This window comes from Pteronotus mesoamericanus, unplaced genomic scaffold (genome assembly GCF_021234165.1).
Source record: "Pteronotus mesoamericanus isolate MK-2021 breed Mesoamerican mustached bat unplaced genomic scaffold, CSHL_Meso_final contig_25, whole genome shotgun sequence".
NCBI lineage: Eukaryota > Metazoa > Chordata > Mammalia > Chiroptera > Mormoopidae > Pteronotus > Pteronotus mesoamericanus.
In genome coordinates, this window is record NW_026555105.1 from 16,345,515 (window position 1) to 16,592,851 (window position 247,337).

Here is a 247,337-nt window from a genome sequence, read left to right on the forward strand (position 1 = left end):
CTGTAAGTTGCTCTGTTTTCCACTTAGCAGAGCACCTAGCAGGTCTGCTGAATCAGGATGTAAGGAGATCATCACCTTCCAGACAGGAGCATGAAGAAGGCCAGATCTGGATTCCTGGCTCGGTTACCTTTTCCAGGGACTGGCCCCGTTAATCATGTCTCCTCTTTTTTTTTATCTTCAGAGTCTCTCTACCTGTTTCTGACTGTGATTATTCACCATGCTTGTGTTTCCCCTATTCTAGAAAATACCCTTATTTTGCCTCTCCTCCACAAAACTTAATGAAAAGTTTTTACTTCCTAGTTCAATTTTCTGACCTTCCTCCCATTAGCCTCTCGGCCATAGTAATATGACTTCCACCTCCACTGTGCTAGAGAAAACTGCTCTGGCCTTGGCTGGCATGACTCAGTGGGTTGAGCGCCAGCCTGCAAACAGAAACATTGCTGGTTCTATTCCGAGTCAGGGCATATACATGCCTGTGTTGCGGGCCAGATCTCCAGTTGGGGCATGTGCTAGGGGCAACCAATTAATCTCTCTCACATCAATGTTTTTCTCCCTTTCTCTCTCCCTTTCCTTCTCTAAAAAAAAAAAAAAAACAACCTGCTCTGGCAAAGGTCACTAAAAACATATGAATGCTAATCTATGAGGTTTCTAAAGTCTTCAACCTATTTGAATTTTCTGCAGTGTTGGATTCTATGAAATACTTCTTTCCTGGCCTTTGGGATACCACTCTTTGTTTTTATACCTTTCTGGCCAGTTTTTTTTCATTCACTCCCCAAATTCTGACCATCCCTTAAGTCTTGGGGTTTCTAAAGTGTTTCTCATACCATCACACTCCATAATAATGAGCCTCCTTTTAGTTTCAGGTGCTGCACAAATATTCCCAAATCCTCATGTCCAGGCTGTGTCCCCACTCCAGAGTGCTCTCTTATATAAGCACAGTAGTTTCATTAGCAAACCAAATGGACCTACAAGAGGACTTTTCATGCATCTCACCTCCACTGATCCTGAAATTTCTTTGCTGACAGGAAAGGAAGTTGGAGGAGGGATGATAACTTCTGTGATAGACCCCTTGGCACTGGAGACAGACGGCTCATAAGCGATATTCTAAGTAAAAACTCATGCAAGGAGAGTCCTTATGTAGGCACTATATGCCAAGACTATAATGAGATGATCCTTAAGTCAGTTGAAGCAATAACTTCTAGAAGGGGGTGGAGTTGGAAGTACTACCACATAGGTACTTCGATTTGAGTTTTGAGATTTTGCAGGGAGTTTGAGTTTTTATTCATTTGAGACCCAGCTTGCTGCTGGTTCCCAAGTCCCAACAGGCCACTTTCCACGGTCCAATCGCCTCCTCTTAAATTTCTGCAAGCATCCCAAACATAACAGTTTGAGAACTGTCTGATCCCTGCTTGTCCTCCCAGTCTAGTTAACAGCATCACCTTTCACCCTCTGGGCCCTGGCGGAATTCTCTGTTCCTGGGGACTCCTTCAGCAGTGCCCCCTTTAGTTCTAGGCCAGAGACCTCTCTCCAGGCTGCCTCCTTCCTAGGGTGGCTCAGGCTCCAACCAAATCCACACATCTAGGCTCTAGCCCATCCATTCCGTGTGTCACAATGCAGCCAGAGAAACTCGTCCAAAACACATGCTGATTGTTCATCACCTTCTTTTCATTGAAACCCCCACTGATAATAATGTCCAGGCTTTTAGTGGGATATCTGAGGTGCTTTGCAACCTACCTTGTGTTATCTTCCCTTTTCATCTCTGGTGACTCGTTACCTCATCCACGCAACAATGAGCTCTTTGTAATTTTTCAAATACACCATCCTAAGTATACACTGAGTAACAACTATCAACCAGGTAAGCTAAACTTTGAAATATAGTGAACATGAAAGGAAGGCCCCTGCTCTCATACAGCTCACGTTTTAGTAGGAAGAGCCAATGAATAAACAAATAATTTCAGACAGTGATTAGGTGCTATGATGACAAACGGAGTGGAGAGTGAGGTGAGCTATTTTAGATAGAGTGCTCATGCATGGCCTGAGAAGGCCACATTTAGTTGAACTTGAATGATGAGGAAGAGCCAAACAAGCAAAAATCTGGTGTATTTGGGACCGTTTGACCAGCATGTGAGAAAGGCCTTGAAGCAAGAACTAGCTTGGTGGCTTGGAATTTAGAAGGTTCCAAAACAAAGCAGTGAGGTTGAACCTTAACTACATAGCTGGGAGTGAGGTGGGGCCATATCACATGGGGCCCTTGTAGGCCAAGAAAGAGAGTTGGATAATTATTTTAAAGGCAAGAGGAATCTATTGAAGGATTTTGAGTGAAGGATTGTCATGCTCCTATTTACCTTTAAAATAGAAAACCACTCTGGCTATTGATGACGCAGGAGTTTTGGTGGAGCAGAGGGGTAAGCTTCGATACCAGTTCCATGCCTTCAGGTTTATGTTCAGGCCATACCTCTGCCTGCACTGACTTTGCTGGGACGGTTCCCAGGGTCCAGGGAGCTAAAAAGAGGCCCCCTTACCACGTTTCTCTTAGTCCAGATCAAGCCTCGTTTAGCAACCAAAAAGACATAAGGACATGTACCTTAACATTCTTGCTCCACTAACAGTTCAGTCATTAAAACGGAGTCCAACAAGCCCCTTCTGTCAAGGGACCATTTTGCTTGTGCTCTCCTCCATCTCCTAACTCAAAGGGCAAGTCTCAGACTATGTTTGGCGCCGCGGAGCAGTGGCACACCAGGGTCATAGGTTGGCGGGACAGAAGAAACTTCCCCGTAAGATGAACGATGCCACCTCGCAACCGAGAGCCCAGCCCTACCCAAGCCAACGAGCCTCCGGGACGAACGCTGTCGCAGGCTTCAGGGCAGGATATGGACTACAACTCCCGGCAGACTCTGCGCGCGGAGTGCTGATCCCTCCGCTCCCAATTTGTCCCGCCGGCTGTGGCCACCGTTGCCCAAAGGCCAAGTCCCGATTTTTTTTCAGGACCCGAGGTCCGTCTTCTTATCATATTTCCAAAGAGGGAATGCTGGGAGCCCTGGAGGAGAGACGGACTTTTTGGGGGCGAAACGCGGATGCAGACCATCGAAGAGACGTCGCTCTGAAGCTGCGATTTTCGCGCGCTTTGGCGCAGGCGGTTGTGGGTAGCGCGCCCAGGAGGGAGAAAGGATCGGGGGGTTTATTATCGCGCCGCCCGCAGGGCCTAAAATGATGTTCGAGGACGACCCCCACGACGAGGGGGCGGCGGTAGTCGCCGCCGCCGGGGAGGCGCTACAGGCCTTGTGCCAGGAGCTGAACCTGGACGAGGGGAGCGCGGCCGAAGCCCTGGACGACTTCACCGCCATCAGGGGCAACTACAGCCTAGAGGTGAGCGGCAGCAGGTGGGGCGGCCGGATTCGACCCCCGCCAGGCCACACCCCGGCTCCGCCCCTTCCCTACCCTATGGGTCGGTGGGAGTTTCTCCACCGAGAAGGGTCGCCGCCCAGCCGGGAGCCGCGGAGTGCGAAACTAGAGGGATGAGTGTACCTCATTCTGGCCTTTTTTTTTTCCCCCCTCTCCTTGAGGCGGGAAAGTGAAGTTCGGAAAAGGAGCGTCTTGTCCAAGGTCACAAGCCCCTCTAGGGTCCCCCGAGAGTCCGACCAGATTTCCTTCCACGCCGCGAAACACCACAAACGTCATGGCACTGCCCTTAAATCTCTTCTTTTTAAAAAAGCAAATACTATAATGATAAAAGCTAAAATGAATTGTGTGCCAGGACAGTACTGCTCAGGGCTTTAAATACGTCACCTCACTTAGTTCTCGCTACAACCCCTTGAACACGTTCTGTGGTCCACTTGCCTAAGGGCACATGGTCGGTGGTGGAGCCAGGCCGAGGAGTCTATGAGCCGGTGGACCTCGCCACCGGTCCCCCGGCGAGGGCGGAAGTCTGGGTTGCTCACCTGGGAGTACGCACGGCACAGCGCGGAGGTCGGAGCCGGCATTCGTACAGCGCTCGCCCTCTCGGCCCCAGGTTCCTCCTCTCTCACAGGGGGATACTTAGCTTGTCCTGATGCTTTAGCACAGTGTCTCTGGCTGTCATTATATATGATACAAAATAAAATAAATGTAGGTTATCATTATTAGATTTTTTTTTTCCCCTCCCAGCCATTGCATTTGATCCTCACAATAGCCCTGTGAACATGGCAGAGCAGGGGGTATTATTATACCTGCCTTCCAGGTACTATCAAGGCCCAGAGGATTGTCTTGCCCTGGATCATTCTGCCGATTATTATAGGAACTTAGATAAGCATAAGTCCAGTGTAGAGATGTAATTGTGATGGAATGCATTTCAACAATTACCCCAGTGGCCTTAGATTCAAAAGCTGTCGTGATCCAGGAGGACTGGACTCGCCCATAGAGTGTTCCACTGACTCACTACCCAGTGGAATAATTAATAGCTGGATTTGAAGACAGAGTTGGAAAGTTGGAGTTGAGTGTATGTGTCTCTGTATAAGGGAAAAGCATTCAAGAGAGACTCTTGGACTGGATGGACTGGGTAAAGGACGGTGGTCTGCATCCGTGGATGGCATGACTGGGAAGTAAGAAAGTAAGGGATATTATGAATTACGTCCCCTCAATGAAAACAAACGGATTTTAAAAGGCTGAGAACGCATTTCTGATACCTCAGGTCCTCATTTGGTCTTAGTGAATAAGCATTTATGGAGTGCCAACTCCAGTCTGGACATTAAACTAGGAGCCTCTTTCAGATTCTTTTTTAAAGATTTTATTTCTTTTCAGAGAGGAAGGAAAGGAAAACGAGAGGGAGAGAAATATCGATCTGTTGCCTCTCACAAGTTCCCAAATGGGGACCTGGATCATAATTTAGGGAATCGAACCAGTGACCTTTCAGTTCTCAGCCTGGTGTTCAAATCCACTGAGCCACACCAGCCAGGACCATCTTCAGATTCTTGAATATGCCAAGCTTGTTCCCACATGCATGCTTTCTCCATGCCATTCCCTCTACCTGGAAACTTTACCCTTACTCCCCATTCTAGGAAAAATGGAGGAGCTAGATCTCCAGTTAGGCAGAGTTGGTCAAGACAATCTTAAATGTTTGATTTAGAAAGCATAGATGTGTGAATTAAAATTTTATGAGTGGCTTTTCTATCCAAAATGTTTTATTTTCTTCTTCTTCTTGTTTGTGATGGAAGGCTCTTGAAGTAGGCATTTTCATATATCTGCTGCTTCCTAAGAACCACCCTCCCCAGCCCCTACCTCTCTCTAATCTTCTTGACAGGTTCCTGCTTACATTTTCCCCTTTCCCTCTTAAATTTTGGTGATTTACCATTTAGCAATTTTAAGTTTGAATCCTTCCCTGACCTCCAGTCAAAATCATATTCTCTATACTATACCAGCAACACATTATCTTCATTTGTTCTTATAGCGTATATCTCACCAATTATGGGTAATAGTATCTGTTTTTCTTAGCTCTAGATTTGGAATTCTCTGAGGTCAGAAACAGTCTTCGTGTTTCTAAGACCTAGCATCATAGACTCAAAATAAATAATATAGATGACTTAGCTTTTTTTTTGATTTATTGATTTCAGAGAGAGAAACATTGATTTGTTGTTCCACTTATTTATGCATTCATTGGTTGCTTCTTGTACGTGCCCTGACGGTAGATTGAACCCGCAACCTTGGCGTATCTAGGCCAGCACTCTAACCCTCTAATCAACTGAGCTATGTGCCTGGGGCCCTTTTATTTTTATTTTTTTAAGGAAAAAGAAATCAAAGCAGTAATTCCAGTACTTAAATTTTCTTTATTGTGATGGTGTTTTCATCTAGTATCCTGTATTCAAACAGGTGCTATTCCCAAATAATTCATTAATCAAAGCTTCTAAAAATATTCACCCTTAAGCTTACCTACCTCATTTAATGTCTTGAGCAAATAAGACTTCTCACTGCTTTAAGATAGGAACACCGGGTTTTAGCTTTATTGGTGACCACTTATTTCTCTGCCCACCACTTTTGGATTATTGCAAGAAGAAATCTATCAGTCTTTTTATCGTTCTAGAGTCTGGTCTTAAAAGAGGATCTGCAGAACCCTGACTGGTGTGGCTCAGTGAATTGAGCGCCCGCCTGCAAATCAAAGGGTCGCTGGTTGGATTCCCAGTGAGGGCACATGCCTGGCTTGTGGGCCAGGTCCCCAGTAGGGAACACTCAAGAGGCAACCACACATTGAAGTTTCTCCTCCTCTCTCCCTCCCCTTCTCTAAAAATGAATAAATAAAATCTTAAGAAATAAAATAATAAATTTCAGGAGTTCATTAAAAAAAAAGGATCTGTAAAATAGGAAGTAACAACAGTAGTATGTTGTTTTATGAGCTTTGTGTCTAACTCTTAATCCTTATATTTAACATATAGTTCAGCAGCAAGGCCATGAAGTGATTCTAGCTTGGAGATCTCAAATCTATCTCAGAGAATTAAGTGTTGAATTCTCAAATGTCACGTTTCTTGTAACATTGTAAACTGAGATATCTGCTAAGATCAAGAGCCATGCTAACTATTTTAAAGATTGGTGTAAACATGTTCTCAGATTTTTACCTCACAGAAATGACAGTCTTCTTTATGTTTCGTAAGATACTAATTTTTTATGAGTGGTTCCCTTGTCATTTTTCTACTCTATTCTTTCCATTCTCTGTCAAACTGGTTAAAAAATGATAGAAAAGAATTTCAGCATCATCAAGGCCATGACTGATGTTTTCAAATCAATAAAGCTAATTCTGAGAAGTTCTGAGAGAATTATGTTAATATTATGTTTGGCGTGTAGGTGAGAGATGTAGCTTTAGATTAATTCTGATTTAGCATGTTAAATATCTCTCTTCTGGTTCTAGAATTCAAGCATTTTAACATAATATATGCATTTTGATATTTGTTTTTTCCCTGCCAGGGAGAAGTTATACACTGGTTGGCATGTTCATTATATGTTGCATGCCGCAAAAGCATTATTCCCACAGTTGGAAAGGGTATTATGGAAGGAAATTGTGTTTCGCTTACCAGAATACTACGTTCAGCTAAATTAAGGTAAAGCACTTTGATTTTTCAAACATTGTTTTGTAAGTCCTAAATTTAATTTTAGAATTTAATTTCTCTTTATTTTTAAACATTTAACATCATTCCATTCTAAGTTTGTTATCATATAGATAATCTTCCCCGTTCTTCTTCTACTGCCTTTCTTCCTCAAATTCTGACTTCAACGTAAGGCCTCTGTACTAAATCTTTATCTGTAATTTTTTCATTAATTTTTTTAAAATTTGAAAATAGTTTCAAGCACAAAGAATATCCATACACCCTTAATCCAGATTCACCTATTATTTTACCCCATTGGCTTTATTATTTCATCTTTCTCTTAAATAATATTTTTTCCTCAACCATGTCAAATTAAGTTGTATACATTATAACCCTTTATACCTAAATACTTGAGTGTGTATTTCCTTAAATAACTATAGTTATCAACTCCAGCAAAGTTAACACTGATACAATAACTTTATCTATCATCTCTATTCTAGTTTTATTAGTTGATCTAATAATGTTCTTTATGACATTTCTTTTTCTTTAGGTACAATTTCCAACCTAGAATCAAGTATTACTTTCACATATGTCTCTTTAGTTCCCTTTAATCAGGAATATTTTCACAATCTTTGTCTTTAATTACATTGACATTTTTGAAGAATATAGTCCAGAACTACCCACTCTCTTTTTCAATAGATTGTTCCTCATTTGGGATTTCTCTTGTGTTTCCTTATGATTAAATGTAGGCTATATATTTCCAAGTGGAAAACTACGTAAGTGATTTTGTGTCTTCAGTGTATCACATCTGGAAGCATATGATATCTATCTGCTTCTCATTGGTGATGTTAATTTTGATCATCTACTCAAGGATCTATATATTCTAGTATATATAGAACTAATTGCCTGGATACAAAACAAAAGAAATAGTGATCCAGATCTGGATGGTCTCTGTTTCTGGGTTATTTACCTGTGACAGAACTATGTGAGGTAGTTTTGTATTTGGGTGGGTTTCCAGGATAGAAAAAAAACGAACTTTAAAGCCCTATCCAGGGAAGGCAATTAGGTTTCAGTTCATGCTAAATTAAAAAAATTTCTTTCAGAATAATTTTGGTGTCTATAAATGGAAAAATAAAGTCAAAACAATTTTTTAAACTTTAATATCAAGTTTTTCATTGATGATAAAAATAAAGTGTAAATAAGATTAATAGAGTTCAGGTCACTTTGTTGTTGAGCAAAAACCTTATCCATTTAAGTATAAAACAGCTTGATGTTTTTCTATTAGATTGTTTTTCTCCACTGACCACATAAAAAAATTTTTTTTTAATCCTTACCTGAGGATATGTTTTATTGATTTTAGAGAGGAAGGGAAACAGAGAGAGGGAGGAAAACATCGATGTGAGAGAGACATCAATCTGCTTCCTCCAGTATGCACCCTGACTGGGACTCAAACCCAGAACGTTTTTGGTGCACAGAACAGCACTCCAACCAACAGAACCAGTAGCAGGAGCTGACCACGTAAAATTTTTAAAATCTTCCTGCTCTTACTGGTAGCTCAGTTGGTTTCAATGGAGACACCAAGATTGTAGGTTTGATCTCCGGTCAGGGCACATAACAGGAATCAACCAATGAATATATAAATAAATAACAACAAACCAATGTTTCTCTCTTCCTTCCTCTCTCTCAAAAAATCAATTAAAAAAAAGTGCTGGTAAAATCTTTGTAATAATTTTTAGGGAGACTGAACAAAAAAGAATAACTTAAAATTTAGAGCAGTACAAGCTAGTGATAAAAATTTCAAATAATGAAGAGTTCTGGAGATGAATGGTAGCGATGTTTGCCCAGTGTGAATGTACTTAATGCCATTGAACTGTACACTTAAAAGTGGTAAATTTTATGTTACATACTTTACCAGAATTTTTTAAAAGGTTTAAATTTTTCGAGTAACTCAGAAGAGTTGAAAGTAGTAAGAAAGTCTCTTCCTTTTTTTGCTCCCCAGAATTAATCCCTATTGACAGTTTACTGTAATCAATTGTTAAACAGAAAAAAATTTGTTTTTCAGGTTTTTGTTTTTTAAAACATAAATGAGATCATACTATATGTATTGTTCTGCAGTTCCTTTTCTTTATATTCCAGAAATTCATATCACCATTTGTGGCTCAATCATTAATTTTTTAATGACTCGAGAATATTTTCAGATATAAAGATTTTTATATATTTAACCAGCCCTTACTGATGGACATTTAGGTTGTATCCAGTTCTTATATTATTTGTGATTACAAATACTATAAATATGTGTATTAGATAAATTTCTAAAAGTGTAGTGATGGGACAAAAGATATTACTTTTTTAAATGTAGATTGATATTTAAAAAAGTTTTAAGTGTCACATTCTTAATTGCTAAAAGAACAGTAGATCTGCATCATCATGTTCATTCAGAAAAATGAAAAAGAACTACAAGTGTTGTTATTTGCATTGACTTATAATAAATACTTTGGGCTATTTTCAAAATTTCAACTTTAAATGTAATTTTAAATAATTATGTAGATCTTTGTAGACATGGGAAAATACCCATCAAATATTGTTAATAAGTCATACTGCAAAATACTATATAAGTATAGATTATAGATACACATGTAAAACTAGGAGATTTTTGTTGAGTATTTGTGTGCTAGGCACCACTTAGGTGCTAAGGGTTTACATGTTCTCATTCATTTAATTCCCATGAAATAAATTTTATTTTATAGATAAGGAAACCAAGTCACCAAGAGGTTAAATTACTTCCAGGAGGCCATATACTTAGTAAGTGGCAGAGCCTCCCAAGTTCATGCTATATTACACATGGATCTACAGAAATATATATTAGTATGTCTCTGTTTTGAATTTTCTTTATGTTCAGTTTCAGTTTGCAAAAAAAGCTTAAAGCAACTTCCAACTTTAAAAAAGATTCATTAAAAAATTTCTTTTATTATTAAGTATAGTATTAAAAAGTAGTATCTGGCCCTGGCTGCTATGACTCAGTGGATTGAGCCCCGGCATGCAAATCAAAGGGTTGCTATTTTGATTTCCAGTCTGAGCACGAGCCTGGGTTGCAGGCTGAGTCCCCAGTAGGGGACATATGAGAGGCAACCACACATTGATGTTTCTCTCCCTTTCTCCTTCCCGTCCCCTCTCAATAAAAATAAATAAACTATTTTTTTTTAAAAAAAGTAGTATCTGTTGTGCAATTTGAATTTCTAATTCATTTTGTTATTTTTAAGTTTATTTTTTATTGTATTTTTTTCCATTGCCATTTATCCCTCTTATACCCTCTTCCACCTCCACCGTCTCCCACCCTACAATCACCACGTGTCCATGAGTTCTGTAATTTTTTTGCTGGATCCCTAAACACCTCCCATGCCCCGCCCCCCTGCCCCCACGCTCTTAGCCTGCTGAATTTCTAATTCATTTTAATACAGACATCTGCATCTCTTTTTAAAATTTATTATTTATTTATTTGTTTTTAGAGAAGGGAAGAGAGGGAGAGAACCATCAATGTGTGGTTGCATCTCATGGGCTCCCTGCCCCTCATGGGGGACCCGGCCTGCAACCCAGGCATATGCCCCATATTGGGAATTGAACTGGCGACCCTTTGGTTCGTAGGCCAGCGCTCAATCCACTGAGCCACACCAGCCAGGGTTCATTTATTATTTCCATATTATAGTAAAGCCCAAATGAAAATTTAGTTCATGGAAAATTTTTTTTATACATTTTAATTGGAACAGTAATGATGTTAATTTTTTAAAATAATTTTCTTTTTTATCTCTTGAGTGCCATTAAAGTTCAGTAGTGTGCTGCTGTTGTGATATATGTGCCATATTTTTTATCTCTGCTCTGTATACTTATTTTTGTTGTATCTGTGGTGAAATATATATAATCACTTCTAATCACCTTTAAGTGTACATTGGCAATGAATGTATTTACATTGTTATGCAACCATTACCACCATCCATCTCCAGAACTTTTTCATCTTTCCAAACTGAAACTTCATAACAGTTAAACAGTATCTTCCTTCTTTCTCTTCTAGCTAACCTTAGGAAACCTCCAGTCTACTTTGTGCCTCTATGAATTTGACTGTTCTAGATACTTCATATAAATGGAATCAAACAGTATTTGCCGTTTTGTGACTGACTTATTTCACTTAGCATAACGTCTCTAAGAAAATTACTGATTCAGAAGCTAGGGCAGACCTATATATTTTTCTCTTGTCTAAAAATTAAATTTATTGGGGTAACACTGATTAATAACTTATATAAATTTTAGATGTACAACTTTATAATATGATATCTGTATACTCTGTTGTGTGCTCACCACCTGAAGCCCAGTCTCTTTTCGTCACCATAATATCTTGCCTTCTTTACACTCTTCCTCCTCCCCTAACTTCCCTTCCCTTCCCTTCTGATAACCAACATTCTGTTGTCTCTATGAGTTTGTTCTTTTTGGCTGTTTGTTTATTGATTTCACTCATATCCCACATATGAGTGAAATCATATACAGTTCTTGTCCTTTTCTGTCTGACTTATTTCACTTGGCATGATTCTCTCAAACCTGTTTTTTCTAATTAAACTTGAACAGCTTATTATGCCAGAAAGTAAGGAAGTGCTCAAAAAAATGTTGGGGACATGTCCAAGGGACATAGAAGCTAACTTGGAAAGGTTCCCAGTAGTAGCCAAATCTGGAGTAATCTCAGCATCAACATGAATACTACAGTTATAGATTATAATTCACTGAATAAATTTTATACTGATGATAAATAGGGGAGAAGGGAAAGCTCTTTATTAGAAAGCCAAATAATAAATGTAGAAGGATGATAGAGTTAGGGAGGGAAAATCACCATTTTGCAACCTCATAGTAATGAGGGGAAAATTCTCAATGGATGCTAAAACTAGGGGACAGACGTTTGATGAGAGCAGAATATTTATATAATTCCAAAGTTTTTCCCTATCAGTCACTAATCACAAAGGGAAAAATCGTAACTTGGAGGAGGAAAGCCAGGAAGATCCCACCTAAATCAAGTGCAGAGTTATCAGTAATGTGACAAGTGGATATGATCCACTGAGAACAACATGATATGACTTATGTAGTACTCTGTCAAAAATGCCTAGCCTAAATCTAGTAATGAGGGAAGTATGAGACAAACCCTATGAGATTAGGGACATACTGCATAGTAAGGTCAGTGAAGTGATAACAGTGCTATTAAGTTTTTTTTATTTTCAAATACTCTGATGCACTTTATTCCAGTTAGAATAGCCCTTTCGGAGATGACAATAAGTACAGTGGGCTTGTATGGGGATGTATTAGTCAAGGCTCTTGTTTATAAAACAAATAACAACTACCTACTCTGGCTAATTTAAAGAAAAAAGAAATTTACTAAAAGGATATTTGTTGGATAGCTGACGAAGTCTTGAGAATAGCTGACAAAGCCTTTAGGATGACTTGAGAAATTAAACTTGGAAAATGACTAGTAACAAAAGGAGGCTGGCTACACAGCCAAAGAGCATATCACAGAATACATCTAACAAGGACACGGCTTGCATGGCCAGCAGTGCCATCCCTGGACATTGCCACAGGATTTACCCCTAAGAGCTCAATATTGCTATGGATCTTAATAATTTACCACTTCCTCACTTCTCTGTACCATCAGCTCAAGTCAAAATCCCACACATACATCTAGTCAGGGACCTCAGGTTTTATGCCTTTGCCCTAACCTCCAGTGAAGATGATGTATCTTGTAGAAGGCAAGACTCAAAAGTGGGGAGTTCCTCAGACAAGTAAAGGATTTAACACGCTGAGTGTACCCCACCTCCAAAACAAAGGCCTCTATCAAGGAATAGAATTTGTCAGCCAAAATACTCGGTAGTCTCGCAAATTTTTTCGCTTCCATTGTTAACAGTTAATTTATTTATTTTTTGTTAACAGTTAATATTAAAGAGACTTTTAAGCATCATGTCTGGAGTTTGAATATCTGTGGAAAATTAGCTGATGATGTCTTCCATCACCTTTTCACAAGTGTCATTTGAAAAATGAGGTCTGTCCAGAAAGTATCCATCCATGTATTATGAAAAATAAGAGACATTTACTGAAGAAGATAGAAGATACAAGAAACATTGTACATAGGACAATGATGCCTCAGTCCCCTTTAAAGTAGGCACCTTGGGACCTCACACAGTTCCAATTGTCATCAGCTGCTCCATCATATTTTCCTAAATTTTATCCATGATCTGAAATTTCATCCCTTTTAAAAAATACATATTTTATTGATAATGCTATTACAATTGTCCCAATTTGTGTGCCTCTGTCCTCCTCCAACAGGAACCCCCCATTTCCTCTAGCAATCACCCGCTTAGTTCATGTCCGTGGATCATGCATTTAAGTTCTTTGGCTTCTCCATTTCCTATACTGTTCTTAACATCCTCCTATCTATTCCGTACCCACCTATTTGTACTTCTTAATTCCTGCACCTTTTCCTTCATTCTCCCCCTTCCCCCTCCCAACTGGTAACCAGTCAGATAACCTCCATATCCATGATTCTGTTTTTGTCTGCTTGTTTGCTTAGTTTGATTTTAGATTCAATCGTTGGTAGTTGTGAATTTATTCCCATTTTAGTGCTCATAGTTTTGGTCTTCTTTTTCTTAAATAAGTCCCTTTAACATTTAATGTAATAATGGCTTGGTGATGATGAACTCCTTTAGCTTTACCTTATCTGGGAAGCACTTTTCTGCCCTTCAATGCTGAATGATAGCTTTGCTGGATACAGTAATCTAGGTTGTAGTTCCTTGCTTTTCATTGCTTTGAATACTTCTTGCCAGTCTCTTCTAGCCTGCAAAGTTTCTTTTGAGAAATCAGGGTACAGTCTTATCGGAGCTCCTTTGTAGGTAATTCTCTGCTTTTCCCTTGCTGTTTTTAAGATTTTCTATTTATCTTTAAACTTTGGCATTTTAATTTTGATGTGTCTTGGTGTGGTCCTCTTTGTGTCCATCTTATTTGGGACTCTGTGCTTCCTGGACTTATATGTCTAATTCTGTCACCAAATTAGGTAAGTTTTCTTTCATTATTTTTTCAAATAAGTTTTCAATTTCTTTCTGTTTTTCTTCACCTACCAGCACCCCTATGATTTGAACTTGTCCCAGAGGCTCCTTACCATATCCTCATTTTTTGTGGGCGGGGTTCTTTTGTTGTTGCTGTTCTGAGGGAATTTTTTTCTTCCTTGTGTTCCAAAACATTGATTTGATTTCTGGCTTCCTTCCCTTCACTGTTCATTTCCCGTAAAGTTTCTTTATTTAACTTAGTGTAACCTTCATTTCTGCTTGGCTCATATTTATGCTTTTGAAGTACCCAAAGAGTTCCTTTGAGCATCCTAATAACGAGTGTTTTGAACTCTGCATCTGATAGATTTCTTATCTCCATTTTGTTAGTTCTTTTTCTGGAGTTTTGTTCTTTCATGTGTGCCATGTTTCTTTGTCTTCTCATTTTGTGTTTTGTTTCTATGTATTAGGTAGAGCTGCTTTGACTCCCTGTCTGAGTAGCATGGCTTAATGTAGAAAAGCACACCTATAAGTTGGATGGGGCAGAGTCTTAGGTAATTGTCTGGGCAAGGCAACCTGTATGAACCAGGTTAATGGAGTCACAGATATAGTACCACCTGCTCTGTAGCTCTGTGGGGAGAAGGGCTCAGAAAAGGGACAATGGCTATTGCCTGGCCTCTGGAGTTTTGTCTGGGAGGAAACTGTCCCCCAGCACTCTCCCTGATGCCAGGCACTTTAGTGTCTCCCCTTATGCCACTGGTGCCCTTCAAGCTGCTGCCCCAGTGCTGGAGCCCAGGGGGAGTGAGTCTGCGTAAGTACTAAGCCCATTGTGCACCCATTAAGAGGAACACCCGAGAATCCCGCAGTTTCTTCCACCACCCCAACACCCACTGGTTTTTTACAGCTGGAAGGTACAGGGATTTATCTTCCTTGTACTGGAACCCTGGGCTGGGTGGTGTTTTGTGTGCCTTGCTCCCTAGACATCCCTCCCAGTTTTTACCTACCACATGTGGGTGTAGGACCACCCATTCTGCATCTCCACCCGTCCTACTCATCTGAATTAATTTGACTTCTTTAATTCCTTAGTTGTCAGACTTCAGTACAAGTCGATTTCCTGACGATTCTGGGTAATAGTTGTTTTATAGTTTAGCTGTAATTTTTGTTGTGATTGTACAAGGAGGCAAGCCATGTTTGCCCCATCTCTTGAAATCTCTTCCCTTTCAAAGGTGACTTTAGTTTTGGGAGAAGCCAGAAGTTGCAGGGTGCCAGATCTGGGCTATAGGAGGGCTGAGTCACCTGGGTGATTTGATGTTTCACAAAAAAACTCTGCCTGAGACGCGATGCATGAGTTAGGCGTGTTGTCGTGATCAAATTACCAATCACCATTTGCCCATAGCTATGACCTTCTGAATCATCTGAATAGTTTCCACTGAGGAATGTTTAAGCTTCATGCAAAATTTGATGCAGATTCATTGCTCTACTTACTCAGTCATTTTGAATGTGATGGCCACACAGTACACGTGTTCACTCACAGGCCTCTACCTCCCCTTCTGACTAGTACAGGGAAGTTGTCATTGTTCGCTCATGTACATTCCGGTCCACTCTCCTTGGCTGCCATGTTACACCGATATTGAGCAAACCATTCTCATTATGTTAACAATGTCTGGACTTTTTCTGGACAGATATCATAAAGTGCTAGACACTTAAATAAGCTTTAACACTAGAGAATTTCAGTCTTAGACCATGCTAAATATGGACATAAAAATGTACCCATAATCAAATAAGCCAGAAAAGTGGAGTAATAATCTGTTATTTTCTGGGTATGTACTACCTTCTTAGTTTATATTTAATGGTGGAAATCACACAATGGAACATAAACACTTGAATTTTATTCTTAACCTGTAACTGTCTGGTTCTCTGTGAGCAACTTCTAGAATCCACAGCTTGGGAGATTCTGTCTTTCCTGAAACTGCTTTTGTGAACTTATCAATCTCTTGACTGACATTTGCTTAATTTATATGTTGATTATTGTATAGGTGCTGTAGTTACATAGGCACTGTCACTCCCTGCATAGTAAAAGATGTTGTATATGGTGACCATTAATTCAAAATATTCCCATAGTGATTCTGGGAACCAAAGTAATTTCATAGCACTTGGAAGTGAGATATTTTTGCTATTTTTTAAAAATTCAGGCTGTTTAATAAAGATTTTGAGGCATAAACAGAATGATTCCTTTTCCATCCATTATATAAACTCATTTTAAGTTTGCTTTTTTCCTATTTGTTTAGTTTGATACAGTTTTTTAGTAAAATGAAGAAGTGGATGGACATGTCAAATCTGCCACAAGAATTTCGTGAACGTATAGAAAGACTAGAAAGAAACTTTGAAGTGTCTACTATAATTTTCAAAAAATTTGAGCCAATTTTTTTAGATATTTTTCAAAATCCATATGAAGAAACACCAAAGTTACCACGAAGCAGGAAGCAGAGGTGAGACCCTTAATCCTTCCATTATTGACATAAAAATTTGATATAAAGTTACTATGGGAATTTGCATTTTTAAAAGTCCACTTTTTACCAGAAGTAGCCATCTGCAAAAACTTTAAGTTTTTATTAAAATCCATTTATAATTACCCATATCTGGAAATTCAGGGTAATACTTTCACTTACTTTTTTTATGTTCTGATGATTTTATGCAGATTGGAAGGTTTAAGTTTGTTTAAATTAACCAGAGGTCTGTCCTTTGTGAGTGGAATTTTGTATGTAATTTGACTTTACTATTTGTTATTTATATGACAGCTGTGGAGTGATATTTAGCAAGTTAGTTGTATAAAAAAATACATTTGTTTTCCTTTTTTAGGAGGAGTCCTTGCAGTGTTAAGGATCTCTTTAATTTCTGTTGGACCCTCTTTGTTTATACTAAGGGTAAGGTGATACTTTCAGTGGTTTTTCATTTCTGTTATGGGGACTTGGTGCTATCTGACCTGAGAGGTTTCTGGTTTTTGTGTGTCTTTTTTTTCTTACAAAGGTAATTTTCGTATGATCGGAGATGATTTAGTAAACTCTTATCATTTACTTCTGTGCTGCTTGGATCTGATTTTTGCCAATGCCATTATATGTCCAAACAGACGAGACTTGTTAAATCCATCATTTAAAGGTAAGACCCTATTTACTTATTTATTGATTCATCGATTCATTGATTCATTCATTTTTCCACAGATGTCCGAGTTTTTCCCCTTTCCCACCCAGGCAGTCCCCCACTTCCATAGTCAACCTCTGCACCATTATTCCTGTCTATAGTTCCTTCATAAATGAGGGGGCGACCCAGAAAACCCCAGAATTATCTTCTGGAGGGCAGGTCCCTTACAGTACAGGCTTCCCCCACTAGGTGGTGTTCTAGGAACCCATCTGGTTCAGTGTCTGAGCTGATGCTGTGAGAGGTGGCACTAGGCTTCAGAGAATTTTTTTGAAGACTCAGCATATTTGCCCACTTCATGATTAATGACTTACGGGTGCTGCTGCCCACATTACACTTATAGCTGTTTGTGACCCAAAACATCATAACCCCTGTGCCCTCGCCCTTCATGGCACACCACCCCGCCCAGCAACCTCTTTTTAATCTCCCTGGATGAAAAAGTCTTCAAAAAATGTTTTGTCAGTATGGAAGAGGTAAAACAAAAAAGTGGCAGAAGCATGAAAAAGCATCAAAATCAATGAGTTCAAAAACTGTTTTGAGCAGTGGAAAAAACATCTGGATAAGTGTATTGCATCAAATGGAGAGTACTTTGAAGGTGACTAAAGTTTAAACATGTAAGAATGAGAACAATTTCTTATAAGTAAATTCCAGGTCCTTTGGGGGTTCCCCCCTCATATGTCCTTTGAGACCTTAGAAAAAGAGTTTTAAAAGTTTACCATATTCTTTTTCCCCTGTTTTTCCTCAAACTAGGTTTACCATCTGATTTTCATACTGCTGACTTCAGGGCTCCAGAAGAGCCTCCCTGCATCATTGCTGTACTGTGTGAACTGCATGATGGACTTCTAGTAGAAGCAAAAGGAATAAAAGAACATTACTTTAAGCCATATATTTCAAAACTCTTTGACAGGAAGGTACTGTACTTATTATTACATGACTAAGACATTTTTAGGGGTTAGCAAGCAGCAACCTCAAAAGAAAAGACAATATTTTAAGTACTCAGACTCAAGATTCCTAGGTTTTAGTCCTTGCTCTGATGCAGAATTGGCCTATGGTCTTCTGTGATAGGAAAAACTGAGCTGTTGAAGAATGTGACCAACTATATGTACTGTCAAGTAAAAGTACACTGTAAGAGGCAATGGTAGACAGTTCTGATAAAGAATTATGAAAAAACAGCCCTGACAGGTGTAGCTCAATGGATTGAGTGGCGGCCTGTGAACCACAGGATCACCGGTTCAATTCCCAGTCTAGGGCACAAGCCTGGATTGCAAGCCAGGTCCCCAGTAGGGGGCGCATGAGAGGACACCACACATTGGTGTCTCTCTCCCTCTTTCTCCCTCCTTTCCTCTCTATAAAAATAAATAAATAAAATCTTTTTTAAAAAAAGAATTATGATAACAGGAGGTCAGAGTAAGCTAATTTACTGCCACATTTGAGTAAATCCTGACTGCCTAACAGAGGTAGGATGGTGTATAACAACTATAGCTTTAATTCCTTATAAATAGAGCATAAAATCCCTTATAGTTTTGTGGACACTTTCAGGCCATCTGTATGCATTCTGTATTTTTTTTCCCAAGCATTTACTTAGCTTTTTCTATATTTATAAAGTGGCTTATTCCTTTGGCACTTAAATTCTTATTTTCCCAATATTTAGCCATTTAGTCTAGCTAGACCTTGAGTTTTCTCTTTGGTAAAAAGGGGGATTTGGATTAGGTCATCACTGTGGTCGCTCTCTGTCAATATTATGAGATTTTTCTTTAAGCATAAAGCCTTTACTAACTGGGTTCTTTTTCACATACTTTTATATTTTTATATTTCCTAAAAAATATATTTTTGTCTGTGTGTGTGTGTGTGTGTGTGTGTGTGTGTATCATGGCTCCTTATATGTACCTTAACATCGTCAGTAAACTTTTTTTTTTTTAAGGTTTTATTTATTTATTTTTAGCGAGAGGGGAAGGGAGGAAGAAAGGGAGAAACTGAGAAACATTGATCAGTTGCCTCTCACACTCCCCCAACTGGGGACTCAGCCTGCAACCAAGGGATGTGCCCTGACCGGGAATTGAACCAGCAGCCTTTCAGTTCTCAGGCGGACTCTCAGTCCACTGAGCCACACCAGCTAAGGTATCTTGAGTAAACTTTTAAAGGAACTCAAGGGTTATATGTCTTGTACTCTAAAGAAGCAGCACACTAGTGGCCTCTGGGTACAATGACTGTACATCTTGGTTTGCTTAGATTATCTAGCTTTGGACTGTCTCAACATAATTATTGTAGAAGCTCCTTTCACTCCAGAAGTATCCTAGTTCAGACAATGGTCCTCCTGTCCATAGGCCACAGATGTTTTTCTTGGCCTGTGTAAGATATTCTCTATTTCATTTTTATTTTGTTAAATTTTTAATTTTCGTATAAAGACCTTTCCTATGAAAACCTTTCAAAAATCAGAAGCTATGGCAATACTGGATTGGAATTTCCACATGACTTTACATGGGTAACTATTGTCAAGTTACATCATGGTCACCTCTTTGAAGATGGGAAGTATGCATTCTGTTCTCATCATCTGTGTATATTGAACCCTGGCCCCTGAGGGCATTTGAGTTTTAAACTCCTGATGTGCAGTAATCTTAAGAAGCATGGGTACACAAAAGTATTAATAACAGTGTAATTTTCCTGTCACCAGTGATAGTAATTATATTCCCTTTGAATCTTGCTTGCCTAACGCATTCAATATGTGTTAGTTTCTCTTCCCCATTGACAAATGTTTAAAGGTGGATAGCTTTCTCTAGACTCACTTGAGAAATTTGCTAAAAATGCTGCCTCAGCTCAGGCTTTGAAGTCCATCAGCTGGCATTTTAAACAAGTTCTCCCAAGTGATTAATATATCACTAAAATTTGGAAACCACTGCTATAGACTAATTTTGAAGTATTTTCAAAACTTGGCTTTAATTCTTTTTCAATATTTTATTTGCATACTGATTTAGTTTTATTGGTCTGAAATATTTAGTAATTATATTTTGTGTTTGTATGATTTATAACAACTACCAATTTGAAAATTTAGATACATGTTATATTTTTATGTATATATTAATATGTTTAATTATTTTTTATTAAATTTATTAGGATGACATTGGTTCACATTGTCATATAGGTTTCAGTTGTGCATTTCTATGATATATATCTGTATATTGCATTCTGTGCCCACCACCCAAAGTCAAATAATCTTCCATCACCATATATTTGCCCCTCCTTTACCCTTTACTACCCCCCTAACCTCTCCCCTCTGGTCACCACCGTGCTGTTGTCTGTATCTGTGCGTTTCAGTTTTATATGCCACATATGAGTGAAATCATATGGTTCTTAGTTTTTTCTAACTGACCTATTTTGTTTAGCATAATATTCTCAAGATCTATCCATTTTGTCACAGATGGCAGTATTTCATCTTTTCTTATGATTGGGTTGCACTGCATTGTATCAATATATATGTACCATATCTTCTTTATCCAGTCCTCTGTCAAAGGAAACTTTGGTTGTCTCTATGCCTTGGCCACTGTGAAGAATGCTACATTGAACATAGGGGTGCATATATCTTTGCACATAAATGTTTTCCATTTTGTCAGGTAGATACCCAGAAGAGGGGTGCATGGGTCATATGGTAACTCTATTCTTAATTTTTTGAGGAATTGTCATACTGTTTTCTATAGTAGCTGTACCAGTTAACATTCCCACCAGCAGTGAATGAGGGTTCCTTTTTCTCCACAACCTTTCCAACACTTGTTATTCCCTATCTTTTGATAATAGCCATTCTAACAGATGTGAGTAGATAGTCTCTCACTGTAGTTTTGATTTGCATTTCCCTAAAAGTTAGTGAAGTTGAACATCTTTTCATGTATCTGTTGGCCATTTGTGTGTCTTCTTGGGAGAGGTGTCTGTTCAGGTCATCTGCCCATTTTTTAATTTGGATTGTTTGTTTTTTTGGTGTTGTATGAATTTTTTAATAAATTTTGGATATTAACCCCCTGTTGGAGCTGTTGTTAGCAAAAATTTCCCATTGGTTGCCTTTATAATTTGTTGCTGGTTTTCTTTTGATATATGGAAGCCTTTTAGTTTGATATGGTCCCATTCATTTATTTTTACCTTTACTTCCCTTGCCTTTAGGGTCAAATTCATACAATATTCTCTACAATCAAGGCCCATAAATTTAGTACCTACAATTTCTCCTATGCACTGTATTGTCTCAGATTTTGTATGTACATCTTTAATCCATTTTAACTTAATTTTGTACAAGAGAATATGCTTTTTCTTCCCAGATTTTAAAAGGAGAATGCCTCTTGGACCTTTCCAGTTTCACTGATAATAGGTGAGTATGTAATGGCATCTGGTATATTATAGGCTGTCAATAATAATTTACTGCAGTTTGTTAAGTGAAATATTTTATTCAAGTTCCTGCTGCTTTAGTAACGTTGATTGGGTGTTGTCACTAAGCCTCGTTGTCTTTAAGTACATTTATTTTAATATACCATTGGCCCTTAAGAGAGCCACTCTCCAGAGAAAGTCATAAACAGACCCAGTGGTTTCTGTATTTGAGTTTTTATTCTTTTATTAAACAAATGTTGGCAAACTCCCAGCATACTTAGAGTTCAAAGCCACTATTGTTTCCACAATGATCAGATATTAATTTAGGTTCAGCTAGTTTTCAGATTAAATATATATTCTCTTTCACTTACCTTTCAAAGTTATTTATTGCTCTGTATGTGAAAGTGAAGAATGTTTGTGAGATAGGAACCTCTGATACTGTTAAGATGAGCAGACTTAATAAGAACTAAAAAGTCATCAGTTTTCCTAGGCTCTGGAGTCTAAATCTGTCTTCAAGTCAAGATAAATCCATTGTGTTTTATTTTATTACTTAATTTTATTCTTGCAGATTAAAGTATTTCTCTTTTCAGCAAAGCAGTGAACAAGGAGTATGAAGAATATGTTTTAACTGTTGGTGATTTTGACGAGAGGATCTTTTTGGGAGCAGATGCAGAAGAGGAAATTGGAACTCCTCGAAAGTTCGCTGGTGACACCCCACTAGGGAAACTGACAGCACAGGCTAACGTGGAGTGTAACCTTCAGCAACACTTCGAAAAAGTAATATAACCTAGACTGGCCTCAGTCTTGAATGATCTTTTTCTCTCTCTGTGTGATTCTACTAACAGCAGAAGCATCTTTCAAGTTAAATCTTGAGTTTCTTCTACTAATTCATATTTCCCATGAAAGTCTTAAAAGGTAATTTTTAAAAACTATGACATTTAGTATTTTTACTGCATTTCTTGCTATTTTTTATATTTTGGATATATTTTCACAGAATGCCTGGGTTTTTTGGTAGAGTATGTGTCTTTGGTAGAGTATGTAAATCCTTTTACATAAAGGATTTACACTTTTTTTTAATATATATATTTTTAAGATTTTATTTATTTATTTTTAGAGAAAATGAAAGGGAGGGAGAAAGGGAGAGAAACATCAACGTGAGAGAGAAACATTGATTGGTTGCCTCTTTTATGCGCCCTGACTGGGGACCAAACCTGCAACCCAGGCATGTGCCCTGACTGGGAATCAAACCAGTGACCTTTTGCTTTGTGGGAGGATACCCAACCAAGTGAGCCACACAGGTCAGGGCTAGGTTTTCTTACTAATCTTTCTTTTTGTCACTTTAGCCACTGTTCCATTGCTTTAAAATTTAGTTTTCTTTCCTACTCATGACAAACTATGTCCTCTTCCTGAACTTCAACCATAAAACTCTAAACTTGATTATTAATAGCCAAGACTTAATTTTGTCTAAAACTGTAAAATGGGTTGGATGATAAAATTTAATGAAAAAGTCACTGGTCTAGAACAGACTTTCAACCTTTTTCATCTCATGGAACATATAAACTAATTACTAAAATTCTGCAGCACACAAGAAAATATATCTTTTACTGACCTGACCAAAAATAATAGGTATAATTTTTATTAATCTATAATAATAATAACAACCGCTTATCCTTTTTGCCCCTAAGTGACTTTTTTAAAAAATCAGGTGCCTATACTTGTATATAAGGATTTCTGGTACCAAGAATTAACCAATCCCATGCAACATGACCAATAAGATGCAACTGTAGCCCTGACCAGTATGGCTCAGGCGGTTGGGCATTGTCCTTCAAAGCAGAAGATTGCTGGTTCAGATTCAATTCCCGGTCAGGGCCCATGGCTAGGTTGCAGGTTGGGTCGCAGGTCAGGGTGTGTATAAGAGGCAATCGTTCGATATCTCTCTCACATTGATGTTTCTCTCCCTCTCTTTCTCCCTCCTTTCTCCTCTCTCTAAAAATAAATAAACTGAAATACACTAAAACTTTTTTAAAAGATACAACTCTATTATATGACCTATTATGGTTCGAGACAGGGTATTCACACCATACAGCTATTGTGTTGGCTGCTGTCATTGTTTTATTTGACAGTCTAAGGGAAAACTGATCAGTGTCCCTGAATAAATAGTCAGGTATTGCATGTTTTAAAAGTTCTTACAGCACACCAGTTGAATGTCACTGGTCTAGAAGTTAGAAAACCTAAATTTTAATCCAAGCTCTACCATTAACTATCAGCTTAAACTACCAGATTAACTATCAGGTTTTTTTACTTCTCTGTGCCTGTTTCCTCATATGTAAAACAAAAATGTATGTTACTTTTCAAGTGAATGTTAGGAAGATAAAATTGGATTATATTTTGAAAAAGTGTTACTCAAATGTAAGGAAGTTATAAGCATGATAAATATTTGGTGGGTAACAGAAGAGGAGGAGAAAAAACCTACTAAATATAAATAGAGACAATGGTATATGTACTGAATTAAACATGAGAGGGAAGGTAATTTTTTAATCTCACAGATTTTTTTTTTTTTTGACAGAAAACATTTGCACCTTCCACCCCACTGACAGGACGGAGATATTTACGAGAAAAAGAAGCAGTCATTACTCCTGTTGCTTCAGCTACTCAAAGTGTGAGCCGGTTACAGAGTATTGTGACTGGACTGAAAAATGCACCAAGCGAACAACTTACAAATATTTTTGAGTAAGTTCGATACTATTATTTTTCTAAATGTCTCTTTTTAAAATTAGATTTTACATTCCATTATGTATTCAGTATATTAGAATTCTTAAGATAATGGATATATATCTGGAAAGTTTTTTAATATACCATTTCAATTACAAAGTGTGTTGACCTAAAAGCAAATAGAAGTACCTGTTAAAATTTTTATATAAATATTTGTCCTAGATCAGTGGATTGAGTGCCAGCCTGCGAACCAAAGTGTTACCAGTTCGATTCCTAGTCAGGGCACATGTCTGGGTTGCGGGCCAGGTCCCCAGTCAGGGGGGCATGTGAGAGGCAATCACACATTGATGTTTCTGTCCCTCTCTTTCTCGTTCCCTTCTCTTCTGTCTAAAAATAAATAAATAAATAAAAATTTTATATAAATATTCATGTTATTATAGACTTTTAAGGTTAAATACATCTGAAAGGTTATTTAGCTCTGACGTTCCTGTCTTGAAACTAAATTATGCATTATTTTTTTTTACATTGATTTTAAATGGGTTCAATCTAAATGTTCATCAAATGGAGGACTGTTTACATTTTGATGGTACAGCCACAAAACAGAACTTTATGCAATTTTTTTTCTTTTTAAAAAGATGCAACTATGAGAACCTGATAGGATTCCTGTAGATAAAAACCAGGAAAGTTTGGAGGTCCCCCTAAGACTGTAGCCCCCAGGAGTTTCCCACTTCTCAGACTAGTCCTCACTCAGCCTCCAGCAATTCATTAAAATGGCCCTTTAAGTGTTCTTACCAGTTTCTGCTCCCTCTGCTTCTGCTTCAGAAGTATGGAACAATGAGATAGCTTTCCCGATCAACAGGAAGACATTGATAGCTATGAAGTTTGATGCTTGCTCAATGATGGCTTTGCTACCCCTGAATCCTCCAAATGACCCTGCCCTTCAAGAGCGATTGAAGTCCTTCAAAGCTGCACCAATTGCCCTTTATCTCTTTGTGTTTATAATTTTCATACCTATCATTGGAATAGTGGCAGGAGATGAGTAAATAAGAGGAGCATGTGTATAACACATCAGCAGAAATTATGTCGGTGAAAGAAACAAGTGTGTGCAAGAGGTAACTGATCAATGTTTTTCTCTCACATTGATATTTCTCTCCCACATCAATGTTTCTCTCTCTCATTCTCTCCCTTCCTCTCTCTCTAAAATCAGTGAGCATGTCCTTGGGTGAGGATAAAAAAAAAAGAAAGAAAAAGAAAAGTATCACTTTGATTCAAGGTCCTCCTAGACTCCCCCAGGTGAAAAAGGAGATGAAGATCATCACACTGGAGCAGATGGTCCATGAGGCATTCCAGGTCCAATAACAGGTCCTCCAGGTCCTAAAGGTGATTGGGGAGCAGTTGGCTTTCCTGGAAGTCAAGGATCCTCAGGACCAGTGGGGAAGAGTGTGAGACCAGGAAATCCTGGGCAAAAAGTCCAGAAGGGCAAAAGGAGGGAGTAGACCAGTAGCACTCACTAGTTATATTAGGGCAGGCCCTTTTAAGATCAGGTGGGTTGTTCTGGACACCCTCTGCTACCAACTCATTAGAAGGCCCTTCACCTCCGGACAAATCATCATTGCAACTGACTCCAAAATCCCTTTGTAGTTCTACCAAATGACCTTGGTTCCCGAGTGGTGGGTGCCCAGCCTTCTCATGGCTTCGTCTCCTGGTCCTGGATGCTGCTTAAGCCTTTGTTCTCATGCTTAGACCTCTACCCACTCCAGTACCCCACCATCCCTACCATCTCTTAGCACCCCTAACCAGGATGCCTTCAGGGAAATGCAAATTAAAACCAAAATTATCAGGGAAATGCAAATCAAAACCAAAAATATCTACTCACATCCATTAGGCCACTGTCAAAAAAACAAATAAATAAACAGAAAATAACGTGTTAGTGAGTATGTGGAGAAATTGGAACCCTAGCATGCTGCTGATGGAGTTATAAAAGTGGTATAGCTGATACAGAAAACAGTATGGAGGGTCCTCAAATAATGAAAAATAAAATTTTTATGACCTGGTGATCTCGCTTCTAGGTATATATCCAAAAGAACTGAAAACAGAATGTCAAAGACACTTTCATACCCAAATTCATTGCAACATTACTCACAGTAGCTAAGATACGGAAACAACCTAAGTGTCCTATCAGTGGGTGAATAGAGAAAGAAAATGTGGTATATACATAAAGAAGGTGTTAAAAAGAAGGAAATCCTGTCATATGCTACAACATGATGAGCATTGAAATATTAAGTGAAATAAGCCAATCACAAAAGGAAAAATACTGAATGATTCATCTTAAATGCAGTATCTAAAGTAATCAGACTAATACAAGGTAGAATGGTGGTGCCAGGGGTTGAAGGAAGGGGAAATGGGGAAGTGTTCAAGGGGTATACAGTTTCAGTCATGCAAAATGAAAAAGTTTAGACCTAGAGTTCTAGGTCTAAAGTTTTACAACAGTGTGCGCATAGGTAACAATATTGTAATGTACACTTAAGAGGGTAAATTTCTGACATGCTTTTTACAGCATATTAAAAAACAAAGAACTTGGGAGGAAACAGCACAAGAGGCAAAGCTTTGCATTAGAACCTGACAAGAACTTGACAAGTAATGTTTTTGACATTTGTGATACTTATTTCTCTGAACATGATAGGGTCTGTTTGAACATGGGTTTGAAGTACTGAACCCTGCATTGGATATGTGGCTTTGGGCAAATGACTCTCTTTCTCACAGTCTTGGATTTGTTTGTCATTTCTGAATTAAGACCTATATTCTATATTTGAATGGTAAAAAGATAACAATAATTTAAAGGTAACAGTTAATTGCTTCTTCCTGTTTTCCTTTTTAGTGCTATATTTTGCTATTTGTTAATTCTTTTGGCTTAGGTAAGAAATACATGTAGTTTATTTTTCCAGCAGAACATGTGGATCTGTATGGGTTTGTGTGTGTGTAAACACTGCCGTATCATCTTTCTATTTTTTCTTAAAGTCATGTTTATTAAAGTATAATTTATATATAATAGTTCTTTTCAATGTATCATTGCATGAGATTTGACAAGTACACACAGTTGTGTGACCACTGCCAACACAAAATCAAGACATAGAATAGCCCTGACTGATAGGGCTCATTAGGTTGGGTGTCGTTCTACAAAGTAAAACATCTTCGGTTCAATTCCCAGTCAGGGTACATGCCTGGGTTGAAGGTTTGGTCCCCAGACCTGGAGAGGATGAAAGGCAACTTGATTGATGTTTCTCTCCCACATTGATGTTTCTCTCCCTTTCTTTCTCCCTCCCACCCCCTTCTCTAATAATAAATAAATAAAATCTTTTTTAAAATACTTATAAAAAAAGACACAGAACAGTTCCATTGTCCCTCCCAAATTTATGCCTCTTTGTAGTCAACCCCTGTGCCATCCTTAGCCTCTGGCAACCAGTGACATGTTTTCTCTCCCTAGAGTTTTGCCTTTTTTAGAATGTCATAAATACAAGCGTAACATAGAGGATGTTGACTTCTCTGATGTTGAAATTCCTAAAAATATGCTAAATTATTTTATTTATAGGCTGTAGACTTGTTTGAAATAAGCTTATATTTACATATCTAGGTTTATAACTGAGAATAGAACTTTGGTCACTAAAAGACCAAACTAATTCTTAAAACAAGAAATGTTGGTAGGCTGGTTTTCTCCACCCACGGTAATTGGGTTTCTGTTGTATTTTATAGATCTTGTATGCGTAATCCTATGGGAAATATTATGAAAATAGTGAAAGAAATTGGAGAGACTTTCTGTCAACACTATACTCAATCAACAGATGAGCAACCAGGATCTCACATAGGTAAGAACACAAAACTAAAGTTAACACAGCATTAAAGATAGTCACCCCAAAAAAGTAGAAATTGGAGTTTTTTCCTTCCCTGTTATTCTTAATATATCAGATTTAAGTTTATATGTTTTGTTCTTTAGTCCTTAACAGCTACTTTTCAATAGCACATTTCCCCTTTTTCCCCTTACAGACTTTGCTGTAAACAGACTAAAGCTTGCAGAAATTTTGTATTATAAAATATTAGAGACTGTAATGGTTCAGGAAACACGAAGACTTCATGGAATGGACATGTCAGTAAGTAAAGCCACTCTCTCAGCCACTAGGAAGGTCCAGAAGTCTTAAGCCTAGAAGCAGGCTTGAGGGGTTCTGTAATGCATTGTGAGGGCCAGTGGTTAATGTTAATGGCAAACTTAGCCAAGATGACAAATTAGTTGGCCTTAGTTGTCTTCAACACATCTAGAGCTAGCAATCTCTAGGCAGGAATGTGAAATAAGTAAAGTTCATCTTTGGTACACTATCAGTATCCTTTCCATTCAGGTCCTGTTTCTCTGTCCTTCATTTGAAGCTAGCTAGTAATGAACACTCTTCCCCTGAATATTAAGCCAACTGATATATAAAGCATTTGCCCTTATCTCCCAGGAGTTTTAGAGGAATAAATTCTTTGGAGGTTTTTTTCATTTTCTTTGAACTTTTGATCAAATCTGACCATTCTCTCTAATTGCTATGTAAATGAATTTTTTTACAAAATTAAACCTATTATATATCAGTTTCATCCTTCTGCCTCTAGCCACTCTTAGAATCTCCTGACCATCAGTTCCAATAGGAACAGATTGATGTGTAGGGGTGCAACATAACTGTTGTAATAAAATCTCTCTTTGTTTCACCCTGGAAATTTTCATCTCTCGTCTGTTGATTCCCCTTTCTCCTGGATTCCATGTCTTTCATGGTTTACATTAATATTTGTTAGAGCATGTGCTCCTATAGCCTCATGAGAGGGAAGTAAATTTTCAGCTTTTTACTTTGAAATAATTATAGATTTACAGAAAGTTGAAAAAGTATTATAGGGAGGTCCCATGTACCCTTTTGCCTCCAGTGGTTACGTTTTACATAGTACAATATCAAACCAGGAAATTGACATTGGAACAATGTCTGTCTGTCTGTCTGTCTGTCTCTCTCTCTCCCATTGTATCACATGTGGAGTTTATATAACCACCACTAAATATACAAAACTGTCCACTACAAAGATCTCCCTCATGTCACCTCTTTATAGTCACACTCACTCCCTTCAGCCACTAATCTGTTTTCTACTTCTGTACTTTTATAACACACTCTGTATGAGTTCAGTTCTTTTAAGTTTGTTGAGGGTTATTTTATGATACAGGACATGTTTTTATCTTGGCAATTCTGGGCACTTAAAAATTGTGTATTCTGCTGTTGGGTGGAGGGTTCTGAAATGTCAGTTCTAACCTGTTGATGGATGATGTTGTTGAGTTCTCCACATCCTTGCTGATTTTGTAGTTCTACCAATTGTTGAGAGAATGGTATTGAAATCTCTAAATATAATTGTGGATTTACCTATTTCTCCTTTCAGTTTTCTCAGATTTTTTTAATTTACATATTTTGAAGCTCAGCTAGTTTGATGCATACAAATTGAGGATTCCTATGTCTTTTTGGTAAATTGATCCTTTTATCATGATAAAGTGTCCCTCTGAATCTGGTGATTTGGTTTGTTTTGAAGTCTATGTGATGTTTATAGCCACTTCTGTTCTCTTTTGATTAATGTCTGCATGGTATGTCTTTTTTCTATCTTTTTGTTTTCTAGCTACCTGTATTATTATATTTGAAGTGAGTTTCTTATAGGTGGCATAGGATTGAGTCTTGTGTTTTTATCTTCTCTGCCAGTCTCTTTTAATCTGTAAATTTAGACCCCTTACATTTAAAATTATTGATATGTTAGGGCAACAATTTCAACCAGTGTGCCACAAGAATTTTTAAAACATGCAACACTTGACTATTTAGTCAGGGGCACTGACTTCTTTTCCCTTAGATTGTCAAGTAAAAAAATGACAACAGCCAACACAATAATAGCCATATAGTGTGAATTAATAAAAATTATACCTATTTTTTTGTCAGATTGGAAAAAAGTATATTTTGGGGGGTGCCACCGAATTTTAGTAATTCAGTAAACTGTTTATCATAGTTTATATGTACCATGAGATGAAAAAGTTTGAAACATCACTATGTTGGGGCATAAATCTACCATTTTATATTTTGTTTTCTATTTGTTCTTTCTGGTTCTTTTTTTTCTTACCTTCCTGTGGATGGTTTGAACATTTTTTAGACTGTATTTATTTGTGTCAGTTTTTTTTAGTGGTTGCTCTAAGTTGCATTATACATACACCTAGCTTCACAGTCCACTGGTTTAGGCATTTTACCAGTTCAGGTAAGGTGTGGAAACCTTACCTTGCCTTAAGTCCTATTTCTAAAACTTTGTATAATGTTTCTTAGACTCACACTTGATTGGTAGTTGTCTATATTTAGAATTCTAGATTGGCAGTCATTTTCCTTTATGATTTAGAAGGCATTGCTTCATTATCTTCTAGATTCCAGTGTTGCTAATTAGAAGTCCGGTGGCATTCTAATTCTCATTATTGGTATGTGGCCTCTGTTTACTTTCTGGAATCCTAGTATTCTCTGTTTATCAATGATGTACTGAAATTTATAATAAAGTGCGTTATTGCATGTCTTTTTATTCGTGTATGAGCATTCCTACAGAGTTGCTCTTTTAGTGATGAAATTTATGTCCTGTAGTTTGGGGTCATTTTATTGCATTATTATTTCTTAGATAATATATTCCCCACTGATTTATCTCATTGGAGCTTTTATTTTTCAGATGAGGGAACTTCTGGATTAATCTTATTTTCTTCTCTTATTTTTCTTTCTTTATCATTTTATTCTAATTCCAAGGATATTTATTCAACTTTTCATCATCCAATCCTAGTGAATTTTTTATTTTAGATATATGTTCATTTCTAAGATCTCTTTCTTGCTCTCTAAGGTTATTTAGATTTCTTTGAAGTTTTTTTCTGATGCCTTCATTGTCCTTCCTCTGAGTTTCTTTTCTGTTTATTTTGATCTTTGTATTTCAGTGGGAAGTTTTCCTCAAATGTTAGATTATTTCTGAATGTTTACTTATATTTGAATGAGACAGTATTAAACTCTTATGTTGACAAACAGTTTGATTCAAAGCTCTGTATGCAAGAGTGAGAATAAAAGTCCACCAGCCTCAGGTGATTATGTAATATTTGAGACCCTTAACTGTTGGTGTCTTTAAAGGCTTTTTGGAAATATTTTAGTTTCTATAGAGAAGTATCTGCTAATCTCTTGCCTCATAGTTGGTGGTGTAGAGCAGAATAAGGAAAGGAAACTTGATTTCACAATTCAGTTTGCAGCATTTCACCTAAAACCTCAGCCTCTTTATGTCTAGTGTTCTCAAGTTTTGAGTCCCTCTAATTCAATTCTATAGAGAATAATTTTTCACATCTCTGTTGAGATAAGTCTAGAGGCCTATCCTCTGACTCCTTAGAGTGGGGGTTGAGTGGGTGTAGTTCTAACTACATCAAACTTTCCTTGCCCAACCCCTGTTTTCTATTCTGCATGGGCCTTCAGTTGCTTTGTTTCTTCTCAGGTTGCATAGAGCAGATTCATTTGTTTTAAATGTCTCTCTTCAGGCCCTTATGTTTGACCATTTTACTTTCTGCTGAGTATTTGTCATCCTTCCATCCACTTCCAGTTTTTGCATATTATAGTTTGTAGTTACAGATGACTCATAATTTTCGCCCGAAGAGTTTCTGTTTCTTTTTCTGCTTGTTGATTGGGAGTGGCATTTCAAAGAAGGATGGCACAAATAGAATGTTTAAAACTGAAAACTGATGTTGAATCTCAGACTCAATGATGAAATAGGACTTTATCTTCATAGTAAAATGTATCTTGTTCTGAAGTTTTTAGTCTTAGTTGTGACATTATACCTTTGATTTCGATATTTTGATTAATAAACCCTTATGTTGACAAAACACTGGTAATAAAACTATTGATTAAAAAATACAGCCCTGGCTAGGTAGCTCATTTGGTTAGAATGTCACCCTGATATGCCATGGTTGTAGGTTTGATTCCCAGTTAGGGTACACATAAGAGTCAACCAGTGAATGCATAAATAAGTGGAACAATAAACTGATGTTTTTCTATCCCTCTCTCTCTAAAGATCAATAAATAAAAATTTCTAAAAATTAAAAAAAAATTCCTAGTGCTTTTCTTTAAAAAAGAAAATATTTCTTTTTGGGAATATTGACTATTTTATTATGTGCTCAGTTTTCAAAGCAGATTTTGATGTAGGCCTCATTTAAATATATCTGTCATGGAGCAGGATTATATAAGAAAGCTCTTTACAAGTTTGAGAATTCAAATTTATATCTCTAATAATCTGCTATAAGATAATGTACACAAGTTATTTTGTATTATTTTTATAGTCACTCTATAAACAAGAGACAAAGGCTGAAATGCTAGAAATATTAAACTCTGGTCTTTCTCTTCCCCAAGGTTCTTTTAGAGCAAGATATATTTCATCGTTCCTTGATGGCTTGTTGTTTGGAAATTGTGCTCTTTGCCTATAGCTCACCTCGTACTTTTCCCTGGATTATTGAAGTTCTCAATTTGCAGCCATTTTATTTTTATAAGGTGAGATGAAAACAAAGTTCTGATATAGTGTACCTCACATAAGAATTGTATTTATCTAGAGACAAAAACACATAACGCACACAAAAGAATTCTGTTTATCTTAGTGTTGAGGAAACAAGGCATAATGATGTTTGGAAAATGTTTCCAGAGATATTCTGAAAATATATATTCCTTTTGGGTGGAATCAAGGACAAAAGGGAGAGGATGAAGGGTATATATAAATTAAGCCAATCTCATAGCTTTGGTTCTTTTTCTGTCACTAACTGATAAATGTAACCAGGAACTTAGTAGTTAACTTTGGATTTTCCATATTTATGAATGAAAAATCATAATCCTGGACTTGCTGTCAAATGTCAGATTAGTTAAATGCAGTACTTGCTTTGTGCCACAACGACATGAAAATTAAAACTAAACTACAGAACAACCATCATTCAGAACCATCTGAAATATAGCTGAACAGAAGTCCTATAACTAAAGATATAAAAAAGAAGCCACATCAAGGTTGGTAGGAAGGGTGGAGATGCAAAACAGGCTGGTCCCATACCCACATGTTTCAGTTAAAAATCAGGAGGGATATCTCAGCTGCAGAGGTTCCCTCTGAGGAACAAGGAGTCCCAGTCCCAGGCCGGGGCTCCAGTGCCGGGAAAAGAAGTCCCCCAAACTTTGCTGTGAAAACCAGTGGGGACTCTGACTGAGTGAACAAAGGGTTCCTGGAGTCCCAGGCATTCCTCTTAAAGGGCCCATGCACTGACTTACTAGGACTTACCCCTCTGAGCTCTAGTGCTGGGGTGGCAGCCAGAAAGACCCTAGGGACATATGGGAAGGAACTGAATTGTCAGGCTTTGAGTGACAATTAGAAGGGCAGCTTTCCCCAGGCAGAGTTCTGGCAAAGGCCATTGTTCCTTTGCTGAACCCTTTCCCCCATAGAACAAGGACATAGGTGACATATCTGAGTCTTTATTAACCTGGCAAACACTGTTTGCCCCCATCCTGTTGATTCCAAGACCCTGCCCCACACAACTTTCAGGCCCATTCAAAGCATTTCCAGGGGCTTTTGCATAACAATGGCCTGATTTGGCTCATACTGCAGACTTTCCAAAAATCTCTCAAAGGTTCACAAACCCCGAGCAAACAGCATCTGGCCCCAGCCTGTCCCATACCTCTTGCCAAGTCACCCTAGGCCAAGCACTAGCAGCGTCACCCGGACTTGGTTCACAACTTGGTCTGTCCTAGGTACCTCAAAGCCCAGCACAGGTAGCAACCATCTGCAGATCACTCTGTAACTCATGCTAGGTAGCCCCAGGCTGGACATAGGTGGCAGCTGATCTTGACCTGCATCTCCCAGGAGTTCCCAGGGCCAGCGCAACTGATAGACAGCTTCAGAACAGGCCAGAGTACCACCCAACTGCCTCTGTAAGTGACACACACAAGGGGCAGACTTACTGGTCACCAGAGTCCTGTTGAAGCAAATCTTGCTCTGTGGGATCACCCTCTGCACAGCAGCTCCTCCACTGTAGTGATGGCCAGTTCTCCCAGCTGTTGGGCCTTGGGGTAAATTTCTCCCATTTACGTGCCAACAGCAATCAAGGCTTAACTACACAGGAGGGTGCATACAGCCCATGGGGGTTGGGGGGGTCTCCTGAAGCACATAGCTGGAATGATTAGGGTCGCTGTGCCACTGTACCCTACAGGACACGTACTACATAAGGCCACTCTACCAAGACTGAGAGACATAGCATCTCTACATGATAAATAGAAACAAAAACGGAGGCAGCAAAACGAGGAGACAAAGAAACATGTCCCAAATGAAAGAACAGAACAAAACTTCAGAAAAATAACTAAACAAAATGAAGATAAGCAATCTACCAGAAGTAGAGTTTAAAACACCGTGTATAAGAATGGTCAAATGCTTAATGAACCTAGGGGAAGAGTAGATGTATTTAGTGAGAACTTCAACAAATAGATAGGAAACATAAAAACAGAGAAAGAAAACATTAAAAGGAACCAGTCAGAAATGAAGAATACATTATAATAACTGAAGTGAAGAATACAGTACAGGAGGGAATCAAAAGCAGGGGATCAAGCCAGTGATAGATAAGGAAGCACAATACATCCCATCCAAAGAGCAAAAAGACAAGAATCCAAAAAAACATGAAGATAGTTTAGGGAGCCTTTGGACATTTAAGTGTACAAAAAACTCACATCATGGGTGAGCCGGCAGGAGAAGGGAAGGCAAAGAATTGAAAACCTATTTGAAAAAACAATGATGAAAAACTTCCCTACCTTGCTGAAGGAAATAGATGTACAAGTCCAAGAAACACAGAGAGTCACAAACATGAACCCAAAGGGGCTCACAACAACACATTGTAATTAAAATGCCATAGGTTAAAGACAAATGGAAAATCTTAAAAGCAGCAAGAAGAAGGCAGTTAATTACTTACAAGAGAGCTTTTTTAAGACTTGTCAGCTGGATGACCTGACTTCCGCCCAAGATGGAGGTGTAGGTAGATATACTTTTCCTCCTCACACAACCAAATGGAGGACAACAACAAATTTAAAAACAAAAAATAACCAGACTGCCAGAAAATCAAACTGTATGGAAGTCCAACAACCAAAGAGCTAAAGAAGAAACATTCATCCAGACCGGTAGGTGGGGCTGAGACGGGCAGGCAGGGCAGAGAGGACATGTGGCAAGGCAGTGGCTGGCAGTCAGGGCAGTCCCACATTTGTATGTGGATAAACCAGGAGGGACAGCTGGGGAGTGAGACAAACCACACAACCCAGGGTTCCAGTGCAGGAAAAGAAAGCCTCAAGACCTCTGGCTGTAAAATCCTGTAGGGGCTGTGGTGGTGGGAGAAACTCCCAGCCTCACAGGAGTGTTCGTTGGAAAGACTCTCAGGATCCTAGAATGTACACAAACCCACCCCCCTGGGAATAAGCACCAAAAGGGTCCAATTTGCTTGTGGGTAGTGGGGGAAGTTACTAAGAGCCAGTGAGGAGCGACATTATTCCTTCCCACACATAACAGCGTCACAGTGCAGCACCTAGGTTGCCCCACCCTGGCAAATACCTAAGGCTCCGCCCCTTACAACATCATAAGTGCCCTAAGACAAAAAAAATAATAGCTCAAATGAAAGAACAGATTGAAGCTCCCAAAATAGAACTAAGCGATGAACAGATAGCCAACCTATCAGATGCACAGTTCAAAACACTGGTAATCTGGATGCTCATGAATTAGTTGGGTATGGTTGCAAAATGGAGGAAAAAGTGAATGCTATGCAAAGTGAAATAAAGAAAAATTTACAGGGAACCAACAGTAAAGGAAAGGAAAATAGGACTTAAATCAACAATTGGGGGCAGAAGGAAGACATAAACATTCAACCCAAACACAGTGAAAAAACAAGAATTCAAAAAAAAATGAGGAGAGGCTTAGGAACCTCTGGGACAACTTTAAACGTTCCAACATCTGAATCACAGAGGTGCCAGAAGGAGAAGAGGAAGAGCAAGAAATTGAAAACTTATTTGAAAAGAACGAAGGAGAACTTCCCCAATCTGGTAAAGGAAATAGACTTCCAGGAAGCTCAGAGAGTCCCAAAGAAGTTGGATCCAAGGAAGCACACACCAAGCCACATCATAATTAAGTTACCCAAGATTAAGCATAAGGAGAGGATCTTAAAAGCAGCAAGAGAAAAACAGACAGTTACCTCCAAAGGAGTTCCCAGAAGACTACCAGCTGATTTCTCAAAAGAATCCTTGCAGAAAAGAAGGGGCTGGCAAGAAGTATTCAAAATCATGCGAGACAAGGACCTACATCCAAGATTACCCAGCAAAGCTATCATTTAGAATGGAAGGGCAGATAAAGTGCTTCCCAGATAAGGTAAAGTTAAAGGAGTTCATCATGACCAAGCTCTTACTGTATGAAATGTTAAAGACACTTATCTAAGAAAAAGATGAAGATCAGAAACTATGAACAGTAAAATGATAAACTCAACTATCAACAGCTGAACCTAAAAACAAAAACAAAGGAAACAACTAGAACAGGAATGGAATCACAGAAATGGAGATCAGCGGGGAGCGGGAAGGGGAATAAGAAGCATAAATAACACGTGCAAAATAGGCAAGGATGGTTAAGAATAATATAGGAAATGGAAAAGCCAAAGAACTTATATGTACTCATACCCATGGACATAAACTAAGGGTGGGGGGGAATTCTTGTGGGAGGGGAGTGCAGGGAGGAGGGGAATAAAGGGTAGGAAAGGACAAGTGTAATAGCATAATCAATAAAATATATTTTTTAAAAAAAGACTGTCAGCTGATTTCTCAACAAAAATTTTGCAGGCCAAAGGGATTGTCACAAAATAATCAAAGTAATGAAAAACAAGGACCTGAAACTAAGATTTTCTAGCAAAGCAATAATTTAGAATGGAAGGGCATATAAACAGCCTCCCAGACAAGAAAAACCTAAAGGAGTTTATCCAAACCACCAAACCAGTATTACAAGAAATGTTAAAGGGTCCTCTTTCAGAAGAGAAGAAAATAAAAAATATGAATGATGAAATGGCAATAAATGTATATTTGTTAATAATTACTTTAATGCAATTGAATTAAATCCTTCAATCAAAAGACCTATGATATCTGAATGGATAACAAAATAACCTGCACATATGCTGTCTACAAGAGACTCATTTCAGAAAGAAAAACACAGACTGAAAGTAAAGGGATAGAAAAAGATGCTTCATGAAAATGGAAACAAACAAAAAAGCTGGAGTAGCAACACTTAGACCAGACAAAATAGACTTTTAAACAAAGGCTGTAACAAGAGACAATGAAGAACCCGGTAATTCCACTTCTTGGTATTTATCCAAAGAAGCCCAAAACACTAAATTGAAAAGACATACATCCATTTGTTTATTACAGCATTACATACAATAACCAAGATACGAAAACAACTGAAGTGCCCATTAATTGATGAATGGATAAAGAAGTGATTCATATATACAATGGAATATGACAGCCATTAAAAAAAAGAGAGAAATCTTGCTGTCTGCAACATGAGTGGACCTAGAGCAGTGATTTTTCAACCTTTTCATTTCGTGGCATACATAAACTAATTAGTGAAATTCTATGGCACACCGAAAAATAGATTATTTGCCAATCTGACAAAAAAAATATGTGTAACTTACAATAATAATAGTAAACACCTACACTTTTTTGCTCCCAAATGACTTCTAAAACAAATCAGGTGCCTTCCCCTGACTGGAGTGGCTCAGTTGGTTGGAGCATTATTCCATGAACTGAGAGAGTTGTGCAATTGATTCCTAGTCAGAGCATGTGCCAGCTGAGACCGAAGTTTCTCTTCCTTGCTTTCTCCCTCTTCCCCTTTCTCTGATGTTTCTCTTCCTCTCTTTCTCCCTTCCTTTCCCCTTCTCTGAAATCAATAAGCATGTCCCTGGGTGAAGACTTAAAAAAAAAAACAAACAGGTGCCTATACTTGTATATAAGAATTTCTGGTACCAATAATTAACCAATCACATGCAACCTTATTATGCGACATGACCAATAAACCACAACTCTTATTATATGACCTATATAGTTATAGTTCAATACAGCATTGACACCAGACAGCTATTGTGGTGACTTAATTTTTTTAAAAATTTGACAATATAAGGGAAACAGGTCAGTGCTCCCAACTAAATATTGCATGTCTTAAAAATTCTGGCACACTGGTTGAATATTGCTGACTTAGAGAGACCTGTTCTGAATGAACTAAGACAGAGAAAGACAAATGCCATGTAATTTCACTTATATTTGGAATCTTAAAAAACACAAAATAGCCCTGGCTGGTGTGACTCAGTAGATTGTTCGCCAGCCTGGGAATCAAAGGGTTGATGGATCAATTTCAAGTCAGGGCATGTGCCTGGGTTGCAGGCCAGGTCCCCAGTAAGGGTCGCTTGAGAGGCAACCACACGTTGATGTTTCCCTCTCTTCCTCCCTTCCCCTCTCTAAAAATAAATAAGTGAAACCTTTAAAAACAAATTAAAAAAAAATAAATGAGCAAGCAGTCCAGAAACAGATTCATAGATACAGAGAACATTTTGACCAGACAGAAGGGTCTTGGGGTGATGGGTGAAAAAGGCGAAAGGATTAAAAAGTACAAGTTTGTGGTTAAAGAATAGTCACAAGGATGTAAAGTACAAACAACATAGAGAATATAGACAATAATATTATAATAACTAAGATTTCAGATGTGGACTACATTTATTGGGGTAATCACTTTGTAAATTATATAAATACATAATCACTGGGATGTACACCTGAAATAATATAATACTGTACATCAACTGAAAAATAAAATATTTTTTAAAACATAATAATCCTGTTAAAAAGTTGCATGATAAAAGACAAAATCTCTCCCAGGAGAAAGAAAAGGTCTGAATTGATTCTGGTTATAGCCTAGATAATGAAACTATAATAACAGATCATGTTTCTTTCCCAAATTTGAACTAATTCAGTGTGGGTGAATCTTATTTAGTCTCTATTTTTCTGCTAGAACTGTTTTTACTGACTTTTTTTCTTATACAACATAGAGGTTACAGCTACAATAACATAATGTTACCCCGTGTTTGAATTTAAGACAAAGGCTACTATTATTACACTTATTGGCATGATTTAGTTAATATTTTGTCTTCTGCACTACTTTCAAGTCATTGATGATTGAAGAGTTAAATTTTTGTACCTAAAATAAACCTAAAGTTGTAGAAAATGATCATTGGGAATTTTATCCATCTGAATTGTTGATTGAGTGAGATTTAAATATATTTTTAGTTTCTTAGGAAAAACTACTTCTTTCTGCTTTAATGTTTATGTGTATGTTTAGCTGTTTAGCTTTACTGTTAGGAAATGTATAAAATTTTACTCAAGGGAAGAGTTGTTTTTCTCCTTACCTAACAGCAATTTATTTTTATTTATTACATCCTTTTTTACTTAAGTTAAATGCCTTTGTTTTTTAACCACATAAATGATATATACTCTTTAAAAAAACAAAATACTTACAGATGTAAATATTTAAAAATCACATTAAAATTCTAATTATAAATAATAATAATCACTTAATATTTTTCTGTTCCAGATACTTTTTAAAATGGAATTATAATATATATTACATTGGCCAAAAAAGTTCATTTTTTGGGGGGAGGATAAGATGGCTCTAGTAGTGCTTACTTGTCTCTAACTTCTTTCAAAACAATTTTGTTAGATTGTATTGTGACAGTTGTCATAGTAGCATGCATTTTTTTAAAAAATTTATCAAAATTGGTGAATTTTTGTGTAGCCATTTCAATATTGAAGATGGAAGAAAATAAGCAGCATTGTGGCATATTACGCTTTATTATTTCAAGAAAGGTGAAAATGCAACTGAAATGCAAAAAAAAAGATTTGTGCAGTGTATGGAGAAGGTGCTGTGATTGATGGAACCTGTCGAGGGTGGTTTGTGAAGTTTTGTGCTGGAGCTTTCTTGCTGGATGATGCTTCATGGTCAGGTAGACCAGCTGAAGTCGATAGCCATCAAAATAAGATATTGAGAACAAACAGTGTTATACCACACAGGAGATAGCCAACATACTCTAAATATCCAAATCAATAAAATTATTGGTGAAAATGAAAAATGTGTCTTTTATCGTACAGAAAAAACTAAATGAACTTTCTGGCCAACCCAATATAAACAAAATTTCTTTATGTTATTCATTCTGTTCTTTTGGGCTATTAGGAAAAATAATGTGAATTCAAAATAGCAAAAATTCACATTGAAAATAGCAGTAATTCAAAATAGCAATGGACTGGGAACTCAACACCTGACTTCTATCACTATTGGGAGGTTAACAGTTTTCACCTATCATTGTCCTAGTATTTCATGTATAAAGAAAACATGAAAAACAGTGGTGTATGTGAAAGTATTTTGAAGATCCTAAAAACTCCTTCAAAGATTTCCTTGGTTCTGTGTCATTAATAAAACCAGAACTTGTCATACATGCAAGCCCACCCAGTTTAGAACTGACTGCTTGAGACTACATTGACGTCTCAATTTTCTTGTCTTCAGGTTATTGAGGTGATGATCCGCTCAGAGGAAGGACTTTCCAGGGACATGGTGAAACACCTGAATAGCATCGAAGAACAAATTTTGGAGAGCTTAGCATGGAATCACAATTCTGCACTATGGGAGGTTCTCCAGGCTTCTGCAAACAAAGTTCCTACTTGTGAGGAAGTGAGTCAGGACAAGGCTGATAATCCTATCATTTTACAAAATAATGGCTTTATTGAGATATGGTTCACATACCATACATTCACCCATTTAAAGTGTATAGGTCAGTGGTGTTTAATATGATAATACTGTGTGTGCAGTCATCACCACAGTCAGTTTTGGAACATATTTATCACCTCAGCAAGAAACCATACCCTTTAGCTATCACTTCCTTATACCCTCTCTTTTCCCTAGCCCTAAGGAACTAGTAATCTACTTTTTTTCCTGTTCATTTACTTATTCTGAACCTTTCATATAAATTGTATCATACAATATATCATATTCTTTTATGATTGGCTTCTTTCACTTAGCATAGTGTTTTCAAGGTTCATCCATGTTGTATTTACTAACTTGTCATTGCTTTTTGTGACTTAATAATATTCCATTGCATGGATATAGCATTTATCAGTCAATGGACATTTGGGTTGTTTCCACTTTTCAGCTGTTAAGAATAACACCTCTATCAACAGTCGTGCACAACACTTTTGTGTGGAGATAAGTTTTTATTTTTCTTGTGTATGCATCTAGGAGTAGAATTGCTAGGCAATATAGTAACTGTTTAAGCGTTTGGGGAACTGTCAGACTTTTTTCCAAAGTGGCTCCACCATTTAACAGTCCCCCTACCAATGTATGAAAATTTCAGTTTCTCCACATCTTCTCCAAACTACTTATCTTTTTTTTTTTTTGAAGATTTTTTAAAAACTTATTTTTAGAGGGGAAGGGAGGGAAAAAGAAGGAGAGAAATATCTGTGTGAGAGAGAAACATCTTTCGGTTGCCTATTGCACGCGCCATGACCTGGCACCAAACAAATAACCCAGGCATATACTTTGACCAGGAATCGAACTGGTGACCTTTCGCTTTGTGGGGTGATGCCCAACCAACTCAGCCACACCAGTCAGGGCTTTCCTTTTGATTCTAGCCATTATAGTGGGCATCAAGGGATGCCTCATAGTTTATATTCGTATTCTCATAATGGCCAGTGATGTTTAAAAATCTTTTCATGTGCTTAGTAACTATTTATATATATTCTTCGGAGAAATATCTATTCAGATCTTTTGCCCATTTTTAAATTACATTACTTTTTATTATTGAGTTATAGGAATTCTTCATATATTGTCTATAGAACCCATGCATGCAGCGTATGATTTGCAAGACTTTTCTCCCATTCTGCTGGTTGTCTTTTTATTTTCTTGATGAAGTCCTTTGGAATAAAAAAGTTTTTAATTTTGATGATTTATAATTTACCTTTTTTTTGTTGCTTATGATTTTGGTGTCATATCTAATAAACCATTAATTCCATCATTAACTTTTTAAATGTCCATGCTTTTCATTAGTATTTAGAACAAAAAAGCCAGAACTCTGTGCCTAATATACAAAAATAATACATTTAACATTTTAATATCCTGTGAAAAATTGAGGGTTTTTAAAAAAGATTTTTTTAATTAATTTATTTTTAAGTATATTTTATTGATTATGCTATTACAGTTGTCCCATTTTTTTTCTCCCCTTTATTCCCCTCTGCCCTGCACCACCCCACCCTCCAGCATTCCTCCCCCTTAGTTCATGTCCATGGGGCATCCATGTATGTTCTTTGGCTTCTTCATTTCCTATACTATTCTTAACCTCACCATGTCTTTTGCACCTACCAATTATGCTTCTTATTCCCAGTACATTTTCCCCCATTCTTTCTCCTCCCCCGCCCCTCTGATAGCCCTCCATGTGACCTCCATTTCTGTGATTCTGTTCCTGTTCTAGTTGTTTTTTCTTAGTACAGTTGTGAGTTTGTCGTCATTTTACTGTTCATAGTTTTGATCCTCTTCTTATTCTTAGATAAGCCCTTTAACATTTCATATAATAAGGACTTGGTGGTGATGAACTCCTTTAACTTTACCTTATCTGGGAAGCGCTTTATCTGCCCTTCCATTTTATTTTTTTAATTTTTTTTAAATCAATTTATTTATTTTTTCAAATACATTTGTCTCTGTCTACCCCCCCACCACTTTCCCTTACCCCTCCCTCCCTCCCTCGACTCTTCCCCTTTGGTTCTGTCTATGAGTCCTTGCTCTATGTTCCTTGACTTTCCCCTTCCCTTCCTTTTCCCCCACCCTTCCTCCCTCCTTCCCTCTTGTCTCTGTTGGTTTCTTTTCCTTTCAGTGTTGCTGGTCTTATTTTCCTTGCATCTTCGTATTGTTGGTTAGGTTCCACTTATATGCCCTTCCATTTTAAATGGTAGTTTTGCTGGATAGAGTAAAGTAGAGTACAGTTCCATTTTCTGGCAGTTCTCGTTTTTTGTTTTTAAATAGGTTGTTATCCTTCTTTTGGTTGTGCGAGGAAGCAAAGTGTATCTATCTACGCCTCTGTCTTGGCCAAAAGCCAGAAATTGATTTTTTCCTTTCACCTCTGTTATTCTTTTCATTCCTCTTTGCTTTTTGGTCTCCTTATACTTTAAACTTAAACTTCTCCTTAATCCCAAACTACTGAAGGAACTCCCCAAGGCCAGGAAGAACTAGCCGCTTCTAAGGAAGAACTTAAAAGAAAATGGTTTCTTAAAAAATCTCTCTTCCATGAGTCTTTCATCTTTTGTAGCACTGTGATTAATGGGGCAATCTTTAGTATTCATCAATATTTTCATTATAAAATCCATTGGGAAAGTGATTAAAAAGCTATGAAATTTAAGGAAAATGTTTTAAGTTGAGGCTCTTCCTCTATTACTTAGTAATAGTGTAGTTTTGGGCTACTTCCACATTTTGAGCCTCAATTTTCTCATCTCTAGGTGGAGAATGATAGTGCCTGCCTCATAGGTTTACTTCTAATTGTTGATAAATAGATACATTATAAGATTAAGTGAGATGAACTCTTTACATATATTTGACAACATTAACTCTCGAGCACTTTATATAAGTTGCTATGTTTTGTGAAGAAAAAAGGAAAGGGATATTACATAGTAAAAGAAATTAAGAAGTCTTTTTTTTTTTTTCGGTTACAAGTTTTCATCAGTAGGTTTATCTGTATGTAAAGCAAAGGGCTTTTGTTTTTAACAGGTTATATTTCCAAATAACTTTGAAACAGGAAATGGGGGAAATATACAGGGACATCTTCCCATGATGCCAATGTCTCCGTTAATGCATCCGAGGGTAAAAGAAGTTCGGACAGACAGTGGAAGTCTTCGAAAGGGTAGGTTCAACGTTGGCAAAACAATGAAAAATAACAAGGGTAATTTTTCAGAGAAAATTTCAAGTCTTTTTTTTCTTTTTTTTAATCCTCATTCAAGGATATGTTTGATTTTAGAGGGAAGTAAGGGGAGAGAGAGATAGAAACATTAATGTGAGAGAGAAGCATTGATCTGTTGCCTCCCATACGCACCTCAACTGGAGATTGAACTGGCAACCTAGGTATATGCCCTACCAAGAATCAAACCCACAACCTTTTGGTGTATGGAATGATGCTCCAACAAACCAAGCCACGTGGCTAGGGTTCAAGTCTTATTAATATACTATTAATTTCTTCATCAGAATTTGAAGGGGGCTTAATGCTTACATCAGCATCATAGTATGGCTTGTTTTATGCTTTTTTATGTTAAAGTAATAAGATGTCCAGTTTGATTTTGAATATAATCTATTTTTAAAGATTTTATTTATTTCTTTTTAGAAAGCGGGGAGGGAGGGAGAAAGAGAGGGACAGAAACATGAATGTGTGGTTGCCTTTCGCACCCTCTCAACTGGGGACCTTGCCCACAACCCAGGCCTTTGCCCTGACTGGGAATTGAACTGGTGATCCTTTGGTTCTCAGAACAGCACTCAATCCATTGAGCCATATCAGCCAGGGCATGGCTTTCCTTTTATATCAATAAATTTGATCTTTACAGAGTAATTTTATTTACATATGCAATCTCTTGAACAGTGGCATGTCAACAAAAACTCCCAGGTTCTGCTTTTCTTTTATAACTTCATTGGCACTCTATTTTAATTTCACTTTCAGCATTATCACGTTTTATTTCTTTGTTGCTCTTAATCTTTTTTTTTTTTTTTTTTTGGATGATTCCCTCTTTCATTTGTCTGTTTTGTAAAATGTTGTGTGGGTTTATCACTGGGAGACAAGGTGGCAACCTAACTGTATGCTTTGCTGTATGCATGAAATGAATAACAGATGTGCCCTGACCAATCACCAACAGACTTTGAAAGAAGTGACATGATTGGTCACTGATCATGTTGTATAGCTATTATGTATATAATGATTTATGGACTGAAGTTGTAATTTATGCAATTTATAGTTAATATACCATGGCAACTGAAATTTGAACTGTTTTGCTAGGGCTATTGTTAATTTAAACTGTAATCACTGAAATTTCTGCATATTGGAACTGTACAAAGCATGAATTGCGAGTATGTATCTTTGACTATAATTTATATGTATATTGTGTGTGTGTGTGTGTGTGTGTGTGTGTGTGTATGTTACTTGCCATCTAGCTAAAGATCTGAGAGCTAAGATCATGAAAAATAGTCACCAAAATGTGATTCATTCCAGGCAGTGGGATTTTGAGTGTTATTTCCTCCATTATAGTTTTTAGTATTGTTTGAATTTTTTCAGTTAATTTTTTTTATTGAAGTATAATTCACATACCATAAAGTTAATCCTTTAAGAGTATACAATTTAGTGGTTTTTAGAATACTCACTGGACTATATAACAATTACCATTATCTAATTCCAGAATGTTTTCATCACTCCATAAAGAAACCCCATATTTCATATCAGTCACTCTTCAATTCTTCCTCCCCTAAACGCCTGGAAATACTAATCTAATTTTTGTATCTATGAATTTGTCTATTCAGGATATTTCATATACATGGAATTGTGTAATATGTGGACTTTGTAATTGGCTTTTCATTTAGCATGTTTTCAAGATATACCTATGTTGCAGCATGTACCACCACTTCATTAACCTTTATGGATGAATAATGTTTTATTGAATGGATATTGTTTGTTTATTCATTAGTTGATGGACATTTCAATTATTTCCACTGGTTGGCTGTTATGAATAATGCTGCTATAAACATTCAGGGCATATATTATTTTTATACTTAAAGGAAAAAGTTATTTTCTTGTAAGGGTTCAGGCAAGAGAATCAAACAGTGGAACATTTTTAGAAAACAATAATATCAAACCTTGGCTCTGGGGGGATAAAGCTTCTACTTTACCCTTAACATTTTGCTCCTTTAGTGTAGGCAGAAGTTCAAGAAACCAGGAAGTTAAGCTATCATTTTCACATTTTATTGTAAGGACTTAACTGCAGGGTTTTTTCTCCCATTAGACTTGTTATGAGACAGAAGCTATGTTAGTCACTGTTGGATTTCTATTGCCTAGAATGGTAACTCAATTTCTTTTTGTTGAATGAATGAGTAAACCTGGTTCATTATTTTGGAATACATATCAAACTGTTTCAAATTTATTTTTCTCTTCATTAGATATGCAACCATTGTCTCCAATTTCTGTTCATGAACGCTACAGTTCTCCCACCGCAGGGAGTGCTAAGAGAAGACTTTTTGGGGAGGAGCCCACAAAAGAAGTGCTTTTGGACAGGATTATAACAGAAGGAAAAAAATTGAAAATTGCTCCTTCTTCAAGCATTACAGCAGAAAACATATCAATTTCACCTGGGCAAAGTCTTTTAACAATGACCACAGCCATAGTAACGGGGACAACAGGACATAAAGTTACAATCCCATTGCATGGTAACATTTTAATGCATTTATTTTATATTTTTTCTGAATTCAATAAAATTTAAGAAATATCGTACTGGATTGGATCACATGACCTTGCTAATCCAGGATTTTTTCCTGAACCTAAAAACTATTTTTATTTTTTAGAGTAGTTTTGGTTTATGGCAAAATTGAGTGGAAGGTACAGAGATTTCCCATATATTCTTTGCCTCCGAACACACACAGCCTCCCTCACCATCAAGGGTACATTTGTTACAACTGATGAACCTACACTGACACATTATTATCACCGCTAGTCCAAAGTTTACATCAGTGTTCACTCTTGATATTGTATTCTATGGGTTTTCACAAATGTCTAATGACACCTATCAACCATTATAATATTACACAGAATAGTTTCACCGACTTAAAAATCCTGTATTACACCCTTTCGTTTCAAACCTGTACTTTTTCTTGAATTTTCACATTTTATAAATATAGTACCCTTCTTGTTAGGACTTATTCTCTTATCTGTGCTTTACAAATGAGTATATTGATCAAGAGTGTTGTTTTTTGATTAAAAAGTTTCCTTAAGTGCTCAAAACAAAACAGAGCATAGGAAATAATATTATAACTTAGAATTACTATTTTTGTGGCTTTCCTCTCCTTTACTAACATATTCCTATGTTTATACACTTAGATGGATAAATATAATTGACTACTTTTCTGGAGCACATACAGCTTCTTGCTAAAATAGAACTCTTGCTTGTACATTTAGGTATTGCAAATGATGCTGGGGAGATCACGCTGATACCAATTTCCATGAACACAACTCAGGAGTCCAGAGTCGAGAGTCCGGTATCACTTACTGCTCAGTCATTGATTGGTGCTTCTCCAAAACAAACTCATCTGATTAAAGCACAAGAGGTACATCCAACTGGAATGAGCAGGCCAAAGAGAACTGGGTCCTTAGCACTGTTTTATAGAAAGGTATGTGATTTTATAGCATCTAAAAAGATCTCATTTAATCACTGCAAAAAAGATTGAGTAACAGCAGCTTTAGTTTTCTTTTTTGAATGTTTGGTAAAATATATATAACATCAAACATACGATTTTAACCTTTTTTTTAAATCCTCACCCAAGGATACGTTTATTGCTTTTAGAGAAAGAGGACAGAAGAGAGAGAGAAACATTGATGTGAGAGAGAAACAGTGATCGGTTGCCTCCCGTACGCACCCTGACCAGGGATCGTACTGCAACCTAGGTATGTGCCCTGACTGGGTAATCAACCTCTCAACCTTTTGGTGCTTGGATGGCGCTCCAACCAACTGAGCCACCTGGCCAGGGCTACTGTGAATTTTTTGTTAGAAGAAGCCTTTCAGAATATGTGCATCTTGGGGACTGCTGGTCAAGATGCAGGCGTAGGTAAACACAATACCCTCCTCATACAGCCACAGCAAAAGTTACAAGTAAACTACAAGTGTCACCCAGAATCACCAGAAAATTGAGCTATATGGAAGTCCAACAACCAAGGAATTACAGAAGTCATTCGTCCAGACAGGTAGGAGGGGCAGAGATGCACAGAGACATGGAACAGGTGGTCCCACACCCGCATGTGGTGGGTAAAAATCAGGAGGGAAACTTCAGGAGCAAGGGAACCCAGCCCCACACCAGACTACCTACCCCAGGTTTCCAGTGCGAGGAAGATAAGTCCCCATAAAACAAGTGGGGGTTGAGGCAATGGAAGAAAATGCAGGATTCTCAGGCATCTCCTATTAAAGGGCCCATAATGGACTTAGGACTTATGCAGACTTCTTCTTGTCTCCAGCACCAGGGCAGCAGCCTGAAGGGCACCAGTGGCATATGGGGAGAAACTGAAGTGTTTGGCATCAGGGCGAGTGCTGGGATACAGATCCCCACCCCCAACTCTAGAGGCCAGGCAGCAGCATTGTCCCCTTTCTGAGCCCTCCCACACACAGAGCCACAGAATGGTGTCACCATATCAGAGATTCCATCAACCTGATTCACATGGGTTCTTCCACCCTGGAGATTACCTAAGGCTCCCTCCCGTCCAACTTACTGGTGTGCTTTTCTACAGTAGGCTGAACTACTAAGACATGGAGTTAAGAGCTCTGCCTAATATATAGAAACAAACACAGGGGGGCTGCCAAAATGAGACAAAGAAACATGGCCCAAGTGAAAGAACAGAACAAAACTTCAGAAAAAGAACTATACAAAATAGAGATAAGCAGCCTATCAGATGCAGAGTTCAAAGCACTGGTTATTAAAGTGCTCAAGAAACTCATTGGGTACTTCAACGGCATAAAAAAAGACCCAAGCAAGAATGAAGGTTACACTAAGTTAAATCAAGAAAAATTTACAGGGAACCAACAATAGAGTGGATGAAGGCAAGAATCAAATTAGTGATAGGAAGAAAAAAACATTCAATCAGAGCAGCAAGAAGGAAAAAGAATCCAAAATAAACAAGGATATGGTAAGGATCTTCTGGGACAACTTCAAACATACCAACACTTGAATCATAGAGGTACCGGAAGGAGAAGAGAAAGAGCAAGAAATTGAAAGCTTATTTGAAAAAATAATGAAAGAAAACATCCCTAATTTGATGAAGGAAGCAGACATACAAATCCAGGAAGCACAGTCCCAAACAAGAGGGACACAAAGAGCACCACACCAAGACACATCATAATTAAAATGCCAAAGGTTCAAGATAGAGAATCTTAAAAGCAGCAAGAGAAAAGGAGAGAGTTACCTACAAAGGAGCTCCCAGAAGACTACCAGCTGATTTCTCAAAAGATACCTTGCAACTGAGAAGGGACTAGCAAGAAGTATTCAAAATCATGAAAAGCAAGTACCTACAACCTAGATTACTGTAACCAGCAAAGCTGTCATTTAGAATTGAATGGCAGATAAAGTGCTTCCCAGACAAGGTGAAGCTAAAGGAGTTCATCATCACCAAGCCATTGTTACATGAAATGTTGACGGGACTTCTTTAAGAAAAAGAAGATAAACATTGTTAACATTAAAATGGCAATAAATGTAAGCTATCAACAATTGAATCCAAAAAGGAAACTAAGCAAACAGCAGAACAGAAACAGAACCATAGATATGCAGATCATTTGGAGGATTATCATTTTGGAAGGGGATGGTGGTGAATGGGGAAAAAGGTGCAGGGATTAAGAAATACAAATTGGTAGGTACAGAATAGGCAGGAGGATGTTAAGAACACTATAGGAAATGGAGTAGCTAAAGAACCTATATACATGAACTTGAACTAAGGGGAGGGATTGCAAGCAGGAATTGGGAGGTACCGGGTGGAAAGGAGTAAAAAAGGAATAAGTGGGACTACTATAATAACATAATCAATAAAATGTATTTTTTTAAAAATGTGTATCTTTAGCCCTGGCTGGATTAGCTCAGTGGATTGAGTGCCAGCCTGTGAATGAAAGTGTCACTGGTTCGATTCCCAGTCAGGGCACATGCCTGGGTTGTGGGCCAGGTCCCCAGTAGGGGGTGCACGAGAGGCAACCACACATTGATGTTTCTCTCCCTCTCTTTCTCCTTCCCTCCCCCAATCTCTAAAAGTAAATAAATAAAATCTTTTTAAAAAATATGTATCTTTAAGGCATTGGATCAGCTCTGTAAAAGACACCTAATAATTATTATTTAATTACATATTATATTTAATCATATCTAAGGCTGTATCTGTTACCTCTTTCATGAATGTAAAGTTCTGGCATCTTTCTCACTGCTCTGGCCCCGGTAGTTCCAGAAACAAAGGGATGGGATGAAGAAAATGATTTGCTATAAAATTAATCACGGGTAGTTTGGAGTCAACCCCTTGTCTCTCTCACTCTCTATCAGAGTCATGTATTGGATAACTCTAATTTGTGGATTTTTTTTCCCTGCCAGAGATACTTTTCTGTAAGTGATGCCTTACTCTTTTTCAGTTTTTTCCCTGAACATTTAAATTTTAAGACTTAGTTTGAACGGAATAGTGTGGTTTAGGATTACCACAGCAAGGTTACCATTTCTTAAAACAGTAAAACATATGCTTCTGAGATGATTAGAAGCCATTTTAGAATCTTGCAGGACCTTTGGGTCATTTCCATTAGTATCAATTCATACGACTACTAGATACAACCCCAAAACAAAAACAAACTAAGGAAGTAACTATTTCCTTAGTATGAAGGAATTAGTTACTATGAATAGTATCAATTCATAGACTAGTATATATATAAAAGTCTCAGGGCATTGCACTGAATTTACACTGACACACTTAAAAAAAAATCCACGTATTTCATTTAACATCCCTTTCATATGTTCATAAAAACAATGTAGACTATATGGGAAATTCTTTAAATGGTTTTGATTTCTGACTCATTTTGAGTCATGCATTCATTTTAGTTATTTATTTTCTGACATTTTAGGTTTTCTAGCAATGTTAGCTGAACCTCCCTCCCCCACCCAAAAAAGATACGTTTGAACACTTGAAAAATAACATATTCATAATGGTTGTAATGCAGGTAAATTCTACATTTTAGTGTTTCTTACTTTACATAGATGGCAGCATAAAGTAGCAGGAGACCTTTATCTTTTCAAAAATAATTTTTAAGGTAGTTTTTTTAAAGAGAATTTTGTTTTAATCTATTTCCTTAGCAGTGAACTAGTGCTATAGAATTGAAATTTTATGTAATTTAAGGTATCAGCTGTCTAGGTGCTTGTTAATCTTGACCTGAAAGCCCATGTTGATGGTAAGATGTAAGTTTAAGAAATTATTTTTACTTTTCCTTTTTTTTTTTTTTTTTTTTTGCATCAATCTTTTTTTGTGCTACCTTCCATCTTAGGTCTATCATTTGGCAAGTGTACGCTTACGTGATTTATGTTTAAAACTGGATGTTTCAAATGAGTTACGAAGGAAGATATGGACGTGTTTTGAATTCACTTTAGTTCACTGCCCTGACCTAATGAAAGATAGACATTTGGATCAGCTCCTTCTTTGTGCCTTTTACATCATGGCAAAGGTAATGTATAAGCTGGGGGAAGTTCTTTGCATTAGTTGCCTATATTTGAAGCATTCAGTAAAAATCTGTTGCACTTGATCCTTAGTTTGCTTTAAGTGCTTTAAGCTAACAGTGCTCATCATCGTTGGTGAAGTAGTAAATTCCAGCTCTATGCCTATTCTCTGGATTCTCTAGTTTTATAATAATCAGCTTTCCAACTTCATATGTATACATTGGCTGTAAAAAAGTTGGAAAAGGTCTTAGAGACCATTTGTAGTAAACTAGCTCCTCCCACTATTAATGTGACAACACCATTTCCACCCCTACCCCTGTGGTACCTCTAATCTGGTACTTTAAAGTAACATGATCCTTACAGTAGGTGAATAACTGAGGCCTAGAGCTGAAAGTTACCTTGGACAATGTTACACAATAAGTGGCAACTTGGATCTCCTGATTAGTAATCTAGTATAAAATAGTTTCTATAACATATTTCTTTCCAGTGACTTACTGTGCCATCTCTGAATAACATTTTATTCTCTAGTTGCTACACCATGTTTTAGGTTATAAAATAGCATATCTTGTTTTTTATTTTATTTTTTAAGTATATTTTATGGATTATGCTATTACAGTTGTCCCATTTCTTTCTCCCCTTTATTCCCCTCCACCCAGCACCCCTCCCCCCAACCATCAGCACTCCCCGCCCCCCTTAGTTCATGTCCATGGGTCATACATGTAAGTTCTTTGGCTTCTCCATTTCCTGTACTCCCTCTGTTTTGTACCTACCATTTATGCTGCTTATTCCCTTTACCTCTTCCCCCATTCTCCTCCCCGCCCCCGCGCTGATAGCCCTCCATATGACCTCCATTTCTGTGATTCTGTTTCTGTTCTAGTTATTTCCTTAGTTTGTTTTTGTTTTGGGGTTGTGTTTTCTTTTTTAGGTTCATTTGTTGATAGTTATGAGTTTGCTGTTATTTTACTATTCATAGTTTTGATCCTCTTCTTTTTCTTAGGTAAGTTTCTTTAATATTTCATATAATAAGGGCTTGGTGATGATGAACTCCTTTAACTTTACCTTGTCTGGGAAGCCCTTTATCTGCCCTTCCATTTTAAATCGTAGCTTTGCTGGATAAAGTAATCATGGTTGTAGGTCCTTTCTTTTCATGACTTTGAATACGTCTTGCCAGCCCCTTCTTGTTTGCAAGGTTTCCTTTGAGAAATCAGCTGGTAGTCTTCTGGGAACTCCTTTGGAGGTAACTCTCTACTTCTCTTGCTGCTTTTAAGATTCTCTCCTTGTCTTTAATCTTGGATAATGTAATTATGTGTCTTGGTGTATGCTTCCTTGGATCCAACTTCTTTGGGACTCTCTGAGCTTCCTGGACTTCCTAGAAGTCTATTTCCTTCACCAGATTGGAGAAGTTCTCCTTCATTATCTTTTCAAATAAGTTTTCAGTTTCTTGCTCTTCCTCTTCTCCTTCTGGCACCCCTATGATTCAGCTGTTGGAACGTGTAAAATTGTCCCAGAGTTTCCTAATTTTTTTTGGAATTCCTCTCCTCATTTTTTTTTTGAATACTTGTTTCTTCATTGTGTTTTGGTTGAACATTTATCTCTTCCTTGTGCTACAAATCATTGATTTGAGTCCCAGTTTCCTTCCCTTCACTGTTGATTCCCTATATGTTTTTCTTTATTTCGCTTTGCATAGCCTTCACTTTTTCCTCCATTTTACAACCATACTCAGCTAAGTCAGTGACATTCAGGTTACCAGTGTTTTGAACTGTGCACCTGATAAATTATCTATGTCTTCATCACTCAGTTGTATTTTTTCTGGAGTTTTGATCTGTTCTTTCATTTGGGCCATCTACCTTTGTCTCAGCACTCCTATTATGTTGTAAGTGGCAGAGCCTTAGATACTCACCAGGGTGGAGAAACTCACATTACTGCGTTGTGGCGCTGTATATAAGGAAGGAGTCCGAGGAACAGTTCTCCTTGCTTGGCTCTTGGCTGGCTTTCAGTCCATTCCCCCGCTACCTGCAAGCAAAGTGGGCCTTTCTGGTGCTTACTCCTGTGTGACGGGTTTGTGTACGTTCTCGGACCCCATGGGTCTCACCAACAAACTACCCTGTGAGGCTGGGAGTTTCTCCCACCACCACAGCCCCCACAGGCTTTTACAGCCAGAGGTTTTGAGGCTTTCTTTTCCTGCTCTAGAACCCTGGGTTGTGTGGTCTGTCTCACACCCCAGCTGTTCCTCCCAGTTTATAGATACACAAACGTGGGACCGCTCCAGCTGCCACCTCACCCAGTCCCCCAGCCTTGCCACACATCCTCTCCACCCCCACTGCCCATCTCTGCCCCTCCTACCAGTCTGGATAAATGTTTCTTCTTTAACTTCTTGGTTGCCAGACTTCCATACAATTTGATTTTCTGGCAGTTCTGGTTGTTTTTTGTTTTTAAATTTGTTGTTGCCCTTGTTCTGGTTGTGCAAGGAGGCAAAGTATATCTACCTACACTTCCATCTTGGCCAGAAATTTCTGCTGTATCTGGAACAATCATCTGTAACTTTGGTCTTGACTATATTGGCCACACTGGCAGTCCTAGAAGACACACATAGTTAAGTCCTAATTTTTAAGCTCTTTGAGGCAAAAAAACATGTTTTCAAATTCTTTTGTGATACTTGTCTTGCAATGCCTCTTTAAAATCTCTGTAGAGGTACTCTCACTTCCTCAAATCTTCTTTTCGAGTGTACTTTGATTTCTTTCTCCTAAGCTTCAAGGACCCTTCTTTTGCCTCTGTAACTTGTTTCCTGAGCCCACATCCAACTGGCTCACTCTTCCTGCCTCTGTCACTTTCTAAATAAACTTTAACTGCAATTTGAAAAACAAACAAAAAAAACAACTCAATACAAGTAGGTATTAATAAATGTTATTAACTAATCATTTGTGTTTTCCAAAGAACTGCAGAGCTCAGGCTTTGCCATTTTCTAGCTCAACATTATGGATAACAGGTTAAATGCTAATGTACTGTGAAGCAGAGGAAAAGAATAATTTAAGTGAACTTCATTGATAACAAATAGACCAGAAAGTATTCCTTTATGGATCACTAATTTATTTTCTTCCTTTTAGCCATCACTGTGACTTTTCTGTTAAAGCATTAGAAACCATATAGTCTGTCCTGACATGTTAAAAGTCTAATCCTGTCATAACCACTCATTTTTATTGTGAATCACCACAAGACATTTTCCATAATTTAATATGTAGTTAATTCACTTTTAAATAAATAATTGAACTGTAATTAAATAGGAGACTGTACAGGATTCAGTGCATTTGAGTTTTCTTTTATTTAAAAAATTTTTTAGTTTTTTCCATTACCATTTAGCCCTCTTCTATCCCCTCCCCCCCCACCCTTGATTTTCTTAGAGCATTCTTTTTATAAAGAAAGGCATTTTCAGTAAAGCTGTGCCATAGCTATCTTGGTGCTTTTGAATAATGGAACTATTAGCTAGGTCCCCACAGGCCACAAAGCCTGAACTTTGAAGGTAGTACAAATCCTATATGGTAGTGGTTTTTAGTCATGGACTGGGCTAAAGTTAATGGCTTTCTGCAAGACTGCTCTCAGTGGCAGCCTATAATTGATGTTTTTGTTCAGAGCCATTTTCCTTTTAGGAGCAATTGATAAATGCAGTTTTTCTTTTCCTTAGGTAACAAAAGAAGAAAGAACTTTTCAAGAAATAATGAAAAGTTATAGGAATCAGCCCCAAGCTAATAGTCATGTGAGTTACATTATTTTTCTTCATGTCTAAAATTAGAATTGTATTTCTCTCATAAGTCATGTAAAAGGTAAATTTCTTTTATAGTCCTGCTGTATTTTAGATTTTTTGATTTAATAGATATCATTAAATTCAAGAGACAGTTTCAGTAGAGGCCAGGCTATTGGCTGTTCCTAACTCATGCATATATTTGCATATACTTTTTTATATAGTCTCCTATTCCATTTGTTCATCTGTTGAGTGGGAACATTTTCCCTAGAAAATTTAATGAAAAATCTATATTATAATAATATTCTTTAATTGTATGAGATTTGACTCTGATGATATTTAAATCCAGTGAAAATTGAGGATTTATTAACTTAAATTCAGTTTCTTTTGCCATCTGCTAAAACTCTTAATGTTTGTATCTTTGAGTAGATGTCAGGCATTTCTGATAATGTTGTTATAATAGCTGTCATGAGAATCCTTTACAGTTTTTCAGTCATGAAAATATAAAATGTTAGCGCAGTGGCCTGGCACATAGTTAGCATTAATAACTGTTAGATCCATACTGTTATTATTATTGTAGCTGAGAACAAGAGTTAGTTTACCTTAAGTCTTTGGCCAGTCAAGATCTTGGTTGCTCTGCTCTAAGGGAGCACCATGGCCTCTTCTCTGGCCCCCGTGATCCGCCATCTTAGGAAGAAAGATAGTGACTCAGTATCCTAGCCTGGAGTGATAGCCTCTTCTAAGAGAGCCCCATCAATAGTTTTGTTGTCTGTGGAAATCAAGCTCTTCCATGGGGATCGCAAAGAAAGCATTCCAAGGACCCATGCATAGGAGATTGTGGTGTGGCGAGGTTTATTCATGTGGAAAGTTCCCCCTGTGTCCCCTCTGTCCTACCTCCACCTGTCCTTCCACAAAAAAAAGTCCAACCATGTCCTCAGCTAGGCTAAAACAAAAGCCAGTATCCAGATTTTCTGCTTCATATTAGAGCTTAGTCTTTTGGAGCCTACACAGTGTGCCACAGGCCCAGTATCTGCTAGACACACACAGTCACGTGCTCTCAGTGAGAAATAGTACACGAGTGAACTGGGTAAGTGCGGATTTTTAAAATAACTGAACTTTCCAAGCTTTTGCAGGTTTCTAATGAGTTCACCCCCCAGCCAATCCATTGTTCCCCAGGCTAGACTGACAGGCCTCAATGGTCAAGCACCTCCCCCTTGGTCCCCTTCACCCCCCACTATCTGGTACCTGATGGGGGAGGGGAGGGATGTTAAGCCTCGGAGCACAATGCTCTGGTCCCTGGAGTGAGAAAAGCTGTAGCTTCCTGGTAAAGCATACAGGCTCCCCAGTTTATTAAGCTCAATGTCTAAGTCCCTTTCTTATTAATAATTAGCTAACTACCTATGGTTACAGTCTTACTTCTTTACTTAAGCCCCTAAATACCCTGATAGTGATTTAGATATTAGAAGAGCCAAGTACAATGTTTGTTACATACTGTGACAGGCTAAGAGTTTCTGGACCTCTTCAGAAAAACCCCTCAGGAACAGAGTCTACAGAGGTCCATCTTATCCTTAAAGATCCTTAAGGTAAAGTAGGTTACTGTGTGTTAAAATGGGCCAAGCCTGAGCTTCCTAAATATCTTCTAAATACTAATACCCATAAGATGAGGGGGAACGGATCACGCCTGTTAGCTATCTTGGAGGCAGGAAAGAGTTTAGGTGGAAGAGAGGAAGAAATTTTCATGTGGCCATTTGAAAGGAGTTGAGAGTGGAATGGGAACAGGAATACAAGCTTCAGTGAGAGCAAATGATTCTTGGGTAAGGAGTTAAAAGAGAGAAGGAACAAGTTCAGATCTTTGAAGTTTGTTGGGGTTTTGGGTTTTTTTTTAAGGTTGTATTTATTTATTTTAGAGAGGTGAAGGGAGGGAGAAAGAAAGGGAGAGAAACATCAATGTGTGGTTGCCTCTCACATGCCCCCTATTGGGGACCTAGCCTGCAACCCACGCATGTGCCCTGGCTGGGAATCAAACCAGCAACCCTTTTGAGCACCATAGGCCAGCAACCCTTTTGAGCACCATGAGCCACACCCGTCAGGGCTGAAGTTACTTTTATTTGGCAAAACCTGTTCATCAGTATTTAGTTGCTATTTATGTACTTAAAAGTCTTCTATTTACATTGTAAATTCCTGCAATGGCATATTTTAGGTATAAGCTTAGAATCCGCTTTAGTATTTCCTCTTCTAAGATGTTTGCCATAATCTATATTTACCAGACTAATAACATCTTGCCCTTGATATCACCCATACAGATACTTTTTAATTGGCTTGATATTTTGTTGTTCTTATTTTGGTTTTGCTTAAATTGTGCCTCTTTGTGACTCAGCAGTCCTTTTCTTCCCCTCTGTCCTATAGGTCTATAGAAGTGTACTGTTGAAAAGTATTCCAAAAGAAGTTGTGGTTTACAATAAAATAATAAATGGTGATTTTGAAATGACAGATCGTGGTAAGTTGCTCAGTTTAACATTCTATATGTAATACACCTTTGATTACATTGTACATAATACAGTGGATGTCAGGTAACATAGAGTCAGTGATGTAGGCATTTGGGGAAGAAATAAATAAATATGTGATAAGTATGGGTCAGGTGCCTCCTCCAAAGAGGTCATGTATTGAAACTATTCATTTGTCCCATTAATTGTGTTTTAGAAGAAGTTTTCTAGTCCATTTATCTGCATTAATAAACCAAATAAAAGGCAGTCAAATTTTTAAAATTCAGTAGACCTCCCTTATCCAGTTTTGTGTTCCTTCATTTCAGTTACCTGCAGTCAGTGGAAAATTTCAGATATTTTGAGAGAGAGACAATATTCACATAAATTTTATTACTGTGTATTTGTTTATAGTTATGTATTCTATTTTATTATTAGTTATTGTTGTTTATCTTTTACTGTGCCTAATTTATAAGTTAAACTTTATCCTAGGTATTTACATGTAGGACAAATCAGTATGTATACGGTTCAGTACTGTCCACTTTTCAGCTATTCACTGGGCATCTTGGAACATATCCCCTGTGGGTAATGGAGGACGACTATAAATCTGAGTAACAGGGAAAGTAAGATAGCTCTCAGTGATCTGCCTGGGGATACAATTAAGGAAATATCCTTTTTATTAAAAAGTATATACATATCCTGCCACCACTGGCAAGACTGCCACCTTGTTGTTACTGTCATGCTAAGACTTGGGGCACTAGTAATTTTTTTCAAAGGAAAATTATATGTTCTGTATTTGTATGTTGATAAATTGTGAAAATGCCTCTTCCGCCCATCTCCTTAACCTTGTCTCATTTTTTCGTTACTTAATGTGTATTACTGTAAACCTTCCTTTGCCCCACCCTGTATCTATGCCTGTGTGTTATATACAGGGTCCAGCAAAAGTAACGCCTGCTTGAGTATGGATAGTAGGATAATAATATGAATGTAATTATTTACCATTTTAATTTGAACATTTCACCTAAAATGTCATATGGTGTGCCTGAGTGTGATGTTCTTATGTTATAGAATCACATGCTTATGATTTTGTAATGAAAGAGATTGTAATAAAAAAGGATCATGCTACGTGCCAGACCCTCTATACTGTGATTTCTTTATACAGTGTGGGACATTTAGATTGTTTCCAATTTTATACAGCTTTGTGAGGAAATCATTGTAAATTACTCTTTGGTCTACATCCCTAGGATAAATTCTTAGAGAAACTCTCTGGACCAAAGGCATTTTTAAAAGTTATACAAATATCCGTGATCATTTTGGTGTCTACTAGGATCTGAACTTTTAAGACCATATCAGAATCCTTTAATAATGGCCTAGAATCTGATCCCATTTAAGGATACATAGGTCATTCTCAATTCTTTTTACATATATATAGTATTCCTGAGCCTTTTCAAGACAATGAGAAGTATATAAGACAGTAAGCCTGACCAAAAAAAAAACCAACTATATTTTTGTTACACATGTGGCTCATCAGTCCTAGGTAGTTTTACTGTCCTTTCAAAACCAGGCACATAAGAGGTTAGATGGGAAACTGTACTGGATGAGAAACAAAGTACCTTTTGCCATGAATAATGCACACTTTTTTCCCCAAATTTTTGAGGGAAATGAGGTGCATTATGTACAGGTAGTATTAATTCCTTCTCTATGTAAATGTTTTTAATTCTTTTATTTATGCTTATGCATTAAAAGTATAACTCTAAAAAGCAGTAACGATATCTGTATGCAAAATAATACCCTGGAATGCAATAATCAGTTTTGTTTTTAAATATAAATAAATAAATAATTGAATTAAAAAATTAAAACAAAGAATTTCTTTTCCGGAAAGTTTGGGTCAAAAGCATGAGTGCTTATTATACATGGAAGTGCGTTACACGCAGCAAAATACGGCAACTGTCAGCCGCTAACCGAGATACAAGGACCAATGAAGTTCATGACACTATAAGTAAGCAAAAAGAAATATATCATAGTTTCTTTTTGATGCAGTGTCTGCCAGTGAAGTTTGAGGAGAATGAGGGTTAGCTTGCTCTTTGTTAAATATATATTTATTTAGATATTTATTAGCAGGCAACCAAAAAAAAAACAAAAACCATTCTTAAGATCCTATCTAGTGGTGATGGCACAGAGCAAGGAGAGTATCCAGTGATAATTGTCTCAAGAATTTTGACACCAAAAACATGAGAAAGTTACAGAGGAAGATACCAAAAGGCAAGTCTATGTTCAGAAAAGACGTGTCAGTCCCTGGAGCTATGGCTAAATGCAATGACCTAGAGTTGGACACACCAAAGAACACGACCTTGAAAAACCCAGTTCTTGTTATATAAACAAATTCATCATTAGGTATAAAATGATTATTGTTTTAAAAACATACATTTTGCTCTGGCCAGTGTGGCTCAGTGGATTGAGCACCGGCCTGCAAACCAAAGGGTCACTGGTTCAATTCTGGGTAAGGACACATGCCTGAGTTGCAGGCCAGGTCAGGTCCCCAGTATAGGGTACGCAAGGGCACATATTGATGTTTCGCAACCTATCTTTCTCCTCTCCCCTTCCCCTCTGTCTAAAATAAATAAATAAAATCTTTTTTTTAATTATAAAAGAAAAATATATGGCTGCTTTATAAAAATAACAACACACACACACTTTATGCATTCTATACAGTTAGCTAAAAGTCTTAGCTGTCTGTCCAACTACCACCTCACATAAAAGGTTCACTCGAGGCAGATGCTAATATTAGGTTATCTTTAAAGCCAGGATTAAGCCAACAGCATGCGTCAGAGTTCATGTCTGGTCATCATAACAGCAAAGCCCCATGGACATCATGGGATCTGTCATCTCTTTCATGGTATTGTGGATAGTGTCTCAAATATTTTAATTATTCTGCTTACATTAAACACCTATAGTTTCCCCAACATGAGCCAGTTTTTAGCATTAGACATACTTAATAAATGGTTGCTGTTTTCATCAATAAAAACTTGTATCTGATGTTGAGTATGTTAGTTAGCAAAGCATTGACCATTGATTGACATATGACTAACAGAAACTCTTATAAGTAGCCAACTGTGGAAAATGAGCTTCTTAATTAAAACAGCAATTCACTCATGTACCATGTGTTCTTCATTGTCATATTAGCAGACCTCCCCAGACTGGCATTCTTGATTTGGAACATTTGAGGGACCCAGATTATAGTTTAATCTAAGTAACACAAACAATACTCAATTGTATTATAGTAAATTGAAAACTTTACAGTACTTCCTCAGAGTGTTGTTTTAAGGATTCAAAAGAATGGGTATGTGTGTTTAACACAAAGCCTGTTCGTAGTAAGGCCTCTGTACCAGTAAGTAGTGACTATTATATATTATTTTGTTTATAAGCAATATAAAATTTACTATATTTTATTAATGAATATGGCTTTTGTCTTTTTTAAAGCTACTTTTTCTAAGGATATATATATATACACACATACTTTAAGATTTTATTTATATTTAGAGAAAGGTGAAGGGAGGGAGAAAGAGGGGGAGAGAAATGTCAATGGATGATTGCCTTTCCTATGCCCCCAACTGGGGACCTGCCCACAACCCAGGCATGTACCCTGACTGGGAATTGAACCAGCGACCTTTTGGTTTGCAGGTTGGTTCTCAATCCACTGAGCCACACCAGCCAGGGCCTAAGGTCATATTTCTTATTTAAAATCTTTTCAAATGTTGAAAACTAGGTCACACACATATAAAACAAAAATAAACAGTTAAAATCTCTGGAGACAAAATTTCTGTTTTTATATGAGATATATAAAATTGGTAACTGCAAATTGATAATTAGGTGGCTTTATTTCCCATTTAGATACATTTTACAGACACCTGGTAGACAACTAAGATATTAGTAGAGAACATTTTACTTGTTTATAGATTATAGTGATACCTTTTAGACCTCACAAGAAATGGCCCAAAATGTCACTGAAATGATCTAAAACCACTGAAGTTTTAAATTGGTCTGTGGTTAGTAGCTTTTGCATATCTGGAGATAACGCTACTCTCTCAATCAGAAAACCTCTCTGAAATATTTACTATACGTTGTTATTGTGAGGAGCAAAAAGAATGAGTGAGGATGTGGTAGGAGAAATATGAAATGAATTCTAAATGCCTTCTCCAGGGAAATGCTGCTGTGCTGGGCAAGCCTATCATCTCTCAACCTGACCCTTTGATTTATAAATTCTAATCTTTCATCTTAAAATAATTTTGTTTCTTTCTCCATTTCTAAGTAGTAAGAATCACATGATAGGCCTTTTCTCAATCTAAAAACTAATGACAGTATGTGCAAAGACACCAGCATCAGTCAATTGAGCAGTGCCTCTGCCAATTGACCAGGGATTTTTGATCAATATATGCACCCCAGACAATTTTGATGTGCCCAATCTCTGCAACCAAGTTCCCTGAAAAATAGGTATCTACTGTTCACTTGGATGCAAATGTATTATCCTGATAAAAAAACTAACCGTGTATTACGATTGTAGTTGTTGGCTACCTACATCCTTAGGATAATTTGCCTTCTCCCTTCCCACTTTCATATTAGATCTTTGGAAATTTCTAAAGCCAAAGTTCCAAGCCAAAAAATTCAGCATGTCTCTCTGGAGTTCTATAGATATTATCTTGAATCTCCTAAGGGCTTGTTTCGTTCACTGATGGTTTATATAAAGCCACACTTTAATTGCTTGACAATGTTATATGGTAATCCCCAAAAAAGACATTTCTCTTACTCATGGGAGCAATAGGGAAAATTATGAAATTATAATAGTTTATTGGGCAAAGAAAATCATGTATCTTGCAGTTGGGTTGCTTTAAGTCTATCTTTTCTATGATAGAGTAGGGAAATTAACTTAATGGGAAAGTGGCTGAAGTAGGAAACATGTCTGTCTCATTTCTCAATGGCTGAATCAAGATAGGGAATTTAGCCTAATCAGGTCTCTTCCTACCCAGAGATAATATAAATCTAGGAAGAAAAAATTAGGGTTAGGGCTGGTGCTCTTCTAAGGGCCACCAGTGACAGTGATCTCAAAAGGTTTGGTTGCTGAAGTGGTATCTATAGAAAAGAGGTCCACCTTAAGTTTACAGTTTGTATTTCTGAAGATCCCAATTTAATTTATGCATATTTGTAGATTTCTGCCCTTTTCTAAAAACATTGATTGCTTTACATAAAAGTTTGTGTTTATTTGATTTTCTTTATATTGTAGAGTTATAATTTAAATCATCAACTTATATATTAAAGTACACCTATCACAACACTGAATTCTTTTAACAGACTTGGAAGATGTTACAAAAACACCTGATTGTTCCAGTGTACCAGTGAGAGAGGAAAGAGGCGATCTTATCAAATTTTACAATACAGTATATGTAGGAAGAGTAAAGTCATTTGCATTGAAATATGACTTGTCAAATCAGGACCATATGGTATGTTTTATATTTTACTGCTTTATTAATATCATAGTCATAGTTGGATTACTGTGAGTTTATTTTGCTAGATAAGTGTTTCAGAGTTAAAACCCCATTGATGCCTTATATAGGAGAAAAAACATACTAGTAATTAATCAGAGAGTGATTAAGCCTATGATGCAGCAGAGATCAGAGGAAATCATGGAAATTTTATCCATAGTGTGATTATGTTACTAAAAATAAATCATGCATACATATGGGAACACCGAAAAACAAAAAAAAAAAGTTAATTCTGGTAATTTTTATCTTGTTTTTGATTTCTGTTAATTATATTTATGAAACAAATGTTTTTCTCAAGATAAAGAGAAAAGGAAATAGACCTGAATTATAAATAGTGGCAGTGATAAGAAATTTTTATGCAGATCCTAGATTTGGCAGTACCAGCAGGTTTGTGAATACTAATAGTCGTATCAGTATATAAACTGAGTTGATTCCCAATAGACCAGACTTTAGTTATTAGAAAGAGGGATGACCCTGGCCAGGTGGTTTAGTTGGAATGGCATCCCATACAACAAAAGTTTTGCGGGTTTGATACCCGATCAGAGCACATACCTAGATTGCAGGTTCAGTCCCCAGTCAGGGCGCATACAGGAGGCAACCAATCAATATTTCTTCCTCACATCCATGTTTTTTTCTCTCCCCCTCTCCTCTCTTTCCCTCCTTCCCTCCTTTTTTTTCTCTCCCTCCCTTTCTCTCTCTCTCTAAAATCAATAAAAACATATTCTCTGGTGAGGATTTAAAAGAGAAAGAAAGAGGGACAGAGGGACATAGTAGAAGCTGCACCCAGCCAGTAGTTATGTATGTGTCTCTCCATTCTGCTCTTGTTCCTTTCAAGCAATATGGTCTCTGACTGTTTACCCTCAGAGACCATGACATGTCTGCTCATCCTACTCCATCAGTTCTAGCTCCCATCATATGCTGTGCTGTGAATATCTCTATCATCAGCCAATTAAAACTAGTTTTATTAGCTTCAAGTAAAGATGAAAATGAAATAATAATTAAGGAGCCATCTTTATTTGTTCCTGGAATGGAAACATTGTACTGAATATTATAGAAAAGTACAGACCCTGTTCCCCTACCTCTATTTCTAAATCTCCTGTACTTTAATATAAATTTAATATAAAATTTCATTAATGGGTTTGTTCCATGTTAGACTAATCCTGCTGGTACATAGAATTCTCTGCCTCTTTTTTGCTCTTCGCTATTGCTTTGATTGTGGGTATATGTGTCGAGAGAGATTCTTATTGCAAGTGTTAGGACACTGATTATTCTTTGCCCCTATTTTCTGAGAATGGACTTGGGATTCATATATTCCTGGCTTACTGCTTCTGGTATCTTCCCCAGAATTCTTCAGGATTTCCTGAAAGTTCCTGGGAAATCATTTTTAGTTTCTCTCTTAGTAATTATTGAAAAATGAAGGGTAATAGACAATTTGTTTGTTTTTTTCAGCCATAAATACGCTCTTAAAATATAACTGATTTCTAACTAGGAGATGCCAATATCAATAAAAATATGGTGGAATTCCAAAAAAGGAAGAAAACTTTCATCTTAAAACAACTTACTTTTTGGTTATTTCAGATGGAAGCTCCACCACTCTCTCCTTTTCCATATATTAAGCAACAGCCAGGCTCACCACGCCGAATTTCCCAGCAGCACTCCATTTATGTTTCCCCACACAAGAATGGGTCAGGCCTTACGCCCAGGACTGCTCTGCTGTATAAGTTCAATGGCAGCCCTTCTAAGGTAAGGTGCACACAAACTTTACTCCTACACAACCTATGTACATGTGTTAAAAATTGATTTCAGATTACCAGTTAGTAATCTCTAATCTTGCTCTCTCTTTGCTTGCATAATTACTACTAATAAATACTACTAATGAACTGTTACTATGGCAAGTTTCCTGTGATCAAGAGCAGTGTATTCAGTTGAAGTAGTTTAATCCATCCATTACTATTGACTTGGTATTGGAGAAGTTCACTGCAAGAGTCCAGTGTGCCTCCCTGCTTAGGCATCATCTTGAGAGGGGACCAGTAAGGCAACATCTGCTAGTGGTCAGATATGCAGAACATTGTTTAAAGAAAGGCCTTGAAAGAGAAAGTTCATTGGTGAATGGTAACAAGGATAATAAAAGGTCTGAAAAGAGGCCTCTTATTTATATAGACAGTTCCATGGTTATTCCTGTACAATGATGATGTGACAGGGACATGATTGCTGTTTTCCTGTATTTCAGGGGCTATTAAGCAGATATGTTCAGTATGTCTCCAGAAGCCAGAATCACTGCCAACTTGAAGAAGTTGTACTGGGATAGATTGTAACTCAGTCCAAATACAAGGGCAGCCTCTTATCTCATGAGTTTCTAATTCAGTTCCACAAGCATCTATTGAGCTTCTATTACACTTAGCAAACAAAGCACACTGAGGTAGAGTACCTCACAGAATGGCATTTCCTCTTAACAGAAGTTGATTTCCTATAATGATGTTTTAGAAGATTCTGGCATGAAATCAAAGATGACTTCTAAGTTGATTTCTAAAACAGTGATTTCAGAACCATAGGTCAGAATGACCTGAGGAGCTTGGTGAACACAGATACCTGTCCCATAGATCTACTGAATCACAGAGCTCTGGCAGTCAGCTTCCCTACACAACTGTGATGCACAGCTTTTAGGAAACAGTTCTCTGAGACCTTGCCACTGAGAGTGTGGAATTACAGACCAGCAACATCAGCATCATGTGGTAGCATGTTAGAAATGCACACTCTCAGGCCTCATACCAGCCCTCCTGAATCTGAATATGCATATTTAGTAAGATCCCCAGATGATTAGTAGGTACATTATAGTTTCAAAAGAATTGGTCTAAGAGGAGGATCTCAACCTTTAGGGAGCATCAGAACCACCTGGAGGGCTGGATATAACAGATTTCTGTGCCCTACCCCCACAATGTTTGATTCAGTAGGTATAGGGTGAGGCTTGAGAATTTTGTATTACTAATTGGTTCCTAGCTGCTGCTTCTGCATCTGCTCTGTGTCCACACTTCGAGAACCACTGCTGTAGGGTAAACTCAATTTTTAAAACCCTCTGCAAAGATTAGTTGTAATTATCCTTATTAGGTTGGCTTTGATTCAAAAAACTAATCTGTACGCCATTATTTCTCTTTGGATAAAGAACAGAGAGCAGGAAAAAGCAGTTAGCTTAGTTTTTTGCTGCTATCTCCCTCTTTCCCCCTTTTACTTATATGTGTCCTCTGTTTTTACACAGAGTTTGAAAGATATCAACAACATGATAAGGCAAGGAGAACAGAGAACCAAGAAGCGAGCAATAGCCATTGATGGTGATGCAGAATCACCTGCCAAACGCCTCTGTCAAGAAAATGATGATGTTTTACTTAAAAGACTACAGGATGTTGTCAGTGAAAGAGCAAATCATTAGTGCCTTCCCTGTTTCTGTGATAAAAGCACTTTCAGGTTGTTTTGCAGAAGGTTGATGCTCTATCCTTCAAAACATTCAGCCCTGTAGATGGTAAATATCACTGAGTTAAAAGAAAAACTGCACAAAACTTACATGCTTTTTTTTTAACATTCATCCAGTTGACAGAGATGTATTTTGAGTTGGATTGGAAAGGAATGTTTTAAGTGCCTTTTAAACATATTAATAGCCCTAGAATTTTTTTAATGTTTGTTCCTTGGGTTAGTTTTTAAGATGAAATAAGGGGAAACCTCATAATTGTTTTAGCTCCCTTTTTAAGATAATCAAATAGCTCCTTCTGACTGGTGTATCTCTCCATACCACGCCCCTCTCCTTTCTCGGAGAATGAATAAAAACTTTATTCTCTACAAAAAAAAATATATATATATATATATATATATATGTGTGTGTGTGTGTGTATGTGTGTGTGTATATATATTCCCACACATATCCTCCTTCTGTGCTTTGTGATATGATGGTTAATAATCAATTTTTGGTAAGTGTGCTTTGAGATATTTGTGTTTTCAATTTCATATTGGGTAGAGGTTGGTTCCCATAGCAGCTGGGCCAGAAGACAATGCACTAGCCTCTCTCTGACCCACTGTGGTAACTCCACATCCAGATGCCACTACCATTTCTAGGTTGTCTAGATCCCTGTTCCCGCCCTTTGTCTCCTTGAGCATAAGCAGATTTGTACCTGAGCCCATGTACTACCCACACCCCTTGCTTTTCAACCCCAAGACCTCTTAGCCTGATGTCACTGGCTAATGAAAGAGATACTTGCTCCTTTTTTAAACTACTATGATTTTGTTTTCTGAACCATTAACTATACATGATTCTATTACATCATGTAATTCTCATAACAAGAATCTGCGTCTCAAGCCAGTAAAATAAAATAGAGATAAGAGCTTTTAGAAACGAAATTTTCTGTTAATGAGGTAGCACCATGATAATGTGTGAATATTATTTTTGAGTAGTCATAAGAGTAGTCATTCTCAAGGTCTAATTGATTCCCTAAGAATAGTTGAACCTTTTTCTAAACTACATTAACATCCCCTCATACCTAATAATTATAAATTATATCAGTAAACAACTGGTTATTATTTCCTCCTCTTTGTTCTCAGTATTATTGGTGCATTGTGAGTTTCCCATTAGGATTGATCACTTAGGCCCCTTAAGGATGTTTTCCAGGACTAGGTAGGGGTACAGCTTTCCAAAGAATCAGCTGTTCAATATTCACTTTTTCTAGTGTATTTTCAGAATCTGGAAGGATATGGATAAGACATTCATAATTATTTTTGAGAAAATGTTATCAAATGTATATTTTTTGACTGAAATATCTTATTGTTTTCAAATGCAAAGTGCTTAACTTAAGCTGTGTCTAACCCTGGCTACTTTGAAGTAGTCTAATACTTGCCCATAAATTAGTAATTACTGTTGTCAGGAATTTTATTTTTAAGTTCTAAGAAAAGTGATGTTTGTCACGTTTTACTTTTCTGAAAATTACAGCCTCCTTTTTGTGTGTAGTATCTACACGTTATAAGCTAAATAACATCAAATCTGTCTTGAATCCTTATATATATTTTTTTTCTTGTATATATTTTTATGTAATTATAACTATGTGTCATTTTCATCTTTATTACTAATGAGCAAAATATAAGTGACCATTTGTACATCGACTATATAAGAAACTCTGAACATGTTTAATCAGTTTTCATGACTTGATATTAATGTACATAAAACTGTTAATAAAACATTGGAGTTTTTGAGATTATTGAAAAAACTGGACTTGTGCTCTTTTCTGTGTGACTAGAAGCAATTGTGCAACCATTTGGAATTTGCATCTCCTTAAATATCTGCTTTTTATCTTTTGAACTTCTTACTGTAACCTAAAAGTTAATGTACCTGGTGGCTTCCAAGAGCTACAAAGAGAATGGGGAATGACTGACTGCTTGATAAATGCAGGGTTTTCCTTTAGGGTGATGAAAATAATTTGAGAGTGCCCTGGCAACCTAGCTCAGTTGGTTACAGCACCGTCCCGTCCCGATATGCCAAGGCTGAAGGTTTCTTGTATCAGGGCACATACAAGAAACAACCAATGAATACATAAATAAGTGGAACAACAATCAACGCTCCTCTCTCCCTCTCCCTCTCTCTCCCCCCTTCCCTCCCTCCCTCCCTTTTTCTCCCTCCCTCCCTCCCTCCCTTTTTCTCCCTCCCTCTCAAATCAATAAATAAAATTTTTTAAAAATTATTTTGGAACTTAATATAGGTGGTGGTTGCATAACATTGTGAATTTACTAAATGACACTGAACTTTAAACTGGTTAATTTTATGTTAATAGGCCTTAGAATAAACATGTGGACCAAATTATGATACTGAAATAAGGAAAAGGCTTAGGAGTGCTTTCGTGTGTATTTCTCCAAATGCAATTCACAGCTTAAAAATTATTTTCTAATTAAGATTTTAATGTTTTTTTTTTTAAAGGGTAATATTCGTGCTTGTTTTGATTTTGGTTTTTTACAGTACTTTCACTAAGTCTACGAACATTAATGGCTGCGTACTCTATTCCCAGCCCTTTGCTAGGTGTTAGGAATATAACCATGAACCACCCATAGTTCCTGTGCTCAAGATATAATATTTGTAGCCCATTAATATAATGTGATGAGTATAGTAATAGAGCTCTATACAAAGAGGGCTGGTTGTTAGCACAGAGAAGGGAAGGATTGACTGCCTGCGTAAATGTGTCAGGTCCCTAAAGGGAAGGCAAAGTGGTAATTTTGTACTTAGGGATGAATAACTTTGCTAGGGCAGTCGAAGCATTCACAGAGCACAACCTTAACAAAGGCCCAGAAGCATGAACATACTACAGGTTTTGAGAATTGCAGGTAGTTCAGTGAGGCTGGAGTATAATGTGCATATGCAAAGGTATGATGCAAAGTAAGGCTAGAAAGGTAGATACAGCTTTTCAGAGTTGGACTTTCTTGGCTACATTAAGGAGCTCAGGCTTAATCATTTCCACGATTTTTCAACATTGGCTGCAACGTGGGAGCTTTCCCAGAGATTTCTCTTTATTATTATTTATTTTTGTATTTTTTAATTATATTTTATTGATTATGCTATTACAATTGTCCTGATTCTTCTACCTTTACCCCCCTCCACCCAGCATCCCCCACTCCCTCAAGAAGTCCTGACACCATTGTTCATGTCCATGAGTCATGAGTTTAATTAGGTTCTTTGGCTACTCCATTTCCTCTACATTACTTTACCTCCTTATGGCTGTTATACAATTATGTATTTGTACTCCTTAATCCCCATACCACGTCACCCATTCCTCTACACCCCTCTCCCACCTGGCAATGATCAAAACACTTTCTGTATCCATGATTCTCTCTCTGTTCTTGTTTGCTTAGTTTGTTTTTTAGATTCAATTGTTGATAGATATGTATTTATTGCAATTTTATTGTTCATAATTTTTATCTTAAATAAGCCCCTTTAACATTTCCTGTAATAATGGCTTGGTGATGATGAACTCCTTTAGTTTTTTCTTGTCTGGGAAGCTCTTTATCTGCCTTTCCATTCTAAATGATAGTTTTGCTGGGTCGAACAATCTTGGACATAGGTCCCCACTTTTCATGACTTTGAATACTTCTTGCCAATCCCATGTAGCCTGCCAAATTTCTTTTGAGAAATCAGCTGACAGTCGCATGGAAACTTCCTGTAGGTAACTAACTGCTTTTCTCTTGCTGCTCTTAAGATTCTCTGTTTATCTTTAACCTTTGGCATTTTAATTATGATGTGTCTTAGGGTGGGCCTCTTTGCATCCATCTTGTTTGGGATTCTCTGCTTCCTGGACTTGCATGTCTATTTCCTTCACCAAATTAGGGAAGTTTTCTTTTATTGCTTTTTTCAAATAGATTTTCAGTTTCTTTTTCTCTTCTCCTTCTGGCACCCCTATTATGTGAATGTTGGAATGCTTGAAGTCAGGGATGGCTTCATAAGAAAGAAGACTTTCCAGAAAGGATTAATGGTAATAGATTCTATGTAGGGTATCTGATACACAGTGAGATTACTTGGCATCAATGACAGACTCTTAATATGTTTGTAAAGAGAAGAAAATATTCTTGAGGTTTCAGATACCACATCTAGGCAGTGGTTCCATCAAATTTCCCAATGGGAAGAATCATCTTTGAGGGCTTATTAACCAAAGAGGTTCAGTAGTGTGGCACAAGAACAGTTGTTTTAAGCACCCAAGACTTCTTATCAGGGAAGTTCACGAAGTTCTTCCCTAGAGCCCTGCAAAAGAGTAGAATGGCAGAATATGGAGATCCAAGTTCAAATACCCTCCCTGACACAGTACCACCAAACCAAGTAGCACCTCTCTGTTTACTTCAGTTAAGTCATCAGCACTTAAGGAAATAATTGATTAAGTATAGAAAATAACATCATTGTGGATAAATTAGAATATATAGAAGCAAAAAATTAAATCTATATTCCTGTCAGGGTCACTTTTAAGTTTTTTTTTTTATTTTTAAAGTTTGTTTATTATAGCTATTTTTCACATGAAGGAACTTGTACAAATTTTACATTGTATATTATGATGATTTTATTCTCCATCTTTATTGAGGTATAATTTACATAGAATAAAATGCATTCATTTTTGTCCTGGCCAAGTATGGCTCAGTTGGTTGCAGCATGTATGGGAAGCAATCAGTTGATGTTTCTCTCTCTCTCCCCCTTTATGTCTCCCTAAAATCAATAAACAGCCCTGGCCAGCATGGCTCCGTTGGTTGGGCAGTGTCCTGCAAAGTGAAAGGCCACCGGTTTGATGCCAAGCCTGGGTTGCGGGCCAGGTTGTGGGCCAGGTCCTTGTGCAAGAGGCAACTGATAGATATTTCTCTCTCACATAGATGTGTCTCTCCCTCTTTTCTTTTCTCCCTCCCTTCCCCTCTCCCTAAAAATAAAATCTCTTTAAAAATAAAGTCTATAAACATGTAAAAATATTTTTCAAAATGCATTCATTTTAAGTGTACAGTTTGATGAATTTTAGTAGTAATATATAGTCATATAACTATCGCCACAATCCATACGTAGAAAATTTTCATCACTTTAGTTTTCTTGAGCCCTTGGATCTTCTTACCTGACTTCCCCATATCCTCCCTACCATACACCCAGGCAATGTAAGTCTGCATTTTGTCATTAAAATTTTGCCCTTTCTAGAATTCTATATAAATGTATGTATACACTAATCTTTTGAGTTCAGACATTTAGTATAATGTCTTTAAGAGTCATTCATGTTGTATGTGTAAATGTTTCTTTTTATTGCTGAGCACTTTTCCCTATAATGGGCATACCATAATTTATTCACCAGTTGATGACCATTTGAGTTGCTTCCAGTTTGAGGCTATTAATAATTGCAAAAATTTGTGTATATGTTTTTAAAAAATATGTTTGATTACTATGAGCAGGAGGGGCCTGCACGTGGTGCTGGGTAGACTGGGCTCGGGGTATGTGTGGTCTGTGAGGAGACAGATGATGATAGTTCGAAAGCTGGAAGGAAAGGGGGGCGGATCTGAAGGCTCCTCACATATTCTGGGAATAGCTAAAGTCAGGACTCGTAACAAGCTAACACCACGCCACCAATAAGATTAAGAAATTCTTGGAAATTGCCCTGGCCAGTGACTCAGTTGGGTGGAGCATCGTCTCTTTCACCAAAAGGTTGCAGTTTTGATTCCCAGTCAGGGCACATACATAGGTTTCGTGTTTAATCCCTGGTTGGGACACATTCAAGAGGCAACCCATCAATGTTTCCCTCTCTCCCCCTTCCTCTCTAAGATCAATAAACATATCCTTGGGTGAAAATTTAAAAGAGAAAAGAAATTATTGGAAATCTAGCTGCCCACCACAGTTGATGTCTAGTTTCTTCATCATGCAGTCAAGGACACTGGAGTCCTCCTGGTTCTTTGTGAAGGCAACCAGTTCTGTATTTATAAAAATGAGGAACTCAGAGGGTGTGTAGCTGTTACTGTCCTTTCCAGCATAGCTCTGGAAAACAGCAATCAGGAACAGTGCACTGCACGGTCTCTGTAGGGCTGGACATTTTTGCCATGTTGGAGTGGAGTGAGGCACAGAGACAGCAGCTGAACATATATTTTTGTCTCTCTTTTATTCCCTCATGATTTAGATTGCTGGGCCAAATGGTAAAGAAATGTTTAACCTTATAAGCTATTGCCATGTCCTTTTTCAAAGTGGACCCTTTTCCATCCCACCAGCAGTGTGTAAGAGTTCCATTTGCTCCACATCGCAGCTACCTCTTGATGTGATCTTCCTAGACTTTTTTCAATGGATATAGTCCGTATTTTTGTAGCAAAAAATGCATCATATGTATTACTTAGTATATCAGAGTCATCTTTGCAATGTCTAAATTATACTTCTATGACAATTTTAATGGTTGTTTTCCAATGTATGAATATACCATTATTTATGCTATTTTATCATCACACTAAGAAAAATTAACAGGGTTTTGGGTGGGTTTTCTTTTTTTTGGTTGAATCTCTTTCAGATATTGTCATTTAGAATAAATTCTGTTTAGTGAGTCTAATGTTTGCAAAGTTAAGAATCAGGCATTATTTATAACATTATGATGCAGGGTTATTAGAATACTTAAAAAAAAATGCATCATGTTGCTGAGCACCAGATAGGCTACCTTACTTGATTTGGGTCTCTGTTCAAGTGTCAGGTCACAGCACTTTCTAGACCAACCCAGCCTTTCCTATACTCTTAGCTTGTTTTACTTTTCTTCCCACCCCTTATAATCTACTCATGTATTATCTGATTCCACCACTAGTAATTTAGTAACTGCATATAGTTGAATATATATGTATGGATACATATAGATACATATACATACAAGCTCCATGTAGATAATACTTTTTTTCCTGTAATTTTCCCAGAGTGTACAATGATACATTGAAGAAAGTGTAGGTTTGATATTTGTTGAATTAACTAGTTGAAGAAGGAGGCTCAGAGATGCTTTTTATAATTATATCTTGCATGTATTGAACATTTACTATGAGCCAGACTCAATTCTCGTAAAACCCTACAATGAATCTGGTTTTATAAAAGATTTTATTTATTTATATTTAGAGAGAGGGGATGGGAGGGAGAAAGAGAGGGAGAGAAACATTGATGTGAGAGAGAAACATTGATCAGTTGCCTCTCGCACACACCCTGACCACAGACCAAATCCACAACCCAGGCATGTGCCCTGACCAGGAATTGAACTGGTGACCTTTTGCTTTGCAGGACATGGCCGAACCAACTGAGCCACACCAGTCAGGGCAATAAAACTGTTTTGAACAAGGGGAATTTACATCTTTAAGTAACTTGCCCAAAATGGCAAGATTTTACCCAACCACCCTGGTTCCATAGGCCAACTTTTAAAAAATTCAATGAAGTTGGGGTTTTGTATGGTAAAATATATGTAATATAAAATTTATCATTTAACCATTTTTAAGTATACAGTTCAGGGGGAGTAAATACATTACTCAGGGGATTTCACATTGTAGTGCAACCAATCTCTAGAACATTTTCTTGTTGCAAAACTGAAACTCTCTCCCATTAAACAACTTCCCTGCCCTCCTCCCCGTCCATGGGACTGATACTCTACCATCTGTGTGAGTTTGACTAATCCCAATACCTGTAAGTGGAACTATACAGTATTTGTCATTTTGTGACTGGCATAGTTTACTTAGCATAATGTCCGCAAAGTTAATTCATGTTGTAGTATGTCAGAATTTCCTTTTAAGTCTGTGTGATATTCTGTACTATGTGTGTGTGTATCATGTTTTGTTGATTTATCCGTCCGTGATTGGCAGCCCAATTTTTAATCTATAAACTTTCCCATGCCTTTTGAGAATAGTGTTGGGTTCACTCAGAATTGCATTAGTATCCCAGGCTTGTTCTGTTACCCGACACCAGGCTTATTCCAGGAAGTCTCATGCTGTTTCCTTCCTCAAGCTTCTCTCTTCCTTTGCTTTGGGAAGCATCCTAATTAGTTGTTTATATTTTGGAGCAGATCTTCCTACCCCCATTGCACACAGAAGAAACTTAGCTTGTTGAAATTTTTCCATATTCCAATAACCATCTCTCTCCCTTTACTTTATCCTTCTCTTCCAAACCCTCTGTGAAATGTCGGATAAAATGAGTCACTTAAGGGGCTTTAGAATGTGCCGGGAGACCTTGAAGGAAGTGGGTTTTATGTACATCCTAACCAGATGGAACATAAACTTTTGAACTGGGCAAAGCCATAAATATTCCAGAAAAGAACATCTGCAACTTGTCAACAAGGACAGATTCTTACTTAGTGATAGCCCTAGCAATCAATAATGTTTAGCCCGCACAAATTAAAATTCTTTGTAAATGACATATGCAAACTTCCCCTTTTGCCTTGAAAAACCTCTGGCTTTGGTGTCCCAGTGGGACACTGGGTTGCTGCCTGAATCAGTATGCTGTGATTGCGGTTTCTTTTTAATACCAAATAAGCATTGTTCTTTTTCTTTGGGTGATTTTTGCCTCCTGACAATTCAGGTTAACACCTCTTTTCCACTTGCCCCCAGGGAACCCAAAGTTCCGTGGCTTTGCCATACCTTTCACAAACTTCCCACCTTAGAAGCCTTAGCACCAGCTTCCCTAATGCCAGTAAGACTCAGTATTGCCTTAACCAATTCCCCAAGGAACACTGTTCTCCCCAAGACCTAGTGTCAGTTTCCTCCCTGATAGTCAGAATGCACTAGATCGGGGAAGCTCACTTGCCTGCAGCCACCTCAGCTGTAAATGATACATCTCTTTCAAGTATGCGTAAGCCCTTATTTTGCATGATATCCAGTAGCTCAGGGATTCTCAGTAATAAACAACTCCATGGCCATCAGAAGTCTGGGACCCAAAGATTGGGAGCCGCCAAGTCAAAATGTCCAACCTTAGGCCATCAATGCAGGAGTGGGTGTCACATAATGTAAATGTGTTGGCCATGTGTATTTGTCTGCTAGGGCTGCCCTAACGAAATACCATGGACTGCCCTGGCTGGTGTGTCTCGGTTGGAGTATTGTCCTGTAAACCAGGTTACAGGTTCGATCCCCATTTGGGGTGCATACAGGAGGCAACCAATCAATGTTTCTCTCTCATATTGATGTTTCTATCTCTCCCTCTCTGCCTCTCTCTCTAAAATCAATGAAAAAAAAAAATGTCCCTGGTTGAGGATGAAAAAAAAACCCCACCATGGACAAGTGGCTTAAACAACAGAAATGTATTTTTTCTCAGTCTGGAGGCTGGAAGCCCACAATCAAGGTGCTAGTGTTGCCGATGGAAATGGGGTCCTTGGAGTATTACAAGAAAAGCATTTCAGGGTCCACGCATGGGAGGATGAGGTATAGTGGTAAGGTTTATTGAAGCCAGAGCAAACACAAAGACTGTCCTTGGTTTAGCTTCATCATGCTGTAGAAGAAGTCTAGCCTTGTCTTCTTCAAGCCCAGGAGGGCTAGAGTCCAGAAATTCCATGCCATCAGCTCAGCCCATGCCAAAGCTTAGTCCAGTTCAGTCTCTGTCCCAATCTGGCTCGTTTCCAGCTGCAATCTAGGTGGCGCTGCATTGCTGTACCCAGGCTCATGTTTAGAGCTCCGCTTAGAGTCCATGGGGTTGCCAGGCTCACACTTGGAACCATGCTTGGAGCCTGTGTTTGGGCCTCTGTGGCTGCAAGGCCCACGTGCCTGCTACAGGCAGAGAACATGAGAACAAACAGGTGAACAAATGTATGTTACTGAGAGAGAGGCCTTTGTTAAGCTTTGATTACATTATCTCAGGCTGTCAAAGTGACCAATTTCTTTCCCAATCCTGCATAGGTTTGTGCTGGGCCCTTCCCCAGTCAATCCATTTCCTAGCTCTTCTGGGGTTCTGTGTCCCTTATCCAATCTGATTTCTTTTGCCAGGCTAGACAACTTCCCTTTATGTTTGCCATCTTAACTTCTACTGTGCATGCCTCAAAATCAAAAGACCTCCTTGTGAGCCATCTTGGCTTCTACTGCACATGCGCCCAGCAGAAAAACTTTGCTGTTTTTAATCTTTCCTTGGTAATCCTGGTTAATGACTGTTAACCATCCTTCTACCCCCTTTAGGGATTAGGTCTTGAGAAAGGAAGATGCAGCAGTCTCCTGGAGTGTGTGAAGCTTTAGCTCCTGACCTAATTAAGCCTAGCCAGTTTTGTTCCCTTCTCTTTTATTAGTATCTATCTAGCTACCTATGTTAACACCAGCACAGTTGGTTTCTGGCAAGACCTCTCTTCCTGAGTTTCAGATGGCCACCATCTTCCTGTGTCCTCACATGGTCTTTCCTGCATGTGCTCACAAAGAAAGAGTGAGATCTTTGGCATCTCTTATAAGGAAACTCACTCCTGGTTGTTGGATTAGGGCCCCACTCATATGACCTCATTTAACCTTAGTTAACTCTAAATGCCCTATTTCCAAATACATTGGGGGCTAGGCCTTCAACATATGGTGGAGGCGGGGGAGGGAGTGGTCACTGTTCAGTCCATAACACTGTGGGGTCCACTCAGTGAGTGGCAAGGAATTCCTGAGAAACTAATCTTTGTGAACTTGACTGACAGACAGTGGCATTCACCAGGAACAGTAAGGCAGGAGTAATAAGGAATCAGACTAGATTGGACTGGATACAAGCATCACTACAAGGGAAAAATCAGCCAGGTTGTAAACCCCCACAACACTTGGTTGGGGGAAGTGGATGATAACAGCAATTAAGACACTTTGCATAACAATGGCAAGTTAATAGCTGTGCCTTTCTGGGAGAGTGGAGGTCATCAGCCTAGGGTGAAAGGTGTACGTGACGTTGGGAGAATTCAGGGACTCTTGACATAGCCTGGGGGGTGGGGGGCAGTGAGCTTATACGGCACCTGTGGGAGAGGCAGAGGGCAGGGGCCCACTCTGAAAGTTGCTGGGAACTCTTGCCCTGACTAAAGATGGCAGCCAAAAAACCAGGTAAAAGATACAGGGGAACTGGCAAAAATGGCACATCATAGGAGGGGCCGGATTTGAGGTCACATAGGAAGTTCCGGCTGAGCATTTAAAATAAGTGCTGGCTGAAAGAGAGGAAGAAGAAGCCACGGGTTGAAAGAATGTAGGAGGAAGTCGGCTTAGCGGTCTGGTGTAGGAGACAGTCCACCACGAGAAGAAGCCATGTGGTTTGGAGTGAGAGAGGAGGTACTTTGGCTTCTCTAAGGAACATACAGAGAAGCCACTCTCTTGGGAGGGGCGTGTGGGTCCCTGGACTCCGCCATGATCCAGTGTAACACGGCACATGATTCCCTGAACGACTACCTGGAGGCTGAGAGCAGTGCACCCCAGATCCTGAAGGAGAGAGCGGCCGCAAGAGGAGGGCGACTCTGAAACCCACAGGAGCAACATTCCAGAGAGGAGGGAGATCTGTTTGCACTCGCTTGAGAACAGATAAGGATGTGGGGAACTTCTGGGCATGGTTTTGGCTTGTAGCCTTTTGGGGAGCAAGGGAAATGCTGGGCCTCATGGAAAAAGGAGGGCTCAGAACAGGAGTGCACTCAACAACCCCATCCCAGGGTTGGAACCCTGTTAATAAAAACCCGTTTTCTTCAACACCGATTGTTGGATCATGTGTCAAGGCACCACGTGGCTGAGCCCTGGTTTGCTTGGTGACAAGGTAACGCTGGATTCCTGAAAGAGAGCCCTGGTGGGTGTTGAAGTTGTGATGTGCATCAAGGATGTATTCAGCTGCAAATGAGAGAAAATCCAAAAATTGAAAACACACAAGAGAAAGTCCCACTCACATTGATTGAAGATAAAGTTCTTCAAGGAAGGGAGAGGGAGAGAGAAACTCAATTTCTTATTCCATTTATTGATGCACCCATTGGTTGCTTCTTGTATGTGCCCTGGTTGTGGAGATCGAACACACAACCCTGGCTTATTGGGACAATGCTCTAACTGAGCCACCCGGCCAAGGCCAACTGACACTGGTTTAAAAACTAAGGAAGTTTATTGGCTCATGTAGTTGGAAGTGCAAAGATAACGTAAATTTTGGGGTTGGTTGATCACATGGCTGAGTAGTCTCATCAAAGGCCCAAGGTCTGTCCACGGTGCTGACTTTTACCTAAAGTTTTTCTCCTAATGATTGTAAGATAGCTAACCATAGCAATGGCGAATTACCCCCCCCCCTTTTTTTTTTTACCTTAGGGACTCTCCATAAGATGAACTGATGCAACTACCATTTTAATTTAGGTGCCAATACTATGTTTGAAATATAAGTAGAAACTGGCTCTTAGCAATGAGTTTTAAAAGGATCCATGAGCTCATCTACAGAGAGGTACCCCAGTCCCTAAAGTCTAGCCATTCCCTTATGTGTTGGAGCATGCCAGCCTCCAAATACATGGTCACCCCGCCCCAAACAAGGAGACACTCACAGTGAGTCACAATAAACCAGACTCTACCAGGATAGGATGGCCTATCCCGGTGACTGCCTAAAAGGCAAGCAGTGTAACAGCATGAAATTCTCAGTCTCTCTGATTCCATCTTATTTACGCCTTCTTTGTTCCTACGGTTTCCAGGCATATAGCTTCTGCTTAGTCTTGCATATAGACATTGTTAATCATTAGAGAATTTTGCTGTGGCCTGAGGGCAGAAGTATGTATTGTTTATCAAAGGTTTGCAGGACTTAGCAACAACTAGCACAATCTTCTGCCAATCTCTGCTGTTTCCCAGATGTCTGCGGTGGTCAGTCACCATTTTTTGTTGTTACTAGTGTTGTTTTAGATTTAGCTGCCAGTATTTATTGGCTTCAGAGAAATATTTTAAATAAACTATTTTTCAGAACAGTGTCAACTTTACAGAAAAATTATGAAGATAGTACAGAGTTCTCATAAACTCAGGATCCCATAAACTTAGCACCCAGTTTCCTCTATTATTAACATTTTACATTAATGTGGTACATGAGTTATAGTTAATGAACCAATATAGATACATTATTATTAAAGTCCAAAAAAGTAGATACTTTATTCGTATTTTCTCAACTTTTACCTAACATTTCCACATTATATTTAATCCTCATATTTTCTTAGGCTCCTCTTGACTGTAACAGTTTCTCGGACTCTATGATGACTTTGAAAGTCGTAAGGAGTATTGGTCAGGTACATTATAGGATGATCTTAATTGGAGCTTTTTTATTTTTCAATTACAGGTTGACCTATAATATTATATTAGTTTCAGGTGTATAATATAGTGATTAGACATTTAGAGAACTTATGAAGTCATCACCCTGGTAAGTCTAGTACCCATCTGACAGCATACATAGTTATTACAATATTATTGACTACATTCCCTATGTTGAACTTTACACCCCTCATGACTGTGTTTATACTTGGTAATTTGCTTTTACACATCGTTACCTTTTTTTCCTTTTTTATCTGTCCCCTCCAACACTCCTCCCATTGTGCAGGAGTTCCCAATGTTCTCTGTATCTATGAGTTTGTTTCTGTTTTTTGTTTGTTTGTTTTGTTTTTTACATTCCACATATAAGTGAAATTGTATGGTATTTGTCTTTCTCCGTCTGTCTTATTTCACTTAGGACAATACCCTCCAAGTCCGTCTGTGTTGTTGCAAATGGCAAGATTTCATTCTTTTTAGTGGCTGAATAATATTCATTTAATCTATTTACATTTAAAGTAATTATTGATAGGTATATAGTTATTGCCATTTTATCATTCATGTTTTTATCTTTTTTTTTCTTTTTCTTAAAGAAGTTCCTTTAACATTTTCTTTTAATACTGCTTTGGTGGTGATGAACTCCTTTAGCTTTTTCCTGTCTAGGAAGCTATTTATCTGCTCTTTGATTCTAAATGATCGTCTTGCTGGGTAGCGGAATCTTTTTTCATAGGTCCTTGTTTTTCATCACTTCAAATACTTCGTGCCAATCCCTTCTGGCCTGCAAAGTTTCTGTTGAGAAATCAACCAACAGTCTTATGGAAGCTCCCTTGTAGATAACTGCTTTTCTCTTGCTGTTTTTAAGATTCTCTCTTCGTCCTCAGTCTTTGACATTTTAATTATGTATGGTGTGCCTTGGTGTGGGCTTTTTCAGGTTCATGTTATTTGGAATTCTGTGCTTCCTGGACTTGTATGTCTATGTCCTTTGCCAGGTAATGGAATTTTCCCATCATTATTCCTTCAAACAGGTTTTCAATTCCTCATTCTCTGTCTTCTCACCTGGTGCCCCTATGATGCAAATGTTCATTCACTTGATGTTATCCCAAAGGCCCCATAAAAATTATCTTCATTGATAAAAATTCTTTTCTGTTTTTGCTATTTTGATTGGGTGTTTTCTGCTGCCTCCTATTTCCTCTTCCCTTGACACAAAATAAACCTGAACTCTGTATTTTCTTAAGATGGGTATGAGGTACCACTTAGGTCCCCATCTTCTCAGTTGACACCTTCTTGATCAGTAAACCTTTCCCTACTCTAAACTCCGGCATTTTGAGATTTGGCCTTTCAAAGCATTGGGCACACAGACTTTGGACCAGTAAATATTGAACTTGTACCCAGCTCAAGTTGCAGGAAAAAACAGTGATTTTCAAGGAAGATCTAGTTTCAAATCCCAAAAATGTTAATACATGTGTATGACGCTGGGTAAGTCATTATACCTCTCTGAGCTTCATTTCCATATCTGTTAAATGAGTATAATACCTGGGATCATTGACCAAAACTGATTTTCTTCTTTCTAAGACAAGACCTTGCCTTCTTACCCAAGGATAACATCTGGCATGTTTGGTTCAATCATGTTATAGCATAACAATTGGCCCAGGAATGAATTCAATCCAAGCTTGCTAAAGTCACCTCTTTGCAATTTTCTGTTGGAATTGGAGGAACATAGGCTTGCTTTCATCTCTACATGTGGAGTCATAAAGATGGGCCCTCAGAGCTATGTGCAGCTTGTAGTCTTCATGTTCCTCCATGGTTTGTACTCTCTTTGACCTCATCTTTTAGCATTTCCCTTTTTACTCAGTTTACCCATCCATACTTGCTGTTTCTCAACTCCAGGCATGCTTTCTGCTTCAAAGCCTTTGCACTTTGTACTTTCTTTTTTTTTATCTTTATTTTTAGAAAGAGAGGAAGGGAAGGAGAAAGAGAGGGAGAGAAACATTAATGTGTGGTAGCCTCTTGTGTGCCTCCTATTGGGGACCCAGCCCGCAACCCGGGCATGTGCCCTCACTGGGAATCAAACCAGCAACCCTTTAGTTTGCAGGCTGGCACTCAATCCACTGAGCCACACCAGCCAGGGCTGCACTTTGCATTTTCAAAACCTTTGTTGTTCTCTTTGTCTGGAATGGTTTTCTTCCAGAAAACTGCATCCTTCATCACCTCGAAGTCGTTGCGTAAATGTCACTTTCTAAAAAGGCTTATGTACCCGCCCCATCCAAAATTGTGACCCTATTCTCTTTCACTCCTCTAAAAATTTTTTCCATAGCACCGATTTCTAAAATATACATATATTATTGTTAATCATATCATTATTCACTGTCAGAAAATTGTTTTATTAGGGCAGGGATTTTTTAAATTATATTTTATCAATTATACTATTACAGCTGTCCCAGTACCCCCTAGTCCCTCAGGCAATCCGCATAACCATTGTTCATGTCCATGGGTCATATTCATAAGCTCTTTGGCTACTCCATTTCCTATACTGTGCCTCACATCCCTCTGGCTATTCTGTAACTACCTATTTGCACTTCTTAATCCCCTCCCCTCTTCACCCTTTCCCTCAACCCACCCTTCCATCAGGCAACCACCAGACCCCTCTCCATATCCATGGTTCTGTCTCTGTTCTTGTTTGCTTAGTTTGTTTTTTTTAGATTCAATTGTTGATAGATATGTATTTATTGCAATTTTATTGTTCATAGTTTTGATCTTCTTTCTCTTAATATGTCCCTTTAACATTTCATGTAACAATGATTTGGTGATGATGAACTCCTGTAGTTTTTTCTTGTCTGGGAAGCGCTTTATCTGCCCTTCCATTCTAAATTATATCTCTGCTGGGTAAAGCAAGCTTGGCCATATGCCCCCACTTTTCATGACTTTGAATATTTCTTTCCAATCCCATTTAGACTGCAAAGTTTCTTTTGAGAAATCAAGTAACAATCTTATGGGAATTCCCCTGTAAGCAACTAACTGCTTTTTCCTTGATGCTTTTAAGAATCTCTGTTTATCTTTAACCTTTGGCATTTTAATTACGATGTGTCTTGGCATGGGCCTCTTTGCATCCATCTTGTTTGAGACTCTCTATGCTTCCTGGACTTACATATCTATTTCCTTCACCAAATTAGGGAAGTTTTCTTTTATTATTTTTTCAACTAGATTTCCAATTATCTTGCTTTTTTTCTTTTCCTTCTGACACCTTTATGATGGTAATGTTGGAACATTTGAAGTTATCCCATAGCCTGCTTACATTATCCTCACTTTTTTGAATTCTTTTTCTTCTTATTGTTCTGATTGCTTGTTTTTTTGCTTCCTTATGTTCCAAATTATTGATTTGATTTTTGGCTTAATTCACTATATTGTTGTTGTCCTATAAATTGTTTTTTATTTCAATTAGTGAATCCTTTGTTTCTGACTGGATCTTTTTTTACGGTCCTCACTAAATTCTTTGAGCACCCATATAACCAGTGTTTTTAATCTGACAGATTGCTCATCTCCATTTTATTTCGTTCTTTTTCTGAAGTTTTGATCTGTTCTTTCATTTGGGCCATGTTTCTTTGCCTCCTCGTTTTGGCAGCTTCCCTGTGTTTGCTTCTATGTATTAGGTAGAACTGCTATGTCTCCCTGTCTTGGTAGTGTGGCCTAATGTAGTAGGTGTTCCATAGAGTCCAATGGCACTGCCTGGTTCCCCTGTCACCCAAGATGGGTACTGGAGGTGCGTCCTTCATGTAGGCTGAGTACACCCTCCTCTTGTAGTTGAGGCTTAGTTACTGTTGGCAGATCAATGAGAGGGATATACCCAGGCCAGTCAGCTGTGAGGACTGGCTGTGACCACTGACCACCAACTTCCACTTTCTGTGAAGTATCAGCTGTGCAGGAGCAGGGTGGTGGTGTTCTGATGTGGCTGTCCACTGGGTGCACTGGCCCTGGGGTTTCCTAGATGGTTCAGGCCAAGGTCAGCTCCCACCTGTGTTTTGCCAGGGGCAACCTTTCTGAGCTGTAAAGCAATCTGAGATGTCTGCTGCTTGTGCTGGGCTTGGAGATTCCCAGGTGAAGCCAAGCTGTGAATCCAAGCTAGCTACTATTAGTACTATGTCTTGGGCCACTTAGCAAAAGGTCTGTGGCCTGGGGGCTCACTGAAGTCTGCTGTTGCTTGTTTGATAGGATTTAGGAAGTTGTGAAGCAGGAGCCAAGATCAACCATTCATATGGAAAAGTCTGTGTTAACAGCTTGAGTGGGCCCATAAACTGGGTGGGACTAAGTGTCAGGGAATCTCCAGGGCAGGGCAAACAGTGTTAGCCAGATTGATATAGTCTCAGATATGGCACTCACCTGCTGGCTCTGTGGCTTTGTGGGGAGAGGGTTCAGAAAAGAGATAATGGCCTTTCTGCTTGGGAGAAAGATGTCCTCCAGCTCTTGCCTTGATGCCAGACCCTTCCCTTCCTCACTATATGTTACTAGTACCTTTCAAGCTGCTGCTCCAGTGATGGAGCTCAGAAGGAGTGAGTCTGAGTAGGTGAGTCCATGTACGGGTTCTTTAAAAGGAACTGCTTTGGACTCTAGAATTTTATTCCGCTGACTGAGGGCTGATTTTTGCAGCCAGAAGTTATGGGGACTTATCTTCCTGGCACTGGAACCCTGGACTGGGGGGCATGGTATGGTGCTAGGACTCCTCATTCCTGAGATATCGCTCCCAAATTTTTATCCACCACACTTGGGTGTGGGACCAGCCCTTTGGACGTCTCAGCCCCTCCTGCTAGTCTGGAGGGATGTGGTTTCTTTAATCCCATAGTTGCCAGACTTCCATCCAACTCTTTTACTGATGGTTCTGAGTAATGGTTGTTTTATAATTTAGTTGTAATTTTGATGTGTTTGTGTGAGGAGGCAACCCATGTTTACCTATGTACTATCTTGACCAGAAGTCCAAGGGCAGGGATTTTTGTTTCTTTTGTTCATTGATGTGTCTCAGGTGCCAAGCAAATTGGTAAGTACCTTGTAAACATTATTATTTGTTGAGTGAGTAAATATATTAATAACCAAACAAGTCCAACTAATACAATATGTACCTATCTAATGACATTGTTATGAGAATTAGAAATTATGGATATAAAGTAAAGCTCAAGCACAATGTCTGACTCATAGTGGGTAGTCAAATGTGGTAGCTATTGTCATTTTGCAAGTTCTCCTTTTCTCAAAGAATTTCCAGGCCTGCAGATAACTATCTATATCTAAGAACAGAAAAGTCTTACTTATGAGGCACATACTAGGAAATGATATTTGGATCTGTATTTATGTAGATGCACATTTTGTTTGCCAAGTTTTTGTTTCTTGAGCATTATTTTTATCAGACAAGAAAATAAATACTTTTTTAAAAAAAAAGAATTTTGGTTCTTTCTGGGTAGCTCAGTTGGTAGAGCGTCATTCCAATATGCTAAGGTTGCGGGTTCCATCACCATTCAGGGCACATACAAGAAGTAACCAATTAATGCATAAATAAGTGGAACAACAAATTGAAATTTCTCCCTCTCTCACAGTCATTAAATTTTTTAAAATTTAAGAAATATTTTAAAAAGTATTTTGGCTTGGCTTTGGGCAGGTAGGTGGGGGAAAAAAAAGAATGTTCTGAAGATGTTAGGTTCAGTAAAGGTTAAAGAGGAAGTAATAAGGGATCAGGAGTGTCACTAAGATGGAATAGCACTGGTTGAAAAGGAAGCGGTAGAGAGATGTAAAACCACAAGGTTAATGCTGCCGGAAATAAAATTGCTTAAACTTGTCTGGGTGGGTGGCTGAAAGGTAGCTGGGGAAGAGTAGAAAAGTACTGCTGCAAGTATTCAAGGTCGACAAGTAATGTGCCTTAAGTTGATTGAATTTATCATTTTTCCTAGTCCTAACATGATGAGCTACAAGGAGAGCTTAAGCACTTATTTCTCTCAGTATGGCCGGGCACAGGGACTGTTTCTAGGAAGTACTTGTTCCTGGGTTGTGGAGTGATTGGATGGAATAGGATCTCAAGGACTGTAAGTGGAGTTAAATGAAATGGCAAACTGGAAAGTGCCCAAGCTTTATTTAGAGTCAGCTTTAAATCTCAATTTTGTCATTTACCAGTCATGGGACCTTAAACAAGTGACCAACTAGCACAGGAAGTAGGACCCCCTAGAAAGTAGGGGGTTAGAGAAAAAATAATAAATATTGTATCAAATCACACTCTTTAACAGACAAAAAACAAACAGAAAATGAAAGTTCTCAAAAGCAACTGATTTTGAGCAAACCCAGCGATTATACATTTATATCACCTCCTTATATCACCTTCTGTCTAGGAAAACTTGCTGTTAGGACAGATTTCCCCACTAGTCTTATAAACACAAGTTTTTAAGCCAGCCATCTCCAAGTTGAAATACAAGTCTTTCACATGTATGCTGTTTTTGTTATTTTACCCTCTTGTTTCGGTTTCACAAGTCTTTACAAGAGTCTGTTCTTTTCTCAGATACTGGGGCTTACAGGTTTTTCTGGGCATGGTCCTTCTGTGCAGATAGACGGCCAGTATACCTCTCTATACTTTCCCCCATAGGTCTATAGGACAAGGAAGCTATTTAAAATTTTGGGTTAACTAATATAAAATAACTTTATATCAAAACTCTGATTAACAAATAATTGTTGGCAAGTGATTAAGAGCATAAATTTTGGAACCAGGCTCTATTGCATGGGTATTTTTCATCACTTTCTAGCTGTGTAACCTTTGGCAAATTACTAACTCATTCCTTTTTTCCTTACACCCTAAGGTTCTTGTGATATTTAAATGAGTAAATATTTGTAAAGCCTCTAGAAAAGTGCCTGGCACACAGGAAAACTAAGTGTTTGCTAAGAATGTTTTGTTCACCACTAGCCTACTATTTCATGCTGCTTGATTATCTGCTTCATACATCCTTTATAATCTATATAGGTCTATGGCTGGGTTGATATAAAGTTATGCTGGCTTTAGTAGTGGTAGTACTAGTCCTTTTACCAGTTAATTGCATGGACCACGATTTTTCTTTTTAAGTTTTATTTATTGATTTAAGAGAGAAAGGGAAGAAGAGTGAGAGACAGACAGGCAGACATTAATTTGTTGTTCCACTTATTTATGCATTCATTCTCTGATTCTCGTATGTGTTATGACCAGGAGTGGAACCTGCAACTGGCATGTTAGGATTAACTGAACTATCCAGCCAGAGCCACGAAGAGCAGGATTTATAGGGAAGTTTGGATCCTGCCCCAGAGTGATTAAGGTGATGGGGAGATGCCTGCCATTTTCTCAAGATATTACCACCAGGTAGTATACATGACCTATCTGGAGAAAGTCCAATCATTGTTAATATAACGAGAATAGTTTGCTCAACATCAATGTAACCTGGCAGCCAAGGAGAGTGAACTCGAATGTGCATGCATGAACAATGACGACTTCACTGCGCTAGTCACAGGGGTGGTAGACGCCCATGAGTGAGAATGTGTATTGTGTGGCCATCACATTCAAAATGACTGAGCGAGTAGAGCAACGAATCTGCATCAGACTTTGCATGAAGCTTAAACATTCCTCGGTGGAAACTATTCGGATGATTCAGAAGGCTGCAGCTAGGGGCAACTGGCGATTGACAGCTTCATCGTGACAATGCATCCACTCATGCGACACCCATCTCATGCAGAATTTTTTTGGCAAAATATCAAATTACCCAGGTCACTTAGCGCCCCCCAACAGCCCAGATTTGGCACCCTGCAACTTCTGCCTTTTCCCAAAACTAAAATCACCTTTGAAAGGGAAGAGATTTCAGATTCTTAATGAGATTCAGGAAAATAACACAGCACAGCTGATGGCTCTTGAGATAACTGTGTGAGGTCCCAAGGTGCCTTCTTTGAAGGGGACTGAGGTGTCCTTGTCTTATGTACAATGTTTCTTGTCTCTTCTTCAATTAATGTCTCTATTTGTCATAGTGCATGGCTGGATACTTTCTGGACAAACCCCATAAGTCCTTGAAGATAATTTTTTTTTCCTGAACAGATTTGATTACACACAGAGGGGATAGGGCTCAGTGCTTCACTGTTGCCTTCCTCTTCCTCATAGCTGCAAGGACATTGCTCAGTTCCTCTCTTCCTCTGCATGAGACCCACATGTGTCCCCACATTTTTCCTGATGACTTTTGAAGATAAATTTTAGGTAATCATATTGGACACTTCCTTTCCTCTGGGCAGGGAGTTGCGATGGAGGGAGGGGTTGAGGATTCTTTTGGAGAGAAGTTTTAAGTCATCTTCTGTATGGAAACCTGAAGATAGGCTAAGAGTTCATGGATAGGGTCCCCAGGGCCCTCTCACTGGCCAGCAAAACTGTAGAGCCTGTGAAATCCAAGAAGACGCTTTCACCTCAAATTTGAAATCATTTCAGGGTTTTCCAGTTCAGGCTCTTGCTCTTAACTGGGAAGATCCTGGCAGCCTCCTGGCCTTTTAGGTTTCTTTTTAGTTTGGGGCATCTGAAACATCGGTAAGCCTGTGGTATTCATTTGAACGAAAGTACCCTTCCTGCTACGGACAGTGGCCTGACTTCCACGGGTTGTGGGCCACTCTTTTCTCGTCCTCTCTCTTATTAGTAACACCCTTAGTTCTGTTTCTCGCCGCACGCTCTGTTTCCCGTAAACGCCGCGGTGTAGTCGAGGTCCACTGGCTGGTCTTTGCGCTTGCGCAGGGGGCCGGAGCCGAAGGGGCTGCACTGTCCTTCCCAAAGGGCTGGGCTCTCAGTACGCCTGCGCAGAATCCAGTAGGCTGGTATAACTCAAGAGGACTCGCTGCCAGCATCGGGCTGTCAGTGCGCTTGCGTGAAAGCTGCACGCCGCGGTCCTTGACTGTGCTGCTCCTTGCGCCGGGCGCTAGGTGCGGTCATGCAGAAAGCCGACTCTGAGCAGCCCCCCAAGCGGCCCCGATGCGATGGCAGCCCAATAAAGCCGCGAAACACCCCTTCCGCAGCGGTGGAGACGTCCCCGGGTCCGGAACTGCCCCTTGACTATCAGAGCTGGAGCCCGGAGCAGGTGTGCTCCTTCTTAAAGCGTAATGGCTTCGGCGATCCCGTACTGCTGGACCGCATCCGAGGTAGCGGGGCTAGAGGGCTGAGGATCTGAGGGACGGCGACCCGAGGCGGGGGTCAGCAGGCCTGAGAAAGGGCGGCCCGGGGCAGTGAGCAGGGGACCTCATAGAGGACCCGAAGCGGACAGGGGAGACCTGATGCGGGAGGCACCAGAGGGGGCGGACCCTGGGCACCGGGCGCCCAGGGAGGAATGATCTGAGGCGGAGAGCTCTTCTGAGAAGGGGGCCGGGGCCGGGGAAGGGAGACCTGCCGCTTGAGGCACCACGGAGGGCGGACCTGAGGCGCGGGGCCCCCGGGAGGGATGACCTGAGGCGGAGAACCCTTCTGAGAAGGGGGCCTGGGGCGGGGAAGGGAGACCTGCCGCGGGAGGCACCACAGGGGGCAGACCGGAGGCCGGCGGCCTGGGGTGACAGCCCTGTGATGGTGGAAGGAGAAATGGAACGGCAGGGGTAGGGGTCTCGTAGGAAGGAAGCAAACTTTGGCGGTCATGAGCTTGGGTGTGGAGTAGTCGGTTTAACTCTGGTGGATTTCTAAAGGAATTTGACACCCCAGCGCTGAACAGGCGAGACTTGGTTCCCTTTTTAAAATATATAATCTTTATTGTATTTTTTCTGTTACCATTAAGTCTCCTTATACGTCCCTCCCCCCCAGCAATCACCACCCTGTTTTCCATATCTATGAGTCCTTTTTCTTTTTGGCTCACTCCCTCCACCCCCTTGTACCCCCCGCCCCACCCCGCCGTAGCTGTCATCAGTTCTCCATCGGCTCCCTTATTTTAGTTATAAGAACATTTTCCCCTCAGACCTTGATCAGAGGATTGCTGTCATTCAGATTCACCTAAATGGAAACTCCTTCTGCCAACTCAGCTCCTTGAACACTTGCGACATTAGAGTGAGTTTTGAGGATTTTAAGTTTCTGTTTCCTGCACACCATTCCACCAATTTGGGAATTTCCTAAAGGGGAGGGAACTTTTTGGGTTAACCTCTGAATCCCCATCCCAGTTAGGACTCAATACTTATTTGTCAACTACTTACAGAGCTTGGTATTGATCATGTTTTCTTCTCCAAAAGCAATTTCTTTTCTTTTTTAATTTTTAAAAATTTTATTGATTATGCTATTACAGCTGTCCCATTTTTTTCTCCCCTTTATTCCCCTCTACCCTGCACCATCCCCTCCCCGAATCATTCCCCCCTCCTTCGTTCATGTCCATGGGCCATACATTTAAGTTCTTGGCTTCTCCATTTCCTATACTATTCTTAACCTCTCACTGCCTATTTTGTATCTACTATTTATGCTGCTTATTCCCTGTACCTTTCCGCCATTCTTCCCCCTTCCCCGCCTCTCTGACCTCCATTTCTCTGATTCTGTTCCTGTTCTGGTTGTTTGCTTAGTTTGTGTTTGTGTTTGGTTTGTTTTTTTTTTAGGTTCAGTTGTTGATAGTTGTGAGTTTGTTGTCATTTTATTGTTCATAGTTTTTTATCTTCTTTTTCTTAGATAAGTCCCTTTGATATATCATATAATACGGGCTTGGTGATGATGAACTCCTTTAACTTTACCTTATCTAGAAAGCACTTTATCTGCCCTTCCATTCTAAATGATAGCTTTGCTGGATAGAGTGATCTTGGATGTAGGTCCTTGTCTTTCATGACTTTGAATACTTCTTGCCTGCAAGGTTTCTTTTGAGAAATCAGCTGATAGTCTTATGGGCATCTCTTTGTACGTAACTGTCTCCTTTTTTTCTTGCTGCTTTGAAGATTCTCTCCTTATCTTTACTCTTGGGTAATGTAATTATGATGTGGCTTGGTGTGTGCTTCCTTGGGTCCAACTTCCTTGGGACTCTCTGAGCTTCCTGGATCTCCTGGAAGTCTGTTTCCTTCACCAGATTGGGGAAGTTTTCCTTCATTATTTTTTCAGATAAGTTTTAAATTTCTTCCTCTTCCTCTTCTCTTTCTGGCACCCCTATGATTTGGATGCTGGAACTTTAAAAACTTTCCCAGAGGTTCCTAAGCCTCTCCTCATTTTTTTGAATTCTTGTGTCTTCATTGTGTTTTGGTTGAATGTTTATCTCTTCCGTCTGCTCCAAATGGTTGATTTAAGTCCCGGTTTCCTTCCCTTTACTGTTGATTCCCTGTATATTTTCCTTTATTTCACTGTGCATAGTCTTCACTTTTTCCTCCATTTTGCAACCATACTCAGCCATTTCTGTGAGCATCCAGATTACCAGTGTTTTGAACTGTGCGTCTGATAGGTTGGCTATCTGTTCATCTCTTAGTTCTGTTTTTGGAGCTTTGATCTGTTCTTTCATTTGGGCCATATTGCTTTGTCTCAGCACACCTGTTAGTTGGAAAGGGTGGAGCCTTAGGTATTTGTCAGGGCGGGGCAAGCCAGGTTGCTGGATTGTGACGTTTTGTGGGGGGGAGGGCTCCAAGAAGGAACAATGGGGCTTGCTTGACTCTCAGCCAGCTTTTAGTCCCTTCCCCTGCTACCAACAAGCAAATCGGGCCCTTCACGTGCTGATTCTCAGGTGGGTGGGCTTGTGTATGTTCTAGGACCCCGTGGGTCTCTCCAACGCACCCTGTTTTGAGGCTGGGAGTTTCTCCTGCTGCCGCAACCCCACAGGTCTTTACCTCCAGAGGTTTTGAGGCTTTCTTTTCCTGCCCTGGAATCCTGGGTTGCCTGGTCTGTCTCGCTCCTCAGCTGTTCCTCTGGTTTATCCACATGCTAATGTGGGACTGCCAGGTCTGCCAGCTGTGGTCTCGCCCGCTCAGTCCTCCAGCAACCACCTTGCCCGGCGTCCTCTCCACCCTGGCTGCCCGTCTCTGTCTCTGCCCCTCCTACCAGTTTGGATGAATGTTTCTTCTTTAGCTCCTTGGTTGTTGGACTTCCATACAGTTCGACTTTCTGGCAGTTCTGGTTATCTTTTGTTTTTAAATTTGTTGTCCTTTTGGTTGTGTGGGAGGCAAAATGTATCTACTGATGCCTCTATCTTGGCCTGAAGTTAGATTTCCCCAAAAGCAATTTTTGTTGCTAAATCTGGAAATTGAGGTGTTCGGTTGACCACTGAACTCCCAGCAGCCCATACCTTGGCCACATCGCATGGGGAGGTGTACAGGTTGTGAGTTTTTGGGTTTGGGTTTGTTGATTTTTCTTTTTAGGTTTTATTTATTTATTTATTTTTAGAGAGGGGCAGGGAGGGAGAAAGAAAGGGAGACAAACATCAGTGTGAAAGAAAAACATCCATGGGTTGCCTCACATAGGGACTGGGGACTGAATCCGTAACCCAGGCAAGTGCCACCACCAGGAATGGAACCAGCAACGCTTTGCTTTTCAGGATGATGTCCAGACAACTGGACCACACCAAGCCAGGGCAGGATGTGAGTTTCAATGGATTTTACCAGCTCAGTTTTCCCTAATGGGTGTGAAGCTTATCATATCTTGCTTTAACCTCTGAGGTGTTCAGTAGGAAGTTGATGACATTTGCATTTTCTGTAAACTTACAATCACCTCAGGTCTTGTTTCCCTAGGCTGGGGGACTAGGGTGGAAGGAACTTAATGATTCAATTTAAAGATAACTTAATGAGTATAGAAGTTGTGCTTCTCTTTTCCCGTTTCGCCCTTTTATTTTCTTCCACTACTGGGATTGGGATTTTTCTTTAAATAGCAACAAGTGGGGATGAAGTAGTTTTATATTTTCTGTCTCCAAAATGTGATTGGCTATATTGGCTCTCTGTTTCAGCGGTGTTTTGTAGATTAATTCATCAACTTTCAAAATTATCTTTCTCTTGAGTCCACAGTTTATGCTAATAGGAGACCCTGCACACTTTTAATTGGTAAAAACTGATCAAGTGTTCACCGTTGCCTATTTATTACTGTCTGCTTTGTCTTGATCAACTTTTAGTCAGATTTCTCTTTCTCCTTCAGGCGCCTGAACTCTTGCTTGCCTCCAAAACTGAGAAAACACTAAAAAAGGGGCATATGCCCCCTGACCAGCTTCTCCTGGAAACCAGCTGGCCACAGCAGGACCCTGCCCTAGCAGACCTCATTGGAGTCTCTTCCCCTCCAAAGATTCTGCTTCTCTCTGCTTGTTCCTCATTTAGTCTATTTTTTTTTAATAAACACCATTTTCTGTTTGATATTTTTTTTTTGAAGATTTTATTTGGGGAAGGGAGGGAGAAAGTGGGAGACAGACAGAAACATTGTTGGTTGCCTCTCACACACCCCCAGTTGGAGACCTTACCCAAAACCTTTCTGTGTGTGGTTTTTAGAACAATTGCCCACCCACTGAGCCACACCAGTCAGGGCTTTTTCTGTTTGATTTGAGCTGCTTAAATATTTCTTAGATTAGAATGTTCTCCCTATTGCAGTTGTCTTTCTAATTAAAGTCTCTCCCTATATAAGTCCAGATTTGTTTTTATATAACAAAACTAAACGCAAGGTGCTGGGTTCCTTTCCTCATTATGGAATAGTCTCACAGGAACTCTCAAATTTAGAGGCTATAATCCTTTTTTCTTTTTTTTAATATAGATGACGTGTTTGAGGTCCAAAGATGTTAAATAACTTTCCGGAGGTTACATAGCTAGGACAAAAAGCAGAGATGGATTTTTTCCTCCTTTTTGTTGAATGTATTGGGGTGACACTGGTTAACAAAATTATACAGGTTTCAAGTGCACAGTTCCACAACACAGAGCTGGATTTTAAGGTCAGGTCTTTAGACTCCAGAATTCATGCCAGCTATACCTTAATGAGTGTTCTCTCAAAACCATTGGATTCCCCTCAACAATAAAGGAAGAAACAAACAAATTTAAAAAATAACTCATTAGAGAACATGCCTAAAGTTATAAAATCAACTAAGAGCAAGGGGGAAAAAATGGAAAAATGAGCAAAACACAGAAAGAGACAGTTGACAACCAGCCCGTAAACAGAAAAAGACGTTGTCTCAATAGTAATTTTTAAAATACTGGCTTTTAAATTTAGTTTGAAAAATATTTGAAGATTGATAATAGGAGAAATGGGTAATCCAATAAAGTTGATAAAAGTGTCAGTAGGGTGGGAAAAATAGATTATAAACAACATAATTTTATTTGTGTAAAATTACATAATTGTATAGATAAATGTCTTGAATGACCCAAAATGTTAACAGTGTTAATTGGGAGAATTTCTGTAAGTTTTGATATTTTACACTTAACATTTTTGTATTGTTTGGATTTTTTACATTGAATAACTTTTTTATAATAGAAAAATGCAAAAAGTGTCATTTTCATTTAACTTTTTTTCTTTATGGAAATTACTTTCTCATTTTCTCTTGTTACCTTTTTTGTTTTTAATGTGGCCACAGAGAATAGACCTTTATATAAAAAAACAAAAATTCACCCATCCCCCACCTTCATTTTGGTACCCATCAGCTTGTTCTCTGTATCTAAAGGTATCTCATTATCTTTAGAAAGATTTTTGTTTGTTTGAAAATAGTACAGAGTTCTAGAACCTGAGGTCAGGAAGGACAAGAATTAATTATATAGAAAAAGAAAGAAATATAAACCATAGATACATCTTTCAAAACAGAATATTGTGTGCTTTACTTGGAGGTTTTAGAACTACATCATCTCTTTGGCCACACCTCAGGCTGTGGTTTTGACCTGACTACTTGAAGAACAACAGACTTACCCTACCGACCACAAACCTTAGCTATTTTAGAAGTCCAGTTTTATAGCTGGAATTCCTTAGAAATAATTTACTTATTTAAAAAGTTTCACCTGATTTATCATAAAAGCCTCTTGGTATAGTTTTCTAATTAAAATTAAGACTTTCCCAATGGCAAATCGAAATAGTGTGTTGCCTGTAGTGGTAATAGTCAATAAATGTTGATCTAAGTAAATTTTGGTGGATCCAGTTGAAAGAAATTGAAAAGTATATGTTGTAAGTGCTGAAATCATTAATCTGTTTTCTCCCTTTTCTGCCATAGAAAATGAAATCAATGGTTCAGAACTGTTAGACCTTGAGGAGTCTGATGTTGTAAAGTTGGGAATCAGGTAAGAATGATAAAATTCACTTGTAGCCAACCCTGCTTGTGACCTTTTTATTCACCTTTGAGGGACAAAGCCCAAAATTGCTGCTATTAACTGTCCACATTTTAAATCTAGGAAGTGTTTTAAAACCATCCACTTAGGCAGTGTTTTAAAACAATCCACTGCTGGATAGTTAACACAGTTGTTTTTGTTTATATTTGCTGTATAAATTCTCTATTTAATATTATTAATGATTCCTATTTTTTTAAAAATTTTACTGACAAGCCTTCATGAAGTTGGTAGTAACTAACGTTTTACTCTCAAGTTCAGGATAATTGAATTATGCACATCAGAATGTATATGAACTGAGGGGGCAAAAAATGTTTGCAAAAGGCGCTTTCCCTCTCGGGAGCACATCCATGCCTTTCTTCCCTCTCATAAGCACATCTTTACTTTTCTCTACTAAGTTATAAGGGTCCCCAGGAGACTTGCAGCCAGGGGAGCAACGAGCAGTGGCAGCTCCTCCTGGACAAACACCCTGAACCTGTCTACAAGGCCCCCTTTTCTTTGACTTTTCAGTAAGCCAGCAGCAGCCCTGCCTTGGCTCACTTCTTTCCTATAAGGTCTCTAGGGAGGCAAAGCTGCCTTGCCTAAGTGGCTAGGTTCTCTCTGTTGCTTTTTCTTTTTTTAATTTGGAGAGAGAGAAAGAGAGTATTGCTTTGTTGTTCCACTTATTTATACATTCATTGGGGTTGATTCTTGTATGTGCCCTGACAGGGGATGGAACCCATAACCTTAACATATTAGGATGATGCTCTAACCAACTGAGCTACCCAGCCAGGGCTCCTGTTGCTTCTTCTATCCTAAGTTCTTCCTTGTTTCATTGTCCCCAGCTTTAATAAATGTACTCTCAAAATTTAAAAAAAAGAATTGTTGGCAAGAAAACTCAAGGCTAGAACCCTATCTTGATCTCTAGGTCTTCTTAAAGCTATCTTAAGACTGGAATATATCCCTACCATTAGATTAAGAGGCACAAAGTAGTTTGGCACTTTTTATCTAGGACAAGTTATTTAACCTTCAGTTTCTGCACTTGTGAAATGGATAATACTAATGAGACAATGTATGTCAAGTGGTTAGCACATGATGAGCCCTTAATAAATTATACATGTAGAGATGTAGAGATCCTTATGCATGATGGGAGGTTCTTAGGTCTAGATCAGTGTGGGTCCATTTTCAAGACATCAGTTGAGGATGCAATATTTAAATATTCCTTAAAATGGAGACATTGCTGCTTTTAGAGAATTGACAACATAATGAAATATGAACTTTTTCTCTGGAATTCCACTTAGCTAAATGTTGTTTGTGGTAACAGTAAACAAATCAAAACAAAGGATGATATTGATACTTTATGTACCATTGCTTAATAATTGGTAATGGAAGTAGACTGTGAAAAAAAAAGATCGCTTTTAACTGACTTTTAATAATTATCCTTTGAATTGGAATCTTCAGGGACTTTGTCTTGCCTCTTTCGTAATCACATTTCAGCCTCCATTGCCCCCTTGAAGTCCTCCGTAGTACCTATTTTTTATGTGTAATAGTTGCTTACTATTTTAATTGAATGGAATTTGTTCTAATAGAGTCTTTCTTTTAAAGGGAATCATATACTATGTGGATCCAAATATTATTGATTTATTCAATAAATATTTATGGAGGCTTACCATGTATTAGGCAGTCTTCCAGGAACTTGAGACACATGAGTGAACAAAATCAACAGAATTCGCAAAGGAACACAATGTGGCACACCTTCTGTGCCCACCTCATAACCCAGAGATGGATTCTGCAGGACTCCTCAGAGCTCTGTTTTCCTATACAGCAGCCATTAATTACATGTTTAAATTAAATTAAAATGTCAATTCCTCCTTTACACTAGCCATATTTCAAGTACTCAGTAGCCACTTATGGCTAGTGGCTGCTGTGTTAGACTGAGCAGACTGGCCTTTTCCATCATGGCAAAGTTCCTGGACAGAGCTGCCTTTGAAGATCCTAGTAGGGTCAGCTGATGGGGTAAATAATGAATTTATAATCAGTGATAATTTCTGTAGCATCTGTCATCATACTTAAAATTCTCCTACAGTTCTTGAGGACAGGAACCAAGTCATTTCTGTAACAGCAGTGCTGAACACAGTTCAATCTTTCCAGCCCTGTAAGGTAGATGGTATTGTCTCTGTGCTATAGATGAGAACATCAATGTACCAAACAAGGTTAAGTGACTTGTCCAAGGTCATGTATAGATTCCATGTGCAGATGTGAGCGAGTTCTGATTCAAAATCCCTTTTCCATTATCACTATGCTCTACTTAAAAGAGTGCTATCTTGAGTTTTCACTTATATGAGTCTTGAAAATTCAGGATTGTGAGGGTGTATGTTAGATTAAAATAAGTATAAATTGAGCACTCAGTAGAGAATATGGAGATGTTGAGGTCTGAGTTTATCAAGAAAGAGGATCAAGGGCATAAGTCTAGAGGGAGAGCTTCATGTCTCAAACAAAGGAAAGAGTTCCTAGGAGGAGTAAATTTGAATTATTAATCATTCCTTTCTATCTGACTTCTCTTTCTATTAGCATAAATAAGTTAGAGTTGATTACATACTATTATATACTCTATCAATTATTATTAAGCAAATAATGATAGATTTGCTTATCCTGTTATAATTATAGTTCCCTGTCGGAGAGCAAGGAGCTGTTTAATTGTATTAAACGTCTGCGTCAACCTTATGTCGATACAGTGAAGGTAAGAAGAATCTAGTTTATTATCATGTGTTTTGAATATAAAGTGAAATAACCCAATTATCTAGAATTCATTTTTAAAAGAGTAGAAGGAAATCTGCTTTTCATTGTGAATAGTGGATTTTGCAAAACTTCTCTGAATTTTCTGCGTATTCTAAAATAAGCACAGAATATTTAAATCAAAGAAAAACAAATATTTTAAGCACACAGGAAAGCATAATTACACCAATACTCAGCCCATCAAATCTTAACATTTTGCCCAATTTGCTTCAAATTTATTGTTTTTAGAACAAAGTATTAAAATCAATGAAAGACCTCCTTTGTTCCCCTCTTGAATTCTATTTCCATCCTTTCTTCCTCAAAAGTAATCACCATCCTGAATTGGTGTTTAATAATTTTTATGAATATTTTGTACTTTTACTACATATTTGTGGATAGCCATAAACAATGTAAAGTATTGTTTTAGATGTTTTTAAAATTTTATATAAATCATATTTCACAGTAACTTTCTAAACTTTAACATTATACTTTTGAGAATCATTCACATTGACATAAATAGCCCAAGTTACCACCTTCAGCCATAGAGAATAACTTTAAAGTTATGTTAAGACCCTGGCTGGTGCAGCTCAGTGGATTGAGCACTGGCCTGTGAACCAAAGGGTCGCTGGTTTGATTCCCAGTGTAGGGCACATGCCTGGGTTGCAGGCCAGGTCCCCAGCAGAGAGTGCACGGAATGCTTCCACACATTGATGTTTCTCTTTTGCCGTCCCTTCCCCTCTCTAAAAATAAATAGAATCTTAAAAAAACATAACACTAGGGGTTTTGTTTTTTTTAATAAATAAGTAAGTAAATAAATAAATAAATAAATAACGTTTTCTTGTCAGCTTTGGTATAATTGTTTTGTCAAATATTAGTTCAAATGGTAGATATATTTCTAAAGTTTAATCTATCAATAACTGTTTATTTCTCATTCCCCAGCCCCTTCCAGACATCAAAAGCCTTGTTTTTCAGACTTAGTGTCCCCAGAATGATTTTAACAAGCCCACAACCCTCATCCCAGAAATTCTGAGTCTGATAATTTACAGTAGAAACCCAGGAATGTGCATTTTTTTCACAAGCTCCTCAGGGTGATTCTATTACCATAATTAAAGAATTATGGAAATTATTCTTTACCTATGGTAATTAATTCTTGATTAACTGGTGACAGGGAATGTACCTATTGTTCAGCCTTTTGACATAAACAGGTTAAGAATACTTAGTTTCAGACCTGGAAGAAAGAGTAGAGTCTCAATCAGAGTATATATTTCAGTTTACTTTTACAATTTAACCTGTTGATTTTCCTTTAAAAATTATGTTTGAAAATATTTAACAAAGGTGTTCGGTTTAGTCTTACAATATTTTATTCTTTTAGACAAAATTGTGGTTCTTACAGCAAATGCTTTACGTAAAGAATAATCAAATCCCAGCCCTTTCTGAAAAACTGGCCTAATATTAAAATACTTCATTTTTTTCCTGAAGAAGTGGAGCGATTACCTATCACAATGATACCTAAATATTCTGTCCTGCAGCTGGAAGAAGGTTGTTGTCCTGTATTCTCTTCTGTCCTTCCTCATTAGCAGCAGCATAGGGCATCCTCTTCCTATTAATAGGGCATAAATGAGTTTCCTTCTTTAGGTAAGATCATCTCAGATGATCTCTGAAATGACAGTTTCACATTTAGAATTTGCAACACTGTTTTTGAAGGAATATTCAAGGCAGTCAATGGTTTCATTTGCCCACTTTCATTCTCTTTTTTTAAGTTTTAATCAAAAACAAAAAAATTGCTTAATTTCACTTACAAAGTACAGTTGTTGAAAATAGATTTTAAAGCTACTATGTACTTGAGTCAGTGAGTCATTATATAGTAATAAAATTGATACCTTATACGATCTTAAGCTTCGTTACCAGTACGGTTGAAGAAAAAATTGATTCCTACCCTATCCCTGCCAGGTAGCTCAGTTGGTTAGAGCATCATCCCAACGCACCAAGGGTGTGCATTTGATCTCGTCAGGGCACACAGGGGAACCAACCAATGAACGCATAAATAAGTGGAACAACAAGTCAGTGTTTCTCTGTCTCTCTCCCCTACTTCTTCTCACTCTCTAAAATCAATAAATTAAAAAATTTTTTAAAGACTAATGCCTTTAATAAAAAGAAAGAATTGATTTCTACCCTAATCTGGCATCCACCTTTTATTCCTTTTTTAAAAACAGTTTTAGTAAGATGTAATTCACATACCTTACAACTCACTCAAAGAATACAAGTTTTGTGAGTTAAAAAACAAGTATCACTGTTTTTTAGAAGGTTCACACGGTTGTTTAGTCATCACTATAATCTAATTTAAATTATGAGTTCTTTATATATTCAAGTCTCTTATCAAGAGGTGGATACAAGTCTCTTATCATAGATATGATATGCAAATTTTTTCTCATCCTCTGGATTGTCTTTCTTTACTTTCTTATTGGTATTTTCTAGAGTACAAAAATTTTTAATTTTGTTGTAGTTCAGTTTATCTATGTTTCCTTTCACCTCTTGTTCTTTTGGTGTCATGTCTGAGAAACAATTGCCTAACCCAAGGTTACAACCTTTTTTCTTGACTCTGTTTTCTTCATGATAAATTTAGTTCGGTTGGCCTGTGAAGCCAGGAATTGTGTAACAGTGAGGAGGAAATAGTGCTCAATGTAATGGGTGCTAATTTGTCAAATATGTTAATGAATCTTAAAATGAAATGCCTGCTTTAAGCATTTTCTCTTACTAATTATGCGTTGTTATAGGATCACCACCTCTGAATCTTTTTCTGATGGTTCCCTCTCCTCTTTCTTCTGGGTAAAACTGACCACTCCTTCTTTTGTTTCTTTCTCCCCATCCTTTTTCTCCTCTACTCTGGACATAGATTCTATTATCTTTCCAGGAGGGCAGGAATGATGCCTTTCCCATCTCTTATCCTCAGTGCTTGGCATGTACAGAATATTTAATAGACAATAGGATTGTTTCATTTTGCATCACTAATACCACAGTAGAATATCATATAGCCTTTAAAAGTGACAAGTAAGCGGACCATGTAACTATATAAAGGAGCAATTTATATTAAATAATACTGGGAGCCCTGGCTGATGTGGCTCAGTGGATTGAGTGCCAGCCTGCAATCCAAAGGATCTCCGGTTTGATTCCCAGTCAGGACACATGCCTGTGTTGCAGGCCAGGTCCCCAGTAGGGGATGCTCGAGAGGCGACCACATATTGATGTTTCTCTCCCTCTCTTTCTCCCTCCCTTCCCCTCTTTAAAAAATAAATAAATCAAATAATACTGGGAGAACAAAATAACAATTTGTAAATAATGATCAAAACACTTTAATATCACATACACATATTAAGAGTGGAAGAGCACATGCGGTAATATAACTAGAATTTCCCACAAGTTATTCCCAACATTAGGAGAATGGTTTAAAAATGTTGGTTCTTCAATGAAATAGAACCATTAAAATGATAATTATTAAGATTTATTAAAAACATGAGAAAGTGCTCAGAATGCATTTTGACATGAAAAGAATGTGTATATCATGATATTAATTATATTATTTTTTCATAAAGTTGCTTAAATTTATTTTGTTTTAGCATACATAGGGTGCAATAAATGGTTTTTTATTGATTTCTTTTTTTGTGAGAGAGAGGAAGGTTGAGGAAGGGAGAGAGAGAGAGAAACATTGATTTGTCGTTCTACTTATTGTGCTTTCACAGGTTGTTTCTTGTATGTCCCCTGACCGGGGATGGAACCTGCAATCTTGGTGTATTGGGACAACACTCTCACTAAATGGTTTAAAAACAATTATTATACCCAGCAAAAGAAACCCCAATGATAATACTGGAAAAATTGACACTGAAGATTTTTAGACTTTTAAATGGATTAAATGTAGATTGTAAATTTTTAAAATAATTTTTAACAATTAAATAGATTCTCATTTGTTTGTGATGGTACATTGATCTTATATAAGGGGGAAGTAATAGACCAGTATAGTAAGTCATCAGTAGTTTCTTGGACACTATAAGCAAAATGATACACAATGAAACCAGTTTCACCAAAGGCTAATTGATATGAACAAGAGTTAAGTTCATTCGGCATATTTCTCATCACAAAAACATCACCAAACTTCTAGAAAAGGACCCAAAATACTTCTAATATTAAACATTGAAATAAATGTGAGCTATACATACCTTTAAGAAAGATTAATAAAAACAAGTAAGAGAATGATTTTTCCAACATGTTTATTTCAGGTTAGGACTGAGAGTGTCCTGGAATCTCAGGGCACAAGATGGGAACCAGCCCTGGACAGTTGCCCTTCCATCACAGGGCATGCTCACACGCACATCCATGCTCATTCAGACATGTAGGCTTGCCAGTGAAGTTCACATGCATATCGCTGGGGTGTGGGAGGAAACTGGAGCCCTCGGAGAAAACCCATGCAGGCATGGGGAGACCATACAAGCTCTACGCAGACCGAGACCCTGGCCAGGAATCGTTTTATTTAATTAATTTATTTTTTAATCAACACTATAAGGAAGTGATGTTGGTCATAATAATGTTATTCGATGACCTGCTCTTTATGATTTTCAGGTATTTAAAAATTTTGAAACTTATCTGTAAGGACATTCACAGGGTTGAATTATAACACTCATGGGTCTTTCTACTCCGAGATATTTTGACATCATTCTTGGTGTATTATTAGAGGTGACTAAAATTTAACCTTTTATAATAATTATAAAGTGGTTTTATAGAGCAGGGTGAAAAAAATTCATGCTTACCAAACATCAACCATAAATCTAATCTTTATTAATGTATATACATATTGTTTAACAAAGTTGTAAATTCTAGTCATTACTTGACCCAGGCTTTTGGTACCAACTTGAATTGATCTATTTTTAAACTCATCACCAACATGTTCAAATGTTGGACCATATAATCCCTTTAAGCTTTACAACATGGAGCTTCTATGATTCATATTTTATATATTTCTTTGTGTGGACATATACTATAAAGCATAAATTACTTTGCAATCACATTCAGCAGTAGTTAGGCACACAGAATGATGGGTTCTGAGACCATAACAGTGAACAAGACAGACAAGGTCTTTTGCCTCCCAGAATTCCATACTTTAAAAAATTATTTTATTATTATTATTATTTTTTTTTTTAGAGAGAGGGAAAGGGAGGGAGAAAAAGAGGAAGAGAAGCAGTATCAACCGGTTGCCCTCCATAAACACCCCAACCTGAGCCCAAACCTACGACCCAGGCATGCACCCTGACCAGAATTGAGTTAGTGACCGTTCTGGTTTGTGGGAGGGTGCCCAACCAGCTGCGCCACACCGGCTGGAACAAGAATGCCATACAATTTTAAGCAACTTCAATTTGAAGCAGTTTGAAAATCATGAATTAGATCATTTACCAGGCTCTTTTTTTATTCGGTAGCTTTCTCTTTAAAAGGTAGTTTATGAACAGGTAAGAGAGATATATCTTTAAAGAAACATAGAGGCATTAAATCTTCACCCATATTTAAAGCTCTTGTTTAAACTTAGAGTAGTGTGTAATTGTGAAATTTATTTTTTACTACATGTATTTCTGAGTGACATATAAGTACTATAAAATTTTTTTATTCATAATTATACAGTGTACTTATTATCTGTTTCTGTGTGACAAATTAAACCAAAACTTTGCTGCTTAAAACATGTGTTAATCACACAGTTTCTGAAGGTGGGGAATTCTACAGCCGTTTAGCCAGGTGGTTCTGGCTCCAGGTCTCTCATGAGACTGCAGTCACGTGGGCAGGGCTGCAGGTCTCTGAGGCTTTAACTTGGGCCCCCAAGTGAAGTGTCCACCTCCAACATGGCTGCCAGAACAAAGCCTCTGTCCTTAATGGGCATGGGTAGAAACAGCAGCCTCAACACATGGATCTCTTCATAGGGCTGCATGAGTGTCCTCAGAGTTAGTAATCCTGATCTCTGGCAAAGGTAGGGGCAGAGTGGGCTAGAGACACCTGAGGAGAGACGGGAAGGAGGCCCGTGGGAAAGAACTGAGAGAGCAGACCGTGGGATCCCAGCGCTGACCCATCCCCCATGTGGCCGCAGCCATCCTGCTCAAGCAGGGACCAGTACTATAAAATTTTTCTGTCCCTGCATATGGTATCTTATCTATACACTCAGAAAGTTTCTTTCTTTTCCCTCCCTCCCACCCCGCCCCTCCCCTCCCCCTCCCCTTTCCCCTCCCCCCTTCCCCCCTCCCCTCCCTTGCTTCCCCCTCTCCTCCCTTCCCCTCCCTTCTCCCTTCCCCTCCCCTCCCCTCCCCTCCCCTTCCTTCCTTCCTATCTTAGGATTTTAGTGACAGGCATGATACAGGTATATACTCAGGAAAAATTAAGGACACAGTGCCAGTAGCAATATGACTTATATGATCTGAGCGAGTGTATTAAATTGGTATGTTTAACTTGAATACAAGACTGACATATTAAATGCTAATTAAATAATGTACAAAGCCTTGGCTGGTGTGGCTCAGTTGGTTGGAGCATCAGCCCATAATCAAAAGGTTGCAGATTTGATTCCCAAACAGCATATACCTGGATTGCAAATTCAATCCCCAGTCCAGGGCATAGGATCCCCAGTCAGCTTACACATGAAAGGCAACCAGTTGATGTTTCTCTCTCACTTAGATGTTTCTCTCTTTCTCTTCATCTCTTTCTCTCTCTCTCAAAAAAAAAAAAAAAGACAATGAAAACATGTTCTTCAGTGAGGATAAATAATAATAAAAAGATTGAAATCCTTATCTTTTTGTTATTAGAATCCATTTGGAAAAAGTAAAATATATCCAGACCAATATATTTGAGCTATCTGGTAGTAATATCAAAATAAGGTAATGATATTAATAATATTTTGTCATTTCCCTTAGTATTAGTCTTGAGAACAATGAAACAGCTTTGACTTTGCACTATAAGTAGACATGGCTGCATAATAAGTTATGTACTGTTACTTATATTAGTTTAAACATAATTTTCTAGGTAATTAATGATCCTATCCATGGCCATTTTGAACTTCACCCTCTCCTTATCCGGATCATCGATACTCCTCAATTTCAGCGGCTTCGGTATATTAAACAGTTGGGAGGCACTTACTATGTTTTTCCAGGAGCTTCACACAATCGGTTTGAGCACAGTCTAGGGTAAGAAAGGGATTGGGGTGGGGGACATAAAGTTATTAAGCACCTTCTCTGTCTCATGGAATGATTGTCTCATCTTTCAGAGAATGGTGATAATATCCTTATTTTGTTGATAAAAAAGTTGAGACTTTCATTTGCCTTGCTGTGTTTTATTTATTTATTTATTTATTTATTTATTTATGTTCTTATAAGCCCCCTTCCTAGAAAGATAATGAAAGTGCCAACTGAGAGGTCATTTGGTTGAAATATGTGTGTTTAAATATTATTTAAAAGCTAATAGCGCTAGCTACTGGTATAATTGACTTTGTAAATTTGATTATTTCATTTTCCTGTAGTCTCTATTTAGTCGTGTGCAGATTGTCTTTTGAAACGAGGAAATGTGTAAATCAGAAAAGCATTCACAAGCTCAGAGAAGTAACACTTTTACTATGTACAACTAAGTTGAGACTTTGGTCTGCTTTTCCATTATAAAAATGTAGAGCCAGGAGGACGTAAGCAGGGAAGAACTGGACAAGTTTCCAGATAGTCGTGAAGTACTAACAGTATTACTTTGGTTTTTTGTTTATTTATTTTGAAACATTTTAAATTATCCGGAACACATGTATATACTCAAGTATTCGTTCATTCATCAACAAATATTTATCGAAAACTTACTAGGCCCTACCAAACTAACAAGATAAAAAGGGTTGCTATCCTCAAAGATACTGTGTTCATTCAGAAATTGCCTTCAGAGGGAAGTGCTAAAAGTGCATTTAACATTTGTTAGGCATCTTATCTTTAATCTATGTTGCAAACATTACAAAACAGAAGTCCTTATTTTTTTAAATTGTGGTAAATGCATAGACTATAAAACTTACCATCTTAACCATTTTTAAGTACACAGTTCAGTAGTGTTAAATATACCCACATTCTTGTACAACCAAACTCCAGAACTTTTTCATCTTGCATAGCTAAAACTCAGTAACACTCAAATAACAATTCTCCATTACCCCCTTCTCCCCAGCCCCTTTTGGTGACTGGCTATTTCACTTTATGCAATTTCAGGGTTCCTCCATGTTGGAGCATATGTCAGAATTTTCATACTTTTTAAGATTAACTTATATTCAAACGTATGCATGTGTCACGTTTTGTGTATCCCTATTCATCGGTGGACACTGAGGTGTTTCCACCTCTTTGGCTATTGTAAATAGTACTGCTATGAACACAGGTGTGCAAATATATCTTAAAGGCCCTGTTTTCAATTGTTTTAGGTATATACCTAGAATTGGAATTGCTGAATCATATGGTAATTCTACTTTTAATTTTTGGAGGAACCACCATACTGTTTTCCAAGTGGCTACATCATTATACATTTCCATAAACAGTGTACAAGGGTTCTAATTTCTTCACATCCAGGCCAACATTTATTAATTATTTTGGGTACTTTAGATTTTTGTTTCGTTTTTGGATAATAGCCACCCTAATGGATATGAGGTGGTATCTCACTGTAGTTTGGTTTTGCATTTCCCTAATGATGAATGACGCTGAGCCAAGAAGTCCTGCCTTTGGGATCCTGTTTGTGCATTTCTGCCAAGTTCCAAACACACTATTCTGTAAAGTTGCCCTAGAGATATATCACAGCATTTGAGAAACATTAAAGTTCTTGAGAACCGAGAAATATCACTCATATCTTCGGGAAAAAAGAGTGATTTTTTGTTTTATTTCTTCTGCAGTGTAGGATATCTAGCAGGATGTCTTGTTCGAGCACTGAAAGAAAAACAACCAGAGCTGCATATAACTGATCGAGATATACTCTGTGTTCAGATTGCTGGCCTTTGTCATGATCTCGGTAAGCTGTGCAGGAGCCAAAGCTGTTAATGAAAAACCATGTTTACCTCTCTTTGAAATTAAAAAATCTGACTAACCAAGAGAAATATGAAAGTTGTGTTTTAGTTTTTCAATTAACATTAATACAAATGTGCCATTACATCTTCCAAGAACGATCCTTAAGACCACAGCATTGCTCTTTTTTTTTTTTTTTTGTGGCTTTTCAGTGAATTTCCCATGTTAAACATCATTGCTACAAGTTATATGAAAGGACTTTCTCACAGTGAGGTTTTTAGACCACTCTGTTTAGGATGATGTGAATTCAGTTTTTCTTTTATCATTCTTGTTGAATAAAATTGCCATTTTTCCTCTAGTTGCCCCATCAGGTCTATTTTCTCATACCTAGACTACATACTCTGCCCTAACAGATTAACAACAGATTCAAACTTCTCCACTTCCCTGACCCGTCTGAGGTCTTGAGCCACTTAAATCAAAGTAAGAGAATATTAATGCTTTTCCTTTGACCAGGAAAGAGAAAAGAGACAGTATTCTTTTACCACGGGAGTTAAATCCTACTTTCTGGAAGACCCTGAGAATCTTTGTGCGCCCTCAGGTCAGGAAAAGGGAAGGGTCTACCCTTCAATAGCCAGATACTTAAAGGGGTAGGGCACTCTCTTCAGCTCGTCCTCTTGGAGACAGCAGTAGGACTAATACTCCCCCAGATGATAAATTTAACAGATAAATTTAGCCTGGTATTTTGAGAGGGAATCATTGGGAAACCTTTGCCAGTCCCTAGGAGTCCAAGTACTAAAGTAATGAGCTTTATGTACAGAGTGCAAAATGCAAAAAGACGCAGGGCTGGTCCAGCTGGGCTTTCTCTGCAGCCAAGTAATTCACTTCTACAGTAATTCTGATAATTCCAGAATTTTACCTCAACCAAATTTCATATTATTAAATGTTGTGAAACGTAAAAATCAATTATGAATAAGATAAACTTTAGATTTCCACTTTTGATGGTTCACATTATCAGTAAAAACCCCCAAAACAGCCCCAATATATGTGTAATTTTCTAAATCTATTATGTGCATTGTAAAATATACAGAAAAATAGATTGTTTTGAAGGATGAAAGTAATAAAGTTCTAATATGTTATTCCTTTATCCCCGTGAATTGTCTTAAAACTACTGTTTTAATACAGATATTCAACCTGAAGATGCTGCAAGTTTTTGCCATTACATTCCTTTACATTACACAAAACTGTCCTCTCACCAGAGTTATGTTAATTCTGCATGACTCAGAGACCCCTCTATGAAGAGCTAACTTTCACATATGGTTCTGCTTCCTGTTCTCTTGTTTTTAGAAAACAAGAAGGCAGGATTTGTCTCTTTTTGTGATGTATTTATAGATTATTGATTTCTGTTGAAATTCAAGTTAAAACTAAAAAGATTTTTAAAAATTGACTCAGTTTTTACACTTTTCTTCTTCTATGGTCGCTTGTGTTTTTAAGGTCATGGACCATTTTCTCATATGTTTGATGGAAGATTTATTCCACTTGCTCGCCAAGATGTGAAATGGAAGGTATGTCATATATTCGATAGTCAATAAAATAAAGATTATTGAAGAAGCAGCCACTGCTATTATAGTATACTTCCCCATTATAGTTTTCAGGGTGCTTTCATATATAGCAATGTATCTATATATATGTATGTATGTATGTATGTTTTCCTGTGTGTTTTTATTTGATTCTCACCAGTCTGTAAGGAAGGAGTCATTATCTCCATTTCTACAAGTATAAAGGAACTTGAAATGCACAGGGGTGTTTGGATGCACCAAAAATCACAAAGCTGTTAAATGGTAGAGCCAGTACTAGAAAACCGGTTCCCCAGGTACTAATTTAATGCTCTTTCTACTCTACCATGCTACTGTAAAATAAAAAGTAAAAGGTCAGCTCTGGTTTTGACTCATTTTGTATAGCCATGAAGATAACTTGGCAGTAATCATGCCAAGTTTGATCATATGCAAATTGGGGCAAAAGTAAGATTACAGTTGTTCGTATGGAAAATGATACAATAATCAATAAATAATAGTTCAAGAATTCTGTTTCACTTACAACTCTAAAACTACTTTTGCCCATCCTGTATATTAAACGTATAAAACCATTTTATAATTAGGGATTTGCGGGTAGTTGACCCATATTTTTGGAATCAGTTTTTGAGAAGTAAACTTAGTTTCGACAGTAAAGTTAGGTTGAGTTCATTTTTGGCCACACTGTCTCTGGATCCTGGAGTAGAAAAGGATATTAACATGTATTGAATGCTTCTTACGTGTCGACCATTATTTTCTCTCTCTCTCTCTCTCTTTTTTTAAAAGGTATAACTCACATATAATAAATCGTACAGATTTTAAGTGTATAGTTCAGTGAGTTTATACAAATGTATGCAACTGCTGCTCAAGTGAGGATAAGAATGTCTCCGTCTTCCTGGAAAATTCCTTTGTGCCCCTTTTGAGTCAATTTCTACTCCCTCCCACACCATCACCTTCTGATTTTTATAAGCATAGATTAGTTTTGCCTGTTTTTAGATTTGATAAAAGTATAATCATATAGTAGGTACTTTTGTGTCTTGCTTCATTCAGTGATTTTTGAAATATGTTCTCATTGTATGTATCATTAATTGATCCCTTTTTATCACTGAGGTATTATTCTGTGGTATGAATAGGTCATAATTTTTTATTCTTTCTCCTTTTGATGGAATTTGTGTTGTTTTCATTTTCTTTTTTCTTAAGAAGAACTTAAATTTTATTTTTCAATTACAGTTTGCATTTACTATTATTTTGTGTTAGTTTCAGGTATACAGCATAGTGGTTTGGATTGTTTTCAATTTTGGGCTATTAGGAATAAATTTGCTATGCTTACTGTACACTCTTTTTGTGGGAAGTGTTTTTATTTCTTTTAGGTAAATATCCTAAGAGTAGAGTTGCTGGGTCATAAAGTAGATATATATTTAACTTTACAAGAAATTACTCGAGCCCTGGATTAGGTGCTGGCCTGAGAACCAAAAGGTTGCTGGTTTGAGTCCCAGGCAGGGCACATGCCTGGGTTGCGGACCAGGTCCCCAGTCGGGGGTCTGCAAGAAACAACCACACATTGATGTTTTCCTCCCTTTCTTTCTCCCTCCCGTCTCCTGTCTCTGAAAATGAATAAATAAAATCTTTTTAAAAAAGAAAGAAAAAGAAACTACCTGAGCTTTCCAGTGATTGCACAATTTTTACCCTCCACCAGCAATGTGAGTTCCTGTTTCACATCCTCACCAACATTTGTTGTTTTAGCTTTTCTAATGAGTATGAAATGGTACCTTGTGATTCAATTTGCATTCTCTGATGTATGATGAGTAGCATTCCTGTACTTTGTACTTCATCACTGATATATCTTCTTTTGTGTAGAGTTCTTTCAATGTTTCACCCATTTTTAAAAATTGATTGCCTTTTTATCATTGATTTGAGGAATTCTTATAAGATATATAATGAATATTTTTTCTCCAGTCTCTGACTTGCCAAATCATTTTTCTAATGGTGTGCATTGACAAATTTAAAAACTTGATGAAGTACTCTGGCTCTTCAGTCCAGTAAGATGGCTAGTGTCTCTCCAGTGTTCCTGCCTTGGGGTCTGTTCTCAGGCTAAAAGCCATAGAAGAACTGGAATATTGCCCAATGACTTTCCCTTCCAAGTGTTGACTTCCTCTAACATCTGTGTGCCTTTGGTTGCTGTCCAGTATCTTCAGTGAATTGGCCAAATGTTTCCGGAAAGAGACCCATGTCAGGGCCTCCGCACCCTGTGCCAAGCTTGTTCCTGGGTTCTTGTCTCATTTGCAAGAGACAAATTCAAGCAACAGACAACACATATAGTGGAAATAAGACAGCAACTTTATTTATGAAACACATGAGCACGAAGCTGCAAGCAGGCACCCAGCTAGTCTGAATGCGCCATGTATAGGAGAAATAAAGTTTACAAGTTTTTAGTCCATTTTTTTCTATACACTTGAACTGAAGCTACAAGTGGGCACTCAGCTAATCTGAGTGTGCCAGCTTTTGGCATTCAGTGGTTATATACTTTAGCCAGCCTCTAGATAACCTTCCTTCTCTTTCTAAACCTTGGGAATAATGTACAGCTACAAAGGCTCTCTTTGTCATAGTGAAATCTGCTACAGAGGCTGCCTTTCCCAACACAGAGTCTCAAGGACTCCTCTCTTCCTGCATTGTCCTTGCTTGTGATGTTTGGAAAACCCAGCAATCCTATCGGGCCAGGCTCAGGACTGCTGAGACAAGTCTCCCTCCTCCTTCCCGCCTTTGTTTACTACCTGTCCTGTCTGACACAAAGTTTATAGTTTTTTCCAGCAATGCTGATCTAAATAGGGTCTACTTAGCCATTCCCAATGGCCTTTGTCTTTAAATATTGTATTTTTTCATTTCTAGAGATGGGAAGGGAGGGAGAAAGAGAGGGAGAGAAAAATTGATGTGTGAGAGAAACAGTGATCAATTGCCTCCCGCATGCCCCCAACCCAGGCTTGTGCCCTAACTGGGAATTGAACAAGCGACATTTTGATTTGCAGTCTGGCACTCAACTCACTGAGCAACACCAGCCAGGGCTTTTTATTTAAATATTTTGCCTTTCACATTTACCTTATTAACTCATGTGGAATTTATTTTTGTGTATATGTGGCAGGAACCTAATTTTTTTTTTACTGTGAATAATTGATAATGAATAGGTCATCCTTTCCCCCGATCTATAATACCAACCCCAACATTTATTAACTTTATATATGATGAGTCTTTCTGGATACTTACTGTTCTATTCCATACTGTCTTAATTATTATTACTTTATAGTAAGTCTTGATAGTTAGGACAATTTTTCATACCTTATTCTTTCATTGAGTATCTCTGGCCCTTTTCTCTTTTTTGCCCCCTTTTTATTTTTTTTATTTTTATTTTTTAGACTTTATTTATTTTCAGAGAGGGGGAAGGGAGGGAGAAGGACAGGGAGAGAAACATCAAGCAGTTGCCTCTTGAATGTCCCCAGCTGGGGACCTGGCCCGCAGCCCAGGCTTGTACCCTGACTGGGAATTGAACTGGTGACTTGTTGGTTTGCAGGTCCGCACTCAGTCCACTCAGCCACACCAGCCAGTTTTGCTCCCTTTTTAAGTTGAAGTATAATTTGCATACAATATTATATTAGCTTCATGTGTACAACATAATAATTTGGTGTTTATATATTGGGTTGGCCAAAAAAATCTGTTTAGTTTTTTCCATAAAATAAAAGACCCATTTTTCTTTTTCACCAGTAATTTTATTGATTTGGATATTTTGGGTATGTCCGCTATCTCCTGTGTGGTATAACATTGATTGTTAACAATGTCTTAGTTTGATTGCTGTCAATTTCAACTTGTCTGTCTGGCTAAGGAGCATCATTCAACGAGACATCTCCGGAACAAAACTTTACTAACCACTTTTGACACATTAGATCAGTCACAGCACTCAGCACTTGCAGAGCCATCTTACACAAAAAAACAAATGAACTCTTGGCCAACCCATGGACTATGAAGTGATCATCCCAATAAATATAATTACCATTTGTCATCATACAAAGTTAATACAACACTATTGACTATATTCCCCATGCTGTACATTACATCCCATGACATACTTATTTTTATAACTGAGAGTCTGTACTCTTGATCTCCCTCTACCTGTTTCACCCACCCACCTCACCCCTCTTCTCCTTTGGCAAATACGTGGCTAATCTATCTGTGAATCTGGTTGTGTTTTGTTTTTTAGAGTGCACATGTAAATGAAATCATACAGTATTTGTCTTTCTCTGACTTATTTCACTTAACGTAATACTCTCAAGGTCCATCCATGTCATTACAAGTGGCAAGATTTCATTCTTTTTTATGACTGAGTAATATTCCATTGTATATATAAACCACATCTTTATCCATTCACCTATTGATGGGCATGTAGGTTGCTATCATATCGTGGCTGTTGTAAATAATGCTACAGTGAGCATAGGGGAACATATATCTTTTCAAAGCAGTGTTTTGGTTTTCACTGGATAAATACCCAGAAGTGAAATTGCTGGATTGTATGGTATTTGTATATTTTATTTTTTAGGGAATCTTCACATTGTTTTCCATAGATGCTGCACCAATTTACATTCCCGCTGACAGTGCATAGGGTTCCCTTTTCTCCACATCTTCACTAATACTTGTTATTTCTTTTTCCTTTTTTTTTGATATACCCATTTTGACAGTTGTGAGGTGGTATTTCATTGTGGTTTTGATTTGCTTTGTGCTTCTATTATAAATTTTAGAATTTTCTCCACAAAGTTATACGTCTTTTATTATACTTCTACATTGCTTATAATCTTAGCTGTTATTGTATGTGCTATCCATGTGGAACTTAAATTTTCTGTATATATAAATTATTTTCTGAAATATTTGAAAGTAAACTCTAGACATACCCCCTCATTCCTAAATACTTCAGTGGGTATTTCCTAAACACAAGAACATTCTCTTACTTAACCTCAGTATAATTATCAAAATCAGTCTACTACTGTTGATGCAATACAATTATCTAATTTAGACTTTCTATCAAATTTCACCAAATGTCCATATAGAAAAAGAGGAAAAAACCTTTTTTTCCCCAATCCATACATACATTGCACTTCGTTGCCATTCTCTTTAGTTTTTATATTTCATGACATTGCCATTTTTTGAAGAGTACAGGTGAGTTATGTGGAATGTCCCTCAATTTGAGTTTATCTGATGTTTCTTCACAGTGGGAAGGCTGCCTTTTTTGGCAGAATGCCACATTGTGTCTTTCTTAATGTGTCACATCAGAGGCACATAAAATCTGTGTAGCCATTGCTGGTAGTGTTAACTTTGATCACTTGAGTAATGCAATGTCTGCTAAATTTTTCCAGTATGAACTTACTGTTTTTCTTCTTTATAACTAATGTTATCTAGATGCAATTTTTAAAATATAGTTGTAGGACCATTCCGGTTTTTGTTTTTATCCTTATGTCAGTTTTTGGTAAGACCTGTGACAGGGTGATGTCTTTACAGTGAGTATGAATGAGTAAACAGAAACAGAAATGAGGGCCGTTTCAGATTCCCACCCAGTCTTGACTTAAGAGCTATACTGTCGTTTTTACCCGCAAATTTGCAGTTACTTCATTTCACCACTAGAGGAAAATACAAACAAAACTTCTAATTTTGGGTTTCAAGGCTGATTAAATAATAGAACTGAATTTTATGGCAATTTTTGTGAAAATGGGATTCCACCACTATGACCTAGTAATATTCTTCTGTACTGTACTGTGAAGTACTTCTGTGCTGTAAATGACTATAGCTCATTAAATATATTAATGAAGTAATGATGAACATGGCTTGTAAAAAGTTTATAGACCAGTAAAATACAGACAAATTTATAGATTTTTAGAAATATCTGCAAGACTGCAGTTGGAAACTAGATGATTAACATTCAGTAGGACCTTATCTTTGAATTACCTGGAATCAGAAGTAATTTGAATAATCTGGGGTCCCTAATGGATTAGAGTTTATAACAGACCATATTATGCTGATTTTTCCTAGCATGAAGAGGGCTCAGTTAATATGTTTGAGCACCTTATTAATTCTAATGATCTCAGACCTGTCATGGAAAAGTATGGTCTCATCCCTGAAGAAGATATTTGCTTTATCAAGGAACAAATTATAGGACCACCTGAGTCACCACTGAAACCTTCACTGGTAAGTTTGTGTACAGCTTCATTTGAAGTGACCTAGGCTTTTCATCTAACCTTTTCTTGACTCCTTCAGAGCTATTTGAAGAGAAAGAGTTTGCTATTTTAGAAGGACTGAATTAAGACGTGGAAAAAATAGAAATACACATATAAATTAAAATACATATGTAAATATTTTATAATGAATATGTACGCAGTATTTTATATAGAAGCCTAAAGTAACTTTGTTTGGAAATTGTAAGAGTGTATATCTTGTTTATCCATGAAAACTAACATTTAAGATATTTAGATATATTAAGATCCAGAAAAAAGTTGAAATGATTGAGAGGAATTAAAAGTTGAATTTGTTCTAAGTGTTTTCCACAGTGCGCGCGCGCGCGCGTGCGTGTGCGCGTGTGTGTGTGTGTAAAAATCTACTTGTAAGATAAAGAGGTAGATTTTGTAGCACATGTCCTATCTGAAAAAAATGGAGCTCCAAAATGTCTTTGAATGGTGCGTATCATTTAGGGTAGATGTGTAGCTACTTTGAAAGAGAATATTATTTCCATGTATGAATTCAAACATTAGCACATAAGGAGCCTTCTTACTAGTTTATAATTGGCTCTTATATTTTTAAAAACTTTTAGGCACGTGAGAGGCAACCACACGTTGATGTTTCTCTCTCTTTCTCCCTTCCTTCCCCTCTGTCTAAAGAATGAATAAATAAAACATTTAAAAAAAACAAAAAAACATTTAAAGCAAGAAAATAGAGCTTATTGGTTATGGGAAGTGTAGTAGAGTTAGTACCTTTCAGTCCACGAAATATTAAAAAGGTTTAGTATTAACAGGATGTAATATACCTTAGCATTTCTTTTCCCTTTTCTACTAATTTAGAAATTAAATGAAAAGAGCCTTCTAAATTATCTCACATTCCCATTCAAGTGTCTGCTTATCATTTTCAAATTAATACAGTTGCTTTGTCTGTAAGTAGATTTGGTTCTTATCCTAAAACTTTTAATGGGTTTTCTTGTTTTCTAGTGGCCATACAAAGGACGTCCTAAAGAGAAAGGCTTCCTTTATGAGATAGTGGCCAATAAAAGAAATGGCATTGATGTGGACAAATGGGACTATCTTGCCAGGTATGCACTGAACAATTCAGAAAAGTTGGTTAAAATCTTTGTACACGTTGTACAATTTTTATTTAAGCAAACAAATAAATACAATAAAAATAAATGCTTATTGCCCTGGCTGGGGTGGCTCAGTGGACTGAGCACCGACCTGTGAACTAAAGGGCTGCTGGTTTGATTCCCAGTGTAGGGCACATGCCTGGGTTGCGGGCCACCCAGGTCCCCAGCAAGGGGTGCGCGAAATGCAACCACATATTGATGTTTCTCTACCTTTCCTTCTCCCTCCCCTCCCCTCTCTAAAAATAAATAAATAAAATCTTTAAAAAATAAGAATTAAAAAATAAATGCTTGTATAAATTTAGTATTAATATTTAAGGTACAGTTACCTTGTTGAAAAATTTTGTCTGTCTGCTTTGGAATCTTTCTAGGGACTGCCATCATCTTGGAATTCAAAATAATTTTGATTATAGGCGCTGTCTTAAGTTTGTCCGTGTCTGTAAAGTAGAAGATATGATGTGTATTTGTACTAGAGATAAGGTAAGGTATGTCCAGAGGAACAACAATGGAACAACCTAACTGGAATGGTTATTTCTAGTTTGAAATCTAGAAATAATCATTCAATAATTTAGAAAAAATCAGTATCCAGTAAATTGTCAATCTGTTTACTTCATGCTGAGAATTTATAAGTATCCTAAGGCTCTTTTCACTTGTACGATATTGTTAAATAATAATAATAAAATTATAATAGACATTTATTAAGTGTTGTACTAGGCACTGTTATAAGTGCTTTGGATGAATTAACTCAATCCTCACAACCCTATGAGATAGATACTATTATTATCCCACTTAATAGATGAGCAAATTGAAGAACAGAAAAGACATACAATTAATAAATGGCAGAACTATAATTTCAAATCAGAAAATTTGGCTCAAGTCTCATCCTTAATTACTATGTTAGTTTTTCATATAGTTAAAATAATAGTATCATTAGGTGCCTGTTAGATTTGAGTCATGTAACTAAAGAGTAGTATAATATTGTATTATAAAAGTCTTTCTTTTCAGCCCTGGCTGGGCGGGGCATCATCCTCTGAGCCAAAAGGTTGTAGATCTAATCCCTGGTCAGGGCACATACGGAAGACAACTGATTGATCTCTCTCACTCTCTCCTCCCTCCTTCCTTCCTCCCTCCCTCCCTCCCTCTTTCCCTCTGTCTTTCAAAAAAAAAAAATCAATAAACATATTCTTGGGTGAGGATTTAAAAAACAAGTCTTTCTTTTGAGAAGGAAGAATATAAGAATAATAATACCTAATTTCTAGAGTTACTGGGAAAATTAAAAAATATACTATATGTAAGATGCCTAAAACAGAACGTGCCACAGAATTAAAACATGCAATAAATTTTGGTTTCCTAAGAATGAAAGTTGCAAACCAATGAATAATTTTACTAATCTGCCTTGCCATTTTTTTAGTGGTCTCAGGGATTTTAATGAAGTAGCCTTTATATCTGCCACCATCCCTTTTTCTTGTTTTATATACTTGTCTACTAACAGGGGTAACATAACGTGATCCTACATTAATATTTATTTCATATTTTCCTGCAGGAGGTTGGGAATCTGTATGACATGTTCCATACGCGCAACTCTTTACACCGTAGAGCTTATCAACACAAAGTTAGCAACATCATTGATACAATGTAAGAAATTTGATTATTTCCCTACAAAAATTTCTATGATGCTTTGCTCTAGAGTATCATGTTGAGATTTCTAGATTAATTCAAGTGAATTTTACATGAGTAAATCTTAAACTGTTCCCTTAAATGAAACAAAACTAGCATAAAGTAAAATTAATTTAGTTGGAGGAAGAGTTGGAGAATGGATTAGAGGGGATAGATGAAGCTCAGAAAGTTGGCTGAGGCCAGACATGAAGAATTAACGCAGAGACCACTTAGGACCTCTGCACAGGCTGTCACTTTTGCACCAGATAGCAGTCATCAAGGTGCTAGAACGGATGTGGATGATTGACGTTCTGAAATTAATGACAAACATTTAATTTTAAGAATTAAGATTAATTTCCGTCTGTACCCTGTCAATTATTTATCAAAATTAATAGCAGATAGTAAAACCAACAGGATTTTCATTTCTCCCTGTTCCATTGCAGAAAAGCACAGCCTAATCTCTAATGACTAAAAGACCCCATGAGGAGTTACCAAAAGTTGGGTGTGAGTCCAGTAAACACCATGTCTCTAAAATGCCTTTAAACTGACTTAGTATAAACCTTTCATTGTTCGTGTTTGTGTTGAAGAAATTGATCTTCTTTTTCTATTCTTTCCCCATCTTTTGTCATGAGCAGACTAGTTAGAATACATTCTCCTATTTGTATGGTAGTTACTTCAGTGTAGGAGATTTTTGTTGTTGTTTTTGTTTTGTTAGTTTGTTTTTAATTTGGACCGTTAGAGAAATCAAGGTTCAAAGCCTGGTACTGCTTCTTCCTAACTTGGTGAAATAAAAATTTACTTAATTTCTGTGCCTATAAAATTAAGGCTATCTATCTTACTATTGGAAAGATTAAATAAGTCAGTGGTTATGAAGCCTGGCCGTCATGCCCGGAACACAGTAAACATGGTGCCCACAAATCACCATGCACTTACTTTGTATGATTGAGTAACAGGTGCCTCTAGAACATCGTGTCTCAAGATTTTATTTCCTTAAACTGAGAAGATTTTCTCAACTTTAAGCAAGGCCTAAGTTATATATTTAAATTTTCTCATAAGCATAAATTTTTATTGAATGGTCTTTAGGATTACAGATGCTCTCCTGAAAGCAGACCCTTACATAGAGATTACAGGCGCTGAAGGAAAAAAATACCACATTTCCACAGCAATTGATGACATGGAAGCCTTCACTAAGCTAACAGGTAAGAACTAGAAGGCAACATAGACGTTCCTTCTCAGATAAAGTGTAAGGTATCCCTTGATTGCAGATGGGTTATTTTTCAAACATTCCAATGGATTTAGCCTCTGAAGTAATTTTACACTTTTGGATTTGAGCTTTATCTCTGTTTGTACTAACAAGATAAACTTGATAAAGTTATTTCACTTCTCTGAGCCATACTTTCCTCATCTATAAAATTGGAGTAATGATACCTAACATATACTTTTATTGTGATGCTTAACTGAGGCAGAGCACCTAGCATAGTACATAGCCCATAAGTACTCAATATTTATGATTATTTAACTTATAATGTAGCTGTACTCATTCACCCCTTTAATATATTTTGTTGTTGTTGTTTTTGCAAAACAAAGAATACCAGGCACATTTCTGCACACTTCAGCAGAAACAAAATCTGCAGCGAGGGCAGGAAGGAAGAAAGGTGAAGATGTCACAGCTGGTTCTTTGATATGGAAAGTGTAGACTGGGAGATAAAAATCAGTAAAGCAGAGGAAGCAGACCAAAAAGTATATGCCAGCCGGGAGCTCTGAGTTGCAAATCATGAAACTGACTCTGTTTAAAAATAAAATGAGATAGCAATCACATAGCTTACAGAATCAGTGGGTGGCTGGAGGTTCTGAAAATGAGCCAAAAAGAACAGAGGCTGAGCCGCTTAAGACACACAGCCAAGATCACTCTACATTAGCTCCCCGTCTGGGGTGCTACTGCTGCTCCGGCTCTGCTAGATTCTGTCCGCAGCGCGCTGCCGGAGTGAAACCTAAACTGGCCTCTCTCAAGCTGTCTGTGACGAACCAACATTCTTCCACCCCGTCACAGAGTGATATTTTTGTAAAATACGATAAACACAAATTACTAAGAAAATAAAATGGTAAGGGGTTGGGGCGGGGTGGAACATACAAAAATAAGCCCCAAATTTTAATATTGAATTGACAGGCTTACCATACATTTCAATAAATGTAATCAAAAGAAACATAATATAGAAAAAAGTCTGAATTTTTAAAAGTATATGTTCTTTAAAAATATACATGTAGGCCATTTATACTGAGTCCCTTTTATACTTGTAGCTTCTTTTATAAAATAGATTCATTCATTCATTCATTCATTTATTTATTTTAGAGAGAGGAAGGGGGAGAGAGAAACATCGATTTTTTTGTTCCACTTATTTATGCATTCATTGGTTGCTTCCTGTGTGTGCCCTGACCAGAGATCGAACTCAAAACCTTGGTGTATCAGGATGGCACTCTAGCCAACTGAGCTACCCAGCCAGGGCCTACACTTATAACTTTTTAGTTCTTTTCCAGTCATAACTAAACCAAAAATTAGGAGTGAAATAGTCATTCCACATATTAAATATATTTTTACATTAAGAACACTCTATATCAATATTTAAGGTTTATAATGTGACAAGTGAGTTTGCTTCTTGATTGTTAATTAATCTGGGTTGGATTGAGGGCCGAGTTACTCACAGAGGACAATATACAGGGTCCGGCAGAAGTAACACCTGCTTGAATGTGATTGGTAATAATATGTATGTAATAACTTATAGTTTTAATTTGAACATTTCACCTGAAATGTTATGTGGTATGATTGAGTATGATATTATACAGAATTACATGCTTATGATTTTGTAATAAAAAAGAGGTGTTATTTGTAATGGACCTTATATATCTAAATTGTTTCTGTGTTTTGTTTTAATAACATAGTAAATAAACTAGTTTTCCTTTGTTATGTTAATAGGAATAGAAGAAGAGGTTGTAAAACAATTTGAGCAAGCTGGGAAGATTTATTTTTAACTTTTGTTCAAAATGAAGTAGGTGATGCATTGTTTTAAGACGTCATCTTGCCTTGGCCAGATGGCTCAGTTGGTTGGGGCATCATGCCCGTACACCAAAAGGCTATGGGTTCAATTCCTGGTCAGGGCACATACCTAGGGTGCAGGGCCTATCCCCAGTCGAGGCACATAACAGGAGTCAACCAGTTGATGTGTTTCTCTCACATCAGCGTTCCTCTCTCTTGTCTCCTTTCATCTCTCTCTAAAACCAATACACATGTCTCTGGGTAAGGATTTTTTAAAAATTATTTTTTAAAGTCATCCTCAGTCTTCATCGGAAGTGTATACAATTTATTCTATAACATTTTATTATACTTAACCTATCTTTTGGTAGAAAGAATTCTGGATTTTACAGACTTTTGAGTTATCTGATGATCCATAAAATACACATTGTAATGAGGTCTTACTGTGCATGACTATACATAGCTGTTGCTTACCATCAGAGTTCTGTAACTTGCAAACTGGCTTTTAAACCTGTTCAGTGAGAAGAGTCCACTGACTATAATGTAGCAATGTCAAGAATCTCAGACAAAAGATTAGGTCACAAGAGATTAGGAGAACAAACAGAAGACCTTTCCCACTTTCATCGTTTGAGACAGGGATACTCTCATTATTCTTGCATTTTATTCCTGGCAGTCATATAACTCATATTGTACTTATCTGTGTGATCTTGAAGGAACAGGACCATGTGAGCTTTCATTACCTTCCCTTATTTTCCAAAAGGCAACTCACTGTCTGTTTATTTTAAAATCTCTACTTATTTTTTAATTTTTTAGAATGATTTTCCACATTTTATAGTAAATGCCTGTATACTCACCACATAAATCTAGCATTTACTGAACTTACTTTACCATTTATCATTTCTTTTGTATTTTTCAAGTTTTTTTATATATATGTTATTGATTATGGTATTACAGTTGTCCCATTTTTTTCTCCCTTTTATTCCCCTGCACCTGCACTGCCCCCCGCCAGCATCCCGCCCCCCCTTACTTCATGTCCATGGATCGTACATATAAGTTCTTCTGTTTCTCCATTACCTCTACTGTTCTTTACCTCCCCCTGTCTATTTCATACCTACTAGTTATGCTTCTTGTTTCCTTTACCATTCTCACCCTGCTCCCTTCCCTTTGATCTCCATTTCTGTGATTCTGTTCCTGTTCTAGCTGTTTGCTTAGTTTGTTTTTGTTTTTGTTTTTCGGTTGAGTTGTTGATAGTTGTGAGTTTGTTGTCATTTTACTGTTCATAGTTTTTTAACTTCTTTTTCTTAGAGAAGTCCCTTTTACATTTCATATAATATGGGCTTTGTAATGATGAATTCCTTTAACTTCACCTTATCTGGGAAGCACTTTATCTGCCCTTCCATTCTAAATGATAGCTTTGCTAGGTAGAGTAATCTTGGGTATAGGTCCTTGCCTTTAATGACTTTGAATACTTCTTGCCAGCCCCTTCTTGCCTGCAAGGTTTCTTTTGAGAAATCAGCTGATAGTCTTATGGGCACCTCTTTGTATGTAACTGTCTCCTTTTCTCTTGCTGCTTTTAAGATTCTCTCCTTATCTTTAATCTTGGGTAACTTAATTATGTTGTGCCTTGGTTTGTGCTTCCTTGGGTCCAACTTCCTTGGGACTCTCTGAGCTTCCTGGATCTCCTGGAAGTCTGTTTCCTTCACCAGATTGGGGAAGTTTTCCTTCATTATTTTTTCAGATAAGTTTTAAATTTCTTCCTCTTCCTCTTCTCTTTCTGGCACCCCTATGATTTGGATGCTGGAACTTTAAAAACTCTCCCAGAGGTTCCTAAGCCTCTCCTCATTTTTTTGAATTCTTGTGTCTTCATTGTGTTTTGGTTGAATGTTTATCTCTTCCGTCTGCTCCAAATGGTTGATTTAAGTCCCGGTTTCCTTCCCTTTACTGTTGATTCCCTGTATATTTTCCTTTATTTCACTGTGCATAGTCTTCACTTTTTCTTCCATTTTGCAACCATACTCAGCCATTTCTGTGAGCATCCAGATTACCAGTGTTTTGAACTGTGCCTCTGATAGGTTGGCTATCTGTTCATCTCTTAGTTCTGTGTCTCGGCACACCTGTTAGTTGGAAAGGGTGGAGCCTTAGGTATTTGTCAGGGCGGGGCAACCCAGGTCGCTGGGTTGTGACGTTTGTGTGGGGGAGGAGTCGGAGAGGGAACAATGCTGCTTCCTTGACTCTCAGCCAGCTTTCGGTCACCTCCCCCATTAGCCACAAGCAAATTGGGCCCTTCTGTTGCTGATTCCCAGATGCAGGGGTTTGTGTAAGTTCTAGGACCCTGTGCGTCTCTCCAGCAGTCTCCTGGGAGGCTGTGAATTTCTCCCGCCTGCCGTAACCCCCACAGCTTTTTACAGCCAGAGGTTTTGAGGCTTTCTTCTACCCCACTGGAACCCTGGTTTGCAGGGTTTGTCTCACTCCCATGCTGTTTCCCCTGGTTTATCTGTATGCACATGTGGGGCCGCCCTGTCCTCTAGCTGTTGCCTTGCCACGTGTCCTCTCTGCCCCAGCTGCACATCTCCGCCCCTCCTACCAGTCTGGATGAATGGTTCCCCTTTAGCTCCTTGGTTGTCGGACTTCCATACAGTTCAATTTTCTAGCAGATCTAGTTTTTTTTTGTTGTTTTTAAAATTGTTGTCTTTCTTTTGGTTGTGTGAGGAGGCAAAATATGTCTACGCCTCCATCTTGGCCACTCATTTCTTTATCCATCTATTAATTTATCTTAATTTTAAAGTAAATTGCTGCTATGAGTACACTTTAATCCTTTAGCACACTGATTAAAATCCACTAATTACGGGTTTTTCCTTTTGATTTAAAATTTACATGTAATTTATATTAATATATAAATCTTAAGTGTACGTTTATTGCATTTTGAGAAATGCAGGACACAGAACACTATTTTCTCCTTAGAAAGTTACCTCATGCCCCTTCTTAGCCAATTCCTGCACTACTTCACCCCTGGAAGCAATCACTGTCTTTTCTAGACTTTCCTGTAAATGGAATCGTATGGTGTTTACTCTTCTATGTAAAGCTTTTTCACTCAGCATTATCTGTTTAAGATTCATACTGTATTTATTTTTATTTGCTGAGTAATAGCCCATCATATGAATATGGCACAGTTTGTTTATCTGTTCTCTACTTCCTGAATTCTTATTTCTGGTAAATATTCAGCTTATCTGGATGTGGCATCTTAAGCATTGCATATGTTAACCCACTGTCTTAGGGAACCATTTTCTCACCTTGGCCTTGATCCCTCAATATTCCTAAGCAGTAGGTGGACCTTCCCCTTTTAGGTGGACCTTCCCCTTTTCTCCCTTCTTCTGCAAGCTCCCCACCCCAACATCTCTTAAATTAAATTGGAATTATAGAATGTTAAATTTAAAAGGAACTTAGAGATCATCTACTTAACACTTCTTTTTTTCTAAGTGCTTTTTTTGTTTAAGATTTTATTTATTTATTTTCAGAAATCAGGAAATGGGAGAAGAGAAACAGAAATATCAATGTGCAAAAGAAACATTGATAGGTCGCATTTAGCGCACCCCCCACCAGGAACCTGGTCCACATCCCGGACATGTACCCTGACTGGGAACTGAACCAGTGACCCTTCAGTTCACAGGCCAGCACTCAATCCACTAAGCTACACCAGCCAGAGCTAAAACTTCCTAAATTAGGAGACCAAGGCCCAATAAGGGAAAGGCATTTTTTACCTAATAAACAGCAAAGTTAAACCAAGTCTTCTGACTCCCAAGTTGAATGTTGTTTACACTGTTTGTTTGTTTAAGATTTTATTTATTTATTTTTAGAGAGAGGAAGGGAGGGAAACATCAATGTGTGGTTGCATTTTGCCCGCCACCTGCTGGGCACCTGGCCTGCAGCCCAGGCATGTGCCCTACACTGGGAATCGAACCAGTGACCCTTTGGTTCGCAGGCCAGTTCTCAATCCACTGAACCACACCAGCTAGGGCTGTTTACACTCTTTCAGAGTAATATCTTAGCCATGAAATTTAATAAGCAGGCAGTTTTCTTTACATAACTCTTTTCTGAAATCATGTGGAACAAATAGAACTCTTGTATATGGCTGGTGGGTATGAAAATGGTACAGCCACTTTGAAGAAATTTGACATTTTTTAAATAAAAAAAAAATCCATTTTTCCTGTGATTCACTAATCCCTCTTCTACCTACTTACCTAACCAAAATGAAAATAAAGTCCCCCAAAAAACCTGTACCTGGTATAAGATGAAAGGCATAAGGTATCAGTAGAGCTCCACGGTAATCAAAGGAAGGAGGAATTACATCTCTGGTTTGGGTGGACTGGGGACAGTTTCACAGTGAGATGTCTTTTGAGATGAACCTCAGGTTTTTAAGAGGCGAGGTTCTAGCCCTGGCTGGTGTGGCTCAGTGGACTGAGTGCCGGCCTGCAAACCAGAGGGTGGCCGGTCCAATTCCCAGTCAAGGCCCATGCCTGGGTTACAGGCCAGGTCCCCAGTAGGGGGCGCCCAAGAGACAACCACCCATTGATCCTCTTTTCCCCTCCCTTCCCCCACTCTCTAAAAATAAATAAATAAAATATTTATATAAAAAAAGTGAGATTCTGTGATGGGAAAGCATTTTATTAATTCAGTTGGGAATAAGGTAGATAAAATCAAGGATTAGAAAAGTGTGGTCTTAGTTAAAATTGCTCTGTTTTTGAAACTATGGGTATAGTATATAAAGAGTAAAGGAAGCCCTGACTGGTGTGGCTCAGTAGATTGGGTGTTCTCCCACAAACCAAAGGGTTACCAGTTTCATTCCCAGCACATGCCTGGGAGTGTGCAAGGAGCAACCAATCAATGTTTCTCTCGCACATCGATGTTCCTCTCCGTCTCTTTATCCTTCCCTTCCCCTTTCTCTAAATATAAACAAATATAATTTTTTTTTAAAGAATAAATGAAAGCTGAAGATGGACAGATGTTTGTGGAAAGCATTAATGGACAGGGTGAGGAATATGTTAACCATAGACTGAGTAGGGAAACATGTATACACACAAGTGAGTTGAATGACATAAAGTTGCTAACATTTTATTTTGTCAAGAAAAGACATTTTAATAAAACTCATTTCATTAAATGCAATAATGAATCCTGTCAAGGAATGCTGATGAGTGCTCATTGGTTGAAAACTTACTAGAAAAATCTTACAGTCCCAAATATCACCTTATAGATTATTTAATTACAAAGAGAAAATACATTTATAATAGAGGAAGCTGGAAATTATTGCCTTAGTCAGTGAATGGAGCTTAACATAACCAATAATGGTAACAAAGCTCCTAGGTGACACCTGATGTGATCCATTGAGCCCGGCACAGTCCCAATACAGTGTTCCTGACAACAGGGCTTAACATGAATCTAATGGTAAAGAAACAACTGGACAAGTTCAAAGTGTGGGGCATTTTACAGGATGATTGCCTGAACTTTTCTAAAATGTCCACATCATGAAAAATAAGAAGCCAGAGGAATTATTCTAGTTCTAGATTAAAAGAGACTAAAAAAACATAACAACTAACGTCATCCATGATACTGATTGGTTTCTCTTCCCAACAACAAAAACCCATCAATTCAATTGTTGGAACAATTGAGCTAATTTGGACATGTGTGATATTGACATATCAGTGTTAAATTTTTTGGCATGATTATAGTTATGTAGAAGAATGTTCTTGTTCTTGGGAGATACATGCTGAAATATTTGGGAGTGAAGGGTCTTGATGTCTGTAATTTTCAGATGTTTCCTTGAAAAACTTCTGCGCACATGCACCCACACGGAGAAAGTATGAATATGAGGGGAAAATGTTAACAGTTGTTGAATTTAGGGGAAAGGTATTCTATTTTGAAATTTTTTGAAATAAAAAATTGGAGGAAAAAGAAACTACCTTCTACTGTCATCATGAAATACAACTTTTAAAAAAAAAGTTCACATCACTTAGCTTTAACAGTTATTAACACATAAGAATTTTGCTTCATCCCTCACACCGATCAAATACTGGACCATTTTGAAGCAGATATCAGGTATAATTTTGTAATTACTTAAGTATCATTCTTTTTAAACAAAACAAAACAAAACAAAAATTAACATACCCCTACGTACCCATAAACCAGCCTCAGATCATCAACTCTGGTTCAATCTTGTTTCATATCCGCTCTTTCCCACTCACTAGATTACCTTGAAGCAAATCCAAGACATTGATTGAAACATTTTTACAAAGACTTTATCACTTCAGTCCTTAGAAAAATTGCTTTTCACAGTGTTATAATCACAGTGTGTCTACACTTGTAAACTGCTTGAAATCGCTGCAGAGGTACAGCAAGGTAGGAGTCTATAAATCGTGTTTATTTTTTCCATTTTAATATAACTGAAATTTCATCAAATTGGCAGATAACATTTTTCTGGAGATTTTATACTCTACTGATCCCCAATTGGAGGAAGCACGAGAGATTTTAAAAAAAATTGAACACCGTCATCTGTACAAGTACGTGGGTCAGACTCAGCCAGCCAACCAGAGAATTGAAAGGGTAAGTTAAGTGGTCAAGCATCTTCCATGAGTGAAAGGTCCTCTGTCCTCCCTGAGGAAAACCATTAACCTGCCACCATATCATGATTCTGTTCTAAGCTCTTTACATTTATTCTCACTTAATCTCTTTTACATTAATACACTGTTCTTAGATCTGTCTTGTAGATGAAAGAAACTGAGGCTTGGGAAGTGATTAAATAACATGCCCATGGAAGCACAGGTAGTGGGCCAGGATTCAAAGCCAAGTCACACTTACTCTCAGATTGAGGTACTTGCATGGGCTTCATTGAAACCTTAAGAACCTGCTACTACCTAACTTTTTTTTCACAGTTTATCAGGTTCTCCCAGATGACAAATGCTTATATTTTTTTAGTTTACATATCCGTTTTCCTCTCCTGCTTGTTGAAGATTCACTCTTCACCAGCAAATGAATAACGTGAGCCAAACTGATAACCACACCCTATTTTTAATGCTTCCTTGGGTTATACTTTATTTCCTCTTGTTTACTAATAGGCTAATGCCACATTTTTTATTTTTTTAATGCCATATTTTTTAAAATGTGGAAATCCTGTTATGAAAATCACTCTATTATGATTTGATTAAAGGATGGTATAGGCACATTTCTCATGTTTCCTGCATGACTCAAATTAGTAGATAATTAAACATAAAGGGTCCTTGCATAGCACCATTTTGTAATACACTGTTTTCTATTAGCTTAGTTAGAGACGGGAAATTGTGACTGAAAGAAGGAAAGTGTAGAACTGTGCTGTCCAATCACTAGCCACTGGTCACACGGGGTTAAAGTACCATTTTCAGAGAGAGAACACCTCTTCATGGCACAATTACTTAATGGTAGAGAACTGGAGTTCAAACCTGAGGAGTCTTATCTTTTCTAGGAAGAGTATAAAAATCTTCCAAAAGAGGTTGCTGATACCAAACCTAAGGACTTAAAGCCTGGAACTAAACTGAAGGCCGAAGATATCATAGTGGATGTAAGTAGATCACCTGATAATATACTAAGTAAAGAATTTTTTAAAGAATAAATCTCCCTCCCCCATTATAAAAAAAGTATGTGTTCATTATGGAAAATTTGGAAAATATAGAAAGATAGAAGGAAAGAAAAGAATCAGAGTTCTACTCCTTTGAAATCTTGGGACTCTGTTCCCTATATATTTTTTTCATAAGGTTCTCTTTTGTTATTTTCTTGTTGATGCATCTTTGAGTGAAGGGCAGTCTCTCAGAAACCATCCTTTGCCAAGTGATATGATGGGTGAACTGCCCTTGGACCCACTCTCTGTTCACTTGGCTGCATATTAAAGTGCCTCAGATTTGCAGATCAGGCCGCAGTTTCCACTTTCATTACATGAGGTTCCACTAGAATAAAGGGATCTCACATCCCGACTTCCTGAGACTCTGAAAGACTTCAGTCCTCATAATGTTTTCCTGGCTCTCGTGTGTCTGCCATTGCCCTCAGCGCATTACTGGGGGACTCCGTCTCCCCCAACACGGTGCAGTACTACTACTCACTCCCCTACCTCCCATTTGGTTTTTCTCTCAAAGTGCAGTTGCCTAGCTGGGGTGTCCAACCTTTCGGTATCTCTGGGCCACACTAGAAGAAGAGAGTTGTTTTGGGTCACACATTAAATACACAAACACTAATGGGCAAAAAGCAGGTGTTCAATAAATTTACGATTTTGTGTTGGACCGCCTTCATAGTCATCTGGGCCTCATGCGGCCCAAGGACCGCGGGTTGGACACCCCTGGTAATGGATATAGGGTCTCTCACAATATAAGCTCCTCTTATCATCTGTTCTTTTCTGGACTGTCATTGCTGCATTACTATGCTTTTGCCCCTTACTTCATTTCCAGTCTCTCGCTCTCCCAAACCTATCCATGAAACCCTTTCGCATTTCACTTTGTAATCAGCAAACTCTACTGTTGCGTCAGCCTCTTGACTAACTAGCTCTCTGTCTGGGTTGCAGCCTAGCTGTCCCTGAGAACCTGGTTTCCCTGCAGCTCATTCAGGAAAAGTACTTTCCTCAGGGTTAGGACAGATTCCTGTTCATCAGTCCTTGTGTTCCCTAGCACCTCCCACATCAAGACCCTATGCAAGATCCCTGCTCCTCTGAGACTGACATCCTCAAGCCATCTATTGCCCTCTTGTTGAAGATTTTGGCGCAGTTTAGAGTCTTCCTGTCTACTCCAATTCCTGCCATTATCCTCAATGACCTCAGCCAGCTCTCAGCATGTTACACTCTGAACCTTATCGACACTCAAAAATACCCTCCCTCTAAAAATCACCTATTTCAGCATTCCTTTTGTGTCCACAAATCTCTCTCTTGTACGCTTCTTCTTAGCTCATCAGTACCTCCAGTTGATTGTCTCCTTATGTCCAGCTTGTCCATAACTTTCTATTTTCATTTCTCCTCCAACCTGACTAAGATTCTGTGTTCCATTAATGCAGTCATTTTCTGCTGTTAACCTCAATTCTCTTGTCTGTCTTTGCATCTACTTAGTATAAGTCCGATTGACATTTCATGGTCGCCAGCCTTAGCTGGGCCCTCTGAATCTTCCTAGCAGGCTTAGTGCAATTCTCCAGTCTCCATAATGACTTCCAAACCATCCTCATTCCTCTCAGACCTCCAGCACTGCTCCCCAACCCCAGCTGTATTCACCCTCAGTGACTAACCCCACCATGGCTCGCTCTTCAGAGATAAAACACAGGTCATGAGGTAGGAACTCCCTCAACTGACACTATCAAATAAGTAAGCCTGCCTCCATCTGCAGCTGTGCTCAGCCTTCCTCTGGTACAATGGGGGAATGTCTCACTTCTTATCAAAAGTAATCCTACTTGTGATCTAGACCAAGGCTCTCCAACAGAACTTTCTGATGGAAATGTTCTATATGTACATATCTATACTGTCCATTTTGGTAGTCACCAGCCACACATGGTTACTGAGCATTTGAAATGTGGCTACTGCAACTGAAGAACTAAATTTTTTATTGTATTTGATGTTAATAATTTGAAATTTAAAAAGCCATATGTGGCTAGTGGCTACCACATTCGGTATTGTAGCCATAGAGCCATTCACCTCAGCACTTCTGTGGAACCTTATGGAATTGATTGTCTCCTCTCTCTGACCTTCCCATCAGCAGTTAAACAGACGTTCATCAGGTTAAGAAGATGACAAGCACTACCCGATAGCTGTCTCCCCTCCCTTAACCTTTCCTGGGTACCATATTTCTCTCTCTTGTGTCTTCTTTATTATTATTATTTCTTTTTCATTTTTTTAAAAAAATACAGTCTCTATTTGGCTGCTTCTGTATATTCTTAGTTTTAGAACTTCTGTCCAGCTAAACTTCAAGCAGTTCTCCATAGAGGCGGTTCTGGGGTTTAGTTGGAATTTTGAAGTGGTTGTGGAAGGAGGCAAGCACGGCATTTACCTGCTCCGCCACCTTGACTGGAAGCCTCTCCTGTCTTCTTAACAACCAAACTTCTAAAGAGTTGTCTTTTTCATTTCTTATTTCCTTATGAACCTTTTTTCTGTTGCCATCACTACACAAAAATTATTCTCACCAAGATCACCAATGACTCCAGTGTTACTACACCCAGCAGACAGTTTTTGTCTGCTCTGCCCTGGAGCTGTTTCTTCTGCCTGGAATTCTTTTCTTTCCTTCCTAGGCCTGGTTAATTCCTGCTCACTTAGTAATTCATTGGTCAATCCCCGAGAGTTCCAGACGACTAGGTTCCCTGGTTACAAACTTTCATGGCACCACTTGCTTTATCTTGGTAGCTCTTATAACAAATGAGGTTAAATAATTACTCAGACAATTGTTTGTTGAACCTCAGTCTAGGTCATATGGTCTGTGGCAGAGCTGCGATCCTATCAGGTTTCCTTACTGTATCTTTAGTGCCTACCACGGTGTCTATTAGTAGTAGTTGTTGACTTTATACCCTACTTATGTTGAAAGTGCAAATTCCCCTCCCCCACCCATATTTCAAGACCAAATCCCTATGGGTTACGTACCATTTTTATTCCACTATAAGCAGATTTTCCAGTGCTCTTCTGAACCTTCAGAGAGCCCTGCTCTATTTCTTGTGATATCCCTACAGCCCAGAATTGAATTCTCATTGTTATTAAATATGTAAGTGATCATTTATTTCTTGCTATTATTGAGGTTATCAACATGGATTATGGAATGAAAGACAAGAATCCTATTGATCATGTTCACTTCTATTCTAAGACTGACTACCGCGAAGCCAAAAAGATTACTAAAAATCAGGTAACTACTTAGGTTTAAAAAACCAGAAAAAAAGGACTATAGTGGCATTTGGAAAATCTTTACAGTATATTTGCATTTTACATGCAGGTGAGGTCTAAAGTCAATTCATATGGTTAAAAAAAAAAGAAGAAAAGAATAAACTTACCTTTAAAATTCAAGTATACCTGATTTTACATAAGCTAGACCACCTTAACAGCCAGTTTTTCCTCTTTGCTGAACCTAAATAAAAGCATTGTTTTTAGTGTAAGGGCCAGGTTATTAATCTGTTGGGAAGGGAATGTTGTATGGGTGAAGTCATGTAGGTTAAATGGGCTTATTTTCCTATCTTTTATATGACAGTCTGTGGTTTACATACAATTATACAATGTAAACCTTTAGCTTTTTATTAACTGAACGCACAAATTATAGGGCATTTTGCAATATGGAAACTACCATGAATTGTTTTCTTTGGATTATAATTAGGATAAAATAACAAAGCAATGTGGTGCTTTTAATATAACATCAAGAATGGAACTCAATGGCTGGTGTGGCTCAGTGGATTGGGTGCTGGCCTGCAAATGAAAGAATGGAAGTTAGAAACAACTAATCTCTCTTTAATGTGTGAATTCAAAGTGACAGTGGAATCTTTTCTTCTTTAAAAAGGTTTCATGCCTTCTGCCAGAGAGATTTGCAGAACAGCGAATTCGAGTGTATTGTAAGAAGATGGATGACAAGAGTGTGCAAGCTACACGACAACATTTTGTAACTTGGTGCGAAAACAGAAATTTCCCTGTGCCACAGGTGGGTGCCTTCTTATTAACTTACTTTGCAAAATTTTTACTATTTAAGTAAAAACCAAAAGAGATCCTTGCATCCCTCTGAAAAGTTCTCACTTAAATTATATTTTATTTGAAACTCAGTTTACTGAAACTTGTAGACAGTTTAAATTCTCAAGAGTGAGAGAGTGGAGAGGGAGTGGAGCCAAGCCATGGTTGCCAATCCTGTAGAGAATGTTGTTAAAGTTATCCTTCATTGATGCACACATAGTAGATGCCTGGCACAGAGGAAGTGACCACTCAAGATTTGTAGACTGAATGCAGATAATTAACAGGCAGGTGGGAAACAGCATTTTACTTCCCAGTCTAGGACACTCTCTCACAACATCATAGCTGCCTTTTCCCCCCATGAATTGGACCCTAAAGGAAACAAAAATGAAAGGTGAGGCGTGAAAGAGTAGCTCAGTACATTAGTTCTGTCTCAGGTGCCAGGCGGAGTGGTCCAGGTGACTTGTCAGGATTCAGAGTTGGGAGAAGAGACAGAAAAGCCTCCTGAAGGAGGGAGGATCCTGCCCGATCTAGACGGCCAATTGTGTTTATGAACCGTGGACATACTGGGCCATGGGAACAACACAAAAGCATGGAAGTGGAGCAAGCAGACTGTGTCTGGGAGGACCATGGAGAGACCTGCTGGCTGGGGTAGAAAATTCTTACTTTTGAGTAGTGAGAAGTTACAAGAGGAGAGTGGACTAGATTATGGAGAATCTTGGATAATCAGCTAAGAAAGATCTTTTTTTCTTATGTACAGTTGGGAGGGAATCAAGAGTATTCAGGGCTTACCATGCTGCTGTCACTGTTATTTACTTCTTTGTGGGTCTTGTCCAACTAGAGTGAGACCCATGGGAATAAGGAGGGAAGGATGTCTTCTGTCTTTAATACCATAACACCTAAGGAAACTAAATCACTCACTAAGGAAGAAAACTCTAGCGGCAGATGGATTGGAACCTGGAGAGACTGGGAGCAGAGAGGCAAGAGGCTATTGAAGCTCAGCCATTGTTGCAATAACTACCTTAAGTCTAGATACATTCACTCATTGGATGAGTACTTTTGCCTGGTCCTGTGTTAGGTACCGCCGATGGAACAGTACCTAGAACAGACATAGTTCCCACAGGTCTCACTCCAGCTGGGGATAACAGACACAAAATTAATCACAGTTCAAGTGATGTGGCTAATGCTTTGGGGTGGGGGGCAGCACGTTCGGAGCCTTAGAGGATATAAAGGAGGAGCATTTAAGCCAGGCTTGGCTGGTTTGGAAAAGCTTATTTAAAGGAGGCTTTAGGATCTGAGACCTGAAGGATGGATGAGAAGACGGGAAGGGGAGGCCCAAAGATGGGAGAGAACACGGCGCATTGAGGAGAGGGCTCTTGGGCCCCGGGCCAAACCCTGTCATCCATGAGCAGTGGGAGCCACTGAAGTGTTTTCAGCAGGAGACTGACATGTTCAGGTTTGCATTTATAAACTCAAAGTTGAAACTAGAATGAAACTAGAATGGTTAGAAATAAGGACATTTGGTAGATATTGAGACGGATCTGAAGACAAATACTGTCAGCTTTGAGATAGGCAGATCTTCCAAATATGATTATCATGGCAATTGAATGGCTGCTTTCTATAATTCTCTCAAGGCAGATCCAATGTAATTCAGACGAAGAAATTTTAACATAGGGGCCAATATACAAACTTTTTGGCAGAACTAAACAAGTAAATAGGGGCCATTTGAGACAACAGCAGGAACTGGCTACCACTTCTAAGGTGTGAGGCGGGAGTCCAGGTGCTGGGGTCACCTGCAGAAGCTAGAGACACTGAAGAGTCACAGCCCCTGCTGCCTGTGCCAGAGGGGGAGGGGAATGTCCAGTTCCTATTTCCCAGCCTTCCACTAGTGCCTCCCACTGGCCAAACCTAACTGGAAGCCAGCGGGTCACAAGCTGGGGACTGTAGTTTATGAGAGCAGCTCCTCTCGCAGAGCCGAGCGGAGGAGAGGTGACGGGATCGGAGAGTGAACAGGCAGAGGGGCGCAGCGCTCAGCCGCAGCCGGCGCACTCCCAGGGCCATCAGCCTCTCCGAGGTCCTGTGGCCTCATCGAACCTGAAAGAATCCATTCACAAACTCAAGAATGGATTCGGGTGGAGTCAGTTATTAACACGCCTTGCTTCCTGCACAATTTGTCATAGTGTCACTTCACTTTGAGGCCATTCTTACCTTGCGTGGGGTCTACACTGACAGGCCAGAGGTATAGCTTTGTAGAGAGAAGTTCAAGTTCTGTAGGTACATACTGTCCTTCCCTTTTTTTTGCCATCTTATAGACCAGGGCCGTGTGTTGTTTAGGGGACCAGGCAAGGGAGAAGCAGGGGTCCAGTGAAGTCCCTCTTTCTCCTGGAAGAACAGGACAGTTTACATTCTGTGAAGGTGCATGAAGGGAGAGGACCGTGGACCCAGGCAGTGTGCTGCTCCTGGCCGTCTTGGAAAAGAATAGGCCTGGTGGCCTTTGCTTCTTATCTCCTTAGGACTGTGGTGTTTCTGATTTGACCCAAGCACAGGACACATATAATATGGAGTTTCCCAAGAGTAAATAGTTCTGGAAGGAATCAATCTGTGAGACGATTTATGTACCCGGCACTTTCACTGAAATTATGAGAACTGACTTATCTCTGTTGCTACGGTTTGTTTTTTTTTTCTCCTTGACAGGACAGTGAAATTATAACACCTTTAAAACCAGATGACTACCCGCAGGTGACTCCTAAAAAAGTAGACAAAACCCGAACCAGGCTGAATTTTCTAGATGCCTCCATGTGAATGTCTGCAATCGTTTGTTTACAAAAATCTCTTGCTCTAGCACAATTAATTAAGTGAGGGAATTTGATTATAGAGTTATACAAATTTAGTGACAACTAGTGCTTTTTATTTTATATTTTGAATGTACACATATGATAAAGCTACACAATTTTTATTCAAAGAAACAAAAAGGTATTAGGCAAATCTTGCTGTATATGCTATGAAAAGCATTACCTTTTCTATTTTTAATATTAACTAAAGCCTTTCTCTTTTAGTAGTGTATATTTTTTTAGAATAACAGTTCTTTTGTATACTTTGAACTTTTGTGACATGATGGTTTTTAAAAAATAAAATGGGGAATGATACAAGGGTGCACATTGGAATTTGAAGGTGGGATTGTCATGAACAGTGATGGTTAAAAACCAAACACAAAATCCTAGCCCCCAAGGAGGTGCCACCCTGAGGCCGGCTTGCATTAAGTGATCAAAACATTAGTAAAGACACCTTCCCTCACTCTTCAGCCACAGTAGGGTAAGGGGTAGGATGTGAGAACCAGGAGAGGGCTCCAACTCTTTAGTGAGAAACCTCATTAAATTATTAAAAATACCTGAGGGCTCTGGCCTCTGAACTGGGACATGAATACCTTTTAAGTGACCTTACCCTCAGTGGCAGAGGCATCCCCTAAAAGCAGGCTGTTCTCTGAGTCGGTTGTGGCTCCAGGCCCAAGCAGGTTCTTTCTCACCTGAATACTCACTGCCGGGCCTGGAGAAGGAGGCTCCCCTCCAACCTGCTCCCTGCACAGCTCTTGTGAGCTGAGCAGAGGCCGCCACAGGAACCCTCCTCCGGGCTGCTTAGAGCTGGGACTTTGTGCTGGTTTCAGAGCAAAGACTGAGCTGCCCGTGCTGAGATGAGTGATTACCCAGTGAATTCCAGGTTCCCCCCGTAAAGTGGATTTCTTTACCTGCAGCGGTGGAGTGGACCCCACTGTAACTGAGCAGTGCTCCTTTGCTGAGCACCTACCCCGCCCCCACACACACATTTCCAGTTCTACAGAATTCGCCAAGAGCAAAGTCTGGAGTTAGAGCCAAAGCCATTGTTGGCCAGAGGGCCCTGAAAATGCAAGGCAGTGAGGAATGGGAGTGTGAGCTCCTGCCCTCCTCTGCTTTGCTGGTCCCTGTGGCAGGGGGAGTAGGGAGCCAGCCCTGGCTCTGGGCAAGAGTAAGTGGTGAAGGGAGGCACTCAGACCCCAAGGCCAACAGAGTATCCTCACTCCAGAGTGCAACCGCCTCCCTCTGTATAAGCAGACTCTGCTCTGTTGACATGGAGGTGAATGTGTTTGGAATGTCTGCCATTCTGTATTGTCTCCACCCCCTCCTCCATCCATTAATAGATAATCAAGAGTTGATACTAATTAATAGGAGAATAGCTAAAACCCTTCTCTCACTCCCATGGCGATGCCGTGTGGATGGGAATGTATTCACATGTGGGCTCAGAGAAGCACAGAGGAGGGAAGTCAGCTGTGGTACTGGGTCACATCTGTTTTGGCCAAAATCCCTCTAAAACATTCAGTGGGGAGAACTCTAGGCCTCAGACTTCATTAACCCAGATCCATGGTTAAGAATGTAATGATGTAATGTTTTTCTGCTAAGATTGTTTTATTTTTGCAACCCCTACCTTTAAATCATTGTGGTTTACTTTATGATTGTGTAGTACCGATACTGTATCACTGTGTTGAAAAACAACTTGAATCTATTGCATATAAGGCAGCTGCACTTTATGCTTCTTACAACTGTTTTAATGATGAGAACGTTGTGTCATTTACAAGGTTAGATTTATCTTAAGAAACATCTTCACAGTTTGTATAAAAATGGAGACTTTAACAGCTTAGTCTCTAGAGCAACTGTATGTTATCGCCTTGAGATTGTAAACAGAACTGTGATTTGAAATGACCGGTTACTTAATTTGGATGAGGGAAATACCTGTAATAAAGCTTCATAATGGATCTCCATCTTGATGCCAAAGGTGTCTTCCTTAATGACTCTCTCACACTGTGTGCCTAGTTTTGACCCTTTTGTGCAAAGGAAATGAATGGGTCTGGGAACCTACTCAGATTGTTCTTAGTACCTCCATGCTGTGTGGGGTCTATAAGAGAGGAGATGGTATTTATTAACAGGGCCTAGGTTATTTGGTTTTTCTCATTCAATAATGGCAAGCAAATAGCATAATAAAGAATGTTTCCCTTCTGGCAGGAGGTAGGTACAAGCATGGGAGGAGATATGGATTTTTTCTTAGTTTTCTGAGCTCCTGTTGTGCCCCAAAACACATCCTCCCAATGTTTTAACTTCCTGAGGTTCCCATTTACAGAGTTTTAGCTTCTTTATCAAATATGCATATTGTTCATTTGCCACTGTCACATCTCTATCGTGCAAGCACCTGGCACACTGGTGGCAAACAGAAAGCCTTCATTGTTCTAGAAAAAGCATGACACTACTAGCGTCTTTATTCGTTTCACTGTTTGGGCCTAGGTGTCTACAATTTGACAATAGTCTTTAAGTCAAAATAATTTCCAAAACATAGAGTAGAATTCCATTTTTGTAAGATATACATATATCTTTCCATGGAAAACTGCCTGGAGGATATACATGAAAATGTTAATGTTTTGCAGGGTGGTTAAATTTTAGGCAGTTTTAATTTTTTTTTAATGTATTCTGTTGTCTTCTACAAGAAATATGTATCAGTTGCATAATTTTTTAAAAGATAATTCTCATGAGGGACTCCGTGCTGCTCAGGTGAGGTATAAACATCATTCACTCCTTTAGTCATCTTTCCAAGAGAGCAGTTCCTGCCCCCGTGCCTGTCCCCAGGCCACCGGAGGCTGGCCCACAGCCACAAGTCAGCCACTGGGACACTTGGCCCTCTGCGTTCAGGACAGAACGGGCGGCCCGCGGGAGGGAGGCCTAGATGGCATCCGTGAGCAGGTCGGAGCACCTGCTGCCTCAGGAAGCTGCCCGCCACGCGGCCATCAGCTCAGAACCCAGGCCTCCAGTTCCTTGATGCAGAACTGCTCCCGCCGGGCCAGCACCTCATTGTTGAAGGTCGCACAGGGGTGGCTTCCCCCGTGATACAAGTCTCCGTCCAACCACAGCCCAAACTGGCCACTAAAGGGAAGAGGGAAGTGTCTCATGGCTCTCTCCTGGGTGCTGAGACCCCGCAGGTCCACACCATCAGCCCTTGGCCACACCGTGACCGCAGCCTATGTTTCAATGTCCCTTAAACTGATTTATCCTGAATCGTTGGGGACTCCACACATTGTTCCCCACAGGGTTTAGAGTATTTTTTTCCTTAACTTCTGTGATTTTAATAAATATATACAATGGTACACCCTCGCCACAGTTTTAGAACATTTGGAATGTTTTTAGGACAGCAAGGCTTATCCACAGGAGGGACTCTCACAAGCGTGGACTCTGAGCCCAAAAGACTTCAAGAGAGCGTCCATTTTAATTCCTGCACCCGCCAGCAAACCTAGACTGGAGCTGGAAGTGAGTTCCTGCAAGTCAGCAAAGGCTGGTGTGCTGGGGCCAAGCTGCCTCTCCATGGAGGCTCTCCAGGCAGCTGGGAGAGCGAAGAGCTGGCCTGGTACTGATCCAACAGTGCTGGCATCTTTACCCTCAGGTTAAGATTGATTCTGCCCGAATTTGTGGGTCACAGCAGGGGTGACACTACCCTTTTCTTCCTAACCCACTCCACCTCCACCGCTTAACACGCACACTCAGGCAGGGCTCCTGGGAGTTACGTTCCCTAGAATTAGGGTGCTGACAGTGAATCTGAAGCTAGCCTCATCCAACCATGTGGAATGCTCTTCCCAAAGTTACATCAATTCAGACTAAGCCGTCACCAACTGTAAGCACTTAGAGGGAGAGTCCATGCCATCCTTTCCCCTCAATGTTGACTTAGAGGGGGTGGAGGGAGCTGTTGAAGGAGGAGGCCTGAACGGTAACCACCAGCCTCCCCATTTTATCTGGGGCAGAAGGGACCAGAACACAGACCACTGCGAGACTCAGGAAGAACTGAGACACGCACCTGCCACTGCCCATCATCAGGAGGTCCAAATCTCCTTTCACGAAGAAAGAGTTGCTTCCTGTCCACTTAAAAACCTGGGGATTACACGAAAGAGCTCTGGTTACTGTCCTGCAGTTCGACTCCACACCACTGGGTGGCAGTGTCGTAAAGGGAATGGAACGTCCAGACCCCAACTCAGCCGCCGGAAGCACTCCGGGCTCCTGGCTCTTGAGATTTCTTGCCAGGTTCTGTGCAGTTCACCGGCCCCACTCCCCGCCCTCCACTGCACACCCACCCCCGCCCCGCCCCGCCTCCCTCCTTTGTTTCTCCAGTCTAAGTCCCCTTAGCCTGCCTGTTCTAAGATAGAACAGAACCTGCTGAGGCTTCCTGCTTCCAAAGCCAGAGAGAGGAGGGGAAAGTCCAGGCCAGGAGTTGGGCCCTGATTCTCCCATTAACAAACTGTCCTGTCCCCTCCTCTCTCACTGGATGCAACACCAAGCCCACCCATCCCCCAGTGCTGGCTCACACCCAGTTTCTCAGCAAGTCGTGCAGCTCCCGCCCCAAAGGGACCCCCTAGCTGCCACCATTTCTGTGCTATCCATCTGCATTCACTCTTGCCCACCCCATCCACACCAAGTCGCTTCTTGCTGGATCACATCTTCCGCTGTCTCCTGCTCACAGCCCATCTCTGCACTGCAATCTGAGCGATCCATCAATTCAGAATCGAATTGGATATTATCGTTCCTCTCCCTAAAGACCTCCAATGGCTTCCCACTGCAATCAGAATAAAACCCAACCCCTTTTCTCTCTGATCACTTCCTTACTGACAGCACTTCAGCGACACTGGCCTTTCTGTCCCTGGGACATCCAAAGCTATTTGTTTTAGGACCTTCACTTTGACTGACCCCTCTGCCCAGAATGCCCTTCCTGCATTCCTCAAATCCTCAGTGGCCCAGTTCTCATCTTTCTACCCAAATGTCATTCCGGAGAAATTTCCTGGACCACAGTACCTACCGTAAGTAGCCCTTCCTCCAAGACTCTTTCTCCTTTCTCACCGAGATGGCCCTGTTTATGTGCCAATGTATCATGGCCTGCCCCCTGGCACGTGACCCCGGTGAGGGCTGTCTTTTCTCCCAGCCATATTCCGGAGACATGGTATAGATGTTTGTTCAATGAATAAATAATTCAGAAGTTAATTTAGAAAACAAAAGATGTCTAAAGCATAGTATATTATTGTTTATAATTAATTGCAAAACATGCTGTGAACAGCTATAGGGTTTTTAGCAAAAACAAAAAATTAAAAATGGACTAATAAAAGGTAAGCCTGGGCCCAGAAGAGATGAGAAAATATTAGCAAGTGACCACGAGAAGACAGAGCCATTCAGGTCCTCCTCTACTTTCATCAGGGAACATGACCTTCAGACTCGAAGGAGCAAGATAAACGTTGCCACAGAAGAAATTAAGGCCACGCTCACGGTACTGCCTGGGGTGGTGATCAAGGAGATGCTGGGAATTCAAGAAGAACACAGGCAAGTGCCAGAAGATCAAAGGCAGGAAAAATTAACCAACTTTTGAAAAGGTGAACTTCGTTTGGCACCAGGCACTGTTTAGGTAAATGGCTTGAATGGTATCCATAACGGACAAAAATGCCTGCCTCATAGGACTCTCAGTCTAGTTAGAGGAGGCAAATCTGTAAGTAAAATAATTAGTACATTAGGTGGTGACAAATGCTCAGGAGACAAAAGGAGAGAAGGGCAATGAGGTTTCCAGGGATGGAATAGTATACATTTAAATCAGGTGGTCAGAGAGAGCCTCACTGAGGCGGTGACAACGGAATAGAGAACCGAAGGACGTGAGAACTGAACTCTGTGGAGATGCAGTGGAGGGCACTCTAGGCAGAACACGTGCAAAGGCCCTGAGGTAGGAGCAGGCCTGCATGTTCAAGGACCAGCTCTGAGGACATTGTGGCTAGAGCAGAGTGAAATAAAGGGGAAACAGCAAAAAATAACAACAGAGAGAGGCCAAAAGATGGAAAGACTTGTAGGTTCTTGTAAATGTTTTTGCTGTTCTCTGAGTGAGAAAGGAGGCCATTCACAGCGTGGAGCCAGGCAGTGACGTGCTCTGACTTACCTTTTAGAAGGATCACTTCATCTACTTCAAGACTGAAGGTGGAAGCATGAGGAGGCAAGAGCAAGAGCACAGACAAGTAATGACAGTGGCTTGACCCAGGATGATAACAAAAGACATGGTGAAAAGCGGTGGATTCTGGATGTCGATAGAGAAGGCAGGGCAGTCAAGATTCATGGGCAGCTCAGATGTAGGGTGTAAAAGAAAGAGATGTTAAGAAGGACTCCGAAATTTTCGGTCTCAGCGGCAGGGAAGATGGAGGTGCCAATTCACTTTGTTGGGGAAGTGGCAGGAGGGGCTATTTTATGGGGGAAGTTAGGAGCTCAGCTTTGGACACGTGAGGCTTGAAATGCCATGTTTGAGATGCAAGTGGAGATGCTGGGTAGTGGCCGGATGCAGGGGAGTTTGGAGTCCGGGGGGAGAGGCCATCAGCGCATGGATGGCATAGACTGAGAGTGGGCAAGGCCTTGAAGGGAAAAGGGGCAGTTAGAGAGGAGACGAGAATCAAAACAGCTCTAGGATGTTGTGACATTCAAAGTTTGGGGGAGATGAGGAGGAACCAGCCAACGATTTTGCCCAAGAGCTGTCAGTACAGTAAGAGGAAAACTCTAAAACTTCAGGTTTGTAGCACGTGAACCCCAGAAGGCCAGTGGGATGACTAGTATCCAGCATGGCTTTACTATGAAGAGCTGAGCCCTTTCCTCTTTGCTGATAAGATTACCAGGTTAGTTGATGGAGGCAATGCAATGGATGTGGTGCATTTGCCTACAGCAAGGCAGCCCACAGCTCCCTGTGACCTCCTTGTCATGTGACTAGGTGCTTCTGCTGTTGGATGTATCTGCAGGTGTCTTGTTCTGTGCATTGGAGAGGAGGTCTAATCACAAACCGAAGTACCCAGAACTATATATTTCTCCATCCATTTTGTCCCTTCACCTTCCTTTACCCTTTCTCCCTTTGTTAAACCAGCTTGGCAAAACCCCAGTCATGGAGGCACCCTCTCTCCATGCCTGAACCTCAGGACCTGAACGTTGCTGGAGGAAAGCACATACTTAAGTAACTGGCTCGCTTTTAAATTCAGTCTCAAACCTCCACTCAACACTGCCTGGCTGTTCTTCCGTTCCCCACTTTTCTCCCTTTCCACTCCCGTGATCACTGTTTGGTGCCTTCCCTCCCCTCAACCTTCACGCACTCTCCTCCATTCTCAGTCACAGCGATGACCTTAGCCCGTACTTCATAAGGAAGCTGAAGCCATTAGACATATCTTCCTACCCCAACACCCACAGATCTACCTTGGACCAATCTTGTCTTTCCAGCCTGTATCTGGTGAGCAACAAACCTTTTCCCGTCAGAGCCAGTCAGTGGTTGCCAAGGGCCTACGGGGTATTTTTTTTTAATCCTCACCTGAGGATAAGCGTATTGATTTTAGAGAGAGGGGAAAGGAGGAAGAGATAGGAAGAAAAACATCGATCGGTTTCCTCTCATATGTGCCCCAACTGGGAACAAAACCTGCAACCCAGGCATGTGCCCTGACCAGGTATCGAACCCTCAACCTTTTGGTTTATGGGACAACACTCCAAGCAGCTGAGCCACCCAGGCCAGGGTGAGCAATTTTTTTAAACAAAGATGGGCAGGCCAAGGGAGCTGCTCTGCTTGCCACTGCCCCCCTGCCTTCTCTCTGTGGAAAGATGGAAGACACCAGACACCCCAGCACAGGGGATGGAGCTGGGGGTCACTGGGACCCTGGGACCTTTGTCCTGCCCTAGACTCCACTCCCCCCGGCAAAGTTGGGAGCATCACCTTCAGTTGTGGGGAGAAGGAGAAGAGGAATGTCTCGCCAGTACCATAGAAGCCTTTGCTGAGTCGAAAAGCTGAGGAGGAGAAGGCCCCAAACATCTGGAAAGCAGAAGAGCGTGCAGTTTGCAGCTGGAAGGGAGTTGGCGGTCCTCTGGAAGCCCCCCTTTCCAAGCTTGGCAATATAGGCTCATCCCAGGGGGGCAGCTGGGGAGCCTGGGGCAGAGCTGGAGGTGGGAGAGGCCCCTGGGCCTGTCAGCAAGAGCTGCTTCCCTTCACGCTCCCCCGGGGCCAGCTCACCTGCCCATCCTGGTCCTTCAGCGCCAGCAGCACCGGCCCACTGTGGCCCTCCATCTGCCTGTACAGGCTGCGCAGGCTGAAGCCGTCCCTTGCCGTGCAGAAGGCCAGACTCCAGGAGTGTCCGGTGACGCTTGGCGGGAGGTGGAGGCTGAGCTGGGGACAGGTCGGGAGGTGAGCGAGGGATCCTTGTCCTCACAGCCTCCATGCACGACACCCTTGGGGCCCCAGGGCGCTGAAGTTGCACAGCCGCCACTCACACAGCCATGGTACTTCATAGGTTGCCCAGCAGTTTCCTATTTCCGGGGACTTTCACACCTATTAGGAGTCATCCTCAGAGAGGAGGATTATTTAATGGTGAAGGAACTAAGGCTTGGGGAGCTGAAGCAACGTGCTGAAAACCCACATGGGGAACACGTGGTAGAGTCAGGATTTGAACCCAGGTCAGGACTCTCTCCCCTTGGTCACCCTGGCCCCTAGTGGCCAGAGAATAGATGAGACCCTGAACCCCCCAGTCCTCTGCCCTCATCCTCCCACCCCTACTCCAACTCTGGCTTCAGTTCCCAAAGTCTGGTTCTACTTAAAAATTAGCTTATTTCATTATATCTTAACCTCCTGGCCCAGCGAAGAGGGTGACGCTGGTATTACTGGATCATTTGACAAGTGGGAAAGGAAAGCCCAGAGGAGAAATGACTTGCCCCAGGTGACACAGTGACGGGGGTCCAGAGCCAGAGTGACCCCAGGTGTCCTTGGACCTGGCTGGGAGTGGGGCGGGAGGATGGGGCTCTTAGCCTCAGGGAAACTCTGCACCGCAGAGCGGACCGAACCTGCCTCATCTCCAAGGCTCCCAGGACCTGGCTGGCTTCTGCCAGCTGGGGCTCCACAGGGTCCTCAGGAGCTGGGGCAGCAGCTGCCTTCTCCTCTTCCTCATCCCCTTTCTCACCCCCGTCCCCAGACAGAGCGTCCTCCACCTGGCTGGGCTGTGAAGACACAAAGACGCCTGGTGAGTCAAGGGACAGGAGACACCAGCTCCCACATCTCCCAGCCTGAGAGCCTCAGCCCTCCCACCCACCCACACACCCCGTCCAGGCCCCCACGACCACCAGCCCACCCAGAGGAGGCTGGGAAGTGTCCACCACAGACAAGACCCGGCCCTGCCTCCAGCCAGCTTCCTCCTGGCGCGTGCTAGCTAAAGGTTAGAATCATGCGCGCCCATTGGATGTGGCCACGGCCCCGTGGTTCGTCTGCCTGTCTGCTCGGCATCCCGGGTGGGTGCCAGGGATCCAGTTCTCAGCCTGGGTGCCGGAGAGAAGGGCAGGCGACCGCGCAGCTCTGCGCTCTGCAACTGTGTAAGACTATACGTGAAGTAATGATAATAAGAAGAGCAATAGTATTAACCAGAGTGGCTGACACTGAGCAGCACACCCTTGACCAGGCCTGTGTGAGGGCTTTGCTGTGTGTGATTTCTCTGAATTTCTCCAAGAATCCTAAGAATGTGCTTCTTATTATTCTGATTTTACAAAGGAAGAAAATGAACCCCTGAGGCCTCCCTGTCAGCCAGTGAAATGATCGTGTATGTAGTCGTAGGTGAAGCGTGTTCAGGTTTGTGTAAAATGCGCACTCATCCATGTGAATGTGTGTGTTGGCTTAAAATACAGTTGTATAGACAAATTGGTATGAGAAGGTATTGAGTGTAACTGTGTGTTTACCTGTCAATGTGTTTGTAAGTGTGAGTTAGGATTGTATAAATGTATGTTTGTGAGTCAATGGACATGTATGTTAGTGTATCCATTCATTCATTCATTCATTCATTCATTCAAGCTTGCTCTCTGTGCCAGAGTGTGCGTGTGCTGGTGTGTATATGCTTGCGCACAATGACTTCTGGGCTTTTCATAGGCAGGAGAGACCTCAAGGATGAGTGATGAATGGACATTGTTTTCCCATTCCCCAGGTTCAGGCCTAAGGCGGGGGTCCTAGCTGTGTGGGCCTTCTGGACAGAGCTCCATCTGGCACCCACTCCAGGGAGGAAGAAATGGAACAGCAGTCTGTGCCCCTTGAGGGTCTCAGGACTGTGGGGCTGCGAGCAAAGTCCCTCTGTTCCTCAGTCTGCGCTGTGAACCCCAGGCCAACTGGGGAGGGACTCGGAAGAGGAACAAATCACCTGCCTGCATTCATCCCTAGCCCAGGCCCCACCCTGCCAGAGAGCTTACCTCCCCCGACCTTTTCTGATCTAATCCTCAGCCCAGGCTGAACCCCTTACCAGCCGAGTGTAACGCCAGCGAAGGCCTTTCATTCTCCTGTCTGAATCCAGCTGCGGGCAGTGAGGAGGCCTCCGTCCTACCAGGAGAGGAGGCACTACTGGGCAAGGCTTCCAGATGAAAGGTAGAAGTCTGGGGCACACCTGGCTGGCTCCACGCCCACCCAGCTGCCCTTTGCTCACTCTCACCTGTCACTCCCAGCTGGAGTTGTCACTGGGTGTGCCTATGAGGACAGATGAAGTCAGCTACACTCGGCATTCAAGGCCTCACTTGCGTGTTAGCCATACACACAGTAAATTCTAGGTGTGATTCCCTTCTACCTCCTTGCCCTTCCAGCAGTCTGGCCTAGAGACTCTGGTTCCCTGTGTGACTTTGGATAAGTCCCTTGGATCCCTGGGCCTCAGTCTCCCTGCATGTAACACGTTGGACCAGATCATATCAGAGGCCCTCGCAATACCAACAGCCTGCGATTCAGGTCCCTCTCAGAGCCAATGAGTGAATTATGACAGAAGCTTCAGAAGGGTCGCACTAGGCCAAATCAGGTTTTTAAAAAGCAAAAGCAAAAACAAAACCACTCCATTTTTCTCATTAAAAAAGTAGTACATCTGTACTGCAGAAAATGTGAGGAATCTAGAACTGAATAAAGATAAATATAAAAATATTCATAATTCCATCTCTCAGAGAGAAAGTCTACTCCTAAGGGTATTTTTCCAGTCTTCTATATTTATTTCCTAAATATGTGTGTACACACATTTATAAATAGATCATACCATGTATAGTTTTATAAAGTGCTTTTTCCACTTAAATGAGAATTTCCCAAGGACACCTGTTTTTTAATGACTGCTTATTATTGCATCATAGGATGTACATAACTTATTCCTCAAATCCTGTTTGTTTCTAATTTTCTCTGATTATAAGCAAAACAGTAATGAACTTCCTTATTCATAAATCTGGTTAAATCCTTCATGATAAATTTCAAAAGTTGAATGCTGGATCAAAGGGCATACATATATTCTTGGCAAATATTTCCAAAAAGGTTTCCTGGTGCTGAAAGCTGACCCGTGTCCAGGTATCCTGAGGGAATCTCGGGGCTCTATCTCACACCCTCAAACTACAGGTAAGAAAACTGCCACTCAGAAAGTGGAAGGGACTTGCTACAGCCACACGACAGTACAGCACGGAGCTTAAGAGCATAGGCTCTGGAGTCAGGGTGTTCAAACCCTGGTTTTGCCACTTACTTGCTGTGTGTCTGTGAGCAAGTTACTTAACATCTCTGTGCTGAAGTCTCCTCATCTGTAAAATAGCTACCTCATAGAGCTGTTGTAAGAAAATACCTCAAGAACTGGTATGCTAAACCAGGTCTCCATCTTTCTGTCCCCGCAGTGCCTGGTGTTTGGTGAGCACAAGATAAATGGCAGTGCCTTTGCTAACCTGCCCCCCACCACTCTCTCTCTCTCTGCCTCTTTGAGACATCCAGGGCTCAAATGCCTGACAAGTGGCCACTCAGTCTCTGCCTGGGCAGCTCTGGGACTGATAGTCGCTGGGTCCCTCGCAGGGGTGAGGAGCTTGTGGGGAAAGGCAGGAGCCAGGGAAATGCGCTCACCCTGCCAAGCTTCTGGCGACCCCCTCCGGCAGCCCGATGGTTTCCTTAGCGTGTGCCCTAGATCTCCCAGAGAGGGGCCACCTCCGGAACCGACCCTGCCCGCCTGGCGGTCCGAATGCAGCAGCTTTAGCTCTGCGCCCTGGCGTCCCGGCAGGCGGCTGGCATCTCCGTCCTGGCCCGGCTCCAGGGCCTCTTTGGCTCTTATACCTGCCCAGAGGGCGGCAGGCCCTGGCCCTGAGCCTGCTCCGGTTCCAGCTGGGAAGGCCTGGTGGTGATTATCATCTATCAGAAACTCAAAGCCCACACACACACACAAACAAGGCCTGTCACCCTCTGGTCTCCAGCTCTGCCCTCAGCAGTCCCGAGACATGGGGACACTGGACTGCTTGGCTCTAACTCTCACCTCAGCTACCAGGTGCCACCTGGTGCCTGACACCTGGGGCTGCCCCTGGGGTTCCGCTCTCTTAGATGAGGTGGCTGGCGATCCTGTCCTCATTGGCCTGTTCCAACATTAGGTGAGAGCGTGTACAGGAAGCCCCGTGTTTTGCACACAGTAGGCACTCCCTCAGTGGGGGTTACTTCTCTGCCCTCAGCTCATAGTGGGGCTTCAGTGAATGCTGTGTTGTCATCACAGAACCTCAAAGGTGGAAGGGGGTCTTGGCCAATCCCAGAGCAAGTGGCCTCCGCCCAGGGCAGCCTCCCCTGGAAATATCCCCACCAAATGGTCTCCCGGCCACTCTCGGCCTCACTGCATCCTCACACAGCTGAGAGCCCCTCTCCTGCTGGGCCCTGTGGAGAGGACGTGGGTCCCTAGATACTCCGTCCATGGCCAGGCGGGGTGGGGCAGCGGCCCCTCCGGGAAGGGTGGGATGCCAAAAAGACTTGTATTATGGGGGAAACAGGCCACCGAAGGGCCCTGTTGCCACCTCAAACATGGCTGTTGCACTATGTGTTTAAACTGTAAACGGTCGAGGGGTCACCCAGCTGGCCCTCCTTGCCCTCCCGGCCCCACTCCTCACCCTATTTCTCCCACACTCCATACTTGAGCCATCAGGCACTTTGAGAAGTGATTGAGATTTGCTTTGCTGCTCCATTCTTTGTCCTCACGTCCAGGAAGACTCAGGCTGTGGCCTGTCAGGGACACCAGTTACCGCACTTCCCTGACGTGGTTCTGGGGGCCAGGGAGCGGGCCGTCCCAGCTCTGCCTCACAGCTTTTTTTTTTTTAACCCTCACTTGAGAATACGTTTATTAGTTTTTAGAGAGAGAGGAAGGGAGAGAGAGAGAGAAACATCAATGTAAGTGAAAAACATTGATCGGTTGCCTCCCACACGTGCCCAAGGAACCCAGGCATGGGCCCCAGCGGGGAATGGAACCCGTGACCGGTTGGTGTATGGGGACATTGCTCCAACCAACGCAGCCACCCAGCCAGGGCACAGCTTTCTTTCTTTCTTCTTTACCAGACACACGCGGCCCCTTTCAGAACTGCAGTAGTCATTGCCAGGAAACAATTTAAACGTCCAATAGAAGGGGTAAGTCTTAAGCGGATGTCCCCATGGAACATCCACTCCATGGATTATTTCTAAGTATTAAAAGCAATGTCTGCAAGAGTTTATAAAGGCATGGGGAAATGCTTTTTCTAAGCCATTAAGTGAAAAAAAGCAGGATATGAAATTGTACGTGCAGTATTGGGTTAGATACGCAAAACAAACCTGCACATGCTAAGAGAAAATGACTAGAATCCCCTTAGAATACGCTCGTGTTTGCTGGGCTGACTGGCTTCACTCTGAACCTTAAATGGGTGCATAAATGGCCCAGCTTACCCCCCTCTCCCATCCTGGGAAGTCTGGTTAATGGTTCTCCTCAAAGACCCTCACTCTTGTCTCCTCACTCTCAGCTGGTGACGTCATTCTTCACAGAGAAAATAGACGCTATCAGCAGTCATTCCTTCAGCTTCATGCATACCTCACCCATCTCTGTGCCTTCCCTCCAGGACCATGGATGAAGGGTCCCGTTCCTTTCAAAAGCTAGTCCCCCATCCCTGGATCCGCCTGTCTCCCCTTTTCCAGCCCTCACCTCTCTCTCTGCCTCATCCATCTCTCTCTTGCCCTGCCTCCCAATGGGACAGTCACCTCCAGAACTGCTGCCTTTTGCCTCTCTGTATATTCCTCTTTACCCACATTCTAGAACCAGGATTCTTTCCTTTTTTCAATTAAAAGTGTTTCAATTACAGTTGACATTCAATATTATATTAGTTTCAGGTGTACGGCATAGTGGTTAGACAATTATAAAACTTATGCGTGATCCCTCAGGTAAGTCTACTACCCACCTGCAGCCTACATAGAGTTATTGCAATATAACTGATTGTGTCCCCTATGCTGGTCTTTACATCCCCATGACTATCTTATAATTGTCGGTTTGTACTTCTTAATTCCTTTGTCTTTATCACCCAGCCCCTGACTCCCTCCCATACGGCAACCATCAGTTTATTCTTTGTATCTAGGAGACTGTTTCTGTTTTTGTTGTTGTTGTTCTTTAGATTCCCCATGTAAGTGAAATCACATGTATTTGCCTTTCTCTAACTTATTTCACTTAGCATAATACCCTCTAGGTCTATCCGTGTTTCTGCAAATGGTAAGATTTCATTCTTCTCTATGGCCACTTAGGCACTTAAGTTATTTCCACATCTGGCTATTGTAAAGCATGCCGCAATAAGCATAGGGATGCATGTGTCTTTTTAAATTAATGTTTTGGATTTCTTGGAATAAATATCCAGGAGCAGGATTGCTGGGTCATAAGGTTGTTCTAGTTTTAATTTTTTGAAGAAACTCCATATTGTTTTCTATAGTGGCTGCACCAGTATACAATCCTCACCAACACTTGTTTGTTGATTTATTGACAATAGCCTTTCTGACAGGAGTGAGGTTATATCTCATTGTGGTTTTAATTTGCATTTCCCTCATGATTGAGCATCTTTTCATATGTCTACTGACCATTTGTATGTCTCCTTTGGAGAAGTGTCTATTCAGGTTGTCTGACCATTTTTTAACTGTAGTTATGTGTGTGGGCGTTGAGTTGTATGAGTTTTTTAATAAATTTTGGATGTTAACCCCTTATCAGATGTATCATTGGTGAATATCTTTTCCCATTTAGTAAGTTGTCTTTTTGCTTTCTTGATGGTATTATTTTTTTAAAGGTTTTATTTATTTATTTTTACAGAGAGAGGAGGGAGAAAGAGAGGGAGAGAAACATCGATCGGTTGCCTCTCGCATGCCCCCAGCCGGGTACCTGGCCCGTACCCCAGGCATGTGCCCTGACTGGGAATTGAAACGGTGACCTTTCGGTTTACAAGCTAGCACTCAACGCACTGAGCCCCACCAGCCAGGGCAAGTGATCTATTTAAAACATAAATTAGAAGATATCGTGCCCCTGATTACAGTTTCCAATGGCTTGTCAGGAATAAAGCCCTTAAAAATAAAAAAGAATAAAACCCTGCCCACGGTGTGCCGTGGCTCCCGCTGCCCACTCCAGCCTTACGTTTTCCTTCTTCCGTCACCTGTCGGCTTCCAGTCCCACTGCCCTGCTCATTTTCTTAAATACATATCCAGCTTGTTCCTCCATCAGGTTCCCCTACTAATTCCTCTAATTCTCCCTCAGCCAGTTTCTTTCATGATTGATTTAATGAAAAAAAAAATTTTTTCAAATAATCACCTTCTCTTGGAAGCCTTTTAGGATTTAGTGTCCATTTAGTTTCCATTATTTTGGTCAATTTAGCAGCTTCAACGAGAGAAAACAACCTTTTGCAACTAGGTAGTCAGCATCTTCATTTCTTTTTTTTTTTTTTTTATTTGTTGATTTATTGGTTTTAGAGAGAGAGGGAGGGAGAGGCAGGGAAACATCAATTTGTTGTTTCACTTATTTATGTGTTCATTGGTTGATTCTTGTATATGCCCTGACCAGGGATTGAACCCACGACCTTGGTGTATCTGGACAACATTCTAATTAACTGAGCTACTCAGCCAGGGCTCTTTATCCTCGTTTCTTATAGTCTGATACAATCCTTACAGTCATTTATTGCTTCATGCCTTCTTGAGTAGAGTCTTGTACAGTACACATTGTTTGCCTGAGCTGGACACTGAGCCGATAAGGCAGCACAACAGGCTCTGAAATTGGATGGCCCTGGGTTCAAATCAATCCCAGCCCTGCCACTTCCAAGCTGTATGACCTTGGACAAGCATTCCAGTAGCCCATTGAAGTGTAACAAACTACCCCAAAACTTAGTGGCTTAAAACAACAATATTTATTTTGCAGTTTGGGACAGCTCATTTCTGCTCCACTTGGCATTAGCTGGGGCAGTGCCAATGCCAGGCGCTGAATTATCTGACGGTTCACTTTCTCATCTATCTGGTGGTTATCTGGGACCAGAGCTGAAGTTGTTGGCTGGAATTCCTTCACGTGGCCTCTCCATGAGACCTGGGCTTCCTCCTAACGTGATGGCTGCGTTCCAATAGTAAATGGAGAGAGATGGAGAGAGAGGAAAGGGCGGTGGGGGGTGGAGTGGGGGGGGGATTATGCTGGGTGGAGCCATATTGTCTCTCAGAGCCTAGTCTTAGAAGTCACAGTGTCACTTCTGTCATTCTCTATTGGTTGAAGCACTGACAAAGGGAGGCTCAGGTTCAAGGGGAGGGAACATAAACCACATCCTTCAAGTGGAAGAGTGTCAACGCCGCACAGTAAAAAGAGTATGGGCTGAGCTATATATATACTACTGTGCCTATCTTTGGAAAATACAGTTAGCGACAAGTTTTAACCTTTATGAGGTTCTGAACTGAAGTGTCGAGCACAGAGCCTGGCAGAGTGAGCGCTCATGGGTCCGGAAGCTGCAGACGGCCTCTCTGCCTGTACGCAGCCAACCCTGGACACCTAGCAAGTCTCCCTCCTTTTGCGGTTTCCCCTGTCTGAACTGAGCCCCTGGCCAGAGCCCCTACCTTGGCTCCACCCTACCCCGGGACCTCTTCCTACCAACACCTTGCTCTTCCCCAGGCTCTCTTGGGGATGTAAGTGGATCAATGGCTCCCCTAAATTCAAATGCCCTCAGAGCAGGAAGGGCCTTCAGCCCCCTGATCAGCCATGAGGGTTGGGGCTCAGAAGGATACATGGTAGAGCTAGGACTTGGGCCCAGGCCCAAGTGCGGAGATCCAGGCCACTCTAATTTCAGGACCATGGGTGTTAGGAGTGGCTGAGCCAGCCTAGTCTAGCATGTCCCCAGCCTAGATTCACACCATTCAACATCTCCAAGCCAACATTCTGCATAGCAGCAGAAACTGAATCACAGAGAGGGTAAACAGTTTCCAAGAGCTACACGGCATCTTTCTCTGTGCCAGACCAGAGCCACCTTATGAGAAACAGGAACATCAGAGTTGGAAGAATCCCATCATCTGTTGCAGCAGACTAGGCCAGGTGGGACTCTGAGTCCCAGGAAGTGAGAAGGGCCATCCTGGTCCATGCCCTGGTGCCACAGCATGCCACCCTGTTTGCAATGGAGCTTTTGGCTATCTCCCCTGGTTTCCTGTGTCCTCCAGGAGGCCAGGAACACACCGCTGACAAGTCTACCACTGAGTCCTTCAGCCTCCTACCTGGTGCCTGCGGACCAGGTGAGTGGACAGTCAGTGGGGGCAGGGGAGCCGGTGCCTTGCTGGGAAGGGGTTGAAAAGCCCCTGAAGAAGTGTTTCCCCTGAACTAAGTCTGTTCCTTACTTGGCTCAGTGCGGGGGCACCTGGAGGAAGGATCTGAGGTGGAGGGGGCATCCCACACCTGGCCACACCTAGATGGGGATGAAGCCATGCCTCAGGTGAAGGGGATACTCCAGAAATGTATTCCCTGCTGTGGGGAAGGTGAGACAAACACGGAAGTGGACCTGGTGCCAGCTGCGCATCAAAGGCAGGGGGAGCTGAAGGAACAGGTTTGGGGCGGAGGAAGAGGAGGAGTAAGGAGAAAATGGGCAAGTGGAAGAAAAGAGAGAAATGGAAAAAAAGGAGAACACCTCATCTTCCTGACCCATGGGTGCTTTGGGAGGAGGCCAAGGAGGGGACGGGGGGGGGGGGCAGGGGAAGGAACAAGAGTGTGCAGAAGGGCAAACACAGCCCTACCTCCCACCCCAGTGGCAAAGGGGTGCCATCCTAAGGGTGAGCGAACAGCCGACGGGCCCCTAAAGGCCTATCTGGGTCTGCCCAGCGGGGGTTCAGAGACAAGGAGTAGCAGCGAGGAGCGGCTTACGGGGAAGGGGTGGGGAGGAGTGACAGACACATGGGAAAGTCTGCATTCGCGGAGACAGCGCTAGAAGGAAAGAAAGACTTCCCCAGAGCAGGGGCCGGGTCGTCCGCAGTTGCTCTCGCGAGAAATATGTAGGGCTCAGGGCTACCGTCTGCAGCCCATGCCAGCCACCACCGGGGTCAGAACCTACTCCCAAAGCATCGCTATTCTCAAGCCTCCTAGAGGGCCGCCTCCATCTTAGCAGTGCAGAGCCTGAAACTGGGGTCTCGCAGGAGGGAGAATGTCTGGGATCACAGCCGGTTAAGATGTGCACGGCCGCCCTGCACCTAGGGGCTCCACGGTGCCTACGTCTTTAACAGGAAAGCTGAGGCAGAAGAGCCGAGCACGCCCTCGAGTTGTGAGGTTTGAGGTTTGGGATCCATTCCCGCTTTGCCAGTCGCCTTGGCCTAAATCGCGAGTCTCCCCAGGCTTCAGTTTACCAATCTGTACTATGGGATAATTGGTCTCTTTATACCCCGTTAAGGGGGCGGAGTTCGCGCACGCTCCGCAGAGCGGCTAGAGGCGAGGTACCGGCTGTGTATATGGATGCTTGCTCCTGCGTGCTGAGGTCCGCCCGGCCTCTACCTGGGAGTACCCCCTCTTGCCGCTCGCGGGGCCCCTGCCGGGACCCTGGGCGCAGGGGAGCCCCCGCTGGGTGCATTCCCCAGGACCGCAAGGGAGGGGACGGCGGCAGAGCGAACGAGGAGGGCGTCCGGGCCGCGGCAGCCCCGGCCCGCCTGACCCTCGAGGGGGTCGCTGTTGCCTCGCAGATCCCTCCCTCGCTCGCTGCCTGTGTCCCTCCCTGCCGCTCCCGCCGCGTCCGCCTTTTGTTCGCGGAGCCGCGCGCCCCCGAGCCGAGGCGGCGGGGCGGGGAGCTGGCGGGGCTGCGCGGGGGGCGGGCCGCGCCGGGCGGAGCCGGGGCCCGAGCAGCAGCGGCCGGACTCGGAGCCCGAGGGAGCGATAGGCGCGCAGGCAGCCGGGGCCCGGGTGCGCTCCGAGGGCGCGGCGAGGCCGAAGGGGCGGGCGCCGGGCGGAGCCGCAGCCGGAGCCGGGGCGCCTGGAGGCGAGCGGGCCGCTCTCTCCGAGCTCAGAGTAGCGGAGAGACCGTTCGACGAGGGCTGGGGCCTGAGCGCAGTGCCGGGGCTGAGGTGGGCCGAGAAGAACCGCGGCCCGGGCGCCTGGAGCGGAACCCGGACCCTCCCCAGGGGTGCGGAGGCCGGGCGGGCCCGGGCCATGCGCGCCGCTCGCTGAGGCCAAGGGAGGCCGAGATGGAGGCGCCGGCGGGGGAGTCCCCGGCCCGGGGCTGCGGCCCCCCGCCCGCGCCTGCCCCAGAGAGGAAAAAGAGCCACCGCGCGCCGTCGCCGGCTCGGCCCAAGGACGTGGCCGGCTGGTCGCTGGCCAAGGGCCGCCGAGGCCCAGGCTCGGGCGCTGCAGCCGCCTGCAGCGCCGCGTCCTCCGCGCGGCCCGACAAGAAGGGGCGCACGGTAGCGCCCGGGACGCGGGGCTCAGGGACGCGGGTCGCTGGGGTCCGTACCGGAGTCCGTGCCAAGGGCCGCCCGCGCCCGGGGACCGGGCCGCGACCGCCTCCACCGCCCCCGAGCCTCACCGACAGCAGCTCGGAGGTGTCGGACTGCGCGTCGGAGGAGGCGCGCCTGCTGGGCCTGGAGCTGGCTCTGAGCAGCGACGCCGAGTCGGCGGTCGGGGGCCAGGCGGGGGCCCGCACCGGGCAGCCGCCCCAGCCCACGCCGCCCTCACAGCAGCCTCCGCGGCCGCCCGCCTCCCCCGATGAGCCGTCGGTGGCCGCGTCGTCGGTGGGCAGCAGCCGCTTGCCATTGAGTGCCTCACTCGCCTTCTCCGACCTCACCGAGGAGATGCTGGACTGCGGGCCTGGAGGCTTCGTGCGGGAGCTGGAGGAGCTGCGCTCGGAGAACGACTATCTCAAGGTTGGGGCGCTGATGGGGGAGAGGGAGGCCCCGGGAGGCACCCGTTGTCACAGCCCCGCGGGGCTGAGGTACCAGCCGGTCCACTGCCCCGCCGAACGAGCTGGCAAAAGGAGCCTGAACCCTCGGAGACCACCCTACGGTTGATCTAGGGCTCCCTCACATCTCACCTCCCCTTTTCTTTGGGAAACCCTCTCCTGTGAGGAAGCTGAATGAGGAGACTGGCCAAAGGGTTCTGATTTGGGAAGGGGAGGAGGGCTGAGAAAACTGCTTTGGAGGACGCCAGCATGGCAGAGGGGCTGGACCCCTGGCTTCAGCTGCTCAGAACCCCCATCCCCAGGCCGGAGGCCTCCTTTGGTGGATCTCCTTTTTCGGTACAGGCACTGGTGTGCAGCTGCCTAGGAGACCTGTGGCCAGCCCATGCCAAGAAGAGGCCCGAACACCATTCTGAGTCTTTCCTCAGGGCTTTCCCTAGCACAGGCCTGTCGCCGCCTGCCTTTCAGGGCGGGTCCTGTTTGAAAGCATGACATCTGGGAACATCCCTTTGGCTGGAGTCCGACTTCCGCCCAGCCCAGTCTAACGGTCCCACAGCCTGGGAGGATGATGTCGTGGGAGAACCGGTTCACAGGCAGCTTCCTAAATTCCAGGATACTGTTTTCTGTCCTCTCTGGACAGGCCCTGTGTACACAGCAGCCCGTTGGCCCCTCATGCCCTGGCCCATGTCCTTCCCACATTCCCATAAGAGGAGGGAAGCTGCCCCTCTGAAAGGGCATTTCCTCTGGGCTTGCGGGGGAGGTGAGAGCTTCCCCAGGAGAGCAGGCTTTGCCTTCACCCTTTCCGTGGACATGAGCACCTGCTGGGTGCCGGCCAGCCAGGCGTGGCACTGAGGCAGCTTCAGGGACAGCCCAGACCTGGTGTGTCAACCTTGGCCGGGCAGACTGGAAGCTTTGTGGGCCCTAATCTGCCACGGCTGGGCACAGTTTGGGAAGAGGCTGAAATGTTACCTACTCTCGTCAGTTGATGGCCTGGCACAACACCCCAAGTGCCCCTGGCCGAGAGCCACAGAGTTAACAGCGCTCTGCTGATTTACGGCAGCCTGGCAACACTTAGCTTTGCATCGTGGCTCTGCTGGCCAAATGCATTTCTTTCTCCTCAGAGTTTTTGAGGCCTTGTTCAACTGTGTCTCCCCCTCCCCATTTCCCCAGGATCTGCTATCCAGCATGTGTTCAGTAAATGCTTGTAGAATAGAAGGACAGGGCCTGTTTCAATCAGGGTAGCCCACCCCTGGTTAAGCCTTCCAGAAGGTGCTCAGTGTTGACAGTCGGGTTCGTTCAGCTCCTGTAGTCTCCAGAAGCCAGTGTTGAGGAGAGGACAAGCAGAGGGTGGGTAGGAGGAAGGCGACAAGGCAGAAGGCCCGGCACTGCCCTCTTGGTGCTCTGAGGTGCTTCCTGTGCTTTCTGCCTGAGATGCTCTAAACTCAGACCCTGAGGTCCTCAACCCACCTCCTGCCTCCACTGTTCACCCTGGATAGAGAAGATGGGTCATAGAGTTTGCTTCAGGGTCCCCGCATGCACCCACTCCTGTGGCCTGCTGTCCACCCCAGGAAGTCACCAGGCAGAGCTCGAGTCCAGCTGAGCCACCCATCCCTGTTCAGATGAGACACAATCCCAAAAGGCTGGGGGTTGAGTCTAAGGTCTCCCCGGGGGCTGGGCCTGGTTGGGGACCTCCCACAGCTGAGGCAGAGCCTCAGTTTCTCTCATTCATTCAATGTTTCAGGCTTTGTATGCAGGCCTCAGGCCACTATTGGATTTGGGGTCTGTAGCTTCCTGGCTGTGTGACCTTGGTCAAGTTAGTTAATGTCTCTGGACCTCAGTTCTCTCATTGTCAAAAGGTGTATCACCCGTCCTCCAACCTTAAGGGTTAAGTGAGATAATGTGTGCAAACACCACTAGAGCGTCTGGCATGTAGTGAGCCTCGGATGAGAGTAGCTGTCACCACTGCTATTCTCAAGCGGTATGTGACACATTTCCATGGACGCCTTTTATGTTCTCTTGTGGATTCTGTGGGGGCAGAATAGATCCTCCTCCCCATCTGCAGCACGCTGGGCTCTTTCTGCCGACTTCTCATTCATTCATCAATTTATTTAGTGCCTACTGTGTACCAGGCACCGGTGCAGATCGCGGGGGGGATGCAGCCATGGACAAGGATGAAGTATCTGCCTTCATGGAGCCGTGGGTCCAGTCGGGGAGACTGGGATTAAACAATAGTCATACGGTAAATCACAGTGCGGACCGTGATACGAGTGGAGAAGGAAACGGTGTGCCAAGAGCACATGGAGGTGGGTCTGGGGGTGCTCAGAGAGGCCAAGGGCTGAAGGTTGATGTGGAGCCAACGGAAGTAGAAAAAAGCTAGTTGATTTCGAGGAACAGCAAGCCTCTAGGCTGGATAGAAGAAGGAGCTTTGATGAGAGAGGCAGGCAGGGCCTGAGTGCACAGTTCTCGCAGTGTACGCTTCGGTTGGTCCCTGAACTTCCCTAGAGCTTTGTTTAACCCAGCAGCCAACCTCACAGAGGTGAGGTGAAAACCTGGAGATTGAATGGGACCGTAAGTGTAGGAACTAATACGGGAGGTGTTGATTTGTTCATCCTACAGAGGGTAAACCATGGCCAGAGTGCGGAGGGCCTGCAGGTCCCAGAGCTGGTTCTCCAGGCAGCATGACTCTCTTGATGTGTTTCCTGTCCCTCTGGGCCACTTTGCTTCTAAGATGCATGAACTGAGTTACCAGGAGAAGGGATCTAGGTCCCCAGTGTGTCCCCTGCAGGCCCCATGCTCCTTGGCTTGTGTCCCATAGGATTTGGCGGGGCCCTTCTCAGGCTCATCTTCCAGCTGGTGGGGGACACGGAGTCGTCAACTGGGGAAGGCCTCTCGGCTGATGGCAGATCTCCTGTCACATGATGCCACTCTGGGGCCCAAGTGGGGCAAGTCTCCGTGGGCAGCTCTCTTCCAGTGAGATGGTAGAAGGAGCTGCTACAGAGAAGGGAGTAAGCTCGCTGTCACTCGAGTTATTCAGAGAGGCTGGGTGACCTCGCCTGTTTGGATAAAGATGGAGGCTTTGCGGAAAGCAGCTTGTAAACTGTAGAAAATGTTGATGGTTGTGATTATTCGAGGAGGATTCCGGAGGAGATTCACGTGGTGGCTACAGTCGACCTGCCTGACCTCAGGGTCCCTTCCAGCCAAGGACGCCTGAAAGTCACTAATTTTCGCAGTTCCAGGATTCAAAGGTGCAGCTTCAGCTGCAGAGCAGACACAGGGACTGTGTTCAACCTTCAAAGCCCTGGTGGTCTGAGATCTTCCAGCTCCCTGTCACCGCTAACGGTCACCACCATGGGGGGAGGAAGTGCTGGGAACCCACTGGCTGGCAGAATCTGAGAGTAGGAGCCCAAAGACCTGTCTTTGAGACCTAACTCTGCCTTTTCCTGTGTGGCCATGGACAAGTCACTTGGCCTCTCGGAGCTACTTTTTGTTTTCATCTACATAATTACGATTATGGAACCTGCCTGGGCAACTGCATAGAATTGCTGTTGGGAATAAGGAAGGTGTGACTAGAAAAGAAAACACTTTGCAAGCACTGAAATCCTGCATCTCTTGAGGAATTGTTAATATTTTAACCAATGAATAGACAGGATGTCTGTGTTTTCATTCTTGGGGGAGCTGGGAGAAGCCTGGAGGGTGGGTCCCCTTAGCTGTAGGATATTAATAAATCGGGAGCTGCTCCAGAAAGGAAAAAAGGTATGATCACATTCCATGCTGTGTGGGCTCTGTGAAGCAAAGCCTTCCCACCCTCTTGGAGGGGATTTGAATGTTTGCAGTACAGCCCAGATGTCAGCCCAGAAGGGCCCAGAGGAAGCATCTAATCCACCCTAAGCTCCCATTGTACATATGGGTAAATGGAGGCTCCAGATCACACAGCCAGGGTTCCAAACCTGAGTGGTCTAACTCTGGGTCCTATTCTTTCTCCAGGATGACTGGAACAGTGAGCTTTTGGTTGCTAACGGCGTATCTAGTCTGGGACACGGGTTGGTGAGGAGACTCCTGTTGTGTGCCAGGCTCTAGGCAGAGAGTAGCTGGGAACAAGTGGAGACTAACACATGCTGGGGCAGGCGGGGGAGGGGCATACGTGTGTGCATGCATGTATGTGAATATGTGCCCGCTCTAATGCAGACTCTTATTGGGACCGGGGATCTGAGATCCTGGAGGAAGCATGGGGGTTTGGGTCCAGCCTTGAGGGCCTGGTACTGGTCGGGCTGAAGCCCAGGGTGCTAGAATGTTCGAGTTGGCCTGGGGACCCCCAGACCACCGATCCCTGGATTTTTATGGCCCTTGTCTCACAAATGCTGTCAACTGTTGGTTACTTCTGATGTGCCAGGCTCTGGGTTAAGTAAGCCCTTTATTCCTCATAGCAATCCTGTGTGGAAGGTTCTGATATCAGACCCATTGGGTAAATGAGGAAACCAAGAAGCTATGTCACGTGGCCAGATGTGCACAGCAGATATAATTGGGGACCACACTAGACAGCGCTATGGAGCTCTTCTCCCCTTGTTGCTCTTCCTTTCTCATGTGGGAAGCAGCCTCAGTTTCACAGAGTGGGGTTCTTGCCGATCTTGTCATTTACAAGCTGTGTGACACTGGGTGAGATACTCAGCCTTTCTGAGCCTGTCTCTTCTGTGAAATAGGAACTAAGCATGCCTGCCCCAGGGCCGCGGGGACCCTTTTCAGTGGGATGATACAGATCAGGGGCACAGTAAATGTCACTGCCTCTCCCAGTCCTCACCTTTCTCTTACCTGCTTCCCTAGACCATTCATTCATTCGTTCATTCAACACGTTTTCCGAGTAACCAGGCCAGCAAGTTGTGAAGTTCTTCTCAGCTCCTGGGAGCTTTACGGGGATGGCTCCAGTCCGTCTGTCACTGGATGGGGGAGAGGGGTGGTCATCCTGGTCAGTAGAGCTGCTAACTGGTCCCTTCCCTGAGTCCTGGCCCTCCCTGTGGCATTTGAGGGGTGGCCTAGAAGAAGCCTGGGTCTTTAAGAGTCCTCAGCAGTTTGCCTGTCGTGGCCGGGTGGCATGGGGTGGGGGAGTGGGTAGCTGCAGCGAGATGGAAAATGAGATGGAAAATGTGAGGCGGCTGCTGCTGGGGCGTAGAGGGACGACGGCTCCCAGGGCTCCCAGCATTCCTCGCAGAGGGGCTGGGCCTGTGTCCCTGGGTGCGCTCTCTCTTGCACATACACACACACATTCACAGCTAGTGCCCAGAAATCCACACATCTCACATGCACACCCAGTGACAGGCTTACGTTGCACGCTTCCAGAAGCACAGCTCCAGGCCTCCTGGAGAGGAGATATGCGCAGAGAAGTACATACACCCAGGCAGATATACAACCTCCTGCCTCATCACACCCACACATTACCAGACAGACACAGCAGAGACGCCATCTAGGAAAACCCGGCTCAGAAACACACCCTCACACACACTGTACACCCCCAGGCACGTGTTGTGTTGTCCCAGAGTTGGACACACAACCTGGAGACGCCCTCAGACAAATCGGGAGCACACATACGTATGCAGGTGCACACACAAACCCACGCGGGCTCATTACACACAGGCGCTAGCATCCACAGAAACCCACAGATCGGCGCCTTCCAGGTGGGCACACACACGCGCTCACAGCCCGGCTACCCCCACTGCCTCTCCCAGAAGGAGAGCAGCAGAGGCCCTTGCACAGCACCCATGCTCACGGACACACCCCGGAGACACATGCAGCCACACACATGCAAGGGACATGAGCATGTGGCACTCAGATGTCAGACTTGCAGCATTTGCTCACGGGAGCCAGAGACCTACAAACCCAGGTACACACACACACACAGGCTGTGACATTTCACCCACACAGAAACACAGGAAATCCTGGTCCATGTCTCCCTGGAGCTAATGTGTACAAACTACTGTTTTCAGCTCCTCCATGAGGCTTCTGGGAACAGAGAGGAGTATGATTTTGTAACCTCCTCGGTCCGAGGCCTAGGAACCTGGCTGGGGCTGGGTGGTTGGTGGATGGGGGCTGGCAGGTCACCAAGTCAAGAAAAGCTGCGGCCCTCTGGTCCCGATGCCCAGCACTTGGGCCTGGGCCCAGTGGGCTGAGTGGAACGGAGCACTGGTCAGGCCTGCCCAGAGGAGAAACATTGCCCAAGGGCAACTCCCTTCTAATCTCCTTCGGATTTCCTGCCTGCCCTCATCTCCTCCTCCCCCCTCTCTTTGCTGGGGGCCACGGAGAGCCCTGTCACTCCATCCCTAAAGCGTGCCTGCTTCTGCCTGGCAACAAGCGAAAGAGGCCAGGGTCGAGGAGTTGGAGCGGATGGGGGCGCTCAGAGGAGGGGCCGGGAAGGTCTCCTGGAGGAAAGGGCCTTAGAGCCGAGGAGTTCGCCCTGAGGGGCTCTCTCGTGTCCAGCTGCTGGAACAGTGTCTGATGCCTTGTGGGGACCCAGTACATGTTTGCTGCGTGATTGAATGAAAGGCAGTGATCAGGGTGTGCAGGTGAGCTGCAGGCTTAAAACAGGAACTGAGGGAATGGCAGGTGGGGGCAGTGCTGAGGGAGAGGCGAGGAAGGGCACTGAACGCGGAGCTGAGCTGAGGCACTGTGAACACCATGGTGGGAGGGGGCCGTGGTGACCTATAGCAAGGCTAGGAGCTGCCCCCTTTCCATGTGTCTGCAGTACTGAGCACAAGGCTCAGGGGTCCGGGGCGGGAGGGAAGGAAGGTTCTGTGGTCTTACGGACAAATTCCACCTGTGGGGTCCGGTCTGAGGCCAAACTTTGTTTTGTCACCTACTCCCTGTGCGTGATCTCCGCGTGTACATCCCCTTTTCAAGCTTCAGTCTGTAAATGGGAACTTAACCCCTTTTTTGCAGGAAATTCTGGAGAATTAGTGTTCAGGTATATGGCATTTCCAGCACTGTCCAGGGCACAGAGGAGGGGAGGGATCCCTCTGGGCCAGAGGGAGTTCCCCAGGGTTCCAGGCAGGGGCTGGACCAGCAGCCAAGGTTATTACTAAAGTCATTCCTCTCCCACCCCCTGCCCCAAAGGAATGACCTCATCTGTGGTCACATTCTCTGCCTTCTGGTGGGAGAGGGAACTTGGAGCTGGGGTGGGGAAGAGTCAGAGGCTCTAGGGTGTTCAGGGCCAGGCCGACCCTGGCATTCACTGGAGACCCACAGGCCTGCCTTCTTGGCAGGTAGTGCTGGCCTCTCCGAGGGGTGGCAGGGAGTCCGAGAAGGCGAGAGCGGCAGGGCAGCCCTTCCCTAGCGTCCAGGGCAGTTATAAGCACTGTGCTCTAGAGCCAAGCTGACCTGGGCTGGAATCCTGGCTCTGCCTTTTCCTCTGTGAGCTGCTCCTTCACGAGCCTCAGCCTCCTGGGACAGGCCAGGGGAAGGGAATGGGGAGGAGGGGGCCACCCTCTCCCCATCTGTAAAGTGGCACTGCTGACATTGCTCACCCGGCAGTGTTGCTGCGAGGGTGACATCGGAGAACGCATGGTTGTAAGCAACAGCCGGAGCAGCTCACAGCAAGGACTGCACAGCTGTCTGCCTCATGGCTCACCAGCAGGGTTGGTCTGACTACCCCTGGGCCGTGGACCGTTGATGGCAGTGTCGTGCCTGGCTCTGGGTGTGGGTCGTGGCACGGAGCAGGGGCCTGGGAGACGTGTGTGGGGCTGAATAGCATTATGAGCTTCCCCAGACACATCTCTTTATCTCATGCCTCCCCCTCCTCTCCCACCCCAGTCTTCTCTGGACAGCCGAGGCCAGTGCTGCAGACTCAACCCAGGACACTCCTTTGCTAATGGAGGGTCGCCTATTATGAGACTAGGGTGAATAATCTCCCACTGCCTGGGCCACAAAGAGAAGCTCGGCTCCAGTGTAAAAGCTGTTTGCGGTCCCACAGCCAGCCTGGACCAGCTAAACATCTTTCCCCTGGTTTTGCCCCAGATCCACTTGGGATCTTCTGGGTCAACCGCATCAGCCTCTCCCCTCTGCGCCTCTCCTTGGCCCTGCCCAAGTGCCTGAGCAGCCTGTGTGGTCCTGCCTCCCTCAGCCTTGCCCTTGCTCCACCCAGGCTTCCAGGGCTCCAGGCACCCCATGCCTCTGCTCCTGGGCTGCTCTTCCCCCCAGAAGGGCCCCTGCACTTTCTAGGGCCCCTCACCCTTCCCCTGGTTTCCTCTTCCATCTTTGCTCATTCACCTCCAGGCCAGCTCCTCTGTTAGACACCTAGAAGCTTCCTGTAGGCTCCTTCGGGGCACTTACCTCAACAGTAATTAGGTTATCAATTGGGTAATTACAGGTTTCCCACAAGTCCCTCCCTCCATGTATTCTGCACTAGGGCAGAGACCTTACCAGGGCAGGATTTAGCCCTTTCCTTTTACACAGGCGGCAGCTGAGGCTCAGGAGAGGTCAAGGGGATTGCCAAAGGTCACACAGCCTGCAGGAGGCAAGAGGCAGAAGGACTGGCGTCTGGTGGTGCTCTTTCCAGATTGCCAGGCAGGGGCAAGGGCAGGAGCAGAGGCTCAGAGCCGTGAAGTGCTAGGGTGTGCTGGCACCTCAGGCTTTGTGTGGCCTGGGGCCGCTCCCCTGACCCTCCAGTCTCGTTCTCTCTTCAGAGACCTCAGCCCTTTTCTCTCCTTGCTCAGAGATTTGGCTGCAGCCCAGAGGCTGTGTAGGAGATGTTTTAAACCCATCCAGATCCAAATGCTGCCTTCCTTCCTGTCCACGCATAAAGGACAGTAAGGACAAGGACAGGCGCCCTTGCTGTGAGCGCCCCCGCCCCTGCCCAGTGGCCCCAGAGCCGCAGATGTCTGTCTCCCTGCTCTGTCTGGGGAAGCCTGGAATGGGGCAGTGAGAAGCCAGGCCTGACCGTGGTGCGCACCAGTCTCTGGGCCTCTCCTGTGCCCCAGCACATGCACACACATGCATGCATCCATGCACGCACACATTCACACACTCAGGCATCCATGCACAGCTCCCCAGCAGAGGGAGTGTCTGTGGTGTCAGTCACAGAGCTGTGCTGGATCTGGGGGGCGTGCCCTCTCCTGATTGGCTGTGGAGCCTTCATCTTCCTGAGCCTCTTATTTGCTTATCTGAAAAATGGGCGTACAATAATAGCACCCCCTCAAAAGGACTGTTGTTGAGCACAAGATAATGGAGCTTCATTCAGAGCTCGGGCTGTTGTCTGGCGCACAGTAAGCCCCTGTAAATATTAGCTTTAATTACTGTCCCTGCAGCCCCATTATAGAGACAATGTGATCTAGTTTATCAGAGCTCAAGCTGGACTCAGATCCTGGTTGTGCCACTTAGTGTGTGACCTTGGGCAACATAGTTGACCTTTCTGAGCTCGGTTCCTCATCAGTTGGAGCTGGCTGGGATGCGAGGTACCATGTGTTGCCTTTCATGTGGCTGGCAAAGGGGGCATGCTCAGGGGGCAACTTGCTTGTTATTTATTGGTGTTGGAGATGCAAGTCTAGGACCTTTGTCTTCCCTGGTGACCCTCTGGGACGAGGCAGCCTCTGGGCCAGCGGGAGCAGGGGCACTGTGTAGCACAGCAAGGCCTGCTTGGGCTTCCTGGTCCGCCTTCTTCAGGACCTTTGACTCTCATTCCCCCAAATTGAGAGCCCAGCTTCCATCCAAGGAAGCTAAGCTGGATTGAACTCTGGCCTGAGAGACAAGAGCCCAGAGTCCCTTCCTGCTCATCTGTGGACCCTCTGGGGGACTACAGGATTGTCCCAGTCCATCTCTAGGCCTCAGTGTCTTGGCCTGGAGGGATGGAGGCTTGGGGTTCCCCCGGCCCTAGTGCTATGCCCAGAGTCTTAGCTTTGGAGCTGGGAGGAAATGGAGCTTTGTAGAGCCTTCTGCCTTCCTTGGGGTCCAAGTGCGATGATCTCATCTGGAGCCTTGGCAGACCCTGGGGGATGGGCAGAAGGGACAGCAGATGGCCTCTTGGCCTCTCGGGGGTGCTGGCATGCCGCCCCTGTGGCCACTGCTGGCCCACCCTGCTGGTCAGCCCTTCTGGGCTGGGCTGAGTGGTGCCAGAGCCAGGGTGGCAGATGGGCAGGCAGCCTGGGCTTTGGCCCGAGGGAGGGACTGTGGTGGCCAGGGCAGTGTGGGAGATGGTGGGCCATGCAGAGGCTCCTGTTCCTCCGCTGAATGGGTGCCGTCCCTCAGAGCAAAGTCCTGGATCTCTCAGTTCAGCTCTGTCATTCTTTCTGGGTCTGTTTGCTCATCGGCCAGTCAGGTCCCTCGAACCTAGGGAGGAAGTGATATTTGGGTAAAGTTTGGAATCTGGCAGGGATGCAACATGGGAGTTGGCAGGCTGAGATCTGAAGCCTCCATGGGCATTGGCTTTACAGAGCCAGAGAATTACATTTAGACACCGCTGCGCTGACTAGACGTGGTTTTCTGCAGGTGAGTGGAACGGGATGGTAATCTTCCCTTCCCAGGACCCGTTGATTCATTCAGCAGCAACTTAACTGAGCTGTTCCTTTGTGTACCAGGTGCCGTGCTGGTCTGTACCCACCTGAGGCTCACAACCTAGGGGTAGGGACCTACATTCCACAAACAAATGGACCAATTAGTAAAATAATTAAGATCACAAATAAGCCTGTGATACAATCCCTGAAAGAAACACAGGTTTGAGATGGACACAGGGAGCCTAGAGGGGTTTGGAAGGCTCTCTGAGGAGGTAGCACGGAGGGGAGCAGGTAGTGCAGAGGTGGGCAGGCCAGGTGTCTTCTGGCTGCGGGGAGAAGCCCTGAGTGGCTGGAATGTAACCGAAAAGGGAGGGAGGGATATGAAGAAGGAGAAGTGGGCAGAGATCTGGCTTTTGTTGGCTTTTAGGCCAGGTAATTTGCATATAGTGAAATGAGTTTTGACAAATGTACACAGTTCTGTAAGCACCACCACAATCTGTTCCATTGCCCCCTAAAATGCCCCTGTGCCCCTTTGTAGTCAGCTCCTCTCTCCTCCCCTAGCCTGACAACCACTGATTTGTTTTCTGTCCCTATAGTTGTGCCTTTTCCAGAATGTCATGTAAATGGAATCACACAGCATGCAGCCTACTGAGCCTGACTTCCTTCGCTTTGCATAGTGAATTTGAGCTTCATCCACGTTGTTGCGGTACCAGCACTTCATTCCTGTTTATTGCTGAGTACTATTCCGTTATGTGGATGCGCCACCATTTATCCAGGCACCAGTCGAGGGACACTTGGGCTGTTTCCAGATTTTAGTGATTATGGGAGGGTTTTAAACGGGAGAGAAATGTGGTTTAAAAAAATCACTCCATGTACTGTGTGGAGAAGAAGGTGGCGGGGAGCAAACTGGCCGTCTTGAGAATTAAATCCACTGATTCGGTGACGAGTCTGGCCCACCACACATGCCCACTAACTGTTCACACAGAAGGGCTGTGCTCTGGGGGAGAGGAAAGGGAAGGGGTGGGAGACAGGTGCAGAGTGGAAGGAGGTCAGAATACACTGACCCAGCCGTGTATGTGAGGCTGTCTCGAATGGGGTCTGCAGCGGGGGACAGCCACCTCCCACGGCCCGCCCTTAGCTGTACAGGGGCTGACTCTAGGGTAGGAGATAGCCAGGGAACTTCTGTTCTGGGACAGTCCCTCTGTGGTGGTTGGTTACGAGGTGACCTCCTCCTGCTTTCAGGAACCTCCTGTCCCCTCAGGGCCAGCTGGGAGCTGCTGCTGGGGTTCAAACCTGCAGGCGGTTCCGTCAGACCTCGGCATCTGGAGTCACTTGCAAGTGTCCCAGTGGGGCCCAAGCCAAAACTGCCCCCTTCTGTCCTCATTGTACTAAGGTTAATCATCTTACATCGATGTAGGTTTCCCACAGGAAGCGTTCTTTCCTGGAACATTTAAAATGTGGCTTAAGAGCGGAGCTCTGCTCCTCCAGCTTTATGTCCTGACAGTGGAGAGCCAGGGTCTGGGGTCGCGACCCAGGCCTCGCAGATGAGGCAGCTCTGGAGAGAACAGACGCTCCATCGTATCTTGTGCCTTAAGCTCTCTGCTGAGAATAATTCTTGGAATAATATTTTTAAATATTTCAAATAAAATGTAAAGGAAACCAAATACAGTTTTCAAATTATATTTTTAAATTATGCTGTACCAATATGTGTGTCACCAGATCTAGTGACAGGCCTCCTTACTACTGTAATTTTAAAGCACTGATGAATGTAAACAATATTTTGACGCTTCTGCAACCACTGTGAGGTGATATGAAAATATCTGTGGTTTCTTGTAGTGGCAAAGTCCCAGGTACTGCTAATATAACCATGGCTTTGTTCAGAATAGAAAGATATGGTAATTTGCAGTTAGAGGTTAGTGAAAATAAAGATGTAATTTTTTTCTCCCCATCCACATTCATGTACTGCCTGAATTCTGGTGAAAACGAAAGAGCCTGAAGTTCACAGTGTGAGTCCTGCTGGGAGGTCCCTCGGCAGGACCTTGGGCCCGGCCCACCTTCCCTGTGTTTCTCCCGGTTCTCCGTCTCTGGAACAGGGATGGTGAATCCTCTCCCGCCTTCCCCCGGGGTTTTGGGAGGACCCATGAGATGATTCAGATGGAATGTCTCTATAAACTGTGAAGGCCTGTGCAAGCTCATGCTATTAGCAGTTGTATGAGCTCATGTTTGGCCCTCCAGCTCGCACGGACTGAGAGACTCTTCCTGGCCAATTCCCCCCGGATACCTGGGAACCAGTCCATTGCAGGGAGCAGACTTGCCTCTGAGAGGCTGCTTCCTGCAGACCGACTTCAAAGATCATCGTGTGGGGGTGCGGCGCAGGGGCAGGGGTGGGAGGATGGACAGAGATGCACTTTGTGGACAGGGAGTGGGTGGGTGAGCAGGAGGTTCCCTGGGTAGACAGACCCTGCTTTTCTTCCTGGGGTGGCGTGGGGGTCTGAGCCAACTGTGGAGCTGCACATACTCTCCCTGACTATTTGTAGCTGGCTTGGGGCTGGGATCAGGAGGGCCCGCCACCCCGGGCTGTGCGGAGAGACCGGGCAGGACAGAAGCCACGCTCATTCTTTCATTCGTTCATTCACCCAGAGACAGTGATGCCCTGTACCACACCCTGAGCGATGCTGGGGACCAGACGCGAGGCAGAGCCAGCACCTGCTCTCCCCCCAGCTCTCGGGGAGGATAGACTTGGAAACAGGCAAATGTAGCCTAAAGTTGTTAGCACAAGAGATGAATGGAGTTCAGAGTGTGGGAGTTGAATCCGATTGGAGGAGGAGGGAATGTTCTGGAAGGATGAAGTTATTAGTAGTTAGCCTGGCAAAAGCCATTCCAGCAGAGGGAAGAGCCCAAGCAAACCTGGGTGTAGAACAGTTAAAATGCACTAGCCCGAGGTCCCAGGGCCTGTTTGGATTCCAGCTCTACCCTCCCTTGCTTGGGCAGGTCTGGAAAACTGAGCCTCAGTTTCCTTACCCACAAAATGGGAACATTTTCAGTATCTATTTCAAAGGGCTGGGGAGAGAATTGTGCACATCCCGTGCTCGGGCTGGGGCCTGATAATTAGTGAGTTTCCCAATAGGTGGTAGCTTTTTATTTATTTACTTATTTATTTTTATTTTTTTCAATTAAAGTTGACATTCAATATTATTTTATATTAGTTTCAGTGCACAACATAGTGGCTAGACAATAATATAACTTATGAAGTGATCTTTCCAATAACTCAAGTACCCATCTGGCACCATACACAGTCATTACAATATTATTGACTATATTCCCTACGCTGTATTTGACATCCCATGACTATTTTCTAACTACCAATTTGTGCTGCTTAATCCCTTTAGTTTTCTTATCCAGCCCCCAACCCTCTTCTCCTGGCAACCACCAGTCTGCTTCTGCATCCGAGTCTCTTTCTGTTTTGTTCATTTATCAATATTTTGTTCTTCAGATCCCACATATAAATGAAGTCGTGGGTGTTTATCTTTCTCTGACTTCGGTCAACCATCAGAATAGGCGGTAGCTTATTTTTAACGGTGGCATGCCTGGCCGGGCCGGGGTGGGGCGCGGAGGATGCAAGGTCGGGGCGAGCCCGGAGCGGGGAGGAGACCCGGGGCAGCTTGGGTCCCCGGGTAGAGGGCTGGACCTAATGCAGAAGCCAGTGTAATCGGCAAACTTAAGCATTTTCTATAAAGGGAAAGGCTGACTGTCCAGGTTGCAGTGTGGGTGCCCCGCTCCGGTCCCTTGTCCTTGTCCTCGTCCCCTCCACTCCCTGTTCTCAGTCCTGGTTAAAAGAGAGGGCAGCTGGCAGGAGTGGCCAGAGGGTATGGGTGTGGAGGGCTGGCAGGCCATGCATGGTCTGGGTGCCTTTCCCCAGCTTCTTTAGGCTGACTTTTCTGATGGGGGGTGATCGGGGGCCTCAAGGCTCTGAGGTGGGCACTGCTGGACACCATGGCCTTATTTTGTCTGCAGTGGAGGGAGAGGTTTGGGGTTTCCCCATTGATACTGGGGGGCTCTGATAACCTTGTTGGGTAGCCAGCTGCTAGTCCTGCTGAATCCAGTGGATTTGGCCCCTCCTCCCCCACTGTCACACGGTTGGGGGTGCCTGGGAACAGGGAGAGGCTCAGCAAGGAGCTGGAAAGGCCGAGTTCCCACCCCCATCCCTTAGTTGGATCAGACAGTCACTGGAGAGCTTTCCAGGGACAGGGGCCGGGTCTGTAGAGCTGAAGAGCCCTGGGAGATTCGGAGGCTCCGTGAGGCCTTAGGGTCTCTGGAATAAAGCAGGGTCCTGCTCCCCTGGCTCCCCTCCCCCTGTGCCAGCAGCCCCCTGTCCCTGCCCTAACCTCAGGCCCGGAAAGCTCAGCCCCGGCCTGAGTCCTGCATTCCCCAGCGTCTGCGGCCCACGGCCCAGCAGCCCCAGCCTATGCGGGCCACAAGCCGGCCTTTGTGGACTTGCCCTCTCACATGGGCCGTGCCAGGATGGGCTGACCTCATTCTGCCTGCAGCTGGGACAAGCCCCCCAGGGGTCTGGGCCCCCCTTGGGCACCATGGAGAGATGGAGCTGGCATGAAAGCAACATCCTGCATTTTCAGAAATTGACTGTGGGGAAGGGCAGCCCTGGAGGGACAGCTGCTCATGTGAGAAAGATCATTCATTCATTCACTTATTCAATAGACGCTTACTGAGACCCTGCTCTGTGTCAGGCCCTGGGCTAGGGACTTGTGGTGCTGAGACACATGACTCTTGCCCTTTTAGGGAAGAAGCCTGTAAGAAAACACCCTGCATCAGAGTCCCTTGGGAGCCCCATCCCTGGAGTTTCAGATTCAGTAGTTCTCTGTTGGGGCTTGAGAATTTCTGACAAGTCCCCCAGTGAAGCTGTTGCTGCTGGTTTAGGGAGAAATAATGAGTGGTTGTGTTTTTCGTATTTTCAACACTGTCTCTGTGATCACTGTTTACTATTATAAGGAGAAAAATCAGTTATTTAAAACTTAAAAAAATAAATAGTGCCCCCAAATGACTCCAGTGCCCTGGATGTGGTCCTCTGTTGAGGGACGTCGCCTCCCAGGATGTAAATGTCACCTACTTGTTAATGTAGTGCAGCATCTTGAGCCTTCTGCACTTCCCCTCGGCTCATCCTGCACTTTGGGTGTGCTCAGAGGTCCACATCCTCCTCGTCACCAGGTCCTGTCGGTGTGACTGCAGAGAGAATAAGTGGGGGCTAGTAAATAGTATGATGAGGATTTGAACACAGGCCCTTCCGGAGGCTGGCTTAGCTTGGATTTAGCCGACCGGCCTGCACTTCCTGAGTGCCGCTTCCTTCAGGCTTCTCTAATCCGCCTGCTGAAACAGCGTGTGGACCCCTCACTTCCTCATTTCTTTAACTGGTGTGATCATTGACTGTCCCACTTCCTCCTGTTCCACTTTTAGTTTTTTCCACTTGGCTTGGTGGTGGGGTGGTGAGTCTGTGTGTTTATCGGGGTGGGGGTGGGGGTCCTGGTGACTGGTCCTGCTGAACCCACCCCTAGGAGAGAGCCTGTGGTGGCAAGTGAGGATTCACCCTTCTGTCGATTGTGGGAATGGGACGCTATCTCTTGGGGTTTGGAGAAACAGATACCTGTCCCTTCTGTCTTCTCCTAAGTTCAGAGCCATTTGAGGAGGAGTCCCACGAGTCAAAAAGATGGATGTTAAACCCGGTGAGCTTTCATCCTAAGAACTGGCCTGGAGAGTAATGCTTCCTAACCCTGCCCCTGAATAAATTGACCCTCCCAGTCTCAGGACCACTGGACAACCATCCCCTCCTAGGGAACCACCCATTTTCCTTGGGGAAGGGGAGGCTCAGAGGGCTGGTGAACCCAGTGTTCTCGACTGTGGCCCCCTCTCCAGAGCCTGCGGAGTTGTTTTCCCCCATCTTGTCCCCGCTCCACCCCTGTCCTCCAGCACTGTCCTTGGGTGCTTTCTCTGCCTCCCCAGGGACACCTTTGGGAGATCAGTCATCCGTGACTGAGTCTCTCTTTTTCGTGCACAATCTTATTTAATCTATCCAATCGCTAAAAGTAGATACTATTCCATATGTGACTCAGTTTTCACATTTGTTATTAGACATAATAATTACCCATTTCTTCTGCTAGGGCTCCCCACTCATCCCCTTATACTTCGTTTCACATTGGTCTTTTTGTGGCTTGTATTCATTCATTCAGTTAACATTTGTTGGGAGCCTGCAAGATGCTAGGCCCCGTGCTGGGGGCGGGGGATGCATCAGGAAGCAAGGTGGCCCTCCAGACATGGTGTCTCTGGGAGAAAAACTCTTAAATAAAGAACTGCATATGTGCTTATGGTGACAAAGGGGAAGTGAGGCATATTCGGGAGCTGCTGAGAGGGGTGGGCAGGAGCGGCCCTGAGGAAGTGAGGTCACCCCTTCTCTTAAAACACGAATCCAGACTCCTTACTCAGCCCTCCAAGGCCCTGGATGGCTGATCTGTTTCCTCAGCTTTAACTTAGCCCTGTGGCTACCCTGGCCTCCTTGCTGTATCTTGACACACTGAATACTTTACAGCCTCTGGGTTTTTGCATGCACTGTTCCCTCTGTCCAGCGTAATCTCTCCGTGGTGTTTCTTTGCACGACTGTTTCTTCTTGCCTCAGCTCAAATCGCCCTTTTTTACAGATGGCCTCCCTGTCCACATCTTCTAACATAGTACTACTTTATCATATTACCCAGGTGGTTGATTTTCATATTTTGGTTTTTTTTGTCTTCATATTTTGGTTTTTTGTCTTTATAGCTCTTGACAGTATTTAATTTGTTTTATTTGTTGGTTTACTGTGTGTCTCCCCAGTGAGACTAGGAGCTTCATGCAGAAGATACAGAAGGGGCCACATTAGCCTTGGTCACCCTGTTGCTCCCCACCCCCATGCTGGCCCAGCACCTGGTTCATAGTTGGCGGCCATAAAGGCTTGTTGAATGAGCCGCTCCCCAGTGTATTAGTTTCCTATTGCTGGTGTAACAAATTACCATAAACTTAATGGCTTCAAACAATTCCAGGTTATTGCCTTATAATTCTGGAAGTCAGAAGTCCGAAAATGAAGGCGTCGGCAGGGCTGCATTCCTTGTGAAGCCTCCCGGGGAGGGCCCCTTGCCTCCTCCAGCCTCTAGAGGCTGCCAGCATGCCTTTGTTAATGGCCGTTCCTCCATCTTCAAAGCACATCCCTCCATCCTCTACGTCTGTCATCACATCACATTGCCTCCTCCCACTTTGATCCCCTTGCCTCCCTCTTATAAGAACCCTTGTGATTACATATGGGGCCATCCAGATGATCCAGGAACATCTCCCAATCTTGAGATCCTTAACTTAATCACATTTGCAGGGTCTCTTTTGCCACGTAAGGTAACATATTCACAGATTCTGGAAATTAGGACATGGACATCTTTGGAGGCAGGGAGTATTATTCAGCCAACCACACCCAGGTCTCCCCTCCAGGGTACCTAGGACCAAGTTGGGTGTGGCCTGTACCTGGGCACAGGGCCTAGTGACCTCATCGCCCCCTCCCCCTGTAGGACGAGATTGAGGAGCTGCGAGCAGAGATGCTGGAGATGCGGGACGTCTACATGGAGGAGGACGTGTACCAGCTGCAGGAGCTGCGCCAGCAGCTGGACCAGGCCAGTAAGACCTGCCGCATCCTGCAGTACCGGCTGCGCAAGGCCGAGCGCCGCAGCCTCCGTGCCGCTCAGACTGGCCAGGTGGACGGCGAGCTCATCCGAGGCCTGGAGCAGGATGTCAAGGTAAGCCCAGGACCTCCACCAACATTCATTGTTGTGGGGTGGCACTACGAGCCTGAGCAGGACCCAGGTCAGCCTTCTGCTCACTCTGTGTGTCCTTGGGCAAGTGGTACTGCTTCTCTGGGCCTCAACTTCCTCATCTGTAAAGTGGGGATCCCTGGTGAACTGACAGGGCGTTGACCAGCGATATCCCAAAGCAATATAATATGAATCCTGCTAACAGCAGCTGCTGTGTGAGTGGCAGCCACACCTGGAGCTGGGCTCCAAGCCGTCCCTGCACAGTTCCATGGAGGTTTCTTTATTGCACTAATTAATGGGGACTAGTGAAGGCCTGGAGTTGGATTGGGCTGGTTTCAATCTTGGTTCTCATATGCCCCCCGTTCTGTGATTTTGAGCAAGTCGCCTGAGTCACCGTTTCCTCGTCTGTGAGATGGGGTAACGGCAGCCCTGCCTCACAGGCTCTATGAGGGTTAGATGAGGTATATGGGTAAAAAGTCACTATAAACACCACAGAATGTTAACTGCTGCTATTCCCATTTTCCAGAGGAGGAAAGTGCAGCTCAGAGAAAGGAAGTGCCTGTCCAGGGTCCATGACACGGGGTCTCTGGCAGAGCTCTTGCTCATCAGCCTCCCATGCCTCTGCCTGACCTTCTCCCTCGACCCCAGTGAGTCTAGGGGGCAGGGGGTGGGGGGCGGTGTTTGGAAACCAGCAGGTGGGGCCTCCAGGAGAAAGGCCCACCCTGCCTGCATGAGCCTGGTCAGGGGCTGAGCACCTGGTAGGGGGAGGACACGGCTCCCTGCTCTCAGAACTCAGTCCAGTGCAATCAGCGGGATGTAGGCACTGGGGGTGGGGCACCTGGTGCAGCGTGGGGCCCCGCAGGAGTCTTCCTGCAGGGGTGGGGTGACGTCTGAGCTGAGGCCTGTGGGAGAAGGGGGGTACGTGTGGGGAGGTGAAGGAGGAATGCTGGAGAAGGGGGTCCCTGGAAGGGTGTGGGAGGGGAACAGTGAGTGCCAGCGCACTCAGGCTTCCGCTGCTCTGTTGTCTTACGTGCACAGCGGGCTGATGGTCCGCTGTACAGTGAGGAAACTGATCTCAGGAAGGCTCTGTCTCTGAGTCCAAAGTGCACCTCTACCTGAGAGGGCAGCTCTCGGGATAAATGGTGACACATATACTCAAGTGCCCCACATTGGATTGGGAGTGTGTGGGGTGAGGAAGAGCCTGGGAAGCTCAGAGGAATCTGCGTTTGGACCCAGGTAGATGGGGATTTCAGGCAGGGACACAAATTCAGCCTTAGAGGGATCAAGAAGAGGGGAGGATCGCTGGAACTGGGTTGCCAGGGGCCTCTATGGAGGGGCTGAGAGCAGCCGGGTGGGTGGGTGTGGAGGGGTGTGTGTGTGTGTGTGTGTGTGTGTGTGAGAGAGAGAGAGAGAGAGAGAGAGAGAGAGATGCCTGCGTGCAGTGGTGAGAGGGGGCCTCTGCAGTCTGGGCGGAGGGAAGGGGAGGGGAGTGGAGCAGCCCCTTCTGTTGGGATTTGAACTAGCCAATCAGCTTCAGCCTTGCCCCTCTACCTCCCCCCCTCCCAGTCCCTGCAGCTGGAGCGCTGAGCTCATCCACACAGGCCTGGGCTGGATGCCTCTGGCCAGCCCACCGTGCCTGGCGTGCTGGGGGTGTTCTGGGGCAGTTAACTGAAGGTCCTCAAAGTGCTGACTTCCCTGGCATCTCCAGGGATGGCTGGTGGGCCCAGGTGGGGAGGGGTTCCTGGGCTGCCTAGAAGGGTATCCAGGGGGACTCTGTGACTTGCTCTGCCAGCTCCTTGGCCCATGCCCCAACTGGCCCCCACCTCTTAAGTCTTGGGGCCTCAGTTCCCCCTTCTGTTAAATGTAGGGTTTAAATCAACTGAATCTTCAGGGCTTTTGTGGCTCTGTTGGTTTTATTGAGCAGGTAGGTTATTGATGAGAGCGCCATGAATGGAACCTCAGGCCCACCCTTCCCTAGCCCACCCCCACCTCTCCACGCCCTACCAGGCTCTATCACCCTCTGCCAGTCCTCACAGCTGACAGGACTCACAGACCCTCAGTGGGAACATTGCCTGGCCTGAGGAGGGTGGAGGCAGGGGCTGGAGACCTTCTCCGCCAGTTGCTTGCTGCGTGGCCTTGGGTAAGCTCCTTCACATCGCTGAGCCTCAGTTTCCGCATATGGAAAATGGAGCTAAAACTGGTCCCTACCTCTAGAGACTTTTGCGAAGGTAAAATGAAATAATTCAAGTAAAGAGAATGCTAAGCACAAAATCTGGCTCTGGATGCTCAGCAAATGGGCAGCTGTTGGATGTGGTGGTGGTGTTCATGAGAACTTGGAAGGCATGAATAGGACAAGTGGCTGGGCAAGGGTGGGGTAAGGGAGGCCAGAATCACGACTGCCCTGGATGGAAAAGAATCACCAGGAGGGCCTGTTCACCAGGTAGATTCCCAGGCCCCACCCTTGAGGCCTGGGATCCTGTGGAGAGTGTCAGGTTCCTGAAACCAGGATGTAAATTTCCACCTGGAGGGACTCCAGTGGGAGGCCCAAGACACACCACCAAGCTGTGTCCTTTCTTAGAAACAGTTGTTGCTAGAGAAAAAGTTTTGGCGCTGGGTTTAATTCCTGGGTGACCTGGGCAGGTGCCTCCCTTTTTTGAGCCTCAGTTTCCTCATCTGTAAAGTGGAGGTGACATCCCTACCCTCCCAGGCTTCCTATTTCACCACACAGAGCTCCCATGCTGCCCTGCGAGGAAGGTCCTTAGTGAGAGTTCCCATCCCCTCCCAGAAGATTCAGAATGACAGGGACACCCTGAGGCCCGTGAGCTGAGGGCAGATGGGCCAATCAGTGAGCGAGCAGGGCTGCTGTGGCCCGGAGGCTGCTGGTTGCATTTGGCAGGAGCCAAGTCCCAGTGCTGTAAACAGTGACCTCATGACTGAGGGCATTTGTTTGTGCTTTGGGGATTTGCCCTGGTTTCCGGAAGCTGTGGCTGCTTCGCCCCCAGTAGTAGCTCAGCCCCCCTACTGTGGGAGGGTTTGGGAGGATCAGTAGATGATTTGATGAGATAGGCAGGTGGGGCCCGATGAGCACCTGGCAGTGTGAGCCGCTGTTGGGCTTACTATTGATACTGTTAGTGTGGCTATTAATTTGTGTCATCCAGCTTCAGGCCAACAGCAGGGTCAGGTTGAGGGTAGGCTAGAGTTGACCCTATCTCATTTCAAATCTTGGTTCTGTAGCTTCTCAGCTGTGAGACCTTGGGCAAGTGATTCTTCCTTTCTGAGGTTGGGAGTGAGAATAATAACGCCTTTCCTGAGAGGATGGAAGGCACATGATGGGTGCTTGGGAAGTGACAGCTGATTTTACAATCACGCATGAGAGCCAAGGTGGCCCAGGACCACTGAGGCTCACAGCGGGGCGGGCACAGGCCCAGGCCACAGACCTCTTGCCCTTGGTGCCAGCGTACTCTTTGTTCCCGTTAGGCTGCCACTGGGGGCACAAGGCTCTGGGATCTGGGATTAAGGGCTCTTTTGTCCACATTGGAATTCTGTGAGCTGCCTGGGGTTGGGCTTTTCAGCAGAACACCCCTCAAGTGGGGAGCACATGTGGAAGGGGATCCCGTGGGGAATAGGGCAGAATGCAACTGGGGACTCACAGAAGGGACGGAATCTATAGAGTTACTCAGGAACCCAAGAGGATCCAGGAATCCACATGGATTACGACTTCTTGGTGAGGAGCCAGTTGCCTCCCCAGGTTGAGGCCGTGGTGGGGACAGAGCAACCCACCAGATGGAGAGGAGCTGGTCCAGGTAGGAGCATAGTTGGAGAGGAGCCCTGGCCCCCAGCAGTTGCTCCCTCATCCCAGTCAGGGACATAGCACCCTGGACAGTGGGTGGGGTGGGCACTTGGGGGGAGCATCTCCAGCCAAGCTACTCAGGTGCAGCTCTCATATTTTAGTTGTTCACTCCTTCATCTTTCTCCCTTTTTGCTTGCTGTAGCCTTGGATTTGTTTGTTCTTCCAGTAAGCGTTTATTAAGCACTTAATGTGGGCCAGACCCTGAGCTACTGCTGGGACACAGATGTGAAGGAGCCCTGGCCGTGGTCTGGGGCCTTGACCTTTGTCCCAGCACTCCTGCCCCCAGGGCCTAAGCGGGATGGATGAATGAATGAATGAATGAATGAAGTGGTGATCAGAATGGGTGAATGAAGTGGGGCTCACTGGGTGACTTAAAAGCCCCAAGCTGGGGACCATCACCAGGAGCCTGGGGCTCAACATTTCCAGAAACAACCCTGACATCAAAGTGAAAAGGGAGGTTTTGGGCTATAGGGCCAAGTCAGATATAATCAGTGTACAGAGGTGAAACAGTAATCTTGACACTGCATTCAAAGTTGATGTACTTTCTGAGCACCTACGAGATTCCAGCCACCAGCCCAAGCAGTCTGTCATTTATTCCTCACAGCGGCCCTTGTGATCAACCCCTTTTACTGATAACCAGACAGAGACTTTGAGTGGTTAACTGACTTATCCTGAGTCACACACTCAAAAATTGCTGGAATCGGGCTGAAATTTAGTTTTCCCGCCTCCAAAGCCCTGGTTCTGACACTGAGGGATTGCTCTCCCGACTCTGTGGACGAGGAAAGGTTGGTGGCCTAGTGAGGCTGTAGGAGGGTCCTCACAGGCCAGCTCCTGGCCGTCTGAGATCTGCAGGGACAGAGAGAGGCCGTGGGCAGTGGAGGGAGGGGGAGGCAGTGCTGAGTTTCCTTTCTGGCCGTTGTTTTTCCTGGCCTGCCTTGCACGCTGCCAAGGGGTCTGTGCCGAGCTGGGCCTGGGCCCAGGCAGAGGGCAGAGCCAGGGAGGGCCCTCTTTCCTTCCGGCAGGGAGGAGGTGCCATGGTCATTTCTGAGACTGGCAGGCATGGGGGATCTGGGCTGTCTGCCCCACTCCTGCTGGAAAAGAGATGCCCCACCCCCACCCCGGAGGCCTGGCCATGCTAGCCCCTCAACCAAATGCCTGGGGCTCCCCCAGCTTAGCCTACAATAGCTTTGTGTGACTCTGAGCAAGTCACTTGTACTCTGAGCCTCAATCTCCTTATCAGTAAAATGAGGACAGAATTAGGATGAAGATGAATGAAACTGGCACATAGTAGGTATTTAACCAATGGTAGTGCCCATTCTGCAGAGGGCTGGTTGTGACTTTCCAGTTCAGAAGGGCCCTCCTCATCCCCAGAGGCCTCCTTTCCTGGCCTTTCACCTCCACCAGCCGGGGACAGACAGAACAGAGGGTGCCTCAAGGAAATTGGGTGCTGTTGCTGTAGAGTCCCAGAACCGTGATTGGAATTTGCAGCTCTGTTAACTCCTTTCTGCAGAGATGACTTGGACACTGGCCCAGGCTTTGTGATTTGGGGCGTGTTCTGTATCTCAGATGATTGGAAACAGGCCTCAGGGGCACATTGTGACCTGCAGCAACTCCTGCCCCTTTCTGGGCTTCAGTTGCTCAGAGCAGCAGCCACCACTCACCCAGCGCTCACTGTACGGGCAGTGGGCCAGGCCTTTTGTGAAAGAGCTGACTCAGTCCCCCTGGCAGGCCTGTGAGTGTGGTGCTATCGTTGTTGCACCCAGTTTGTAGTTCGGGCCACTGAGGCACAGAATGGGGAAATGATTTGCCCAGGATCACACGCTGGTCTGGCAGAGATGGAGTGTAAACGGCTCTGGGGCTGCCCATCTTGCTCTGACTTTCTCTTCCCTTTAAAATGAGCTTCTGGCCCAGCTACAGGCTGTTGCGAGGATTGGCAAGAGGGGCGCCAGGAGAGGCTTTTGGAAGTACTAAGGGGCCACAGGTAAATCAGAAGGCATTCCTAAGAACAGAAAGGGCCTTTATAGCTTTCTGGGGGCTGAACTATGACATAGACAAAAGGAACATGGGGTGCCTGAGTTTGGGTTTTGGTTCTACTTCTTTCTCGCTGTGTGACCCTTGGTGAGTTACTTAACCTCTCTGTGCCCCGGTTTCCTCATCTGCTAAGTGGAGATGATGAGAGAAACTGCCAGCTCAGGGGTTGCTCCATGGCCCAGATGGGGTGGCCCCTCAGCTTGCCCATGCCCTGCTCCTCACCCACCCTTGCTCAGGTCTCTAAGGACATCTCCGTGCGGCTGCATAAGGAGCTCGAGGTGGTGGAGAAGAAGCGGGCGCGCCTGGAGGAGGAGAACGAGGAGCTTCGGCAGCGGCTCATTGAGACTGAGCTGGCCAAGCAGGTGCTACAGACAGAGCTGGAGCGGCCCAGAGAGGTGAGAGCCTTGTCCACCCTGGGCAGGCTGGGCTGGGGGCGGCGGACTTGTGGCAGCTCTAGCCACTCTGCACGGTTAGGCCTCCCTGGCAGAGCTGTTTATTCGCTCATTCCTCCAGCACACGTTTTCTGAGCTCCTCCTGTGTCCACTTTGTGCTGGCCACCAAGGACCCAGTAGTGTATGAAAGATACTCTGTTCCTGTCTTCAAGGAGCCCGCAGACGAATGCAGGAGACAAGTCATCCATCACAGAACCACTCCTTCGGGGGGATTAATGGAGCAGATGTGCCACCGTGCCCAGCATGGGGCCGGCCCTCTGTGCCTTAGTTTCCTCATACATAGAATGGGACAGTAATGCCCCAGCCATTGTGAGGACAAGCTGAAATAATTTTTGTGTACATGCCTCAGGGACTGCCAGGCACCGCCGCTCAGGGCCGGGCTGGGGCTCTGGCCAGTGTATCTAGACACTTCCTGATATGGCCCCTAGACACCAGCCTCTCTGTCTTGGATCATGCCAGTTCCTCCACCTGGCATGTCCTTTCTTCCTTCTGCTGTTAAACACCATACTGGACACTTTATCTCAACAGTTTTCATAAAGGCCTAATGAGGTTATGATCTTACTCGTTTTCTGAATGAGAAAACGGCCCCCGAGAGGGATGGACGTTCTCGAGGTCACACAGGGCCCTGTGGGCTCTGCAGAATGCTGATTGGAAACCATTAGCCTCAGTGACCTCTAAGGGCTGGAATTCTCCAGATTCCAGGGGTCTGTGTCCCAGGCAGCCTGGGGTAGCTTCTGGCCTCAGAAGCGTGGCTGGGCCTCAGCTGTCTGGCTGCTCAGAAGGATCGTACATTGTTCTGGGGCACACTCCTCACCTTCCCCAAGGGCAGGCATGCCAGCGTTCCAGGGCTGAGACAGCCACAGCCCCGAGCCAGAGAAGCCCTTCAGTTGCCCTTCCCCCGAGCGTGTTGGTGTGATGTGCCAGCGGCTTCTCAGTGTTGAGACCGGGCATTTGCTGCTAAGGGCTGCTGTGGAACTCTGCCTGTCTCCAGGGCTGGGTGGGAGGCCCCCTCTCTCAGGCAGCCTCCTGCCGCCCCAGGCCTGGCCCAGAGCACAGGCCATCTTCTTCTCATATCTCATTGCTGCCACCCTTGGTAGAGAGAAGGGGAGACAATTTGAGAAAGTGCCCTGGAGGTCAGCCTGTTCCTACGGTGACAGAAAGGAAACTGAGGCACAGAGAGGGACAGCAGCTTGCTTGAGCTCACCCAGCCTGTCCTTGGCAGAGATGTCCCTGGAGCCACTTCCCCTCTCTAAGTCTCAGTTTCTTCTTCTGTGACATCAGGATAATAATAGTACCCAGTTCACAAGGTTGTTTATGATTATGAATAAGATTGGGTAAGCACGGAACAGGATGAAGAAGAAAAGAATAAGGTAATGTGGCAGTTACTGCAAACGTTAAGCATAGAATGACCAAATAAGCCAGCAGTTCCACTCCTGGGTCTATAGCCAAGACTTGGAAGCTGGGACACAGGCAGATGTTTGTACCTCCGCATTCACAGCAGCATTATTCACAGTGGCTAAAAGGTATAAGCACCCCAAATGTCTGTTGACGGGCAAACAAAAACATAGTGTGTACATACAGTGGACTATTGCCCAGGAAGTAAATTCTGACGTAGGCTACAACGTGGATGAACTTTAAAGAAATGACGGTAAGTAAAATAAGCCAGACACAAAAGGACAAATACTATTATTCCATTTATATGAAATACTTAGGGTAGTCAGATTCATGCAGACAGAAAGTAGAATGGTGGTTACCAGAGACTAGAGGGAAAGGGAATGGGGCGTCAGTGTTTAATGGCTACAGAGTTTGTATCTGGAACGATGAAAAAGTTCAGGAGGTGAACGGTGGCGATCGTTGGTGACAATGCGAATATACTCAATGCCGCTGATTGGCGCACTTGAAATAGCTAAAAATGGTAAATTTTGTTAGGTATATTTGAGCACGACAAAAAAGAAAATACAGTTAAAATGGTGAATCTTCTATTACGTATACTTTACTGCAATAAAAATAAATAACGTAGACAAATACAGTTGATCTTTGAACAACACAGGTTTAAATCGTGCAGGTCTATTTATACGTGAATTTTTTTCAATAAATATTGTGAATGTACTTTCTCTCTTTTATGTTTTTCTTAATACCATTTTCTTTTCTCTAGATTACTTTGTTGTAAGAATACAGTATATAATACATATAATACAGGTGTTCATCAGTGGTTTATGTTATTGGTAAGGCTTCTGATCAACAGTAAGCTATTAGTAGTTAAGATTTTTCAGGAGTCAAAAGTTGTATGTGGATTTTCGATTGCATGGGGGCAAGTCAGTGCCCCGAACCCTTTTGTTATTCAAGGGTAAACTTTATAACTGTGTGTATTGACATGGAAAGATCCCCAAGGTACATAGTTAAGCAGGAAAAGCCATACAAAACAAACTGGTTTTAAAGCATGTATATATGCAAATGTATAACGAAGTCTGGAGGAGAACCCACTGAACTGAAGAATTAGAGTGGGAGTAGGGTGAAAAATGACTTTTGCTTTTACACTGCTAGTGCTGTAGTTAGGTTTGCTTGTTTTTTAACAATAATATGCATATGAGTATTATTTGTGAAATTTTAAATGCAGTCAAGCGTGTACAGGACCTTTGAGGTGCCTAGCACACAGTAGGTGCTCAGGAGACTGAAGGCAAATGTCAGCAAAGCTGGTCTAGCCCTCTCCTTGGTGTGCCCCTTGGTGTCCCAGGATCTGGGCACAGAGGCATGGCCCCGTGTTTATTTGCTGATTGTCCTCTCCCTCCTCCCTCTCCTTCTCACATGGTTTCTATGGAGACGAGGGTCCCTTAGCAATTCTTCTGCCAGAGCATCATCAAGATCTGCCTTTGCCATCCTGTCAGGTTGCTGTGGCAATGCTGTCACCCGGCTGGGAAAAGGATCCCCTGGCCTGAGCTGATGTGGTTACCATGGAGATTGCTCTTCACACGCAGAAGGGAGGGTGGCCAGCCCCAGCCCTGCTCTGCGGTGGCACTGTTGCCCAGCTGGGCTGCAGCTCAAGAATCATAACACCAGCCTCTCCCTCATCAGTATCACTCTCCCTTCTTGTATTTTAGGCGGAGAGCCAACGTCAGTGTTGACATGATTATAATATAGCTGCTGTGTCTGAGGGCTTGCTCTGTACCAGGCACCACACCAAACATTGTATGTATGTCCTCATGTTGGGTGACAGCAGCTTCCCAGCGTACATAGTGGTGTTGTCCCTGTTTTATAGTCAGTCATCTTTTTGGTAATTTTTAAATTGTAATATAATCCACATATCATAAAAGTCACTTTATTTATTTTTACAATTTTTAATTTTTGGGTTGATTTTAGAGAGAGAGAGAAACATCAATTTGTTGTTCCTCTTATTTATGCATTCTTTGGTTGTTCCCTGACTGGGGATCGAACCCATAACCTTGACATAATCAGAACATTGCTCTAAACAATTGAGCTACCTGGCCAGGACCAAAAGTCACCATTTTAAAGTGTACAATTCAGTGTTTTTTAATATATTCATAACACATTAAAAATGCAACATTTCCATTGTCCCCAAAAGAACCCCTATATCTGTTAGCAGTCACTCCTCATTCACCCTTCCCTCTAGCCCATGGCAACCACTAATTGCCTTTCTGTCTCTATGGATTGGCCAGTTCTGGAAATTTCACATAAATGGAACCATGCAATATGTGAGCTTTTGTGACTGACTTCTTTCACTTAGCATAATGTTTTCAAGGTTTATGTATGTTGAAGTATGCATCAGTATTCCATTCTTTTTTATGACCTGCTGTATGGATGTAGCACACTTTATCTGTCCACTCAACAGCTGATTGACATTGGGTTGTTTCCACTTTGGGCTGTTGTGAATAATGCTGCTATGAACATTTGTGTACACGTTTTTGTATGAATATATGTTTTGAGTTCCCTTGGGTATATACCGAGAAGTGGACTTTCTGTAGGCAAGATAGGACTGCGGAGAAAAACAAAGATGGGGTTTGAACTCAGGGCTCTCTAGCCTGAAATCTACACTGACTTTTATGGTGATGCCCCTGCCCTTCTTGCCCCATCCAGGGGCCTTCCTAGGACCCTGCTGTGTTCTCAGAACCTCCACAGAGGTTCCATGAGTACCTCCTATCTGGTACAGGCTTCTTGTGCTGATTCCCACTCTGATGGGGTGGGAAGGGTGCTGACCATGGGGTCAGATTACCTGGGTTCATATCTTGGTTCTGCTGGCGTCACCGGATGCAGCCTAGCCATGGTCTGTGTGGTGCACAGTCAAGGCGAAGTTGGAGTCACGTGGGCCTGAGTTGGAATTCTGACTCTGCCGCTTATTTGCAAATGAGAGTAATGCTGGGCAAACTGTGTAACTGTTTCTTCCTTTATAAAATGGAAATATTAATCCCTATGTCACAGAGGTCTTTGTGGGAATTTATGGGGACAAGCAGTGTCCAGAGAATAGGGGGTTGGTAAATGTTGACGGTCCTTGTCATTACCCTCATGACCACTGTGATGGCTGTGGCTCTGGGGAAGCCTTTCCCTTAGTTAAATCGACATGTTTCTGCTGCTTCTCACAAGAAACTCTCCATGTCGGACTGTTGGTTGCCCGTGGAAGGAGTGGTTACATTGCAAATCAACACGGGCAGTTGACAACATCTGTCCCAGTGACTTTGATTTGGGGCTCATGCCTAAACCATTGTCTCTCCGCCCCCGCCCGCTGTGGTCTCCTCCAGCCATGAGCCACGTGGCCTCTCTGTCCGTCCGCTTCAGCCGCCCTGAGGAAAAACACCTCAGCCTTTGAGAGGCACCACCCCTAAGTGCCCCCAGAGTAAATTTTGCACTCACAGCACAGCCTGTGTTTTCAGTGAGACGTTTCCAAACACCTCCTCCAAGTTTGGTGAAAATCTACCCAGCTGTTTTGGCAGAAGGTTCATTTTTATTCCTTGAAGATTGGTTTTTGTTCTCTGGCAATATGGAAGGTGTTAGTGGGCAGGGGGCCCCTCCAGAGGGGATCTATGCTCAGATCGCGTCTCTGTGCAGGCTGGAGGGGCAGAGACGTGCTCTACTAGGCTCCTGAAGGACAAGGGAGGACATAGCTCCTGCTCATGCTAAGAGCGACTAGACCAAGAATGTGTAGGGGCACCATCCTGGCTGCTCAAGGGTGGCTTCGTGAGTTGCTGGTGGGGAAGCCCCTGCCACACGCCAGGCCAGAGGGTGCCCTTGGGTCTGGCAGTGGGGACTGGCATGTTGGTGCTTGAGCACTGTCCTGCCCTGTTCCCACCTTCCAAGGCCCAGAGCCAGAGCCCCTGGGGGCTGCACCGAGCGGCTCTGACAGGCCCTGGTTCCGTGAGGGGAGCCCGGCCGCCCAGGCTGCACGGCCAGCTGCTGCCCTGCTGAGGGGAGGAAGGCCTTGTTTTCCCTCCAGGGCCACCGAGCAGTGTGGGAGCCCACGTGGCTTAGGTGGGAGGGGGAAGGGGCAGCTCCAACCGGAAAAGGCTGGAACTGCTCCGGTCCGAAAAGGTTTGCTGCTTCGGCCCTTCTTACCTGCCCGCTGCCCTCCCTCTCTGGTGAGGTTCAAGCCCCGCAGAGCTCACTGCCGGCCTGGTGGAAGGTGTTCAGTGACTCTCCTTGGGGAAAGTATACTTTAAAAACATTTTACTATGAACTTTCCCCCTCCACCCAACAGGTAAAACATACTTAGTAGAGAAAGACTAGAAATACATGCACATAAACCGTAAGGAGAAAAAAATTCTCCTGTAATCCAATATTCAGAGGGACTTAACTCTGAGTCATTACCAGATAACTGTTTGGGGGAGAGCTATATGTATTTCCAGGATAGTTTTTCTGTTTATACGCACACATACATTGAAATGGTGTCTGTATATGTGCATTTTTTAAGGTAATAGAAGTTCAGTGATGCAAAATTAGCATTACAAAAGCACATAGGCATGCGGGCACACCCGAGGGTGGATGCTCAGACCTGGCTGCATGGGTTGCCTCAGGCGAGAGAACTGGTAAGGGGTTCCCTGCCTTCTTTTCTGCACTTTCTGGAGTTCGAATGTGTTATCCAGGAAAAAATAGAAATAATGACAGCCATACATAAAAGAAAAGAAGAAAGCCTCCCCTCACCTCCTCCCTCAGTACTGCCCCGCCTCAGCCTAACCCATGGTGCGCAGTTTGGTTTGTATCCTTTTATTTTTTTTTAATTTATTTTTCATAGTTTGTATCCTTTTGGGCCTTTGTCTACGCTCATACACTGTATTTCTTTCTCTGTGTATTTTTAAAAATAAGGATGGGGTTGTATTACAAGCACAGTTTCTGCAACATACAAAAATATAGCATGAACACAGACTGTTTTCTAAAATGCTGGATGTTTGGGGGTTTTTCTTCTGCCTAAAGTGCTTATTATAAAAATCAAAGATCACAGAGTCAAGTAAACATAGGAAGGAAAGTCTAAAAGAGCACACCGTCTATTTCAGTATTTTAAACACAGAGCCAAAGGTCAGGAAGGAGCTCCCGCCACCCAGCTGCTGTGGCCACGCTCAGGCTGGGTCGGGGAATGGGTCGGGTGCACGGGGGCTTCTGCTTCGTCAGCGTGGCACAGATTCACAGTGGGAATGTATTTTTATTTATTAATTTATTTTTGAAAATATTGTGTAATTAAAAAACAACACAGGAGAACTATGTTCTGCCTTCCTCTCGCCCAAAATGTAGGGGAACAAAAGTGCAAAATGCAAGTTTCCTATGTCCTCATTGTTAACAGCCTGGTGTGTATTTTCAGACTGTTTCCCCCCACGCGTGCGCCCACACACACAATTTATTTTTATAAAAGTGATAACAAGCTTTGTTTTTTAATAACAGCTTTATTGAGATATAATTTACATACTATAAAGCTGGCCTTTTTAGAAGTATACAGTTCAGTGGTTTTAAGAGTATTTAGAGTTGTACAACTATCACCACTCTCTAATTCCAGAACATTTGCATCGCCCCGAAAAGAAACCCCAAACCCATCATAGTCTCTCCCTGTTCCCTGCTGGCAGCCACTCATCTATCTACTTTCTGCCTTTGTGGATTTGCCTGTTCCGGACGTCTCGTGTAAATGGAATCATACACTGTGTAGCCTTCTTTGGCCGGCTCCTTTGACTTAGCATGATATTCTCAAGGCATATGCGTGTTGCAGTCTGTGTCAGTACTTCATTCCTTTCTGTGGTTGAACGATATTCCTCTGTGTGGATATGCCACATTTTGTTTGTTCTTCAGTTGGTGGACTCTTGGGTGCTAGATTTTGTTTTGCAGGTTCTTCCTTTCCCTTACAAGATGTCTCAGATACGTTACCATGTCAGTGAATCTTATTCTTCCTCTGTCCTTTTCAGTGTCTGTAGGCTTTATATTGTGTCATTCCCTTATATGTGTGTGGTGGCTGGGACCTCTCGGTGCCATTGGAGACCCCAGCTCACCTTCCTGCTGCCTACTTCCTTCCTCCAGGGAGTCTGCAGTGCTTAAAGAGGCTGTGGTCACCCAGTCCGTGGCTTGGTTTTATAGGTGATAAAATGGAGTTTCTGGGAGAGGAAGGGGTTCACCCAAGATCACAAATTCAGTGCTCTGGGGTTCCCAGAGTTCAGCTTCCTGCTGAAGGCACCGCCCCTTCCACGTAGCTGGTTGCTAAGCAAGCTCAGAGCTTCAGCCCAGAGCCCTCACCTCAGCCACTCCACATGGGGGTCTCCCTCGGAGCACTCCACTCCCTTCCTGGGCCCCAGTTGTGGGGAGGGCTCTTTGTGGGGGGACTTACTTTGTGACTCTCATCCCACAAAACAAGTCTTGGCATCCAGCGTCTGAAATATCAGCCTCTGCCGTCCTGCCTTATTTGCATTTCAAAAGGTCTCTTTAGGATTTGATTGGACTTTAAGATATTCTTAAGAGCCCGTCTGGTGTTCAGCTTTCTTCCTGGCTCCGTGGTTTCTACCTGGGCTGCACAGTAGAATCACTTGGGAAGCTATTTTAAAATACTGATCAGCCTTGGATTTGCTGTGGGACCTTGCTTGCACCTTCAGTGAGAGGGGGGCTTGGATTACATCACTGGTTCTCCTCTTCAGGGATGGGGTGTAAGAGGGGGAGGTAGGAAGGGCATGTATTCAAACCACACCAGATCATTCTCAAAAAATATCTACGCAGCCCTGACCATTGTGGGTATCGATGCACAAGAGGAAAGTTTACCAGTTCGATTCCTGGTCTGGGCACACGCCTGGGCTGTGGTTTCGCTCCCTGCTTAGGGTGCATATGAGAGGCAACTGATCCATGTTTCTCACATTGATGTTTTTCTCCCTCTCTCCTTCCCTCCCCCCAACAAAAATAAATGAAATCTTAAAAAAAAAAAAACCAAAACCCAAAACCCTGCCCAACCTGAAAAGACAGAAGCCACCTACGTGAATCACCCCTGAATGGGAAGAAGTGTTCAGGGGAATCATGCATCTAACTGAATGACTTGTAAACATTGAGAAACGTCAGTAATGACTATTGTAACCTCTTAACCTTTTCTCCTCGAATTCCCCTCCATAGGCCCTGCCATTTTGTATTCTTGCCAGAGATACATGAGGGTTCCTGTTTCTCCATAGCTTCAGTAAAATATGTTTAAGATATTTGGATTTTTGCCAATTTGATAGGTGAGAAATAATATCTTGGTGTTGTTTTCTTTTTAATCTTTATTGTATTTTTTTTTCCATTACCATTTAGTTCCCTTATACCCCCATCCCCCAGCTCTCAATGTAGTTTTTTGGTGTTTGGTTTTTTTTAAAGGATTTTATTTATTTATTTTTAGGTAGAGGGGAAGGGAGGGAGAAAGAAGGAAGAGAAACATCAGTGTGTGGTTGCCTCTCACACGCCCCGCACTGGGGACCTGGCCCACAACCCAGGCATGTGCCCTGACTTTGAACTGGTGACCCTTTGATTCACAGGCCGGCATTCAATCCACTGAGCCACATCAGCCAAGGCTCTCAGTGTAGTTTTAATTTTCATTTCTCTATTGAACAGCGTCCAGTTACCTTTCTTTTCCTGAGAACTCTTTTCCATATCACTACCACATTTTTCTATATGTTTGTTGGCTTTTCTATTCTCTACTTTGTGAAGCTGTTTACGTATTTAGGATACTAATCCTTTGTCAATTTATAAATTGCAAATACTTTTCCCAGTTTCCCATTGATATATTTCTTAAATTTTAAAAAAATTTTATTTATTATTTATTTATTTGTTTGAGAGAGAGAGAGAGAGAGGAAGGGGGAGGGAGAGAAACATTGATTTGTTGCTCCACTTATTTATGCATTCGTTGGCTGATTCCTGTATGTGTGCTGACCTGGGATCAAACCTGCAACCTTGGCATATCAGGACGATGCTCTAACCAACTGAGTTACTCGGCCAGAGCATGCCACTTATATTTTTACTTTTCTTAAGGTGTATTTTTTTTCTCGTGTAGATTTTGCTTACCTGATCAAACATATTGATGTTTCTTCCCCTATCACTTCTGGATTTTTGAGTCATGACTATTGTCATAGTCTTATTTTGCTTTAATCTGCAGACTTTTACCAATTTAAATTGGGATCAGTCCATCACCATTCCCAAGACTCCTGTGGAATTATGATTTGTTACTCCCATCCCATATTCATTCATTCTGAATTGAAGTCTGACCAGGATGCCGGTTCCATGGACATTCTGAGGACAGGATTTCCTCTGAGATGGAGCTTTGCATGCAGAGACTGGTGGAAGAGTCCCCTGGGAAATAATACCATCAGGAAGTGAGGCAGAGGGAGAAGCTGGAGTGCGACTGGGGTGTGGAGCCTTCGCACCAGTGGCCCAGCCAGTCTCATGGGGAGTTGTCCCAAGTTGAGGCAGGGGAGTGTGGACCAGTGCTTGGTTGTGGGCTGCCGGAAGGAGGACTCAGCTTTGCTGTCTTGGGGGAGGGGGAAGATGAGTGCCCTAGTCCTGAACGGAGGATCCGGGTGGAGCACCACAGCATCCTCCCCAAGTACCCTGTCTGTCGCGGTCCCTGCTGTGTTCTCTACACCAAACTGTGCCTAGCACGTAATAGGTGCTCAAGGAGTCTTTGATGAATGAATGAAGGACAAACAGGAACAGAAACCCAGATATCTGGGTGTCAGCCCAGGCCGGCTGGATCTCAGTGTGGTGGTAGGGGAGGCGGGAGGCACCCTGGGCAGGTGAGCTCAGAATCAGCTCCTCCAGTGCTTCTGGCCTGTCCCCCGTGGGCCGCCCTCTGGGTGGTCTTGAGAGCCCCTCTGGCTCAGCAGCTGATGCTGCTCAAGGCCCGGAGATGGCTGGGCTGGGGTGGAGAGGGGGGCCCTCCGTGGAACCTCAGGCTCTGTGACTTCTCTTTGGATGCATGTCACCAACATGAGCTTTAAATGCTGACTTTTTTTTTTAATCTCCCTTCAGCATTCCTTGAAGAAAAGAGGAACCCGTTCCCTGGGGAAGACAGACAAGAAGCCTTCAGTGCAGGTACTTTCCAACAGTTCCCGCAGGCCCCACTGGCAGGTTTGAGTCTTAAGGCTGAAGGCCTAACTCCAGGTGGCCTGGGGGGGTCCCCAGAGATACCCACCCCTCTCCATATTTTACCCTGTCCTCCCCTTGTTCATTTTCTTAGCTTCGCTGCCCACTTCACTTCCCCAAACCATGCGCTGAACCTGTGGTTCTCACACACCCAGATAAAGTGCTATATGTAACAAAGGCCAGACATGGGATACAGTTAGCCTGTGGTAGTCTTAGGTTGTCAGGGTGCCAGGCACTCTTCACGAATTGTCTCATCTAATCCTCTCCATGGCTCTGTGAGGGAGGGAGTGTTATTGTTTCATTTTACAGGCGAGGAAACTGTCATAATAATGGTGGTAGTGGTAGCAGCAGCAGTAGTTACCCTGGAAAAATGTTGCCTACTCCAGGAAGCCCTTCTGGATTCCCCAGGCTATATGTGATGCTCCATCTTTGCTGCTTTATCAATGACCTCCTCTGTTTCCCTCTGGACTCCCAGCTCCTTGAGGGTTGGCGCTGCTTCTGCTTTATTCCTGTTTCCCCAGCACATAGTTGGTGCAACCAGAAATGTTGTGGTTGGTAGTAAGCCTTACCCTTCCTGTGTCCTCTCTGTCCCTGTGCCCATCGGGCTGCAGGAGGACAGCGCAGACTTGAAGTGCCAACTGCACTTTGCAAAGGAAGAGTCAGCCCTTATGTGCAAGAAGCTCACCAAGCTGGCCAAGGAGAACGACAGCATGAAGGAGGAGCTGCTCAAGTACCGCTCCCTCTACGGTGACCTGGACAGCGCCCTATCAGTGGAGGAGCTGGCCGATGCACCCCACTCGCGGGAGACCGAGCTGAAGGTGCATCTGAAGCTGGTGGAGGAGGAGGCCAACTTGCTGAGCCGCCGCATCGTGGAGCTGGAGGTGGAGAACCGAGGCTTGCGGGCCGAGATGGATGACATGAAGGATCACGGTGGCAGTGGTGGGGGCCCAGAGGCGCGCCTGGCCTTCTCCGCCCTGGGTGGCAGTGAGTGTGGGGAGAGCTTGGCGGAGCTGCGGCGACACCTGCAGTTTGTGGAGGAGGAGGCGGAGCTGCTGCGGCGCTCCTCGGCTGAACTCGAGGACCAGAACAAGCTGCTGCTGACCGAGCTGGCCAAGTACCGCTCAGAGCACGAGCTGGATGTGACACTGTCAGAGGACAGCTGCTCGGTGCTGAGCGAGCCCTCACAGGAGGAGCTGGCAGCCGCCAAACTGCAGATCGGTGAGCTCAGTGGTAAGGTCAAGAAGCTCCAGTATGAGAATCGTGTGCTCCTGTCCAACCTGCAGCGCTGCGATCTTGCCTCCTGCCAGAGAACACGGCCGATGCTGGAGACAGACGCCGAGGCAGGGGACTCTGCCCAGTGCGTGCCCGCTGCCCTTGGCGAAGCCCATGGCCCCCATGCCACCCGCCTCTGCAGAGCCAGAGAGGCTGAGGCACTGCCTGGTCTCAGGGAGCAGGCTGCCCTGGTCAGCAAGGCCATTGACGTCCTGGTAGCCGATGCTAACGGCTTCTCGGCCGGCCTCCGCCTGTATCTGGACAATGAGTGTGCTGACTTCCGGCTGCACGAGGCCCCTGACAACAGCGAGGGCCCCAGGGACACCAAGCTCATCCATGCTATCCTGGTTCGGCTGAGCATGCTCCAGCAGGAGCTCAACGCCTTCACGCGGAAGGCAGACGCAGTCCTCGGGAGTTCTGCCAAGGAGCCGCAAGAGCCCTTCTCGTCGCTGACCCCCTTGGGCTCCCAGGGGCCCTCCAAGGAGATTCTTCTGGCCAAAGACCTTGGCTCAGACTTCCAGGTAAGATGTCCCAGTCACAGGTCCTGTTACTTTTTTTGATAGAATGTTTTTTACTGAACCATAACATGCAGATAGAGAGGTACACAAAGCACAGGTGTAGAGCTTAGGATTTTCCCAAGGTGAGCTCATTCATATAATCATTACCCAGAACAAGAACTAGAACATGACCAGCACCCCAAAAGCCTCTCCTCGTGTCCCGTTCTAGCCACAGTGCCTGCTCCCCAGGGTAGCCTGATTCAGTTTTGTTTGCCTTTGAACCTTATATAAATTGACTCACATAGTACACACTTGTGCCTGACGTCCTTCTCTCACTATTACGTTCGTTGTCGCATGTGGCAATAGTTTATGAATTCTCATTACTGGATATGATCTCATTGGGTGAATATGCCGCAATTCCCTTACTCGTTTGCTGTTGATAGATACAGGGAGTGATACGGAGGCCGTCTTTTTTCCCGGTTGCCCTTTCTTTTCTTGTTTCTCTTGCAATCTTTTTGCCTTAAAACAAGCATTAAAACAACTTTTGTTCAGGTCCTATGCAAAGGCGAGAAACTTGGCTTTCTAACGGGAATGAACTGCCAGCCTTGATGTCTATGAAATGATACTTAGAAAAATTAGAATAACAAATGCATTTGTCCCTCAGAAATGCAGTGCTGCCAAAGGAGTCCATAAGCATTCAAAGAGCTTTAGCAACACCTGAGCAAAAGGTGCTCCTTGCTGCTTCTCACTCCCTGCGGGTACTGCCTTTAATAGTCTGGAGCAGCTCTGGCCAATTCAGTGGCCAACACATGTGGCTACTTTAATTTAAATGAATAAAAATTACGTACAATGGAAAATTTAGTTCCTCGGCAGCAATAGCCACATTTCAAGTGCTCAGTAGCTGCATGTGTCAAATGGTGCAGATCTAGACTATTTCTTCACCACAGCAAAACCCCTCTAAATCTTTCTCTAAACCTGGTCGGGTAGCTCAGTTGGTTAAAGTGTTTTCCTGATATCCCAAAGTTGTGGGTTCAGTCTCTGGCCAGGACACATACAAAAATTAACCAATGAATGCATCAGTAAGTGGAACAACAAATCAATGTTTCTCTCTAAAACCAACCAATCAATAAATTAATTAAACCTTCCTCTACATATACTCTCATATATATTTTTTCACGCAAATTGTCTTTTGTTGTACCTACTATTACCACACAACTTATTTTTCCTCATTATTGATTCATTTACTTATGGTGCTGTATTTATCGTTCATATATTTTTTGGGCTCGGTGCTGGAGGTGCCGTGGTAAGCAAAAACAGATATGAGTCCTTCCCCCAACGCCCCCTTCCCCACCCCTGCCCCTATTATCTAGCAGGAAAAAAGAGATGTCAGTCAAAGGATGCCAATGAATATGAAATTAGTAACTGAGATAAAAGTTCTCAAGGAAAGATCCTTGGTCCTATGAAGAAGGATCTTGACCTAGACGCTGGTCAGGGAAGGCCTCTGATCTGAGCTGAGGTCAGAAGGATGGGTTACCACGGGAAGAGTTCTAAGCAGAAGGAACAGACTGTGCAAAGGCATCATGGCTGGAAGGAGCATGGTGTGTCCAAGAACTAAGAGGAGGAATGAGGCTGGACTGCAGACGGCATCAGAAAGGCTTAAGCTTCACCCTGAGAGCAGCGGGATGGGTCTTTCCATGTCTACAGAGAGATTTAGCTCTTTCGTTTCACAACTACACAGTGTGGTGGGGCCATACTTTCTTTAATCAGTTCTCCGTTGACCTGGCTTGATCTTGCTTTTATAAGCAAGCAGGCTGCCCCATGTTAGGTTGTCCCTTGGTTCTTCTTGAGATTGGAATGAGCTGGGGCTGCACATGGGGTAGGACAGGTGAGGGTGGCTCAGAGATTTGTGCACAAGATGGACATTCACAAAATCAGTGTTTCACTTATCACTTACCTAGTGATTCATCCTTTCAACAAACATTTATTGAGTGGTTGCAATGCCCTAACCAGGGCTGGGTCTGGGGTGCCGAGGTGGATCCACCGTGGTCCTAGCCCTCAGGTGGGTGGTCAGAGCCTCTTCCGGAGCCCAGAGGCCTGGGGTGGGACTGTTTCTGGCACCCATCAGGCCCGTTCCCATGGTTTTCTTTGGCCTCTTCTGCCTGTGCCTCTGGTGCAGCCGCCTGACTTCAGGGACCTGCCGGAATGGGAGCCCAGGATACGAGAGGCCTTCCGCACTGGCGACTTGGACTCCAAGCCTGACCCCAGCCGGAGCTTCAGGCCTTACCGAGCCGAAGACAATGATTCCTACGCCTCTGAGGTGGGCCTCGGCCTGAGCCAGCAGGGGGTGGGAGGAAGAGAGTGGCCAGGGCTTACCAAAAGCAGTGGGACCCATGGGGACTCTTAGCTGGTGACGATACCCATTCTGAGCATTCCATTTGGTTTCAAGCTTCCTAAGACAAAAAAGGGAAACAATGACGGTTGGGCCATTCTCATGGCCTGATAAAAGGGAGCTTATAAACTCAGCTGAAGAAATTGGTTTTTTTCCTATATATACTAAATTCCACTGGGAATTCAATAATGTATGGCATTTAATGGAACCACTTGTTTATGTATAAGAAGGAAGCCGTCTCCACAGTCTGACTGACAGGGTTCAAATCGTGGGTCCACTTTATACTGGCTGTAAGTCACTTGACCTCTCTGGTCCTCAGTTTCTCACCTTTAAAATAAAAGTGATCCCTCATAGTGTTGTTGAAAGGATTAAACATACAAAAAGCCTTAGTGTAAGCCTGGTCCATGCTGGGTGAGGATGAGGAGGATGATGATGATGACACATCACTGGGCCTTAGGGGACCTACCATTGTGGCTGTGTGGCCTTGGGCACAGGCACAGTCTTGCTCCGATGCAGCTTCCCCATCTGTAACATGGGAAGTTTAGAGTTGGTAGTGGCTGTAGAACTGGTACAATTCTCCAGTCCTTGAGGAATTCTGGGTAGTTTCAAGCCCCCCGCCCCCCAAGCCTACTCCTGAGCCCTTCCCTATCACTTTATCACTTATGATGAACCTGAAGCAGGAAATGGCTCCTCTAGTCTGGGTAGGACCTACCTGAGGTTCCCAAACCATGGAGAGCCCTCTGTGTGCCCCAACATGCGTACCCTTTTCTTCTGAGCATCCCTGGGAAGGCACATTTGGGGTCCCAGGAAGATCAGCCTGCAACTATGCAGAATGAGTAGTTCCCTTAAATTTGAAGGATCAAATTCCCTAAGTGATCTGAGTTTTGGAAAAGGAAATGGGCCAGCTCACCGGCAGAGACAAAATTTCCGGCACGCATTCAGTTATTGTTTCATTCAACCACTCTTTATTGAGCAGTTCCAATTTGCCTGGCACTGTGTTGGGTGCTGAGTTCCAGGAAAACACCAGAGATAGCAGAACTCACCCTGCAAGGATATTTAATACAAAACAGGTATATAAGGTATACCTCAAGTCAGTGTCTTCCAAGGCCAAACTTCCACATTATGGCCCAGATAATAAATGTGTATTTTTTTCACGGAGTGACACCTTGCCATGCCTGGGGCAGAGGGGAGTTAGGTAAGGTTGGAGCTGACATTTCCTTTTATATCCTGCCTAACATGACAGCATAAACATTTTCCTCTGTTACTACTGAATAGAAATACTTGAAAAGAAATTTGTCAGTGTAGTGTAACTTCCGTACGGAAAAGCATTTATATTGTAAGTGGACACCACAGATAATATCCACAAACTGAATACTCCTATGTAATCAGCAAGAAGATGAATAAACAAACATGACCTCCTCCTGGGAGCCTGCCCATGTCCCCTTCTGGTCACCATCCTGACTTCTAACAGAATGCGTTAGTTTTGCCTGTTTAGCAACAAATACTTATAACACAATTTCCCTTGAAAATGTAGAGTTTTACTGTCTTTTTCTTAAGATTTTATTACATAGTTATTATTATAACACAGAGCTACACAGAGTCTCTAAGCACCATTGCATAAAGGTATAAAGAAGAAAGCTGAGATCACAGGCTCATCACACAGTTACTACTGTTAACATTTAGTGTGTGTGTCCATGGCCTTCATGGTTTTCTACTGAAATATGTATCTCTTTAAACTCTTCATTGAAGTATAATGTAATATAATATACATATGATAATATACATGCAGTAAAGGACACCATCCTAAAGGGTATAGTTAATAGATTTTTACCTATGTGTAGACCCATTAAATACATATATTGATCCTCATTATTAGGTGATTGTAAATTTTTGCACATACAAACAATGAGATAATGCACATTTTTGCATATCAAACTCAGTTTCCACAGTATATTATTTCCTTCAAGTACATTTTAAAGAGAAACATTATCAAGTTAAAATTGTAATAGCTAGATTTGATGTGCACCGTTTTGTGTGGCCGTCATGACAGCCCGCTGAGGTGGGTCTGCCATTGTGCCTGACCTGTATTTGAGGGGCAGCTTGGGGCTGACTTACAGCTGCTGCCCTCCTACCGCTCTGGTCCTCTTACCACAGTTCCTAACCTCCCCTTGCTCTCTCCCGCCTTATTTTCTTTGTCCCTCATCCCTACCCCAGATCAAGGAGCTGCAGCTGGTGCTGGCTGAGGCCCACGACAGCCTCCGGGGCCTGCAAGAACAGCTCTCCCAGGAGCGGCAGCTGCGGAAGGAGGAGGCTGACAACTTCAACCAGAAAATGGTCCAGGTGCGTGGCGCCCAGTGCCCTCTCTGCACGCACTCCAGCCTCCCTTCTCTGCACCGAAGGCAGAAACCTCAGGTGTCCGCGAGGCTTCAGAAGGCAGGACTATCCGGGGAAACTTTGCTGCCTCATGCTGTGCTCACAGTTGTGTCACTGAGTCCATTAGCTCTGCTGGGCTGGAATCCTGGGCTTGTCATTGACTTCCTGAGTGACCTCAGGCCGATTCTGTCTCCTCTCTGGGGCTCAGTTCCCCATCTGTGAAGTACTGCCCCCATCAGAGCTGAAAACCTGTAGCCTGAAGGCCGCAGGCCTGTCTGGTAGTCCAGGTGATAGTCCTGTCAATAGGAAGCATTTATTAAGCCCTTCCTGTATGTCAGGCCTGTGCAGTGTACTTCCACACATTATGTCCTTTAACCCTCATGTCTTCCCCTGTGCAGTGTCCCCATTTTCCAGGTGGGGAAACTGATTCCCAGAGAGCTGAAGTGCTTTGCCCGGGATTTCACATCCAGGCGAGGTGGGGCTGGGATTCTCATGCAGGTCTCTTAGCCATGACTCAGTAATGCATTCTCTAGAGTGTTGCACGTGCTCAGTCTTCCTCATCCCAGCATGCCCTTTGCACCCCATGTGGGTCACTCTTCCTGCCTTCATTGCTCACCCTCCCAGGTTCCTCACTGAATGTGAACTCATGTGAAACATTGGCATCCAGCACGTGCTTATTAGACTATGTCATGGTTTTTATAGTCAGAGCTGGGTTCAGATCCCAGCTGTTCTCAGTTTGAGTAACTGATTGCTGCTGCTTTTATGAGTTCCCCTTCCCTGGAGTAGCAGAGGGCATTGTTTATCTCAACAGAATGAGCCGCTAGTGGTGGAATCCCTGGCAGGGATCACCAACAAGCACCACCCAGATTTTCTTCCTTGTCCTTGTCAGAAGCCTGGAATGGGGCGGGGTGGTGCCCAGGGAGACAGCTGGATTGCTCACGATCTCGTCTCCCTCGAAGCTGAAGGAGGACCAGCAGAGGGCGCTCCTGAGGCGCGAGTTCGAGCTGCAGAGCCTGAGTCTCCAACGCAGGCTGGAGCAGAAGTTCTGGAGCCAGGAGAAGAACATGCTGGTGCAGGAGTCCCAGCAGTTCAAGCACAACTTCCTCCTACTCTTCATGAAGCTCAGGTGGTTCCTCAAGCGCTGGCGGCAGGGCAAGGTTTTGCCCAACGAGGGGGATGACTTCCTTGAGGTATATTTCCCCGGGAACTGGGACTGGGAAAGGGGTGGTGTGGGAGAGAGAGGCCCGGAGGGACAACCAGCCGGCATCGACACAGCTCTGAGGCTCATGCCCAAGCCCGCAGCTTGCAGGCTTCATTCAGAGTCTGTGGGTGAGAACCAGCTCTCTACTGGGCACTGTGGCAGGCGCTGGGGATATCGTAGTGAAGAAGACAGACTTAGTCCCAGCCTCGGGAGGAGAAAGTCTCTTTTGGGGGCAGGGGCTGGTAGGTCTCTAATACCTGTTCATTTCTCTTTTAACAAATCTTGGAGTCTTCAGCAGGCAACAATCTAGTTTTGTTGTTATTGCATTCTATTCAAATATAGTGTGTTTTTTACTCCTTTAAAGTATAACATACAGGAAAGTGCATACATCGACTGTACAGCTGAAGTTTTATAGTGTTCATCTGTATCATCCCCAACAAGTCGCGATGGAGTGCATGTCATGGTCCCAGAAGCCTCCTTCATGCCCCAGTCAATACGCCCACCCCAGCAGTCAGCATTATTCTGATTTCTTATACCATCGATTAATCTTGCCTATTGTAATTTATATAAGTGCAAGCAGCCTTTTGTGTCTCCCTTCTTTTGCTCAATATAATTTTTTTAAGATTCATCCATGTTTTTTATATAGAAGTAGTTCACTTTTTTTATTGTTAATTTTTGACTTAATAATATACCCATTTTATGTTTAATGTTACCTTTGTTATATAGCAATGGGTATTGGCTTTCCAGTTTTCATAATAATAATAATTTACTTTTTAAGATATATTTATTTAACTAGAAAGAGTAGGTTGACTTGAAAACATTAATGATACTACAGGTAGTATTTGGATGTGGCAGGAAACCAGAGGCGTGGAACTTTGGGAATGCAGGAAGCTTGAGAGGCCTCCTGTGGCCCATTTGTCCCTCAGCCTGTGCAGGGTCCTTTGTTCCTTAAAGCCCCTACCTCCCGTCCTCATCAGCTGCTAACCAACACTGCATCGCACTAACACTGCTAAGAGAAGGGGCATATAAGGGCATCAAACCTCAGCCACACTTGGGTGGGTTGACACTGCTCACCTTGGCTTTTTGGGTACAGCTACCTCTGGTCTAGCCTGAATTCGGCCCCCCTTTCACTTAAGCTCCCCTTTCCTGAGCTAGTGGGGCCCAGTGACACTTCCCAAGTCCTCTTGTAACCCTATCAGGGGACCCCCAGAATAGTCTTAATGCCCCAGGAGCAGAGCTGGTGGTTAGACCTGAATCTTTGGCAAGAGTCCCCTTCCCTCCCCTCCAATGGAACTCATAGTTCAGGCACTAACCTCCTCCCCAGGGGCGTCTTGGGAGGGTCATGGATCATCATTAAATGGACCTCACCGTGGAGTATCTGACACAGAGGTGCCCCTAGGAGGAGCAGCTTGAAAGTCTGTCTACCATGCTGCCCCTTGAGCATCACCCTCTGTGACACCTGGGGCCTCCTATTTGGAGCCACTGTTGCTGTTTGCCTCCCCTTCCGTGGCATTTGAAAATTTAGGACTGCCTCTCCTCTTTGGAAGTTTGACCTGGGCCTTTGGATGAAGCCTAGTTTGTTTGTTTTTTAATGAATTTTTAAATTTTTATTTTTTTTAATTGTAAATACACGTAACAGAAATTTTGCCAATTACATATATTTCTAATATATATATATATAATTAATATATATACAGTTCAGTGACATTACATACGTTCACATTGTTGTTCAGCCATCACCACCATCCGTCTCCAGTTCTTTTCATCTTGCAGAACTAAAACTCTGGACCCACTAAACACTAAATCGCTATTCCCCGCCCCCTAGTCCTTGACAACCACCATTCTACTTTCTGTCCCTATGATTTTGACTATGCTAGGTACCTCATGTGAGTGGACCAGTATTTGTCCTTTTGTGTCTGGCTTATTTCACTTAGCATAATGAATTCAATGTTTATCCATGTTGTAACATGTTGGGAAGTTTTTTTTCTCTCTAAGGATATTATTCCATGGTATCAACAAACCACATTTTTTCAGCTCTACTGAGGTATAATTGCCACATGGGAGTTGTGTATATTTAAGATGTACAACCTGATTTTTTAAAAATTTTTTTAAAAATTGAATTTAGAGAGACAGGAAGAAAGAGACTAGAGGTACCTGTACCCAAAAAGCCAAGGTGAGCAATGTCAACCCACCCCAGTGACGCCCCAGGTGTCACTGAAGTGTTGTTCCACTTATCCATGCACTCACTAGTCGCTTCTTGTATATGTCCTGACCAGGGATAGAACATGCAACCTTGGTGTATGGGGACTACGCTCTAAACAACTGAGCCAGGGCTACAACTTGATATTTTGATATATGTTTACATTGTGAAATGACCACTTCAATCAAGTTAACATTCAGTACCTCATATAGTCTTTCTTTCTTTCCCCCTCCCTCCCTCCCTCCCTCCCTCCCTCTCTCCCTCCTTCTTTCTTTCTTTCTTTCTTTCTTTCTTTCTTTCTTTCTTTCTTTCTTTCCTTTCTTTCTTTCTTTCTTCACTTAAGATCCAGTCTCTTAGCAACTTTCAGGTGTACAATACAGTATTGTCAGCTGCAATCACCATGTTGTACATTTGATATCCAGAATTATTCATCCTGCAAAACTGAAACTTTGTGCCCTTTGACCTACACCTCCCATTCCCCCCTCCCCTGCTCTTGGCAACCACTGTTCTGCTGCTTGTGTGTGTTTGACTTTTTTCAGATTCCACATCTGAGTGAGATCTCACAGTATATGTCTCTCTGTGTCTGGCTTATTTCTCTTAGCATAATGTCCACCAGGTCCATCCATGTTGTCAAAAACGTCAGGATTTCCTTCCTTTCTTAAGGCTGAGTAATGTTCCATTGTTTATATATACTATATTTTCTTTATCCATTCATTCATCGATAGACACTTAAGTTGTTCCCATATCTTAGCTACCGTGAATAATGCTGCAGTGAACACAAGGGAATACAAATATTTCTTTGAGATCCAGATATCATTTCCTTTGGATATATAGCCAGAAGTGATTGCTGGATTCACATGTTCTATTTTTACATTTTTGGGGAAACCACTATGCTGTTATCCATAGCTAGAGCTCAGTTTTGGTTGCTAGGGAAAATGCTCCCTCACGCCCTCCACAGTGAATTGCCTGCTGGCCACAGAGCCTGTATTTTAAATCAGGTTTTCTCGGACAAACTTTTCGTATTTGGTGAAAATCTTCCTAGCCATTATTTATTGGAGTGACAGAGAAACAGAAGCTTACTTTAGGGGGGAAAAGGTGTAAGCATAAAAATTAAATATATATGCCTATAATTAATAAAAATATAAATATTTACTGAGACACAATTAAGATATAAACATAACATACATGTTAAAATACATGTATAAAATATGAGATAAAGCACATATGTATAAAATACACATAAACATACATAATAAGATACATATTAACTATAACTAATAAACTTGATATACATTCATACTTTTAAAAAATATACACATCCACACATGCAGAATTAAAGCTACCTGTGTGAATGATAATGCTTATGCACTGAGTATTTATAGTGTTCTGGGCATTGCATTAAGTGCTTTAAGCAGATTGTTGTATTTTACTTTTACCCTGTGGTATGGAGACAATTATTATCCCCATTCTACTGCAGATAAAAATCTTTGACTCCTTGTCCTCAATTCTGGAACCCAAAAGCTCTGAGAACTGTGTTTCTTTGTGTCTGACTCATTTGGAAAAAATTGGCCTGACATTCATTTGGCAGCAAAACCTTTATTCATTCCATTTCATGTTAGTTAATATTCATATGTTTGTAGGGGAAATACTGGTGTCCTTGAGCACAGAATGTTACGTCAGACTTTGCCAAGGTTGTTTAATAATACACAGTGTAGGTACCATATTAGTTTTCCAAATCCCAATGAATTCTGAATTCCAAACATACGTGGCCCTAAGGATTTCAGAGAAAGACTTGTGCACCTGTGTATATACAGTCAGAAGACTGTATACTTAAATACTTGTGACCGGGGATAGGGTTGGGGTGTTTATTCATGTAGGCCCTGCTGCCCCTACATGCTTTCCAGCCTCAGTTCCTGCCTGACCCTGGAAACCCTTATTCATTTGGTTTCTAGGACACACTCTTGGCTTTTCTGCCCCCTCCCTGGTTGCTCTGTCTCAGACTCCTTGGCTGGACCCCCTGGCTCTCCCTGACCTGACCTCTGAATGTCAGAGTCCCAGGGCTCAGCCCTCAGCCTGCATTTCCCCTTCACCTACGCTTACTCGCTTGGGGAGCTCATCCAGGCATATGGCTTCAAAGGCCTTTCTTGTACATTATGAATCTATTCAGAATCTGACCCAGCTGCACCGCCTGTCCCCACCCCAGTAGGAGCCATCGTCATGTCTTGTGTGGGTTGTCTCAGGAGCCTCCCTGCCTCTGCCCCTGCACCCTTCCATCAAGCGTCTTGTATTCGCACAGGTACAGCAAGGCCTTAGACCCGAGGTGATATTTGGGCAAAGTCCTGAAGGCAGTAAGAGAATAAGCCGTGAGGGTAACTGCCAGTCGAGAATCCCAGGAAAAGGACAAACCCCAACGCAAAGGCCCTGAGGTGGGAACCTGTCTGAGGAAGTGAGAGACGTAAGAGGAACAAGGCTGGGTGACCAGGCCACTGTGGGGACGACTTTGGCCTCTATTCTGAGTGAAATGGGAGCAAGGTACCAGGCAGCATGTGCTCCACATGGACGGTGCCCCTTGGGGTTGTGTGACATGGGGCTCTGTGGCTACCCTGTATCTCATCATAGCACCCAGAGGGAGCTTGAGAGACTAAAAGTCAGGCCGGCGTCACTCCGCGGCTCGCAGTCCTCCCCTCACTCCCGTTTCGCCCAGAGTAGAAGCCAAAGTCCCTGCAGCGGCCTGGTCACCCAGCCTTGTTCCCTTTACTTCTCTCACTTCCTCAAACAGACAGGTTCCCACCTTAGGACCCTTACATAGGTTTTGTCCTTTTCCTGGAACCTCGACCTGCAGTTACCCTCACGGCTTATTCTCTTACTGCCTTCAGGACTTTGCCCAAATATCACCTTGGGTCTAAGGCCTTCCTTGGCCACCCAGGGACAGCACATCTGAGCTCCTTTCCCTGCTCTCTTTTTCTCCATAGCACTTATTATTCTGTGACATTCCATATATTTAATGACATTTCATGCCTTTCATGTATTTGCTTGTTTTCTTGTTACTGGAATAGAAGCAAAAAGGGGCCGGTGTTCTTTGTCTGGCTTGCTCACTGGTGTGTCTCCAGTTCTGAACACAAGGCCTGGCACATGATACGTGTTCAATGAATATTTGTTGAACAAATGAGGACTGTGCCCCAGTGAGGAGGTGGCTTCCTCCTGCTCCGTTCCTATCCTGAACTAGTTCCCCGGTCTCCTTGGCAGGCCCGGGACTCCTGCCCAGATTCCCTCAGCAACAAATGCTGCCTCCCAGGAAATCTCCCTTCTGCCTCAAACCGCCGGTTCCCTTTTCTGTAATCCTGCAGGTACCTGTGGCTTTTATTCCAGCCACAGCGCCTACTTTGACCTGGCTTGACAATATGTCATGTCTGAGTAGCGCGCAGGGTGTTTGGAGCCGAGAGATGAGGGGAGGCCAGAAGTGCCCGCCTCTCCAGCTGTGCTCCTCAGCCTGGGTGGCACCCCCGGGGGTCAAAGTTAAAATTTGGGAAGTCAGTGCCAAGCGAGGTGCCATCCTGCCCCATAAACCCTGTTTTTTCTTCAAGCCTGGCTGTTTGGTCCACTTTCTACCTGGGCCACCAGCCTGAATCCCCTCTTTCTGAGGGGCAGACTCCCAGGTCTGATGCCCTCCCACCCTGTTGAATGTGTGTTTTTTTTTTTTAAACAGGTAAATAGCATGAAGGAGCTGTACCTGCTAATGGAGGAAGAGGAATTAAATGCCCAGCATTCTGATAACAAGACCTGCATGGGGGACAGCTGGACCCAGAACACGGTTTGTTTTCAGCCTGTTCCCAGTCCTGTTCTGTCCATTTGTTTCTTTGTCTGATTAATGATCACTTCCTGCTACCTCCTCTGACCTGTATTGCCCTGGGCACTAGAGCTGCAGAGGGTTATTTGCGCGGTCACTGGCCCCAGATGCTCAGTGCTGTGGGGTATAAGTCATCCCAGAGCAGTGACAGGGCCAGATGATGGACTGTGGAGTCACAGGCAAGAGAGCAGGTCACTCTGTTTGGAGCGTAGTGGACATTATCACAGAGGAGTGGTCATAGGTGGTGGGTTTTGAAGGATGAATAGGAGTTTGCCTAATAGAGAACGGGGAAAAGGCTATTCTGGGCCAAGAGGACTGTGTGCACAGAGGTGTGGCAAGGAATTCTGGGATTTGCCACATCTTGGGATGTACATAGTGGAGATGAGGACATCAAGTTGGGGTCATATGAAGATGGGCCTTGTGGTCTGGGGTCAGGAGCCCTCAAATCAAGCCATGGTGTAGAGAGAGCAGTGGGGTCAGGCTCTCAGGGGTATAACCAGTGAGCTTGGGTGTGGGTAGGAGACAGGCCAGGGGCCAAGGAGAGGAGACTGGAGCCGAGTCAGGCAGTCGGGGAGGCTCCATGGTTCAGACTCCTTATCCGGCCCACGGTGGGTCACAGAGGCAGATCCTAGGCAAGGAGAAGGACCCCAGGGCCTAGACACGGCAGGACTTCAGAGAAGCCAGGGCCCAGCTCAGACTTAAACTGAGCTATCGTTGCTGTAACTGCAAGGTGTTTGTTTACATGAGGCTGGAATATATTTTGGCCTAGGAGGTGGCCAGGGCTGAGATGACTCAGCTCAGAAATGTCAGGGCTGAAATTTAATGGGTGAGATGACCCAGAGACTTGCCCGAGGCCTTGTAGAGTCCCCGTCTGGACTCTGGGTGAGTGTTCCCAGCCCAGGCTCCCCTCGCAGCCCCTCCAACCGCTCCTGACCCAGGCCTCACCCTTGTCTGTAGCCCAATGAGTACATTAAGACACTGGCCGACATGAAGGTGACACTCAAGGAACTGTGCTGGCTGCTCCGGGATGAACGCCGTGGTCTGACTGAGCTTCAGCAACAGTTTGCCAAGGCCAAGGCCACCTGGGAGACGGAGCGAGCAGAGCTCAAAAGCCATACCACCCAGGTGAGCCTCCCACTGGTCAGAGACATCTCCCTGCTTGCTCCTGTCTCAGCCCAGCCCTCTGCTGTTGGATCTGGGAGCAGGCTGTGCAAGGCATGCCCCTAGAAGCATAGGAACCCTCACCTTGTGACCCAGAGAAGGTGAGAGACTTGCCTAGAGTCACACAGCAAGGGCATCAGAAACTGGGGACCAGGAGTCCCTGAGCAAGGGAAGGAAGGTGAGGGATTGACAGAAGGGCTGGGGGCCTCTGAGGCACCCCTGCTCTACCTGGCGCTTGCAGGTGAGGCCAGAATGCTAAGTGCCTGTCTGTACCTAGTGACTCAAAGGGAGGGACTCCTCTGCTCACAACCCAGCATGACCATAGATAGGAGCCTTAACCAGGCTCCCTGGGGGCTTGGTCTCTGCTCTGTACCTGGAGGCAAGTTGCTGCCCATCTCTGGTCTTCACCATGAGAGGGTGGGCTTCCTTCCACTCTGACCACCGCCATCCCACGCCACAACTCCGCAGGGTCAGGCTGCCTCCAGCCCGCCTTTGCTGCAGGTTACCTTCCCGAGCATTGTGGCTCCTGGGAGGTGGGTACAGTCGTTATCTCTGCTGGGCAAGTGACAAAACAGGCACAGAGGAGTTAAATTTCTTTCCCAAGGCCACCCAGCCAGTCAGGGGCAGACCTGACCTTCACCCTCCACGCCTCCGCCCCTCCTTGCCAGGGCTCACAGATTTCTGGCTTCCCGGCGCCGCCACCCTCTCCTCCTGACCCTCCCCGCAGACCTCACAGCTCCTGCCCCGTCTGCACACTCCGCGGTATCCTCTGCCTCTGCTGCCCCACCAAACCCAACCATTCCACGTGCACCTCTCCATAGGAACCTGACTGTTCCCAGTCCTGTTCTGTCCATTTGTTTCTTTGTCTGATTAATGATCACTTCCTGCTACCTCCTCGGACCTGTATTGCTCCATGAGGGTTAGGATCCCAGACCACAGCCTGGGGGATGTGGGTGCAGTAATTCTTGAGGTTGCCCGTTTACCTCCTGCCACCCCATGGTTTGGGCTGAGAAAGCCATCCTGCTAGAGTGATTCCTGCACACAGTCATGACATAAATGTTTGCATGTCCCCTGCTAACTCAGGTTACTGGTAGGAGTTGTGAAGTATCTTGGTGAAGTATCACGAGAAGCCATAATTAGGAATCTCTGCTATTTTGTAGCTGCATAACCTGGGACAAATAACTTATCTCTTTGACCCTCTTTCTTATGTTTAAAATATCAAAAATGGAAGTTATCTTGCCAAGTTTGCATGAGGATACTGCGATAATGCCTGAAAAGCCCTTAGCACAGAGCTTGACATGTAGGAAGAGTTCCACAAGCCTTGATTGGGAGGAGGGGTTAGTTCTGAGTGAGGGGTCCTCCCAGGAGAGACCTCCCCTCTTGCCCCCTGCTGGTGTGCTAGAAAGCGGGAAAGAGGGCAGGGGAGCAGCAGAGCAGCGAGGAGGGGCCTCCTGGTGCCAGTGCCCAGTCTGCTCTTTCTTTCACAGATAGAGCTGAAGGCTGGGAAGGGTGCTGGGGAGCGGACTGGGCCCGACTGGAAGGCCGCCCTGCAGAGGGAGCGGGAGGAGCAGCAGCACCTCCTGGCTGAGTCCTACAGCGCCGTCATGGAGCTGACACGGCAGCTGCAGATCAGCGAGCGCAACTGGAGCCAGGAGAAGATGCAGCTGGTGGAGCGGCTTCAGGGGGAGAAGCAGCAGGTGGAGCAGCAGGTAAAGGAACTGCAGAACCGCCTGAGCCAGGTGAGTCCCAGCCCAAGCTGGCTCAAGCTACAAGAGGCAGTCACTGTAGGAAAAGGCCTGGGGTAGGATCTCCTTCAGGTATAGCTGGATCCAGGTGCTCAGAGAATGCAGCAGGAACTAGATATCTCTCTCTGCCAGTCTCTCAGGCTTGCTTTCCTCTGTGTTTTTTCCGTAAGTGAGCTTTCCTCAAATATGGCCTCTGTTACTTTTTTGCTCTTATCCTCACAGCTTAGCAATTATAGTGGAAAGAGTTTTCCTTTTCCACAAGGCTCTACCTGGCCAGGTGTGAGTCATGTGCCCACCCCTGGTGCCTTCCAAAACCCAGGAACCAAGAGGGAAGAACCAAGGGTGGGCCCCCACGAGGACATGGAGTCCTCAGACCAAAAGAAGGGTGGTAGGAAAGATAGTCATTGACCATCACATCTGCTGCAGTTCACACCATGCATCCAGCTTAGCAAGCTGCTATGCTCCCTTATTTATTTTGGGTTTGTCCTTTGCACATTCCTTTGTTTTACTTTTTATTTTAATTACATAAATCAGAACTTCATCTTTATATAAGACCCAAATACTGCAAAAGTGTACTCCAACCCACTCCCTCTCTTTCTTGCTAAATTTATATTCCCAGAGATTCTTTTTATCATTCATTGAATCATGATGTACATATTGTTTACACTTTTCCTCTTTCATAGAGAGCTATTCACAACAAGGTGTAGAGGCTCATATCATTCAGCTCTCTGCTCTTTAGTGTTCCTAGTACAGAGTCCCCACCCTGATGTGATTCAGCTGCCTCTTATCTGATCTAGCTCTTCTAGGAACTGTAGCATGAATTAATATAATAGTGACAGCTGTATTATGATTTATATAGTATTAAATATAATGTCATCTAGAAGGATGCTCGTAAGTGGTTGCTTTCATGATCATTTCTCAAATCCACTTTGTTGGTGGCTCAGAGCTGCTGCCCACTGGGAAAGCGGCTTCTAGTCCATGATCTGGGTTCTCTGGGCTGGAGAGCAGAGCTGGGGAGTGGCCCAGCGCAGAGCAGGGCCCTGCTCACCAGCTGGGCCCACGGCCGACCACCCTCTTTACCCTCACCCAGCTTCAGAAGGCTGCTGACCCCTGGGTCCTGAAGCACTCGGACTTGGAGAAGCAGGACAACAGCTGGAAGGAGGTGAGTAGCGTAGGAGTTTACCCGTGTTCTTTTGGCTCCTGGCTGCACTGGATAAAGTCCTTCAGTTGTGGAGGATGCTAACCCTGTCCCACAGGTCACATCCTTATACCTTGGGCTCTTCAACCCTGGGGTCTCTACCCCATGTTTCCAGCCAGTGATGTGGGACTTGTGAAGGACCCTCTGAATCTTTCCATGTCTGTGAGAAAGGCTGGGTGTCTCTGTATCACTTGGCCAGGCCCCTTGCCCTCTCTGGGTTTCCTGTGTGCCTCTCTGAAAAGCCAGGCCTCTAAATAGCCATGTGACCTTGGGCAAGTCACTCTCCCTCTCTGGGCCCCGGCTGCCTCATTGGTAAAATGAGAATCACATTCTCTGCCTTAGCCCAGTCCTGGTTGTGGAGATCAGTTAGGTCACATGGGTGAAGTTTGCTCCTGAGCCTCGGGTGCTTTGTCCTTAAAGCAACGTGTTGAGTAACCAGTGAACAGACAGGCCCTTTGCATCATCCCATGTAATCCTCACGACAGCCTCAAGAGGGGGTGTGTTGATCAGGAGACTTGGCTGCAGCAAAAACTGATTCTGGGGAACTGAAGCAGGAGAGAATTTTATTAGGGGCTCCACGGGGTTGGTGACGCAGGTTCAGAAAAGCAGCGCAGGTCCTGGGGGACCGGCTCTAGACCAGGGTGGGATGAGCCCAGAGCAGGAGCCTTCAAGTCACTGCTATCACTGCCAACGGACCAGCAACCCTGGGTGCTGCCACCACGTTCAGATTAAGTTCTAAACAGACTGTTTCCATGGGGTTTTCTCTTGGAGCTCCCATGGGCCAAGCCTGGATCATACGCCTATGGGGAAGGTGGGTGCACTGTAGCCAGAAACTGACCAAACAGTAGTCTAGATCAGTGCGGACATCAATTCTGCTCTGTAACCGGGGACTCAGGCGTGAGATCTGGGGTCAGTTCCCACAGTGACCTCTTGCCACCTTCCCTCAAGGTGTCGGTGGCCAAAACTGACCCTTCTTGTCTCTGTTCCTTTACAGACACACAGTGAAAAGATCCACGACAAGGACACTGTTTCTGAAGCTGAGCTTGGGGGAACTGGCTTAAAGAGGTGCTGGCATCCCCTCTACCCACTTCCCGCTGCGGCCCCAGCCCTGCCCTGCCCTTTGCCTGCTCTGCCCCTTTGCCTTTCTTCTTTGCCAGCCCCCATGTGCCCACCACTGCGCCTCAGCAGAGCTGGGGGAATGCTGGCATATGGTTTCTCCGGAACCCAGGTCCCTTAGGGGCTTGGGATGATAATGCCTACCTGCGATTTTTTGTTTGTTTGATTCTTGGCATGGAAAACTGGGGCCCTTGCCTGTCCTTGCTACCAGAGAAACTAGCTCCTGTTGAGGTTCTTTCTTCTTGTGTCTATAGTTGAGAGTCAAGCTGGACTTCCACTCCTGGGATTATTTAGCAGCTTCCTGTGGGCCAGGGAGACCCCCCCACCAGGGCTCTCAGGAGCATGTCTCCACCATTAGAAAACCCACGAAAGAAGTGAGGGCAACAGAACCCCATAGGGGCCATGGGAGCAGCCCGAAGCCCGGATGGTGGGCTGTGGAATCGATTATGGAGTTTAAATCCCACCTCTGCCGTTTCTAGCTCTGTCACCTGGGTGATACGTCCCTCCTCAGTCCAGTGGGGATAATAGAAGCTGCCTCCTGGAGTTGCTGGGAGACCGAATGTGAGACGCACTTACACGTGCTTGGCATTTTTAGTCATCAGGCAACACCTGTGCCAGGTGTGCGCTGGAGATTTCGTGAAGTCTTAGTTTGGGTTCCCCCAAAAACAAAGACAAGGAATTGAGATCTTGTCTCAAAGATCCTGAGACAGGGGTTTGAGTGGAAATGATTTATTTGGGAGTGGATTCCAGGAAATGCCTGGCAGTGGGCAGGGTAGTAAAGGCAGGCAATAAAGGGGGTGTTAGCTTTCCATGGGCACCCTGAGCTCAGTTTCGCTGAGGAATGCTGAGAGCCAGGGCAGAGCACGCAGTTCAGAGCGCTCCCACCCAAGGGTGAAGGAGCCATGAAACCGTGCCCATTATTTGGGCAGGGCTGCGGTCTAGGACATAAGCTCTGACATTTCCAGCTTCCTCTGTGCAGAGGCCAAGTTTGCTCCTGCAGCCCGAAAAAAAAAGCCCTCAGATGCTCAGAGCCTGAAGTGTTGGGTGTGTAGGCGTGGGTGCACAGGGGATGTGGGCGGGGCGCTGACAGATTTCCACAGGAGGCGAGCAGGACAGTTGTGGTCCCGGCCCTGGCGCAGCACAAGAACCAGGGAGGAAGGCCAGATGCTTGGGGCATGTTGTCTTCCACTCACACCGCTCTTCCCCCTCACTCTTCCCAGGACCAAATCTGTTTCCTCCATGTCCGAGTTTGAAAGTTTGCTTGACTGCTCCCCCTACCTTGCCAGCGAAGCCACCCGGGGCAAGAAGCTGCCTAACAACCCTGCCTTCGCCTTTGTGGGCACCCAGCCGGCGGACTCAGAGAAGGATGCCCAGGCACAGCCACGGGACTGCAGCCACCTGGGTGCCCTGGCCTGCCAGGACCCGGCAGGGAGGCAGATGCAGCGCAGCTACACGGCTCCCGACAAGACAGGCATCCGTGTCTACTACAGCCCTCCGGTGGCCCGGCGCTTGGGTGTCCCCGTGGTCCATGATAGGGAGGGCAAGATCATCATCGAGCCTGGCTTCCTCTTCACCACCGCCAAGCCCAAAGAGTCTGCGGAGGCCAACGGGCTGGCGGAGAGTTCCTATGGTCGGTGGCTGTGCAACTTCTCCCGGCAGCGCCTGGACGGGGCCTCCGGGGCCAGCCCCTCCGCGGCCGGGCCCAGCTTTCCAGCAGCCCTGCACAACCTGGAGATGTCAGGCAACATGAGTGACGACATGAAGGAGATCACCAACTGTGTGCGCCAGGCGATGCGATCGGGCTCACTGGAGAGAAAAGTGAAGAGCACGTCCAGCCAGACAGTGGGCCTGGCCAGTGTGGGCACACAGACCATCCGCATGGTCAGCGTGGGCCTGCAGACCGACCCGCCCCGCAGCAGCCTCCATGGCAAGAGCTGGTCACCCCGCAGCTCCTCGCTCGTGTCCGTGCGCAGCAAGCAGATCTCCTCTTCCCTGGACAAGGTGCACTCGCGCATCGAGCGGCCATGCTGCTCGCCAAAGTACGGCTCGCCAAAGCTCCAGAGGCGGTCCGTGTCCAAGCTGGACGGTGGCAAGGACCGCAGCCTGTGGAACCTGCACCAGGGCAAGCAGAACGGCTCGGCGTGGGCCCGGTCCACCACTACACGGGACAGCCCCGTGTTGAGGAACATCAACGACGGGCTGTCCAGCCTCTTCAGTGTGGTGGAGCACTCAGGGAGCACAGAGTCAGTCTGGAAAGTGGGTGTGTCTGAGGCCCGGGCCAAGCCCGAGCCTCCCAGGTATGGCATTGTGCAGGAGTTCTTCCGCAATGTGTGCGGCCGGGCCCCGAGCCCCACCTCGGCAGCAGGAGAGGAGAGCACCAAGAAGCCGGAGCCCCTCTCCCCAGCCAGCTACCATCAGTCGGAGGGCATGGCCAGGATCCTGAACAAGAAGGCGGCCAAGCCAGGCAGCAGCGAGGAGGCCAGACTCTCTGTGCTCCCAGGGAAAGACGGTGTCCTCCGGGACGCAGATGGAACCCCAGTCCTCACCAGTGAGGTAGGCGGGTGCGGCTGCCCTTTTTCTTGGGAGATGGGGTTGGCTTATAAGGTTTAAGCTCTTCTGGTTGTCAAACTCAGGGAATATAGTTCATGTGTTTCATAAAGTTCTTGTGCTAGTTAGGGTTGGGTTTGGAAGGCCCCAGACCTGGAATGATGCATGGTCTGAATACCACTTAACAAGCTGCTTTGCCACCGCACACCAGAGATAGCCAGCGTCCTGACAGAGAAGGGATGTGCCCACTTCTCTCCTGTCACCAGTGATGTGCTGGAGCCGGCTGGTGTGGTTTGTGAGAGCCAGTTGTGTGCACCTCTGTGTTCAGTGACATCACCTTGGTACCTTGAGATTGGCCACAGTGGGAAGGTTTTACATTATGAAAATGGGCAAATGCCACAAGTCAGGGTCTCTCCCCTCCCTCCTGGAAAACGAGTTATTAACTATTTATCAGTACACCAATGCCCCTACCCCACCAAGACTCCATGCCTAAGTGCTCTCACTTTCTCTGGAATCTTTTGCTGCATATCCCACTCCAGATTTCAATTTCAGATTTCATTATAGATTATTTGCATATTAGTAAAAGAATGTATATAAGCTCTCTTCGCAGAAAGGCTTATGGAACCCGAGGGTAGGGACCAGAAGACCTCAGCAGCTACTCTCTGTCTCCCTCTCCTCTCTCTCAGTTTCATTTTCTCTGGTGTCCTCTTCCTTCTTCTATTTCCCTCTCTGTTGCATTTGTATAGGGCCAGGAGGGCTGTCCCAGCTCTGGTTTTATAACATCTTCCGGTTCAAGTACCTAAGGGAGACTGGACTGACTCAAACACCTCTATCCCAATTCTACATTTTTGAAAGAAAGAAACTGGTCCAACTCAAGTCCAGTATATCCTGTTGGACTGGCCAGGGAGGTGTCACGTGGTGTACAGTGCACTCAGTGAGGGTTGTAGGTGGGGGGCATGGAGGTGGAGGAGGCTGAGATTGGCCCAGCTGTATGTATTGTATGTTTAGGTGGTTTTTGATTTTTCCCTATTATAAATAATTCTGTGGTGAACATCTTGGTGCAAAAACATTTTTCCAAATTCCAGATTATTTCCATAGGTTTGAGTTGCAGAAATGGGATTACAGCGTAAAAGAATATACATTTTTAAAGTATTTGATAAATGTTGCCAAACTGTCTTTCAAGAGTTTGTCCAATTTCTACAGCCCCCAGTAGTATATGGTGAGTGCTTTACTGCTCTATACTCTCACCCAGCTGGCTGCTTAAAATCTTTTAAGTATTTCTTTCTTTCTTTTTTTTAAAGATATGTATTTATTTATTCATCTTTAGAGAGGAGAAGGGAGGGAGAAAAAGGGAGAGAAACACCAATGCATGGTTGCATCTCGTGCGCCCCCTGCTGGGGACCTGGCCTGCAACCCAGGCATGTGCCTGCCCTACACTGGGAATCGAACCAGCAATCCTTTTTTTCGCAAGCCAGTGCTCACTCCACTGAGCCACACCAGCCAGGGCATTAAGTATTTATTTCTGTTTTTAACTTTAAAAAACTTTTTAATTTAATGTACATACTGAGCATATCATAAGAATAGGCTCACTGAATTCTCACAAACTAAATATACCCATTGTATTTGGTTTTCAGGAAAACAGATCAATAGTAGGCTCTGTGTGTTTGCGTGTAATTGGTTTACACTAGTATTATGAGGAATTGGCTCGTATGATTATGGAGGCTGACAAGTCCCAAGATCTGCAGGATGAGTTAGCAAGCTGGAGACCCAGGAGAGCCAATGGTTTAGTTCCACCTGAGTCCAAAAACCTGAGAAGCAGGAGAGATGATGGTGTAGCTCTAGTGCGGTATATATACCTAATGTAGTTCCAGCCTGAAGGCTGGCAGGCATGAGTCCCAGGAAGAGCCAATGTTCCAGTTTGAGCCTGAAGGCAGGAAAACCACCTATGTCCCTGCTGAGAGGCTCTCAGGTAGGAGGAATTCTTTCTTACTCAGGGAGAGTCAGCCTTTTTCTTCTGTTCAGGACTTCAACTGATTGGATGAGGCCTACTCACATTAGGGAGGGCAGTCTGTTTTACTGAGTCTCCCGATTTAAATATTAATCTCATCCAAAAGCATCCCCACAGAAGCACCCAGGGTAATGTTTGAACAAATATCTGAGCACCCTGTGGCTTGGTCAAGTTGACACATAAAGTGAACCATCACACCCATATAACCACACCTGCATCAGGAAACAAAGGTACAAAGCTGGCTGTATTTTTTAATGTTGATTCTAAAGTTGATCCAAATATTTTTCAGTATACAAAATGTAAATGCTACTCATTGACTAGTTGTTCTCCTAGGAATGTAGCTTATGAAATATTCACGAAAGTGGGAAAACGTATTTGTATAAAGAAATATATTGCATTATTAATAAAAGTAACCAAGATTTAAGTACTTAATGGGCACTATGCCAATGCTTTATACTTCATAGCTGATTTATTCCTCACAACAACTTTGGGAAAGGTATCACATTCCTTCTTAGAGAAGAGGAAATCAAGGTTCAGAAATTTAAGTAACTCATCCAAGGTCACACAGCTGGTAAGTGGCAGGACTGGGATTTGAACCAGGCATTCTTGTTCTGTAACAGCACTTTTAACCATTGTCCCTGTGTATTGGTAATAGTAAAAAAAAAAAAAAAAAAAAATTAGAAAATACCTAAATGCACGTCAAAAATGAATTGGATGAATCAGTTAAGGTATTTCCACTCAGTGGAATAGTAGACAGCTGTTGGAAAGAAGATCTTGACATGGATCGTGACAGAAAAGTGTTCATGTTTTGCAACCGCAACATACAGGCTGTAAGAGATGAGGTCGTTTTGTTAAATATGCATGTAATTTGGTGAGAATTTCCCTTGATGTGTAGGACCATGAACAGTGTCCACTTTCTTCCCTGTGTATTCCAGAATTTATTGCATCCTGGAATGTTATGAACATTCATTACTGTTCTAATGGAAGAAAAACAATTTTTAAAAATGGGGGGCTGCAGCCCCTAGAAACTGGTCCCTGGGCGTGGCTGAGTCCAGCTCCTTGCCTGCCTGGCCATCCAACCCCAGGGTGGTCAGTGCCTCCTGGCTCCTCCTGACTCCCTCCCTCCTTCCTCTTAGGATGCGGTTTGTGACTGCAGTGCCCAGTCTCTCACCTCCTGCTTCGCGCGGTCATCACGCTCTGCCGTTCGCCACTCTCCTTCCAAGTGCAGGCTGCACCCTTCAGAGTCCAGCTGGGGTGGAGAGGAGAAAGCAGCTCCCCCCAGCGAGTGACAGCAACTGAGCTTCAGGCCTCAACCAGCCCAGTCTCTGGATAGCCGACGGGAACCAGCAGAGAGGAGGATCGCGCCCTCTGCATCACCTCACCCTGGGGGACATCAGCTGCACCATTGCCAGAGAACAGCTTTCCCATCCCCCAGGTAAAGTGGGGTGTCCTGCTGACCACTGGGGTGGCCATCTCCCACTCCCCAGGGGAAGGCAGTGAGTGGGAAAAAGACCAAAACTGCTTCGAAGTGTCTGCAGAGCGATCCAATGGGGTCTGATCCCTGGGTCCTAAAGGAAAGTCTTGCCTGGTTCCACCCACACCCACTTCTCAGAAGAGCCCAGGAAAGGATACACTTCTGGCCATGCCCCTCAGGGAAAGGGCTCACAGAGATGTTCCTTGCCAATCACACCCCCTTCATGGGAAGGAAACACCGGAAGAACAGGCTTTGCCCTAGGACTCAGCTTGGGGTTCCTGGTGGAGCTGGGCTGGGCATGACACCCACCCTTTCCTTCCCTCCACCGCGCCCTCCTCCCAGCCCCACAGCTTTGGATCGCTGTTACTCTAGGGGGTATGATAGCGCGATAGCCAGGGCCAGTACCTGCTTGGAATCACGGTGCCCTGGATCTCCCTGCTAAGGGCCTGGACGCAGCAGGGACTGGGAGACGAGGTGGGGATGCGTGGGCTCAGAGTCGGAGAGCCACTAGAACTGCCTCTCTTGCCAAATGACAACCTTCCCAGGAGATTCCTTGAGGACAGGAATAGGTAGAATCACTCCCAAGACCTGGTGCACAGATAAGTGCGTAAATGCTCGCTGCCTTGATCACTGGGGCTTCTTTTCCCAGCACCCTGGAGGGGCACCACATCTCCACTCTGTTTACATCCCGTGGCTGGTGGAGGGCAAACATGTTCCCAGTGAGAGACTCCCAGTGGCCAGGACAGACCAAGAGGCTGGTGCCCCAGGACTTAGCGGTAGACTGGGGCTTGGAAACACATTTCTTGCCTAGGTGGTTTATTTGAATTTTTCTTACTATAAATATTTAAGGTGGTTTTACTTTATTTTAATAATTTAATTTACCCAAAGTCCCTACAGTAATTTATTGGAGGTTAAGACATGTATTCTTGCCACTGGGATAATGCAAGGCTTTGAACACGACGGACAGGTGTGGGGCCCCCATGTGGATGAGACGGCTCAGCAGCCAAGCCCTGGCTTCCTGGTCAGGTTTGGGGCCCCCCCAAAACCAGCAGAGCTGGAGCTCTGCATCTTGCTCCCCCAACATCACTGACCATTGGCTCAGATCACTGTTTTTCCCTCAACGCCTGGTACTTGCCCGGCCTCTGGCAGTCAGCCTGTAAATGCTCACGGACCAGCTGGAAGGCTGGGCCCACATCACCACCTCCCAGACATTCTCCATTTCCCTTCTCATTCTCCCCTCCTCCCGTATGACACCTTTTTTTGAAAAGGTGAGTTAAACGTGGATTACTAAGGCTCTACCAAGAGCGTGGAGATCTCTCCAAGTTCCCCAAGTGAGAATTCGCAGGAAAACAGGACTGAACTTCGAGAATGTTGTTTATTGCAGCTTTGCACATGGATCTGAGAGTGTCTGCCAGCCTGCCTCAGTTCTCACCAGCCTGCCAGCCTTTCCACCAGCCTCTCTCCTTAGCCTTATGGCCTCCATGGCTCTTCTCTCAGCCCCAACTCCACTGCCCACCCTCCCCCACGTCCCATTCGAGCTGCTTGAGCAATTAGATAGATTGTGACATGGCTCATTGCAGTATGGCGAGGCGGCCTCGGGCGGCCTTCCCCTTGGGGCCATGAACCCATTTTGGTTGCACACATGCAGAGGTGTGGCCCTCCTGTGCCTGGCTGGGCGCCCAGAGTGGAAGCCCCAGGATGAAATGGTTTGTCTGTGGAATTCTCCATGAGGAAGACCAAAAGCCAGCCGCTTGGCTGGTTTGCCCCCAGGACTCAGGAGGTGCCTCTGCACTCCCACCTGCTCCTAATTCGGCCCTTTCAGGGCCACCTGGACCAGTTACTCAAAGTCCTACAGCTCCATTCTCTTTCAGCAGAACATCAGGGTCATGTTCGACCAGCCACAGAGTGACTTGTGTGGGCACAGCAGGCAGGCCAGTGGAGCCATGGGCCAGGCCCCCTGGGATGCAGTGCTCCCACCCAAGAGGGCGAGGGGCCCCTCCAAGGTTATCTCCTGGTGAGGGGACGCACAATAGGCCACAAGCCACCAGAGGCCTTCCGCCACCTCCCTGAGCTGCCGTGGGCCAGGGGGTCTGCACCCCCAGCCTTGGGTAGAAATCCTCGTGAGACCCAAAACCTGCGGCCTATGGACCGGTCCGCTCAGCCTTACCATCGTCCTCGTCCAAGATCGTTCTTGCCGTCCTCGTCTCAGCGCCTGGCCACCTGGCCCCCAGCCAGTGTCAGAGGCTCCAGAGCTTGGTTCTTAATAAAGTCCCAGTTTCTACTTCGTGCATGCGACTGCGCGAGGTCACTCATCACTCTTCCTGCAGAAGCCTCTGCGTTTGGGGCTTGATGGGGTGGAAAACGTTGTATGTAAATATTCATTGGGTTTCATTTTTAGCATTTTAATTAGTAACTGGTTGTGTTTTCTTTTGGAGGGTGGGAGGGTTGGTTTGTAAAAACTCTACTCGTTTGGAATGTAATTTCTAAGTTTGTTTGTTTCTTTAAATGCCTTTCAGTCTTGGTAACATTCCCAAAGCAGAAAACTGCCTGACCCACAGTGGGGATTCCCTGGAGCATTGGGGTTCCAGGAAGGAACGCTGCCCTTCTTCCCTCTCTTCCCCTTCCTACTACCCCTCTGCCTTTTTGCTCCTGGCCCCTGCCTCTTTCTCCCCCTCCTCTCTTATTCTACTTCCCCCCTTCCCCCTATCTCTTCTGTCTTCAACCAAAGTCCCAAGGAACCCTGGGGTCCTAGTCCCCTACAGACTGCTAGGCTTGGGCCCATGGCGTTGGCACCAGTTGGTTAGAGGTGAAGAGTGGAAGACCGCTTGGCATGGTTGACCCTAAACTGGGCAACATCACGTTTCTTCTGTCAGATCTCTTTCAAAGCCAAATTAGACCCTCCTGGGGGCTGTGATGTCTGCATTTGAAATGGAAGTCCTACCACTTTGGTGCATCAGTGGGTTTAGACCCTGTATTCACAAGGCTTCAGAATCCAGTTCCGGTCTCCCAGCAGCCCCTGCCCCCAATTGTTTCCCCAACAAAGGCTGACCAATTTCAAAACACCTCCAAGAGGCCTTTCTTTCTCTGAGCTCAAAATGGGCCAACCCTACAGCCTCCCCAGAGACACCCCTCTAGTGGCTGCTCTCCCAGGTGATATAGTCGAAGGCCCCAAAACTGGACCCTCTTACACCTTGACCATGTGGCTCCATCATGCCTGCCCCCTGCAACTTCTATAGTTTCGTCACCCCGGCTGTTTTCCTCTTGCCCACTCAGCTTCCAGGCCCTTCTTCCCTCTCCCTTCCTGTCCAGAATGTCCCCCACCCCATCCATCCTCGCCAGCCCCTGACCGAGCTCCCATTGCCTCTCCATTAATAATAATGATCCCCTGCACGCTCCGCCTAGAGCATTTTACTGTTTAGAAATCACTCCCCCCATCCCATGGCTTTTCAAGCCTTTCAGGGACAACTCTGGGAGGCAGCTTTAGCAGGACAGGGTTTAGCGTTCCCACTTTGCAGATAAAGAAATGGAGATGCAGGTCTCATCCCGCGTCACCTGACTGGGAAATCGCTGACTCTAGACTAGCACCTGGATCCCCCAGCCCAAACTCTGTCCTGCTTGCTGTGTAGACCTGCTGCCCCACTGGGTGCTCTGTGAGGGTACAGGACGCCTAGAACCTGCCACTGCCCAACCCAGACATGAAAGCAGTCCACCCTGGATCAGTGGGCCCGTGTGTTCCCGAGGGTAGCCTGGGCCCCTTGCATCAGGAACCTGCCTGTTTAACAGACTCAGGGAGAGCCTGAGCAGCAGCGGCCCGCTGTTTGTGTCCGTAGCCCCGGCCAGCAGGCCACCTTTTAACCAATAACCACGATGCTGTGTCGTAAAAAGGGCGTTGTGCTGGTAGTTAGGGAACTAATTATCTCCAATCCAACTCTCATGTAGTCTAATTACCCTGAGAATTTCCAAAAACCATCAGAGGTATAATACAGCAGAAATAGAATCTTTTTAAATGTTAATTTAATAAGACAAACTGTCAAAAAGCAAGAAGAGTTATCATTCCTCAAATCTATCTGATGCCATTCCCATAATCATGCAGTTAAAATTTACTCTTGAGTTTCCTGGAATCCATGGTGAAAAGAGAAACACCTCAGGTTCTGTAACGTTCATCATCCAGTCATGGGAAGCAAGCATTGCTCCAAGACACAACTCTCATGCTACTAATTTATAGCCTGTGTCCTTTCTTCAAAGACCACTAAGCCAACTGCCATTTCAACAGGTGAACCTAAGGTGCAAGGATGTTTTCCAGCTGACTCTTTAAAAAAACAAACAAACTGCCACCAACTTGAACGACCTTGGCCTCAGATCATGTGGCTACTCTCTGCCTCAGTTTCCCCAGTTATAAAGTGGGGAGAATGTCCTTCTACCTCACATGTCTGTGGTGAGGACCAAATACAACACTGTGCCTGCGAGTCTGCTTGGAAAAACATCACGTTCTACTCAAATGGGAAGTGGTCTGATCACACTCATTGTCCCCAGGCCAGCCCCTCAGTGACCTGACCCTGAGGGTGACATCCCCTTCACCCCCTCACTAGTCTCAGTGAATAGAAAGTGGGTTGAAAGACCAACTCCCTCCCTCTTCAGAAAAAATTGTTGCAAAATACACGTAACATAAAACTTGGTCGCCATTTTAAGTACACTCACAGCGTTGTGAAACCATGGCTGACGTCCATCTCCAGAACTTTTTCATCATCCCAAGCTGAAACCGTCCACTAAACATTCTCCATTTCCCCTGTCCCCAGCCCCTGGTGACCTCTATTCTACTTTCTGTCTATGAATTTGCCTATTCTGGGTGCCTCTTATACGTGGAATCGTACACCCTTTCTCATTGTGTGTGAAACCTCCTCATTTTTTTGGATGAGGAATCAGGCCCAGAGAAGAGAATGGCTCTCCCAAGGTCGCACAGCAAACCAGAGGCAGAGCCAGGACCAGAACCCGGGTTTCTGCACCCCTCGCCACTCAGTGATCCTGGTTGCGCCTCTCCGTCTCTCTGGGCCATCTGCTCGCTCCTCACCTCCCATCCGCCCTTGCTTTTACCATCTTCCCCTAAACCTCCTTTCCTCCTGCCTCTGTTGGTTCCGCCAGCAGGCCTGGCGGCCCTGACCAATGGCCGGGTTTCCCTCTTCTGGACCCTCAGCCCTCCCAGAATGGCCTCCTCAGCACTGCTCCTCCCCGCCCCATGGCCTTCCCTGTACCCGCAGCAGCCCCCTCGCTGTCCCCAGGCTCACATTCCTGTGTTACCAGGGAAGCGCCCTTAGCTGTGGTCTCCCAACTCTGATGTTTGCTTTTCAGATCTGGGTTTTTTTCCCCCTGGGTTCTGTTTTATTTCGTGTCTTCTCACACTAAAGGGAGCACCTTCCCCCAGTGCCTCAGGTGGTATTAGTGCTGCCAGCCCTTCTCATTGGGCCCAGCCCCAGTCCCCCCCCCCGCCCCAGCCCAGAAACATCCCCTAGTCACGTCCTTGAGTCATGTCTTCTCTGTTCATGGCCTCCTGGAACAACCCAGCACTTTCCACAGGGAGTGTGTGTGTAGGGGAGCTTAGAACCCCACCTCTGGCCTCCTCTACCCTTCCCAGTCCTGCATGGCTCTGGTTGAGGAGATGCAGCCTGGCTTGGGTTCTCTGTCTGGTCATCTGTCCATCTGTCTGTCTATTTGATATCCCTCCATTCTCTCTGCCCTCCCTTGGGCCTCACCAGCTCCAGAACAGGCCTTCCTGTAAGAACCTGTAGCTGACCCTGACTCTGCCCCTCACCCCTCCCAACAGCATTTGCAGTTTGCAAAGTCCACAGATCAAAAACAAAAGCAGACATGATGCTGCCCCTGAGTCCCCTGCACAGGGCTCCTCCCTCATATTCATTGGACAGCCCCTTGTCTCTCCCATCAGCCTGCTCCTGTCCCTTCCTGCCCTTCACCAGCCCTCTGGACCCCAAGCCCCAAGTAAAGGAGCTGTGGTTTCCTCTAAGCATCCTTCAAGGGACAAGGGACAAGGACCTGGCTGCCCTGTCACACTGCATTATTCTGACACTACTCAAACTGCTTCCTTGAAGAGAAACCTCCACCAGGAGTCTGGAGACCTGGCCCAGGTCTGGGCAGACTTTCTAACTTCTCTGAGTCCAGCTGGTTGTATAACTTTATGATGAGCGCCAGGATGATCCTAGGACCCCAGAGCATCCCTCGTTTTGGGGCCTGCATCACTATCCTCTCTCCACTGCACCCTGGTCTCAGCTCTGCCCCTGATCTCTGTGCCTTTGTTTACTTCTCTGCACAGGGGGCTTACCACAAGACCATTCCTAGCAGCTTCCCAGGTATTTGGTGCCTCTAAGGCTGGGCCTCGCCGGCTGTGGCCCAGCTCCCTGATACTACTGCCTTGGGTTGGGGCACCAGGTTGCTGAGGATGAGGTACCTGGAGGGCCTCAAAGCTGCTGGAGCATCACCTGGTAACTTGATAGAAATGCAAAGTATTGGCATCACCCGAGGCCTGCAGAATTTGAACTGGAGTAGGGTGCAGCAAACGGGGGTTTAACAAGCCCTCTGGATCATTCTGATTAAATGATAGTTTGTCAACTGCTCACCTATACTACAAATAGTGCAGCCTAGTGAGGGACTAAGACTGGCACAGACCAGGAACAGGTAGGAAGCACCAACCTCCTGACTCCTGAGAGACTGGTAACTCTCCCCCGCTGCCCTTCCCCCACCCCAAACACGTTCTCTTCCTGGAAGCTGGAGGACAGGGAGATGGTGTACATTTTGATTCTAGCTCTGCTCACCTCTTCCCACTTGCCTGAGTTTCACAAAAGGTTATGTAGGGTTTGCCAGCCAGGCAGGGGGTGGCACTCCTGGGGGGCAGGAGAAAAAACCCTGATCATTTATCCCTTGGGAACCTCACCATAGGCTCATGGACTCTCTTCAAATGGAAAGAAACCTAATTCAAGAAAAGAATCCTAAATCCCCAGCTCCTCCTCCTCCCACCTCCGTGGAGACCTTGTAGATGTGCCAAAAACACAGCTCTGGCCCCCAGCAACTGGGGGGGAGGGCCAGAAGCTGTCCTTCCTTTTCATCCCTCCCCTTCCAACCCTTGCCAATACTGTGAAGCCCCCTTCCTGCCCAGCCTGGTTTCCTGGTGAGGGTCCTGCAGCCGTGGGCCCAGGGAAAGGTCTTTAGGAGGGAAGGGACCAAGGGTGTCCTTGGGCCAAACTGTCTGCCTCTCCTGTCCATTGTTCTCCCCTCCTCCCTCCTTTCTTCAAAAGGCTCATTCCCAGGATGGATTGGGTGCTAGGACGACTGTAGTCCAATCCACTAGCTCTCCCTGTCCCTGTGTCTTATTTCAGACATGAGAATAACTGTACAGTGTAAACTTGCAAAAGGGTTTTTAATGGTTGTAGATTGGAAATAAAGTATGTCATATGAACAGTTCTCATGCCTCCTCTGATTTCTCTTATGGGGTGAGTGGAGCCCCTGGCAGATTTGAAACCTGACTCTAGCCCACCCCTAGTTGCCTGGAAAGGAGGGAGCCCTGGGAACGCCAGAGCCAGCTGGCTGGTTTGGGGGCCACTTGGGAGGGGCCACAGGAATTCTCCACTGCTGACTACTGACACCTCAGAGTCTCCCACTAAATGTGATATGACCACTGAGAAACAAGCACAAAGTGCTCAGAAAATGGAATTGAACTTTTCTACAAAAAAACTTTTAAAATGCCATCGTGGGGTGGAGAAGACACTTTAGACATGAGTTAATTATCTATTACAGTATAATTATTCTAAAACATGTATTATATCACAGATGCTGTGGGTTAAGAATTCAGGAGCTGGGTACTTGTGAGGTTGCAGTAAGGTGACTACCACAGGCCAGTCACATGAAGGCTTGACTGAGACTGGATGATCCATTTGTAAGGTGGCTCATATGCCTGGCAAGTCAGTATTGGCTGTTGGCCTGAGGTCTCAATTCCTTCCCACGTGGATCTCTCCATGAGGCTGCTTGAGTATCACAACACTGTGGCTAGCTTCCCCCAGAGTAGGTGAACTATAAGAGAGCAGGGTAGCAGTCAGGGTCTTTTATGATTAAACCTTGAAAGTCACGTTATCACTTCTGCAATGTCTTACTGGTTATACATATTAGCCCCATGAACTATGGGAGAGGTCTACAACTGGGCATGAACACCAGGAAGTTGGGATCATCAAGGGCCATCTTGGAAGCTACCACATAAAAATTATAGAGCTCTCTTTTTCTGAGAACAACAGTCTGTGCTAGGCACTGAGGAGATAACAGATGAGCCTGGAAGGCAGGAAAACAGATGCCAATGGCAGGGGGAGGCCAGGGAGCCAAGAGGAATCTCAGGAAAGGCTTCACAGAAGAAGAAATATCTAAACTGGCACCTGAAGTTAAGATGTTGACCAGATGAAGGGAATGGAGGTGTGTTATAGGTAAGAAACTGAGAGGAGATGTTCCCAGGGACAGCATGTTTGAAAGCCTAGTAGAGAGCAGAGAAGAACTGGGAAGTGTAATAAGTTTGATGTCATTGGAATGGGTAATGATGAAAGAAAGCTGGGTCAGATCACACAGTGCCTTATGAGGGGACAAATCCCATTCTGTGGGCAATAGGGAGCTGAGAAAGAAAAAGCAGGGAAAGGTGATAGAGAAAGCATTAGGTCTGGATTCCATTAAACTTATACTCTCAGCTGTGCTCTAGGATGGCCAGCCCTGGATGAGACCACTTCATTCTGTTCTCAGGGCATAGAAGGAACTGGGTACCACTGACCCCCCAGAAACTCATATTTGGGGAACCAAGAGCAAATCTCTGCTTTCAGATGGCTGTTGGAGCCAGCAGGCTGGAACTACATGGTAGAAATTTAACAAGAAAGAATTCTGCGTCCCATCAGAAAAATTTTCAAGGGAACACAGCTGCTATGGAAGGATGACCAGTCATGCTCCAGCTGCTGTGCCCTAACTTCTTCAGACTTCATAGGACTGCTCATAATTCAACATTTGGAGGTTTCAGATTTGAAATAACTACACATGCAAGGGGACAGACATTTTTCATGGCATCCTATTGGGTCCTGAGGAAGCAGCCTGCTCTCTCTGGCCAGCAAGGGATAGTGGAAACGGCATAGTTTGGACTCTGGCGGGTACAGAAGAGGCATCTGGTTTTCATCCTAGGGCCTTAGAGAAGGCTCTGAGAGATGAATCCTCACCTGAGGCTTAAAATTAAAGAATTTTGCCAGGAAAAAAAAAAAACAGGGAAGGGCTTCGTAAGCAGAGGGAATGGCGATCAAAGGAGCAGAGGTACGAAGCTATGGGGATGGGCGGTTTAGGGAGAGGGTTCCCCCAGAGGCTGTAAAACAGAGTTCTCGAACTTTATGTATTAAAAGGGCCACAGGAGAGAATAAATGCTAAATGCAGAAGTATAATACAATAAAGCCAATTGAGCACTTAGCTCCAGGCTGCCCGGGGAGAGACAGTCCACATTTTTGCCGTTAAGAAAATACAGAGAGGAGGAACCATAGCACAGCGACAGGGGCTGAGCTTAAGATGCTGACGCGCTGTATTCCCTTGGTACGCATCTCTCCGGGCCCCCGTTTCCCCATTTTGGATGGGATCTAGCCCCGTAGAGCGCAAGAAATCACGAATGTGTGGCAGATCCCAGGAGAGCCTCTCCTGGAGTGTAGTAGCTGGAAACGTGGCGGCTTAACGGCGGAAACGGACTTGGAGGCGTCGGCAAGACTCTCAACTGTTAACCACTAGTTTACGCATGCGCTTTGTGGGAAGCAGGAACTCTGCGTGCGCGTGCGCGCTCGATGCCCCGAGACTGCCGGCCGCGCTTGCGCTGATAGTTGGCGGGAGTTTCGGTAGCGGCGGCGGTTGCGCGGGGCGTGGTCCGCGGAAGGTGCACAGGATCATTACTGGAAACCAGAGGCGCGGGAGGTCGAAGGCTGACCGGTGGCTGCGGAGAGTGACCTACGGTGTTGCCTTTCAAGAACGGAGGCTTCGGACTGGACAAGTATCGCTCTGAGGTCAGAAAGTCGCATACCTTTCCCCGGACGCGGCCCCACTTACCCCTGTATCCGCCTCTTGGGCGTCGGACCTCGGCCCAGTCCAGGCCAATCTCCGCTCCCCGACAGCGGGCACTAGGGGTGCCCTAGGGCGCTGCGGCCTCCCCTGGCTGAAGGAAACCCGAGGACGGGTCTCGGCTCTCCCTGTGCCTATTTGCAGAGCCAGTGATCTAGACTCCTGAACCGTGGTTGAACGGTTCGGGTGGGTCGCACAATTCCACCTCGGCCCCAGACTGGGTGCTTAACAAGCTTTTGGCCCAGGCGTTTGCTTTCTGAACCTCAGTTCCTCTATCTGCAAGGAGAGATGAAAGGTAGTATTAATACTTAACGGAGCTTTGGAAAGGATTAAATGGGCTAATGTGATAATGATGCAAATAAAGCGTTTACCTACAACACAGGTCCCGGCGTATGTGTCTAACTAGCAGCTTAATTATGACAGTTGTTTCTGTTATCGTCCAGGCTTGAGTCTGTGATAGTCGTCACTGCGGGGATTTAGATCTTTGACCTGTCTATTCTTGTTCTCTTTACCACGTTGTCTCTCCAGATACTCATTTCTCTTTACTAAACATCCCCCGTCCCCATACAGATTTTTGCTGGGAAGGAAGGGTAAGCATGGCAGATGTAGAAATGCCTCAGTCAGGTCCCTGCTCTCTTTCAAGTCAGTCCTGGGTGGCAGGCACTAGGAATACAAATACAGTCTGGCTGGGGAGACAGACTTGTGAACAGACTTGACAGTCAATACTGGGGAGACCAAGGGGTGGAGCAACCAATTCTGCCGAAGAGAAGTGGTGTGAAATCTTCACATTTAAGGTAGGTCTGGCAGGATGAGTAAGTGCAGGTCGTAAGTGCAAAGACTCAAATGTGGTGCAAGGAATGGGAATGGCAGGAGAGAGCAGGAATGGATGCGTAGGTTGGGACCAGTTTATAAAAAGAATTGAATACACTGGAAAAATCTCTGCTGCTGTCTAAAGAATGGATAGGAGAGGAGCAGTGCTGGATTCAGGAAAACTAGTGGAGAGGCTGTTAGATTACTGGGTGGAGGGTCGGGGGAGGTGGTGGAAATTATGAGACCTGAAATAAATTAGGAACTGGAAATGGAGAAAAGATTTAGAGTCAAACTGATAGATACAGACAAAAGAGTTGTGGTTACCAGTGGGAAAGGAGGCAGGAGAGGGTGAAGGGGGTAATATGCAAAACACAGAGTTTATTCTTGTATTATTATTTATTAATGTATTATTTTTCATATGAACAACTGTAAATCTACTTTTGCTCCACTCCCCACTTAGTGACAGAAGAGGACTAGACTTTGGATAATGAGCACACACTGCAGTATATAGACATCATATTACAAAGTTGTACGCCTGAAATTTATATAATGTCATTAATCAATGTTACTTTAATAAATTTAATTTAAAAAAGACTTAGAGAGACTGCTGGAGGTACAATGGACAGGTTTTTGGATCTGGAGAGTTAAGAATAAAAAGTAAAGGCCGATGTGATTTTTATAGTTTAGAAGGCCACTTAGTTCATAATGCCATCAACTGAATTAAGAAATTAGGGACTAGTTAAACACAAAATAATTTGGAAATAAGATAGGTTATGTGTTCAGGATATACAAATGTTTCTAGTGAACTGGAGGTGATGAACACTGCTGATAGCGTCTGTGGAAATGGTGGGTGAGGTGGCATTGGGCCAGGCCTTGTCAGGCAGGTAAATTTCATGGGACAGAGACTGGTAATTCAGAGAGGCTATAAAGCACAAGGCCTATTCTAATGTAGTAAAACTCCAGTGAGATGGGCTGAAATGTGTAGACCAGATCACCTCATTTTCCTGTTTTAGGGATCTCCACCCAGAATGACTTCAGTGACTAGATCAGAGGCTGTAGAAGGTGAGTATTGTACCTTTTACCTTGGGTTCAAGTTTCTCAGCTGTACTCGAATGCTTTCCTGGCTCTTGCTGGAGTTGAAATCACGTATTCCTGTATTCACACAGGTGCTTCCTCGGTGTTTTCGTGCTCTGGGGCATGCATTTTCTTTTTCCGTCTTTTTGTATGGAAACTGGGTTGTGGTGGGTTTGATTTTGTATTTTGACTTTTTTATAACAAGTGCTACAAGAGGAACCAGTTCCATCTAAGACTCATGATCATCAGTCGGATTCAGACCCCAACCCTGTGGAAGTGTGCAGCAAATCACCTGGCTCCCTGGAGATGGCTCAAGGCCTTTCAAAGGAAAGAATACACATTGGTTGTGAAAAAGGGGGAAGTTGTGATCCCTGCCATGAGGAAGGACTTCAGTCCAGGTCCCTTCACTTGTCTCCCCAAGAACAGTCTGCCCATCACCAAGACAGAAGGCAGTCCTGGCGGCGAGCAAGTATGAAAGGAATGAACAGGCGGAAGTCACTGCCTCCCTTTCATCAGGGCATCACAGGTGGGGTGCTGCGTACATAAGACAGTGGAGTGGCAGCTCAGATAAAATGTGGCAGTGCGGTATGGCAGAAAGCGTGCTGAGACAGACTTGACTTTGCTACTTATTAGCTATATGATTAGCTTATTAATCACATCACCTTTCTGAGTCTTAATTTCCTCATCTAAAAGAGGGACCATCTAAGATTATGAGTACTATGTCAAACACCTACTAAGTGTTCATTATTGTTGATTTTATATCATATTTTTACCTAGCTGTCCATTGTAATTTATACCGTGAACAAAAATTCTGATTTACAGTTGTTCAACACTCACCTCTGTTAGGGACATTGAGATTTCTTCCTGTGGCTTTCTGCTTCATATCCTAACATGGAACAGAAGGTAGATGGGTTGCTACCTGATTTCAGGCTTTATAACTGAAAATATCTCAGAGGGAAGATGTACGTAAAAATATCTAGAGTGAACACCAAGCTTTTAGACATGCCATATTTAAATGTGATTTTGTGTGAGTTTATAATAATAATAACACTTCAGTGAGCATTGACATACAAAATTTAACGTGGAAGGTCTCCGGCACATTTCAGGAAAAGCTATATGCAGTTTTAATTTCCTTTGTCTTATAGTCATCATCAGTAAATGGGATGAGATAATATCTATTTTTATAGGATTGTATGAGGAGTAAACAAATTGATATATAACACAGTACTCAGCACATGGTAAATAGCTCAAATGGTAAGCTATTGTTATTATTTTAAAGCTATTACCTCACTTCCAGATGGCCTGATGTCTAACAGGAAATCTGAGTAAAAGCAGCCATTTAGCATATCAGAAAATTGCTGCCACAGTTATGCTCATGTAGTTTATTCCATAGATTTGCCAAGAAATCATCATCAGTTCCCTAAGATTACGCCAACCATTATCTCTGTTCCAGAGGCTGTGGACCTAAAATTCTGTATCACAGAAAATCACTGATGTAGTGACATTGATTATCTTCCAGTTCTTCCTGGCTGCTTGTTAGGTTTCTTTGATTATGGGAAGGTGTTTTGTTTTTCTTGACTAACAGCAGTGAGAAGTTGTCAAGAGAGGAGACAAAAGAACTTTGAAAATACAACCAGCTAAAGGTAGAGGATGAGAAGACATGTATCTCTCAAATTCTCAAGGCAAATTTCCTTTGTTATATAATAACTGATGTTTTTATTTTATTTATTTTTAGAGAAAGGGGAAGGGAGAGAGAAAGAGAGAGAGAAACATTGTTTGGTTGCCTCTTACATGCCCCTCACTGGGGACCTGGCTCACAACCCAGGCATGTGCCCTGACCAGGAATCAAACTGGCAACCTTTTGATTCACAGGCCAGTGCTCAGTCCCCTGAGCCACACAACGCAGGGCAATAACTGAGATTTTTAAATGGACATAACTGAAAAACCAGTGTCTACATCCTGTACTTGTTTGAGGATTCAGTGGCATAATTATGTAAAATGCCAGTCCAATTCAGGCTGCCTTACCATGTGACCTTGGGCAAGTTACCTATTACCCACTCTTGGTGCTTCAGCGTCATCATCTGTAAGATAGAATTGATAAGATACTTGCCTCAAGTTTTAATGAGGTGTGTATAGCATTTAATAAAAAGCCTTTTAAAACAAGTGTTCAACAGATTACCATTAATGCTACTAGGTCATTGTAGAAGATGTCATGGTATGACTGGGGAAAACACAGGGTTTGGTGACAGACTTGTGACTGAATTCTTGCTTCACCAATTTCTGGCTTCAAACAAGTCATCTCCCCTCTGAGCTTCAGTTTCCCCATGTGTAAAATGGAGCTCATAGATTATAAGAGGACTCTTAGGACAGTGTATTTAAAGCACACTTCAGGGCCTGTCATAAAAATGCTCAAATGTTCCCATCTCCTTTGAATGGTGAATGTAAAATATCAACAAAGTTATTTATCTACCTTGTTTAACAAGACAAGGTTTTAATGTATTACGTAAAAGCCTCTTATAACTTTAAGACTAGGATGCACAAATGCATAAAATCACATTCCTTGGTAATCCTGAAAAAAATCAGATGTGACTATATATGAATTCTTCCTTTAATTAGAGAAGGACGCCTGGGCATTCTTGTGTTAAGCTGGACTGCATCAAGAGGGAGGGAAATTTTGGTGTTTATTTTGCAAACTGTGTAACTATCTGGTTCCTAAATGTGGGGATACTTTATCTTAGAGCTCAGCAGATCCATCAGCATTGATCTAGTAGAAAGCAAACGGCTTGGCTCTCTTCTGCTTTCCAGTTTCCAGGTGAGATTTTCAGTATTGGGAAATGCTTTTTTTTTTCCTTTCCTTTTATTATTATTTATTTTTATTTATTGATTTGCAAGAGAGAGAAATAGTGATTTGTTGTTCCACTTATTTATGCATTCATTTTTTGCTTCTTGTATATGCCCTGGCCGGGAATCAAACCCACAACCTTGCCATATTGGGAAGATGCTCTACCCTGCCAAGTCCTTTTTTTTTTTTTTTTTTTTTTTAAACTGTTACTGTGGTGGTCCCAATACTGTGTGATGCACCTGTTAAGATTAAAAGATATTTCCCTCTAGTTAGGATTAATTTAGAAGCCAGATTTAATCCCAGCAATTGATTTGGTCTGGACTAGGCTCTCTAGCCCATTGGTGCTTCTGCTGCTGCTGCTAACTGAGGTGCTAACTGTGAGAGATTTCCCCAATCTAGTACATTTTGCTACTGGCAGCAAATGACAGGAAATCATGGTAATTTAAAGTGGGTGGAAGTCAAAATTGAAGTTAGCAGACATTTGAGGTCTGACTATATACCAAATCAGTATTATATGGTTAACTATCGATTATATCAGTTTAGATAATGAAGTCTTTTGTGTGAAATGACCATTTTTTTCTTGAACCAAAAATCAGAATGTACAGTCTTACCAACAAAGTTTTTTCCTGATCTGTTTTATTATATGAGAAACCTTAGGTATAAAAATTAAATCATGTTTACTTCACATTTATTAAACATCATAAAATTATGTGAACTTTGTTGGGACTGGTGTGGAGAATCTTGGCTGTTGTGTACTAAAAATGCTTTTCTTCATTTAGTTCTCTGTTCAGAAACTTGAACCTTTCCTAAAGGACACCGAGGGCTTCAGTCTTGAAAGTTTTAGAGCCAAAGGTAAGTTGCTAAGAATAGGCAAGTGAGCTTTGACCTTGAACTGTACCTTCTGTCAAAGTCAGTTGAAGCCCCACTTTCAAGATCCCCGTTTACAGGAGCTGCTGCCTTACAAAGCCAGCCACTTTTTCTTTTTTTTTGAAATTGTATTTTAAAAAATAATATATACTAATGAAGTTCGGAAGGTATAAAAGTGAAAAATAAGCCTGCCCCCCACCCCAAACCCCATTTGTAGCTCCTCCCCCCATAGGCAACCACAGCCACCAGCTTCTTATGTATCATTGAAGAGATTCTGCATTTGCAAACAATTACACATTAAAATCAATAAATGCTTTCACTGTTCTTTACCTTGTCTTTTGTTTTTTAACCTAACAGTTTATCTTTCAGATTATTCTATATCGCAGATATAGAGCTGTCTTGACATTTTAGTAGACACATGATACTCCATTTTATAAATGTGCCGTACTTGATTTAACCAGATGGGCTTTTATGGTTTTCAGTCTTTTGCCATTACAATGAATAGGGTAATGAATACCTTTTTACACATATGCAAATAAAAATAAGATAAATGTCTAGAATTGCAATTAACTAGGTCAAATGAAATGCTAATTATTACAGATTGCCTTCCAGAAAGGTGGTATCACTTTATTCCCTCAACAGCAATATATGCAAGTACCTGTTTTCTCATACCACCAACACTTTTATGAAAGAGTTCAAATATTTTATAGATGATTAAAGGTATTTTTTAGTTTTAATCTGTTTCTTTTTTGAAGAGGATAAGCATTTTAAAATATTATTTAGAATCTTACGTGCTTCATTTTCTGTTTGTATCCTTTGTTCGTTTTTGAAAATTGACATGTTGGCTCTTTTATATTGATTTGTAATAATTCTATTAAGGAAATTAGCTCTTCATCTGTGATACAATTTACAAATATTCTTTCCCTGGAATCAATTGTCAGCTTTCTAGGAAGTAGCTGTTCTCCATTCATTACTACAGAATACTCAATGTTACCCAATTTAAAAACCTAGAAAATACGTGAACTCAGGCTTGTTAGTGAAAATTGTTTATCTCGGCCCTGGCATGTGTGGCTTAGTTGGAGCATTGTCCCATAAACTGAAAGGTCGCAGGTTGGATTCCTGGTCAGGGCACATGTCCTAGGTTGCAGGTTTGGTCCCCTGCCTGGGCACATTCAGGAGGCAACCTATTAATGTTTCTGTCACATAGATGTTTCTGTCTATCTCCCTTCCTCTCTCTTAGGAATTAATGGATATATCCCCAGGTGAGGATTTAAAAAAATATATATTCTCAGAATTGGACCATCACCATAATTAGAATAGATATATCAAGGTTATCTTGATAGCTGTTTAATATCCTTTCCCTTCTTCATTTTTCACCTGAATGTAATTGTGAACTCTTCTAGGTGTAAGCAGAGAACTGTTTTTACATTATGCCATGATTCCTTTTTTTTTTTTTTTTTAAGGTTTTATCTGTTTAGGGAGAGGGGAAGGGAGGGAGAAAAAGGGAGAGAAACATCGATGTGTGAGGGAAACATTGATCAGCTGCCTCCTGCACGCACCCTGACTGGGGTCCGAACCTGAAACCTTTTGCTTTGCGGAGTGACACCCAACCAACGGAGCCACACAAGTCAGGGCTGCCCATAATTCTTTATTTGACTTCAGCATTTTCCATTACACTCTTTTCTGTTGCCTGACTTTTCTGGTAGATTTCTTTTCAGGGCCAGCAGTTCAAATCTCTTGAAAAGAACGAAATGTCAATGCAGATATATTTCTTTAACTGCTTTTTCACGAGATGTTTTTTTTTTAAACCATCAATAAATGTCATAAAGAAAAATTGTCTTTCATTTCATCTCTACCTGCCAAGAGGAAAAAAAAATCTTTCTGTATATTTATATCACTTTTTTGAATCGGTAAGAGGGTTATAATGTAACAGGGACCCATAGAGCTAGGACCACCTAAGTGTGTTATGTCTTTGTCAGCAGCTTGCTGTCAACATTTATATTCTTTTTATAACATGTAATTTTATTCTCTCTAGCATCTTCTCTTTCTGAAGAATTAAAACATTTTGCAGACAGACTAGAGAGTAATGGAACTCTACAGAAATGTTTTGAGGATTCAAAAGGGTAAGTTCAATTGCCCTTCTATCCCAAATTATACCATAATTAAGATTTTTTTTATTATAATTAGTTATTCATTTACTCAGGAAATATTTATGCAGCCCTGACTGGTGTGGCTCACTGGGTTGGGCATCATCCTTGAAAGGGAAAGGTCACTGGTTCAATTACCAGCCAGGATACATGCCTGGGTTGCGGGCGGGTTCAGTCCTGGTCAGGGCACATACAAGGGGCAACCAACTGATGTCATCAAGGTTGCTCTCTTCTTCTTTCTCCCTCCCTTCCCCTTTCTCTAAAAATAAATAAATAAAATCATAAAAAAAACAAATAGGAAACATTTATCCAGGCTTTTCTAGATGCTGGAGATGTAGAGACAACTAAGTCAAATGAGGCCTCTGTTTTGATACATTTTAAAGGAGAGTCAGTCAAACAAATACATGGATAATGATTTAAGATAGTGATCTAGGAAGTCAGTAATAGCAATTTGAGAGGGTGGGTTAGCTAGGGCTCGGAGAAGACCTCTAGTGAATGAGCCTTTGGACTGAGACCTATAAGACTGAATGGTGAGAAGGAACCAGCCATGGAAAGATGAAAGGAAAAGCATTCTTGAGGTTTTTTCTAGCCATGCAAGTTATGTTCTTTAGCTGTTAACAAACAAGGATATGAAGAGTAATTTAGAAATCCCACTCCTTGATTTGTAGTTCCTGTATAGGGGTGGAGCCCAACTCTTTACCCCTTGCCTTGCAATCATATCATTAGACCTTCCATCATCAAGTTTTTAGTTTTGGCTTTGCAAAGGTCTGCTTTTCCACAGATCCTTAGATTTAACATTGCTGTCCGGGAAATGAAAAATATTTTGGCTCACTCTTTCGGGGACAGTGTCTTAAGGCATTCAGAGTGGTCCAGCATTTGACATACCACCCGAGGCTGCCTTACAGTACAGTCACAAAACTAGCCTGTCCCAAGCCTCTGGTGATAGAATTGTTTACTTTTATACCAAGAAGGTTGGGAAAGCACCAGAATCTCTATGTGGAGTGTGCCAAGGCTGACTTCGGGGAGTTCATGCTATGAGACCTAAAGTTCTAATGAGGTTTTTTAAACCCAAAAAACACGTCAGCAGGGCCCATGATGGATCTATGTGTGCCAAATTTGTCCACAACAGGATCAAGCATGCTGTCCTTACTGAGCAGAAAATTGTTGTGGAAGTGTTGAAGGCACAAGCACAGAATCAGAAAGCTAAATAAAAAAAAGGTTTTTTGAGTAATAAAAGCAAAAAAAAAAATTATTTTGGTTCAACAAAGCATCTCTTTTAATGCCGTGTATTTGAACCATGGGCTGCTGCACCTTAGCCAGCAGTGGAAGACGGCTGTGTGTCTTAGGCCTTGGTAGAAAAACATGAAAGGTGGAACAACATACTTGTCTTTGTCAGGTAGAGTACCAAGTAGTCTGCAAAATTTTGTCATTTTCAGTGGTTCTTTTCCATTATGGTTAATCACCCAGCTGAGCTGAGCCATTGGTGTGAGTAAAATACAGCCCCTGTTCAGCAATAGCTTTAGTTTAAGAAGGAAGACGTAGTCATATGGAAAAAGTATTGTTGGACCTTAAAAGATCTTAAGGTTTTGATTAGTGGAAAGGGAAGAGATTAAAAAATGATATAGAAGTTGAGAGATTAAAAACCCCAGATATTCAGAGTCAGGATGAGTGGGATTATATGGGACAGAATAAATGAAAGGTAATAGTGGGAATCGGAGACAATGAGCTGGATAGAGCAAGAACAGAGAGACTGAAGTGCCAGGTTAAGGAGCTTTGACTTTTCCGAATGCAGCAGAGGGTCACAGAGTTTTTAGGCAAGGAAAAAAATTAAAGGACTATTTTAAGAAGGGTTCATCTAGACACGTGCAAGTTGGAATTTAGAGAAAAATAAAAGATGAAGAGACCTAGTACAAAAGTGAGAGTCCAAGAGTAAATATTTGTTGAAATATACTTTCTGGCCCTGGCTGTTGTGGCTTGGTTGGAGTGTTGTCCCATAAACTGAAAGGTCTCAGGTTCAATTCCCAGTCAGGGCACATGGCTAGGTTACAGGTTCTCTCCTCCATTGGGGCATGAATGGAAAGCAACCGATTGCAGTTTCTCTCACGTCAGTGTTTCTCTCTCTCCCCCAACCTTTACTCTCTCTGGAATCAGTAAATAAATATGTTTATATTTTTTTAAAAAGATATATTCTGAATGTATTTTGTTGCCTTTAATGTTATATAAGGTGTCATTAAAAGCAAGTGTTCTTGAAAGAAGCATGTTAATCTCATAATTCTATCTATTCCAGAAAAGCATCAGATTTGTCTCTGGAAACATCAGTGACTGAGATGAAGGAATACATAACAAAGTAAGTGAAAATGAGTGAACCTTTGTTAGAAGATCTAAATTCATTTGAGGAAACTAACTAAACCTGGGAAAATGAATAATAAACATCTTGTTTGAGTGTGACTACTAGTGTATCAACACTAGTTAGAAAGCTGCCTGTTGGCATCTTATGGGCTGAACTGATGGCCAATTTCATAGAAAGGAGTCTAGGAAATAAGGATGTTAATTTGATTTTAAGAACTCATATTTAATTTTATTAAATTAATATCCTCCAAGTCAGTCACAGTTTCTACTCTTTTCATGACCTTTTTATTCACATTTTAGAACCAGAGTAGGCACCTAATGTTACTATTGCTGCCCTGAGTGATTCAGGATGAGATAATCAAAACTCAACAGAATTTTTTTTCCTGATTCTATAGGTTTTCTTTAGAACGTCAGACTTGGGATCAGCTCTTGCTGCACTATCAGAAGGAAGCTGAAGAGATCATATCCAGGTTAGATCCATAGCTGGAGAAATCGGAAGTATCTTTACCTTGAGGAGTTTGATTTGGATTGATTTCTGTTCTGTTAATACAAATTGAGTGATGAATCCTTTCTCATAGGATAATCAACTCATCAAACCTCTGTAAAATACATATGGGCACTCTCTGACCTTAAACGGAGAGTCAGGGAGAGGAAGGGGAGTTGATATCACTATTTTCAGTCAAAGAACAGAATTGCCTGTGTTCTGTGTCTTTGGCTGCCATCACACATCCAGGGGAGACAGGCACATTTCTACCTTGTATCTGGAAACCTGGGGCTGGGCCAAAACAATAGAAAGGGGACTTCAGCGAGCACATGGCCTTTGAGCTTCAGGTGTGGGAGAGAACCCTGGCTGAGGCCTTCGTGGAGATGCAAAGACGTGAATAAGGGTGATGTAAAGTGAGGATCTATGCCTGGGTCTTAAAGGCATAAGAAAGTGTGAAAGTGCTAGATTTTTATTTAGTTGGCCAGGTAAACAAATGGTTTTAAGCTTTTTTTCCCAGACAGAATCTTAGCTAGGAACCCAACTATAAAATGGTAGCCAAAACCCTAATTGCAAAAGTGGCCTCTTAGTAGAGAGATGCTTTGAGGATTATAGTTTGAAAAACTTCCCTAATGTGGCCATTAATGATTATCAGTTACTTTTATTCACCCATTACATGTTCTGTTTATGAAGATAGATAATGTATAAGATGGCAGTTTCAGAATAAAAAATTCTTAAATTACATTTTATTGTTTATGTTATTACAGTTTTCCCCCTTTGCCCCCCCCACACCCAGCCCCTCACCCACTCCCTCAGGCAATCCCCACACTGTTGCCCATGTCCATGGGTCATGTGTATATGTTCTTTGGCTACTCTCTATGCTGTACTTCACATCCCTATGACTATTCTGTAACTACCAATTTGTACTTCTTAATCCCTTCACCTTTTTAGCCCACCCCTCTAAACCCCCCTCCCTTCTGGCAACCATCAAAACATTCTCTTTGTCTGTGATTCTGTTTCTGTTCTGCTTGTTTATTTTTTTAGATTCTATTGTTGATAGCTATGCATTTATTGACATTTTATTCCTATTTTTATCTTCTTAAAGAAAATCCTTTAACATTTCACATAATACTGGTTTGGTGGTAATGAATGATGAACTCCTTTAGGTTTTTCTTGTCTAGAAGCTCTTTATCTTTTCTTTGATTTTAAATGAAAGCTTTGCTGGGTAGAGTAATCTTGGTTGTAAATCCCTGCTTTACATCACTTTGAATATTTCTTGCTAGTCCCTTCTACCCTGCAAAGTTTCTTTTGAGAAATCAGCTGACAGTCTCATGGAAGCACCCTTGTAGGTAACTAACTGCTTTTCTCTTGCTGCCTCTAAAATTCTCTCTTTGTCTTTAACCTTTGGCATTTTAATTATGGTGTGTCTTGGTTTGGGTTTCTTCGGGTTCATCTTCTTTGGGACTTTGCACTTCCTGGACTGGTATGTCTATTTCAAATAGGTTTCCAATTTCTTGTGCTCTCTTTTGCGCAGCCCCATGATATGAATGTTGGTATGCTTGAAATGTCCCAGAGGCTCCTTACACTATCCTCATTTTTTAAAATTCTTTTTCTTCTTGATGTTTTGTTGGGTGGTTTCTGCTTCCTTATATTTCAAATTGCTGACCTGATTCTTGGCTTCATCCATTCTACTATTGATTCCCTGTAAATTGTTCTGTATTTCAATTAGTGTATCCTTCATTTCTGACTGGATATCTCTCTCTCTTTTTTTTTTTAGATTTTGCTTATTTGTTTTTAGAGAGAGGGGAAGGGAAGGAGAAAGAAATGGGAAAGAAACATAAATGTGTGATTGCCTCTCACATGCCCTCTGCTGGGGACCTGGCTTGCAACCCAGGCATGTGCCCTAACTGGGAATCAAACCAGTGACCCTTCGTTTGCAAGCCAGCACTCAATCCACTGAGCCACAGCAGCCAGGGCCTGACTGGATCTTTTTTATACCAATGAGGTACTCACTAAGTTCCTTGTAGCCAGTGCTTTGAATTCTGCATCTGATAGATTGTTCCTCTCCATTTTGTTTAGTTTTTTTTTTTCTGGAGGGCCCCCCCCCACCATTTGGGCCATGTTTCTTTGTCTCCTCATTTTGACAGCCTCCCTATGTTTCTATGTATTAGGTAGAGCTGCTGTGTCTCCCAGGCTTGGTAGAGTGGCCTAATGTAGTAGGTCCAGTGGCATAGCCTCCCTTATCACCCAAGCTGGATACTCAAGTTGCGCCCACCATGCGCACTGTGTATGCCCTCCTGTTGTAGTTGATCCTTGGTTGCTGTTGGCATGTCTACGGTCAGCCATTGCCTGTTTTCCCTCTGGGGACACACTACATTAAGCTACAAAGTGATCTGCAGATGGTTGCTACTTGTGCTGGGCTTGGAGGTGCCCAGGAGAGGCCAAGCTGTGAACCAAAGGTGGCTGCTGTTAGTTTTGGGTCTGGGGCAACTTAGCGAGAGCTTGGGGCTTGCTGAAGCTAGATGTTGCTTATTTAATGGAATTTAGGAAATTTTAAAGCATAGGCCAAGACAAGCCATTCATATGGAAAAGCCACTGGGAATAGCTTGGATGGGCCTGACAGCTGGATGGCATAGGGCCTCAGGGAATCACCAGAGTGGGGCAAACAGTGTGAGCCCGGTTGATGGAGTCTCAGATATGGCACCTGCCTGCTCACACCCTGGCTCAATGGCTCTGTGCCAGGAGGGCTCAGAAAAGGAACAATGGCCTCTGCCAGCACTTGTGTTGAGAAGAAAGCTGCCTTCCAGCTCTTGCTCTGATGCTGGACAATTCAGTTCCTCCTTGTATGTCTTTGATGCCTTTCAATCTGCTGCCCTTGTGCTGGAGCTTAAAGGGAGTGAGTCTGAGTGTCTGTGTGCAGGTCCTTTAAGAGGAACTGCCTGGGACAAGAGCAGTTTCTGTCTTACACAGCCTTAATCCCCGATAGTTTTTAGAGCCAGCAGTTAAGAGATTTAGCTTCCTGGCACTGGAACCCTGGGCTGGGGTTCCTGGCTTCTGAGATATCCCTCCTGATTTTTATCTGCCACACGTGAGTATGGGACCAGCCAATTCAAAGTCTCCCCCACTTCTGCCAGTCTCAGTGTGGTTTCTTCTTTAATTCCTTCGTTGTAGGACTTCCATTCAGCTAGATTTCTAATGGTTCAGAATGATGATTGTTCTATAGTATAGTTGTAATTTTGATGTGGGTATGTAAGGAAGTGAGCTGTTTTCCAGAATAAAACTTTTCATGTGGCATAGATTATTTGTTAAGAGGAATGCTTTTGGAAGTAGACTGTTCTGTTCATACCCTAATTGCTCCTTTGTTCTCTGACCTTGAGCAAGCTACTTAATCTCTAAGCCTGAAGTTCCTCATTTAAAAATGGAGATAATAGTACCTACCTCATTGGTAAGGGTTAAATGAGGTTAAATAGAAAGTGCTTAGCAGTGTCTGGCATTCAGTAAATTGTAGTAGTTGCTCTTATTAAAGGGTCATCAGTTTTCATGAACTCGCCATCATGTTCAGTTATTTTACGTAATGGAAATGGCCCAGCATTTTATTGGTGAAAGATCGTAGACATTGACTTTAGGATACCAAGCTTTGGCTTTACTCTACCCCAACTGTAGTCTTTTTTGTAATTGGACCTTACTGTTGGTGGAGTCAACTGATAATGAAGCTTCTAGCATTTTTTGGAGTCCAGTGATATAAAAAAGTTAATCCTGGATAATGCTTTCAGAGACCCTGGTTAATAAGAGAGCCTATACCTACTGCAGGGTGGAAGAATGTTGTTTCAGATTAACGAAGTCTTATTGAAGGTTTTTTCCCCCCAGATAATCTTTCAAATCTTCCCTAGAAAATGATTATAAAATTCCTTGAAAGCTCTTTTTTTATTATTTTTAGAGGATCAACTGAAACAAAAATTACTGACGTTGAAGTGGAACCTACAGCATATCTTGGGTCTTCACAGAATGAGGTTCTTAATACAAAGCCTGATTACCAGAAAATATTACAGAGCCAGAACAAGGTCTTTGATTGTATGGAGTTGGTGGTGAGTTGGTCATGTTTATATTTGGTTGAGTTATCCAGCTTTGCTACCTTGTCACCCTTAGAAATAAAAAGACCTGGAGAATATGTGTTTAAAGATAAATGGTGGCAGGAAATGGAGAAAGATGTATTTGAACAATTAAAAAAATATATATATGTATATTTAACTCTACCTTGGTGAACATGGCGATACAATTTAAAAAACAAACAAATAGCCCTTTGCTGGTGTGGCTAAGTGGGTTGAGCACCAGCCTGCAAACCAGAGGGTCGCCGGTTCAATTCCCAGTCAAGGCACATGCCTGGGTTGTGGGCCAGGTCCCGGGTTGGGGTTGTGTGAGAGGCAACTGGTCGATGTATCTCTGACACATCGATGTTTCTCTCCCTCCCTCCCTCCCCATCACTCTAAAAATATATAAAATATTTTTTTTAAAAACACACAACATAAAAGACAAAAAAATATATGGTGATAAGTGATAATAAAGCAGAGTAAGGGAGAGAGTGTACCAGGAGGGCAGCAGTTTGCTATATAGAGCAGTTGCCAACGGTCTCTCTGAGGTGACATTTTAATGGAGACTACAAAGAAATGAGGAGGTGAGCCCTGAGGACATTTGAGAGAAGAGCATTGTATCATTCCAAGTATCAACAGGAAGCAGCTGATAATGGGTAATTCAAGGAGAGTTTATTTATGAAGGGGCTATGAATAAAGTGTGGTTATTGGGAAACCACAAGGGTTAGTGAAGGAACCTGGGGCTTAGAGACAGCTGAGCCCTTATTACCCCTAGACCTGCAGGGAGGAGAAAAGGAACAGTTACTGTGGCACCTCGGGGGAGAGTCGCAGTGCACTGCTTTGAGAGAGTCATGGCCTTCAGTTGAGAGACACAGCTAACTCAGGAAGATCCTTCCTGGAACAGGCCTGGGTATTTTTACTCATTGAGCTCCCTTCCACTTGGGTTCCCTCTTGGCCAAACCCACCCAGAACTCAGAGGACAAGGAATCTGGTTAGCGGGTATCCCGGTCAGCCTCCCGGGGTGTAGAGCAGTGCGGAGTGGAGTGTGGGTCTGGAGGAGCAAACAAAATATCTGGTGTAAGCATCCCAGGCTGAAAGAACAGCAAGAGCACAGCTCCTGAGCAGGATCTTACCTGGTGTGTTTGAGGAACATTAAAGAAGCCATGGCCCTTTACAGCTCACAGCTGTCTTTCATCTGCAGATGGACGAACTGCAAGGGTCAGTGAAGCAGCTGCATGCCTTTATGGACGAAAGTACCCAGTGCTTCCAGAAGATGTCAGTACAGCTTGGTGAGTGTGTACAAACCACCCCTCAACTGCCCTTAGCGCATGGTCTCAGAGAGTAAGGCCTGCATCAAGTGGTTGTGGCCCTCTACCCCCCACAATAACTGTTATGTTGTAGGTGCTCAAAGTTGACAGTCAATTCTAGATGTAAATTCCACAGAAACATAGTAGACTAAGAATTAAATCCCCACAAACCATCTTATTTTAGTAAATCTAAGATTGAAGAAATATCTATTGCCTTTTTTTCCCTCTGCATTCTTCAGAAATCCACGAAGTAAAACTGATGATACTTCTCCATAGCTTTTTCTGACCTGCTCCAGCCTTAAATTAGTGCTACGCATACCTTCATTTTCTTATTTATCACATTGTATTGTAGTTGTAGTTGCAGCTGGCTTTCCTACCAGACTCATCTCCTTAAGGACAGAGATTGTTGTCATTGTAATGCCCTTCAGTGTCTGGCAGTGTCATACAGTAAGTTTTCAGTAAAATCTTACTTGAATTCAATTGAAATTTATTTTTTTTGCTCCTTTCTTCTGTAGGGAAGAAAAGCACGCAACAATTAGATTACTCACCAGCTCGAAAACTGCTCAAGCTTCAGTTGCAAAGCCTACCGACCGCACATTGCTCTAAGTCTTGTCAGTGACCTTATGCATCTTCTGCCACGAGGTGCTCGCAAGGAGAAATGGGAAGAATGCTGCACTGGTGGTGATTGCACAGCAACCTGAGCTGGTGATATCTACCCGGTGGCCTTTGCCAACTGGCTGACTGTAGAGCACTTGGACTTTTTTCTGAAAGTGACAACATTTATGTATCCAAAAGAATGTTGTACAGAAACTTTTCCCAAGTGTGCAAAATACTTTAAATTTCTGTTTTGGGATGACCATCAGAACTAGTGGCCAAGTATTTTAAATATCATTTGTGATCCCAAATCTTCATCTTGTGTAGATGTTTTTCAAGTTTTGATATATCGAAAGTCATTGAGGATCAAAATCAATGAAACATTTTAGGTGTCAAGTTGTATTCTGCATGTAAAGGAATGAGGCTAATTTTCTAGTGTGACTCTGAGGTGATTTTAGGTAGAGAAGTTGTGGGCATTGTTTATATCATGTGGATATGTGTATCACTTCGTAAGATGTCCAGATTGAGGAAATACCACTCATTCTCTATGTCCTGATGCCCAAAGTGTCCTTCAGCTTTTAATATTAAGTGTACATCCTAAGTCATTGATTCATGGCAAGAAGTGGCTACTTATTCCTTTTCATTGTTCTCTGTTAATAATCTGCATTATAAAATTGTACATAATTGAATGTTTTCCCTTGTCTTCATGTATATTTTGAGTGTATAAAAAAATTAAAAGGTAAGGAGGGTTTAGAAAATAAGATTCTTTGATAATTGTGGAAGTGAACAGTAGTGTAGAGATATGCCTCAGCATTAATTACAGATAAAACAGACTATTTATTGTTAGTGTTCTCTGATTCTCCTAGTAGAACAAAACCTATTTAAATACCTAGTCATAATCTTAAGTCTTAAACTTGGGCCCAAGCACCAGCAGTGAGAGGTGGTTATCTCCTTGCTTTGACCTACCTATGTTATTTATTCTTTCACGTATTTACAGAGACCCTGCTATATGCCAGGCACAGTTCTAGAAACTGGTAAGAGAGCAAAGAACAAAAACAGTTACGGAACTTCCTCATGATTCTCACTGTCTAGTGTATATACAGGAAACAAGAAGAGACAACTTCTCTGCAGAAGTGATGTTTTAGTTGATTTGGGAAAGATGAAGGAGTTAAATAGGGCAAATATGTGAAGCAAAAGAAGCAGCATTTCCAGACACCTGATGAGGGAGAGAATGAAGCATTCTGGGATACTAATGACCAGTAAAGCAGGAATGCTGAGTGCCAGTGGAAGAGCCGCCTGAAACAAAGGTTTGAAATCATTCGAAGGTTTTAAGGGAGAGAGATGGGATCAGAACTTTATTTTTATTTATTGATTTTTAGAGAGAGAAAGGAAGAGAGGAATACTGATTCGCTCTACTTATTTATGCATTCACTGGTTGCTTCTTATATGTGCCCTGACTGGAGATTGAACCTGCAATCTTGGCATATGGGGATGACGTTCTAACCGATGGAGCTACCCATCCAGGACAGAACTTTATTTTTAAAAGATCACTTTAGTTGCTGAGTGGAGAATAGATAGAAGCAAGCAAGGTGTGGATATGAGACAGTTGCAGTAGTCTGGATGGGAAATGATGGCCTGTGCTAGATGCTGGCAGTGGGGGTATGGGGTGAGTTGCTCATTATGTCTGGAACATAGGCACTGTAACCGTGTTAAAAGCCTGACTGTCATTGTGACTGCGAAAGACTGAAACTGCAGTTAGATATTAAATGTAGATTTGGTATTCTGGGTGACTCCATTCTGGGTCTGTGGTTTTTCTCTTTAACACTACTACTGTAAAATTAGAATGACAGAACTTGTATCACAGGGATTAGATTAAATAATGTAAGTTTAGGGCAGTAGTATCAATATGATGTGGGGTGAAACCATGAATAACTGGGGGGATAATAGAGCTGCTCATGAGATGGGAAAGCTTAGTACAATTTGGGATACCAAATGAGGAAGTCAAGTAGACTGTTGGATATGCTGGTGGAAAACGGTAGAAAAATCTGGACTAGAGATAAATTTTGGAAGTTACTGATAAGTATTTATTGAAGCCTTGAGAGTGGATAATACTGTCCAGAAAAGAGCAAAAAAGGGAAACTTGGATAGCTGCAAGGAAAGCTGGGGCTTTTAAGTCAGGAGTGGTGTTAATTTCCTACACTCAAAAGCGGAGTAATATAATGGAAAGAATATAGGGTTTGAAATGAATCTTCATCTCTTATCCTCATTTCCCTTATCTGTAGAATAGGGATAGATAGATCACCTCCAAGGTGATTGTATTTCCCTCCATTTTATTTCCGACCTTGTATTGCTTTTTTTGTTTATAAGAATTTGTTCAAACTCAAGCATAAGAAGTGTGTTTTAGTCTGTCTTAAATAGAAAAACAGAATAGAGCACAGAAAAATACAGTGGTGACTTGGTACTTGTTAATTCGTTCTGGAACTCGTGACAAATGCCAAAACTGATGAGTACCAATCGGTGAAGCATTTTCTCTTGCAGGCTCGCATGGTGACTCATAAAAGTTCTAGCAAGTGTGACAAGTCCTGAGCAAGCATCAAGTGCTGAAATATTTTTTTCTCATCAAAATGCATCAAATACAGGGTTTGACGAGTTCTGTAGCCAACGAGTACCAATGTATGACTGTAGTAAGTTATAAGCATTTTACATGCATATAGACCATAATGTGATGACATACATAACTTCTAAATTTTTGTCATTATAGATGGACACAAGATTGGAGAGGCTTAATAATTTAACCAAGGACATAAAGATAGTGGAGGGTGAATAGAATTAATTTCCCACTCAGTAAGTGTTAATGAACAAACAAAAACCACGTTATAAAAGGTTATGCTCAGTTAATATTAGTTTTCCTTCTCAAATTTGGTTCAGGAATTATGCTTGATGAATAACAATATTATAGACAGTTGCTGCCCTTGATGTTTGGTAACATTTGTTATATTTGCCCTAATTCAGAGAATATTTTACTTTTAGTCAGTGATAATAAATAATGTAATGTTGGCCTTAAAAAAATAAGACATCCAGTTATTTTACCAGCAATATGGGTTTACTTGAGAATAACAGAGAATTGTAATTGTAGACAAGTATGTTATAGCAGAAACTATATATAGTCAAGCCCAGCAAGCAAAGAAGAGGAACATTACAGAGGAAAAGGAATTTGGAAGGGGTTGTTTTTAATGAAAGTCCATTGGAGGAAAGCTAGAGAGGCTGTCAACACTTCCTCATTGGCTGAGATGCAGGGGAAGGAAGGAAATCCTGTAGAAATGTTAAAGAGGAAAACCACAGGCCCAGAATGGTGTCAGTCATGCTAAATGCCTAGGATATGAAACCTACATTTAATACCTGATCTAATTGCAGCTTCAACCTCTCCCAAAAACATAATTTTAAGTCAACTGGCCTGGAATTTGCTGGTCAACACCAGTGAGGTAGTCTGTCATGTGGGCTCCCTCCATCCCCATAGAAAGAAAAGGCAATCTGCATGATACAAACCCATCTGTTGCCTCCCTCCAAGATGTCCCAGCCCTCAAATAATTCTTTTCCTTTTAAAATAGCTCCCTTACTCTGGATGATGTGTCTCAGTGGGTTTAGCACCGGGTTGTGAATCAAAGGATCACTGGTTCAATTCCTACTCAAGGCACATGGCTGTATTGTGGGCCAGGTCCCCTGCTGGGTGTGTGAGAGGTAAACAATATTTCTCTTATTCATCTCGGTTTCTCTCCCTCCCTTCCCCTCTCTAGAAATGAATAAACAAAATCTTTAAAAAATATAAATAATATAGCTTCCTTACTTCACTCTTCTTCCTATAAAAGCCTTTCTGTGCAACCCTGCTGAGTACTCTTGTGGTTGCTAGATGGGATGCTACTGGATTCATGAACTGCTTAATAAAACCGATTAAGCTCTCCACATTTGCTCAGCTAATTTACTTACTTTTAAATTTTTTACCGTGGTATGACTTGCAAGGTGCGTCTCTTTCTGTTGGGGTTGGTAATTGAAGATTCTTCCTGTAATTGACGCTGAGCGGCAGTGTCTGGAGGGCTCCTCTTCAGGCCTCTCCTACACCATTTAAATGAGACTTTTCCTTTATTACTTTTCACAAGATTAATTAAATTATAAGCTTTTGGGAAAGGGATTTAGCCCTGTACGTTTTGGTGTTATTTAAATTATTGGGCCATTAAGCTTAACGTGTGTATTCATTCCGAAAAAAAAAATTCATTTTCTTTTGTTGCACCCAAGGAGATGCAGCAGTTGGCAGCTGTAACAGTGATATAAGGGAGGACTGAGTCTTGGATTTTTTTTTTTTCTTTTTTTAGGATTTTATTTATTTATTTATTTTTGAAGAGGGGAAGGAGAGAAGCATCAATGTGCGGTTGCCTTTCACATGCTCCATACTGGGGACCTGGCCTGCAACCCAGGCATGTGTCCTAAACTGGGAATCAAAGCTGCAACCCT

General features: G+C 43.1%; 5 protein-coding genes and 1 pseudogene across 7 annotated transcripts; 5 read left to right on the forward strand and 1 right to left on the reverse strand.

Moving 5' to 3' along the window:
* The first annotated feature begins 3,096 nt into the window (after positions 1-3,096).
* RBL1 (RB transcriptional corepressor like 1) lies at positions 3,097-67,428 on the forward strand. The gene is made up of 22 exons (XM_054573786.1): positions 3,097-3,366; positions 6,928-7,061; positions 16,399-16,599; positions 16,970-17,034; positions 17,138-17,266; positions 18,056-18,216; positions 21,604-21,653; positions 22,240-22,426; positions 24,216-24,379; positions 28,112-28,224; positions 28,403-28,506; positions 32,809-32,946; positions 41,042-41,206; positions 44,285-44,417; positions 46,706-46,972; positions 47,718-47,929; positions 51,805-51,981; positions 55,653-55,724; positions 58,116-58,206; positions 63,536-63,684; positions 65,305-65,469; positions 66,980-67,428. The coding sequence occupies exons 1-22, from the start codon at positions 3,208-3,210 to the stop codon at positions 67,148-67,150; spliced, it is 3,207 nt and encodes a 1,068-aa protein (XP_054429761.1). The 5' UTR covers positions 3,097-3,207; the 3' UTR covers positions 67,151-67,428.
* Positions 67,429-89,334: 21,906 nt separating this feature from the next.
* On the forward strand, positions 89,335-137,464 carry SAMHD1 (SAM and HD domain containing deoxynucleoside triphosphate triphosphohydrolase 1). The gene is made up of 16 exons (XM_054573787.1): positions 89,335-89,574; positions 95,529-95,595; positions 98,287-98,359; positions 105,436-105,596; positions 107,306-107,421; positions 108,906-108,976; positions 115,046-115,201; positions 116,212-116,312; positions 116,729-116,837; positions 117,901-117,992; positions 119,097-119,212; positions 127,499-127,635; positions 128,531-128,626; positions 131,814-131,918; positions 132,561-132,698; positions 135,416-137,464. Exons 1-16 carry the CDS (start codon positions 89,367-89,369, stop codon positions 135,521-135,523), a joined length of 1,854 nt encoding a protein of 617 aa, XP_054429762.1. The 5' UTR covers positions 89,335-89,366; the 3' UTR covers positions 135,524-137,464.
* Positions 137,465-138,524: 1,060 nt separating this feature from the next.
* Positions 138,525-146,069, reverse strand: TLDC2 (TBC/LysM-associated domain containing 2). Of its 2 annotated transcripts, XM_054573417.1 has the most exons (6): positions 146,037-146,069; positions 144,604-144,756; positions 143,780-143,932; positions 143,486-143,581; positions 139,583-139,656; positions 138,525-138,660 (listed from the first exon to the last, which is right to left on the reverse strand). In XM_054573417.1, the coding sequence occupies exons 1-6, from the start codon at positions 146,067-146,069 to the stop codon at positions 138,525-138,527; spliced, it is 645 nt and encodes a 214-aa protein (XP_054429392.1). The 2 variants fall into 2 exon arrangements, with proteins under 2 accessions (XP_054429392.1, XP_054429393.1); XM_054573418.1 differs by lacking the exon at positions 143,486-143,581.
* A 9,146-nt stretch (positions 146,070-155,215) lies between these two features.
* Positions 155,216-221,577, forward strand: MTCL2 (microtubule crosslinking factor 2). The gene is made up of 15 exons (XM_054573788.1): positions 155,216-155,890; positions 173,984-174,208; positions 180,341-180,499; positions 191,015-191,077; positions 191,740-192,921; positions 195,074-195,214; positions 197,501-197,626; positions 198,619-198,849; positions 204,767-204,871; positions 205,865-206,032; positions 207,556-207,807; positions 208,904-208,975; positions 210,006-210,076; positions 211,348-212,680; positions 215,819-221,577. The coding sequence occupies exons 1-15, from the start codon at positions 155,216-155,218 to the stop codon at positions 215,969-215,971; spliced, it is 4,956 nt and encodes a 1,651-aa protein (XP_054429763.1). The 3' UTR covers positions 215,972-221,577.
* A 6,533-nt stretch (positions 221,578-228,110) lies between these two features.
* On the forward strand, positions 228,111-242,864 carry DSN1 (DSN1 component of MIS12 kinetochore complex). Of its 2 annotated transcripts, XM_054573420.1 has the most exons (10): positions 228,111-228,144; positions 228,371-228,682; positions 230,895-230,968; positions 231,778-231,850; positions 233,901-233,988; positions 236,300-236,359; positions 236,757-236,831; positions 240,780-240,927; positions 242,132-242,219; positions 242,753-242,864. In XM_054573420.1, the coding sequence occupies exons 1-10, from the start codon at positions 228,111-228,113 to the stop codon at positions 242,854-242,856; spliced, it is 1,056 nt and encodes a 351-aa protein (XP_054429395.1). In that variant the 3' UTR covers positions 242,857-242,864. The 2 variants fall into 2 exon arrangements, with proteins under 2 accessions (XP_054429395.1, XP_054429396.1); XM_054573421.1 differs by lacking the exon at positions 228,371-228,682.
* LOC129070560 (60S ribosomal protein L34-like) lies at positions 234,336-235,223 on the forward strand (annotated as a pseudogene).
* Positions 242,865-247,337: the final 4,473 nt, after the last annotated feature.

Excerpts from the sequence above, each read along its gene's own strand:
- RBL1 (XM_054573786.1), top strand. The coding sequence starts at position 3,208 with ATGATGTTCGAGGACGACCCCCACGACGAGGGGGCGGCGGTAGTCGCC. Across the intron at positions 47,930-51,804 it reads TAGCACTGTTTTATAGAAAG|GTCTATCATTTGGCAAGTGT; the intron begins GTATGTGATTTT and ends CTTCCATCTTAG. Across the intron at positions 65,470-66,979 it reads TCAATGGCAGCCCTTCTAAG|AGTTTGAAAGATATCAACAA; the intron begins GTAAGGTGCACA and ends GTTTTTACACAG.
- SAMHD1 (XM_054573787.1), top strand. The coding sequence starts at position 89,367 with ATGCAGAAAGCCGACTCTGAGCAGCCCCCCAAGCGGCCCCGATGCGAT. Across the intron at positions 105,597-107,305 it reads CGGTTTGAGCACAGTCTAGG|TGTAGGATATCTAGCAGGAT; the intron begins GTAAGAAAGGGA and ends TTTCTTCTGCAG. Across the intron at positions 117,993-119,096 it reads AGCAACATCATTGATACAAT|GATTACAGATGCTCTCCTGA; the intron begins GTAAGAAATTTG and ends AATGGTCTTTAG.
- TLDC2 (XM_054573417.1), bottom strand. The coding sequence starts at position 146,069 with ATGAAAGGCCTTCGCTGGCGTTACACTCGGCTG. Across the intron at positions 143,582-143,779 it reads TGAAGGACCAGGATGGGCAG|ATGTTTGGGGCCTTCTCCTC; the intron begins GTGAGCTGGCCC and ends TCTGCTTTCCAG. Across the intron at positions 138,661-139,582 it reads CTGATGATGGGCAGTGGCAG|TGGCCAGTTTGGGCTGTGGT; the intron begins GTGCGTGTCTCA and ends TCTTCCCTTTAG.
- MTCL2 (XM_054573788.1), top strand. The coding sequence starts at position 155,216 with ATGGAGGCGCCGGCGGGGGAGTCCCCGGCCCGGGGCTGCGGCCCCCCG. Across the intron at positions 191,078-191,739 it reads ACAAGAAGCCTTCAGTGCAG|GAGGACAGCGCAGACTTGAA; the intron begins GTACTTTCCAAC and ends ATCGGGCTGCAG. Across the intron at positions 197,627-198,618 it reads TCAACCAGAAAATGGTCCAG|CTGAAGGAGGACCAGCAGAG; the intron begins GTGCGTGGCGCC and ends TCTCCCTCGAAG.
- DSN1 (XM_054573420.1), top strand. The coding sequence starts at position 228,111 with ATGACTTCAGTGACTAGATCAGAGGCTGTAGAAG. Across the intron at positions 228,145-228,370 it reads TAGATCAGAGGCTGTAGAAG|AGGAACCAGTTCCATCTAAG; the intron begins GTGAGTATTGTA and ends AAGTGCTACAAG. Across the intron at positions 233,989-236,299 it reads TGTTTTGAGGATTCAAAAGG|AAAAGCATCAGATTTGTCTC; the intron begins GTAAGTTCAATT and ends TATCTATTCCAG.